The 282,170-nt window shown below is 50.4% G+C and overlaps 5 protein-coding genes, 2 non-coding genes and 1 pseudogene across 14 annotated transcripts; 5 read left to right on the top strand and 3 right to left on the bottom strand.

The window, feature by feature from the left end:
* Nucleotides 1–2,791: 2,791 nt before the first annotated feature.
* On the bottom strand, nucleotides 2,792–2,968 carry LOC112320393 (U2 spliceosomal RNA; annotated as a pseudogene).
* Nucleotides 2,969–12,448: 9,480 nt separating this feature from the next.
* On the bottom strand, nucleotides 12,449–64,737 carry FAF2 (Fas associated factor family member 2). The gene is made up of 11 exons (XM_053912512.1): nucleotides 64,604–64,737; nucleotides 37,293–37,361; nucleotides 31,186–31,320; nucleotides 29,685–29,761; nucleotides 26,943–27,081; nucleotides 25,327–25,412; nucleotides 25,136–25,227; nucleotides 23,136–23,313; nucleotides 20,874–21,045; nucleotides 19,977–20,120; nucleotides 12,449–15,608 (listed from the first exon to the last, which is right to left on the bottom strand). Exons 1-11 carry the CDS (start codon nucleotides 64,664–64,666, stop codon nucleotides 15,426–15,428), a joined length of 1,338 nt encoding a protein of 445 aa, XP_053768487.1. The 5' UTR covers nucleotides 64,667–64,737; the 3' UTR covers nucleotides 12,449–15,425.
* A 12,199-nt stretch (nucleotides 64,738–76,936) lies between these two features.
* Nucleotides 76,937–77,043, top strand: LOC112320394 (U6 spliceosomal RNA). Its single transcript, XR_002976421.1, has one exon. It is a non-coding gene; the product is annotated as a U6 spliceosomal RNA (small nuclear RNA).
* Nucleotides 77,044–79,386: 2,343 nt separating this feature from the next.
* On the top strand, nucleotides 79,387–97,701 carry CLTB (clathrin light chain B). 2 transcript variants are annotated; one of them, XM_024577825.4, is made up of 6 exons: nucleotides 79,387–79,761; nucleotides 84,752–84,798; nucleotides 92,348–92,465; nucleotides 92,655–92,766; nucleotides 94,394–94,447; nucleotides 97,254–97,701. In XM_024577825.4, exons 1-6 carry the CDS (start codon nucleotides 79,590–79,592, stop codon nucleotides 97,423–97,425), a joined length of 675 nt encoding a protein of 224 aa, XP_024433593.1. In that variant the 5' UTR covers nucleotides 79,387–79,589; the 3' UTR covers nucleotides 97,426–97,701. The 2 variants fall into 2 exon arrangements, with proteins under 2 accessions (XP_024433593.1, XP_024433594.1); XM_024577826.3 differs by lacking the exon at nucleotides 94,394–94,447 and having other exon boundaries at nucleotides 79,395–79,761.
* Nucleotides 97,702–99,794: 2,093 nt separating this feature from the next.
* On the bottom strand, nucleotides 99,795–100,904 carry HIGD2A (HIG1 hypoxia inducible domain family member 2A). Its single transcript, XM_024577812.4, has 2 exons — nucleotides 100,694–100,904; nucleotides 99,795–100,222 (listed from the first exon to the last, which is right to left on the bottom strand). Exons 1-2 carry the CDS (start codon nucleotides 100,845–100,847, stop codon nucleotides 100,056–100,058), a joined length of 321 nt encoding a protein of 106 aa, XP_024433580.1. The 5' UTR covers nucleotides 100,848–100,904; the 3' UTR covers nucleotides 99,795–100,055.
* Nucleotides 100,905–101,064: 160 nt separating this feature from the next.
* On the top strand, nucleotides 101,065–111,819 carry LOC112320344 (nucleolar protein 16). Its single transcript, XM_045185746.2, is given in 8 exon segments — nucleotides 101,065–101,158; nucleotides 101,161–101,227; nucleotides 101,317–101,392; nucleotides 101,395–101,427; nucleotides 102,887–102,956; nucleotides 103,752–103,925; nucleotides 104,469–104,575; nucleotides 111,372–111,819. Coding segments are annotated over 6 exon segments (285 nt in total). The 5' UTR covers nucleotides 101,065–101,127; the 3' UTR covers nucleotides 103,760–103,925; nucleotides 104,469–104,575; nucleotides 111,372–111,819.
* An 11,329-nt stretch (nucleotides 111,820–123,148) lies between these two features.
* TRRAP (transformation/transcription domain associated protein) lies at nucleotides 123,149–238,435 on the top strand. Of its 7 annotated transcripts, XM_053912294.1 has the most exons (73): nucleotides 123,149–123,297; nucleotides 125,702–125,862; nucleotides 126,239–126,288; nucleotides 135,008–135,118; nucleotides 136,759–136,863; nucleotides 137,825–137,908; nucleotides 139,215–139,271; nucleotides 139,816–139,941; nucleotides 140,654–140,731; nucleotides 140,911–140,999; nucleotides 142,036–142,132; nucleotides 142,890–143,028; nucleotides 145,786–145,864; nucleotides 147,424–147,658; nucleotides 148,781–149,147; nucleotides 149,238–149,335; nucleotides 149,972–150,166; nucleotides 150,803–150,994; nucleotides 152,172–152,337; nucleotides 153,952–154,208; nucleotides 155,999–156,199; nucleotides 161,592–161,743; nucleotides 164,748–164,947; nucleotides 166,392–166,609; nucleotides 166,707–166,904; nucleotides 167,499–167,759; nucleotides 168,223–168,384; nucleotides 170,638–170,734; nucleotides 172,027–172,148; nucleotides 172,458–172,628; nucleotides 176,904–176,972; nucleotides 179,531–179,584; nucleotides 179,707–179,727; nucleotides 181,264–181,383; nucleotides 181,587–181,706; nucleotides 182,321–182,485; nucleotides 182,576–182,757; nucleotides 182,972–183,170; nucleotides 183,670–183,798; nucleotides 186,478–186,744; nucleotides 188,033–188,239; nucleotides 188,952–189,110; nucleotides 189,202–189,336; nucleotides 190,548–190,658; nucleotides 191,801–191,947; nucleotides 192,585–192,798; nucleotides 193,315–193,440; nucleotides 195,833–195,979; nucleotides 196,691–196,890; nucleotides 197,501–197,622; nucleotides 197,933–198,146; nucleotides 207,081–207,260; nucleotides 207,780–207,926; nucleotides 209,137–209,256; nucleotides 209,716–210,003; nucleotides 210,168–210,305; nucleotides 210,944–211,056; nucleotides 211,469–211,604; nucleotides 214,585–214,776; nucleotides 217,206–217,401; nucleotides 217,949–218,214; nucleotides 218,782–218,882; nucleotides 223,034–223,235; nucleotides 224,363–224,527; nucleotides 225,868–225,958; nucleotides 227,238–227,437; nucleotides 228,168–228,429; nucleotides 229,810–230,035; nucleotides 230,934–231,151; nucleotides 232,430–232,614; nucleotides 233,684–233,887; nucleotides 233,976–234,170; nucleotides 237,449–238,435. In XM_053912294.1, exons 2-73 carry the CDS (start codon nucleotides 125,763–125,765, stop codon nucleotides 237,731–237,733), a joined length of 11,625 nt encoding a protein of 3,874 aa, XP_053768269.1. In that variant the 5' UTR covers nucleotides 123,149–123,297; nucleotides 125,702–125,762; the 3' UTR covers nucleotides 237,734–238,435. The 7 variants fall into 7 exon arrangements, with proteins under 7 accessions (XP_053768269.1, XP_053768266.1, XP_053768265.1 ...); XM_053912291.1 differs by lacking the exons at nucleotides 179,531–179,584; nucleotides 179,707–179,727 and having other exon boundaries at nucleotides 148,781–149,144; XM_053912290.1 differs by lacking the exons at nucleotides 179,531–179,584; nucleotides 179,707–179,727 and having other exon boundaries at nucleotides 149,241–149,335.
* Nucleotides 125,991–126,160, top strand: LOC128779489 (small nucleolar RNA ZL1). The gene has a single exon (XR_008425462.1). It is a non-coding gene; the product is annotated as a small nucleolar RNA ZL1 (small nucleolar RNA).
* Nucleotides 238,436–282,170: the final 43,735 nt, after the last annotated feature.

Here is a 282,170-nt window from a genome sequence, read left to right as displayed (position 1 = left end):
ATACAATATACAGATGATACAAGACTGTACACCTGAAACCTATATAATTTTATTAATGTCATCCCCAATAAATTCAATAAAAATTTTAGAACTTAAAAAAAAAACACTATTGCCTGGCTGGTGTGGCTCAGTGGGTTGAGCGCTGGCCTGCCAACTGAAAAATCATAGGTTCGATTCCCTGTCAGGGCACATGCCTGGGTCGTGAGCCAGGTCCCCAGTTGGGGGTGTGTGCCAGTTGGGGGCAGGCGAGTGGCAACTGATTGATGTTTCTCACCCACATCAACGTTTTGCTCCCTCTCTTCCTCCCTGCCTTCTCCTCTCTCTGAAAATAAAAAAGTCTTTAAAAAAATTTTTTTAAACAATTTGCAAGTCACATATCTGACAAAGGACTCATAAGTCAGATATATAAAGAAGTCTCAAATTCAACAAAAAAACAATTAGTTAAAACAGCAATTTTCTACCTTTTTAATTTCATGGCACACATAAACTAATTACTAAAATTCTGTGGCACACCAAAAACATACTTTTTGCCAATCTGACAAAAAAATAGATACAATTTCAAATCATTCACACCAGACAGCTACTGTTGTTTTTGCTGTTGTTGCTTTTTTTGTTTGACAATGTAAAGGAAAAGAGGTCAGTGCCTCCGACTAAATAGGCAGGCATCACATGTTTTAAAAATTCTTGCAGCACATCAGTTGAAAATCTCTTAGATAGACTTCCAGCCAAGATGGAGGCATAGGTAGACACACTGTGCCTCCTCGCACAACCAAAAGGACAACAACAAATTTAAAAATAAAAAACAACCAGAACTGACAGAAAATCGAAATGTATGGAAGCCCAACAACCAAGGAGATACAGAAGAAACACTCACCCAGATGGCAGGAGGGGCGGAGATGGACAGCCAGGTAGAGAGGACCTGTGGCAAGGCGGCAGCTGGAGGACTGGGGGTCCCACATTCCTGTGCAGATAAACTGGGAAGAACAAAGGGGGAGTGAGACAGACCCACAACCCAGGGCTCCAGAGGGGAAATAAAGCCCCAAACCTCTGACTGAAAACACCTGTGGGGGTTGAGGCAGCGGGAGAAACTCCCAGCCTCACAGGGGAGTCCATTGGAGAGACCCACAGGGGCCTAGAACTTACACACACCCACCCACCCTGGAATCAGCACCATAAGGCCCCAGTTTGCTTGTGGGTAATGGGGGAAGTGACTGAAAGCCAGTGAGAGCCCAGCAAGCAGCATTATTCCCTCTCGGACCCTCCCCCATGTACAGTGTCACAGTTGCCCCGCCCTGGTGAACACCTAAGGCTCCACCCCTTACTACCTAACAGGTGTGCTGAGACCAAAAAAAAAAAAAAAAAAAATGGCCCAAATGAAAGATCAGAGCTCCAGAAAAAAATATAACTAAGCGATGAAGAGATAGCCAACCTATCAGATGCAGAGTTCAAAACACTGGTAATCAGGATGCTCACAGAATTGGTTGAATATGGTCACAAAATAGAGGAAAAAGTGAAGGCTATGCTAAGTGAAATAAAGAAAAATGTACAGGGAACCAACAGTGATGGGAAGGAAACCAGGACTCAAGTCAATGGTTTGGAGCAGAAGGAAGAAAGAAACATTCACCCAGAACAGAATGAAGAAACAAGAATTCAGGAAAATGAGGAGAGGCTTAGGAACCTCCGGGACAACTTTAAACATCCAACATCCTAATCATAGGGGTACCAGAGGGAGAAGAGGAAGAGCAAGAAATTGAAAACTTATTTGAACAAATAATGAAGGAGAACTTCCCTAATCTGGCAAAGGAAATAAATTCCCATGAAGTCCAGGAAGCTCAGAGGCCCAAAGAAGTTGGACCCAAGGAGGAACACACCAAGGCACATCATTATTACATTAGCCAAGATTAAACAGACGGAGAGAATCTTAAAAACAGCAAGAGAAAAGGAGACAGTTACCTACAAAGGAGTTCCCATTAGACTATCAGTTGATTTCTCAAAACAAACCTTGCAGGCAAGAAGGGGCTGGAAAGAAGTATTCCAAGTCATGAAAAGCAAGGACCTACATCCAAGATTACTCTGTCCAGCAAAGCTACCATTTAGAATGGAAGGGCAGATAAAGTGCTTCTCAGATAAGGTCAAGTTAAAGGAGTTCATCATCACCAAGTCCTTATTATATGAAATGTTAAAGGGATTTAACTAAGAAAAAGAAGATTAAAAAATAGGAACAATAAAATGACAACAAACTCAGTAATTAACAACCGAACCTAAACAAAAACAAAAACAAAAGCAAACTAAGCAAACAACTAGAATAGGAACAGAATCACAGAAATGAAGATCACATGGAGGGCTATCAGTGGGGAGTGGGAGGGGAAGAGAGGGGGGAAAGGTACAGGGAATAAGTAGCATAAATGGTAGGTAGAAAATAGACAGGGGGAGGGTAAGAATAGTATGGGAAATGTAGAAGCCAAAGAACTTATATGTATGACCCATGGACATGAACTAAAGGGGGGAATGTGGGTGGGAGTGGGTGTGCGGGGCGGAGGGGAATAAAGGGGGGAAAATGGGACAACTGTAATAGCATAATCAATAAAATATCTTAAAAAATTTTTTAATCTCTTAGAATATGAGCAAAAGACATCAACATACATTGTAGGAAAAAGGATATTTCTTGTGTTCAATATAGTTAACCATAAAGGACATGCAGATTAAACCACATTAAGAGTATTATATATCTATTAAAACAACTAAAATCATAAGTAGTGACATTATTAAGTTCTGGCAAGGTTGCAGAGAAATTGGATTTCTCACACATTGCTGGTGAGAATGTTAAATAATACCATCACAGTGGAAGGTTTTTCTTTTTAATGTTAAAAAACATGTATTTTGATACAGTCTATGAGAAATAAGTCAGTGGCTATTGTGATCAGAACAGATACTACACTCGATCTCCGCCAAAAGACCGAGAAGCGATGAAGTCGGTGGTTATTCTACGCAGCCACACACGCACCTGTGAGGTCGGAGCCCCGTGCCATTCACCTGCTGACCGTGGGAGCCACGCCCCACCTCCATGCACCTCGGCAGGTGTGCTCCGCTTCCAGGTTGTTCCTGTCCTTTGATTGCTTCCAAGTCCAGACGGCCAGATCGTCCTTTGTGCCCAAAGTAGGTTCCAAACGGTTGGTGCAGGCATTCAGATCCGCACCCCCCTCAAATGCCAAGTAAGTCCCCAGCTGATGGCCAGGCGGCCACCCACAACACAGCCACTTCACTACTGGTATTGACCCCAGGCAATCAACGTGCCCACACAGAAGCAGGAACCCTGATGTGCGCCAGCTGCGTCTCTCACAATGGACCCCAACGGGGAGCAGCCCAGACGTCTCAGGGGGGAAACAGCCAACAAGCACAGTGTGCCCACACCCCGGAACACTGCTCAGTAGTGGAAAGGAAGCAGCCACTGACATGTGCCACGGCTTGCGGGGGGCTCAAGGGAATTAGGCTGAGCGAGAAAAGCCAGCACCAAGGCAACAAACAATCCCATTTACACAACTTTTGTGGGTGCCAGGGTTAGAGATGGGGGAACAAAGGGCAGGGAGGTAGCAGGGGGAAGGTCTTGGTGGTGATGGCGCCGTTCTGCATCTTGATTATGGGGTGGCTGCACGGATTCGCACGTGTGATGAAAGGGACAGAGTTTTACACGTACACACGCACAGGTGGGCGCAAGTAAAACTAATGAAACCCGTGCCAATGTCAAGGTTCTGGTTTGAGAAAAGATCTTATTGAGGGAAATGAAGCGTTCATAATACTTTTTTGTAATATTTTTGCAACTTCCTATAAATCTGTGTTTATTTAAAATAAAAAAGCCCATGGGAAATTGGATCAAATCCGAGCTTTATGAATCACATTAAAACCCTACCCTGTGCGGGCTGACATTCTGTTACTCTCAGGTGTGGAGGGGGTGCAGGGGGGTCATTCACCTTACCTGTCAGAAGCTCCGCCCGCCAGCGTCTCCAGGTGCCTGGCTCACAGTGGCCATTCTTTGCAGAACGAATGAATTGGCAGTAAAGTGGCGAGCCTTTACTAACCGTCGGGTGGTCTGATCCACGTCTCTCCCAGAGGTGTCCACCACAAGTTTTCTTGGGAGGATGGAGGGCAGAGCTCCAGGGCTGGGTGCTTTCTCACCCCGTCCGGTCTCAGCGTCCTTCAAGCTCAGCCTGGGTACTGCCAGGGAGGACCCTAAGCTGTTCTCCAGGCACAGAAGGTGTAATAGCCCTTTGTGTAGGTGCCACTGGCCCTCAGAGCCTGGCCAGGGGCTCGCCACGTCTTTGTGTTTACTCATTCATTCAGCAACGCTGGCCAAGGGCCTCTGCCCAAAGCCAGACACTGCTCTGGGTCCTGGGGCAACTCCAGTGAGTGAGACAGAGTGCAGGAAGCTGCCATCCCGGAGGGAAAGAGAGATACAGAGGAACAGTGCTTTCAAATTATAGCAAGGGCTGTGGCCTCTCAGGGGAGGCGACGTTAGGAGACATGACGATGAGAAGGAGCTAGTCAGGAGAAAAGCATTCCCCATGGAGGGAACAGAATGTGCAAAGGCCCAGAGGCAAGGATGAGTTTCAGGCCCTGAGAGGGTGCTCAGTTGGTTAGAGAGTCGTCCCAATACACAAAGGTTGTGGGTTTGATCTCCCATCAGGGCATATACAAGAATCACCCAGTGAATGCATCAGTAAATGAAACAACAATATTTATCTCTCAAATCAATAATAATAATTGATAATAATAAAGGATGCTTTTGAGCAAGAGCACAGGGTGAAGCGGGAGGGTAGAGCCCAGGTCCCAGGGGGCCGTATAAACCAGTGCTTCCCTTGCTCCTCAGCACCCTGAGTTGAGGTGCAGTGTCTTTCTTCAGTTTCCAGTTGGAGGGACGGGGGCTCGAAGAGACCCCGGTCTAGGTCTAGGTGGAAAATGGGAGACTCAGGATAGCCCCCTGGTCTCTGCACTCCTGCATTCTCCAAGTCAGAGAAGCCACTGTTTAGAGTACATATACTTATTTATTTTTAGAGATAGGGGAAGGGAGGGAGAAAGAGAGGGAGAGAAACATCCATCGGTTGCCTCTCATCTGCGCCCGGGCAGGGACTTGAACCGGTAATCCAGGCCTGTGCCCTGCGGGGGAATCAGTGACGCCCAGCCCACTGAGCCCGCACGGGTCAGGGGTGAAGGTACTTTTGAAAAGTCCTGCGTTCTCGGGTACTCGCTTACAAGACGACGAAGGAGAGAAGGAACAACGGTCGTGCCAGAAAAGGCCGCGTCCACGGGCAGGTCCACGGGCACCGACTGCGCCCGATGCGCGCCCAAGGACCAGGCCGTTAAGAAGTTCGTCCTTCGGAACACAGCAGAGGCCGCAGCCGCCAAGGGCATTTCGGAAGCGAGTGTGTTCCACGCCTGTGCGCTTCCCGAGCTGCGTGGGACGCTGCCTCGCGGTGTGAGTCCAGCGAGGTGGGCAGCAGCCGCTCGCGGGAAGCGCGGAAGGACCGAGGCCTTCGCCCCGATCCAGGCCTCCACCGACGCCCATGTAAGGAGCCCGTAAGGATGGAAGAAAAGTTCTCCGGAAAAGTAAAATGGAAATTGTGCTTTAAACAAACAAACAAACAAAATCCTAAGGAGACCCCTTTAGGTCTTCTTCCCCCTCTTCCAGCACCACCCGCCCCCCCCCCACACCACCAGCTTCCTGCGCACGAGAGGCAGTGGAGTCCTCTCGCGCTTGCAGGGTTCTCGGGGGCTGGCAGCCTGGGCCACTTTTTCTCCTCCTTTCTTAAGAACCGGGAGCCTGAAGCCAGGCCGAGCTCGGCCCCGCCTGGGGGCCCCCGCGGGCCGTTCCCGAAGAATGCAGTGATGGCAGAGAAACGGGTCTCCGCGCCTGCCTCTCCGTCCTCCGCCCGTTCTCTCGGGCTTCGCGAGCGGAGCGCGGGCGACGGGCAGGATCCTGAGCTGGCGTCGCTCCGGTCGCCCCGCCCTCCCGGCTGCCCACCCCACCCCCGGCCGGCCGGGTCCTCGCGGTTCCCACGCGTGTTGCGCGAAGAGCCCTCCCCCTCGCAGCCGCCTGTTCTCCGGCCGAGGGCGGCGGCTTGGGGCGCGGAGAGGCGAGCCGGTTTGCCCGGGTTCTCTCCCCACCCCCCCCGCCCCAGGTGCGTCTGCCCCCGCGCAGAGAACTTCCCCAGCCCCTCCCGCACCGCCCCGCGCGCCCCGCGCTGTCCTTCTCCCCACGTCTCCCGGTTAGGATCGGGGCCGCGGGCCGCCCGGGTCTCCACTTCCCCAGAGCGAGGTCAGCGAGACATCGGGAGCACGTTCCGAGCAGACGAGCTGGTGGACCGGTGGGGGAGCTGCAGGGAGGCAGAGCGCGTGGGAGGCTGGCCCCGGGCCCGGGCCGGGCGCCTGCCCGCTCTTTCAGGGTCCAGCAGGGTGCAATCCAGGCTGCGGGGCTCGTTTCCAGCCATTCACTCGTGGGATGCTGACGTCCCCGTCCCTAGCCTCCGCAGGTCCGACGAGCTGCGACGAACCGGGGGAAAGCGCGCTGGGAAAACCCTCCCTGCGGCAGCAGAGAGGGTAGCGCCCCATAGGCAGGTCCCCTGAGGGTGGGCACTGAGTCCCCAACTCAACCAGGAGTCAGCCACGCGTGCTGAGCATGAATGGCGTTATTTTAGCAAATGTATAGTCATTTTACATGATTTTAACCAAAGTGAGTCCAGAGAAAAAAAAGCTGGAAGCAAATATGTAAAATAGTAATCATTTTGAGTGGTGGGAATGTGAATAATGGGTTTCTTCTTTATATTTTTCTGCAATTTTTTAATAGAAAAGGCTCTGCCTCGTGGAATGGGGTGCAACCCAACACAGAAGCTCTGGCTTGCTTGCCAGTTGTGCACCCCCACCCCGAAGGTGGGGACCCCGATGACCCCATGCTGTCCTCCACCCCTGCCCACACCTGCCTTCACCCCACCCTTTCCCAGGTCCAGCTTCCAGTTCTGGGACCTGTCCCCTCTTCCAACACATCAGCTTTTCCACTCGCATCAGCTAGAGTGGGTTTCTGGGTGTTGCTTGCCAACTAAAGCCCTCTGATAAAGGCACCCAGAGGTAGGAGCTGCAGGAGAACACCGGGGTGTGCAGACCTAGGTGTGCCTCCAACAGCAAGGGTACCGCTCTCCCCCTGGAACCTGGGTTGTCCTGGAGCCAGAGCTGAACCAGAGTTGTGGATTTTAGTGAACGGCCACAGTTTTTTGTTCTTCGGCATTTTTCTTTTAAAGATTTTATGTACTTACTTTTAGAGGGAGGGGAAGGGACAGAGAAGGAGAGGGAGAGAAACGCCAGTGTGTGACAAAAACATCGACTCTTACACGCCCACAACGGGGGACCAGGCCTGCAACCCAGGCAGGTGCCTCGACCCCGGACCCTTCACTTCGCAGGCCGGCACTCAACCCGCTGGGCCACACCAGCCAGGGCCAGAGTCTTTCTCACTTGTGATTCTGGAGACTAGGATGGTGCTGCCTAGACGCTCCTCTCTCTGGCAATCAGAGTTTGAAAAACTGAGAGCACACCCTCCAAACCATTTCTTTATCAGTTGTCTCAGCCTCGTGTGAGGTGGGAGAATGCGCGGGTGTCTAGGGTGCGGCCACGAGATCTGCGTGGGTCGTGACTGCGGCCATGCTGAGGAGCAAGAGAGAAACGGAGCTGTGACATCCCCGAGGGCCCCAGGACTGGACAAAGGGGCCACGGAGAACTTGAGCGCCCGCCATGGGTGGCCTGTTTTCAGAAGGAAATTGGCGTTGGTCATGAGGACTGGTGACAAGTGGCTGACAAGTGGGTAACAAGTAGGTGACAACTCCCACCCTGTGTCTGGTCAATCACCTGGGCCCTCCATTTGCTCGGAAAACCTTCTAAGATTTCCTACACTCTCTTCAGATTAAACAGCTTCAAATCTGCTTCAAATCTTCCTCAGTCTTCTTCGACCTCTGACCCCATCCTCTCCCCGGAACCTGAGAGACAGAGGCCATTGCGTGGGGACGCTCGCTACTTCTGCCTTTAAGCCTGCAAAAGCACGGGCTTCTGCTCCCGTCCTGCCTTGCTCCCCGCCCACGTGATGTGCATCTTCAACCTCTTCCTCAAAACGCCATTGCTTTTCACCTTTAACCAGAACGAAGTTTCTCCCACCTTAAATGAGTGAATAAGGACACTTGCTCGGGCCAGGGTCCTCGCTGGCTTGTCCTACATGCCCCCACACCTTTCCCCGACAGGCTTCATGAGAGCTGCGTGTATTCAATCTTTCCACGTCCCCTCCCTCTTACTCCCTCTGCCTTCTGACACCGCACTCCACTGAAATACACCTGTCCAGGTCACCCGTCACTGTCCCTGTTCCTAAATCCAGCTGCTGGAAACCTGGGCATCATCCAGTCTTGTCCTCCTCCCTGGTCCGCACCTGGCCCGCCTCCACGTCTGGGTCATGTCTGCCACTAGCTTCTCTCCTTCCCTGAGACCCCTAGTCCAGGACCCCATCGTGTCACCTCAGTCCTTGCGTACTGCCTTTCCCTCTCCCGTTTCCTCTCCACGGTGACAGAATCAGCTTTTGGGAGCCCAAATCTGATGTGTCTCCCTGGCTTGGATCCTCCAATGGCCTGCAGGATAAAGTGTAAATTTCTTAACCTAGTTCACGTAGTCTGACCCCCGACCTGTGGGAACAGAAACAGGGAGACACCCACCCTGTATCAGGAACCAGTTGGGGAACTGCTTTCGGAAAGGTCTTGAAAGAGGCCAAGGAAAATGGAAATTAGGTCACAGGGGACCCTGAGAGATGGTCAGTGGAGATAAAATGAACAAGAAGGAAGTGGGAGCTGGTTGTGCAAACTACCGTGTCCGGGGAGGAGACAGGGTGCTGGGCGACCTGTGGGCACAGTGAGGTTTGTAAGGGAGAAGGCTCCAAAGCTTTCCGGGTGGAAGATAAGAGGTCCAAGCAACTGAAAGGGGGCGGATGGTTGCCGGTGAAGGTTCTGGTGATGGGACACGATGGGAGACTGAGCCCTGTTGATAGGAGTGTGATTTTCTATGTAACTCGGAGATGAAAGATTTACAAAAGTAAGTTTCTGCCCTGGCTGGTGTGGCTCAGCGGACTGAGCTCTGGCCTACCAGCCAAAAGGTCACTGGTTCAATTCCCAGTCGGGGCACATGCCTGGGTTGCAGGCGAGGTCCCCAGTTGCAGGCGTGTGAGAGGCAACTGATTGCTTCTCGCACACGTTGGTGTTCCTCTCTTTCCCTTTCTAAGAACGAATAAATAAAATCTTTAAAAAAATGAGTCTCTAAAAAAGTACAAATTTCCATTTCTATTCTGACTCAGTAACTTCGCATCCAGGATTTTTTCCCCCTGAAAAAATCAGCGTGGGCGTGTGCATTTAACTACAAGGTTATCACCTTGCTGTACAGAAAAATGACCAAAAAAAGTTTAACAACCTGAGTATCACAACATAATTGATAACCTAAATTATAAATTATGGTACATCCATAATACAGTTATTTACAACATTACCCCATTTCTGTAAAGTGTTTAAGCAATGAAGAGTCTGGGAAGAATATTAACAATGGACATCTCTGGACAGTGTGGTATTATGAATTTTTAAAAATCTTTTTCATTTCTATGAATTCCATACATTTATCGATTTTAGAGAGGGGCAGAGAGGGAAGGAAACATCGATCGGATATTTGGACAAGTGGAAACATCGGATAAGTGGAAACATCGTTCCACTTACCTTGTATTTATTACATGTGCCCCGGCCGACCGGGGTGGAACCCGCAGCCTTGGAGTGTTAGGACGATGCTCTAGCCAACCGAGCTACCCAGCCAGGGCCTGGTGTTATGCAATTTAATTTTCCTGTCATGAATAGGAAAATACTTTAAGCAGGAAAACAGTTTATAAAATCACATGCACACAAGTCCGTTTATGTGAAGTTCAAGAACAGGCAGAACTTCTATGGTGAAAGTCAGAACAGTGGCTGAGGGGCCACAGAACGGCCAGACGTGGGAGGGAACCATCTGGGGTGAGAAGTATTCGGCATCTTGGTTTTGGGGTACACACATTTTATCAAGCTATGGATTTAAGATTTGGGCATTTCACTGTGTATAAGTTATCTCTTTTAAAAGAAAATGCACCCACAAGGGAAAGAGGAAGCAGGTGATATCACAGAACAATTTCGGGAATCACAGAAAAAGGAAGAAGTTCCGTGACAAGACCTCAGGTTTCTCAGGAAGTAAGCTGTTCTGGTAACGGGCTCGGGGCAGAAAGGATGCAGGTGGCCCGGACCTGAGAAAGGGGGACACAGGGGAGCAGTGCCCGTGCATCAGAAACGTCCTGGGAGTTCCCTACAGCTCGATTGAGGGCGCAGGTGGGCGCCACCCAGGGCCCCTCGTCCCTGCTGAGATTCTAGGAGTCTGCTCCGTAACGGCTGGGTTGACATAGGGAATCGAGACTCAGTACTGGCTGCAGCAGAGAGGGGTGTGAAGTCAAGACAATTCTAGTAGAGAGAACTGAGACCAGCGGGAAGGGACAGGAAGGTTTTGGAGGACGGAGAAGGGACAGTGGAGTTGGCACAATCAAGGCTGTAGTGGGTGAGGGGTTTGTTCTCAGGTCCCGAGGGTGAAGCGGTTCCAAGCATAGGCCACGCTCAAAGCATGGAGCTGCTGGGAGGCACAGGAGGGAAGGAAGCACCCTCCCACTGCCACCGCCACTGCCACCCTAAGGCGCTTCACAGATGCCAGCTGGCTCAGGGGCACCCAGAGGAACCAGCAAGGGTGTCGCCACGGCATGGATGGGATGAAGCTCGCCCGTCGGATGGCATGTGCTTCAGGGTGGCGTGCGTGGAGGTGGCAGAAGAGAAATGCAGATCCTGCCTCCTGGTGCCAGGACGCGTGGGAAAATGAGTGGCCCCTGCTCAAGTGTTTCTTGAAGTGGTGTCTTCAGGGGGAAACCAGGTTTGTTTCAGGGGAAGACCCACTCGGAGAGTCAGCAAGGCGAGGCGGACAGGGGAGGCGGGGAAAGAGCTGTGGGAGAGGCCGGAGGCTGTTAGCTGAGCTCACAGGCTGAGGAAGGGCGGGCGCCACTGGGCCCCCACTGCTACACCGGAGGCCTGTCAAGAGGTGTCGGCACAAGCTGCCCCGGAGCACAGCCTCAGCCGACACCCCTCACCCTCCTCACTCCTCCAGTTAACCACACTCAGGGGAACCTTTAGCTACTACATCCCGAAGGCCTCCAGCCGGCCAGGCCCCACGGCAGCCACGGGTCACCAGCAGCGCTGCCATCAGCCCTGTCTCACAGGTGGCACTGAAGCCCAGAGCTGAGGTCACATGGCTAAAATCAGGGCCACAGGCAGGATTTGGGAGCAGGTGTACTTGGCCATCAGTTTGAATCTTTCTTGACTCAATGTTAACTCATAGCCAAATTTTTATATGTAAGCTTCAAAATTAATTGTGAAATGTTGACTCTTAGTGGATTCCGACCTAAGAGGAATGAATGAACTTGCAGACTTCGGAGACTGAGGAGACGTTCCAGTTTCCACTTCAGATGTACATTAAAAAGATGAGGGCCTCGCCTCCTGGGATAAGCCGCAGTGACAGCACCAGCAGACAGTGACGGTGACAAGAATCTAACTCACGGGGCAGACAATGGGGAAGAGAAAAGGCAGAGAACTGAGGCTTCACTTTCCTCTCGGAAACGACAATATATGCACTAACACCTTACGAGGGGCCTCCCACTAGCCCCGGATTTGTTAGCTCAGAAGTGACGCTCTAGTCACTCCTCCGCGGGGACAGTGACTGACAGTCAGTACCGGGAGGAGAACACCCCTTCAGAACGCACTGGCACGGAGAAGGGCTCTCCCCCAGTGACACCTCGCACAGGGGCTCACGCTCGTCTGACTCTACAAACCTTCGCTGACCTGCAGGGAAGCTCAAGAACGTGTCTGAGGTCACGAGCTGACAAATGACAGGGCCTGAGCTTGAACCCAGACCTGTCTGGCCTACTGTACCACACTGCCAAGTGGCGGTCTTTCACAGGAACGCACAGGCCCCCTCGAAGCCCAAGCCGCCCCAGTTCCCCCTTGCTTCTTGGCCATGCCATGCTCTGCTCCCTCCCCCAATCTTTTTTTTTTAATATATATATTTTTTCTTATTTTTAGAGAGAGGGAAAGAAACATCAGTGTGTGGCTGCCTCTCATGTGCCCCCACCGGGGACCTGGTCCGCCCCCAGGCCTGTGCCCTGATGCCCTGACTGGGAGTCAAACCAGTGACTCTCTGGTTTGCAGGCTGACGCTCAACCCATACCCCTGAGCCGCACCCACCAGGGCCCTCCCCGGTGCTCTGCAACCGCCCCTTCCCATGGAGAAAAGTCCCTACCACCTCTCTCCCAGACAGAAGGACCCACAACTGGTTATGAAACTTTTGTTATAAAACATTTAATGTTAACCTACAATACAATGTAAACTTTTATGAAAAAAATTTAAAGTACACTGGATTTCTTCAGTCAATTACACGGGACTGTCCCGGTGCGGTCCAAGCCGGGGCACTGCGTCCTCGGTAGGCAGACTTCCTGCTGCGGTGCTCCTCACGAGTCGCAAACACCGGACGTGGAGCAGAGCTGCTTGTTCAAGCACCAGACGCACTCCCCTGACTCTGCACCCCCTGAAATTCTCTCCTTGGCCTTGGCACCTTTAGCAATGTTCATACTAACTGCTGTCTCTTTAGAGAGAAAAAGAGTCTCCCCCGGCCCCTCCCCTCTTATGCGAACACCACAGTGGAGGCAAGCGAGGAGAAAGAAGTACCTGCTGCAGGGAACCCTGCGGCAGGAGCAAACACGAGGGCCCCCACTAAGGCTGCAGAAACCCAACCAACCCCAACTGGGGCTCTCGCTCGGTCCTTCCCCACGGTCTGGCAGCTGATCCACAACCTCAGTCTCAGGAGTGCGGGAGGAAACTTGAAACAAGCGTTTCCCCTTAGCTGATGACTTGCCATTTGGAAACAGCAGCTGGTGTCACCCGGAGGCGACTTGGAAACAAGCGCAAGTGCTTGCAGATCCCTGCCTCTCAGCATCTCCTCCCTGGCGGGTGCCACCCAGGCCCCAGAGACTCTGGGAGCAACACATGGATTGTACTGGCATTGACGGCATGGCATCTTCCGGGGCGGGGAGGAGCCGGCACCTGGCAGCAGCTCTAGGGTCGGCAGGGAGACAGGACTGGGTCTGGGCTGCTTCACACGGACTAGGAAAGGAGCGTGTGCTTCGGAAGCCTCTGGAAACCTAAAGATGTAAGGATGTCCCAAGAGTTGTCCCAAGAACTGTACCGACAAAAACAGAACATTTTTAATATTCTGGTGTCTGACTTCCTTCACCGAACAAGTTAGCAAAAGGCAAGAGGCGTAAAGTGCACATTGTAGAGTAGGATGCAGGCTGAACTATTGAGGAAAACAATTCACAACTTCCCAAAGAGGTACGGGCAGGACAGCACAGCCAGCGGAGCGAAGGTCCTGCCTTCCCTCCAGGGACTGCCCGAGAACAGCGCAAGGCCACGGCAGGGGGTGGGGCTGGGGGTGGGGCCGGGGGCAGGTGGAGGGTGAGTGCCGGGGAAATATTCCGTTTTGCATAGTTCTCAGTGGGAAGCAGACTTCACACAAGGTCGAGTGGAGAACGCGGTTTATCCCGGTACTCACTCCAGATACACGTCAGAACAGACAGCGAGATCCTGCTCCTGAGGCCTCGGGACAGCAAGCGAGCAAGAGGAGTAACAGGCTCCCAGGAGAACTCCATTTTCTAGAGCCCATGTTCTAGAAACCCGTGCCAAAGCCACTGGGAAATCGAGGCTCCTCAGGTGACACCCACCAAGCTCCTGCCCCTGGGTGTGTCCCCCACCCACTGAGGCAGCTGACAACAGTGGCCAAGTCACTGCTACCTAAGAGCGGGCCTCAGGTTTTAGTTAAGCAACAGAGAAAGCCTTTGGACACTGAGAATCCGTGAAGGTATGCTTCCTCGAGGCACTCGAGGACTAACTTCGGTGGCTTGCAGCGACACCACGAGGCTGCAGCAGTCTAGCCACAGACACTTTGGAACACTCATCAGCTCATGCTGGCGTCTGCTAACACATGGCCTGGCCCACGCACCCATCACCATAAACTCAACCACCGCCGGGACATCCAGGTTTAAAAATCCCCATCACTTCGACACAGCAAGAGGAAGAGGGAAGAAACTGCCTCCAGCAGGGGCCACACCAGAAACTGAAATCTGCCTTCCAACAGTTCACAAGCCTGAGAGTTCTGCCGGGGCTCCCCTCAAGGCAGCTAGTCTTTCTACCCCGAACACACTGCCCGCGCCGGCACCTCTCGCCCGCCGAGACAGGCAGGCGCTCGCACAGGGGTCCGCTGGTTCCACCTGGCCCTGCCAGTCCTCTGGGAAGGCACAGAGCTTGGCAATCCAGGGGAGCCCAGGGCTGGGCAGCACGGCGCACCCGTCACAAGTTCACAAAAGGAATGAAGAGCTGCTAGCCCTTGGCGCAGACCCTGTAACCACCACCTGGTAGAGATTCCGAGGAACGGCTGCAGTCGTGTGTACAGGTGAGTATGCACGGAGCTCAAACTGCACACGTGGGTGCACCTGCACACAAGCCTAGGCCGGGGCTGCAAACCCAGACTTCCTCCCAATGCTCCAAGTGGGGTGCGCAGGGGACAAGGAAGGACAGCAAGAGTTGGACCAAAAAGAACGTCCTCTCTGAGAACTCGAGAGGGGCAATGGCAGAAATAAACACACCAGCCCGGGGCACCTTCATCACACTCTTGCGGGCTAAGGAGCCAAGGGCACGAAATCATGTCGTGGGTTTAAGAATTGGCTCTTTATCAAGTAAAGGAAGTAAATACACCTGTGTCAGCCTCATTCCTTTGGTCATTACAAAGCAACAGAAAACAATTTAAAAGTTATTCATAAATTGTGGGAAGTTCAAGGACACCTCTGCTCCACGCCTTCTCTCCCCTCTTCTCCGGAGGCAGGTGAAGCAAGTCCCCAGGAGATGCTGCAGGAGCTGGTTGACGGAGGTCTGTCACTTTTAATTTCCATAAAAGCAAGAATGAATGAGGACCAGTGGAAGGTCCCCGTCCTCGCCAGGACGCGGCAGGGCTGGCGGTGAGCCTCCTCCTGTGGGCAGGTGAGGGGGGCAGAGGCCGGAGGGGAGGTGGGCCGCCGGCTGGAGCTCATCGCTGCCCTTGCGCGCACTGAGGTGGTGACTTTCGCGGGTAGCGTGGTCTCTGATCCTTCCTTTAGAATGCAGCAGTTATTAAAAAAAATATTGTATTTAATAATAATAACATCTCTTGTTCCCCCCCATTTCTTTCAGGAGTCGAGGCGGGAGGGAGAGGAAGAGCAAGTGTCACTCGTCTGTGAGGTCCTGAACGAAGAGAACTTCTGTGTGGCTGAGTCCGGCCTCCTGCAGCGTGGGGGGGTTGGGCCACTCCTCTGAAGGGGTACAGGGCAGCACCCGCCTGGGAAAGTTGGCTTCGATCTGAAACTTTTCAGGGCTTTCTTTCAAGGAGAATAAGAAGTCGTGGATCACCTGCAGAGGCCACACAGAAAACGAAGGGCAGTGAGGAAGAGCCAGACAGACACACGCAACACCATGAAACCACACCCCCCGACACTGGAACGCGGCCTCAAGGGCCTCGCAGCAGACTCGCAGGGCCGCTCTTCCAGAGGTTTGCTGCACAGCCTCACGCCAGTCCTGGTCTGAATTCGCTCACCTGTTCCCCCTCCGAGAACTCGTCTGATACAAAGCTGACAACTGTTATTTGGAAATACCAGTTACGGAGCACAGGATGCAGAGGCTTTTCTTCCACCCACCCAAGCGCACACTGAGACCCCCCACCCCCCCCCCCGGAATGCAGCGCGCCTCACACACGGGGGGCACTGTCCCGTGTGACCACGCCCAGCCCTGCCAGGCCGGCTCTGTAACTGACTCAATCGCCACTCAGGCCCCGTGCAAGTCTCACCAGCTGCCTTTCACAGCAAAATAATGAAGTTCCCAGCTGTGCATCGCACTGAGCTGCCACATCTCTCTCCTTCAGGCTGCAGCAAAGCCGTGGTCTCCCCCAACTTTCCGACCTTGACCCTTGGGAAGGTTCCGGGCACTATTTCGCCAAGATTGCACCTCAGCGGCATGTCTTCAGCAGGGGCATAATGGAAGCGCCATGCACTCCCCTCAGTGCACCCTACGCAGGGGTCACCTGGGTCCGTGACCTACGCTGACCACTTTGTGCACTGGAGGTTATTCTGTCCCCTTTGTCGTCAACGAGTACTGTGTAGGGAGGCACTTTGAAACGATGGGGACAGCTCCTCCAACTTTCTAGTTATTTCTAGTACTACTGAGCACGGTTTCCCATTCTATTAGGTAGGTTACAATGTCGCACTCCTTATTCATCTTAGTGTTCACATTCCAGGTGAGGTCAGAAGATGCACATCAAGCCGACTTCTGGGGCTTCCTGACACAGCTCCACTGTTCTCTGAATAATCACATGCTTTCGGGCCCAGGGCGTTCCAGGTCCACCTCGTGTCTTCCTGCCCCAGCCCTGGAGCCAGCCACTTCTCCGAGGACCGCAGGTTTCCCTAACGAACAACGGCACGGAAAGCCACAATCTAGGTGCTAGGTATGTTCACCGCCATTGGGGTGCTGTCGTTCCTGCACACTCTCTGCGCACCCCCTCATCAATTCTCCACGCTGGAGTGCTGGACACAGCCAGCCAGTGCCAAGAGTGCATCCCTGCTCCTCGCCCGGTTCTGGCTTTGACATCCCAACCTGTCCTGGGCCTGTGGGCTCTGACTTCTCTGCAGTGGGCTGTCCCCACCGTGGATGCCTCCTTCACCTGGTCAAGGCCCTCCCCATGGACCTCTCTCCAGTAGGAATGCCCCCCTCCCCCACTCTGGCTCTGACAAGGCGCAGGTCGATTCTTCACCAGGAGACAGCAACACCAGGAAAACTCACTCTGATGAAACCTAGGACCAGGACAGCCTGTCTCTGTCTCTTCTGGCCAGTGAAGAATAGGCGGCCCGGACCTGTGCTGCGGCCCTTCGCCTGGCATTCCGCATCTAACAAGGACCCCAGGGATGTGCTGGGAAGGCAGCATGAACCTTTTAGGTCAGTCCCAAAGGCCAGGAACGCTCCTTTCAAGTTATCCCTCCTTTCGGAGGGGACTGACCTCTACTTCCTTTCTGCTCCACCTGTCATGAGATTAGTCCCCTCTGTGCGAAGCAGTCCTTCCTTGTCTTAAGCTCACCTCCTCAGAGCAGTTGAGGGGCTCCAATTCCAGGAGTTAAGGAGCAAACCCATGGTCCTCTTACCAATTCATTCATAATTTTACCTCCGTATATTTTAGTCTATCCACACCTACCATTTCCGGTTCCCCTCTCTGACTTTTTGCAATTTCTATTAACACTCACTCTCCTTTTCTTGAGATGTATCAGTTAGACGTGCACCAAGTACTGTTGGTATGAATCCAACGGGGTTTTATGATACAGTGTGTCATGTTCTTTTCAATCACTGCTTAACAATACAGCAGCCCCCCGTTATCTGTGGGGGGTACGTTCCAGGACCCCCTGTGGATGCGAGACTGTGGGCAGTGTTGAACCCCTCTACATATTATACATGCTATTTTTTTCGACACTGGATACCTATGATGAAGTTTAATTTGTAAGTTAAGCACAGCAAGAGGTTAAGAACAATGAAATAGAACAGACTGCAATAAGAGTTGCACGAATGTGGTCTGACACCCGGGAAGGGGGTGGGAGCACACGGCGCGGGTCCGCTGGACAGAGGGAGGATTCACGTCCTGAGCATGCCACTCAGAACAGCGTGTGACTTAAATCTTAGGAGTTTTTATTTCTGAAATTTTCTATTTAATGTTTCGGCCCACAGTTGATTGTGAGTAACTGAAACCACAGATAAGGGGGAAATACTAGTCTCAACCTGGGGACAAAACCGGCATTTTTTGTTACCACTGACAGCAGATGACAGGTAACAGGTGACATCACCTCAAAGGGCCCCTTCTGGCCCGTGGTGCAAAGGAAAACGAGTCCCGGGCCGAGTGTAATTTGGAGCTCCTGCATGTGCAGCCGTTCAGAAAGTCAGCTGCCGCTTTTCTGCCCGCTCATGGGGCTAAGATTTTTCTACAGTTTTTCCTTTGTTATCTTAGCATCTTACCACTATCGAAAGCTGGGCACCACATGCAAACTATCTCACTGAACATTCGCTCCTCCTTGAGATTATTTAGGAAACACGGAGCTCACAGGAAGAAGACACAAAGTTGCCAAGAGCATTAAACACAGTAAGCATCCGCTGCAGGTTATTAACTCTATGCACACAAACCGGAAGGCCAGAGCTGCCCCGCACCGCTTCTTCCCCAGCCCCAGCCTCATCCCCGTTTCAGACCAAGCATTTCTCAGTCTGGGGTTTGTTTTTTGTTTTTTAAATAACTTTTACTGAGAACCTATTTGAAAGCCTTTAAGGATTAAGTAGTTAACAAATGAGTTGCTTCCCCTTTGGCCACAAGCCTGTTCTATTCCACAATTCTAACAGATTTTCCTGTAAAACTCTCAAGAGAGCAACTTTTGGTTAAGTTTTTCACATATGTAACGAGAGTTTGTCTGACATACTACAGCAGAAGTGTCAGTGAAGGTGGCTGCCCGCCGAAACCCACAGGCAAACTGGCGGGGAACCACCTACAACATGGTAGGCGCTGCGGGAAGCTCACTCATCTTGTCCTAATGCACCTTCGCCCACATACGAAAATGAGAGAGAAAATGAGGAAGCTATCTGCTCCTTACCAGAATGCTTGTAACTTTAATTTACTCTGTCGGCTCTTCGAGTCTTGCATTCCTTCCTGGCCAGTAAGCCCCCGAATTCCAGAACCACATCTCACTCGCCAGAATAATCCCTAGAGGAGCACTTCGGTGCTACAGTTGGGCTGTCTGCCGCCCTGTAAGGCCCTGCAGCTGGTCCAGGCCCCTCCAGTCCCACCAGGAGGCATACGAGTGTGGCAGCCTCCCTTGCCTGCTGTGGGTCCTGTCCAGTACGCGATTTACTCCTGACTTTTTCCAGTGATCGGGGAAGTGGCAGAACCTACTGCAGTTCTAAACCTGGAAAATCAACTCGCAGTATGAACAGAAACTTCTCTTCGGTTATAAATACCAAAAATAAGCAGCATGAGAGTTGTGACAAGCCAGGCACATGCTGAACACCTTACATATAAGCCTAATCCTGCCGTCAGCCCCACTCAGAGAGCTCGCGACGCCTGTGTTACAGGCAGAGAAACTGCGGCTACGGACTAGGACGAATGGCCAAAGCAGCACAGCTAGGGGCTCTGGAAGAGTGAGAGCTTGCTCCCCGTCCTGTGAGATGATCATTAACAGGAGTGCCTGCTTTCAAATACGCCCTATGGAACAGTACACTCTTTACCTCTGGATGCCAGATTCACAAGGGGGCCCAACAAAGTGGGCCTTCTCGTGGCCTCCGTGGGTAGAAAAGGAGGCGACAACGGTGTGCCAAGTGCACGTGTGTTCACACTCTGAGGCACGGCCCCAGCGCGCCTGGATCAGTGGAGACGGAGCTTTTGCACACAGCTGTGGGTTCTGCTGGGAGCCTCTCTCCTCCAACACACTGTCTTTGCGGGACTTCTTGGTAAGGCACCTTATTCCCTTAGCTGAGCTCCCACCAATGAAAGGAGCCCTTAGTGCTGCTCAGAGTTGGCAGCTAGAACAGAAGGCACCTACCGCAGTTCACTGCACCCTCCTGCCCTCTTCTTCCTCTACCTGCCCCCGCCCCGGCTCCTCAGAGCAGCAGGCACACCGGCCACATGCCAGCAACTCCCTAGCAGCCTCCAAGCCTACAGGCCAGACTTCACACCCACGGTCACGCAACTGTGGCAGTCCTTACTGTTAATGACTGGGAGAAGTGGAATCGCCTCTCTACTCGAGAGTCATTAGGCAATTTGAAAATGATCTTGACACTTTCGGGGTCGTCAGGGGACGGCTCAGGGGGCAGGCACTCCAACTTCCTTTCCTTTTCCTCCTGCAAATTCTGCGGAAACATAAAGCAAAGGTGAGGCTGTGGCTCCAAGAAGGAAGTGACGTACAATCACCCTGTAGGTCACTGCGCAGCCAAGAAAACACTAGTAACTAATGCACCGATCACCCTGGGAAAACCTTGCTGGCAAGAGTCAGGAACAAGGGAATCCAAAGTACTACCACTGCACCGTGTGCACTATGTGCTGACATATTCAGGTAAGTAACTGTTCGAAATGAAGGGAAGGACGAGGACACGGGCTGTAACCAAGTGGCACTGCATAACGACCGAGACCACGAGCCAGGGCCCAATGAGCCAACACCGCTACTGAGAGTGGAGACTCAGAAACCACTGCTGGGAATGCACAGCGCTGTGAGCTGCTTACTGCCTATACTCACTTTTCACAGCACAGACCTGTTTTGCCTTTTATGCACTGTTGTAATTTTTTAATTAAAACTTTAAAATATTTTAATGAAAGTGTAGTAAATATAGCCCTGGCTGGTATGGCTTGGGCATCATCCTACAAACCAAAAGGTCACCAGTTCAGTTCTGGGTTGGGGCACATGCCTGGGCTGCAGGTTCAGTCCCCAGTAGGGGTGCATTATGGAAGACAACCAATTGATGTTTCTAACATCACTGTTTCTCTCCCCGCCCCCCAGTCAATAAACATATCCTTGGGTGAGGATTAAAAAAAAAAAAAAAAAAAAAAAGACAAGACAGACAGACAGACTGGTTAGGGAGGGGTCAGAAGTAGAGACAGGCCATTACCCGCCGCCTCCTCTCCTCTGCCAGCTTCTGCTGTTTCACCTCCTCCTCCTTACGCCGCTTCTGCTCGCGCTCCTCCCGCTTCTTTCTCTCCTTCTCCTGGTCAGCCCTGAGAGAGGCCAGGTAGGCCTCATCCTGCTGCTGCCTCAGCACCTGCGTCTGGTTCCGCTCTTCCCTGCGGACAGATCAGAAGCACAGAGAAAAAAGAGCGGTCTTAGCAAGCTCTGGGTTTCTCTGGGATTTTGGGGGTAAAGAGGCTGACAATCTTGGCAGAGGACCAGCTCACAGCGCCTTAGAGAACTCCGAAGCAGAATGTGGCAGAATCGGAACCAGTCATCTCTTTTCCCAGTTTAATGGGTCAGAAAAGGAAATGGCAAGGTTTTCCTTTCCCTCCTAACTTCATTGTTAAAATTAAACTCCCCCCCCAAATTCTAACAAAAGTAACAGTATTATTGTTATAACACGATCATCAGATCATATTGTACAGAAAAATAACCCTTTGGGCTACTACATTTTTGTGTATGTTGCTTTCATAAAATCAAAAAAGCATACACACACACACATCTTAGATGATATGAAAAATGTATAAACATCTTATTCAGAGTTCTACCAACCAAAGAGGAAAACAACTGTAACATTCTGTTGTATTTCCTACTTTCTTTCCAAAAAAATTGTATATGGCCCTGGCTGGTGTGGCTCAGTGGATTTGAATGCAGGCCTGTGAACCAAAGGGTCGCCGGCTGGATTCCCAGTCAGGGCACATGCTTGGGTTGCGAACGAGGTCCCCGGTGGGGGGGCGCTCAAGAGGCAGCCACATATTGATCTTTCTCCCTCCCTTTGCCTCTAAAAATAAAAAAATAAAATTAAATTGTGGCTCTGACTGGTGTGGCTCAGTGGGTGTTCTACAAACTGAAAGGTTGCCGGTTCAATTCCCAGTCAGGGCACATGCCTGGGTTGTGCGCCAGGACCTTTGTTGGGGGTGTGAGAGAGGCAACCAACAGATGTGCCTCTCACACATCAATGTTTCTCTCCCTCTTTTTCTCCCTCCCTTCCCCTCTCTCTAGAAATAAAATCTTAAAACAAAAAAAACTGTGTATGTACATAGGAGTGAGAGTGTGCCTATATAATTGATATTATTTTTAAAGAGCTTGCATTTTAAAAATTTCTATTTATTTAGCCCTGCCTGGTGTGGCTCAGTGGACTGAGTGCTGGCCTGCGAATCAAGGAGTTGCTGCTTTGATTCCCAGCCAGGGCACATGCCTGGGTTGCGGGCCAGGCCCCCAGTAGGGGACGTGTGAGAGGCAACCACACACTGATGTTTCTCTCCCTCTTTTTCTCTCTCCCTTCCCCTTCCCCTCTCGCTAAAAATAAATAAAATCTTAAAAAAAAGAAAATCCTTCAAAAAAAATTCCCATCTATTTATTTATCTATTTATTTTTAGAGAGAGGGGAAAGGAAGTAGAAGGGAGAGACACACTGATGTGTGAGAGAGACACTGATCATTTGCCTCTCACACGCCCCCTACTGGGACCTGGCCTGCAACCCAGGCATGTGCCCTGACTGGGAATCAAACTGGTGACTCTCTGGTTCACAGTCCTGCACTCGATTCACTGAGCCACACCAGCCAGGGCTATTTAATTTTTGTATTATCTATTTTTAATCTACACCTAAGGATATATTTATTGATTTGCGAGAGAGAGAGAGAAAGAGAGAACCATCAATCAGTTGCCTCCTGCAGGAATCCCATCTGGGGATCGACTTGCAACCTAGGCATGTGCCCTGACTGGGAATTGAACCCCCAGCCTTTCAGTTTACGGGACGATGCTCCAATCAACTGAGCCACATGGCCAGGGCATGTCTATATAATTAAAAGAAAATGTAACAGAATGTTAAAAGTGGTGGTAGGATTATGGGTGATTTTAAATTTCTTCTTTATCCTTTTCTGTGTTTTCCAGATATTCCACCACTAATGTAGATTACTTACGTAATGGGAGAAGAGTTACAATCATTCCTCAGTTTTTACATTTCGGCTCTTTTTATCAAGGCTCTGCTATTCTAAATGACACAATGTATAGATTTTCTTGAGCACAGAGCCCTCTCTGTATTTTGACTCATATTGCTAAGAACAGAGGACCTGGTGGAGAGTTATGTAGGTCAAAATACATGAATACTTTAGCACTAAATGGACAAAGCTGCCCAAGAGAGAAGAGCTGTGACTGCGGAGCCCAAGCGGGTCTCTCTCAGTGCCAGAGGGGACGCCCTGTACCTTTCTAGGCGCTCGGACACCAGGTAAGTCTGATTTGCATCCATGATAAACGTCAGCTGGTTAATGAGGTCGTCGGGTTGGATGAGGCCTTCCAGCCGCCCCACCACGGTCATCCTCCGGTCCTTCAGCATAATCATGGCCAGGAACGGGTAGGTGTTCTCTCGTAAAGCCTGCGAAACTGCCAGAAACAAGACCCAACCGGTCAAGGGCGGGACTTTCAAAAAAAACAGACCAACTCTTTGACTCTCCACAACAAGCGAGAGAGAACTGCTTTAATCCCAGCTGGAAAAAGAGGGAGGTGTCATTTATTCTCTGTCTCTTTCCCCAATTAGTTTCTTCATCTTTTGTTGTTGTTGTTGTTGTTCTTATAGATTTGTGTCTGTACTCCCAGGGAATTGTATTAGAAGAGGAGAGGCTTCTCTGGTGGGGGTGTGGTTGTGGTGATGATGCTGGGGAAGGCCGTGGAGGTCAAGGACAATCAACTTCTATTTGACAGGGAGGAAAGGTTCTGCGAGACTCTGGCCACTGCTCAGCGTAACTCCTCCCTGTGCAAGGGGTCCCACCGACAGGGCGCAAGGCTGTGATGTCAGCCTTGCGCTACCTGCTCCCGTCTTCTCCTGCTCTCATCCAATCCCCTCCTTTCACTAGGCTGCCTTTCCGCCTACAAAAAACAGAGCTAGCTTTTCTGTTTTAAAGGTATTTAGAAAGTACATCTTCTCCCTGGCTGGTGTGGCTCAGTGGACTGAACGTACATCTGTCATCAGTTCCATTCCCAGTCAGGGCACATGCGTGGGTTGTGGGCCAGGTCCCCAGTAGGGGGCGCACAAAAGGCAACCACACACTGATGTTTCCCTCTCTTTCTTCCTCCCTTCCCTTCTTTAAAAATAAATAAATAAAATCTTTAAAAAAAAAAGGTCTTCTAAATAACCAAGACTTTGCCATGACAAAGTCTTACCTATGATTTTCTTAGTTTGAAAGAAGAGATTTTACAGATTTCTATAAAAAATACCCTTAGTCTCCTTCTATCCTCCACCTACCACCCCAAAGCCATATCGGAACAGCAAACGCAGCGCTGCAGGGACTAACTTTGGTTCTCAGCATCTAGCACAGCGACCGCCATGCTGATACAAACTCAAAAGCTGCTGAACAGAAGTAGCCGCAAAGTAACTACGTCTTCCTTCATGGGAAGCCTTTGCGTCTCCTACTGACTTCCAATGCTACTAATCACGTCCGGTTAGAGAGCTATTGTCGGCAAAGAGCTGAGCTTTCTGAATCCCTATCCGGGTACCCAAACAACTAACTCGTGCAAGAAGCGCCACTAAAATTACTGATGATAAGAAACCTTCAGGAAGAAGCCCATTAGGATGACAGGCAGGCCGCTGGCCAGGACGGGGTGTTGTCAAGAACACACGGGCTCTGGCAGTGGTGAGCTGCAGAGAATAAGCTGGGGGGGCAGCTGGGTGAGAAAAGTGAAGGGGTCACGAGGTACAAGCCGGCAGTAATGAAGTGCTCACAGAGCCGTAAAGCACAGCACAGGGAATATGGTCAATTGTGGTAACTGTGTCTGGTGCTGGGTGGAACCAGACTTATTGGGGGGATCGCTCCTCAAGTCATGTGCATGTCTAACCACTGTGCTGTGTACCTAAAACTAAAATAATAGTAAATGTTAACTGTAATTGAGAAACATTTTAAATTATAAATAGACAGACAGATAGACAGACAGATAGGTAGGTAGGTAGAACAGGCCAGTCTGGAAGACCTGAGCCGGCTCCAACACTTGCTGACCGGGTGACCTGGGGCCAGGCCTAAACTCTCCGAGCCTATCTCCTACGCCACCAAGTGGAGGCAGGACCTCTGGGTCGCTCGGGACAGCGGAGAGGGTGGAACGAGACAATGTGTAAACAGCAGCTGACACTGTGTCTGCCACACACCCATCATGTGGTGACGGGCAAGTCTTTCCAGATCATTCCAAAGACACCCCAACAACCGCAACCACTCACCCCTGTACCCCTCAGGCTTGTCTGTGGAGCACGCCCAGAAGAGCATCCTGGTGTTGATGAGGGAGATCACTTCCGGGGCGCAGAGGGTGTTGCTGTGGAGAGGGACGGAAAGGACGTGAGCAGAGCTTGCTGGCCGCAGGCTCCTGGTGGGCAAGGTCAGAAGAGAGCCAGCAAACGACGGCCCCACTCACCGACAGAATTCGTCAGAGTCCTGGTGGTCGTCTCCGTGAAGGTAAACCAAGAGGAAGCGGAGCTCCCGCTTGGCGTCGTTAAGTGCCTGTGGGACACAGGAGACCACTGGTTATGACGACTGTGCCCTGGGCTTTTAATTAGGCTAAGGGTCCTAACGCGCACATTTAGGAACAAAAGGAGAAACGGGGAAAAACAGTGAGCAAGAAACCAGAGTCGGGGTCCTCCCTTCATACCCATGGGCTGACCTCCCTCCCTGCCAAAGCCCAGAGTAACAAGCTTTAACGAAAACATTCTAGTGTTGTTAGGGTGTAAATTGTAGCAGGCACCTGAGTAGACAGGCCGACAAATAAAGGTCCCCGACAAACCACAGAGGCCAGCTGTTCCCAGTCTAAAGGAAGATGGAAACAGAGTGTCTGACCACGTGAAAAGGAGGTAAGAACTTTGCCACTTTACAGCTTTGACAGCCTCGTAAAGGAAAAGAATGCTGCGAAGAGGACCCCAGGCCACACACCAAGTAGGCCATGGGACCCAAAGGCGGTCTAAAGAGCGAGGGGTCTGAAAGATCTCCAAAGACAAGGCTACAGTGTCCAAGGTTCCTGTGTGTGTGCTGGCGTAGTCCTGAGCCCAGTTCCACTCAATTAACACTTCCCGAATGACCAATGGTGGCCAACCCTCGGCATCACAGCAAGACTGTGCACGAGAGGTGCCCGTCCCACTCCACATCCCTGCCCCTGAGCACAACGCCTAGCACAGTAGGTGCTTCATGCCTGTCGAGTGGGGTGGGAGCAGCCAGTGCGGGACAGTGGAAAAAAAGCAGACGGGACAGAATCAAAGCAGGAAGCAAGAGGAAGCGTTTTTCTCTTTCTCTCGACAGAGCTAGGAACCCTGGTGGCCGCAGAACACAACCATCCTTGGGCCTGTGCCCTGAGTGTTACTCCTGTGTTTTTTCCAACAAACTAGAAATGTGCTCAACACCCAGAGAACCCTTCATTTTCACCCCGAGACAACAAGGGAAAGGTCGGTGTGGCTTGGGCTGGCAAGACGCGCTGCCCTGAGTCAGCTGTGCGGGCTCTGCCGTCAAGGGTCTTCCCGCCTGGTGCAGGAGAGAAGGCGCAGACACTAACCACCAATACACGGAGAAGAATGGGGCATCACTGTAAGAGCACAGTCAATGCCGTGGAAGCACGAAAAGGAAAGACTGCTGTTGTAACCTGCAAGGCAGGCCGGGGCGGGCACAACAATTAGGCCGGGGTGAAGGAGGGAGCGATGTGAGCTGGCTGAAGGATGGCAAGACTCCGAGCAGAAATGGGAGGGCGGCACTGCAGGTAGAAGGAGCGGCCGGAGCGAAGGCAGAGGGGAAAGTGGAGATTTGTCTTGTTCAGGACACGGCTTGGTGGGCTCACCAGGTCCTGGGGAAACGAGTGATGCGGGGCAGGTCTCAAAAGGAGGGGGGGTCAGACCAAGGCAGGCGCGGCTGAAGCGCCTGGCCTCTCAGTAGGTGGGGAAGAGCCACTGAGGGTTTCTCAGCAAGAAGGGCGCGATCAGGGCTGGGCTACCCTCTCTTTGTGGACAGAGTCGTGTCAACAAAGGCATCTCCGTCGTTTGTGGCACTGACCTGGCTGTACGTTCCCTGGTAGAAGACAGGGTGTGCCCTCCCATATTTCTCTTCAAAAGAGTGCATAAATGAAACAATGTCCCCAACGGGGTCAGTGACCCGGCTGCGAGGGTCAGGCCGTATAAAACGAAGAGCAAACCTGGGGAGGAAGGAATAAATATCACATGAATCGGCTTACTGTAGTGCATATGGAGTGGGCCCGTCTGCAGAGATCCCCGTCCCGGCATGGCAGCAAGGGGAGGTGGACGGTCTGGGGGTGGACCACCACACCTGAGAGGACAGCCCGGCTCAAAAGCTGCCAAGCAGCAAGTGTTGTTCCATCTCCTATTCAAGAAGAATGCGAACTACGAGGGTTATCAATTTCAACACTGGCCCAAACCAATCCTGAGTGCTTTCTGCAGAAAAACTTTGGGCAGGCAGACTTGGGAAGGTTAGACAGTATCCAAAAAGATCATGGGCCAAGCTGCGTTCCCAGACTCTCTAGCATGGCGCTGTCCAGTACGGGAGGCATGGGGCTACATGACCTTAGATTAATTAAACGCAGTGCAACAAAAACGTCCGTCACTGCGGGCACACTGAGTGCCCAGCAGCCGCACGTGGTCAGTGGCGGCCACAGTGGGTGGTGCAGGGACAGAACGTTTCCTCCATCGCAGATAGTCCTGGGGGACGGCGCCGGTCAGGACAGAGCTGCCTCTCTCGGTTTTCCTACCTGCCTCTCCCTCTCCATCCTCCTGGAAGCTTGAATTTTTAGGACATACACCCAAGCTATTCCAATAACAGACAGGAACTTGAAAACCAACTTGAAGTCATGACTTACTTGCTCTTCAAAGAGGCAAGTAAATTCTGCTTGGGGCACCACGGTTGGCGGCCCAGGGAGGAAACCACACGGCTGATCTAGAGGGCACCGGCAGGCCTGGGGGCCTGGCAGCTGCTGCGAGACTGATTAAGGACGGCACCGCCCGTCTGCTTCCGAAGAGCATCATGTCCTGTGTGCACCTCGCCATCCACCTACCCTCTGGACTTCCACGGGAGGCTACGGGGTAGAGGCTTGTGCGTCTCTGTGCCGTGTAACACTGAAGACAGTGCCTGGGGGCAGCCGCGTGAAAATTAGTAACACGTGCCAGGCATATTCTCCCCCACGGAAGACACAGTCCTCACGTACTTGAGGTGACTACACACCAGCACTGGCCGTACAAAATCTTGAGCCAGTCCTGACTCCTGTGCCTCCAATTCCCCATGTGCATTCAACCTCACTTGGAGTTTCTCCTGACTGATCACATCACACCGAGTGACGCAAACATTCCAGAGCAAATTAAAAGCAAATGTAAGAAGCTGGGGAGGGTCAAACAAACGGTAAGGAAAGGAGACCAAACTCTGGGTGGTGAGCATACAATGCAGGACACAGACAATGTATTACAGAACGGCACACTCGACACTCAGATAGTCTTGTTAACCAAGGTCGCCCCGATAAACCTAATGAAGAGAGGCTGTGTGTGGGTAGAAACCCTTCAGAAGATGAGTGTTTGACAGCTTCCTTTGAAATTAGCTATTTGAAGGACCATCTCATAGTCTCTAAGTCTCACTTTGATGAACAAACGGTTACTTTAACTTTTCTGTTTCTCATTACAATGTATCCCTGGCCTCTGTAATTTAGGACATCAGCTTAAAAAAAAAAAAAAAAGAGACGTCAACTCATCTTCATTATGATTTTAAAGGTTTTTGTGTGCCCATTCTTAAATAAAACAGGGAGGGGAAGAGGACCAATTGGTTAACTGCAGACATGTAAGAACTTTGCTGAAGCAAGAAGCCATAAGCGAGCAGCTGCCTAAAACCCCCAATGGCCAAGGCACAGGGTGTCGCCTGACCCCTGCGCTTCTGCAGCTGCTGGGCCCTCACCTCAGGCCTCCACTCCCTACAGGGAGGCAAAGGCCCCCCCACACCTGAGGGGGGTAGAGGCTGCCTGCGTGCAAGGCCAGACCACAGACTTTAGCTCTATCCGTTGGCCTGGATGCCCATAAACATTTTAGGTCCCCCTGAAGTCTAGGTGTGGGATCATCTACTACTCAGCTTTGGACCAGACACCCCAAGCCTGACGTGCCAGCAATCTGGAACCCCTGGCCAATCTGACCCCTCTGTAGCTCCAGTGTGGAGCTCTCTCAACAGTGCACGAGGGGAGCGGAAGAAAGGTGAAGGTGGGAGGCAAGGGTGTGCACATGGAAGGGCTCCTGCATCAGCAACCCATCAGTCGCCTGGGCAGAGGGAATCTATAGGAGTGTCTCGAGAGGCGGAATTTGTGAGAAGATCTGGAGGAAAGTGAGAAATCTCAGAGCAGGAGAACTTGTTGGGATTACCAGTCGTCAGGTGGAGTTACAGATGGTTTAGGGTCGAAGTTATGAGGAGCGGGAAGCTGGGAGACAATGGTGGTTAGAAAGCAAAGGGTGTGGGGATCCACTAGGGGGCGCTGAGGTGACAAGCATGGTGGGAGGGGGAACAATGAAAATGTAGTAAATTGAGTCTTGAAAATGACACACAAGACTACTTAAAAACGATTTCATTTCACAACATTTGTTGTTCTGTCTGAATAATTTAAAACATGCCCATGCTACATAGAAAGGCTGGCGAGGAAGCGTGCTCAGCCAGATGGCAGATGGGCAAGTCAGCTGAGCGCATCAGCCTACTCCCGTGTGCCTCAGCGCCACGCCTACCCTGTTGCTACCACCACGTAAATACGAAGGTACGTACCTAAATATATCAAGTATTGTGTAATAGGTAAACCGGAATGGAAGCATTATCAAGTAATAACCCCATCCGAGCAGCCCCTGAAATTCAAAAACAGAGTTAATATGATTCACTCATTCCCTATCGCCTTACGAACGGCCAGTTCCACTTTTCACACTGTTCTGTCCCCCGCGTGACGCCTCCCTCTGCCACGCGGTACCCTCTTCCTGGCCAGCAGCCCACTGCCTTGGCTCTCATTTCATCTGGCACTGCCGTATTTTTCTCTCATCAGAGTTTTTGTATTAAATCTGCTTCGACATTTTTCCTGCAGCTCCTTATATTAGTGGTCAAGCTCAACTGCAAGTTTTCCTCCCCAAATCACAGCCCTCCCTTTTTCCAGGCTTACACATGAAAATATGGTATACAGAAACAGCAAGGAAGATAACCACTGTTACTACCTTGCAATTTGTATATAGTTGAAAATTACATTAACCACAATTTTAAATCTCCATATAGCTGCTAAATCTTAGTAATAATGCTAATTATTGTTTTAACAACGTTGCTTACTGCTGCTATGAACTAGTGTATACGGAGAAAGCTCTGCCCAGTTTCCAGAGCCTTTCTCACACACCGCACTGTGTTAACCCGAGCCCCTCCCTGTGCCCGCAGCAGGGGGCTCTGGGGCCTCAGGGATGACCTCAGGGCTCCAAACGCTGAGACAAGCTGAACACACATTGGGAAACCCCAGGCATATGGGGCACACACAACCGCTAAAGCAATCTGCCCTTCCACTTCAGAGCACCCCAAAACAACTACTTAGAGACGCCATTTAAAAACTCTGTCAATCACTCCACAAAATGGTACCACGGTGAAGGAAATGCTAACTGTTGCAAAGGTAAAGTGGGTGCTTTCTTGGACTTCTGAAAGTCCTCTGGGACTCCTCATCAGCATGCACATCTGACCTCCCTAATCAGACTGTGAACAATGCTCCCCCCTCTTCACGCATCTCTGGGTCCCCAGCAGCCACACACCAGGTACACCGGGAGCACTCTTAAACGCCTGTCCCGTTTAACTGCACCACTCCCTTGCTCCTAGCCCTTCAAGGCTAATTTCAAAGACATGGCTAAGGCTCCCAACAAAGATTCCAACTATTTCCCTAGAATTAGCTTAAAATTAAGTAAAAAGAAGCAACAAAGAACTCAGTAAACATTCTAACTTAAAAGTGGAGGTCTAGTAAGCATGTAGCAAACATGTTTAGACATGTAAATACAACTACTGTGTACTCAAAACAAGGTGCAGAAAATGCTTCAAATAACTGGCAAAGAATGTCCCCCCCACAAAAATAGGTAGTTACTGTATCAATTCACTGAAGAATCAAGGAAAATAATAGACCCAATAAATCTACCAAGGTACCACGTCTAGCTATACATTGTATTTCTTTTGCTCCTATCATTCAGAGATCAATGTAACCAAGTGAATGGACTTCAGAATAAAAGGGGGACGTTCCAGTTATGAAATAACTTGCCCTTGGCTGTGGTCTTGAGACAACATAGCTGTAGATCCTGTGGTCGGCGGTGTTCACCTGCAGGGGTCGAGATGGAGGGGGGTTGAAAACACTTGGTACACCCTCTTGCTCATTCAATCTGTCCTGCACAGCAGCCTGGGAAGGAACAAGAGTAGAAAGAATTTTGGTGATGCTTAAATACACTAAGAAGAGGAGACGAGGCAACTGTTCCTTGGTGTTATAAAACAGGTGACTCGGGAAGGGCATCTTCTTGGACCTTTAACTTGCTCTGGAGGGAGGCAATGTGTGGCCCCAGCTCCAGAATTCACACCCAACAGGAGTGCAAGGGACTGTCCAGAGGCTCCATGGATGCAGCACGCGCACCGAGTCTGTTCAGACGGTGCGTGTTCTGCAGGTGGCTGGGACACGCGTGCTTCACTGGAGTGCCTGTGGAGAGCCACCCCCGAGAACACAACACAGACCGTGCCACGGAGCTGCACCTGGAAAGGGGTTACCTGGTGCTGTCTGGCACAGGGCTAGGCTTTGGAGCAGGGAAACTCGGCTGAACCCCAGCTCCACGACCTGACTTCTGAGCCCACTTGCTCATGAGCAGACTGAAAAAACGGTACTTTCCAGGGTTGATTTGAAAATTTAATGAGATGGCCCTACATAAAGATCCTAACACAATTCCTGGTGGTCAGATGATAGTAAAAAAATCTCCCTTCTTAACTCTACCCTGAAAGCAAGCACTTGTTCCGGCACACTAGCATGCTGGCCTGAACCGAAGGCAAGTGTGGTCTCTGCTTTGGCTTCTGGGAGGTAATCTATGTCATACCTGAGAGGTATGACACACGTCTGACACTGAACCTGAGGGTGGGGACTCTGGATAAAGCAGTATCAGTCAACCTGGGTGCTGGTTCAACCAATCACACAGGCAACCGATCAAATCCGCAAGGCCTATGTAATGCCGCCCCAATGCAAACTCCGGACACTGAAGCAGACGTGAGCTTCCCTGGCTGCCGATACTTAATGCACATCGTCACACATTTGTGCCAGGAGGGTAACGTGTCCTCATGCCACGAGAGAGGAGCAAGACTGTGTTTAGAAGTCAAGACTCTGCCACGTCTCTTTCTTTAGCAACTCTAATCCATATCCGCTTCCTGTAATAAACCGTAACTGCAAGTGTACCAGCTTTCGGTGAGTTCTTCTAGCGAGTCACCAACCCAAGAGGGCCTGGAGGGGCTCCCTGAGCTTGCAGGCACCGTCTGCGTGCGGGTGGTCTTCTGGAGGACTTCTGTGCCCCCTAACCTCGGCTTTAAACTTATGTTTTTGAGTACTAAAGAACAGTCCAGTGGTGAAGGAGCAGCCTTTCCATAAACGGTACCAGGGCACATGTACACACACGCGAAAAAGAGTCAAGTGGAAGCCTCACTGGCACTACAGTGGCACCTCGGTCCTTGTCACTCATTCATTCTGGTGCTTGTGACGAGTGCCGAAGCTGCAAGCACCGACCTGCTCGCAAGTGCTGAGAGACTGGCACGTGGGCCTGTTTCATCGCAAGAGGGGCGCCGAGCGCTGAAACGTGTTTTTCTCGTCAAAACGCGACAAGTACAGGGTTTGATGGGTTCTGAAGCTGACGAGGACCGAAGTGTGACTGCACATAAAAAATTAACTCAAAATACATCCAAGACCTAAATGTCAGGGCAGAAACTAAACTCCTAAAATACAGGTGAAAATCTTCATGACCCTTGATCAGGCACCGTTTTCGTAGATACCCCACCAGACAGACAGCCAACAGAGGGAAAAATAAACTGGACCTCAAAAGCCAACACTTCTGCGCATCGAAGGACACTATCGAGACAGTCAGAAAATAACCCAGAAAATGGGAGAAAACATTTACAAATCATGAATCTGATATGGGTCTGGTCTCTAGAATACATAAAGAACTCTCACAGTTGGATCATCGAAGACAACCCAATTTTAAAATGGGCAAAGGACTTGCACAGACATTTCTGCGAAGGAAATAAACAAATGACCAACAAGCAACATGGAAAGATGTTCTATGTCATTGGCCATCAGAAAAATGCAAATTCGAGTCAGAAAATACACTTTAACCCCTCTACAAATATTGGCGAGGGTGTGAAAAAACTGGAACCCTCACGGACTCCTGTTAGGAATGGAAGTAGTGCGGCCTCTTTGGAAACGGTGTGGCAGGTCTTCAAAAGCTTCAACCCAGTCACCACGACTCAGCAATTCCACACCCAGCTGTGTGCCCACGAGAAATGAAAGCGTGCGTCAGCACAGAAACTCGCACACTGATGCTCACTGGGACATTATTGGTAACAGCCTGAAGGGGGAACGATCAAATGTCTATCAACTGATGAGAGAACACAGAGGTACTCATACAAGGGAGTATTACTTGGCAATAAAAGGATATGAAGTACTTAAAAACAGTATGCTAAGTGAAATAAACCAGACACAGAAGGACAGATATTCTCTGATTCCATGTATAAGAGGTATCTAAGAAAAGCTGTATTTTGCCCTGGCTGGTATAGCTCAGTGGACTGAGCACCAGCCTGCAAACCAAAGGGTCGCTGGTTCGATTCCCAGTCAGGGCAAATGCCTGGGTTATAGGCCCGGTCTCCAGTAGGGGGCGTGCAGGAGACAACCACACATTGATGTTTCTCTCCCTCTTTCTCCTTCCCTTCTCCTCTCTAAAAATAAATAAAATCTTAAAAAGGAAAAGTTATATTTTATAGGACAGAAAGTAGAACTGCAGTTACCAGAAACTGTGGGGAAGGGTAATGGGAAGTAACTGTTTAATGGATATAGTTTTAGTCTGGCGTGACAAAAAGTTCTAAAGATCGTAATGGTTGTGTGACAATGTAAATGTACTTCATACCACTAAATTGTACACTTGAAATGAATGAATGATAAACTTTGTTATGTACAGTTTACAACACAAACAAAAGAATTGAAGGACTGACCCTGCTACAACACAGATGAACTGTGAAAACATTACAGTCACAAAAGACCCCACACTATGATTCCACTCACATGAAAACGACCACATACTATGGGGAAGATCTACAGCCAGAAGGCAGACTGGTAGCTGCTTAGGAGCAGGGCGGGGAGAGGAGAGCGGAAGGATAGAAGTAGGAAGGGTAATAGCTAAAGGGTATGGGGTTTTTGGTTTGGGGTAATGTTCTCAATATTGTAAAACATTTATGAAATGTTTTTCTTTTAAGATTTTACCTATTTATTTTCAGAGAGAGGAGAAGGAAGAAAGAGATGGAGGGGAGCATCGACATGTGAGAGAAACATCGATTGCTCACCCCCAAATGGGGATCTGGTCCACATCCCAGGCAGGTGCTCGGACAGGGAATCCAGCTGGGGACCTTTGGTCTGCAGGCCAGGGCTCAATCCACTGAGCCTCACCAGTCAGGGCTTACGCAAGTGCTTGAAAACTGACTGTGGTAATGGCCACACAATTCTGTCAATATACTAAAAAGAGTTGAATTTCAGATTTTATTTCTTTATTCTTTTTGTTTCATCTTATTTTTGAATTTCACATTTTAAATGGTTGAATTGTTTGATATCTGAATTATATATCAATAAAGCTAGTATTTGAAAATCACAGCTGATAACACTGGTCCTCAACTATAAAATTAGAGGTTTCAAGCAAAAATTAGAATTTTGGAAAGCTTGTATTTGCCACTAAAGCTTGACAGTTTCCTAATCCCTTTTAAAATCTCCTCTGATGAGTTTGGTGGTACTAGTAATGAATCACAATATATAGCAAAACGCATCAACAGTTGGAAGATCTGTTTTAATCCAGCGAACCATTATTTTCCAAATACCCAATGCACGAAGTTATGAAACCACGCCTGGGCAAGAGACCCTTTCAAAGTGCAAGACAGTCCAACCGGACTGAACGGAAAAGATGACGGAAAGTTCCTCGATATGGTTTCAAGTTCCGAATTGCAACTAACCTTTAAGAAACTACTGCGAAGACTATACCCAGAGTTACCTGAAAGGGCTATTACAATACCCCTAGCCCTGGCTGGTGCGGCTCAGGGGATTGAGCACCGGCCTGCGAACTGAAGGGTTGTGGGTTCCATTCCCGGTCAGGGCACATGCCTGGGTTGCGGGCCAGGTGTGTGACAGGCAACCACACATTGCTGTTTCCCTCTCTTTCTTCCTCCCTTCCCCTCTGTCTAAAAATAAATAAAATCTTAAAATAAAACAAAACAAAAAACACTGACACAAGCAACATCGATTGGTTGCTTCCCACACGCACCCTGACCGGGATCGTACCCACAACCCGCTGGCATATGGGACAACGTGCCAACCAACCACGCCACCCAGCCAGGGCAAAAACCAAAACCTTTAAAATGTACTTTCAGAAAATAAGTCAGTCTTAAATGTAAGAGAGTAATTAACCAAGCTGTAAAAAATCAAGATGCAAAAAAACCCCACAAAAACCCCGTAAACATATGAAAGCATGAAAATATATTAAAGACAGATTTTTCTTAATAAGTAAAAATACAAAAAAGGAACTGATAAATGAGGTTTTTTTCATAAACAAAACAAATAAACAGTAAAATACACTGGTCTCTAGGCAAGTCTCATTTTAAAAAAAGGAAAATAAACATTAAAAAAACAGAAGAGAGGATGCAGAACAGGAGGTAAAAGACAGGCTACATTGTACAGTCTATGCTAAAAACCTTGAAAACCTCTAAAAAGAAAGCATTTTCTATGAAAGTTTATCAAGAAGATGTAGGAAACGCATTATGAATGATGAGGGAAAACATGAAAAAGTTAGCAGAGAAAAGGCAGAAGCAAGTGTTCAAGGGCTTTCTTCCAAATCTATGCTACTACACATCTCAACTCATTCTACCAAGTCACTTCATAAAGCCAGCACATGCCTGAAATGAACATCTAACACGAAAGGGTCACACAGAGCGACATCACTCCCTCTGCCGAGGGCACATTTCCCCCCAAAGCTCTGCATTCAAGCAGCAGCTCCAATATGACCTCCTCGCAAAGTCCTGTAACTGACTGCCCTATTTAAAGTAACTGCCCAGACCCCATCTCATGTCCTGCACTCGTCTTATTCACAGCATTTGTCACCAACTGAAATGGTCTAGGATTCAGTTCCACGAGGGTAGGGACTTCGTCTCATTTGCTGGTATGACGCCAGAGCCTAAAATTTAATTGCTCAAAACCAGGTGCCAAGTAACTACGTGTCAGTTAGGAATATATATATTTCCATAAATCCAGCACCCTATTTGAGCAACACACCATACCTGAAACAGTAATTCCAACAGAGATCAAAGGGTGTTTGGTAAAATCCAACATCTACTCCTGATGTAAACTATTGATGCGCCACAAATGAAGGACAGTCCACAGATATTTAATGAGCGCTTATGAGGTGCCAGGATCAGTTAATTTAGGCACAGGGAATACACCAGTTAGCAAAACCAGAAAGAAGATCTCTGCTCCCACGGCACTCACACTCTGCTGCGTCTATCTCAAAACCACACCAACGGCACAGTGACAGTAACACACACGAGACGTCTCAGTGAAGATGCCTGCTACCGTCCTCACTGACTGGCACTGTTCTGAGTATCCAGTCAGTGTTCAAGTAAAAGGAACAGAAGATCCGTATTACTGGGGAAAACACCACCGTGCTTCAGATGACACAAACACCTAGAAAATCCAAAATACACTGAAACATATGTTTAAAAAAGGCTTACCTTAAGGTATCTGGTTACAACCAAGTAGGTATGTATGTGTGTATATATGTACGTGTGTGTGCATATACCTAAGTTTTCCCAAAGAGCCGTTTAAGAGAGAGAGAGAGAGAGAGAGAGAGAGAGAGAGAGAGAGAGAGAGAGAGAGAAGCACTATATTGAGGAATTTGGTCATTATACCTTCTATGATTTTACTGTATGAATTTTGATCATAAACCTTCACCTTTCCCACATTCTCATTTTCAAAGACTTAGAGCTGTAGATCTGAACAACACACGTACTGAGAGGAAGGACTCCTGCTGCGGAGAAGCACGCGTCCGTGAACCGTGTCCGACCACGGAGAGAGAAGGCGCCCGCACCAGCCCGTCTCACCTCTATGTTCCAGTTGTGCTGCTCCAGGGTGCGGCGGCACTGGTCCATGGACTCGATGCCCGTCAGGTCCTGGAAAGGGCGGACACAGAAAGTCACTCAGGGAGAAACCAGCGGTCCTCCGTCGGTGTTCTGTCCCTCGCAGGGCACTCATGAACACTTCTGGGAAAAAACACTGACGTGTCGAAGGGTCTGGTCAAGTGTGGTACAGCTTCACTGTTCAGAATTCATCCACCCAGTTCTAGAAGAGGTGATCCCTCAGAACAAAAACATGAAAATTCCTTGTCTTTTTAAACTTCAAGGCTGTCAATTAAAAAGACTGATTAAAATTAATATTATCCTCTCAAATTCATGTTTAAAAGTATAGATTTCTTCAAACTCCAGGTCCAGAGAAATATTCTTCAATGCTAAACAACCATTCTGTCTATAATACATAATGATATAACAATGCCGGTTTCCTGCAAAAACAGAGTGACTTCCATTAACTTGCGTTGACCTAGGGGTGTCCGACCCGCGGCCCAAGGCCACGTGCAGCCCAGGATGGCTATGAATATAACCCAACACAAAACTGTAAATTTACTTAAAACTTTTTGCTCATCGGTTTTCATTAGTGTTTGTGTATTTAATGGGTGGCCCAAGACAACAATTCTTCTTCCCATGTGGCCCAGAGACACCGAAAGGTTGCACACCCCCTAGCTTAGAATATGAACTGCGTACGACTTTTTATTGAAAAATCTGTAATTCAGATGTTTCCCTACAGTAAGTATTTTCTCCGCTCCCTTCTCCTTGGACTGGTGCTCCGGTTTCACTTTGTGTCTGACGGGAGTTCCTTCTCTGGCTCCGCTTCTCACACCCCTGCCCACACAGGAAGCTCCCTAAGGATGAGTCCATGGTTTCTGACTCTCTCCACCTGTCTCCCCGGCAACCTCATCTAATCCTCAGCCTGCAGCCACCCTTTCACTCAGACAAGCCCACACTTAACTCTTGGATCCACCATCTCTTCTGAAGTTCAGGAGCACGTTTCCAATAGCCTATTCACCATTTCCACCAACTGTGGCATCAGCGCCTCAAGTGTATCATTAAAATCACTACGTGTTAACACACAACCACCTACCCGAACATACAGGCTACGATGACACCTGGAATCTCAGCCTCATCTTTGAGTTTTAGCCCTTGAACTCCACATGTCAGCAGCAATCAAGTTCTGACCTTTTCTTGTAGTATATCTATAACCACATTTCCATTCCCACAGCCACCATCCTTTTTTTTTTTTGAAGATTTTTTACTTACTTATTTTTAGAGAGAGAAGTGAGGGAGAAAGAGAAGGAGAGATATATCCAACGGCTGCCTCTCACACACCCCCTACTGGGGACCTGGCCCACAACCCAGGCATGTGCCCTGACTGGGAATCGAATCTGCAACTTTTGGATCGCAGGCCAGTACTCAATCCACTGAGCCACACCAGCCTGGGCAAGTCAGCAGCTTCAATCAAGCTTTTTATAAGATCTCAAGTGAATTGTCAAAATAATTAATTCCTCTTCCTCCTTCTAGCTAATTCTCCTACTATTTGTTGTGTGTGTTTCTCCTCTGCTCGAAACTTTCCAGATGACTGCGTAACAATCCCCAATCCTTAGGTGGACACTTAAATGTTCCCATAATGTGGCCCTAACCTAGCTTTCTAGGTTATTTTCTCACTAGTTCCCTTCAGGGGTGTCCAACCTTTTGGCATCTCTGGGCCACACGGGAAGAAGAAGAGTTGCCTTGGGCCACCATTAAATACACAAACACTAATGAAAACTAAAGAAAAGATGAAATACTGCCATTTGCGACAACACGGATGGACCTTGAGAAGATCATGCTGAGTGAAGTCAGTCAGACAGGAAAAGTCAGGAACAGTATGACTTCGCTCACACGTGGGATATAAAACTGAAAGCAACGAGAACAAACAAGAGTAACCCAGGGAGGCAAACACACAGTGCAGGAAGGACAACTGTCTTTTGGCGGTAAATACACAGTATGCAGGTGATGTATTGTAGGGTCATATACCTGAAAACCTACATAAATTTATTATCCAGTATCACCCCAATGCATTCAATAAAAATGAAAAAAATGACAAGTTTGCACGATCTTCCTGAAAATGAATAAGTCTGGGATGGAGCTGGGGAATTAAGTGTTTTTTTAAAAGCCTCACAGCTAATTCTAATGCACAACCAGACTGGGAAATCCATGGTACTGTACAATTTTATGTAAGACTAGAGATTATAAGTCACTTATTTTTTAAAAAAACTTTATTTTTAAATTTTTTATTTTAGAGAGAGGGGGAAGGAAGGAGGGGGAGAGGGAGAGAAACATCAACGGGTGGTTACCTCTTGCACACCCCCTACTAGGGACCTGGCCCGCAACCCAGGTGTGCGCCCTGACTGGGAATCGAACCAGTAACCCTTTGGTTTGCAGGCCAGTGCTGAATCCACTGAGCCACACCAGCCAGGGCTAAAAAAAAACTTTTTAAAAAGGTTATAAACACTGTGGGAGAGATCAGGGTAGTTGCACATCTTCAATATGCTGAAATACTTAACCAAATTTGAAAGCAAAACCCGTGTGTAAGCCGTGAATCAGGGTGAGCTGGAAGCCCGACTGAAATTCCGCTTCCAGTCGCCGCTGAGGAGTGTCCCAAACACGCACCGGGAGTGTGTCGGCAAATGCTCGCTGACCCGGCGTCCTAAGTATCCCGGACACAGATACAGTCCCTGCTCTCATTCAGTTTGTGTCCTACTGGAGAGACCGACCAAATAAACCACACACCGGGAGCAAACAGATGAACGCAGTTTGAGGCTAAGGGATTCCTTTGAATTGGGTGCTCAAGGAAGGCCTCTCCGAGGAGAAAACATTTCGGCAGAGGCTGAGCTGATGAAACACACGGTCCAGACACTGGAAAACACACAGGAAGAGTATGTGAGACAGAAGGACGAAAACTCTAGATAAATGATCTGTAACACCATGCCTTTGTAAAATCCACTGAACTTTACAGCAGAGTGAACCCTGAAGTATATAAATTTTTAAAATCTTTTGGAAATTCATATGATCCCAGGCAGACCATTGCAAAAGCACCTAATCGCATTACAAATACATGAGGGAACCTCACTGAAGGCGGTGGTGCTGGTGGGGCCGCTGGCCTAAGTGACTTTGGAAATGAGGGGTTTGCACGAGTACAAGCCAAAGGCACTGCACAGAAGCACTGTCCTCTAGTTGTGAGTTTGCTTCCCACGGGTTAATCTGCAAGCCACTGTACCTACCTACCTACGGGAACTGAGCAACCAAGTAAGCGGTCGATGGAGGCCAGTTTTCTCACTGTGGGGAGTTACAGGTAGCCAAGGGCAGGAGGCTACAATGATGCACGTGGTAATGGATTAGGGCTGGAGACATCTCAACATGTTTAGCTTAATGTAAATGGTTACATACAGAACTTCTGAGCTCAGTAACATACATATGTCCTTGCCCTGTCAGCTGAGAGGGCTCATAAAACATGGACCCGCAGCAAACACATGAATGCCCAAACCTCGGTTTTAATACCACTGTCCAAAACAAGGAACCAGGTTCCCGGGAGACGTGGCCACTTGCAGGGCTGGGGCAGGAACCACACGAGATGAGTGAGGAGAATCTGGCAGTGCCAGAGCCCCCCCCCCCCCCCGAACAGGGCAGCAGTGAACCGTAACCCGAGTACACAGAAACACCGGCGGGCCCACACTGGTGCAACTGGACAGGGTGGACAGGGCAGAGGCCTGACAGACTAGCTCAGCCAAGTGGCCAAAGTCAACGCCGACAGGCACAAAGCACGCTGACGGCAGGCACCCTTCTTCAGTAACAGGTAAAAGCACTTCACCTCAGTGGTCCTCCTCCCCAAAACCGTCAGCTTGGCCTAACCATGGGAAAAGCACTGCACGAACCCCAACTGAGGGGCCTTCTAGGAAACCCCCAACTAGCACCTCCGAAAGCTGTCCAGGCCGTCAGGAACAAGGGAGCCTGAGGAGCCCTGACTACCAAATGGGACGTGGTGCCCCGGAAGGGAGAAAGGACACTAGACAACACAAAGGAAATCTGAACAGGGCATGAGCTTCAGTTAAGATTAATGTATCAATACTGGTTCATTAATTGCGACAAATGCACCAAACTGAAATGTAGTATGTTAATTGGGAAGACTGACTGTAGGGTGTGTGTGAAGTCTGTGTACTATTTCTGCAACTTTTCTGTAAATCTGAATCTATTCTAAAATAAAAAGTTTATTTTAAAAGTGAAAAAACCACCAAGGGAGGGGAACTCCTTCTGAGACAGAACAAGCCCAGCAAGCTGCCGGAGGAGGTCCAAGAAGTGGGCGGGGGGGAAACACCCGTGGAGGCCGGTGCTTCTCAGCCCCGAGTGTGTGTCAGAAGCGCCTGCAGGGAACCTACCGCTGTCTAGACCCCCACCCTGGACAGCTGAGTCAAATTCTCTGCATGTGCAGCCGGGCCCAGGCGAATTTTCTCCTAGGGGACCGGAGGTGGCACCATCATGAGCTTTTTTGTTTGTTTTTGTTTTTTTGTGCAAGTCTCAATTTTATTTGACCTTTTTGCGACTTTATTTTTATCCTTGACGCTATGACAGATACCATGACCATGAGATTTTTTTCTATTTTCAAAGGTGGTCAGGTTCCTTGGTGAGGAATTAGCATGAAGAAGAGCAAGACACCAGCGAGAAGGCTACCCGGAAGTGCAAGGGGAAGAGGACAGTGGCTGGGACAGAACGGTGGCAGTGAGGATGGAAGACCAGTACGGCTCTGGGGCGTGCTCTGCAGGTGGGGCCCACGGGCCGGACGGCACGTCAAACATGCGGAGGGGTAGGAGAAACATGGAGATGGACTCACTGGCTTGAGCAAATGGAATAAGAAAAACCACTGAAACAACTTTGCTTATCTCTGTGAGAAAACTTTATTTCTGGTAAAGGGAAGTATTCTAAAAGATTGGTGGGGGGCTGAACGCAGTCTTATTTATGATGTCATAATGCTGAACACACCGAGCGGGAACGAGTGGCCTGGCCTCGGCACAGGCCAGCAGGGTGGCCAGTGATCCACCCAAATGGTCAAATGAAAAACACGCGGCCCATCGGGCACTATATCAAACAGCTGTATCCTTGAGAGCTTGTGTGGAGGTTCCAGCAGGGAAGCGCAGCTACTCACATACCCTTGACGGAAGACCGGTCCTCTCCGCTAGTTGGGGAGGTCGTCCTCTTTGACCGAGCGCACAGCATTGGGAGGGACGCACACGGATCGGTGACGGAGGAAGGGGAGACCCGCCTAGCCAGCCAGATCAGCCGAATCAACCCTGGCGATGGATGGGGTGACAGATGTCGCAGCCAGATCGCCCTCATGTCCAGAACAGCTGTCCTCTTAACTCGGGTAGGGTTGGCTACTCAGGTTTTCTTTAAATTTTTTGTTTTTTAAACTAGTATAAATTAGGTAAAGAAAGTTTATATACTAGAGAAAGACCAGAGAAGGGGGAGGTTTCCTCGTGATCTCAAACACTATGGGTTGGCCAAAAATTTCATTTGGTTTTTTCCATATGATGGCTCTGGTAGCGCTCAGTTGGCTTTAACTTCACCCGAAACAATTTTGTTAGGTTGTATTCTGACAGCTGTCATATCAGTGCGCATTAAAAAGAACTTAGCAAAATTGGTGAATTTTGGTGCAGCAATTTTAATACTAATGGAAGAAAATAAGCAACATTTTGGCACATTATGCTTTCTTATTTCAAGGAAGGTAAAAACTCAACTGAAATGCAAAACAAGATTTGTGCAGTGTACGGAGAAGGTGCTGTGACTGCTCCAGTGTGTCAAAAGCGGTTTGCGAGGTTTCATTCTGGAGACTTCTCACTGGACAGTGCTCCACGGTCAGGCAGACCAGTTGAAGGCAGCAATCATATCGAGACATTAATTGAGAACAACTAATGTTATACTGCAGGGAAGACAGCCGACATGTGCAAAATATCCAGATCAATAATGTCATTGGTGAAAATGAAAAATGTGTTTTCTATTTTACAGAAAAAAAACTAAACAGATGTTTTGGCCAACCCAGTACAACTAGTTTGCATTTCAGTGTGTTTCTTTCCAGCTCCCCATACTCCAAGAAAAGTCCAAGAGAAGGATTTAGGTTGTTGAGTCAACCTCCTTTCCAACATTCTTCTTTTAACTTTGATTTTTTAAAAAGATTTTATTTATTTTTAGAGAGAAGAGAAGAAAGGAAGAAAGAGAGGGAGAGAAACATTGATCGCTTGCCTCTCACTTGCCCCCCCACTGAGGACCTACTGGGAAGGTGCCCTGACCGGGAATGGAACCTGCAACCTGTCGGTGTGCAAAGGTCTGCGGGACAATGCCAAACCCACTGAGCAAAGCCGGTCAGGGCTCCAAACTTTTCTCTTCTCTTCTGTAATTATAAGGGGAACTGGTTATTAGGCTCTGCCTCTCCTTTCTAGTCTGTAAGCACCTTAAGAATCCCTTACCTCTGCTTTCGGTCCTGGCTCGGGAGCCCCTCTCCCCGCACCACCATACAGGCAAGGTGTGGGGAGCTTTGTTTTCGCTGGGAGACTCCTCTCTGCTGGATACAAACAGTTTTGAGCATTCTTAGTATATCAAGTACTCCTGACAGGTTATATAGTATTCCATTTGGCTAAAACAATGTGTACATATAAATGTTACAACTGCTTCTGATTTTCCCATATTAAAATGCCACTTTGATGAACATTTCTGTTTATAAAGTTTCTCTGTATTTAAGATTATCCTCCTTAGGATTCAGTTAAAATTATGGGCCAAGGAACATACATATTTTTAAAGTTCTTGATACATACTGACAAAATGTACTTTCAAATACTATGCCAATTTCTACTGCACAGGGCTGGTTTCAGTGTGAGTCAGAAGCTACGTGTGTCTCAACACTCACCCCCAGGTCGGCACCGCTGAGTTTTGCAATGCTAGCTTTGTTCAGAAAGGGTACTGGGCTTTGGCTGGAGACTCTGCATTGGCTTTGCTACCGATCTTCCCCAGCAATCACACGCTGGGCTATTGGCACAGAGGGAAGAGCGGTGGAACAGGCAAGACGAGAAAGGGTAGGTTCAGTACCCCAGTCGCTGGTTTCAAGCCCCTCCCAAATTCATTTCTCTAGGACACAACAGGTCGTAAGTCTCTTCTAAAAGGAAAATTCCTTCTGAGAGCCCATTTATCCCTATATCCCCAGGACCCAGTGCAGTGACTCAGCACAGAGCAGAAAAATGTCTGAATAAGTGAGTCTGTCCTACATCACACCAATAACCAATGTTTGTTTGACTCTAGTTTCTCAACACTGCTCTTCTCATCACTGCTCATTTATTCCTGTTTTGTGTCAGGGACCATGCTGTCCATCTTCACCGCGTTTCCCTCAACAATGCTGAGATTCGCCAACACACCCATTATCAGTTGAGAATACCGCAACCCTTTAAAAGGAGTTTTGTGGAAGCGCCCACACCAATTCAGGCACACACAGAAGGCTCGCTGAAGGTTAGCCAACCCTGCAGCCTCTCCCGTCCGGCTTGCTCTTCAGAACTCTCGTTTCGTTCAGATCTGCCGACACTGAGGCCCTATGAGATGGCACTAGACAAAACAGCTGCACTGGGTATGAAGGTTAACTTTGGCACCTGCCTCCTTCCTTAATCTCTCAAGACCAGTGAACCTCCTGTTGGGCAGGTGCATCCAGGATGGTCTTACCAAGAAATGTCACTTGCTCCATGATGACCCATCCTCGCCTTCCCCCGCTCAGAGCTAACTCACCTTCCGTGAACTGCTCTCCAAGGAGTTAGGATAACCCTGCCTGAGTCACAGCAATCGCACAAAGGGCAACTGCCAGCATTAGCGGCAGAGCAGTACTCATCTTTAGGGGAACAACGTACCCTGAACCCCGATCAAGCTCGATCTGGTAAAATGCACAGGGGAGGACTAGAGGAAGTGTGTGACCTTCTCCATGCCCTTCTCTTACTCCAGCCTTGCTCTCATTTCCTCCTCTCCCAAGTTAGAGACAAGAGGATGTCAAACCACTGGGCCACCCACTATCTATCGTCTTTGCTAGAGTATGGTTCCCGGACGGTGTCACAGACAATAAACAACACAGTGTTTTAACCAGATGTCGCAGTCAACTCTTGGCACAGGGCCTGGGTGGCCGGAGTGATTACTAGCCGACTTCCCTAAGGAGCGCTTCTCTTTCCACACCTCACCTGTCTATACCAGCACTGCGGGAGTTCGGGGCAAGGTCCCGCTGAGATCTAAGTACTCCCTAGGTTCCAGTTGTTTTGCTGTCTCCAGCCTATTTTAACGTGTTTTCAGTTACTCCCAGAGGCACAGCCGGCCAAACCTCGGATCTGTGTTGTGTCCTTCCTGCTGCACAGACAGCTGTGCCTCACGCAGCAAGCGGCACGCCTTCTCTGGGAGTGGCTGAAGTCCCTTCAGGAAGTAAAGTAATCACACCTGGGCTCTGTTCTGTAATTAAAACTCCTGCACTCAGATCTTTACTACTTGCATTTAATCACTGATTTACCAAATTGAATACCAGCAGCTTCCATTCGTCATGTACCCATCACGGTGTAACAGACACAGTAAGTAATAGGGCCTTTATGCTCACAACCGAGAAAGCCAAGGACGCGGGAGGTTTTGTGTCTAAGAATCTCTCTGTCTAGAATGAGAAGTGGTAGAACTGAGACTGAAACCCAGAACTACCACCTCCGAAGCCCAGGCTATCTCCTCCACTGCCACACTGCCGTGTTACTATTTGATTAATTCACATTAGAAAACAAAGTTTTCAGTAAATTCTCGATAAAGAAAATTTCAGAGGACTCTCAGACAAGATGGTGGCACAGGAAGACAGGATACAACCACATCCAAACGACAACTGAAATATGCGGCCACCACTCGGAACCGTCAGAAATCAAGTTGGGCCAAGTCTGACAACTGCGGAATTGGAGAAACCACACCCATGCAGACTGGCAGGAGGGCGCAGACGCGGACCAGGCTGGTCCCACACCGCGTGTGGCGAGTAAAACTTCCGGAGGGCTATCTCGGGGGCAAGGAGTCCCAGCCCCACACCAGGCCCCCCACCAGCTCAGGATTCCAGTGGTGGGAAGAGAAGTCCCCCCTACTTCTGGCTGCAAAAACCAGTGGGGATTCAGTCAGTGGAAGAAGCTTCTGGAGCCCCAATCCGTTCCTCTTAAAGAACCCACACACGGACTCCCCTACTCAGACTCACTCCCTGAGCTCCAGCACTGGGGTAGCAGCTTGAAAGTCACCAGGGGTAGAGAGGGAGAAACTGAAGCGTCCGGCATCAGGGCAAGCAGAGGCCATTGTCCCTTTTCTAAACCTTCCCCACACAGAGCTGGTAGACTGGTGCCATATCAGAGACTCCATCAACCTGGCAACAATGTTTGACCCACCCTGGAAAGCCCCGGAGACCCTGCCCCTTCCAACTTACAGGCTCACCTGAGCTCCTTTTCCAAATGAATGGCTGGTCTGGGCTCATGCTTCACAACTCCCTAAATCCTATCAAATAAGCAACAGCTGGCCTCAGTGACCCCAGGCCTGGGACTAGCACCAGTCATCTTAGATTCATAGGTTGGCTTTGCCTGGGAATCTCTAAGCCCAGCACAAAGAGCAGCCATCTCAGACTGCTTTATAGCTCAGATAGGGTGGCCCCAGGCAGAACACAGGTAGGTGCTGTCCTTGGCCTGCACCACCCAGGAAACCCCAGGGCCAGCACACCCAGTGGACAGCTACAGACCAAGTGGAAGCACCACCACCTGCCCCTGCACAGCTGATTCTCCAAGGAGAGTGAAGGTGGGTGGTCAGTGGTCACAGCCAGTCCTCATAGCTGACTGGCCTGGGTAAATCCCTCCCACTGACCTGCCAACAGCAACCAAGGCTCAACTACAAGAGGAGGGAGTACTCAGTCCACACGAAGGGCACACCTTGAGTACCCAGCGTGGGTGATGGGGGAGGCTGTGCCACTGGACCCTACAGGACACCTACTACATTAGGTCACACTACCAAGACAGGGAGTCACAGCAGCTCTACTTAATACACAGAAACAAACACAGGGAGGCTGCCAAAATGAGGAGACAAAGAAACACAGCCCAAATGAAAGATCAAAACTCCAGAAAAAGAACTAAACAAAATGGAGATAAGCAATCTATCAGATCCAGAGTTCAAAGCACTGGATACAAGGATGCTCAAGGAACTCAGTGAGGACCTCAGCAGCACAAAAAAGATCCAGTCACAAATGAAGAATACGCTAAGTAAAATAAAGAACAATTTACAGGGAAACAACAGTAGAGTGGATGAAGCTGAGAATCAAAGCAATGATTTGGAACATGAGGAAGCAAAAAAACAAGCAATCAGAACAAGAAAAAAGAATCCAAAAAACCCCGAGGATACTGTTAAGTACCTTCTGAGACAACTTCAAGCATTCCAACATTCGCATCACAGGGGTGCCAGAAGGAGAAGAGAGCAAGAAACTGGAAATCTATTTGAAAAAATAATGACAGAAAACTTCCCTAATCTGGTGAAGGAAACAGACATGCGAGTCCAGGCAGCACAGAGTCCCAAGCAAGATGGATGCAAACAGGCCCACTCCAAGACACACCATAAGGAAAACGCCAAAGGTTAACGAGAAAGAGAATCTTAAAAGCAGCAAGAGAAAAGAAGTTAGTTACCTACAGGGAAGTTCCCATAAGACTGTTAGCTGATTTTCCAAAAGAAACCACAGGCTACAAAGGATTGGCAAGAAATATTCAAAGTTGTGAAAAGCAGGGACCTACAGCCAAGATTACTGTACCTAGCAAAGGTATCACTTAGAATCAAAGGGCAAGTAAAGAGCTTCCCAGAGAAGAAAAAAACTAAAGGACTTCATCATCCCCAAACCATTACTATATGAAATTTTAAAGGGACTTATTTAAGAAAAAGATCAAAACTATGAACAATAAAATGGCAATAAATATTGCCCTGGCTGGTGTGGCTCAGTGGATTGAGCACCAGCCTGTGAACCAAAGGGTCACCTGTTCAATTTCCAGTCGGACACATGCTTGGGTTGTGGGCCAGGTCCCCAGTAGGGGGTGTACATGAGGCAACCACACATTGATGTTTCTCTCCCTCTCTTTCCCACTTTAAAAATTAAAAAATCTAAAAAATAAAAAGGGAATAAATATGTATCTATCAACAAGTGAATCTTAAAAACTAAGCAAATAGGAACAGAGATAGAATTGTGGATATGGAAAGCGTTTTGATGGTTGCCTGAGGGGAAGGGGATGAGGGAGGTGAGGGGATTAAGAAGTACAAATAGGTAGTTACAGAACAGCCATGGGGATGCAAAGTACAGTACGGGAAATGGAGAAGCCAAAGAACTTATACCCATGACCATGGACATGAGCAACGGTGTGGGGATGGCTTGAGGGAGTGGGGGTGCTGGCTAGAGGGGAAGCAAAGGGGGAAAGAGCAAGACAATTGTAACAGCATAATCAATAAGGCATCATTTTTTTAAAAAAGGAAAAAAGAAAATTTCAAAATTTCATTTGACTGAAAATAAAATATCTGGAATTTTTCAATTTTCATGTTAAAGAGGAGTAAGTTGAGCACAGTAATTCAACTCCTTATTCTGCACAACAGAACACTGGGGGTTGGTGGAGGGAACAAGAGCTTTCCCAAGTACAGGGCATCGCTGGCGAACTGTCTCGTCTTCGCATTCCTGGTCCCTCCTTCTTCACTGCACCCGCTCGCGCTACCTATCAGCTCAGACGCACGCGAAACTGCTCTTCCTTACGCCCAGGGCCGTCCATGCACTGCCAGGCTTTGCTCTGTGGACAATGGGTTTGTTGTCAAATAAGACAAATGCCGCACACCTAACCTCCGCTTCGAACGTTCCCAACACGTCTTTTAAAGCAGCGCTTTCCAACCTTTTTCATACCATGGCATGCACGGTGTAATTACTAAAACTGTGGGCACACCGAAAAATTTATTTTTGCTGATCTGAGAAAAAAATGTGTGTAACGTAATTTTAAGTCATTCACACCAGATGGGTACTGTTGTGTTGGCTGTTGCCATTGTTTAATTTGACAATCTAAGGGAAAACAGGTTGTGCCGCTGACTGAATAGTCACGTGTCGCATGATTTAAAAATTCTTGGGGCACACTGGTTTGAAAATCGCTGCTTTAAATGTTTTGAAAGGTCCTGTACTCAGCTGCAAAGAAAAGAAAATTCAAGTTCACAACTTCTCACAGGAGGTCTTTTTAAAAAGAACACTATTTACTGAATTGGCCAAAAAGTCCATTTAGTTTTTTTCTGTAAAGTAAAAGACACATTTTTCATTTTCACCAATAACTTTATTGATTGGAATAGTTTGAGTCATAGGCTGTCTCCCGCTATTGGCTTCTAGTGGATAGAGGCCAGGAGCGCTGCTGAACATCCTCCAGTGCATACGACAGCCCCCAGCAGAGAGTTATTTGGTCGAAATGTCAACAGTACCAAGAAATTCTGCAAATGACTTTTAACATGTTCCATCAGTCACAGCACCTTCTCCATATACCAAACAAATCAGTTTGGCTCAAATAACTCTTACAAAGAGTTGCGGCACCCTGGCTGGTGTGGCTCAGTGGGTCGAGTGCTGGCCTGAGAACCAAAGGGTCACCAGTTTGATCCCCAGTCGGGCACATGCCTGGGTTTCCAGCCAGGTTCTCTCAGTAGGGGGCATGTGAGAGGCAGACAACCCACTGATCTACCTCTAGCACATCAATGTTTCTCTCTCTCCCCCCCTGCCCTTCTCTCTAAAAATAAACAGGTAACATAAAAAGAAAGCTGTGGCACACAATGCAATAACACAGATCATGTGTCACAGAAATGTACACTTGAAACCTATATGATCTCAGTAACCAGTGTTACCCCAGTAAATTTAATTAAAATTTTCAATTTTTTAATTAAGTCAATAAATACCATTTCTCATAAAAAAGAAGTGCAGCTTCGTGGAGACACAGCTGATTCCAGAGCTCAGTGGAAAGCTCCCAGGACGCGTCTGGAACATCGTGTCGGAAGCGAAACCACTGTGCAAGCCTGCTGCGGCCGTGGCAACAGACGAGCTCCCTAAGCGTGTGGGTGCGAGCTCTCACAGATTGGAAAGGAAACTCTCTTCTGCGTCAGGAAGAATAAACTGTGTAAATATCAGGATGTCTAAACAACAGAAAGGGTCATCGGGAACCAGCCTAAAGAGAATCGCAACTGTCAATCCCAGGCTCAATAAGCACCACAGCAATAAATTCCAACACATCCACGAAATGTGTTCAAATTCATGAGATCACAGCAATACTCAACATTTTAAAAACTTAACTGGCTAGTTATGGAAGATGCTAGGAAACCAACTCTTTGTTTAAAAACTAGTCATTGAAAGCATCAAATGTTTACCCTGCCTTTACTATACAAACTATAATTCAATGTGACTTAACAGGTAGGGGAACATATGTCTTTATAAAGGAATCCCTATTAGTAAATAAAGAGCCCTGGCTGGGGCGGCTTGGTGGACTGAGCGCCAGCCTATGAATCAAAGGGTCGCTGGTTCCATTCCCAGTCAGACCAGGTTGCAGACCAGGCCAACTGGGGACCAGGTCCCCAGTTGGGGACACACAAGAGGCAACCACACATTGATGTTTCTCTCCCTCTCTTTCTCCCTCCCTTCCCCTCTTCCTAAAAACAAATAAAATCTTAAAAACTTATTCACAGCCACATTAATAACAGCCAAAACATGGAGACAATCCAGATGGCCACTAACTGATGCGTGCATGAACAAAGCCGGGGTTTTATCCACCTGACAGAATACTACTCGCCCACAAGCAGGAATGAAGCTCTGCCACAGGCTACGTGCAGATGGGCACTGAAAACACTGCGCTGAGTGAAAGCAGCCAGCACAAAAGGCCACAGTACACGATTCCTTCCATAAGAAGTGCCAAAGCACAGAATGAAAAGTAGTGGTTGCCGGGGGTCAGAATGAAGGAGTGGGGAGTGGCTGATGAGGGGGGAGGCAGAGGAGGGAGGGAGGGAAGGAGGGAGGGAAGGGAGGAAGAGAGGAAGGAAGGGAGACAACAACAATTAGGATCATGGTTAAAAAAATAAAACGGCAATTAATACATATCTATTAATAATCACTTAAAATGTAAATGGCTTAAGTGCTCCAATCAAAAGACATAGGGCAGCTGAATGGATAAGAAAACAAGACCCAATATAGACTGTCTTCAAGAGACCCACCTCAGAGTGAAAGATACACACAGACTAAAAGTAAAGGGATAGAAAAAGATTTCACGCAAATGGAAAGAAAAAACAAAGCCGGGGTGGCAATACCTACATCTGACAAAGTACACTTTAAAACCTAGGCTATAGTAAGAGACAGAGACAGACAGGATATAATGATAAAGGGAACAATCCAACAAGAGGATGTAAACCTAGCAAACATTTCTGCACCCAATGTAGGAGCACCTAAATATGTAAAGCAACTCTTGATGGACATAAAGGGAGAGACTGACAGAAATACAGTAGGAGTAGGGGACTTTAATAACCCATTGACTTCAATGGACAGACCTTCCAGACAGAAAATCAACAGGGAGAGAGCAGCCTCAAACGACACATTACATCAAATGGATCGAATTCATACCTACAGAGCATTTCAACCTGGAGCAGCAGAACATGCGTTCTTTTCAAGTGCACAGGGAACATTGCTCGGACAGACCACATGCTGGGACACAACACAAGTCTCGATAAATTTAAGAAGACTGACATTGTAGCAAGCATCTTCTCTGACCACAATGCCATGAAAGGAGAATTCAATCACAAGAAGAAAACTGAAAAATACACAAAGACAGGGAAGCTAACTGATGTGGTATTAAACAGTGAATGGGTCGACGAGATCAAAGAAGAAATCAAAAGATACCTTGACACAAATGAAAATGAGCACACAGCAACCCCAATCTTCGGGACCGGGGAAGCAGTGTACACAGCAACCCCAATCTGCGGGACCGGGGAAGCAGTGCACACAGCAACCCCAATCTGCGGGACCGGGGAAGCAGTGCACACAGCAACCCCAATCTGCGGGACCGGGGAAGCAGTCCTAGGAGGGAAATTCACAGCATTATAGGCCTACCTCAAAAAGTAAGAAAAATCTGAAACAATGTAACTTTACATTTAAAGGAACTTGAAAAAGAACATCAAACAAAGCCCAAAGTAAGTAGGAGAAAGGAAATAATAAAGATCGAAGCACAAATAAATGAAACAGAATCTAAAAAAAAAATACAAAAGATCAATGAACCCAAGAGCTGGTCCTGAGAAAAGATAAACAAGACTGATAAACCTTTAACCAGACTCATCAAGAAAAAAAAAGAGGACCCAAATAAATAAAATCAGAAATGAGAGAGAAGTAACAACTGACACCAAAGAAATAGAAAGGATTATAAGAAAATACAAACAACTACATTCCAACAAACTGGACAAAATGGTTAAATACCTAGAATCATACAATCTTCCAAAACTGGATCGGGAAGAATCAGAGAATCTGAGTAGACAGGTACCAGTTAGTGAAGCTGATACATTTGCTATACGCTACCAACTCTCCCTTCTAAAAACGTGTACAAATACATAGGGCCCTGCCCGGGAGCTCAGCGGGGTGGAGCACCGTCCCGATACACCAAGGTTTTAAGCTGGGTCCCCCATCAGGGCACACACAAGAACCAACCAACAAATGCATCAATGAGTGGGACAACAAAATGACATTTTTTCCCCTCTCTCTTTCATCAATAAATAAAAATTTAAAAATTCTCTTTAAAAAAATATAAATACACCCTGGCCAGGGCAGCTCAGCTGGTCACAGCATCATCTGTACACCAACAGGCTGGGGCTTCGATTCCCAGTCGGGCACCCTTGGGAGGCAACCAATTGATGTCTCTCTCCCCCACCCTCATCCGTCTCTCTTTAAAATCAATAAAACTTTTTTTTAACTTTTAAATATAAACATATGAAGAACTCCTAAAATATGATAAGAAAATGTGAAATAATCCAACAGGAAACAAAAAATGATAGGCAATTTACACAATAACCATCGACAAAAGCTCAATCTCTTCCGTAACCGTATATGGAACAATGGGGTTCAGTATCAAAATCAGCACTTTTACTCTGCAACCAACTTAGCCAGAAAGCAAACCTCCCACACACCAGGGAATACGTGCACTATATCTTAAAAAATAGAGGCCGATAAGCCAACCCTCTCACTCTTATGCCTGTAATCTTTCCTATCTGGAATAGCTTAGAACGAGTGTTTGCATTAGCTGTTTGAATTCAACTCACTGCAAACCAAAGCCAAAAACTACCACTGCCAGGGAAATGCAAATTAAAACGAGAACTTCTAAACTTCAATCAGATCGACAGAGACTGGAAAAGATACCATCCGATGCCGAAAGGGCGTGTGGAAACACCCCCTTGAGAGCTGCCAAGTGTCCCTGGAAGGTAGTCTAGCAGTAGCTATGAAAATGCACAAGTCCACTGGTTTTGACCCAGTTACACCACGTTTTGGGGATTCTGTGCGACAGAAATAAACCCGGCTACATCAGCAACGCCCTGTGTCCTCAGCTTCTCTGAACATCTTCGCCTTCATGTTGTCACCGAAACCCAGCTTTTCCCTGAAGACACTGCCTCCCCCGAGTTTCTCTCTCATCTGTGGGTTTGGAAGTGAAAACTGTCCTCCCGGTTCATTCCCACTTTGGGGTATTCATCTCCCCTTTACCTTACGAAGTCGACCTGCACATAGAGGAGATTAAGGAGAAGTAGCACAAGCGATGATGTCCAGAATTAGAATCACACCTCTGGACTTCCTTTGCTGTGTTCTCTTTCTTAAAACTGCCACATAATATCGTTAAGGACTATGTGTAGTGTCAGATGGGTACTAGATTTATCACTAGCTCACTAGAGTGATCACTTTGCAACTTATATAAAGTCTAATCACGGGGCTGCACATCTGAAGCTAACCTAATAGTGTATGTCAACAGTAATTGGAAAATTTTAAAAATTATTAAAAAAGAAAAACTGCCGATCCTGGCCAGGTAGCTCAGTTGGTTAGAGCATCTTCCTGATATGCCAAAGTTGCAGGTTCAATCCTGGTGAGAGCACCTACGATTGACCAATAAATGCATGAATAAGCGGAACAAAAAAATCAATGTCCCTCTTTCTCACCCACCCCTCTTCCTCTCTCTCTCTAAAAATCGATAAATAAAAACTTAAAAAAATAAAAAACCTTGCCACACAGCTTTGCTGTTGGCCCCGCTCACCTACCTGCAGTTGAAAACAAGTGCACACTTAGCGAGGCAGTGCTAGGAGGTGGAAGGAAAGAGTCCAGAGTGCTGGGTTCAAATCTGCACGGGTCACTATTAACCGTGGGTAAATCACCTACTGATCCTTGCTTACTCACGATCCGAGACCTACAGCATTTGTTTATTGGGAGGAATCAATGGTACAGCGGATCTAGAGCATTTCTGAAAAAGTAAATGCTCAATAAATGTTTAAATGACATCAAAAACAAAAACACCCTCAAATCTCAAAAGCTCCCCAGTATCCCTTCCTTGACGGGACCATTCGCTCCCTTCAAACAGCTGCCTTGCACAGTAGAAGTGTGGCTCCAGGACTCCTGTCCTTCTCTGCGACTCCGTCAGTGTCCTGGCGATCCTGCCATCTCCACAACTGTTCTAATGCTTTGGTCTCTCAATGCCATGCCCACTGCTCCCCCATTCACCCCGAGGGTCACACCCTAGACCTCACTGTCACCAGTAACTGCCCCTGCACACTCCTCCTCCACACCCTTCTTTTCAACTTCCTCCATGGAACGCCCTGTCTCCAAATTCTCCCGCGCTGCCAGGGCCTACAACCACTGAGCCCCGGGCTCCTCACGTCCTCACTTCCCATCTGACCCATCGTAGATTCCACAAATATTGCTACCACTCGTTCCTGCACACGTCCTCAATTCCTCTGTCACTCTATCATAGTCATATCCCGTTGGCTAAACCACAATCTTTGAGAATTCCAAATCTCTGCGTACTGCGCGCCTGTATCCCTGCAGCTGAAGGAGGCCTGGTCTTCCTTTACATAATGTATGATCACTCACCTCAGGTGGATGTGTCATACCGCCTGGCCTTCATACTAGCTGCCTAGTCCCCTTGCTCCTGCTCTCCTAGATGACCATACCTTCTCCTTCCTCAAACTTCCACACCTCCTCCATCCTTACGCCACTCTTAGTTCATGACCCTGTCTCTCGTTTCACAGGAAAAAATGACCCGAAGTTCCAACCCACACACCAACCGACCTACCTGCGTCGGTGCCATCCGCTCACCTTTTCTTTCACTGCGGACAAACTCACCCACGCTCCTGGCAAAGGCTAGCTCCGCCTCTTGTCCCGCACACCTGGTGCTGCCCCTCTCGCCGACTCAAAGGTACCGCAATAGCAGTTCTCCCTCTGCGTCAGAGTTTCGCTCTTATGCGTGCTCCTCATCAACGTACAAACATGCTGGTATTTCCTCCAAATTAAAAAAATCAATCTCTTCCCACTCCAGCTTCCGCCCAATCTCTTTCCTCTTTATAGAGCAAAACCCGCAGAAATCTCCAATTTCTCATGCTATTCTCTCTTCAACTCGCTCCAATCAAGCCTTCACCTCCCTAACATTCCAACAAAACTTCTGGTCAAGGTCACCAATAAACACCCCCCGCCCCGCAATGTAGATCCAGAGATCTGCTCTCACTCCTCAAGTTACTTCACTTGAAGGGGAGGACAGTACACTGGGCTTCCTCCTATTTTGGTAAGTTTTTTTTTTTAAAGGCACGCTGATATGACAGCTGTCACAGTACAGTCTAACAAAAACAGTTTCCAATGAAGTTAAAAACCACTTAGCGCTACTAGAGCCACCACATGGGAAAAAACTAAACAAACTTTCTGACCAACTCAGTATCTCATGGCTACACATCTTACCCCAGAGTTAAAGCCAAATCCTGACGGCAGCCGGTAAGACCTCCCACTAACTGCCCCTTCCCTCACCTCCGACCCTCCTCCTCCTTTCTCCCCCGCCCTCAGCTGCAGCCACACTGGCCTCCTGACCTTTGCTCCTGAACAGGGTCCTTGTTGGCCATGCCCTGCACACCACTGCCCTAGATCTAGCGTCCTGCCGGTCTCACACTCCCTTCCGGTTTTCACACGAACGACACTTCCTCAGCGAGGCCTTCCACTGATGACTTACGTCTCTCTATCGCACGTGTTGACAGCTAACACAACACACGCTTCATCGCTCATTCTGACTCTTCCTGGTCTCGTCCCACTGGAATGGGAGCTCCACAAGGGTGGGAATTACGTTCAATATCCTACTGCATCCTGCGCCTCAAACTCTAACTCGCACGCGGTAGGCGCCAAATAAGTAAGTGTTGTTTGAGGATAAATGTATATGCACGAGGATATTTGCTGCGACGTTATTTGTAAGAAACCAAAAACAGAAACAAACTGGTTGCCCGCCTTGTCTTGTCCACCAAAACCACAAATGACTATAACAATGTGTAACATCCAGTGCTTCACACCTGCCGGTGCTTTAGCCACACGGACATTTAACCAGTGAAACGCCTCTGTGAGGCAGGCAACATCAGTGCACTGATGAAGACATTAATGCAGAAAAGTTAAGTAGCCTGTCCAACGCCACGAAGTTAGTACAGCAGGCCCTCAGCATCATTTCACTCAACTTCACTTGGTTACACAGGTGATGAGATGCCACAGAGACTTAACTCGTGTCTGCATGAGCCAGCCTGCGGGAAAACTGGTGTCAGTATAGTCCTTTCACTGACAGTCGCAGAGCCTATCAACAACGGTACGTGGGGACTCGCTGTAAATGGAACAGCGAGGCTCAAATCCAGGCCCTTCCCCCAGAGTCAGGCTTCAGGGTCACGTTCTGTGCTACACTGACTCTCGTACGTACAACAGGACCCTAAGTCAGTCGGACAAAGCAAGCAGACTCTTTTACCCAACGAGAATGGGATCTGTAACTAGCCAATTAATTAAAAAGTCACTTAAAGTGAGGAATGAAAACATTCCAGATACTAGTTAAATATTTCACTTAAACATAAAGCATGTACATTATGCAGCAATCTCCTGCTGAAAATCTACCCTGTTCTTTAGGGAGTGGCCCACTGACATTCTTCGAAGTCTTTCTAGCATAAATCATATCCCTAAGACACTGACTGGATTTCTTGAAGTGGAGTGCAACCTCAAACACTTGCTGAGCACTAAGTGCGCAATCCTTAGCTCAACGAGGTTATCTTTTAAAAAACCTTTTACTTATTGAATTTACAGAGAGAGAGAGGGAGGAGGAGAAGGAGAGCAGAGAGGCAGGGGTGGAGGGGACAGAGAGACAGACAGACAGGCACATCAATTTGTTGTTCACTGATTCTTTGCAACTCCACCCCGCCCAACTTGTGAGCCACCCAAACTGTTACCACGACTTTTCCGGAGGAATGGCTGGTCTGGGCTCTTGTTTCACAAGTTCCTAAATCCTATCAAATAAGCAACAGCTGGCCTCAGTGAGCTCCCAGCTCTAGTACCTCTTACTAAGTGGCCCCAGGCTTGGCACTGGCAGCAGCCAGCCTACATTCACAGCTTGGCTTTGCCTGGGAATCTCCAAGCCCAGCACAAGCAGCAGCCATCTCAGACTGCTTTATAGCTCAGGCAGGGTGGCCCCAGGCGGAACACAGGTATGCCGACTTTGGCCTGCACCACCCAGGAAACCCCAGGGCCAGCACACCCAGTGGGCAGCTACAGACCAAGTGGAAGCACCACCACCTGCCCCTGCACATCCGATCCTCCAGAGAGGGCGGAGGTTGGTGGCCAGTGGTCACAACCAGTCCTTGCAGCTGACTGGCCTGGGTAAATCCCTCCCACTGATCTGCCAACAGCAACCAAGGCTCAACTACAAGAGGAGGGGGTGCCTACACGAAGGATGCATCTTGAGTACCCAGCGTGGGTGATGGGGGAGGCTGTGCCACTGGACCCTACAGGACACCTACTACATTAGGTAGGCCACACTACCAAGACATGGAGTCAAAGCAGCTCTACCTAATACATAGAAACAAACACAGGGAGGCTGCCAAAATACGGAGACAAAGAAACACAGCCCAAATGAAAGATCAAAACTCCAGAAAAAGAACTAAACAAAATGGAGATAAGCAATCTATCAGATCCAGAGTTCAAAACACTGGATACAAGGATGCTCGAAGAACTCAGTGAGGACCCCAGCAGCACAAAAAAGATCCAGTCACAAATGAAGAATACGCTAAGTAAAATAAAGAACAATTTACAGGGAAACAACAGTAGAGTGGATGAAGCTGAGAATCAAAGCAATGATTTGGAACATGAGGAAGCAAAAAACAAGCAATCAGAACAAGAAGAAAAAAGAATCCAAAAAACCCCGAGGATACTGTTAAGTACCTTCTGAGACAACTTCAAGCATTCCAACATTCGCATCACAGGGGTGCCAGAAGGAGAAGAGAGCAAGAAACTGGAAATCTATTTGAAAAAATAATGACAGAAAACTTCCCTAATCTGGTGAAGGAAACAGACATGCGAGTCCAGGCAGCACAGAGAGTCCCAAGCAAGATGGATGCAAACAGGCCCACTCCAAGACACACCATAATTAATATGCCAAAGGTTAACGAGAAAGAGAATCTTAAAAGCAGCAAGAGAAAAGAAGTTAGTTACCTACAGGGAAGTTCCCATAAGACTGTCACCTGATTTTCCAAAAGAAACTTGGCCGGCTACAAGGGACTGGCAAGAAACATTCAAAGTCATGAATGTGGAGGTGGCTGGGGTTGGGGGGAATGATGGGAAGAAAGCAGAGACAACTGTACTTGAACAACAAACAAATAAATAAATAAGTGGGGGGAGACAAAGTCATGAAAGGCAAGGACATACAGCCAAGATAGCTCTACCCAGCAGAGCTATCATTTAGAATTGATCGGCAGGTAAAGAGCTTCCCAGACAAGAAAAAATCTAAAGGAATTCATCATCACCAAACCATTTTATATGGAATGTTAAAGGGGCTTATGTAGAAAAAAGAAGATCAAAACTATGAACAGACAGGAACTACTATAAAGGACACATGGACAAAACCAAGGGGGAGGATGGAGATGGGGGAGGGAGGTGGGTTCAGCAGGGGTGGGGTGGAGGGATGGGGAGAAAAGGCATACAACTGTAATTGAATAACAATAAAAATTAAAAGAAAAAAAGAAAAAAAAAGAAAGAGCATATATATCTATAGAATGATAAATAAACCTAAGCAAGTATTATTGTACAATCAGCAATACTGTTGTTTCTAAGTTTTTGCTCTATGGGTAACATTTTAATAAAATGAATCATTTAATAAATATGAAAAAAATAAATGAATTATTCATGAAAAAAAAAAAACTATGAACAGTAAAACAGCAATAAACACGAATCTATCAACAAGTGAATCTAAAAAACAAGCCAAGCAAACAAGGAGAACAGAGAGAGAACATGGATATGGAGAGCGTTTTGATGGTTGCCGGATGGGAGGAGGGAGGGGGAGAATGTGTGGAGAGGTGAGGGGATTAGAAGCACAAATAGGTAGTTACAGAATAGGCATGGGGATGTAAAGTGCAGGATAGGAAATGGAGGAGCCAAATGAGTTATATGCGTGACCCATGGACATGAACAATGGTGTGCACACAGCCTGAGGGAATGGGGTGTGCTGGGTGGAGTAGGGGTAAAGGGGGGAAAATCAGGACAAACATAATAGTATAATTAATACAATATAATTTCAAAAAAATTTTTTTAAAGGAAAAAAAAATACATGAACAGCTCTGGCTGGTGTGGTTCAGTGGACTGAGTGCTGGTCTGCGAACCAAAAGGTTGCCAGTTCAATTCCTGGTCAGGGCATGTGCCTGGGTTGTGGGCCAGGTCCACAGTTGGGGCACGTGAGAGGCAACCACACATTGATGTTTCTCTCCCTCTCTTTCTCCCTCCCCCTCTCCCTAAAAATAAATAAATCTTCTTTCCTGACTCCTGTACAAGCAGAAAGGTCGTTTCTGCCTCCACTGGCCATGCAAAGAGCTCCTTCGTCCCTTCTCTCTGTCATGCCATCCTTCTCCAGGTGTTCAAACAGCAACCTAAAGGCAGCAAACCAAGGCCCTAGAGGAGCCTGCTATACTTGGAAATTTGGGAAAATGGACTTCAATAAAAGAAACCTTCCCCCATACCGCATTGGCTCCTCTTAAAACCTATTCTAGCTCATTTGAAACAGCTTAAAACAAATGCATGCGTTAGTTATTCATAACTGAATCAAAACAGGAGAAAAGGACAACTACACAAATTATAAAAGACAGAGAACAGACTGAGAAGCATGATAAATATACCCTAGGGAATTCTAATCAAACCACATGTCACAAAGGGAAATAGAAGAAATTCCAAACTATTTTACTTTTGCTAATTTCAACACAGCAAGTGAAGCAACACCTAGAGAACTAGCTCCGCTCTTTCTCCTCCAGCCCCAGGCTCTTCGGGAGCCTCCGGCCTCGGTGCAGATATGGCCACGTCTAAGAACCACACCACACACAACCAGTCACAAAAATGGAACAGACATGGCATCAAGAAACCCCAATCGCAAAGATACAAATCTCTCAGGGGATAGACCCCACGTCCCTGAGGAACACATGCTTTGCCAAGAAGCACAGGAGCCTGCAGAAGATGCGGGCGACCACCCTAAGGCCATGCACGCACGTGCTGAGGCCCTCAGGCCCCCAGAAAGCTCCAGATCCCAAAGGGTGGCAGCTGCAAGCCCAATCAACTTGCCTGCGTCGCTCACCCCAAGCTTGGGGAACGCTCTCCTCTGGCCCTCATCACCAAGGGTCTCAGGCTCTGCTGGCCAAAGGTCAAGGCCAAGGCTCAAACCAAGTTCCAGGCTGCAGTTGTGGCTGCAGCCCAGGCCAGCCTCCCAGAGGTGCCCAGGCCCCCACAAAGGCTCCACGATCCAGGCCTCTGTCTGCCAAAGTGAAGACAGAAGGACTGGTGTGACCCTGGGCTGCTGTCTGCGTGGGGCTGGTGTCCTCCTGTGCTATTTGTACGGATGAACCTAAGGCAGGAAAAAAAAAAAAAACCCACAAACAACTAGCTCCAGCAGTACTAGCTCCCGTTTCTGTCATGACCCCTATGGAGCTTCCAAGCACATGCCCCGTGCTGTTTGTTAGTGAAGCAAACCTGAAACCTAGTGTTTATGTCACCCCCTAGCTGAAAAAATTTTTGATGGCTCCGCATGACTACAGATTAAAATTTAAAATGCTGTGCAGCTTCTGAAGGCTTCGGGAGGCCCTGGCTCTAATGTGTCTTCCCAGTCTTGTCTTCCATTTCCAATTCTCTAAAGCCGTCACAACAAACACACTCCACACTCCACCCCTTGCTTCAGCTGTCTCCTCAGCTTTGAACACCCTCCTGTCCACCACCTGCTGAAATTCTATTCCTCCTTCAGAGTAGCGAAGTACAGTGGAAAGAGCCCAGCCTCGAAGTCCAGATTCCGACCCACTAGATTCCTAACTCTAATTCCACCTCCACTACTTACTAGCGTAACGAACTTAAGCAAACACTTCAACACATCTGCGTGTTTGCGTAGGAGCAGGCGCAGGACCTACGGCACTCTGCAAGGCTACTACTGTGAGGCTTAAGCAAATGGCTATAAACTCTCTGGCACCACGCTGAAGGCATACTAGCTACTTCTCGGTACTATTAAGCCATCCTTCCCCCCTCCTCTCCTTCCCTAAGCTCCCACAGCACTTTGCTCATCCCACAGCACACTACGTCCCACTGCACACTACGAGCACTGACAAACCTCAGGGCGCTCATCAGGTATGTAGCTGGCCTCCCCATCCGATTACAGACAGGATGGTTATAGGTGTGGCTTCCTAAATCTCAGCCACTCGCTTGACCTCTCAGAACCTGTTTCTCCATCAATAAATGAGATGGAGGGTAACACCTCACAGAACAATTAAGAGGTTTGAAAGAGTTCACGTACGTCAAATACCTGGCCTGATGCCTGACACCTAGTAAGTTTCAAAGAATGTGCAATGACAATCTAGATGACGAACCCAATCCAGAAGCTACGTAAAGAACACATAAATGTAAAATTCACCTGCCTTACTGGATCCAATTTCATAAAGCGATCTTAACATAACTTCAGCCTGTTACTTACCTCTTACTGATACGGATGTCCGATGAAGACAAAAACAGAGGTTCCTGTGCACGTGACTTGAGAAATGCTACCACGCATTCATGTTCTTCCAGTACCAGACTGAGTTCATCGTGACTCAAAACTCACATCACCTCACAACATTCAGACAACATGGGATAACCCTGAAGAGTTGTGGGGGTAAAGTGGTCTGTCAAAGTTAAACAGAACTCTGAAATTAGTGGTCTACCAGTGGGAGCTGTTGACTCATTCTGATTCTGATTTGCTGTTAACATCAACTTCTCTACTCAAAAACTCCAGTCAAAGGTCAACTAACTTCTCTGACAGCATTTTTCCATTTTACACACTTCCAACCCAGCGCTCAATTTCTTAAGTGGATGTATAATTAACACACAAGCTCTTGCCCTGGCTGGTGTAGCTCAATGGATTGAACGTGGGCTGCAAACCAAAGGGCCGCCAGTTCGATTCCCAGTCAGGGCACATGCCTGGGTTGCGGGCCAGGTCCCCTGTATGGGGCGCACGAGAGGCAACCACACACTGATGTTTCTCTCCTTCTCCTTCTCTTCCCCTCTAAAAGTGAATAAATAAAATACATATATATATATATATGTTTTTTTTTTTTAAAAAGATCCTATTAGTTTCAGGTGCCACTGCTCAATTTAAGAGGAAAAAAACCCCTCCAAAATTAATTACAGTGAAATCTAATCAAGGCGATTACAGAAAAGTGAGAACTTGCTAAAATAAAAAAGGCAAATCACAGCATTTGCATTCCGCTCTCAGTGATACCCAGGTTGTACACCACACAAGGCAAGGGCTCGGGGCAAGTTCTGAAAAGATGCACTTGGCTTTAAATCAGACACCACCACTTACTGTGTAACCTAAGCACTTTACTTCTTAAACCTCATAAACGTCATCTGTAACACAGGGATTGTTAACAGTGTGAACTTCATAGAGTTGTATTAAATGTGGTGATGTATGCTAAGTGTTTAGCAAAGTACTTACATCATACTCAATAATAAATAGTATTCTAACTAGGAGTGCCTGAGCACTAAGGTTCTTAGTAAATAATTGCTGACATTAATGAACATTTAGCACATTTTATATCAGGAAGTAAGTATCACTAACTTTAATTCTCTCCTAAGTTAAATAATGATTAATAAGCAGCAACACTGTTTGGGAGTATTTTACATTTCACAAAGCCCTTCAGGCATTCATAAACTCATTTGATCTCCACAATATCTTTACGGGGGGTAAACATTTTAAAAATACGTATTTTATAAATAAGGAAATTGGTATCCATCAGGGTAACAAAGAGTCAAGATTACCCACCCCAGTGGCCGCCTCCACCTAATTATCCCTGAAGTTCTTAACCTCACTTGGAGATTCCTGCAAGTGACCACCCTCAAGCACCGCCAAGCACGTTGAGTCCTGGAACCAACCCAGAGGGTCATAAACCCCGCCAGAAGCCACTGATGACTTTTATGCTGCATTTATTTCCGCGCGTACTGTCCTCCCACACCTTTAGGGCGGGGGCCGGGCCTGCCCTTCCCCACCAGATCCCCCAACACAAGACCTTGCATCCAAGATGCCCCGAGTAAACGTTCATGGGAATGGCAGGGGAAGCTGGTAGGTTTACCAGGGACCTGAAACGAGCCCACTCCGCGGTTGGAATTAAGCATCCAGAGTCGCTGGGCGGAGAGGGTCCAACCTGGGAAGCATGGCTGAAGACCGGAGCCCATAAGGACACCAGGGAAGTTGAGCAGCTGAGGGAAGAGAGGGAAGTGGGTCTGGCAGCAGCCACCGCCGAAAAGCCGGGGACCGACAGGCTCGGGGGTAGCAGGGCAGTTGGCGTCTGGGGGGGGAGGGGGCCGCCGGATGGTCTGAGAAGAACCCTGGGCCCGACCGCAGGAGAGTTCTGGGGTCCTCTAGAGGCCCGCTCCCCAGCCCGCGGCGGCACTTGCTGCACCGAGTACTCGCTGCTACCTGAAACTGCAGCAGCTTCTCTGTCTGCTCCTGGGTTAGATCCCGTTCCTCCGGCGCCGCCATTTTGCCGCCGCCTCTACGCTTCTGACCCGTCCGCACCGTCACCCGCCGGAACTGATCTCAGCAGCAACCACGTCCGGTCGCGGAGCGGCCGTCGGCGCGCGACTGCGACTGCGCGAGCTGACCCGGCCGGGGGTGGTGGTTAGTGTCGGAGGCAGTGGTGGGCGTTTGCGCCGCCAGGGGGCGCCACTCTCGGGCAGATGCCGAACTCTGTCGGAAATTGCCGAAGGCCTGTGGGTACCTGTCGCCGTCAGAATTTCAGCGAAGAATGAATCGCTAGGAAGCGAAGACTACTGAAGAGATCGCCAAGAGCCCAGCAGACCCGAATTCCATGGAGAAGCTCCGGAAATTCCCTCTGAGCTGTTTTCCGCTGTTCCCTAACCGTACGCCGGTGAGCTCCGATGTTCCTGAATGTTTCTTAGGAAATGGTGGCCTTTGCGAAATATTGGCGGTCTGATGTTTGATTTCTGCTCCGACATTTCCAAACGCTCCTGCCAACTCTCAGGAGGTTCCGGAAGAATCCGAATACTGGTCGGGCATTTCCGACGCCGCCTTCAAGCCCAAAGCAGCCTATGGCTGTGGCCGTGGGAAAATCTCATTTTTGAAGTCGCTTGCGAGGATTATTTGGACTTAGCTACCAGGATCTTCGATGTTTAATGGCGCTACCAGCCTTGGGCAAAGCTTTCCATCCAAGGCCATGTGACTCTGCTCCTGCTGCCTTAGGCCTCGAGTCTCCCGACCCCTGGCCCACGGGTGGGTCTTCCTTGTGACCAACCGAAGTAAAATCCCTGGACTGAGATCAGGAGACTTGGGTTCAGGTGCTAGTGCCCACCTTGCAAAGTGGACATCCTGGGGCAAACCATCTTCCCTCTGGGCTGCGTTTTGCCATTGGTGGACTCAGGTTCCCCCGTAGCCCTGACAGGCCGCCTCAGTGCATTCTCCTTGGACGCAGACCCTCACCCTTTGCAAGGCCTTAACCCGCCCTTCGGCGCCGACCTTCCTCTGCACTGTCCTTGTGCCTTCCAACCCGCCACCTCTCTATAGAGCTCCCTTTCTGGCATTTCCACGTCTTTCCTTCTGCCATCTGTCTTCTCTGGCCAGTGTCCAGAAGGCCTTGGCGAGGCAGAGGGGTCGGGTTAGGGTGCACACTTTTCCGTAGCCCACCGTGTGACTTTCCTAGCAAGACCCCGTGTTCTCCCCTTCTGCAGGATCCCACCACTGCCCACGTCACAGGGTTGAGCAGCTGAGACAGGACAGAAGGTGCTGTGATAGCCGAAATCCTGTGATAAGCACGCTGAGGGAGGGAAGGACTTCCATTTGGGCTACTTCTTCCTTTCAGGCCTGGATCAGGTCTTACCACGTCTGCACAAACTTCACAACAACGTCTCAGAATTGTTCTTACACCTTTAAGGTAAAATTGGAAGTGAATAACTATGACTTTAAAGAGTTTATTACATTAGCCATGGCTGGTGTGGCTCAGTGGACTGAGTGCCAGCCTTAAAGTCAAAGGGTCTCCGGTTGGATTCCCAGCACATGCCTGGGTTGCTGGCGAGTTCCCCGGTAGGGGGCGCGCGAGAGGCAACCACACACTGATGTTCTCTCCCTCTTTCTCCCTTCCCCTCTCTCTAAAAATAAATAAATACAAATCTAAAAAAAAAAAAAGAATGTATTACATCAACTCAAAGCTCAGGGGAGATGTGGTACTGTTCGACGTCTCCAATAATGCACAATTCAGACAAACTCGGTGAGGCACGACAGTCAGACGCCCTCTGGAGCTGTTTGCGTAAGGTGTGCTCCTTCGACAGACCTACCTTGTCGTGACAGCTACACCCTTGGGGGGTTTTCACTTCTGCAAAGATAAACCTTCTTGGTCTACATTGGTTTCTTCTTGGTTTCTTCTTTCAATACAGACATAATTCCAAGAACTGTTTTACTTTTTTTCACTGCGCCCTAGGAATTTGCCTCACTGCGGGGCATACGACATGGCAAACTTGAAAGTCCCTTTCCTGTCCAAAGGTGCTTTCTGCTTCTAGCTGCAGCCAATGGCTGCTGGGTAAGACCAGTATTGTCAGAACTTCTCATTTTTAGACAGCCCCTACAAATTCAGGTCTGCATGTGAAATCTCCCCATTTTAAAATAGTGATAAGTTTTTAGGAGAAATACTCTGTCATTCAGCCATAGTTGTGACCCACTTTTCAGCCCCTAGAGCAGCTGTCGGTCTGCCCCTCGAGCCCAGGCAAAATATAATGTGAGCCACAAGTAACTGTAAATTATTCAAGTAGCTATATTTAACCCAGGAGAAAATAATTTTAGTAACATATTTAATCCAATACACCCAAAAAATTTTGTGTACTGTCGAACCCCAAAATAAATATGCGGGTTAAAAAGGACTCCTAGTGGCTAATTGGGCCCAAGTTTTCAGAATCTTGTAGTCTTTGCTAAACAGGGCCCTCTCGAGCTCTCTCACTGAACCGCTTGCTCCCTGGATTGCTTCCTGCCGCCTGGACAGACAGGAGGAAACTATCCTGGGAGAAACAATAAAGACTTTAGGTTTATAATAGGCCCCGAAGACCTGCCCCAGCAATCCAGGCTGTGCAGCTAGAGCTTCGTTTGCATCTTTACCTCTCAATCAAAGGGGCTCCATTCCCCAAAACCAAGGACGGGGGTTGGGTGCTCTTCTTTTATTTTTTTAAGATTTTATTTATTTATTTTTAGAGAGAAGGGGAGGGAGTGCAAAGAGAGGGAGAGAAACATCAATTGTTGCCTCTAGCATGCTCCCAACTGGGGACCTGGCCTGCAACCAGCCCCCTTTCGGTTCGCAGGCCGGCACTCAGCCCACTGAGCCACACCAGCCAGGGCAAGTGCTCTTCTATATATAAGCCAGCTTCACCTCTGCCTCAAGCGGTCTGACGTCCAGTTTCCATCCAATCCTGTGTCGCCAGAACCATAACACCTGGAGCCCATAACACTGGAGCAGAGCTGTTTTCACCGAATGTAGTCTCCCCCTTCGCTGTGCCCCAATTAACAACTCAAACTGGTGTTGAATTTCACCTTCAGTTGCTACCTCGTTCTAAGTCTTCAAAATCTTGTGTGTATTTTACACTCACGCCACATCTCTATTTGAACTAGCCACATATCAGAGTACTCAGTTGACACGTATGGATACTGTACGTAGGCGGATATGCATTTCTAGGACATTCTGAAGATTCTTTTTTCCTACTCACACAGTGTCACAGGTGGGCACAGGCAACCAGGTTCTTGGTGATCGCAAAGAACTGAACCGAACACACGGAGAGTTTATAGCAGAGAGAGAGAGCAGATTTACTAAGCGATAGAACACTCCACAGAGCATGGGAGCGCGCCGACTCCGAGCAGAGATTGACCTCAGGGGCTGAAGGGATTCTATTCTTATAAGAATAGGGTGGATCTTTCCTGGCTAGTTTTGGCGGGCTTTTCTTGCACGTGTACAAGTGGTTGTATCACTTTAAAGCTACTGCACACGTGGTCTCCCATGATTTTCCTCCATTGGCCACCGGGGAAGGGGGTTGCACAATGTTAATTTATTATAATGCTATTATAATGAAGCAGGGGTCGTGTAGCATCTTCTGCGCAGATGCATTCTTGATTCAGCATGATTCAGTGCTTTTCCAGAAATCGGGAACGTCCAGTCGAAGTCCTTTATCTTAGCCCTGGGGCACCTCTGGAGTTTCCTCCTCCCTGTCTCCTGCCTCACAAGGATGTGTTTACTTATCTTTTTAGAGACAGAGAAAGATAGAAACCTGATCAGTTGCCTCCAGTATGCGCCCCACCCCAACCAAGGATCCAGCCAACAACTAGGCGCGCGCCCCTGTTGGGGATCAAACCCGGAACCTTTTGGTGCACAGGACCACCCACCCGGCCAGAGCCTGAAGATTTTTTAATAAATGTATTATTATTTATCTACAGATTTTAGGAATTCATCACACAAATATTTTCTGACTGGCTCTGGACCAGATGCTACAAAGAGAAAAGGGACACACCAATGCCCCCTATGAACAGTTTCCCCCGCATTTTGCTGTGTATAATGCGCTCCTATGTTTTAGGCCCAAACTTTCAGGAAAAAAAAAATCTTTCGTTTTTAATTTTTTAATTCCATTTATTTATTTATTTATATTTAGATACTTGTTCTTTGTATTATAAAGGAATTTAGTTGTGAACATAGTATGGTGCAAGAAATGTTATGTAACCAATAATTACAAAGCACAAGAACAAATACAAGCTGTGTAAGGGAAGGCTCTGAAAGAAATCACAGAGAAGACACTGTAGAGGATAAAGTTGTTATGCACTCTCCAGGAGAGGAGAGGCGCCCCAGCATTGAGGGGTGGGGGCTGTGAGCCTTTATGGGATTGTAACTGGATTAAAAGGGTGGGGGTGCTGTGGTGAGGCCCCTGGGCTGTGGGGGCGTTTAACCGAGGCTGCAGTTTGTTCCAATGTTATCTTCTGCCGGTGGCTGGAGGGAGTGGTTAGTTCTGTTCTTGTTTTCCAGTCGTGTCTAGTCCCAGGGACAAGCTCAGAGGAGTAAAATAGCAGTCCTGACAGCAAGGTCACGGCCTGCTAGGCGATGGTACCACAGTAGCACTTGGCCCTGGCTTTGTCCTTTAAAAGTACAAGAAGTTTTAAAAAGATTAGAAACATTCATATAGATATGGAATTGGTACTACCCCTGTATAATGTGCATCCTGCCTTTTCCCTTAAGAATTTGGGCAAAAGGGTGTGCATTATACATGGCAAAACATGGTAGCAGGAAATGAGTATTCCTAGGCTCCTCCAGCTGTCCTGCCTCCTCTTCCTCCCCAGCCCTAGGTGGGCCACCTCACTCAGCATCCTCCCTTTCTGTCCCTCAAAGCCTCCTTCCCTGCTCTGCTGTCCCCTCCCAGGACATAATTCACCCCGCATCTTTCCCTACCCCTAAAAAAGAAGAAAAAAAGGAAATTGAATTAATGTTACCACTTTCTGGAAGAATGTGTGTAATGAGGAGGTTTTGGGTCCCCGTTTCACTCCTATAACACACTGGGACGTGTGACCAAGCGATACTTCAGAGAATCCAGCGAACGTGTTCCTCTAATCCCAGCAGTGAGGCTCCGCGGACACCTTACCGTTCTGTTCCTCATGAAGGACAGATGACTCTGTCCTGCTGAGTCGCGGAGATCCTAGACCAGGCCCTCGATCTCCGAGTACCTTGAACACAAGCTATTTCCTATCAGCTGGGGACACGGCGTGTTTTTTTATTTTTCAAAGAAAGCATTACTTTCCCACCACACTGTTGTCGATGTCCGTGAGTCCTCGACGCGGCATCTTGATTGCTGAGTAAAGCCGAGTGTTGAGATGTCCGCAACAGTTGCTGTTTGTTTGTCTGACCTCCTGCCCTGTCCAAGCATTCTCTACAGATTCATCCAAAAAGTAAGAGGAGTGAGAAGGCTACGACTTGCACGCAGCAGCGTATCGTAGACACTCGGGCTCGGAGGCCACGTCTGGCCTTAAGCGAATCACAAAGTACACCTCGTGCTTTTCAGGGAGCCTTGAACTGAGTACAGACTCTGAGGCCACCACGACCTGACTGTGTGCTTTGGCGAGGCAACCTTTCCAAGCCCCAGCCTGCTCAGTTCTCAGCTGTAAGCAGACTGATAGTCCCTGCCTCCTAGGTGAGGACGTGAAAAACCCAAACCTGTAGGCGAAAGGACAAAGCCAGCCCCATTGCTTTCGTGGTGCCATTCACCCAAAAGGCCTGTGACCTTGGTGAACATGACTGCCATTTTCCCCTTTTGAGTTTAAGTCGTCAGGACTGAAAATTACTGGAAAGCAGGCGCAGAATGTGACTAATTGCCCCCCCCCCCCCCCCGCCACACAGCTGCAAGCAAAAGATGACATTGGAGCAAACTGCAACTGATGCAAACAAAGCCTCCTCTGTTACAGCGCCCCCAACAGCCCGGGGGCCGCACCACCGCACCCCCACCTTTTTTAATCCAATTACAATCCCATAAAAGCTCAAAACCCCCACCCCTCAGGGCATGTGCATATCTCGCACCCAGCACTTTCCCTCTCTGGGGAAAGTAAAATAAAAACTTTGCTTTCGGCCATTTCTTTGTGAATTCTCCCACATCCTGCGCAAGGGTTCATCTGAGCCAAACTGGTGGCGTAAGCCTGGGAACAAGATCTCACATGCTCCAGCGAAGGACAATGGGCGGGGTTTTTGCATTTGAAATTAAGGAAGGGACATAGGAAGATTACCTGGAGATGAAAGAAAGCCAGGTGGGGATAGGATTGCGGGACAGTTAACAAGATTCTGTGCCTCCTGGAGGGTTAATACCCCCTTTGAGGGACGTCACTTCTGGTGTTTCAAAGCTGTGTTAACCTAGCTGCCCAGGAACAATGGACGGGCTGGCTTCAGGCAGAGATAAACCTTGTACTACAGAGTGGTAGGCCTAGGACAGACTACCCACCAAGACCTGCCCCGTCAGCAATTTATGATCAGATCTCCTTGGAGGTTGTTTTCCAGAGAACCAGGGTTTTTTGGTCCATACCGTATCACAGCAAAGATTACATCTTTTTTAAAAAAAATTATTTATTTATTTTTGGAGAGAGGGGAAGGGAGAGAGAGAGAAAGGGAGAGAAATATCAATGTTTGAGAAATACATCAATCAGTTGGCTCTCACACACCCCCAACTGGGGACCTGGCCCAAAACCCAGGCATGTGCCCTGACCGAGAATCTAACAGCAGATCTTTCTGTTCACAGGCTGGCACTCAATCCACTGAGCCACACCAGCCAGGGCTAAATTACTTTTTAACATATTTTATTTAGTTACATTTAGAAAGAGGGGAAGGGAGGGAAACATGCTGTGTGAGAGAAATATTGCTCGGTTGCCTCTCCCATGTGCTCCGACAGGAAACAGGCCCACCACTCAGGCATGTGCCTTGACTGGGAATCGAACTGATAGGTAACCTTTTGCTTTGCAGGATGTTGTTCAACTAACTGAGTCATGCCAGACGGGGCAAGGATTAAATCATTTTTAAAAAAGTAAATCAGATCCCACCACTTGCCAGCTCAAAACCCTCTGTTGGCTCCTCACTGTGGCCTACCAGGCCGTAGGTGATGTGGCCCCTGCTGCTTCTCTGACCTCAGGACCGGGAACTCTTCACTCTCAAGCTTCCTCATCGTTCTCATTTGCACCCTGGGGCCTTTGCATTTGCATGGCCTGTACCTGCTGCACTGGCCTTGAGTCCCCAGGCGGCAGACTCCCTCTGACATCCAGATCTCAGCATGTCTGTGCTGCATCCTCGGAGTCCACCTAACTATGTCCTGTTTTCTTCCAAGCACTCACCACTAGATGATATTATCTTGTTTGTTTACATTTATCTCCCGGCTCCGCATTCCAGGAGAGCAGGCGGGGCCTGGAGCAAACAGAGTCCCCAGTGCTGACAACTGCCCTGGGCACAGGGAGTACTGGGTCTACAAATACTGGGCCCGGCTAGATCCCCAGAGCAAAGGTGTCCTGAATGTGGACGGACCTACGGGAAGTAAGCCAGGGGCACCCAATTGGGAAGTATAGCTAATGTGTGTGGGATGCAGAGGGATGGTGTTTCATTAGAGCATCTCAGATCGGAACATGAAAGGACCACCTGGGCTTTGGACGAAGGGGAAAATGCTGATAACAGTCGTCCTTTAAAGCGGAGATATTTTATTGCTCTTTTAAATCCCCAGGTTCATTAACAGAAAAAATTACACGAGTTCAAACAACACCTCAGTTGGCAGGAAAGGAGACCTATTTACAGATGGTTTAAATAACCCAGATGCATTTAAATTTTCCCCACAATCTTTAGACTCTGGACTGGGGGAGGGAAATTTAAGCATCAATAAGTATAATGACCAGCTCTTCTCCACTGAACTGCCTTTGCGATTTGTTGGAAATCAGCTGTTTATATGTGTCTCGTTCTGTTCCTTCACCATGATGCCAACACCGCGGTCTGGGTTACTGTAACTGTGTGGCACAGCTTGACGTCGGGTAATATAGCCTTCCAGCTTTGCGCCCTCTCCCTCTCTCTCTCTCTCTCCCTCTCTCTCTGTCTTTTCTTTATTCCACTGGCTACAACCATGAGTACAATATTGGATAGAAGTTGTGAAAGCAGACATACTTGTCTTATTTCTTTCTTTTTAAAAAAATTTTTATTGTTATTCAATTACAGTTGTATGCCTTTTCTCCCCATCCCTCCACCCCACCCCAGCTGAACCCACCTCCCTCCCCCACCTACACCCTCCCCCTTGATTTTGTCCATGTGTCCTTTATAGTAGTTCCTGTATCTTATTTCTATATCAAAAGAAAAACATCCAGTCTGTCATCATTAAATTTAATGTTCGCTGACAGTTTTTCAGAGCTGTCCTTTATCAGGTTGAGGGCGTTCCTTTCGGTTTGTAGTTTGCTGAGAGTTTTTTTTTTATTAGGCATCGAGGTTGAATTTAGTCAAAGGCTTTTTCTGTGTTGAGATGATCATATGGTCCCTTCCTTTTGGTTTGTTAATATGGTGAATCACACTGAGTCTTTAAAAATTGTGGTACCCTGGCTGGTGTGGCTCGGCAGATTGAGCACCAGACTGTGAACCAAAGGGTCGCCGGTTTGATTCCCAGTCAGGGAACATTCCTGAGTTACGGGCCAGGTCCCCAGTGCAGGCCACGTGAGAGGCAACCACACATTGATACTTCTCTCCCTCTCTTTCTCCCTCCCTTCCCCCCTCTCTAAAAATAAATAAATAAATAAAATATTTTTTAAAATCCCAGGAGTTTGTTTTAATACCTAAAAGAAAACAACCCACATACAAATACCTCATTATTCACTTTTGGAAATTGCCAAAGCACCATTTCCCTGAAAGCTGGTAAATTAAGAGAAACAATTAAGCATTCATGGTATCTGTCCTCTGTGAACTCCACCTCTAGGTAACCAAACTGAAAACAAGTGACAGTTGTTCAAGAATTTCCAGCTATTGTAGAAATATTGAGAGAAAGAGAACCAGCACAATTTTCCAATTCCAACTAAGGCTATTACTTTAGATAAAGGTACGAAGGCTGCCGAGAGCAGAGGTAAGAAGCTGACCCGGAACTTTATTGTCAGGGGACTGGAGGACACCACCTGAACCTGCCAATCAAAATCTTCACGTCACTAAGATGCAACCAGACCTGATGTGATATCTGATGTAACGCAACGGAAATTTCTCAGTGCTGCGTGTGAAACATTCTTGCAAAAATATTCCTCTGGAATCTAACCAAGCCTCTAGACCAGGGTTTCTCCACTTGGGCATTACTGACATTTTGGGCTGGATAACTTACTTTTTATGAGGGTCTGTCCTACTCATTGTAAGATGTTAAACAGAATCCCTGGCCACGACCCACGGTTAGCAGCCCTCCCGCAAATCGTAACGATGCAAAAAGGTCTCTAAATATCACCAAATGAGCCAGGACCTCAACCCTAGTTTAAAACCACTGCTCTAACCAGCGTAACCCCAATAAATTCAATGAAAGGAGAAACCCATTACTCTAGAACTGACTACCAATATATAGGAAATAAGAAAGATTCCAGCCCTGGCCGGGTAGCTCAGTTGGTTAGAGCATCGTCCTGATAGGCCAAGGTTGCAGGTTCAATCTCCAGTCAGGTCCCATACTAGAAGCAACCAATGAATGCACGAATGAGTGGAACAACATGCCCTGGCCGGTGTGGCTCAGTGGATTGCATGCTGCCCTGCAAACCAAAGGGTCACCAGTTCAACTCCCAGTCAGGGCACATGCCTGGGTTGTAGGCCGGGTCCCCAGAGGGGCGCGTACAAGAGGCAACCACACATTGATGTTTCTCTACTTCTCTTTCTCCCTTCCTTCTCCTCTCTAAAAATAAATAAATAAAATCTTTAAAAAGTGGACAACAAATCAATACTTCTCTCTCCCTCTCTCTCTCTCACATCAATAAATTTTAAAAATTAATAAAAAAACCCAATAGGCAGCCCTGGCTGGTGTGGCTTAATGGATTGAATGCAGGCTGTGAACCAAAGGGTCACCGGTTTGATTCCCAGTCAGGGCACATGCCTGGGTTGTGGGCCAGGTCCCCGGTAAGGGCCATGTGAGAGGCAACCACACATTGATGTTTCTCTCCCTCTCTTTCTCCTTCCCTTCCCCTCTCTCTAAAACTAAATAAATAAAATCTTTATAAAAAACAAACCAACAGGCAGAACGGTGATCCCTAAAGAAGAGAAACAAACAAATAAACTTTATTATTCTCCAGGCTTTCTGCCCATAGAAATGTATAAATTGCTGAGTAAGAAAGGGCAACCCTGACAGAGCCCAATGGTCTCAAGAGTCAAAGAAAAAGGAGTTTGTGGAGGTTTAAATGTCTAGGATTTAAAGGACAGAGTACTGGAGAGGAGGGAGGTAGGCAGAGCAAGAATTCCAGAAATACTCATAGAAGTTGCCCACGAATCTTCGGCCAAATAACAACTGCGTGTGATGATATGATCTGACACGTGGAAAACCCTAAAGATTTCACACACACACACACACACACCTGTTATAACTAATAAATGAATTCAATAAAGTAGCAGAGTACAAAGTCAAGACACAAACTTCACTTGCATTTCTTTACACTGCAATGAACAATTTAGAAAGGAAATTAGGGAAAATCTTCTATGTACAAGAGCACCAAAAAGAATGAAATTCTTAGGAATTAACCAAGGCGATGAAAGACTCGTACATTGAACACTGCAAAACACTGCAGAAAGAAATTAAGGAAGACCTACATAAATGAAAAGACATTTAGCGTTAATAAATTGGAAGACGTCATACTGTTAAAATGTCGATACTATGCAAAACAGTCTGCAGCTTTAATGCAATCCCTATCAAATTCTCAAAGACGAATGTGGCAGAAAATTGAAAAACATATTCTAAAATTCATACGAATCTCAAGGCAGTCCAAACAGACAAAACGATCTTTAAAAAGAAGAACAAAACTGGAGGACTCATACCTTCTGATTCAAAAATCTACAGCCACCACACTGGTGTGGTACTAGCATAAAGACAGTCACGTAGAATGAAGAGCTCTGACGGAAGCCCTTGCATTTCCGGTCCAGTGATTTTCTGGCAAAGGCTCTGCGATCGTGCAGTGGGGAAAGGGCAGTGTCCGACAAATGACACGGGGAAAGCTGGGTATCCACAGGGAAGAGAATGAAGGTGGACCCGTGGAAAAGCACACCATGTAGCAAAGTTAACTCAAAATGGATCCATGATCTAATTGTGAGACCTAAAACAGTAAAACTCTTAGAGGAAAACATAGGACATAGTAAAGTAGCAGGATAAAAAATTAATAATCAGAAATTGGTTGCATTTTTTTAAAAAATGTCATCTGAGGATGTATTTATTGATGAGAGAGAGAGACAGACAGAGACAGACATCGATCAGGGATCACACCTGCAACCTAGGTATGTGCCCTGATCAGGGATCAAACCCACAGACTTTCGGTGTGTGGGATGACGCTCTAAATCAACCGAGTCACCTGGCCAGGGCAGAAATTGGTTGCATTTTTGTAAGCTTTTATTTATTTTTAGAGAAAGGGGAAGGAAGGAGAAAGAGAGGCAGAGAAATGTCGATGTGTGGGAGAAACATCAGTTGATTGCCTCTCTCTTACACGTACCCCAACCAAGGACCTGGCCTGCAACCCAGGCATGTGCCGACTAGGAATCGAACCACTGACCTTTCTCTTCGTGGGACAGCACCCAACCAACTGAGACACACCAGTCAGGGCTTCGTTGCTTGCTTTCATTCGTTCTTTCTTTCTAGAGAGAGAGAGAGAGGAAGGGAGGGAGAAAGAGAGGGGATGAAACATCAGTCTGGGGTTGCCTCTAGTGCACCCCTGATCAGGGACTTGGCCTGCAACCTAGGCACGTGCCCTGACGGGGAATTGAACTGGCAGTGCTTTGGTTCACAAGCCTGTGCTCAATCCATTGAGCTACACCTGGCTCTTCATTGCACTTTTATGAAGTAATAATGAACTAATCAGAAAGAAAAGTAGAAAAAAAAATCCTATTTATGATTGCTTCAAAAATAATAAAATACCTAGGAATAAATTTAACCAAGGAAGTAAGAGGTCTATACTCTGAAAACTATGAGACACTGAAGAAAGAAATAAAAGAAGATACAAATAAATGGAAGACTATATCGTGCTCGTGGATAGGAAGAACTAACATCATTAAAATGGCCTATTACCGTGCTTGCTTTGGCAGCACATACACTAAAATTGGAATGATACAGAAAAGATTAGCATGGCCCCTGCACAAGGATGACGCGTAAATTCGTGAAGCGTTCCATATTTTTTTGGCGTAAATGCAGACAACTGTAATTGAATAACAAAAAAATAGTTTAAAAAAAGTTTTTTAAAAATGGCCTATTACCCAAAGCAATCTATAGATTCAATAAAATTCTTTCTTATCAAAATACCAATGACATTTTTCACTAACTAGAACAAATATACCTAAAATTTATATGGAACCACAAAAGACCCTGACTAGACAAAGCAATCTTGAGAAAGAAGGACAAAATTGGAGGTCTCCTGCTACCTGGTATCAAACTACGTTACAAGGCTACAGTAATCAAAACAGCATGGCACTGGCATAAAAACAGACAATGCAACAATGTAGAGAGCCCAGAAATAAACCCACATGTATATGGTCAATTAATCTATGACAAAAGAGGTAAGAATATACAATGTGGCAAAGGCAGTCTCTTCAATAATTGGTGTTGGGAAAACTGAAAAGATACGTGCAAAAGAATAAAACTGTATCATTTTCTTATACCGTATACAAGAATAAATTCAAAATGGTTTAAAGACTTAAACAGAAGACCCCAAACCATAAAACTTCTGGAAGAAAACACAGGCAGTAAACTCTCAGACATCATCCTCAGTAATATTGCTTTGGATGTGTCTCTGGGCAAGAGACACAAAAAAGAAAAGGAGCAAGTGGGGCCACGTCAAACTAAAAAGAAGTGCTGCATAACTCAAAAATCTAACTTCCAAGACCTCAACTTTCCTGTAAATCTAAACTGTCCTAAAAATAAAGTTTATTAAACATATACCTCTAATAACATGTTTAATATGAATGCTTAAGAGTAAGAGTCATCTACCAAAGCGAGCATGGTTGCAGAGTAAACTGGACCAGTAACTTTTATTTATAAATTATTTATACAATAATTTATAAATTATTTATCTATAAATAATAAATAATTTATATATTGATTTATGTATAAGTTAAGCATAGAGTTAAATTTTTCCGACGGTGAAATTAGGCAGGAGCAGGAAGGAATGAGAAAATTTTAGGAGGAGTGTCTGCCGTGGATTTGCGCGGGTATCTGCCGGGTCCTGTTGCCTAGTTACTGACTGACATCCTCGGGAATCAAATCAGAACACCCCGCGGAGGTCACATTGGGCGCATGGCCTGTTCACTAGTCCTCTCTCTCCAAAAGCCTGGAGTTGGTATCCGTGGCTGGTTCGTTACACTAGCAAACTTTGCGGGTCTCTTCAGCACCCCGCCTGCGGTTGGGGAACTAGGAACAGGTGTGAGAAGAGGGTGGTGCGGTGTGCCTGGACCAGGTGGGCAGGGCCTTCCATTTCCTTCTTTCCTGTTTATACCGCTAATAACATTCTCATCATCAGAGTGACACCTACACCGAAGTATCACTGAGCAAAGCTGAAATGCCCACCCCCCCAAGTCCACACCCACTGCCCACCCGCTAGGGGAACGCCACCCACGGTTTGAGCATCTATCTCCTTTCTCTATTCCAGTTCAAGTCTTAAATCAGGAAGAGAAAATCCCGAAGCACGAACCCCGTGGTGGTTCTCCACGTCTCCCGGTACCGCGTTTCAATGCCGGAGCGACTTGCACACGGGCTGGGGCTGGCCATTGGCCGTCTGCTGGTTCCCTAGATTGTGAGCCACCGCTGGCCAAGGCCGGGTTTCACTACGTCGTGTTGCGCTGGCGCTTGGCACAGCTTGCAAGGAGGCGGCAGTGGGACACCGTTACCGAGAGCACTGGCGGGGGAGCGGGGGGGGGTTGCAGGCTGCCTGGATAAATTGTCTGCCTTTCTTAGGCCGGTTCGCGCTTAGGGGACATTTAAGGGCCTGGTCTCTACGTCGTGGTCCGCTCAGGCCGGACACACTCCGGCCGCCTGGACTGAACGAAGCCCCCCCGAATAAGGAGAAATGCCCAAGTACTGTGCTGAAGCAAAGGGGCCTGGCCTTGCGGGGAAGACGCGATGGGGCCCGGGACCGTCCCCTCTCCGAGCCTCGTTTCCTCCAGAGGAGGAGAAGCTCCTAATAATGGAATTCATGAAATCCGCCCAGTTGAAGTGGAGAAACTGCAGAATAGATCGGGGCAAGGCTGCGCAGCAGCCACCCGCGACGTGCTCCCGAGGCCCGGGCTGCCCGCCCGCGGTGGCCCTGTCGCTCTGACCACTCCGGCCAGTCCGTTTCGCCTCTGGCTCCGGCCGGAGCCGTGCGGTGTCCCGCTGTCCTGGAAGCGGGCGCGGGTGGCGAGGAGCAGAGGCCGCCTCGTCTCTGGGCCCCTCGGGCTGCGCCGCCCTCCTGTGGCCGCCGGGAGGCGACCTCCGGCCAGCCTGCGGGCCCCCTCCCCCGGCGGGTGACATCACCGCATTCTTGTCCCGGCTCCTCCCGCCCGCACCGCGCTGACAGGCGAGCCGGGCCGGTCGTGGAGAGGAAGTGCGGGCCCGCTGCGCCGAGCCCGTCCCTGCCCAGGTCGGCTCCCAGCGCTCTCGGGTGACAGCGCCGCAGCCGCTGGGCGCCGCGCCGGGCACGCGCCGCGCCGAGCCGAGCGCCAGGCGGACGCCCCAGCAGACACGCGGGGAAAATGGCTGATGACTTTGGCTTCTTCTCGTCGTCGGAGAGCGGGGCCCCCGAGGCGGCTGAGGAGGACCCGGCGGCTGCTTTCCTGGCCCAGCAGGAGAGTGAGATCGCGGGCATAGAGAATGACGAGGGCTTCGGGGCACCTGCCCTCGGGCAGCCTGGACCCGCGAGCGGGGGTGAGTCAGCACGGTAGCCAGGGCAATGGGGGGCCCGGGGATTGCACGGGGTACAGGGCCGGCGCAGACTGGGCCTCCAAGCCTGCGGCAGAGTGCAAAGGGCCTGCTGTCTGCCAGCCAGGAGCAGGCCTCAGGCTGGTGTGTGTGTGTGTGTGTGTGTGTGTGTGTGTGTGTGTGTACACGGAGGAGGACCCGGGCAATGGGGAGGAACCTTGGAGATCCCCACTGGGGTCCCCACCTGAGCCTGTGGATCTGGTACTCCCGGGACAAGAATTCATGGTGACATTTCATCCCCAGGCCAGCTCCAGCACTGCCTGGCTCTGGAATCCAGCTCAGCCCAGCCCTGATGGGGTCGCAAGAGCTGCCCCGCAGCCTGCCTGTCTTGGGCTCCCAGCTGAGCCGGGAAAGTGTGGGCACTACAGCAGACCTCTCTGCCCCGCAGACTAGCCTTCTCCCACAGCAGGGAAAGCAGGGGGCACTGGGTGCACCGAGAACTCACGAACTTTCCCCTGGGACCACCTGCCATCCGGCATCCTACAGGGCTAGGCACTTCACTTACATTCAATCATTTTATACACAGTGTTAAACCCACTTCAGAGATAGCAAAATCGAGGCTCAAAAAATACAGGACTAGAACAGCTAGCAAGTGGCAGAGCAGCCCTCTAACCCTGTTTCTGCCAGACTGTGAGACCTCTCCAGCTGACCACGCAGTCTTCCACACACCTGACTCTGACTCAGACACGCCAGGGTACCAGGGGCTTCAGGTCACGTGGGGTCTGGCCCTCTGGCGTCTCCTAGAGGTGGTCCAGGGCCACTGTGGTGAGCTTCAGATGCAGGGGTCAGGGGCCTGGGCTTTGTGATAATGTTCGGGCTGTGGTTCTGGCTTGAAAGGAACAAGAGAACAATTTCTTAAAATGTTTAGTGAAAAAGTAGGTGTCACCTTCACGGGCGCATCCAAAACAGCTGTTGCTTCCTATTAATGTTGTCGTTTTGGTGGCGGGTTATGGGCCTGTGGGAATAAGCGGTAACTTCCTTCTTTTTTAATTTACAAATAAGGCTCCTTACAGTCATGTTTGTTGTATTCATTCAACATTTACTGAGCGTCTGCTGGGAGCCAGGCCTGCTGGGGACACAGACAGGTCCTGGGGCTTGAGGAGCTTGCAGCTTCTCTGTAGCCCCTTGCTGTGAGAAATGGGACAGGGCTTTTGGAACGTATAAGGAACTGGAGGCCCCAGAGGGCTTGACTCTCTTGCCCAAAGTCACACAGCGGTGAGCCGCAGATCTGGGACTTGACCCAGCCGCAGCCCTCACAAGTCTGGGCTCCATGCTCTTTCAAACGCTTCGACAGTCACCCTGGGAGGTGATGGGCTGTCAGGGTGCGGAGGGGAATGAGGCTTCTGTTACCCACCAGCCATGGGAGTCTTCCGAAGCAGCAGCTCAGCCCGGACCCTCACAGCTCTCAGGGAATTCCCAGGAAACGCCTGTCCACATTCACGCACCAGTATTCATTTGTCCACACCTCCTCCTTGAGACCGTCAGCCTCCCCAGTCTGGCTTGGCCTCAGGGATTCCATGCTGAAAAGAGCCCAAGTCAGAATCCTGTGAGGGAGTAGAATTGGGCGCTGGGCAGCCAGAGGCCTCCGGGAGCTGAGCAGGCCCTAGCCTCTCCCAGGACAGCCCGGATAGGCGGCGCCCTTTCTGGCAGGGGTGGGGCACGGATTGGCCGCATGCCTAAGGTGGCAGGGAGAGAGGCAGGGACAGGGCCTTCTGAGGGTCTCCTGGACTCACGCCCACCGAAGCGGCAAAGGCTCAGTGCCTCCTGAGTGAGGCGTGGGGATCTGGGAGGTATTGTGGGTTGGTGGCTCAGTGGGTGGCCAGGCAGGATGGACTTCATCTGCCCTCCTTGGCCTAGATGGTGCTGAGCAAGTAATGTCTCCTAACGAGCGCTGAGTGCCAGGAGCCAAGACGGATGGGGAACTTTGCTTTGGCCTGCTGGGAGCTGAGTGGACGCTGGCTCCTGCCACTGCTGCCAGCGAGCACCTCTGAGATGACGCCCCTGTGCTGGGTGCCCTGAGGTCGGGTCCCCAGGGCCCCAGAGGGAGAGGTGTCAGCTGCAGGCCGGCACCTGAGCCACACTGTGTCTCCTCCAGGGCCGGGGCTGGGGCCAACCTGAGCAATGGACACTTTGTTTCCACACATCATCCCGGGTGGGGCCCAGAAGGTTTACTTTTTCACACCCAGATTGCTGAGCGTGACCACTCCCAGCTCTGCCCCTGACTTGCCTAGTCAGTTCCTGGCAAGCCTGTTTTCCCTAGTGGGCCTCAGTAAGCTCCCAGGAATGTTCTGGACCCTGTCTGCCCTCGTCCCAAAGGGGGTCAGGGACCTGAGTGGAGTGGAACAGCACCCACAAGGACCCGTGTCTGCTGTGCTCCTGTTCCGCCAGCTTCCGACTAGGGGCACGTGATTATAAGTGTGCCACAGACGAATCAGACAGCGCTGTGGGAAGAGATGCTCGTCCTTCTGTGTGGGGAGGTGTGTGGGTTCCCAAGGAGGCTGAACTCCATCTCTGGAGGAACGCTCGTGGGACTCTCTGAAGGCCAGGGTGGGCCCCAGGCCTGTGAACCAGGGGCCTGAGCCTGGGACTGGTCAGAGTGGAGGAGGGTGGTGCAACTTCCGCTCCAGAGAGGCCAAGCGTGCAGACCACCATCGTCCTGAATGGACCCTGGTAACGTAGGGCCCAGGTAGAGAAGGAGCCCTGTGGGGTGATGCTGCCGCTCAGGCAGGAGGAGCCCTATCTGAATGCGCAGGGGTGACGGCTGACTCGGTTGGTCTCAAAACAGAGTCGATTATCATTTACATCAGCCAGGGATTATTCCGTGGACTGAGCGCCCCTCCCGGCAGTCCCCAGGCTGAACGTGCAGGTGCTGCTGCCCGCAGCTCTGGCTGGCTGGTAAAGGGATGTGTGTCCATCTGTGGTCATCTCGTGTGGCCTCCTGTGGCTTTTTGCTGGGAGGCTCTGCAGGTTCTGAGAGGCCCCAGACAGCCTTGTGGATAACAGTGGGCCTCCGAAGAGCAACTCCATTTCCATTTAGCCAGCACTTACTGTTCCCCCATTCTGTGCGGGAGCCTTTGGGAGCCGAGCAGGATACTGAGCCTGATAAAGGAGTGCATGACCCCTGGAAGGCCCCAAGTGATTGCAAAGAGGGTGGGGGGTGCTGTAAGGTATTCCGGGAAACCCCAGAGGTGAGACCTTCCATCAGAGCCAAGGGAGGTGGGAACAGGAGTGGAGGGCTTCTCAGAGGAGGTGGCTCGTGAACTGGGTCTTGGAGAGTAATGGGGTCTAAGAGCGTTCTTTAGAGAGGGAACCGGGAAGAAAGGCATGGGGTACAGGATGGTGTGTTTGGGGAAGGAGGAAACCAAAATAGCATTTGTGGGAGGGACCGGAGGGCAGTGAGGCAGCGGAAATGGATAGGGCCTGACTGGAGAGATCCTCAGGTGCTATGGTCTGAGGGTGGAGCTACGCATTCGACAGATACTTACTGAGTCCCTGTTCTGTGCCAGGCACTAGGTGCTGGGCCCCAGCAGTGGACCAAACAAAGTCCTTGCCCTTATGGAGAGTCCATTCAAGTGGGGAAGGCAGACAGTAAGGACACACACACACACACACTCACCCCAAGCTGTGGTAAGCGCTATAGAGCAAATACTACCAGGGCAGTGGGGTGCCTGAAGGGTGAGCGTGTGTGTGTGTGTATGTGTGTGTGTGTGTGTGTGTTGGGGGGGAAGGCCAATAACGAGGACACCAGAGGCTGAAGGGAGCCTGGGAGCGGCCACGGGAGATGGGCAGGGAGGCCTTCCAGGCAGAGGGAGCAGTGCCTGCCACGTCCCAGAGGGGGGGCAGCCTGTAGACCACTGTGATGGAAGGAAATGGATTTCCTTTGGGTTTGTTTTTATTATATTTTACATCAGAGGAGTGACATAGGTAAGCGCATGCTTTATGGGCACACTTCATGGATGAGACCCAGGGCTGGAGTGGGGCAGGGGCATGTGTGAGCCCTGGCATTGGTCTGACAGGGGGTTGGCACAGGATGAAGCTGGAGCCAGGGGGGCCTGTGAGTGAGCAAAAGCCAGTCATTCACTCTTTCCTTCTTTGATGCGTTTATTCATTTGTTTATCCAACAAATGGATTCTGACTCCTACTGCGTCCCAGTTACCCCGCGGGGCTCTGGGAAAGACAGCGGTGAGGAGAAAGGCTGCAGGTGGGCCCCTCCAGGTGTTTGCCACGGCAGGGTGAGAGCCCAGGCTGGGGCCAGGCAGGGAGCAAAGAGCAGAGGGCAACTTTTGAGGGTCACTGTTGCCGCAGAAGCCACAGGAATTTGTGACTAATCAGATGTCAGGGAAGGGGCCAGGAGGGGTCACAGTCAGGGCAGAATGAAGTCCTGAGAGAGGCGGGAGGAGGAAAAAGGGGGCAGGTGCTGCAGTTCTAGCTCTCCCAGGTGGAGCTGTGGCTCCAGGCGCATCAGGGACAGGCGGGGACTCGCAGGGCCCTCTTTCTCAGCCCTTGCAGACCCCGCCTGAGCCTACGGCGCCTCTGCCTGCTCCCCGCTCCCCGGCGGGCACAGGCTCCACGACACTTGGGCCATTCCCAGCTCAGCGGAGGGTAAATCACCTTCAGGGAGGAGAGGAGCTCTCACTGACTGGATGGCCACGGGCAACCACGGGCAATCGCCTCGCGGGGCCTCAGTTTGGGAATCTATACAATGGGTTGATAACTTCATCACAATCACAAGGCCGTGGTGAAAATCACATGTGTTAAAGACTGGGAGAAAGCGTGGAGAGCAAAGGGCTGAGCCCAAGTACTCATCATATCTGCGTGGGGGGCAGTCAACACAGGACCGTGTGTACAGGGGTTGGCTCAGGCGCTGATGTAGGGCTGCTCCATGCTTGCTGCAGGCTGAGCAACGAGTGACACTGTCTCCTTCTTCTCTCTCTAGCTGGTTCTGAGGACATGGGGACCACCATCAACGGAGATGTGTTTCAGGTAAGCAAGACTCTGCCCTCGAGGCAGCAGGGACCAACAGCCTGGGTCTCAGGACCCTCTGACCCCACCTTCAGTAGGAATGCGGCTTCCGGCCTCCTGTTCACGCCAGTCTGATGCACTGGGGCGGGACACACAGGTTTGACATGTTTTCTTGTCATGCAGGACAAGGGGATGAGGGAGAAAGACCAGGAGAGGCAGGGATCGGTGGGGTGTGGCCTCTGTCTGCCCACGGGGATGTCCTGCTTCCAGAGGAAGGGATGAAGTGGCCTGCAGTGGCATGGACAGAGACACCGGGCCCTGCACACGTGGGCCCTCCCAGGCCGACCCGAGTGGCCGTCTCTAACCTGGCAGGCCTCCGACCTGGACTTCTCAGAACTTGCCTACAGGAAAGAACTAGACAAGGCCCCCCAGACTGTTTGCAGGACGATGCGTACAGTAGCCGGCAAGTGGAAACAAGCTAAGCGTCCAGCACGGGGGACTGGGTGGGCGAGCTGGAAACCCGCACTGCTGCTAAAAGAGCAGTCGGAGCTCTCTGTGCTGACGCGAAAAGATGCCCACCCTACAGTAAGCGAGACGCAGCTTGCAGAGATGTACCGCATGGTCCTGCCTTTTTTTTTTTTTTGGTTAGAAATGTGTTTGTACAAAATATCAGAAAGGATGTATACCCACTGTTAACAGTGGTTAGCCCTGAGGTGAGGAATGCGGAGGAATAAGAGGAGGGCTTTCACTTGCATTGTGTAGAAATCTTTATAGTGGTCCTATACTGCGCACGTACACACACACACACACACACACACCCAAAACACCTAGTGTGGACATTTCTGGTTGAAGGCTGCCTCTCTCTGTGCCCGGCTAACCCTTCTCCCCTCATACATAGGGGAATTGGTTTAAAAGTACCTAGACTGAGAATAATTATGCTGTATACTTGTAACTCATGTAATATTGTATGAGAACTATAATTTTTTTCAAGATTTTATTTATTTATTTATTTATTTATTTATTTATTTATTTTAAGAGAGAGGGGAAGGGAGGGAGGAGAGAAACATCATTGTGTGGTTGCCTCTCACACACCCCCAACTGGGGACCCAGCCTGCAACCCAGGCATGTGCCCTGACTGGGGATTGAACTGGTGACCCTTTGGTTCGCAGCCCGCACTCAATCCACTGAGCCACACCAGCCAGGATATACTTTAATTTTAAAAAAGTATTTGGCCTTGGATGGTGTGGCTCAGTGGATTGAGTGCTGGCCTGCAAACCAAAAGGTTGCTGATTTGATCCCCAGTCAGGGCACATGCCTGGGTTACAGGCTGGGTCCCCAGTTGGGGGCGTGTGAGAAGCAACCAATCGATGTTTCTCTCCATCTCTCCCTCCCTTCCCTTCTCTCTAAAAATAAATAAATAAATAATCTTTAAAAATGTATTTAGGCTTAGAGAACTTGGCCCGCAGATGGTGTCCCCAGGACCCCACAGATGCAACAGTCCTCATTCCCCCACCCCCGCCTTTGCCTCCCCCTCATTCGCCCCAGATGCCTGGCTGAGGCTGCGAACCCCACCCTACCCCACCCTATCTCCCCGGCTGCCCGCCCTGTTGCCCTGTTGAGGAGCTGGCCTCCTGAATCCTCAGGGAGAATAAACAATACGTTCTTACGTAAGAGGGATGGGCTGGTACCTTCCACAAGGAAACCGGCCAAGTCCTGTTTCTGGAAAATTACTCAACTATCTGTGAACTAGAAAAGTCAGTCTCTGGGGCTTTAGGACTTTGAGTCTGTGTGGGCCTGAGAGCCCCCAACCCTCAGCATGCCTCCTGTTCAGTTTGGTAGACCATTGAGGCCCAGACTGCCCCTTCAGGGCACACTCAGAAGGACTCTGCTCGGCCCAGAGGTCTGTGTCCTAAAGTGGGCCTGGAGCTGGAGACACCCTTGGAACCGCAGAAGAGGCTGGAACTTTTCCCTTCTATAGGTTAGGGTCTGTGCCTGCTCCCTCCTTGCCCTCCAGCTTTGCTCTGTGTGCGGTGGGTCTGAGGAAGCTGGGCCTCCTCCCCAGTCTCAGTGGGAGGGCTCATTCTCACTCTCACTGGTCCCAATGATAACCACGGGTATGTGTCTTTGTAAATTGTTTCACATTCGTGCCACCCTTGAAGCCTTACAGGCAAGCCTTCCAGCCTTCCAGCCTCACAGATGAGGCCCGTCACCCAGAAGCCAGGTCCACCAGACCTCCTGGCCCTGACCTGTTGCCCTTTGCACCGCCTCACATCATCTTTGCAGGTGGACCGTGCAGGCGGGTCGCCAGGGGAAGGCCTGGGATTGAACACACAGCAGGGCCTGGCTTGTGCTGCATGGGAGGAGGCGGAGCCTCGCGTACCCAACACTTTCAAGGGTCCCAGGCAGAGGTTTCTTGCCACTTTTGTTGTTGTTGTTGTTTTTGGTGGCAGCCTGTGGGCCACTAGGGGTCCAGCTAGGAACTCGATCCCCAGCAAGGCCTAAGGATAAGATTGCTCACTCCTATTCCAGTTCCACCTGGCACTGCCGGGGCAGGGGCAGGAGGCCCCAGCAGCATTCCCTCCCCCTGCGCAAACTCTCCTTCCCCCCACTCACTCCCCTTGGAGCTACTTAGAGGAATCAGCAGCTCAGCTCAGCTTAGCTTAGCGTTAGCTGCTCAGTCCCAAAGACGGATACACCTCATCTTCCCGTCTCTGTGTCTCTGAAGTCACAGCACCGTGGTGCCCACGGAGATGCTCACGTGGAGCCCAGCAGCGGGGGCCACAGGACAGGGGTGCCTCTGGACCTGCCGTTCCCCGCCTCCCCCCTCTCCAGCTCAGGGCGTGTCTGCAGCCGCCGGTGGCCCCTCGCAGGCTGCCAGCCCTCTGGGCAGCTGACCTGCTTTCCTCACTGGGACGTTGCAGCCCTGCTGTCCTCCCCCGGCCCCGCCCACATTACTCACTAGCAGAGGCGGGGCCAGAGAGCTGCCAGAGAAGGGGAGCCAGCAAACCGGTCTCGGGACTTAGTCTGCCCGCAGCCCCACTGCGCTCTCCCTGGTCGCTGTGCGGCCGCAGTGAGCCACCCGCCTGCGGGCCCCCTCACGTGCACACCCTGCACACGGGTGGCATTTGTTGCACATGGTCCCCACTTTGCTTCCTGAGTGGGATGTTGCTCCTCCCATTTGACAGGTGATGAAGCACAAGAAGCCCAGGAAAGGGTCTCTCAAAGGCCCCACATCCAGTGAGTGGCAGGAAGGGACTTGAAGCCCAGTCCCTCTGATGCTGTGTCCCAGGCTGTTCCCGCGCCCTCCACTTCGCTCTGCCGGCAGCCGCTTGCTCCTCGGTCGAGTGAACTCACGGTCCCGGAGTGCCGCGTGCCGCGCACTGTGCTGGGGCGGTGGGTGTAGACACAGGCGGCCCCAGGCTGTGTTTGTCCTCCGAGAGCTTGCTTGCGGGAAGAAGTGCGGGTTGAGCGGGGAGTCTGAAGAGCCTACCGGGGTTCTTACCACGTGTCGGGCATCGCCCAGGAGCTTTAAGTGACTTAACTCATTTCATCCTCCAAAACCCCTATGATGTAGGTCTGTCATCGTCCCCACTTTACAGGTGAGGAGGGGGACTCATCTGGAGTTCAAGCTTACTCTGGTGACGCAGCCGGGACTTGCCCAGGCTCAGGCCCCAGGTGCTGCCCTGAAGTCGGGAGGGCCCACAAACACAGCCTGGGGCCGCCAGTGTCTACACCCACCGCCCCAGCACAGTGCGCGGCACGCGGCACTCAGGGACCGTGAGTTCACTCGACCGAGGAGCAAGCGGCTGCCGGCAGAGCGAAGTGGAGGGCGCGGGAACAGCCTGGGACACAGCATCAGAGGGACTGGGCTTCAAGTCCCTTCCTGCCACTCACTGGATGTGGGGCCTTTGAGAGACCCTTTCCTGGGCTTCTTGTGCTTCATCACCTGTCAAATGGGAGGAGCAACATCCCACTCAGGAAGCAAAGTGGGGACCATGTGCAAGGAAGGGGTGCTGAAAGTGGGGTGGAGGCTGCTGGAAGGGGTGCAGGCAGTCCTGGCTAAGGGGACAGCACGTGCCAAGGCACAGAGGATATGACCCTGCCCAGGGCTTCCCAAGGCCAGGGGTCGCTGCAGAGAGAGGGGGAGTGCTGGGAGCCTGCGGAAGCCGGAGGCAGCAGCACTTTGCGGCAGGCCCAGCTGCCAGCCAGAGCATGGGTGGGCTGCACCTCTGTGGGGAGTGGCGGGGGAGGCGGGCCCAGCTGGGCCAGTCTGAGGCCTGGGGCACAGCCACCTCGGGGCACAGTGTTTTGGAACTGTGCCCCTGCATGTGCAGCTGCTCCAGGGGCTGAGAGAAGGACCCGGGGGCCCCAGTGATCCTCAGGGCTGCTCCCCGACTCAGGCTGGGGCAGGCTGCAGGGGAAGAATCTGGATGGAGTCAGAGAGCCTGGGCTTCATTTCTGGCTTTTCTCAGCCAGATGACCTTGGACTAGTTGTTGCTCAAGCCAGATCTCCCAGGTCAGTGGAGAAAATCCACAGCCCAGGACGCTTGCTATCAATCCTGACCCAGCCACTGAGCGAGCCCAGGAGGTGTGTGTGTGAGAGAGAGATGCTGCGGGAGGGACAGGGCCAAGGGGCGTGGCTCTGGGCCTGGGAAGATAGATTTATCTGGGAGACAGAACGTAGGCGCACAAACCATGTGACACAGAAGTGACTTTGGTCCCTTTTGGCTACTCTGTGGCCACTATGTCCACACCCAGGAATCAGTGTGAGTCTCGGCTCTGCCACGCCTGGCTGGGTGACCTTGGGACTGTGGTGCTAGACTTTCCCTACCTGTAAAACAAAGGCCATAAAGCCACCCTGCATGGTGGCCAAGATCAAAGAGCTCCGTTTGATTGCAAGTTCTCCGCCAGTTCTAAAGCTCTGCAACCTGGGGGTGTTCATTTCGGGGCAGGTGTTCTGAAATGGTGGGCCCTAAGGGACAAGGAGGCTGAACCTCCTGCTCAGGGGGCCCTGCCAGCCCCTCTCCCACCCATGTCCTCCTCACCTGGTGGCATCTCTGTGCTCAGAGCTTCCCAAAAGCGCCTGCCCCACAAGGCCCTTACGTGGCTCTTGGCCTGGAGTGCCCTCCCCCATCTCTTCCCGTCCCGCTCTGCCCTCAGGCTGGAACGGTCCTGCCTGTCCTGCTCCCAGGGGTCCCTGACCCCAGCCAAGGTCGTTTGTGAGGGACAGCTCCGGGCTGATGGCCTGTCTTGTTCATCCCCGTCCCCAAGCCTGAGCATGTGAATTCATTCAGTAAGTGTTCGTGAACTCCTCCTGTGGCCAGGCCCTCCCGTTCTGGATGCTGCTCACAGACAGGCAGTCTGTCCTCAAGCAGGGAGGAGACAGACAGTGAGCGCTGAACAAACCTGTCTTTTCAGATTGCGACAGGTCCCAAGAAGCAGGTAAAACGTAGCACCTGGACTAACATGTTCACGAGAGAAACCACAGTCTGCAGACCGGACTTGTCTAGGATTGGGCAGGGGTCCCGGCAGCCCGCCCTCAGGGCAGGGTCGCTCTCTGAGGTGGACGGGGTGCCCCTTGTGTTCTCTGGATTTGGGCCCTGGGAGGGTCCCTGGCGATGTCAGGAGACTCTAAACTCAAGTGCGGCGCTGTGCAGGAAAGCCGAATGAAGGCTCCACCCGAAGTGCCCCGCCCAAAGGTGGGCCTGACCTGAGGTGCCAGGCTATGGCACCCCACCCTGGGCCTCCCCTTCCGTGCCCCCAGATAGCCAGAGGCTGGAGTGTTCCCCTGTGCCCCGGCCACCTGCACCCCTTGGGCAAGGGTGCATGCACACAGTACCTGCTCTGACCCGGCCATCGGGCCACGCCAGCTGCAGGTCTGAGACCGTGGTGCACACCGGACACAGGGCCTGCCTGATGCCGTTGTGCACAACGCCAATATTCGCGGCAGTTTGCATGAGTGCTTGAAGAAGGGGCACTGGGCCGTGGATGGGCTGAACAGGGGCTTAGAGGCTGCAAACCAGGCCCTGCCCTGCCCACCCTCAGCCTCCAGTGGGAGACTTACACAGTCGAGGGTGAAGGCTGTGACATAGCACAGAGGGAAGGGGTGTGGCATCTGCTTGGGGTTGGATTGTCCCCAACTGTCCCAGAGCTTGTGATTTTTGAGCTGGAAGCTCCGTGGGATGGAGTAGGATTTCATCAGCTGGCGAAGGGAGGAGAGACGATCTCAGGCCGAAAGCAGAGGCGGCGCAGGAGTGGGTGGGATATGTGCAGACAGGAATGCACGGGGCGTGCTGAGTGCCAGGGTGGGCATTGCGGGAGATGGGATTGGCTCGTAAAAGGCTTGTCTAGACTAGAGGGGAGCCACATCCTTACTGGGTTGAGCTCTGAACCCCAATACTTGGAGTCCCTGCCTCTGGCAGGCATTGTGGAAAAGTGGGCAGAGCCCTGGCCTAGGGGTCAGAGGCTCTGCCACTGCATCATACCATCTCTCGTGGCCTCCGTTTCCTCCCCTATAAAATGGGAATGAATAGCCCTGGCTGGTGGGGCTCAGTGGATTGAGTGCGGGCCTGTGAACCCAAGGGTCACCGTTTCAATTCCCAGTCAGGGCACATGCCTGGGTTGTGGGCCAGGTCCCCAGCTGGGGGCGTGTGAGAGGCAACCGACGGATATATCTCTCACACAAAGATGTTTCTCTCCCTCCTTTCCCCTGTCTCTAAGGATAAATAAATAAAATCTTAAAGAAAGAATATAAAATGGGAATGAATAATTACAACGCGAGCTACCATTCATTCTTCTTAATGTGTTGCAAATATCGTTGCACCAAATCCTCACCACAGCTCTTAGAGGTAGTTTTATTATTATCCCCATTTCAGATGAGAAAACAGGCCCAGGGTTAATCGCCTCGCCCGTGTACATGTGCCTCCAGTCAGCAGCAGAGGGGGGTTTGCCGCGGGACGCTCTGACTGCAGAGGCCACGCCCTTCGCCACGTTCCTGGCTGTGGCCACCCTACCGATCTCAGGGCTGCTTGTTCACTGAGCACATACTTATGGGCCATTTCCTGTGTGCCAGGCACTGTGTTGGGTGCTGAGGACACAGCAGGGAACAGGACAGACGAGTCCTTGTCACCGTGAAAGTGACATTCTGATGGAAAGACAGACAGTGGACAAGCAAACAGAGTGAGGTCATTTCAGACTGTGTGCGTATTATTGGGTACATAAAACTGTCATAGAGATGGAGTTCAGTGATAGGAACACAAGGAGCCCACTGTGTGCCAAGAAGTGTTAGAAGTTCCTGACATTTGTAAAACTCACCTCATTCACATAGCAACCCTAAGGAGTGGGTGCTCTTATTTTGCCCATTTTATGATGAGGAAGGTGAAGCACAGAGAGGTTGAGTGACTTGTCTGGGGTCACACAGGGAGAAGGGGTGCTGGCAGAGGGCACAGTAGGTGCAAAGGAGACAGTGGGTGTGAGGTTGCTTGAGATGTGCAGAGGTCTCCCGATCTTTGCGCGGCAGAGACCGGGGGGGCGGGTGGACACCCCGGGTGCACAGCTGTCTGTCTCCTAGGAGGCTAACGGCCCAGCTGACGGCTACGCTGCCATCGCCCAGGCCGACAGGCTGACGCAGGAGCCTGAGAGCATCCGCAAATGGAGAGAGGAACAGAGGAAACGGCTGCAAGAGCTGGGTGAGGGCAGAGCTGGCGCTGGTGTGGCTGTCTGGGACATGAAGAGGAGGGGGGACCAGGGCACACGTCCCCCCATTGGTGTGGGAACTATGTCAGGGTGGCACTGGGAGCTGGGGGAGGAGCACCAGGGCAGCTGTGCCCTTCGCATCTACTGGAAAGATGCCACTCATTCTTCCATCGGGGTTGCAGACGCTGCCTCCAAGGTGACGGAACAAGAGTGGCGGGAGAAGGCCAAGAAGGACCTGGAGGAGTGGAACCAGCGCCAGAGTGAACAAGTCGAAAAGAACAAGATCAACAACCGGTGAGAGATGCTACGGGGACAGGAGAGGATCTGTGGGGACAGGAGGGGCCTATGGGGACAGGAGGGTGCCATTGGACAAGGAGAGCAGCTGTGGTATCGGGGGACTCTCTTGAGATGGGTGGTTTGGTGGCAAGACCATGGAGGAAGGAGACACTGAAATGCCCAGGAGCACTGCCCCGGTGGCCTGTGGGTGGAGTGCTGACCTCTGCAGAGCCGGTCACTGTTGTACTCTCACCTCCTCACCGCGACAGAGAGAAGCAAGCTCTGCAGTCAGCGGAAGGGGTCCCAGGTCCCTGAGATGTGAGCCAGACCATGCTAGGGCCCGCCTGCTGGGCCTGGGCCCGCCGTGGCCTCTGTCCGTGTCACAGAGAGTGCAGGCCTGCCTGGGAGTGAGGACGCAATCTGGGTACGGGGTTTGGTTGCTTGCAGTGCTTCCACCCACAGTGGCAGGGGCGGGCGCAGGGGGCCAGGGGCTGGCACCAAATCAGCTGGCACCCACTTCTGTAGTCTTTCAGCTCCCCTTTCCTCTATGGGGCCTGCACTGCTGCACACAGGCCCCTGGGATGGGGGCAAAGGGGCCACCAGAAGCTCCAGGCTTCTGCTCTATTCGCTTAGCAACCTCAGTGAAAATAAAAGAGCCTCTTGCTCCCAGTAGCTCCTGCATAAGTCCTTGGCCTGACCCTTATTGGTGGGGCATGGGTCAGGCCCGGTGACTGTCCCAGGGGGAGGGGCCCCCTGAGGAACCCAGCTTGGGCAATAGTCCTTGTCCTTGGGATGTGCACGGGGTCAGTCCTACCCAAACCACAGGGACTGAAGTGAGGGCAACCTGACAATCAGGGTGCCCTTCCTGGAAGAAGGGGGCTGAATGCTGAGCAGGCAAAAAACAGCATGCCACCTTTGTGGAAACAGTCTCAGAGCATTTTCGAGATGCTGCCCAGCAGCCCAGCCTTTGAGGCTGTGCCCTCCAAGATACCAGGCCTGCCAGCGAGGGGAGGCCAGATCTGGGAGGCCACTGCCCCGGTGTTCGAGAAGCTGCTGCATGCCACACTCTGGGCCTGGGACCGGGGACTGGGGAGACAGATGAGAAGGACCCAGCCTGTGTCTTTGGAGCTCAGAGGAGAGAAACCCGGTGGCGCTGAGTTCCACAGCAGGGTCTCTGTGGATGGGCTGTGGAAGCAGGGATGCTGGTGGGGAGGAGCCTCGGTGTCTGGGGAACTGGGCTTTGGAGGACAGTTAGGAGTTCATCAGGAAAAAGAGGGCAGGAGTAGGGGCGGGAAACCTAGACCAGGGCGCAGCACAACATGAAAGAGAGGACCTTGTGTCCTGGGCAGCAGGGAGTCAGGGGGTCGTGGGGGAGGCACCCGTGCTGCTGAGGAAGGTTTGTGAACAGGAGGAATGTGGTCAGGGCTCAGTCATAGCAAAGGCACTGGGTGGGCGGGGGGCCGTCCCTGCTCTCCTCTCAGCTGTGGAGAGTTGCTGAGCCTCCCAGAACTGTGCTTCCTGACACCTCGCGAACTGGAGGTACTAACGCTGTCTCTCTTTCTCTTTAACCCTCTGCCTGTCTGTCTGTCTGTCTGTCATGCCATCCTGCCTCCCCCAAACCCCCACCTAACACCTTTCCCTTAAGGATCGCTGACAAAGCATTCTACCAGCAGCCAGATGCGGACGTCATCGGCTACGTGTACGTGTGTCTCCGCGGCCCCCCTGGCTGGGGGAGCTGGAGAGGGCGAGGCCCCTGTGTGGCTGGCAGTTTCTTTCTTTTCTTTTTAGATTTTATTTATTTATGTTTAGAGGGAGGGGAAGGGAGGGAGAGCGGGAGATAAACATCAACGTTCTAGAGAAACATTGATCAGTTGCCTCCCATATGCCCCCAACCAGGGACCTGGCCCACAACCCAGGATGTGCCCTGACCAGGAATTGAACCGGTGACATTTTGGGTTAGCCAGATGATGCCGAACCCACTGAGCTGCAGCCTTCAGGGCAAGATACAGTTTCTTGAGTCTCCTGCTTATGGGGTACAAGAGTGTGACTCGGTGGGGTAGGGGGGTGGAGGGCACGGGCGGGGAGGGAATGACTGGAGCAGGAGGTGAATACCCAGGTAAGTACAGCACCTCCATCCTTCCAGCAAATGCTTATTGAGGCCTCCTCTGCTCAGAGGCGTCTTTGCTAAATTGAGGCAGAGAAAAGAAAAGAATGCACCAGCCATGCCTGGGTGGGAGGAGCGAGTGGCAAAGCACCCCAACTCCTTCCCAAAGAGATGCCTCTTGGGGGTGGCAGGTGGAGTGAAGAGGTCTTTTGTTGAACAAAGCAGACGGAGTGTTGGTTGCTGGGGATTCAAAGAGAGCTAGGAGCACCCCATCCGCTTCTGTGCCCCCAAGTGCACTGCTCCCCCTTGGAGCTCCGCCCGGAGTCAGGTCACCACCCCTGCCCCGGCCACCACAGGGCCCTCACGTGCATTCCTGGCTCGGGCTCTAGTTGGGGTACTGACGGGTCTAGACCCGACAGCAGACGTTCGTTCTACGTCACCGACATTGGTTGGCAGCGACACCTAGCGGTGTGTCGGGGATTGTGGAACAAGGGAAAACGCGGTGATGAGTGATTGTGAGCTCGCTCAGCCAAGGACTGGCGGCTTCTCGCGCTGGGCACACCGTGGGCAGGGCAGCGACGCTGTCGGGCTAACCCTTCTCTCGCAGGGCCAAGGATACCCCCGCGTGAGAGCTCTTCGCGCCTACCTTTCACCCACTGTCTCTGCTGTCCAGTCCTTGCGGGCACTTACTCCCTTACCCAGCGCCAGTCTGGTTGGATAGGCAGAGGGCACGCGCGGTTCCTTCCCCCAAGTTGCTCCTGGCCGGGAGTGTGTGGTGACCAGCGCTGCGCGCAAGGACATGCGAGGCTCTCTGTAAACCGCCTTTTGTGTGGGAGCCAGGGGAGGCCTCAGAGATGCGGGACCTTCAGCTGGGCCTTAAAGCGGGCGGAGGAGCGACTGGTGGGCAAGGGGACTTGAGGGGAAGGGCCCCTAGGTGGAAGCCAGGAGGGACAAAGGTGATGCGATAGGTGACACCTCGCGGCTGCAGGCTGTGGAGCTTGGGCCGACTGCAGAAACGCCTGTTGAGTCGACGGGCCCAGAAGCTGGTCCTGAAGGCAGCAGGGAGCCATGAGGTTTCAAGCAAGAAAGTGGGGATGGCACAGGGGCTGCAGGGGGGGTGGCCAGCGGCTTCCCTGTCCCCCAGCTTGCACACACCCGCCACCCCCTTAGGTTCTCAGGCCACTCCAAATAGACTCGGGTCCTCACTCGACAGGTGGTAATGAGCACGCAGCATGTGAGCAAGATCACTGTGGAGGGCCCAGGTCACTGATAATGGGCCAGAGGCCACGTGGGCCATCTGCCAGTGCCTGGTCATGCCTGAGATGCAGAGCGGGCTGCCACGGACAGACGGAATTTCCAGGGACCCTCGATGGGCAAAAAAGACCCAGCCCCAGTGCTCCCCACCTAAGAACCCTTTATTGTCTTTCTCTTAGTAATCCCCACGTTTAAGTTTTGTCTATGAAACTGTATTTACCATACTGTCTTTCTACTGTTCCTTCATCTGTGGCTGCTAGACCTCTCAGCTGGAACTTCTAATGAAGAAGCCACCAGTTGTCATACTAGTTTAATTCCAACCAAAGGCAAAGGCTTACTGAGTGGAGCTGTCCCCACACCGCGGCTCCACAGATGAGCTGTTCCGGGGTAAAAGTGCCATCAGCCATGCTTGGGATGTAGAGGACTCTCTCTGCATCACTACTCCGCCCGTGCACATTAGCACACGGAAGGCTGTGAAAGTCAGGCTTTGGAACCCTCTTTTACTGAGTTTTCTAGGAGCGCTTGACCACAGCCCTGTCCTGGAGAACGCTCAGAGGGTGAGAGAGTGATGAGTGATGCTGAACTAGGCACTTCACTTTGTGGTTAGTCAATGTCCTGTCCCTGCCAGGTCAATGGAAACTGAAAATGGCCAAGGCACCGCAGTAGTTCCTGCACCGACCACTAGGTGCCAGGGCCCCAGGTCAGGAAATTCATTTCGGAAAGGCAATAACCAGAGAGTGCTTAGGCTGCGGCAGGGGTGAGGGAGGGACAGGAGGGCACTTTAGTTGGGGTGGTAAGGGAAGACCTCTCTGAAGAAGAGAGGCCTGCACTCGGCCCTGAATGACAGCCAAGCAGCCATGAGCAGTCGGTCTGGGGGAAAAGCATTCCCAGAAGAGGTGACAAATGCAGAGGCCCTGAGGCAGGACCAACCTAGGCTTCTCCTGGCGCCCAAGGCGAAGGTCACCTGCCAAGAGAAGGCACCAGGCGAGGTCAGAGGGCACAGGGCTGGGGAGGAGACCTCCAGACAAAGTAGCTCAGAGTAGGAGGGGCAAAGCAGCCTTGCTCAGCGGGGGCAGAGCACCCCTGATTCAGGGCAATGGCAGAAGGCTCTGAGGCTCTGAGTCCTCTGTCCTATCTCCACCCGCAGGGCATCTGAGGAGGCTTTCGTGAAGGAATCCAAGGAGGACAGCCCAGGCACAGAGTGGGAGAAGGTGGCCCAGCTGTGTGACTTCAACCCCAAGAGCAGCAAGCAGTGCAAAGACGTGTCCCGCCTGCGCTCAGTGCTCATGTCCCTGAAGCAGACACCGCTGTCCCGCTAGGTGCCTGCCATCAGCACAGCCACAGAGCTTGGGCGGCCCAGGGCAGAGAAGGAGCAGCTGCTTCCAGCAGAGGGGAGGGAAGCCTCCAGCAGCTGCTGCACACGGCCCACTCCCTCTCTCCTCATGGCCCGGGGCTGGGGAGGGAACACACTTGCCCTCTCACCCTCGTTCCCTCCTGGCCCTGTGGTCCAGCCCCTCACACCGCCTCTCAGTCCACAAAATTGTGTCTCTCCCGATGTATTTTTTCTTGGCTTAAAGGGTGTGTTGTTAACTCTTTTTACACGTATTTATTACCATTCTCATTTCTCTGGAAGCCACAAATGGTGTCAGGGCTCAGTTTGTGCTTAGGGCGTCCTGAGCCTCATGGCCTTGGGAGAAGACGAGGCTCTTCTCTTGGAAACCCAGGAGCTCCCGGCTGGAAGTGGGGTCTCCCGGCTGCCTGGGTCTGCTGCCTCCACCCCTAGGAGGAAAGAACCCGTCACTCTCATGGAAGGCTTTTGCCACCTTGACCTCTTCTGGCCTTTGAATCAGCCTGTGAGATGGGGGTCCTGGTGTTCCCATCATGCAGCTGCAGGCACAAGGCTCCCAGAGGGTCAGGGGCTCCCTGTGGAGGCTCGTCTCAGCCTGGCTGAGAGGCCAGTGAAGGTGGCCTCCCCCTCCGTGGGATTGGCTGGGGCGCTCTGCCTGTGGAGGGCCCACGGCCCTCCTGTGGACCTGGGATAAAGATCCAAAGGTGACCACAGCTTCTTGCCCTACAGCAGAGGTTGCAAATGTGGCTTCTTTCAAAGTATTGTGACCTGCACAGTGACGAGAAAGACTGCAGTCACTGCCAGCTGAATTAGTTTCCCAGGACTGTTGTGACAATGTGTGATGCATGTGGTTTAAAGCCACAGAGTGCCCTCCTCTCCTGCAGGTGGGAAGTGCAAGGTGTCAGCAGGGCCATGGTCCCTCTGAAGGCCCCGAGGGAGGGCCGTTTCAGCTTCTTCCGTCTCCCGGCCACCTCCGGCGTTCTTTGGCTTGTAGACGCATCACTACAATCCTGAGTTCACCTTCGCATGGCCTGTCCTCTATGTGTGTCTGTCTTTGTCCCAATTTCCCCTTTTTTTATATGGAAAACTAGCCACATTGGATTGGGGCCCACCTTAATCTTATTTTAACTGGATTACCTCTGTAAAGACCCCATTTCCAAATAAGGTCAAATCTTAAGTACTGGGGCTAAGACTTAAATGTATCTTTTTTGAGGGATGATACAATAGCATCTACAGTTTTTAAAAAAGTGACCATTCCCTTTAGGAGTGCCATAGTCTTCACCAGTCCATATCAAGTTCTTGACTGTTTTTTTTTTTAATTTTTAAAAGATTTTATTTATTTATTTCCAGAGAGGGGAAGGAAGGGAGAAAGAGAGGGAGAGAAACATCAATGTGTGGCTGCCTCTCAGGCACTCCCTACTGGGGACCTGGTCTGCAACCCAGGTATGTGCCCTGATTGGGAATCGAACCGGTGACCCTTTGGTGCAGTTTGGCACTCAGTCCATTGAGCCACACCAACCAGAGCCCATTTCTTGAGTCTTGAGGCAAGGGACTCCGCAATGCACTGCTCTACACACATTATAGAGACCACAGAGTGGGCAAGCAATTTAGCTGCCCCTGGCCATGCACTCCTCCAATCTAGACCGTGTCAGGGTGCCCAAGAAGTGGGTGTGTCTTCTTTACCCCCTCTTTCCCATTCTGGCTGCTTGCAGTCTGTGTTGGAATTCATGGAGTCACACATGAAAGGAGCCTAGGTCGGAATCAGCACTTCCGAGCTGACCCCAACCACAGACCAGGAACACCTGTTTGACAGCGCACACGAATGCAAAGTCACAGGTGGCCTGTCTTGCAGAGTTTGCTCAGGTCCCCATCCTCCTTTCTTCCTTAAGTCTTACGACACCAGGCACAGAAAACACTGACAGGCTCTGGAACTGTGCTCCTTCCACCCCACCAGACTGCTTCTCTGAGCCTGTTTCCCGTTCTGTTAAATGCAGCAAGAACCAACAGCAGGATGGTCTAGGTTCCTGGGGTCTTAGGTGCTCTCAGGAGGTGGGAGTGGTGTGAGGAGTAGAAGCACAGGGGAGGGCAGAGCCCCTGGGTCTGTCATGACCACAGCAGGCCTAGTCTTAAAGAAGGCTTGTCTACAGCAAGTCTGGAAATTGTTGGAAAGATCCTCTTCCCCCTCCCATATAGTGTCATCCTAGGGAATCTCTGGTTTTTACGAGCGCCCTTGCTGCAGGAAAGTTTGGGAATCACTAGGTCATATCATTTCTAAGGGCCTGTGCAGTCTTTAGTGCGTTTACACCTAAAACCAAAGACCAGACACCTTGTGGGTGAGACTGAGGATGAACGGATAAAATTACAAGTGGATCAGAGTTTATTAAGTAGGGAGTGGAGAAGGTGCGACAAACAGAAGTATGCATCACCCAAACGGAAGGGAACCTAAGATTCCTGAGGGGGGGGAAATCATATATTCAATTGGCTACTTCCTCCCCCATTGACACAGGGGCTTGTCAGGGAATAAGTCCGGTGGCAGGACTGGCGGTTGCTCCTCGGCCTGGGAATGAACCCCCGCGGAGCTTTCAAGGCCAAGCCGCAGGCTCAGGGTCGAGATTTAAGAGCGGATGCAGCCAAACCCAGCAAGATGGCTGCGATCGTGAAGCCCTGGGCGGCGATCCGGGTGCGCATCATGAGCTGGGAGCGTTGGCTCTGACCCCGGTGGAAGCAGTAGAGGCCGTAGGCGAGCGCGGTCACCGTGCCCAGGCAGCCTGAGGAGGAGTACAAAGCAAAGTGGGGAGTGGCAGGTCCACCCCCAGAGTCCCCTCACCGCTTTGGTCTGTCTTTCTCATGGGTCTAGATCTCAGTTCAGAAGCACGTGTCGGGGGGTGGAGGGGTTGGGGGTGGTGGTGGTGTGTGTGTGTGTGTGTGTGCGCGCGCGCAGAAGCACGTGTCGGGGGGTTGTGTGTGTGTGTGTGTGTGTGTGTGTGTGTGTGTGTGTGTGTGTGTAGCGGGTGCTGGCGGGGGACGAGGTACGAGGTGTTAGTCTCCCAGGGTTGTTGGAGTTACAGAGCCCGCCCCATCCCAGCTCCAATCAGGTTCACGTCTCACCGCCCGGCCCCTTCAACACAAGTCCGGTCAGTTGTCATTCCGGACCCACTAGGCTCCCCGGTCCTTCCCTATTTCACTTCCCCCCGGAAACACTGTCCTCTCCATCTACAGTTCCTTCAGTACCCGCTTACCTATGGGCACCAATGGATTCTCGTGAGTCTTGCGAAGGAACTTTTCCTTGAAGCTTTCCTGATTGCTACAGACACTGGGGCTAAAGCCCTCAATGACTGGGGGCTGCGATGGTTCAAAGGGTACCTCGGGAGTCACAGAGCTAGGAGTCGCCATGTCTGGGTCAACAGGCAGACGGAGAAAATGGGTATCGTAAACCCCGCCTCCTGATGAAGTCATGAAAGGGGGCAGGATGAGAAATATGCTGAGCTTTGTACGCAGGCGCAGCCTCCCATTGCATTCTGGGAGTCGTAGTAATCAGCATTGTATAGGTGAGGGATGGACTACATTTCCCAAAGTGCCTGCTAACCGTGCGCGGCCCGAGGGTGGAGTCTGCTCTACCAGGTGCTGGAAGTGAAGGCGCGGAGTTTGAGTTGCCGGTGCGGTGGTCAGCGCGATGTCCAAGGCCAAGGGGGAGACCCAGAAGCAAGTTACAGTGTTAACTGGAAGCGTCTGAACCGGAATGCTGGACTGAAGGCAGAGCCACGGATCGAGTGGTGAGGCAGCCGGGATTCAGGAGGCCGGTGGTCAGGCTGGAACGGCCAGTGAGTTGACAGTTCCACGTTCTCCCTCTTTTTGTCCGTAGCTCTCACATCAGACATGCCTGGGACCACGCCAAATCTGTGCGACAGGATCTGGCCGAGATGGGGTTGGCTGTGGACTCCCCAACAAGGCGGCGCCCCTCTGGAAGAGAAAGGTACTGACTGGTCGTGGTCTCGGCCCCTGTCCCGCGCTTCGCCCCGTCCCCCTCCGCTGTACTTAACCCGGTGTCAGGACTTGAGCCTGGCTTCTAAGTTTCTCACGCCCTTCTTGGGTGTGCGACCTCACACAGCCAACTCGGCGAGCCTGCACTGACTGGTCGAGGGTCCTTTTTATGTATGTATGTATGTATGTATGTATTTATTTATTTAAAGGTTTTCTTTCTTTATATTTAGAGAGAGTGGAAGGGAGGGAGAAAGAGAGGGAGAGAAACATCTATGTGTGGTTGCCCTGGTTGAGGGTCCGTTTTAGACTTCCCTCATACTTCCTCCTCAGCACAAATTGGACATTGGTTAAACTTCACGTATCCATTTCCATTTATTTTCCTGAAATTAACCTGTTTGGGTCCCTTGGCGTCTTAATGGTATTTTCCAGAATTTATCTTTTTCTGCCCTTACCTTTCCTAATAAAAGATTCCCCACAGTTTGGGATCTTGACTTACTCTTCCTTACACCTCTCTCCAGTTATCTAATAGTCCCTGGTCTTAACTTTCCCGGGGCTAGTTTCTCCAGAATAAGCCTTTTTCTGGAGAACCCTTTCAAAAACAGCACCCTTTTCCACCCAGTTAATTCTTCCCGGTTTTATTTGAATTCATAGCGCTTGTAAATACTTGATGGAATACTATGTATTTATTTACCTGTTTATTACCTGTGTCTCTTTTCCTGAACATAATCTCTTTGGGGATTAGGACTTTGGGTTTTGTTCACTACTTTAGCCCCAATGGTGCTTAGGATGTGACTAGTGCTTAATAAATAGCCTTGTCCGGAAAGCTCAGTTATTTAGAGTGACTTGCCCATACACTGTGGTTGCGGGTTTGATCCCAGATCAGGACACATACAAGAATCAACCAATGAATGTATAAATGAGCATTACAGCAAATCAGAGTTTCTCTCTCTGTCTCCCTCTTTCCCTCTCCCTCTCTCTAAAATCAATGAAGTGAATCAGTGGTTAACCTACTGAGTGGGTTCGGTGATTGAACTTGTCCCATGGCCTTTAGGCGAGTTTCTTTTTATGCTTTCATGCCAGAGGGAAATGGCCATACTGTTTCTAGAACAAACGTGAAGCTGCAGCCCAGCCCCATCAGGTTGGTCCTCCTTATAGAGAAGGTGTCCGAAGTCTCTCCCTCATTGTAAATTATAAAGCACTTTCAGGTGCATTGTTTCATTTGCAGTGAAACGGGTATTATGCCAGTTTCATTACTAGGCACAGAAAGAATTGCCTGCTTGAATCTCTTGAGAACCATGAAGCCTCCAGGGTGTTGGTTCTCTTTGTCATCTGTTCCTGCTTGATCTTGTATTTGGATCCATAGGGGTCATGCAGTTGTGTTGGGAAAGTCAGGAGCCTCTAGAATTTTCCTGTACCCAGGATCTTCGTCCACCAGTCTCTGTTCTCTGCAGGTGAAAGCCATGGAGGTGGATGCAGAGGATAGGTCTCGGGAACTCGTGCGGAAACCCCACATGCTAAATGGTAGGTGCTGGCCACATTCCTGAAGGTCACCACCTTGTACAGTCAGAACTGGAAAAGGTCCTCAGATGTCTTCCTTTTATAGGTGGAGAACCGAAGTTCAGAGGGAAGCGGTGAGCTGGTTCAGGGCTCACAGTCCAGGGACTGTGTCCCCAGGTGGGACATGTTCAGTCTGCTGACTAAACTCAAGTGTGTGAAGGGAGGTCAGAAATGTCCAGCTCCCCTAAGTGGTAATGGGAAAGGATACGATAAATATTAAATAAATTAAAAAAAACAAATAAACTTTCTGGTGTCCAGCCCCCCTGCCCCCCAAAATGTCCAGATCCCTAGGAGGACAGAAAAATAATCCATTACGTTTTAGGCATGCCTTTCAGCTTGTGAAGAATTTAAGGATGAACAGATTTTTAGAGATCCCACCATTTCATTTAATATTCCCGATGACAAATCCATTGCATGTCTAATAAGGCTGTAGAGACCGAACATTGAAAGGAAGGGAGTAAAGTCGAAGTGAAAGCGGGAGCACCGTGGAACTCTCGGGACACCCTTCCTCTCATCTGTCTGCGACTTTTAGCCGCCCTCCTGAACGTAAAAGGGTTTGCATGGCCACACGTCCAATGCAGAATTCCTCGCCTTTCTGTCTTTAGTGTGTCTCAGTGATTCTCTTAAGAATTGCATATAGAAAATCATGTACTTACTGTAGTGAAAGCTAATTTTGAAAAGTTTTAATTCTTTAATTAAAAGCATTTAAAATTGTAAAAAGCATTACATAAGATTTACCATCTTAATAATCATTTTTAGGTTTGTAGCTCAGCTGTGTTACGTGTGGTCACATTGTCGTGCAGCAGGTCTGCAGAACTTTCCGTCCTCAGGACCGAACCTGCCCCCGTTCAGCAGCAGCTCTCCATTCCCTCTGCCCCACCAATGCTGACAACCAAGTCCAAGGTCATTTTAACTACAGCAAGTAACCCCTGGGTAAGACACGCCCACCTCGTTTCCGTGAACTGTTTTTCTTTCTTCATATGTGAGAAACAGGGATTTTTTTGTCTAGCTATTTTCAAAGTGAACCCATTGTTGGCTCCATAGCTTGGCCTTTTCCCTCATTAGAAGCAGAGAGTTATCTGGGCCCAGCCTTAGGCCCTTGTTTCTACAGCTCTGGCTCTCATTTATTCAGACCTTTCCACTTCAAGAAAAGAGGTTCTTACAGAGTGTTAGAGCTGGAAGGGAACCATGCCCTGTCATTAAGGAAAGATTATTATTCTGGTGCCTTTCTTTTACCCCTAAGAGTAACTGGGCTAATAGAAAGGTAACTTGCCTTTTGATTGTGTGATAAGCAGAGCCTGGAATCTGAGGACTGAAAAAGGCTCTAGCACTGTATATGGGGATGGAGAGGCAAAGCCTACTAGATGTCTGGTGTAGCAACTCTTGGGGCTTGGGATTGGATGAAGGGGTGCCTGGGCAGCTCAGATAATATAGAAAGCAAAACCTCATTCCTGTCTCCGGCTTCACTTACCCCAGACCTAGAGGTAGAAACCAGCCTCCCAGAAAAGAAGTGAAATACACTGGCTCGGGACCTCATCGACTGCGTTCGCTACGTGGTGGAGAACCATGGGGAGGACTAGGAGGTGAGTGACTCAGGCTTGACAGCACGTAGGCCCATTGGGGAGGCCCCTGGACCATTCGTGATCTGATCTGCTTGCCTAGTGCCTATTTCCTGAAACTGCGTGGAAACGAAGGGAAGAAAGACTCTAGGAAGTGGATCCCACTAATAATGCTTGTAGCCGGGATAGACTGAGTAGGTGATCCCACAGATAAGTTGTTCTGCTTGCATGGTACTTTTTTTTCCTAGGAACTATTATTTTTTTATTTTTTATTTTTAAAATTTTTTTAGAGAGAGAGGAAGGGAGGGAAAAACAGGGAAACATCAAAGTGTAGTTGCCTCTTGTGCGCCCCCTACTGGGGACCCAGGCATGTGCCCTGCCTGGGAATCCAACTGGTGACCCTTTGGTTCACAGGCTGGCACTCAGTCACTGAGCCACACCAGCCAGGGCTTGCATGGTATTTTTAAAGAACTTGAACTAGTTGCCATTTCAGTTGTGGGAGGTTTCAAATAAAAGGCCCTATTTTGGGCTTGTTAAACATGGAAAGACCCGGCTATATTGGACACCTGTGCGTTGATGGGACTAGCTGGCCGCGGATGGAGCGTGAGCTGCTTGGCTGGCCCCTGTGGGAATCTGCACCCATGTCCCCACATACACCGTGGCTTTTGAGGCAAGGAATCTGAACCTCTGGGACAGGAACTGGCTTGTCCCCTTCCGGCAGAAGTGGGATTTGAACCTTTGCTGTCCAGCCTTCAAGTGGCTCAAAAAATATCCAATGAGAACAGCAAAAATGGAAAAAAAAAACAAAACAAAACCCAAAATCAGTGAACATAGTGTAGGAGCCCTCTGGGACAACTTCAAGCATTCCAACATTCGCATCATGGCCGTGCCTCAAGGACCAGAGGGAGAGCAAGAAATTGGAAACCTATTTGAAAAAATAATGACAGAAAACTTTCCTAACTTGGAGAGGGAAAGCGACCCACAAGTCCAGGAAGCATGGGGAGTTCCAAACAAGCTGGACCCAAAGAGGCCCCCTCCAACACACATCATAACTAAAATGCAAAAAGTTAAAGTCAGAGAATCTTAAAAGCAACAAGAGAAAGGCAGTTAGTTACCTACAAGGGAGTTCCCATAAGAATGTCGGCTGGATTCTCAACAAAAACTGCAGGCTTAAGGGAATTGGCAAGACATACTCAAAATGGTGAAAAGCAGGGACCTACAACCAAGACCACTCTACCAAACAAAGCTATTATTTAGAATCAAAGGACAGATAAAGAGCTTCAGAAAAGAAAAAGCTAAAGGAGTTTGTCATCACCAAACCAGTATTATATAAATGTTAAAGGGTAGGCCCTAGCTTGTGTAGCTCAGTGGATTGAGCATGGCCTGAGAACCAAAGTGTCGCTGGTTCGATTCCCAGTCAGGGCAAATGCCTGGGTTGTGGGCCAGGTTGTGGACCAGGTCCCCAGTGGGGGCCATGTGAGAGGCAACCATTTTCTCCCTCCCTTCCCCTGTCTCTAAAAATAAATAAAATCTTAAAAATAATAATAAATAAATGTTAAAGGGTCTTCTTTAAGAAGAATCAAAGATAAGGACAATAAAATGGCAATAAATACATATCAGCAAATGAATCTAAAAAAATAAACCACCAGTTGGAACAGAAACAGACTCATAGAGAACATTTTGATGGTTGCCAGACGGGAGGGGGCTTGGGGGTGAGAGAAGAAGGTGAAGGGATTAGGGAATACAAGTGGTGGTTGCAGAACTGCCCTGGGGACGTAAAGGGCAGCACAGGGAAGAAGTCAATCGGATCTGATGACAGTGCACGCTGTCACATAGGTGCCAGGTTTATTGGGGTAATCACTTAGTAAGTTGTGATGTGTGTCAAATGTGATTGAAAAATAAAGATGATTAACTTGAGAAAACAAGAATAAATAAATCATAAAGATCTTCAAAGTCTTCCGTGTGCTAATGCCCATCGGTGGAGTAGTAATGGAGATAGAATCAGCCACATCCCCGGCATGTTTGATGGCAGAAGTGTTCTTAGCCCAGGATGACTGTCATCTGTGTGAGGCCATGGCCTTGGGGCTGCTCCGGCTTTGCTTTTGGCTGGAATCAAACTGATTCAGAGAGATCTATCTGATCAGAACACTGGGGAGGAGTGGGGAGGGCCGTAGGCGGAGTTTGCCCAGGGGATGGTAAACAGTCTAGGACAGCATTGGCTGAGTTGAATGCCTCTACAGCACATGGGATTATGAGCAAAAAGGTTGGAAATGAAAGAAAGGCTCTAGAACTCCATGGCTGGTGAGCTTGCTGCTCGCTCTCTTCTTTCTCGAGGACGCCTGGATGGTGGTGCTGCAGTTGCCTGTGTTTCCCAGTGGACGGTATCTTGCATGGAAAGAAACTGCGGGCGCAGCCTAGGGTCAGGGCGGCCTGGCAGCGGGTGGCAGGTTATTCTTTGGGTGGTCTGGAGAGGACAGGCTGAGGCAGAAGCCTGCCATTCTCCAAAGTTGTGCAGCTTTTGTATCTCACATTGTTTTATTTGTAAACTAACCCTAGAGAAATAAGATATTTAAATCTAACAGGCGGGCCCTGCCTGGTGTGTCTCAGTGGACTGAGCCCCAGCCTGTGAACCAGAAAGTTGCTGGTTTGATTCCCAGTCAGTGCACATGCCTGGGTTGTGGACCAGGCCCCCAGTTTTGGGCATGTGAGAGGCAACCATTTGATGGTTCTCTCCCTGTCTTTCTCCCTCCCTTTCCCTCTCTCTAAAAATAAAATAAATAAAATCTTTAAAAATAAATAAATAAATTATCCCAGAGCAAAAAGAATAAAGAAAAGTGTTCTAATTTGTTTAAATTATTTGTTTAAAAAATCTTAAAACCAACAGGGGAAATGGTAGAAGTCAGGTGTTAGAGTTTAGCCTTAATTGATAGGCTTAAGTGACTACTGCACGTGGAAAGGTGTTATTCCCAAACTGAAGGTTTTGAATAAAGACTCTTTTCCTTTATCACCAAACCTTTGCCTCTGGAATTTTGCCTACCAGGGGTGTCCAGCCTTTTGGCATCTCTGGGCCACACTGGAAGAAGAGTTGTCTCCAGTCACACATTAAATACACAAACTCAAAAACTGATGAGCAAAAGAAAAAGTTCTAAGTAAATTTACTATTTGGTGTTGGGCGGCATTCATGGCCATCCTGGGCCGCGTGCAGCTGTGGGCCCTGGTTGGACACCCCTGGCAGAGGATGGCAGCGGGCAGCAGGGCCCCCCTTTCTGTTCAGTAACAAAATCAACCAAACCAGCTTGTGCTGATGAAGTGGATCCAACTGTAAGGATGAGAGGAAATGAAGTCAGTCAATCACAGCCTCGCTTTCCTCTGCAAAGAGGTGCCAGAGAAAACCTCACAAGCCCCACCCTGGCTGCTGTGGCTCAGTGGATTGCGCACCAGCCTGGGAACCAAAAGGCTACAGGTTTGACTCCCGGTTAAAGCATGGGTCTGGGGTGCAGGCCAGGCCCCCAACTGGGGGCGTGTGAGAGGTAAATGATCAGTGTCTCTCTCCCTCTCCCTCCCTCCCCCCACTCTCTAAAAAATTCCATTAATAGGAACAACAAATTGATGTTTCTCTCCCTCCCCTTCCTCTCTCTAAAATAAAAATTTTCTGTATGTATTTTTTAAAGATTTTATTTATTTATTTTTAGAGAGAGGGGAAGGGAAGGAGAAAGAGAGGGAGAGAAACATCAGTGTGTGGTTGCCTCTCATGCACTGCCCACTGGGGGGGACCTGGCCTGCCACCCAGGCATGTGCCCTGACTGGGAATTGAACCGGCGACCCTTGGGTTCACAGTCCGGTGCTCAATCCACTGAGCCACGCTAGCCAGGGCTTTTTAAAATTTTATTAAAAAGTCTCACAGAGGGCCATGCAAGGCAGTCATTCCACAAGCATTCCCCCAGCGCCTGCCTCAGGCCAGGCTTAGGATTTTTAGGCAAGGTGCCTGCCCGTACCCCGTCTGGTAGGGGATGTAAAGCAGATTAAAAGGCAGTTATGACTGATAGGAATTGTTAACAGGAAGTCTGGGGCAGTGAGACTACAAGACACCTCGCTTCGGAGCAGGGGATAGTGGCAGGGAAAGCTTCCTAGACTGTCACCTGAACTGGGTAAAGTGACATGGTTAGGGAGCAGCGGAGTTGAAGACCTGAACTTGGAATGCTATTGGGGATGGAAGCTACAAGGCCAAATGACAAAGGCCCTCAGGAGCTCTGCTGCAGACTCCATCCTAGAGGCTGCACTCACAGTGCTAGGCTTCCAGCCAGTGCTGAAGTCTGCGTGGGCTGGGGCCAACAGGGGAGGGTTTGCTGGGACACTCCCAGCCCACTGTTGCCAGCCTGCACTGAGGGAGTGGGGCGTAGGGGCTGCCTTCAGGACCCAAAGGGAAGGATGTCAAGTGAAAGCCTAGGCTCCGTTGTTGGAAAGACTTGCCTTCAAACCCCCACTGACACCTCTCAAACCTCAGTTCCTTACCTGTAAGATGAAAGCAAAACCACACACCTCCTAGGGTTTTATGTGAGGTGATCTTTGTAGATACACTAGGCTCTTTCTAAGAACAGTGAGAAGAGACATTTTAGATACTTCCAGAAGAAACCTTAGGAATAAGAGGGTTTTTGTGTTATTAATAGCTGAGAACGAACTGTCAAGACTAAGGAAATGCTGAGTGTCCGCTCCGCACCCTGCCTGTGATCCTGCTATGTAACATCATCATGTCCTCACATGTCACCCTAATCAGGCAGCCCAGCCCCAGAGAATGGCCATATAGCATGTAGCCCAGGGCTTGGCGCTCAGTAGGATGGTATTCAGCAGTCCACCAGTCTCAAAAAGCAGGTTTGGGGGCCAAGGCCAACACAAGCAACCTGAAGGTGAGTGTGGAGGGCAGGCAGGAGGGGGACAGACTTAGCCACTGCAGCTTCTTACACTCTGGCAGCTGAGCCAGAGCTGGCCTCGGGCTAAGGCCATGGGAGAACCCGTCCAGCAGCCCCCAGCCTGGCGGGGAGGGGCCTAGTATTGGCAAGGTTGGCCTCTTGTAGGTAGCCCAAGTTTCCTGGCAAGTTTCTGTAGAAGGGTTAAGGAAATGCGGTACAGGAAACCAACACAGAGAACTGTAAGGAGGACAGGGGAGAAGAGATGGGAGGCCGCACCTAGGAGGGAAGGGGACTGACTGTGGCACCAGAAGGGCTGCCTGGCTCCCCGCCCCCACTGAGTTGATTCTTACAGGGGTGGCTCCAGTGCTTAGCTGGGAGGGGCAAACAAAACCATCAGAGAAGGAAAGTAGCTTTGTTTTATTATGTACATAGGATATCAAAGGAAACCACCGGGTCTGTGGCCAGCAGGCTCCAACTTTTCCTGGAGCCCGAAGGACAAGATAAATTGAAGCCTTTGAGTTCCTTCCCAGAGAGGAGAAAGGAAAACCTTTGATTACAGGGGGTTGGGCCGGCCCCAGCTGCAGCCACGCCGACTCCTTGCCTTAAACCCCGCCTCCAACTGCTCGGGTCTGGGAAGAAACTCAGCCCCAGGCCGGTGTTAACCAGTCACTCAGTCTCCACCTTCTGCTGCAAAGGGTCAGCGAAGGCTTGCCCTCCACTGGGTGAGAACACTATAGACTATAGAATCTGTTTTGGGGTATCTTGGTAGTAATTTTTCTCATCCCGGGCCATTGCCTAAGGGTTTCCAGTTTCTTGCTCCCCCTCTTGTCCTGGAGGCATGGCCAGGATGCGAATGTTGGAATGTCCCAGAGGGCTCCTACGCTATCTTCATTGGTTTTTGTTTTTTCCATTTCTGCTGTTCTGATTGGGTGCTTTTTGCTTCCTTATATTCCAAGTTGCTGATTTGACGGTCAGCTTCATCTACTCTATTGCTGATTCCCTGTAAATTATGTTTGATTTCAGCTAGCGCACTCTTCATCTCTCTCTCGGCCTTTTTTATGCAGCTGAGGTGCGCACTGAGTTCCCTGAGCGTCCTCAAGTACAGTTGGGAACTCTGCCTCTAGTACAGCGCTTGTCTCCTTTTTGTTTAGTTCTTTTTCTGGAGTTTTGTTCTGTTTTTTCATTTGGGAGTTATCTCTTTGTTTCCTCAATTTGGCAGACTCTATGTTTTTTTCTACGTGTTTGGTAGGGCTGCTATGGAGTAGGTGTTCTGTAGGGTCCAGTGGCACAGCCACCCTGATCACCAAGGCAGGGTACTCAGGTGTGCCAGACCCGTCCAAACCAACCTGGGCCACGTGTACCCTGCTTTTGTGTTTGAGCCTTGATTGCTGTTGGTATGTCAGTGGGAGCGATTTACCCCAAGGCTGATGGGCTGCAAGGACTGGCTGCCACCACCAACGTCTGCCCAAGGTGGAGGATCAGCTATGCAGGGGCGCACCCCACAGAGCAGGGTACTCAATCCTGAATGACCAGAAACAACAGGCACTTTAGCTGGGGTGGTAAGGGAAGACCTCTCTGAGGAGGAGAGGCCTGCACTTGGCCCTGAATGACAGCCAAGCAGCCATGAGCAGTAGGTCTGGGGGAAAAGCATTCCCAGAAGAGGTGACAAATGCAGAGGCCCTGAGGCAGGACCAACCTAGGCTTCTCCTGGCGCCCAAGGCGAAGGTCACCTGCCAAGAGAAGGCACCAGGCGAGGTCAGAGGGCACAGGGCTGGGGAGGAGACCTCCAGACAAAGTAGCTCAGAGTAGGAGGGGCAAAGCAGCCTTGCTCAGCGGGGGCAGAGCACCCCTGATTCAGGGCAATGGCAGAAGGCTCTGAGGCTCTGAGACCTCTGTCCTATCTCCACCCGCAGGGCATCTGAGGAGGCTTTCGTGAAGGAATCCAAGGAGGACAGCCCAGGCACAGAGTGGGAGAAGGTGGCCCAGCTGTGTGACTTCAACCCCAAGAGCAGCAAGCAGTGCAAAGACGTGTCCCGCCTGCGCTCAGTGCTCATGTCCCTGAAGCAGACACCGCTGTCCCGCTAGGTGCCTGCCATCAGCACAGCCACAGAGCTTGGGCGGCCCGGGGCAGAGAAGGAGCAGCTGCTTCCAGCAGAGGGGAGGGAAGCCTCCAGCAGCTGCTGCACACGGCCCACTCCCTCTCTCCTCATGGCCCGGGGCTGGGGAGGGAACACACTTGCCCTCTCACCCTCGTTCCCTCCTGGCCCTGTGGTCCAGCCCCTCACACCGCCTCTCAGTCCACAAAATTGTGTCTCTCCCGATGTATTTTTTCTTGGCTTAAAGGGTGTGTTGTTAACTCTTTTTACACGTATTTATTACCATTCTCATTTCTCTGGAAGCCACAAATGGTGTCAGGGCTCAGTTTGTGCTTAGAGCGTCCTGAGCCTCATGGCCTTGGGAGAAGACGAGGCTCTTCTCTTGGAAACCCAGGAGCTCCCGGCTGGAAGTGGGGTCTCCCAGCTGCCTGGGTCTGCTGCCTCCACCCCTAGGAGGAAAGAACCCGTCACTCTCACGGAAGGCTGTTGCCACTGTTACAGAGCAAGAGGGGGGGGTGGTTCCTTCACGATAAATTATTACAGAAAGGATTCCCCCTTTCTGTCTCTGGACGTTCCTTCCCCCACGCCCACCTGCTAGGTTCGCAATGCCCGCCGCCAGAGGAAAGACGTCTCTCAATGCCAGAGACTGGTGAAAAGGAAAGGAATTGTTTATTTAAAAGTTACACAAACTTAGAATAATGACCTAATGTCTTCAATAAGATACTAAAGTCCTCTAGAATACCCACAGATGCACAGTCCTTCCCTCTCCCCGTGCCCAGTCCAGGGTACCATGTCTCAGGAAAAGAAGTAGAAGTCCGTGATTCAGGCTCCCGGCACCATCAGCTGTGTGGCTGCTGCAACCTCCAGTTAATCCAAAGCCGTGTGGCACCTTCTCATGGCCCAGCAGCAAGAGTCCTTCCTCCCCTTTCTTCCTGGCTGCAAAGTCTCTCCTGCTGCCTAAGCCGCGTGGCAAGAAGAAGCACTCCAAAACCACGTGGTCCTCTTCCTTTCCCTCAGAATCGCAGGGTCTCTTTTCCCCACTTACTTTGGAGCCCCGTGGTCTCCTCCTTCTCCCCCAAAACCTTGTGGCCCTCCTCTACTACTATGGAGCCGCGTGGTCTCTTCTTCAGAGCCGCATGGTCTCTCCTTTCTTACTTCAGAGCCGGGTGGCCTACTCCTTCCCTTCAGAGCCGCATGGTCTCTTCTTACCTATGGCTGCCGGGCCTAGGTTTAAATCCCAGTTCCCATCTTCCTTTGCAGCCCATTTCCGACTCCTCCTACAGTCAGCTACACCTGCCAGCATCCCCGTATTCTTCCAGCTTTACTGGGCTGCCATAGTAAGTCTGGGCAGGTGTGGCCCCATGGCTTGGAGCCAATCATCTCCAAGCTCTCACGCAGGCCCTGTAACCAGGGGGAGTTGCTTCCCAGTCCCATCTTGGGTGGAAGTCACTCCCATCTCCCTGGCTCAAAGCAGGGCCACAGCTATTTAACATATCCATGAAACCAGTTAAAGGTTATAGATATGTTAAATGACCGTGCCTGGGGTTAGCTGCAAAGCTCTTGCTACCCAAAACAGCCTCTGAATGGCCCTGTTCCATGTGTCCCATCCCCCCTGGCTCAGGCCTGTAGGGGTGAGGACATCCTATATACATTTTTCTAATGTTTCCTGGACACCCCGAGTCCTGGACCCCATTACAAATCCCTTCTTGGGGCCCTCCTCTTGGCTGCACCCTGCTTCACCACCTTGACCTCTTCTGGCCTTTGAATCAGCCTGTGAGATGGGGGTCCTGGTGTTCCCATCATGCAGCTGCAGGCACAAGGCTCCCAGAGGGTCAGGGGCTCCCTGTGGAGGCTCGTCTCAGCCTGGCTGAGAGGCCAGTGAAGGTGGCCTCCCCCTCCGTGGGATTGGCTGGGGCGCTCTGCCTGTGGAGGGCCCACGGCCCTCCTGTGGACCTGGGATAAAGATCCAAAGGTGACCACAGCTTCTTGCCCTACAGCAGAGGTTGCAAATGTGGCTTCTTTCAAAGTATTGTGACCTGCACAGTGACGAGAAAGACTGCAGTCACTGCCAGCTGAATTAGTTTCCCAGGACTGTTGTGACAATGTGTGATGCGTGTGGTTTAAAGCCACAGAGTGCCCTCCTCTCCTGCAGGTGGGAAGTGCAGGTGTCAGCAGGGCCATGGTCCCTCTGAAGGCCCCGAGGGAGGGCCGTTTCAGCTTCTTCCGTCTCCCGGCCACCTCCGGCGTTCCTTGGCTTGTAGACGCATCACTACAATCCTGAGTTCACCTTCGCATGGCCTGTCCTCTATGTGTGTCTGTCTTTGTCCCAATTTCCCCTTTTTTTATACGGAAAACTAGCCACATTGGATTGGGGCCCACCTTAATCTTATTTTAACTGGATTACCTCTGTAAAGACCCCATTTCCAAATAAGGTCAAATCCGAGTTTTGTGATTGAACTCAACATACGTTTTTTAAGGCACAGTAATGGTGACAGTTAAAAAATAGTGACTACTCAGGAATATAAAGTACAGCATAGGGAATATAGTCGATAATATTTTAATAAGTGTGTAAGCTGTCAGGTGGATACTAACTGGGGTATTTGTAAGGTATATAAATGTCTAATCACTATGTTACACACCTGAAACATGAAATTGTATGTCAACTAATTAAACAATAACTAAAAATAATTTTAATTATCTTTAGGATTTTATTTATTTTTAGAGAGAGGGGACAGCAGGGAGAAAGAGGGAGAGAAAGATTAATGTGTGAGAGAAACAGATTTGTTGCTTCTTGCAGGCTCCCAACTGGGGACTCGGTCCTCAACCCAGGCATGTCCCAGACGGGGAATCTAACCAGTGACCTTTTGGTTTGCAGGCCGGCACTTTTTTTTTTTGCCTTGCTGGGTGGTTGTTAGTTAGAGCATTCTCCTGATACACCAGGGTTGTTGCTTCAGAATCTGGTCAGTGCTAATAGAAGAAGTAACCGGTGAATTCCTAACTAAGTGGAACAACAACATGATATTTTTCTGGCTCCCTTCCTCTCTAAATCCATTGAAAACATTTAAAAAATTGTAACCATCCTCTGTAGTTGTGCCGTGGTCCTTATCAATCTATGTCCTTGACTCTTGAGGCAAGGGCCTCTGCAACGCACTGCTCTACACACATTATCTTTGCCTTAAGCTGAGAAACCACATAGCGGGCAAGCAATTTAGCTGCCCCTGGCCATGCACTCCTCCAATCTAGACCGTGTCAGGGTGCCCAAGAAGTGGGTGTGTCTTCTTTACCCACTCTTTCCCATTCTGGCTGCTTGCAGCCTGTGTTGGAATTCATGGAGTCACACATGAAAGGAGCCTAGGTCGGAATCAGCACTTCCGAGCTGACCCCAACCACAGACCAGGAACACCTGTTTGACAGCGCACACGAATGCAAAAGTCACAGGTGGCCTGTCTTGCAGAGTTTGTTCAGGTCCCCAGCCTCCTTTCTTCCTTAAGTCTTATGACACCAGGCACAGAAAACACTGACAGGCTCTGGAACTGTGCTCCTTCTACCCCACCAGACTGGTTCTCTGAGCCCGTTTCCCGTTCTGTTAAATGCAGCAAGAACCAACAGCAGGATGGTCTAGGTTCCTGGGGTCTTAGGTGCTCTTGTTGTATCCCGAACGTGAGCAGAAAATCAAATGGAGACATGTGGAGTGCACTTAGACGGTACTTTATTTTTACCTGCGCAGGGGTGAACTCCCAGGGGGCCCGTTAAGGCTGCAAAGGGGAGTCGCGCCGAACGCTCACAGGCTAGCTCTTTTATACCGTGAGAAGCAAGTGTTGCACCCACTGACGCAAGAAACAGATGTTCGGAGACTTTCAGGACGTTTTCAGAGATGTTACTTTAATGGCCAATTCTTTTAACCTGCGCAGGGACGGACTCTTGATGTGTCCCGGAGACAGGGTGCTCTGAAGAGCTGCAGATGGGAGCCGCGCCGAACGCTCACAGGCTAGCTCTTTTATACCGTGAGAAGCAAGCAAGCAAGTTACAAAAGCGGGAGTTGCTGTTATCTCTGCATAGCTCTGAGCTCTGGAGGAGTTTTGCTCTGGGTTCAGGAGGAACTATCTGTCTGTCTCCTGTTGATAAGCTTATTTCGGATGATTTGTTTCTCTTCCTTATCCATTCTAGTGACCTTCAAGAGGTTTTCTGCTTAGCAATGCTTATAATTGTCTAGCCCTCTTTCCTAGCTCTCAACATTCCCCCATTTCCTTGTTGGCACTTATGAGTCAAATCCTTGAATCATACTAATGACGATGGGACTACAAGTTAAACAGAGGAGTATAATTAATAAAAGCCCACTAATAGGGGAAATCAGGGTAGTCAGCTATGGGGACATCTTATAGATTCCTGCGTACCACGTTGGTTCTTCCAGCTTTTCTTGTTCTTTCAGTCTCTGGGTTAAGACCTTAATACTAACTCTAATTCTCCCTGAATGAGGGCTGCGGCACTGAGTGCGGGGGACCCTAAGATCCTAACAGTGGCTACTATGGGTCTAAGAAGGGGAGCTCTCTTCTCCCTAGTCCTGGAGGGGAGAACAAAATCTGGGTTTCCTGCATAGATACACTGTACCCAGTTACACAAAACTCTGGATAAGAAATTGGTGGCAAACAATGGTACACCTTGAGTTCTGGACCCTATTACAAATCCCTTCTTAGGGCCCTCCTTTTGGCTGCACCCTGCTTTAATCCTTCCTTTCAGATATATAACCCCTTTATAATTATATAAAGGACAATGGACGAAGGTCTCGTCTTCTTGTAACTGCTTCCGGCTGGACATGGACGTTGTCCTACCTAACCTTGGGTCAGGGGTGCCCTGAAAGGGGGCGCAGCACGGAGGGAGTCCTTTCCTGTAAGGGGAAGGACCTTACAGAATCCAAGTCAGTTGGCTGTCACTGCGAAGTTGCAGGCTCGGTGTCCAAAGGCTGGCATTACTGGACAGTTGACATCCTCGTCATATTCTGGAGGTGACAGATTTGGCAAGAGAGTTGGAAGGCACAATTAAATCATAATCACTAAATAACAAAGGCAGGCACCTAGGTAAAGAATAGCTTATCTGGAGGAAGGTGTATGAGACATGCTACACCTATCCAAAACCCTGTGGCTCACTACACTTCGCTCGGGCTGAGGGGAATATATCAGGATTTCCCTCCTTTCAGATCTCTGGGCCCTTTCTGTTTTGGCTATTAGGACAGAAAAGGGAAGATAAACTCTGAAGTGAAGCCTACAGACCGCCCGAACCCTTCACTAACCAAACTACCTAGTTTAACTAAACTAGTTGAGTCTTAGGGGGAGATGATGAAGGTGGGCTCTTTAAGTGAGGCCTATACTGCAACCAATTGCTCAGGTAATAAGGCCATAGTCCCACGCCCTATGAAAACAGAAGGAGGAACACACAGGTTAATTTACACAACTACTCCTAAGCCAGTCTCTATGCTGGTGAGACTGTCTTTTGGGAAGACATTCAGTTGCAAGGCCCTTGCTGCAATGACATCTAACAATGGCAATTTGACAGGTCCTTCGTGCCTGTAAATTGAACATCTTAGGTGATATTACAAACCCAGTTTTAACTTTCAAATGAAAACAGACTTTTAAGACAGTTAGCTGCATGATTCCAATATCTAATACTGAGCATTGTGATTTTCCTTAGACCATGATTCTTCTCCCTAAGATCACCCTCATCATTATTAAAGAGACTACTTTGAGTCCAACTTTTAATTCTGCCTGTTTGTTTGCATAAACATACCAAGAGCAGCCTGGATCACCTATGATCTTTAAGTTCGCTTTGCTGGAACTCACTCAGGGAACCTTTAGACTGACTTTAGTCTGCCCCTCAGGGCACAGAAGCAGAGCCACACATCTGCCACCTGGCTTCGCCTGTACCAGTCGTTTTACTTAAATCCTTGAGGCTTCCGTTGTGCCTACAGGTTCCTTTTTAGCCATCTTTCAGGAAAGCAACCTTCGTTCCTTCCCTGGAAAGACTGCCATGAACCGCACAATTAACCAAGGTACCAGGCTTCTTCTTGTGGGCTTTTGCTAGCTTCGCAAGTCCATCCCAGTTCCTCAGGGCTTCCTGGTGACAACCAGAACCCAGACATGCCTCCTTCAGGCGTGACATTCCAGTCAAAGTATCGGTTAACAAACCACCATTAATGACTGGTCTTAATGGATTTATGCAGAGAAACCTTATGTCATTACTCCTTTAGAATGCCAAATTCTGGAGGGATCAGATAGGGAGAAAAATACCAAGTGCAAAGGAAAATCCTTTTCCTTCTGATATCCTTTCATACACCTTCTTCATTTACATATCTTGCACTTTCCGTTGTTCACTTTCCTACAGAGTGTGAAGTTTTACCATCCCTGGAATCCTCAATTTTCTTTTCAGAGAAGATACAGAGCAAAATCCAAAACACAGAGTTCTATAAGAACAGTACACAGGTAGAGGCATCCTCTTGCACCAGTGCGTCTACTGGGGCCTCCGCAGAGACATGCCGTTCAGGTCCGGTCTCTTGGCAGACATGCTCCTTTGCCTCAGGCTGAAACACACATCAGGCCTAAATGACCCTTCCTGGGTCCCGAGTGGCAAAGGCATTCTCTCCAACCGGTTACAGGCGACCTTCGCTAGGTCTTCAGGTGACCCTAACTAGGTCTTCAGATACAGGGGGTTTCTGATCAGAAACGGAAGCAAAATGAAACCACATTCCTATAAAACCAGAAAACAAGTAGTTGAGGTTTCCTTTCCTCCAGGTTTAAAACTTTCATAACCTTTCTACATATTTTTGCCTATCTAGATTTAACTACAGTTTACCTTTAATCCCTGCTCCTTTCCCACCCTGGGAAGGACTGTACTTAAACTCAGTAGTTAAACTCAGTCTGTGGTAGCCAAAAGTCCCTACCAGTACAGGCATCTTCTACTCAAAGTCCCTAGATATGCAGGGACATCCTGCAGCTTTCTGAAGATTAGACCTTGCAAACGCCCTATCAACTCCGCCCTCTGGGCTGAAGTTCCTTTTGGCAGGGCTTGCTGCCAAATGACTTCAGTTTCTGTGGTTACCGCAGCCCCCGCGTACAGCTGCCCTTCCCTGGGAAACTACTGCTATCCGAGAACAGAGTGAGCTCTGGTTTTTCACATGCCTCATCCCGCAAGTCTGGGCGCACGCCTGTGACCCGCTCTAATATTTCATGGCAGCTATGCATGATGGTTGGATCAGGGGCTGGCAGCAGGGTGGCTGGACTCAGGGCTGCGCTTTTCAGGAACTGAACTGCTGGGGAATTCAGCAACTGCACCTGGTACTGAGTTAGCCATGCATTAGACAACCAGCGATCAGGAGAGGATTTCAGAATTCTCTCTATATGATGCTCCCCAATTATCTGCAAATTCTGTCCAAGGGTGAGCTTGCTGGCCTCTTTCACTAGTATGGCTGTGGCAGCCAGAGCTCACAAGCAGGCTGGCCACCCTGAGGCTACTGGGTCCAATCTCTTGGACAAATAGACCACGGGCCTTCTCCAGGGTCCTAAAGCCTGGCTCAGCACTCCCTTTGCAATGCCTCTGTTTTCTGCCACGGTTGGAACAGCTTTCCTAAATTTGGCAAAGCCAATGCAGGTGCAGATACCAAAGCTGCCTTAAGCGCCTCAAAGGCTCGGTTCTCTTTTTCAGTTCAAGTTATATTTCCCTCCCCTTCTCCCAACACAATCTTTGCAACCTCCCTATAGATTCTTTCCCTTTCTTCTGAGGTAAATAGAGTCTGACAACCATCCCAGGTTGGCTGGTGAGTCCTAAATATAGTTTCTAGTAGGGAAATTAATTCCTGCGGTTTCTCAGAAAATGGGGGATTCTGATGTTTCCAATTATACAGATCACTAGTGGAGAAAGGAACATATATCAACCGAGGGGGTGCTCCGGCAGGGGCATCCAGTCCGGGCGGTGCCTCACGGAGTGGCAGAAGTGCCGGAGGTGCTGGGGATACTGGAGCCTCCTCCCCTTCTCTAGTTCCTCCTCAGGTGTGAGGAGGGCTCGAGAGTGTCCCTCCCTCCTCCGGCTGGGTAGAATGCGGCACTTCCCTCCTAGAGTAGGGAGGGAGCGCATTCAAGGGGTCTAACATGTCCTCCCCAGGTCCTGGTAGTGGGGGTAGAGTTTAGGCACCCTCCGCCCCCTCTCGGCGCGGAGGGCTCCGGGAATTTCTTTTGTTTTCCTCTTCCCGCGGCTAACAGAACCGTTCTTCCGTGGGAGGCACTCCTTCTCAGACATTTCTGAATATAGCCTGGCTTGTCTGGGGCTATGTCTACCCACACATTGATGTAAACTATCTGATCAGGGTGTGGGGCTCTATAAACTGTGGCCTGAACTGCAAACAATACCGGGAGGTCGAAAGTCCCCTCTGCAGGCCATCCAACACCAAAAGTCGGCCACTCTAGCTGGCAAAGAGTCTGCAGCAACTCCGGATCGAGCTGCACGCTCACGTAGCCGCGTGCACGGCGCTGGAAATCAGAAAAGTTATTCAAGATGCAATCAAGCGCGGAGTTTGGGGTGGACTCCCGCTGGCCCATTTTCATAAGGGTTAGTTTCACATAACTGAGACAAACACACAAAACAAAACAAACAGAAATGACAATTCGCTTCGCCCGCCTGGCCTCTCCTCTCGCGAGGACTTGGGTCTGTCTTAGCTAAGGCTGCCCGCGTAGAGTCCGGGTTAAACTCCCAGCCGTTATGCCGTATGACAGACTAAGGAACCGCAGGTTGGGGCCCACGCACGCTCCGTAGGCTGTCGCCGGTGGAGCCACACACTCTGCCTTCACACACTCAAACAAAGCGGCCGCACTCATACTCAGACACACCGCTGCGCTACGCTGCGAGCCCTGACGTGACCGGTCACAACCAGAACAGAAACCAGGCCCCGGGCGGCGTCCCGGCCCGGGGTAGCCTGGGTGGGCTACCAGCGGCGTCCCGCCTACCACCTCAGGCAATACTTCGCTCCGGAGCCCAGACAGACAGAGGATCCTCCCAGATACTTACTTGGCTCGAGCCAGCGTCCTCCTCTCAGTTTCTGAACCAGACCTCCACCTAGGGAGAATCTCGCTGGGGCCTCCAAAATGTTGCACCCACTGACGCAAGAAACAGATGTTCGGAGACTTTCAGGACGTTTTCATAGATGTTACTTTAATGGCCAATTCTTTTAACCTGCGCAGGGACGGACTCTTGATGTGTCCCGGAGACAGGGTGCTCTGAAGAGCTGCAGATGGGAGCCGCGCCGAACGCTCACAGGCTAGCTCTTTTATACCGTGAGAAGCAAGCAAGCAAGTTACAAAAGCGGGAGTTGCTGTTATCTCTGCATAGCTCTGAGCTCTGGAGGAGTTTTGCTCTGGGTTCAGGAGGAACTATCTGTCTGTCTCCTGTTGATAAGCTTATTTTGGATGATTTGTTTCTCTTCCTTATCCATTCTAGTGACCTTCAAGAGGTTTTCTGCTTAGCAATGCTTATAATTGTCTAGCCCTCTTTCCTAGCTCTCAACACAAGCAAGCAAGTTACAAAAGCGGGAGTTGCGGTTATCTCTGCCTAGCTCTGGGGTCAGGAGGAACTATCTGTCTCCTGTTGATAAGAACCATCTGTCTGTCCCACTTAATTTGTACCCTCAGTTTAAAGATAAGGGTCCAGACCTGAGATGAGTCTGGCACCTAAAGTTTTATGGCCCTCTAACTAATTGGCTGTAACTCAGAATAAGCCCTCTGCAAATCACGTATTGTTTACCCTTACTTTGGCCGACAATGTTGTTTCTCTCCCCTATCTATTCTGGTGACCTTCAAGAGGTTTTCTGCTTAGCAATGCTTATAATTGCCTAGCCCTCTTTCCTAGCTCTCAACATTCTCAGGAGGTGGGAGGGGTGTGAGGAGTAGAAGCACAGGGGAGGGCCGAGCCCCTGGGTCTGTCAGGACCACAGCAGGCCTAGTCTTAAGGAAGGCTTGTCTACAGCAAGTCTGGAAATTGTTGGAAAGATCCTCTTCCCCCTCCCATATAGTGTCATCCTAGGGAATCTCTGCTTTTTACGAGCGCCCTTGCTGCAGGAAAGTTTGGGGATTACTAGGTCATATCATTTCTAAGGGCCTGTGCAGTCTTTAGTGCGTTTACACCTAAAACCAAAGACCAGACACCTTGTGGGTGAGACTGAGGATGAACGGATAAAATTACAAGTGGATCAGAGTTTATTAAGTAGGGAGTGGAAAAGGTGCGACAGAAATAGAAGTATGCAACACACAAACGGAAGGGAACCTAAGATTCCTGGAAAAAAAATGAGGTACATAGTTGGCCACCCCCTCCCCCATTGACACAGGGACTTGTCAGGACTGGTGGTTGCTCCTGGGCCTGGGAATGAACTCCGCGGAGTTATCGAGGCCAGACCGTGGACGCAGCCAATCCAGCAAGATGGCTGCGACTGTGAAGCCCTGCGCGGTGATCTGGGTGTGCATCATAAGGTGGGGTCGCCGCCTCTGTCCCGGTGGAAGCAACAGAGGTTGTTGGTGGGGCAGCCGCTGTTCCCAGCCAGCCTGTGGAAGGGACAAGGCAGGTGGCGGGAACGGCCGCTGAGACCCTTTGGCGCTTTGGGCTTTCCTTCCTGGGGTTAAGTATCTCAGAACAGCCGGGGGCGATCTAGGGGGTCGACCCACGTGGGAGGGGTTAGTCGATGCCGGATGTCTGGTGTTAGGTATCTCTACCGCATTTCTGGCCAATTTTCCTGCTCCAATCAGGTTCACCCCTCACGGCAGTCTCCGCCTCTGAAATTTTTCTGGTCCATTTCTCTTTCCGTCCCCCCTTGGCGTCACTGGTCCTCCCCTATTTCATTCCTCTCGCCATCACGTTCTTGTGGTTTACAGTTCCTATAGCACTCGCTTGCCTATTGATCCTATTGGGTTTTCGCGTGTCTTGTGTTGGGTCATTTCCTGAAAGGTTCCCGTTGTTCTAGAGCACTTTTTCAGGGCCTTTGGTGGAGCCCACGCCTTCACATCTGGGCACCAGGGCGTTCTGCCTCAGTGGCCCTGGTCTCATAGCCTTGACCTAGGCCGAGGTATCTGCCGGAGGGGACAGCCTCAGGGTGATTCACCTGGAAAACAAAGGACCCAGGTGGCCGCCTCCAGGCAGAACACCAGGGTTTTCCCTTGCTTATGGGCTATCGGTCTGTCTCCTGCTTTCCACTCCCCCAAAGACCTTCCTTTCCTCCGGCCCTTCTCGGGCTAAGAGGGAGCCTGAGAAAGCAGTGTGTGTGGGGTGGGGGAGAGAAAACCCCGCCTCGCCTACAACATTCAGTTCAGGGGTGGCCTCTTCCCGAACCAGACCGCCGCCATCAGGTGCCCATGCGGGAAGCAGCCGCCGAGCGCCACTCCCGCACCCTCGCGGAGTCTGGCTGTCTCAAGTAGACTTAGGGCAGAAGAAGCCGGAGGAAACTTGTGGTAGGTAACTCCCTGCAGCTCCATCCCCGCCGGCGACTCCGCCCACGCGGACGAGGCTTCTAGGGCGGGGAGGGCCCGCAGGTGCCGCACAGCCCCTCCCGCTCCCAGCCCAGGCCGCACCCATTTGGGGGCGGTGCGCCCGAGCCTATTTCTCCCGCGGCGGCCCTGCTTCCAGTGGGGGCGGGACTGCATGCGGCGATTCTGCGGAGGTCTGTGCTTCGTCGGCGGTCGCGGGTCGGAGCTGTGGAAGGCCGGCCGCCGAATTCGGGGTACGTGCGGGAGCGGAGCGGAATGGCCCCGGGAAGCTCGCGCGGCGGCTGCCGCGGGTGCGACGCGGTGCAGGCGTGGGGCGATCTCCGGGCGCGGCGGCTCCGTGGGGTCCGTGGGGTGGCAGAGGGCGGCCTACCTGGGCCCCGGACCGTCAGTCTCTCGCGGGACCCAGCCCCAGCCGCAAGCTGCGCGGTTGTCTGCTCCTGCTGGAGTCGCGGGAGGCGGGGGATTAGCGGCGCGGACGTTGGTCCTCGGCGCTTGCCGTAGCGCGGCCTGGGAGGCGGGCGCTCGGGGCCTGGGGACGGTGACAAAAGGAGGGAAGCGGAGGGCCGTTGGGCCCGGGAAGGTAGAGCGTGGGATTTGGGCACCGTTGCCCCGAGGTGCCCCCGCCCCGCCGGGCCCCTGCTGGCCTACACGCGCCTACCTGGCCCGCCTGGCTCGTCGTGCGGAGCGAAGGTAGCAGCGAGGACAGCGCCCCCTCTGGCCCGGCGGCGCCGCCTCACGGGCCGGCGGGCGGCGGGGCCATTTGCCCCAGTGCGGATGCTGAGCGGGCTCGGGTCTCTCCACCTGCGTCCGGACGCAGGGGCTCCATGGAAGCCAGGCCTGGACGCTGGGCCTCCTGGGCGTTCGAGCTACTCCCCAACAGATAGGCGGGATGGGACGTTTTCGCACCTTAGGCACCCCACCCCCCTTCCGGGCCGGAAAGCGCAGCCAGGCCCCTCGGGACCCCCGGAAAGGGAAGAGTTGATGAATCCGGTGATAACGGGGGTCCGAGCCGTTAAGACATTTGGGGACGACTAGAAATTTCTTAGGCAGAAAGAGGCCGTGACCCAGGGTCTTGTGTGTCCGGAATGGGGATGGGGGTGTGGGACCTTCTGCGTTTGGGGGAGGGAGTGTGACCTGAAACAGGAAGCTCTAGTCTGGTCATCCAGCAAGGTCGACAGAATCCCTTCCTTTGGCCTCTTTTGGGCGTTTTCCTGCCTTGAGCCAGAGGAGTGGGGCTTGGGGTGGGCTGTGTGTGCTGGGGTGGTGCAGCTGTGGGTGTCCTTTTTGCATCAGAGCAGCGCTTTGGGGGTTCTGGGAGAGTGGCCAGAGGGGCTTTGTGGTGTCAGGGTGTACCCATCGCTGGGGGCAGAAGTGTGAGCTGCAAGGCAGTGTACCCTGTAGGGCAAAGCTTTTGAAATTTGAAAGGTCTGCAGAAGAGTTATTGGTGTGTCTGTTGAAGAAAGAAAATTAAGTCAGGGAACTGCCTGTTAAGGCAGACTGGAGTAAGGTAGATAAAAGGAGGGTGGGTAAACAATTGCCCCGGCTTCTGCAGACCCTTGTGAGGGCTTTTGAAATAGAATCTAAGTTTCCCTCTACTTTCCATTCTGAAGTGGCGTTTCTCAGAGTGTGGTCAACAGCCTGTGTGTGACTCACTGAGATGCTATTTTAGATCATTTATTCGTTTAGTCTGTGAATTTTTTGAATGCCTACTGTATTCCAGCTGCAAACTATTTGCAGCTTCCTGGGCTGCTCACTGAAGGACTGTCTCTGGGTTTCGCTTGGGAATCCACGTTCGGCACCTGGTGATTTAATGCACGTTGAAGTTGGGGAACAAGTGACCTAGGGCAGAATTGGCCAGACCTCAGCCAGCTGACCAGATGCAGCCTGATGCCTGTTTTTATACAGCCCGTGAGCTGAGAATGGTTTCTCCATGATTTAAATGGCTGGGAAAAAGTCAAAAGTAATGTTTCGTGACATGTGAGAATTAGGTGAAGTTGAAATTTCAGTGTCCAGAAGTAAAATACTGGATCATAGCTACTGTTGATCATTTATGTGGTGTCTGGCGGCGTAGTTGTGACGGACTTCATGGCCACAAAGCCTAAAATATTTACTGTCTGTCTCTGTTTTAATAGAGAGAATATGAACGTTGTTGACCCCTGGCCTAGTGAAAAAAGGAAATATGGAAGGATGGAAAAGCATCTTTCCTTCCATTTCTAAACATGATAGAAAAATCATGTTTAGAAATTAATAGGTAAAATGGATTTAGGTAAATTTTAATTTTTAAAAAGCAGAGGGAATAGTGTCTTCTGGATTAATGCAAAAATACTTAGATAAATGGAGGCATTTAGGTAGGGTTTTTGTAGAGATTATGAGCTTGTGCCCTTAATCAATTGGCTAATTTAGCCCTGGCTGGTGGGGCTCAGTGGATTGAGTGCATACCTGAGAGCCAAAGGGTCGCTGGTTGGATTCCCAGTCAGGGCACGTGCCTGGATTGTGGGCCAGATCTCCAGGAGAGGGCGTGCGAGAGGCAACTACACATAGATGTTTGTCTCCCTCTCTTTATCCCTTCCCCTCTCTAAAAATAAATAAAATCTTAAAAAAAAATAAACTGGCTAATTTATATATTTCTTTTCATAGGCTGGGTGAACTCATGGACCTGATACTTTTCTCTTGAGAAGTAAGCTAGATCAATAGAAAAATGGCATTCGTTGCAACACAAGGGGCCACTGTGGTTGACCAAACCACTCTGATGAAAAAATACCTTCAGTTTGTGGCAGCTCTCACTGATGTAAATACCCGTGAGTTGAAACTTTTTTCTCATTAAGAAATGCATTAGTGTGACTCATGCATCTCACTTCAAAGAATGTACACATGGAGATAAATAGTAATGTTGCCGTTATCCTAATTTCCTCTTTCCCTGCCTTGTGGAGAAGCAAAGTGATGAGCATTACTCGCTGGAGCCCCAAAGAGGCACATGTGTGTGTGCACGGGTGTGTGCGGGTCTGGGAGTGTGAATGTGTGTGACTGGTTGTAGGGAACTAGTTACGTGCCTTCTGTTGGACCGTGACAGTCAAACTGATAAGATCTGATTGCTTCTCGTAGTCAATCCAGTAATTTTAGGGACTTCTTAAACGTAATTTCAATTATCTGATGATTTGTTTTGTCCTTTTACAGCTGATGAAACCAAGTTAAAAATGATGCAAGAAGTTAGTGAAAATTTCGAGGTATGATCTTTATATTTTATGCTTTTCATTTTGAGGTAAGTACTCTCGTGAGCTTTCCTGTTGCTTCTCTGTCAATCTTTTCACTAGTTACTCCAAAAATATTATTTCTGTTAATGTAATCTATTGTATTTTAAAATTGAAGCTTGAAAGTTTTTACACAGTGTTGTCCAGCTTTTTCATACTATGGATAGGTGCTTTGGTTTTGGTTAACATTTTTTAAATTTAAAAAAAGATTTTATTTATTTACTTTTAGAGAGAGGGGAAGGGAGGGAGAAAGGGAGAGAAACATCGATGTGAGAGGTACATCGATTGTTGCTGATTGGTTGTGATCCACAGCCCAGGCACGTGCCCTGACTGGGAATTGAACCATTGACCGTTTGGTTCACAGACTGGCACTCAATCCACTGAGCTACCAGCCAGGTCACCTGAATTTTTTTCTTTTTTGTGTTTTAGATTGGATAATTTCTAGTGATCTGCTTTCAGGTTCATTGACTTTTTTGGCCATCTCCAATCTGCTGGGATGTTATTTTTAAAATTCAATTTATATATATTTAGTTTTAGTATTTAAAAATTTCTGTTGTAGTTTCAGTTACAGAATTTCATTTGGTTCTTGAGAGGTTTCACTTCTCTGCAGATATATTTCCTGTGAATATTTATTAAGACCATATTTTCCTTTTATTTGAACATATTTATAATGACTGCTTTAAAGCTTGTTACGCAAACACTTGGACGCTATAAAAGTTGGTTTCTGTTGACTGGGTCACACTGTCCTGCTTGCTTGCGTCTGGTAGGTTTTGATTGTACAGTGGACATTGCGAACGGTAGGGACTGTACGTTCTGTTACTTCGCTTTGAAGAGTGTTGATATTTTTATTGTAGTTGGCATTCCAGTCGCTGGCTAGTCTTGGTTTTGTGCAGTGGTGGGGAGGACCTATGGGAAGGAAGCCCAAGGTGTTAGGTGAGGGGCTGAATTTAGGTAGGACGTATTGGAAGGAGTCTAGGACAGTCCTTACTCCAGGAAATTGCCCTCCTTCAGCTGGACATCTGGGGTGTTATTGAGGTGTAAGGTCTGCGCTGTGGCTAGGTCAGACCCAGCATCCCCTAATTTTGCTAGAACTCTGGTGTCTCCCGTCATGTCTTAGCCCCAAAGCTGCCACTCTGTTAAGCCTCAGGTAGTCTTACGCTACCTTACCTGTATAAGGAGCTCATCCCTCAGGCAAGGTCTCAAGGATCCATGGGAGACCATACTCACCCCTGTCCTGTAGCTCCTTTTTCTCTGGGGCTTTGCCTGCAGGGCTGCCCTCTGGTGGTTGCTCTGCAGGACTACCACGATCTCTTCGGGCTCCAGCCTGCTGAGCGCAAGTCCTGCAGAGAGGCTTGGTGACCCTGGGCCCAGCTTGTGAATTCCCCTTCCCTTGGAGGTCATAGTCTTCCACCGCCTTTCGTCCAGCACCTGAAAACTGTCCTCGCGTTTTGTCCAACTTTGTAGTTAACATGGTGCCGTTCAGTCTCCTAGGCAGCTAGACAGTCACGTGTCTTATTTTTAACGTGGGACTTATGAAACCTTTCGCAATGTGATTAAGAACAGTAGATGAAATATTTCCCAGTCTCTGGCCTGGTCATTTGAATTAGCAAACATTAAATAAATGCTAGTGGGATTCAACCAGATACCCTAGTATCTGTAGTAATGGACAGTATTTTCATTTTTTTAAAAAGTATTTTACTTATTTAGTTTTAGAGAGAGGAGAAGGGAGGGAGGGAGAGAGGAAGAGAAACATTGATGTGCGAGAGATACACCGATCCTTTACCTCTCACTCGCCCCCAACTGGGGACCTGGCCAGCAACCCAGGCAAGTGCCCTGACTGGGAATCGAACCAGTGACCTTGCGATTCGCAGGCGGGTGCTCAGTCCACTGAGCCACACCAGCCAGGGCTCGTTCTCTTTTTTTTTTAAATCGTTGTTTTCATAGACTTGCTGACTTAAACTGAGCTGGAAAAAAAAAATCCCGAGATAATTTAGAGATTAAGCTAAAGAGCTGCTCTTTTTCCCAAGCTGCTAATGCATATTGTTAGACACAGGAAAAAAAAAGCCCAAGAAAAAAGGTGGGGTGTAGAAAAAGTCCTGCATTCTGCGTTTTTTAAAATAAATTATTCATTTGAGAGAGAGAGAAACATCGATTTTTGAGTCTCTCTCATTTATGCATTTATTGGTCCATTCTTGTATGTGCTCTGACCGAGGATAGAACCTGCAAACTTGGCCTGTCAGGACAACGTGCTAACTAACTGAGGTATCTGGCCGGGCTGCATCCTGCATTATATTGGAAGAACCTGTAGGAGAGAACGGGCGCCCTGACAGGGCTGTGTGAGAGGCTGAAGCCACCACGGAGTGGAGCAGTGTGTGAACCTGCAGGAGCAAGCACGCCAGCCAGGCCGCTGAGTGCGGGTGGGCCTGGGGCTCTCCGGTTGGGTGTCTGATCTCTTTGTCTCCCGTTTAGTGTCTGACAGTTAAGTCCGTTCCTGGCTTTGGTCTCAGATGTATTGATTAAATTAGCAGAATTAAAAGTTGCTGAAGCAGGATACTTGGGTTTTTCCAAAAAGTAACTTTTGAAGTCTGCACGGCATAGACATTTGCCTTAAATTCAGCTGACTACGTCTCTCAAGGAATTAAGTACTGGGATGACCATCACTCGGGGATTTTAAATTACCGTTACTGCCATCCCAGAAAAAATATTTAAGTGAAGTGAATGAAATTGAGAAAAAAATACTGATGATTTCAGGAGTCTTAGAAATTCATGTCACTAACCACGCAGTGATAAGATTTTAGACTAAGTATTATGTGGGCCATCTTTTAGGGCAGGCAATAAGGACACTGTGGAGTTAGAAGTCACTGAAAAATTCACATGGGTCAAAAAGCTCGGGGCCGAGTTAAAATACTGGCAGAATAACTGGACAGCTTGTTTAATGAGCCTTTCTTAGGGGAGAAACTTGGCTCTCCGGTGTTTTGAAGGCTATAGAATCACTGGTTGGTAGGGCTGCTGTGCAGGCGAGCTTGATTCCTGGATAATCCTGATAATACTTCAGTGTGAGGCTTAGCCCTCTCCCTTAAATCCCTGAATATGAGTGTTTCGTAAAGTTTTAGGCTTTGGGGATAAAAGGTGACGAGCAGTTTTTTAAAATAATTTTTTGTTTTTCTTCTGTTATAGTTGACACAGGGTATTACATTAGTTTCAGGTATCCAGCCTAGTGACTAGGCATTTATTAACTTACCAGGTGGTCACCGCAGCAAGTCCAGTGCCCGTGGGCTGTCACACATAGTTATTACAGGATTAGTGACCGCATTCCTTGTGCTGCACTCTGCAACCCCGTGCCTGCTTCTGTAACGGGCAGTTTGCACCTCTTATTCCATCTCCTTTTCCCCCTGTCCTCCCAACCCCACTCCCACCTGGCAGCCGTTAACATATTCTCTGTGTCTACGAGTTTGTTTTGTCTGTGGGTTTAATTTGTTTCCTAGGTTCCATGTATAAGCGAAGTTATACGGTGTTTGTCTTTCTGTTTCTGACGTATTTCACTCAGTATAATGCCCTCTATGTCCATCCATGTTGTCGCAGATGGTAAGATTTCATTTTTTAATTTTTTTATGGCTGAGTAATACTCCATCGCAGATGTGTAGCGCAGCTTCTTTATCTACTTGTCAGATTGCTTCCGTATTTGGGCTGTTTTAAATAATGCTACAATGAACTTTCTGATCTAGTGTTTGGGTTTTATTGGGTAAATACCCAGAAGTAGAATTGCTGAGTCCTTCTTTGTCTCTTGTTACAGTCTCGTTCAAAGACTATTTTGTCTGATAATAAGTTTTGCTACCCAGTTTTTGCTTGTTTACATTTCCATGATATTTTTCTTTTTCAAAATTACTTTTTATTGTTTATGCCACTACAGTTGTCCCAGTATTTCCCCCTTGGGTCCCTTCAGGGAATCCCCTCGCCATCGTTCGTGTCCGTGGGTCATGCCTGTGAGTTCTTCGGCTCCTTCACTTCCTGCGCTGTACTTTACATCCCCATGGCTACCCTGTAACTACCTGTTTGTGCTTCCTAATCCCCTCACCCCACTCTCCTCTGGCAATGGTGAAAATGCTCTCCATATCTATGACTCTGGCACTTCTTCTTGTTTGCTTAGTTTGTTTTTCAGATTCATTTGTTGATAGATATGTATTTATTGCCAGTTTATTGTTATTGTCGTGGTTTTGATCTTGTTTTTCTTAAATAACTCCCTTTAACATTTCATATAATAATGGTGTGATGATGAACTCCTTTAGATTTTTCTTGTCTGGGAAGCTCTTTATCTGCCTTTCGATTCTAAATAATAGCTTTGCTGGGTAGAGCAATCTCGGCTGTAGGTCCCTGCTTTTCATAACTTTGAGTATTTGTTGCCCATCCCTTCTAGCCTGGAAAATGTTTTTGAGAAATCAATGGACGGTCTTAAGGGGACACCCCTGTAGGTAATTAACTGCTTTTCTCTTGCTGCTTTTAAGATTCTCCTTGTATCTTTTAACCTTTGGCATTTTAATTATGGTGTGTCTTGGACTGGCCCTCTTTGCATCTGTCTTGTTTGGGCTCTCTGTGCTTCCTGGGCTTGCATGTCTATTTCCTTCACCAAATTAGGAAAGTTTTTTTTCCTTATTTTTTTCAAATAGATTTCCAGTTTCTTGCTTTTTCACTTCTTCTGGCACCCCTGTGATGTGAATGTTGAAATGGTTGAAGTTGTCCCAGAGCTGCTTACACTATCCTTGTTTTTTTTGGATTTTTTTTTAAAAGATTTTATTTGTTTATTTTTAGAGAGAAGGGGAGGGAGGGAGAAAGAGAGGGATAGAAACAGTAATGTGTGGTTGCCTCTCATGTGCCCCCTACTGGGAACCTGGCCTGCAACCCAGGCATGTGCCCTGACTGGGAATTGAACCCGCAACCCTTTGATTTGCAGGTTGGCACTCAGTCCACTGAGCCTCACCAGCCAGAGCATGGATTCTTTTTTTCTTGTTGTTGTTCTGATTGGTTGTTTTTTTGCTTCCTTATGTTACAAATCATTGCTTTGATTCTCAGCTTTATCCACTCTACTGTTGTTTCCCTGTAAATTGTTCTTTATTTTAATTGGTACATCCTTTGTTTCTGACTGGATCTTTTTTATGCTGCTGAGGTCCTCACTGAGTTCCTCGAACATCCTTGTATCCAGTGTTTTGAACTCTGCATCTGGTAGATTGCTTGTCTCCATTTCATTTAGTTCTTTTTCTGGAGATTCATCTTTCTTTCATTTGGGCCATGTTTCTTTGTCTCCTTGTTTTGGCAGCCTCCCTGTGTTTGTTTCTGTGTGTTAGGTAGAGCTGCTGTGACTCCCTGTCTTGGTAGTGTGGCCTAATGTAGTAGGTGTCCTGTAGGGTCCAGTGGCACAGCCTCCCCTATCACCCATGCTGGGTACTCAAGGTGCGCCCTTTGTGTGGACTGAGTACTCCCTCCTCTTGTGGTTGAGCCTTGGTTGCTGTTGGCAGGTCAGTGGGAGGGATTTACCCAGGCCAGTCAGCTGTGAGGACTGGCTGTGGCCACTGACCACCAACCTCTGCCTTCCACGGTTGTGCCTCGATGTGGCCTACAGCTGTCCACTGGGTACACAGGCTCTGGGGTTTCCTGGGTGGTGCAGGCCAAGGTCAGCCCCCACCTGTGTTCTGCCCGAGTCCACCTGGCATGAGCTGTAAAGGAGTGTGGGATGGCTGCTGCTGGTGCTGAACTTGGAGATTCCCAGGCAGAGCCAAGCTGTGAATCTAGCCTGGCTGTTGCTAGTGCTGGGCCTCTTTGAGAGGATTTAGGAAGCTGTGAAGCTTGAGCCAAGACTAGCCATTCATATGGAAAAGCCGTGTTAACGGTTTGGGTGGGCCCCTAAATTGAGAGGGATGGAGTCTCTGGGGGTCTCCAGGGCCGGGCAAACAGTGTTAGCCAGGTTGATGGAGTCTCAGAGATGGCTCTTGTGTGTGCTGGCTCTTGGCACTGTGGGTGGAGGGCTCCGAAATGGACAATGGCCTCTGCTCACCTTGATTCCTGACACTTCAGTTCCTCGCCATATGCCACTGGTGCCTTTTAAGCTGTTACCCTGGTCCTGGATCTCAGAGAGTGAACTGAGTAATTCCGTATGTGAGTTCTTTAAAAGGAACTGCTTGGGACTCTAGAGTTTCTTCTACCAATTTAATCCCCGCTGGCTTCTGCAGTCAGAAGTTGTGGGGACTTACCTTCCTGGCCCTGGAACCCTGGGCTGGGGGGCCTGGTGTGGGGCTGAGACTCCTTGCTTCCAAGATATCCCTCCCGAATTTTTATCCACCACATGAGGATATGGGACCAGCCCATTCCGTACCTTCGCTCCTCCTACCAGTCTGGATGCACGTCGTTTCTTTAATTGCGTACTCGTCAGACTTCATTCAGCTTGATTTCTGGCAGTTCTGAGTGATGGTTGTATGTTTTAGTTGTAATTTTGATGTGCTTGGGTGAAGAGGTGAGCTGTGTTTACCTACGCCTCCATCTTGCCTGGAAGTCTAGCCTCCCAAATATCTTTCTCCATCTCTCTCCTTCCTCTGTCTTCCCGTCTGCAGGGAGCGTATGTGTGGGTTCATCTTCTCACCTAGCCAGCCACTCTGCATTTTGATTAGAGCGTTTCATTATTGATAGGCATGTGGTTATTGCCATTTTATTATTCATGTTTTTCACCTTTTTAAAATCTTTTTAAAGGAATCCCTTTATCATTTCTTGTAATACTGCCTTGGTGGTGCTGAACTCTTTAGCTTTTTCTTGTCCAGAAACAGAGTTCTCGTCCCCAGTGAGTTCACAGTCTGGTTGCGTGTGGAGAGGCTGCTGAGGCACTGCACAGCTCCTGGAGTGTCTCTCGTGGTCTAGGCTGGGGGCGGGGGGTGGGGGGGCCTCCTCAGGCTGTCGCCTGCGTGGCCCGGGAGACGGATGTGCAGGTGCGGATGTGCAGGTGCGCATTCCAAGAGTTGCAGCGCCGCTGCGACGCCACCGTCTTCTCTGGTTTCCTCGGGTCCTCTGTTTGTTCCTTTATGAGTCCATAAGGCCTCCTGTGAGATGGCCTTACCTCGTCGACAGCCCCGAGTCCAGATCGGTGCCTGGGCCCCAGACACCTAGATTTCACTGCCCAGATGCGGCGTCTCGCTGGCTTCTCTGACTCGTGAAGATTTTAGTGCCTTTTACCCTGACACTTTCTCATAATTTTGTGCCTTTGCATATGCTCTCCTTAGAGCCCTCTTCTTTTTGCAGTTGTTCGCATGGTTAAGTGCCAGTGGCCTTCCGTGCCGTGGTATAAACATCACCTCTGCAGGAAGGTGGTCTCTGCAGTCGGTTCTGTCCGTAAACTACGTTCCACGTGGTTCTAACGTAAAGGAATGTTAGACATTCCTTTGTCACATTGTCAGTTTTCTTCTGATCTCTGTCTTCTCCAGCACACTGCCGGCTCCCCCACCCTGGAGGGCAGGAACTGCACACTGTCTTGATCATTTTATCTCCACTGAGCACCTGATAGGAGCTTCTGGCCTGTTTGTTAAATAAGCCGGTGAGACTTTAAAAAAGGAGGAAAAGTAGGAGAGGACTGAATTTGAATCCTCTTCTAAAACTTTTGATTCTGACATTCAGCAAGTTTTTAACCTCTCCGGGCCCCTTTCTTTCTCTGTGAAGTGGGCAGAATGTTTACCTGAGGGCTGTGGTGAGGCCCGGTGAGAAACATGGGAAGCATATAGCACAGGATGTACTTAGCACACAGGTGCTGTGTGGATGCTAACGGTATTTATGGAGCATTCACTGTACACGCTGCTGTGCGCTTTGTATGTATTAATTCCTGTAACGTTTGCATGATCCCATAAGGCAGGAAATACTATCCCTTCTTTTTATTTTTAATCCTCACCTGAGGATATGTTCATTGACTTTAGAGGGAGAGGGAGGAGGTGGGGTGGGAGAGAGAGAGAAAGAGCGAGGGAGAGGAACAGCTATTGGTGGCCTCCCGCCTGTGCCTGGACTGGGGATGGCACCTGCGACCTTTTGGTGTACAGGACGATGTTCAGCCAGCGGAGCCGCGGCCCCCGACCCCTGGCCAGAGCAGATGGGACCCTTTCTTAACAGGTGGGGTCGCTGTGGCACAGAGGCTAGTAATCCTGCTCAAGTAGCCATTTTACTCAAAAGCATACTTTCATTTCCTATTTTCCTTTTACAATTAGTGCCAAGATAGATAATGGATTAGATTGGATTATAATCTAATTCATCTAGACCTAATTAATAAGTTAGATTTTTAGATTGGAAAAAGGTGTCAGTCTGTTTCAGCTCTTCTTTTCTCACGGGAAGAAGCTCAGCTCTGGAAGCTAAGTGACGTCTCAGGGGTCTCGTGCTTGGTGTGGCGGAGCCAGCCTGGAACTGGCCCCAAGTTCACCGTTTTCCGCAGCGCTAGTGTTTCTGGTTTCAGCAGTGAATTTTAGCATTCAGTTCTCTTGGATTAGGTTTCAGAGGCAACGATTATCCTAATAAATTTAAAACTACGTTATCACCATAGCAGCTAAAAGTATTAAAAATTACTGTTGACTGGTAAAATGTTTTATATTCTTTTCAGTTTATTGTAATACTATGTAAATTTGAAATGAAAATATGTACACAAATGTAATGGGGGTTTCTTTTATTTTTGCATAATTAGAATGTAACGTCATCTCCTCAATATTCTACATTCCTGGAACATATCATCCCTCGATTTCTTACATTTCTGCAAGATGGAGAAGTTCAGTTTCTTCAGGAGAAACCAGCCCAGGTAATCTGTTTAAAAATATCAATGAGGAAAAATTAGCGTGTGGTAGGATTGAGGCAACTAAAAAAAATCCTGTGGTTCCACTTAAAAATGGAAGAGGTTTTGTCACACAAGGGTGACTGTGCCCAAGGCCTTTGCCTTCTCAGTTAAGTGTCTGTTTTATCTTGTCAAGTCCCGCTCTTTTACAGTTTTAATTTTTCACGTCTGCTGACTTTGACGTGTGTGCCCTGTTTATTATGTGGATAGGAAAATGTGCAAAAGGAGGAACAGTGGTCCTTTGATTCTCCCCATACCCGTTGTCCAAACTCTACCCTTACTCATTTCAATTCTTGTAATCATGGCCAGTTTTGTTTTACCTCTATCCCCACCCACGCTTCTTACTCTCTCGTCATCGTTTTTTTAAAGCAGTCCATCACATCATTTTTTAAAATTTTATTTATTTTTAGAGAGAGTGTAAGGGAGAGAGAGAGGGGGAAAGAAACATCAATGTGTAGTTGCCCCTCATGTGCCCTCAACTGGGTACCTGGCCTGTAACCCAGGCATGTGCCCTGGCTGGGAATCGAACCAGCGACCCTTCAGTTTGTAGGCCTGCACTCAATCCACTGAGCTACACCAGCCAGGGCGTCATCGTTTTTTTAAAGCAGTCCATCACATCATTTTTTTAAATTTTATTTATTTTTAGAGAGAGAGTAAGGGGGGAGGGGAAGAGACATCAATGTGTTTGCCTCTTGTGCGCCCCCTACAGGGGACCTTGTCTGCAACCCAGGCATGTGCCCTGACTGGGGAATTGAACTGGCGACCCTTTGGTTCACAGGCTGTTGCTCAATCCACTGAGTCACACCAGCCAGGGCCATTGGTTGATTCTTTTATGTGCCCTGACTGGGATCAAACTTGCAACCTTGGTGTATCTGGTTGATGCTCTAACCAACTGAGCTACTCGGCCAGGGCTAAATGAAGCATTTTTATGTTGTACTAGTTCAAGATCTATGAATCTGTATCTGTATCTGTGTACGTATACATATATGTATCGGTATATGTATATATATGTAGGTGTATACGTATACGTATGTGTGTATGCATGTGTATGGATATGTATGGGTGTGTATATGTATGTGTATATATATATATATATATATATATGTATATATAGTCGATCTACTTTTTTCTTGTGAGCTCCGTAGACGGAATCATGAAATCTCAGTACAGTTTATGATGAAATTAGTCCTTGGGTCTAGAGTAATTGGAGAGAACATCATAGGAGCTAAACTGAGATTGTAGACAGAGATCTCAATGAAGTTCCCTTTGTCATTTCGCTCTTTACTCGTAAGTGCCCTCCACACTCATACCCTAGTGCCCTGTCTGCCTGAGGTAAGGTGTGAAAGGGGAAAAATGGGACGTGCTTGATTGGTTTGGTGCGCCCTGGTGGAAGGACCGGAAGTGACGATTCGCAGTACATGCTGTGAATTACACTGCGGTAATTTGCAGGAGTGTTTCCACAGCGGGACCCGCGCCGTGGTCGGGGGTTACCAGTGCGCAGTGCGGGGCCCACACAGCGGGGTGACACCTGGAGAGTGCAGGAGGGCTACTTTGGAACCCTTGCAAGGGTTTCATATTTACGTTTCTGTTTTTTTTTCCCTCACTAGCAACTGCGGAAACTAGTTCTTGAAATAATTCATAGAATACCAACCAATGAACATCTTCGTCCTCATACGAAAAATGTCTTGTCTGTGATGTTTCGCTTTCTCGAGGTAACCTTTGGAGAATTCTTGTTATTTTGCCATATTCAAAACTTTCAATGATTTTCTTAACGTAAATTCCAGTGTTATACAGCTGTTTCCCTTTCACTGAAGTTCTGATTCACAATGTCTATTTTCCCCCACTTTGCCTGCCACATTACTCTGAAAGGTTATTAATTTTAATTGCAGGCTCTTTTTTTTTTTTTTTTTGAGTCACTGAACACTTGACTCTGCATGGTGGGAATCCCTGAAAATGCCTTGGATGGTGGCCAGCACTCTCAGAGCAGGGTTCTTCGGCTTTGTGCTTTCTGGTGTTGCGTGTGTCAGGCAGCCGTACAGCCTCACAAAGAATTTCTCAAATTCTTGGGGCTAATCTGCCTGGTACTTGTAAAGTTAACCTCTAAACTTACTTTCTTGCTGTTCTTAGTCTTGATGGGTTTAGAATTCTGTTGTGTCCCTGGGCCCCTTGGAAAGGCGAACTTGGGAGGGGGAGAGTTGGAATCAGATCCCACCTCTCAGTGTTAGCGGTGCCCTGTCAGCCCCGGTGCTGGTATTCCCAGAGCAAGAGCCTCCGGGGAGGTGCAGTGTGGGTGGGGCCCCCCACTTAGAGCGAGTGAAGCGGTTGGCTCAGTCCGGTACAGGGGGGTACTCAGTAACTGCTCATTCTTTCGGCAGTACTTTCAGACCTCAGTTCCTGGTGTGACTTGCCACACACGCCAGTCCCCTCATCTGTCAGAGTGGTACTGTGGAGACCTCGTGGTGGGCTGCCCTTCAGGTGGCCCACCCAAGACCATGGGAGCTGCCTGTTTGGGCAGTTGTGTTCTGTGGTTCAAGGACTCCTCAACAGATCAAGTCTAAGTTGGCTGACGGAGTGTGTGTTTATAGAAAAAAGCTTAGAAAATAGGCTTTAATCCTTAGGTTAAAATAAGTCTTCAGAGTTGTAACTCTTTAAATTTTTTTTTTTTTTTTTAAGACGGAAAATGAAGAAAACGTTCTTATTTGCCTGCGAATAATCATTGAGCTGCACAAACAGTTCCGGCCCGCCATCACGCAGGAGGTAAGTGTTCTGTCGCGGGCTCTGGGGTGCTGCCGGCGGCTTCAGTTCCCGGAGTGTTGGCGGAGTGCGCTGCGTGCGAGCGTGGAACCCACAGCCTGTGTGGGGAGGTCCTGCGCGGGGGTCAGCGGTCACTTTTCTGTTTCGCGTGTGTATGCGAATGTCTCCGGGTTTGTGGGTGCCGGCACGTGCCCCCCACCAGACTGGCAGGGCCCTGCGCGTTCTCTGGCTCTCAGACATGCCCGATAGGCCGGGAGGCGCCGGTCATCTCGTGATGAACGAGGGCTGCGCTGTGGGTTCTGAAGGCAGAGCCGGGTTTGAACGTCAGCTCCGCAGCTCGGAAGCTGTGTGACACGGGGTAAACTTCTGGCCCATTGGAGCCTTCTCTGCGAAGTGGGGACACTCACAGTACATCCTCAAAGACAGCTTGAAGAGTTAAATGGAAAGTTAACAGTTCTTAGCACAGTGCTCAGCAGCTGTGGAGTGAATATTAAACACTCTGTCAGCAATAGCTAATAGTGTCTTCTGTGATGGTGAGCTTAGGTAATGCCTGGTGTAGAATATTGGGAAATTGGAAGCATAACAATGAAATACAATTCCTTCCATCTTAAAGACAATACGGATTTCCCTTCCTTTTCCCACCCTGTGCATGTGTAACATCTTCTACATAATGACTGTAGTCCCATATGTGACATTTTATGTCCCGATCGTTCCCTTCACATATGTAAGCATTTTTCAATAAAAAATTCTTTATAAAGTTAATTTTTAATGGATGATAGTACTTTTACATATCGGAGCCCTTGGTTTTAGACATTTAGAGTTATTTCAGAAAATTTTATTTTTTTGACTATTAATGAATATCTGTTTCTAGTTCAAATTACTTCATAGACTGGGTTTGTCAACCTAGAATTACTAGGTCAAAAGTGTTACTGTTTAAAAAAAATTTTTTTTTTTTAAGATGTATTTATTTATAGACAGAAGGGAAGGGAGGGAGAAAGGGAAACATCGACATGCTGTTGCATCTCACACGCCCCCTACTGGCCCGCAACCCGGGCAGTACCCTGACCGGGAATTGCACTGGCGACCTTCCGGGTCACAGGCCGACCTTCCGGGTCACTTCCGGCGCTCAGCCCAATGAGCCACACCAGCCGGGGCATGTTTTTTTCAACATTCCTTGCCAGTTTGTAATTTGGATCTGACATTTTCCTTAACTGTTTAAGAGTTCTTGTGTATTAAGACTACCAACATTTTTCTTATTTATTGTAAGCATTTTCTGTTTATAACTTTCTCATACTGTCTTTTCCTTTAGATTCATCATTTTTTGGATTTTGTGAAGCAGATTTACAAGGAGCTTCCAAAAGTAGTGGTACGGTTTAATATTCGTTGAATGCATTACTTAAAATTGATTTGGAGCACGTGGGTTGAAGGGATTGGGGGGTGCTAATTGTAGCGCAGGTCGTGCTTCTTGACGATCAGAATCTAGGTTGATCGATGAGTCACTCTGATTTATCATTCTGATAATTACCTTCTGAGCTGCGTCACCCGCAGCTTCAGTCAGAGGTTTTCCTAAGAGGCCGTTTTGCTGGACGTGGGGTCCAGATTCCCTTGAGCACCGAGGGTGTTGAAAACACCTCTGGTCTCTGCTTCTGGGTACCCTCTCGGAGCTCCGCCCAGGAGACTCTTTGGGAAGTTAAATCCATAGGGACGCGCCCCGAGTTTCCTGCCGCCGAAGGGTTGGGCCCCTCTTCCGGCTGCGCTGATGTAGTAATGTAGTCCGCACGCGTGTCATGGTGTCCCGGCCAGGGAGGGGCAGCAAGTCCTTGAGGCTTCGTCCCCCCTCGTCAGTGTCTGGCTCACCGAGGGCCGCTGTGTTTGCCCCGAGGGAAAGGACTTCTCTTGTTTTCGTGCAGAACCGCTACTTTGAGAACCCTCAGGTGGTCCCTGAGAACACAGTACCGCCCCCGGAAACGGTTGGCATGATCACTACGGTGGCCGTGAAGGTCAGTCCTGAGCGCGAGGACAGCGAGACGAGGACGGTGAGTCTCCTCCGCCCTTTCGCGTTGTGCCCGTCCCCGCCGCTCTGCTTGGCAGAAGGAAATAAAGAGATGGTGACTTTAAAAAAAGTCTTTTTAAAGATTACTTATTTATATTTTAGAGAGAGGGGAAGGGAGGGAGAAAGAGGAGAGAAACATCAATGTGTGGTTGCCTCACACGCCCCCTACTGGGGACCTGACCTGCAACCCAGGCCTGTGCCCTGACTGGGAGTCGAACCTGTGACCCTTTGGTTCGCAGGCTGGCTGGCGCTCAATCCACTGACTGAGCCACACCAGCCAGGCCTGTTTTATGTATGAATTCTTACATATTAACACTATTAAACTTTTTCTTATATTTATTGTAACCATTTTCTGTTTCTAAGTATTTTTGAACAAAACTTGGTAAATGTGCCCTTTTTGCTTTGTTCTTTAAAGTAAAATAATAGACACTAATTTAAAATTTTTCTCACATGATTTGAATTTTTAAGTTTTGAAAAATTTTCCCCAAGTTATTTACTATAGGGGGCTACATTGGAAAATATAAAAACCTCTCTTTAAATCTTCCACTTGGTTTTAAGGATAATGTGGATCTTTCCCTACAGATTCGCACACAGGTGCGCCAGCGCTTTCCCCTCCTTCTGTCTGGGCGGGCGGTGCTGCGTGGCGGGTGCGCTGCCATGGGGTGACCGCGGCCCTGCTTGTTGCTCTCTTACAGCATTCCATTATTCCAAGAGGATCTCTGTCCCTGAAAGTGCTGGCGGAATTGCCCATTATTGTTGTTTTAATGTATCAGGTACGTTTCCTGGGTTTTGGCTGCTGCTTTCATGGCAGAGTTCACATATAACGGCACCTTGGTGTGCAGGGTCCGCACAGGCCAGCTGACGGGACGCCCCCGTAGTGTCTGTGCTGCCCCAAGTTATTTTGCTGCGGCAGAACGTGGAAGAGCATGAAAGTCTGGTTGTTTGCTTGTAGCTCTACAAACTGAACATCCACAATGTCGTCGCAGAGTTCGTGCCCTTGATCATGAACACCATCGCAATCCAGGTGTCTGTGCAAGCCAGGTAAGGCTCCCTCGGACAGCGGCGTAGCCACCTGTCGCGGTGCTTTATTCCCAGTCAGAATACACTTGCTGGTGACATTTGTAAGCCAGAAAAATTTCAAGTGGCAAAATTTTGGTAAAAGCGTATGTATTGTTCACTCTTTGAACTTGTGTTTCAACGATGATAGTGACAGTTTCTTAATTTGAGAGGATGAGCTAATACCTTGCTTTGTGGTGTCTTGTAAATTTGGAGCTATCATTAGGCATTACTGTACTCACTTCTCTGTGGGATCACCAGGTTGTTCTCACCTTCAAGCCATTCTTTGTTCTTGCCATTCTTTTCCGCATGAGTGCTAGAATGTTCTTTTTTTTTTTTTTTTTTTTTAATATTTTACTCATTTTTAGAGAGGGGGGAAGGGAGAGAGAGAAAGGAAACATCAATGTGTGGTTGCCTTTTGTGAGCCCCCTACTGGCCCGCAACCCAGGCATGTGCTCTGACTGGGAATCGAACCAGTGACCCTTGGTTCGCTGGCCAACACTCAGTCCACTGAGCCACAGCAGCCAGGGCAGAATGTTCTTCACCTTCATTATTTTCTTCCATTTCCCCCACCTATCGCTCTCCACCACAGACTAGGTGAACCATCGTCATTCTCGCAGTGAAGCTTTTTCTCAGAGTTGGCAGCATTCCTCCTAAGACCTTTGTCACTTGCTTTCTTGACTTGTAGCCTACGTGGCTCTGAGTCATTTGAGGGCAGGATCTGAGGGTGAATCAGCTCGAACAGCCCCGGTGGCCCTAGCACGGGCTCCTTCATTGGGCAGACAGGTGCCCCAATGCCGTCTGCTGGCTGAGTGGCTTTGTGGGGTGCCCACTGGGGCCGTGTGGGATGGCTGCAGACCCGCTTGCCGTATGCCTCCGAGCGCTTTGTGTTGCTTGGAACTGCGTAAGAGCGTAGGGTGCGTGTCGTTGCTGCCGTGGTGTTCTCGTCTGTGTAGAAATGGAACTGGTGGGCTCAGTCGTTCTAGGCTAATGTTGTAAATTTTACTCATTTCTCATTCAGGCAACATAAGCTTTACAACAAGGAGTTGTATGCTGACTTTATTGCTGCTCAGATTAAAACATTGTCGTTTTTAGCTTACATCATCAGAATTTACCAGGTGAGTTCTTTGACCTTTGTTGGAAGTTAGGTTTGCTAAGATATAATTTACATGCAGTAGAGTTCCCCTTTATAGGTGAATTGTAGGTCAGTTGACAAATGCCTACAATTGGTAACCACCAACACATCAAAATACAGAACGTTTCTTCACCCCGCAGAATTTTCCTTTGTACATTTGTAGTCCACTTCCTCCTCCCAGCCCCAGGCCCTGTCCGGCACTGAAATTGGAACATGGATGGGGCTTAAAAGTTTGAGTTAGGTGTACCCCCTACTCAGATTTTCGGTCAGCTTGAGTCTGTGTGGCAAGCCGCCTTCCTACAGCACTGGAAGAGACTGTGACTAGAGCTCAGTCTGAGTTGACTGAGCGTGTCTCCTGGGTCATTTGGGCCTCGCGTTGATGGGGTGACTGAGTGAGGAGCCTCTGTTTCACTTTAACTTCAGTATTCCTCCCCCTCGATACCAAAGTCATCGCATTTGTCGCTGAGAGCTGGGAGGATGCAGTAAAGTACGGAGCAGACATCCGTAGTCCCACTGTGTGAGGGACTGCCGTTTGCGCAGCTAACCATCCTGCTGGTGTGGCCGTGTGCGTGTACCGTTAACAGCTGGTGTGTGGCACTTGTTTAGTAAGCCTGTTTGTTACTCTCAGGGAGTCCTTTGAGCCAAGCTTAGTGTCATTGAATTTTTTTAAAAGTGTGTAGATTTTGGGTTTTCTCAATACACATCAATCAGTGTCACTGTTGTTTTCCTCATTTTTGCAGGAGCTGGTGACGAAGTACTCTCAGCAGATGGTAAAAGGGATGTTACAGTTACTTTCAAATTGTCCAGCAGAGACCGCCCACCTCAGGAAGGAGCTTCTGATCGCCGCAAAGCACATCCTCACGACTGAGCTCAGAAACCGTATGTCTTTTGTAGGGGGCCTGGCCTGAGTGCCGTTACGTCTTTGGGGCTGGGACTCGCCGGCAGTTGTTGCTTCCACACTGAGCTCACTGGGGGGGACTTAACACGGGTTGTGTCTTGGGCGGCAGAAGGCAGCGTGGGCACCTCTCTGCCTGACATTGCCTTGTCTTGAGGAGTCTCTACTCGCTCTAGTGGTCCAATATTTTAGGCTTAACTTGTCCTTTCTTTGTGGGTGTCGTGAGTAGGTCCTTTCCCCTCCTTTCTCCGAGCCTGCCGCCAGGGTCCTCCCTTTATCCTCTCAGCGGTCTCGTAATTACCATGATGCTTTCCTCGGCGTAGCTCGCTTATGTGCTGAGTTGCCCTTCGTACTTTTCTGCCTTTTGACTGCGTAACGTTTGAAATTCCAAATAGGCATTTGCTCTCTGACTTTAAAAGGTAAGAAGGAAACAGTGATTTTGTTCTCCATCCTGTGTAGCAATGGATTGGTTCTGTTTTTATGCACGAGATCGATACTTGCTTTAGGCTAATCGGATAATTATACTTTTTCTATCAGTTGAATTTCAATTTTTAAATTCTTTTTATGTTTATATGTCCAAATCATTAGGTTGAAGTTCCATCCTAATTGTTGTGATATGATAATCATTTCCTCCAGTAATTTTTCAATAGTAAATGTTTTATTTGCCTGTAAATCAGAGTATACGTAAAACTGAGATTGAGCTTCCCTACATAGTTTTTAAACATGAAAAGACGTGTACAATTGGAGAGTTTACACTTGAGTTTGCGCCAAAGCTCAGATATTTTTGGGCTATTAAAATACAATTATATAGTGTGACTTTGTATGTGGATATTGCTGAAAGGAAGATAGATTTAAAACATGTTTTGAAATGTAATACATAGGAAAGTGCACAGAAGTGCATGATTTCACCAAAAATTACGGAACAAACACGCGTGCAAGCCTTACCCAGGCAAAGCATTGGAGCGCTGCCGGTGCCGCAGCCCTGCTCGCCCTCGGCGCCGGCCGCCGTCACCCGCTTTGGGCAGGGTGGGGGGCTTCCTAGCTGTCTGCCTTTCCTGCGTGTTCGCCTCTGAGCAGTGTCCACATACCATCGTTTTGACTGGAACATTTCAGATCTCCTGAAGGTAGCGGGCTGCACCTGGGGTACCCTTCTCACGTCAGCGTCCGTATTCCTGCCTTGCAAGTGATACGGGTCTCAGGTGCATCTGGGAAGCTTTGTGGCGGGAGGGCTCTGCTTGTTGAAGAGCTGACGGATTGCCGACTTTTCGAACTCCCCATCACGTGCAGCCAGGCCCTCTTTCGAGGCCGTGTGGTGCTGCTCTCCAGGGCTGATCACGTCAGGCTGCTTCCTTTTTTTTTTTTTTTTTTTTTAAAATTTAGACTTGTTGAATTCAGGATGGTTTATTTTGAAGCCCATAGGACCTGACCTCCTGGAGTTAAATAGATAACAGCATCACATCTCAAAAAAGTTTTTATTGAAAGAAATACTGAAGGGTCACGTTCAATACTGCGTTATTACAGAATACGAAAGCGTCTGCACACAGTTCACACTTACACATCCACTAATATTTGTCATGTAGCCTTACTTTTTTGGCATCTCAGATGGCAGCAGATGGTAACCCAGTTGCCGGAGTTCTGCAGAGCAGTAGTTTGCGAAAGCCTGATGGTTTACGGGAGTTGCTCACCCATCTCCGCAGACACCCTGGGTCTCGGTCACAGATGGGATCTGGAAACAGAGCTGTACAACCTCGTTTCTTGTCCTTCTCCTTGAACTCAGCCCTGGGCCAGCCTGCCAGCACTCGGTGTTTACGCCCTCTGCCACTGTCCTCCTGTGCCTCCTTCCGCCCGGCCACCGCACGGAGGTGCTGCTGGGCCTCTCCAGTGCAGGCGTTCCTTTTCTGACTTCGACCCTCCGCAGCTCTTTGCTGGGAACAGTGACTCTGTTTGGCTTACTGAAGCTGGCTCTGATGTCGGGCTTACTCCAGAATCTGAACAGCCTTTGGTGTTTGTGGCCTGAGTTCTCCAAGGGGTATATGGAATCGAGGCCTAGGAAGTGCAGGTTGCCACCTGTCTGCACACCCTCAGAAATACAAAGTGTCCCTGAGTGGAGACCAGATCTTTCTGGTCCTGTTAGGTTCTCAGGCCCGGGGGGAGAGGGAGGGTGGGTGATGGTTCCATCTGCAGGATTGGGGGAACAGAGGAGCCCCTGCAGCTTCTGGTCAGTTCCCCCCCAGGGAGTTGGGACCCCTAACCTGAGGCCCATGCCTTTGCGAAGAGTAAAGTTTCCAGACCTTTGTAATTTATATGCGGAAATGTTCTTAGTTTTCCATAAGGACTGACTATAAAGTGTGTAAGGAGGGCGACTTCAGGGCGGTGGCTAAAGGGGCGTTTAGGAGATGCTGCCCCCTTCTCCAGACAGGTTTGGGTTGACGGCCAGGGCAATGGAATGCATTGCCAGTGAAGTATTGGGTGGGGGTGCATGCTCTGCGGAGGGATGCAAAGCTCACCTTTTCTTAGTTTATTCTCTGATGCTGACTGTGATTCTGCCTGTCTTTGACAGCAGAGGGCCTCTGTGGCTCAGTGAAGCCGATGTCTTTGACTAAATCGCAGTGTGCTTGCTTCTCTCCTCCCCCTTTCGCATCTGGGTTGCTGATAGACTGGGTTGGCTACTGTGAAAGTGCGGTTATGCATCATGTAATTGGTTTAGTTGGTGATACGTGCAATGGATCTTTGTCTTCTAGAGTTCATTCCTTGCATGGACAAGCTGTTTGATGAATCCATACTAATTGGTTCAGGATATACTGCTCGGGAGACTCTCAGGTATGCAACTGAACTCGAGATATCTGGCTAATTAAGTGTGAGGGGCAGTGACTCCTGGCACTTGGTATCAGGAGCCTTTTAAACACGGGCTGTTGGGCTCTCATTCCCGTTGGATTTAGAACTGCAGGACTTCTTGAAATGCCTGAGGTTGCTTTTTGTGCCTTAGCTAAAGGGGAAAATCAGAGTGGTCTTTCTGATTTTAACTGTAGGTAAAACTATCTGACTAGCATTAGTTTTTGTTCTGTATAAGTGGATCTTTTCACTGTAAAAGAATATTTGATAACCTACCAAGAAGAGAGAAGGAAAGAAAAACTTCAGGTCCTGCGCAAAAGGAGCTCAAGTAACCCGGTTAATACTTCGATGTATTCTAGTTTTTGTTTCTTACGTATTTTATAAGAGCAATGTATTTGTGATCATGTTTTTATTTCTCAAGGAGAAAATTAACATTTGATCATCTTTACAATATAAAATGAATAAACATCAGTAATTACTTTGCCTTAAATAAGGGACCTTCTGAAAAATAGGCAGGACACTCTGAACATGATGTAGAGCGTTCACTGTTTTCTGTATAGAAGATACAGAATAGGAAGAAAGACACTGCTTACAACCTGCAGTTGCACCTGCCTGGATCTGAACACTGGATCACTTCACTCCTGCTAGAAACCCCTCCGTGGCTCCGCGTTTCCCGCGGATGGAGGCCAGGCCCACCTGCTTCCCTGCCCCGGCCTGCAGCTCCTCCAGGCAGCTCCCACCCAGGGCTTTCCTGCCGCCCCCACCTGGGAATTTCCCTGGTTTTTTGCCCCATAGCCCCTTTTTGTCCTGAGGTCTCTGAGTCAGTGCCACCTGGAAGGGACTCTGCCAGGCACTCTATTTCAGAGTGGTCTCGCGCCTGTCTGTCCCACAGGGCTCTTTTCACATTCCCCAAGTGCTAACCAACGTATACACTTTATCCTTTACTAGTGCCTTCTGTCATTTAGCTTCCTGAGGGCGGGGAGCTCTGCTTACTTCGGTCACTGTGGCCTCCCTGGTGTCTAGCCCGACGTCTGGCCACTGTCCGATTGTTCAGAGAGCGAAAGCGCTAATAACCCAGACATTACGCTGCAAAGTGGCTCCAACACAGGGCGGGCAAAAGTAGGTTTACAGTTGTTCCTAGGGAAAATAGTGCAATAATTAATAGATAATAATACAAGAATAAACTGTTTCACATACCACAAGTGTAAACCTACCTTTCCCTCACTCTGTATACAGGGTATTAACTGACACACACTGTTTGTCTTCGAGCTACAAGACCCAGTCAGGGCACGACTGGGCTCGTCATGGTCTCTGCTCCTGTTAATAAGCCCATGTGCCAGTGTTAACCATGACATGCATGAACTTGGAAAGTAAAGAATTTAAGCACTGCCGTTAGAGTTTTGGCTGTGTAGCTGGGGAAACCGGAACCCTACGAAGTGTGCCCCAGGCGTGCTGCCACGGTGGTGGTGCCCTGGGCTGGTCCTGGTGGAAGGGGTGGCCTGCAGGTGTGGGCCTATGACATGCACTAGCGCGTTCTCTGCCCACAGGCCCCTCGCCTACAGCACGCTGGCTGACCTCGTGCACCACGTTCGGCAGCACCTGCCCCTCAGTGACCTCTCCCTCGCCGTCCAGCTATTTGCCAAGAACATCGATGACGAATCCCTGCCCAGCAGCATCCAGACCATGTCCTGCAAGCTCCTGCTGAACCTGGTGGACTGCATCCGCTCCAAGAGCGAACAGGAGAGCGGCAACGGGAGAGACGTCCTGATGCGGATGCTGGAGGTACTGTCTCCGGAGAGGCCCCGTGCCCTTTCACCGCACACGCTGCGGAACTTGTACCAGTGCTTCACTGGCGAGTTTATGGGGCCGCCAGATGGCCAAGCATGACCCCAGGTGTTAGACTGCTTTGGTTCAAGTCCCCACGCCTCCTGTGAACTAGCCAAGTGTCCGTGGGCAGGATCTGAACATCTGTGTGCGTGTCCCTCGTCTCCTAACCAGGGATGCACACAGGGCTGCTGTGAGAGAGCAGACATCGCACGAGGCCTCTTAGTGCGCTCCCTGGCACGGTCCTGGGGCACCCTCAGCCAAGTGCTGAATTAGCCGTGCACACCTCTGGAGCAATGTCCAGCTGGCGATGTGGGGAAGGGGTATCGTGTGACTCCTGCAGCCAGTGGGCAGTCGTGTGGGCCGTCGTGTGGGCTGTGGGGCAGTCCTAGGTCCCAGCCAGGCCCTGCCTGTCCTCCCAGTCCCCCGGCTGCCCCAAGCAGATTCTTCACGGGGGCAGTGGAGATGGTGAAACATCTGTAGCTACCACGGGGGAAAGACAGCACACTGTTCCCCCCCCCAATTTTAAAAGAATTGTCTAATCTATATTGTAATTTTTAATTTTATTAATTTTTTTTTAGGGGGGAGAGAGAAATATCAGTTCTGCTTACGTATGCATTAGTTGACTCATTTAAAAAATTTCTTTGATTTTATTTTTATTTATTTTTAGAGTGAGGAGAAGGGAGGGAGAAAGAGAGGAAAGAAACATTGATGTGTGAGAGACACATGCGTTGGCTGCCTTTTGCACGCCTCCAGCCGGGGACCTGGCCCGCATCCTAGGCATGTGCCCTGCCCAGGAATTGAACCGGCAACATTTTGGTTTGCAGGACGATGCCCAACCCACTGAACCACACCAGTCCAGGCCAGTGGTTGATTCTTGTATGTTCCCTGATCAGGGATCGAACCTGCAACCTTGGAGTATTGGGACGATGCTCTGAGCTCCCAGGCCAGGACACATTCTCATTTTTAATACAAAGCAGGTGGTTTTCAGGGAGCTGTTCTTGTCCTGTCTTCCAGTAGGGTTGTTGACCTGTTGGAAAGGAATGATTTCTGTTTCCCCCCACTTTCTCATCCTGTTAGGTTTTTGTTCTCAAATTCCACACCATTGCTCGGTACCAGCTCTCTGCCATTTTTAAGAAGTGCAAGCCTCAGTCAGAACTCGGAGCCGTGGAAGCAGCTCTGCCCGGGGTGCCCGCTGCCCCCGCAGCTCCGGGCCCTGCCCCCTCCCCTGCCCCAGTTCCTACCCCGGCCCCACCCCCACCGCCTCCCCCTACCCCCGCCACCCCTGTGACCCCAGCCCCTGTGCCTCCCTTTGAGAAGCAAGGAGAAAAGGACAAGGAGGACAAGCAGACATTTCAAGTCACAGATTGCCGAAGTTTGGTGAAAACCTTGGTGTGTGGAGTCAAGACCATCACGTGGGGCATCACGTCGTGTAAAGCGCCTGGTGGTAATCCCCCTCCTGAATTTTTTAGACAAACAGTGTTTTTCACAGAGTGGGTTTTATTTTCATTGACTTACTATGTCGTCTCTTTTCCAGAAGCTCAGTTCATTCCCAACAAGCAGTTACAGCCCAAAGAAACCCAGATTTACATAAAACTTGTCAAATATGCAATGCAGGCTTTAGATATTTATCAGGTAAGGAAGCGCCCCCACACCAGTCTGTTGAATGTGGAGATTACCCCTTAGAATTAGAGATGCTGGTGACCGAACAGGTCGTGAGAACCCGTTATTTTTGAATGGCCTACCGCAGGGGTGCCCAACCTCTTGGCGTCTCTGCGCCACGCTGAAGAACAGTTGTCTTGGGCCCCACGTTAAATACATTGTGACACGTAACCACAAAAGAAATCTCGCAGTGTTTTAAGTTAACCTTACGGTTTTGTGTTGGGCCGCAGGGTGGACACCCCTGGCAGTGTCCGTGTGCGCAGGCCTGCTTTTGGTCTGTGGTCCAGCAGTGCATTTAGGGTGAGAGCTCTTACTTACAGGGTTCCGCGTGTGTATTTTGTGGTGCTGGTGTCAGTGGAGTGTAATAAAAATAAGACTTAAGTTTACCAAATTTGTAGTTTGTTCCCTTTGGACCACTTAACGAAAAATATTTTGAAGTGTTTTCTAAAATTAAGCTAAGAATAGAGAAATTGAAGGGTTTTAGGGGTTGGCATTTATTACCTAATCCAAGTGCTCTCTCTCAACAATGCAGCCGTCTGATTAGGTGACGGAATACATTCAGAGATCTTCGGTTCTAATGACCATGCTGGGTTTGCTCTCCTGTGCTAGGTCCAGGTAGCAGGGAATGGACACACATATGTTCGAGTAGCCAACTGCCAGACTGTTAGAATGAAGGAGGAGAAGGAGGTGTTAGAGCACTTCGCGGGCGTGTTCACGATGATGAACCCCTTAACTTTCAAAGAGATCTTTCAAACTACAGTCCCCTACATGGTGGAAAGAATCTCAAAGAATTATGCTCTTCAGGTATAAAACTCCTTTTTTATATTCATGTGCTTTGTTTATATGTCGAGCTCTTGGTATTGTTTATTTTGAGGATTTCCTACAAATACTAAGCAAAATTTAGAGAAATATTAAAATATTTCCCCAAAATCCTCAAGATGCTTTGCACAAAAGTTCCTTTCTTTCTCTTTCTCCTCCTCTGCCTTTTTCATAAAGATTTTCTTTATTTTTTGAGAGGGGAGGGGAAGAGGAAAGGGAGAGAAACACTGATGGGTTGCCTCTCGAACACCCCCAAACGGGGACCCGCAACGCAGGCGTGTGCCCTGAGGGGGGATCAAACTGGTGGCACTTCGGTTTGCAGGAGGACCCCCCCTTCCCCCGGAGCCCCACAGTCAGGGCTAGGCAAGTTCCCGGTTCGTGGAGACCCAGTGCGTGTCAGGTGTAGGTCGTGGGGTTTGGCGGTGAGAACAGAATGCCAGGTTGAATACTTGACGAGACTGTTCAACTCAAGGCTCAGTCAACCTATTTCATTATTTTTCCTTTGGTGAATAATTTCTTGGACTGACAGGTTTGATTTTGTATTTTCAGCAGATTTATTTCTCTTAAAGATGCTTTGAGAAAGGGATTATTTTTTGTCACATTCTTTTCTTGCTTTGACAGATTGTTGCCAATTCATTCTTGGCAAACCCTACTACCTCTGCTCTGTTCGCTACAATTCTGGTGGAGTATCTCCTTGACCGCCTGCCAGAAATGGGCTCCAACGTGGAGCTCTCCAACCTGTACCTCAAGCTGTTTAAGTTGGTCTTTGGCTCGGTCTCCCTCTTTGCAGCTGAAAATGAACAAATGCTGAAGGTAAACCTCACGTAGATCCAAGTAGGGCTTCGTTTCAGGGTTTGTTGTTGCTTAATTCTTGTTTTCACTCTTGAACAAAACCTAGAATGGCTCTTTTTATACTTGTAAAGTGTTCTTTGAGTTCATAAAATATTTGCAACAAATAGGTTGCAAATATTTTGCAACTTAGTGTGAGAGACATTTTGTATATTTCTGAACAAAGGTTAATTTATCTGGTGATTTAAGATGAAAACTTCAGAACACTTAGGTCAGGTAGGTGTGTGGTTATTAATATTGCTGCCAGTAATTTTCCTTTTCAAATCTTTAACTGATTTTAGAGAAAGGTGAAGGGGAGAGAGAAATACTGATTTGTTGTTCTGTTCCACTTATGTATGTACTCACTGGTCGCTTCTTGTATGTGCCCTGACTGGGGATCGAACCTGTAACTGTGGCGTATCAGGTGGACATTCTGACAAACTGAGCTACTATAAAATTACTATAAGCTAATAAAGTACTTCTGTGTTAAAGAAATACCTATTTTTCAATCAAGTCTTCCAAATCCTTACCTTAAATGTCATTTGAGGCTCTTCCAAACTTTCTAAAATAAAAAGATTTTATTTATTTTTAGAGAGAGGGGGTTGGGGGAAGAAAGGGAGAGAAACATGGATGATGTACAAGAGAAACTTGCACTGGTTCCCTCTCACATGCCAACAACTAGGGACCTGGCCCACAGCCCAGGCATGTGCCCTGACTGGGAATCGAACCTGCGACCTTTCAGTCCGTAGGCCAGCACTCAATCCAGGGAGCCACAGCAGCCAGAGCCAAACTTGACATTTCTGATTGATAGGGATGTTGAGTTTCTCTAGGTTGCTTGTTGCGTTCAGATTGGCCTAGGAAGCGGGCTCTTCTCTCGTTCGATCATTTAGTGACTGTGCTCGTGAGAGCTGCGGGGCCTACAGTTGGGAACCTGTCACGTGCTTCTTCCACAGCCTGGCTGGTGGGAAGCAACATACGTGCTGAGAGAACTGAACCTGAGTCGGATGTGGGCTGGACAGTTCTTGTTTTGGTTTTCCTTTCGGAGCACACTGGTCAGACCCCCTTCCGTCTCTGTCTGATTGTGGTGAGCGCTGGGCCTCACTCCTGAGGGTGCAGACCCCCCTTGTTCAGAGCCTGCTAACCTGCCTCTCCGCCCCCGCAGCCCCACCTGCACAAGATTGTGAACAGCTCCATGGAGCTCGCGCAGACTGCCAAAGAGCCCTACAACTACTTCCTGCTGCTCCGGGCCCTCTTCCGCTCCATTGGCGGGGGCAGCCATGACCTCCTGTATCAGGAGTTTCTGCCTCTCCTCCCAAACCTCCTGCAAGGTCAGAGCAACGGCTTTAGTTGCCTTTTAGTCTGGGGTGTGTGCCTGGGTCTGACTGCTTTTGGTGGCTGGGGTTCATGTTCTGCACCCGTTGAAGGTCATAGTGTGGGAGTATGTGTGCATGTTCCCCGGGGGGGGGGGGGGGGGTGCGGTGAGCAAGCATGTGCGCACGCCCCAGTCCCGGTGTTCCACTCTTTCAAGTCAGTGGGACTTGGAAAGGAGCCTCCTGTTCAGGCCTGGGCTCTTCCTCTCTCTTCAGTGTTGCGTGAGAGCTGGAAGGTTTTAGTTTCTCCAGTTCGGACTTGGTTGTGTTTTTAGTACTTGGTGAGCAAGTCTAGACAGTTGTTTCTAGTGGTTTTGTGACACCAGGAATCCCTAGATTTGAAAAAGAATCAGAACAAGAAGGGAAAAGACAAGTTACAAAGCTGATTTATAAATTTATATTTTTATTTAGTTGCCACTTGACATAACCATAATCCTATAATTCCTGTATGATTTGGAGTGCTTTCATGATACAGAGCTGAAGGGCATTTTGTGTCCATTCAGTGTTTATGGGTGTGAGCTGATTGGAGACACTATCCTAGGGATTTGTGTTTTTGTTAAGCCTGAGCCCCTGGCACCTTGGCCGGGGAAGCCATTTACAGCGCGCGTGCCCAGGAAACAGCTTGGAGATGTTTGTGCGTGCCGACTGTGACGTGCTCATAAGCCCACCAGACAAGGCGCTGAACCACAGTCAGGCCCCACTGGCGATGTTCAGCCCCACCTCTAGGCAGCCCTCGGCCTGAGCCCTCTGCTGTGGTCGGCCTGATTGCTCCCTGCTGCCCTTGGCTGTCCCCAAGCTCAGCTCTCCCACCCACCTGTGTTCAAGCAGAGCCCCTTCTGAGCACTCAGCCCCTCCCTCTCCTCATCCTCCTCCAACCCCTATCCCTACCCGTGACGCCTTCCGTCAGCTGCTCTTCTCTGAGCTCTCCTTAACTTGCAGCACCTGGGAGGCGCCTTATGTCGGGTCTGCCCTCCCAAGCTCTCCTCTTCCTGCTCACTTCTGAGCACTCCGTGAGCTGCTCTTCACTCACCTTGGGCTGGTTAGGAAGGAGGTCGGCGCGTCCTTGGTTGCCCTCATGCGGAGTGGGGAGGTTGGCTTTATGAGGAGGAGGTGCTCCTCTCTATAAAAATCAGAAGGGGATCCGTAGAAAAATATTTATGTTTTAGAGTGTAGACATCAGTTGGTCTACTGGAAGCTTGAAAAAGGATGTAAGGTTGTAAATCTCAAACTTGAGATGAATGTGTCGTATCAGAAGCTTGTGTCTTTACATTGGGCTTATTAATAGTGTAACGTTACCGAAAGGTTGCTGTGTAATGTTAGCTTTATTACAAGAGAATAACAGTATAATTATAACAGTTTATAGTTATGGGCAGCCTGCAGTAGCTATGACCAGCATAGACAAAAGGGGTCACCATGCAGTCATGGGATAGGTTGAGCTCGTTAACTCAGTAGCTTACATGAAATGCGTGAAACGTCTCCCTCCTCACCCCGATGTGCAGGCAAAGCAGTGTGCCGCGCAGTGCCTGGCTGGTGTCTGCAGGGTAACCTTCCCTCTGTGTCCTCCCCCGTCAGGGCTGAACATGCTGCAGAGCGGCCTGCACAAGCAGCACATGAAGGACCTCTTCGTGGAGCTGTGTCTCACTGTGCCCGTGCGGCTGAGCTCTCTCCTGCCCTACCTGCCCATGCTCATGGATCCCCTGGTGTCCGCTCTCAATGGCTCGCAGACGTTGGTCAGCCAAGGCCTGAGGACGCTGGAGTTGTGCGTCGACAACCTGCAGCCCGATTTCCTGTACGACCACATTCAGCCGGTACGCGCAGAGCTCATGCAGGTAAGTCTGGTTCTCCTCGGCGCCAGCAGAGGGCGCCAGGTGCTCACGTGTCTGGTCTTCGCTGAAGATGTGGGCAGGCAGGCAGTTTCCGGATGCCCCCGTTGAGCTCTCCACGCTCATTGGTGGACTGTCTGCGGGGTGACGTGGTGAAGTTGTCAAGGGACTTTGTGCATCTTCTGGCTCGTGAAAAGACGTAAAGAAAACTGTAAGTATTGAGCGGCTTTGCAGTGCTGCTCCTTCCTGGAGGCTGCCTCAGGTGTCATCTTCTGAGTTGATGACGTGCAAAGGCAGGTGTTACGGCCAGTAGGGAGATCCTTTCTTTATTCACAAAAGATCTTGAGTTACCCAGCAAAGAGGTGCAGGTTCCTAAGGGAAGGTGTAGCTGTCTGCACACGGTTTATGTGTTTTGTTCATTAGAGCTCAGATGTCAGATACCGGGTTTTCCCTTCGTGTTTTGCTGCTGTTACAGATTTGTAACGTGGTCAGTAGTTGTTAGAGGTTTGCCTGTTATTACCCCCGTGCCCTGTTAGCACAGAGTGTGTGGCCCCAGGCTGGGGCCAGAATTCTGCCAGCTGTGTGTGGTGGAGGCCCAGCAGCCCCTGAAGGATAGCCAGCTTCGGGCAGAGTGGGCGGGAGATGGCAACTTGGAAGGCCTGAGCCAAGCAGGGGCGAGCACCACGTGGGAGGAAGAGGCAGGGAGGGCCTCCCTGGCCTCCTGCCAGCCTGTCAGGCAGGCACCCCTAGGGAGAGGCAGGGCCCAGGCTGCTTTTGGGGCATACAGCCGGCCTGTCTACTAGACGGGCGGTGTGAGCTGTCTCACTGCAGCCCTGTCGACCAGCCCAGTCCACGTGGGCACTGGGACGCCAGCCCCTCCTGGGGAGTTCAGCAGGTGCGTGAGGATTGGGGGGTGCTGAGGGAGGGGTGGAGGTGAGGGGACTGGGACAACACCTCTTGGCAGTCCTTGAGGAGAAGCCTCTTTGGACCTACAGGAACGGAAGAGAAAGTTCTGCTTTAGAGGAAAGGACCAAGGTTTTATGTTGATTATTGCTAGATATTAACATTAGGCATTGTATCAGAAGATAATTTAAGAAAATGTACTTTAATAGTGAGCTCCGGTAATTTTCGAGATGTGAGTATTTGGCTGGGAAGATGTGGGCAAATTGACTCTTTTGGAACAGTTGAGTGTGTGTATGCCTCTTACTAATTGTAAGTACGAGGTACACGTTATTCAGTCCCATAATGCAGGTCCCGGTGTGATCCACATTTTCCCCCTTTGCCGTCCTTTCTAGCACGAGGTTTGAAATGCATAATTTCTGCGTCATCTTTTGAAGTTAAGAACCTAGTAATAGAAGTAAAAACCTGAGAACTCACCATCTAATCCCAGGATGAGAATTTACCAGTAAATTACATTTTCCTCTGTGCTCTTCCCAGTCCCTTCCCAGTCCCATTTTGTAAAGATGCCTGAACTCTGCGTTGCCTAGTTTCTTGCTTTTGAGCCCTACATTGGCAGCAACGGCAGCATTTACTGTATGCTACCATTTGTATTTCGGGAGCACGGAGGAATGTTTGTGTTTGTATTTGCATTTCTGTGAAGACATAAAACTTGTCCTGGAGGGTACACAAGGCCAGTCACATGGTTTTCTCCAAGAAGAGGCACTTGGGTTTTGGGGGGCCAGACGTGGAAGGAAGAAATTCTGCTGCACAGTCTTCTATGACTTCGGGATTTTGACTTGGGGACCGTGTGAGTGCACGACCTCGAACGAGTCTAACGCAGGCGTGTTGATTCGCAGGCCCTGTGGCGCACTCTGCGCAACCCTGCCGACAGCATCTCGCACGTGGCCTACCGCGTGCTTGGCAAATTTGGGGGCAGCAATAGGAAGATGTTAAAGGAATCCCAGAAGCTGCACTACGTTGTGACTGAGGTTCAAGGCCCCAGTATTACCGTGGAGTTTTCCGATTGTAAAGCGTCTCTTCAACTCCCAATGGAGAAGGTAAATGTGGAAGTCTGTGAGGGCTTCTTAAAGATACTATAAGTTTCATTTTAACGAAGTTAATTTCTATTTGAAAACGTGTGAATAAAACGTGTTCTGTTTTGGGGATGGAATTTCTAACTCGACGAAGAAGAACGAGATTTCTTTGGGGAGCAGCTTGGTTGGCGCGGGGGCTTTCATAACACAGGAGGGCTGGTGGGGGTGTTGCCCGAGGCTTTGGACCCTTGAGCAGCCCCGTCTTCCTGAGGGACGAAAAGCCTGAGGCCTTGCCCACTTGCACTGGATTGCGTTTTGATGCGCAGTGGGCTTTACCTTGAATGGCGTTTAGAACCCAGGTTCTTTCCGTTCTTGCTTCCCATCCCCGTGCCTCCAAAGGACCTTGTTCTCTCCCGGCTCTGTCTAAGCAGCCCCTGGGGCTTTCCTGGCTCCTCAGCCAGCCGCTCGAGGCTCTTTGGTTCCTCTCTGCACGCCTTTTGAACGACTTTTCGTTGCACGAGACACGAACAGACTGTGCCCCCAATATCTTGCAGTGTCCCATCCAACTACTTTGGCTTTATCCTCATTGGAAAAACTGTTCTGCCCTGGCTGGGTGGCTCTGGGTTGGAGCATCGTTCCATACACCATAAGGTTGTGGGTTCGATCCCTGGTCAGGGCGCATGCCTGGGTTGCGGCCAGGGTATGTACAGGAGGCAACTTACTGATGTTTCTCTCTCATGCCCACATGTCTGTCTTGCTTTCTCCCTTGCTCTCTCAAATCAGTAGACTATCCTTGAGTGAGGATTAAAAAAAAGGAAACTGTTCCCCTTCATCTGCTGACCCCTTTCAGTGCTTTGCTGCGTGTGTATCGTTCTGCTTAGCTGTAGTCTACATTGTTGCTTTTGAAGTTTCCTCCTAGTTGTATAACCAGCTTCTTTTTCACTGTGCATTTTATGTAGCCTTTGTTATCATGTCTTTCCATAACATTCTCCTAGTCCTTGTCTACTGCATATTTTAAAAAGAGTTAATGCAGGCATTTACGTGTCTTTGAGGAGCTAAGTCCTTTCATTAAGCCCCTGTCCTGGAGATTCCTGTGCTACTTGCAGCTCTGGGCTCACACCAGTGTTCCGTGACCCCGAACGACTCAAGGCCTTCCCTTTGCTCAGGCCAGCTCCGTTCCATCTTGCAGAACGTGGCCCATTTACCTGTCTGAGTAAGAATTCACCCACGTAGTGAGTTCTGTGGTGTTTTTTAGGGTATCAGGAAAGCATTGGTTAATAACGTTGCAGAAGTTTCAGGTGTGCAAGTTTGTGATACACCATTATCAGGATTGTGTGCTCGCCAGCCCAGGTCTCGTCCTTTCCGTCACCGGGTATTTGATTAACCTTTTCATCCTTCCTCCACCGCCTTCCCTGCCGGAGACCGCCATTCTGTTTCTGATCCGTGAGGTTTCCTATTTGTTGTTTTCGTTTTATAGCCCACATGAGTGGAATCATACAGTTCTTAGCCTTTTATATCTTGACTTACTTCCCTTAGCACAATTCCCTCAAGGTCCTTCCGTGTTGCAAATGGCAGTATTTCATCTCTCCTACGGCCGAGCAGTGCTCCATCGAGTATGTACCACACCTCCTTCATCCCGTCCTCCATCACGGCACTTGGGTTGTCCCCATGTCTGGGGTGTTGTCAATAATGCTGCAGCACAGAGGTGCATGTGTCTTTACAAATCGGTATTTTCAATTGTTTTGCGTAGATATCCAGAAGAGGAATTGATGTGTCATGTGGTAGCTCTATTCTTAATTTTTTGAGGAGTCTCCATACTGTTCTCCGTAGTGGCTGCACCCGTTTGCACCCCCCAGCTGTGTGTGAGGGTTCCTTTTTCTCCACACCCTCTCCAACGCTTGTTTCTTGCCTTACTGATAACAGCCATTCTAACAGGTGTGAAGTGGCATCTCATTGTGGTTTTGATTTGCATTTTCCTTACAGATCAGTGATGTTAATCCCCTTTTCATGTACCTGTTGGCTGTCTCTATGTCTTCTGTGGAAAAGTGTCTGTTGAGGTCCTCTGCCCATTTCCTTCCTTCCTTCCTTCCTTTCTCCCTTTCTCCCTCCTCACCTGAGGATACGTTTATTGATTTGAGAGAAACAGTAATAGGTTGCCTCCCGTACGCTCCCTGGCTGGGGATTGAACCCACAACCCAGGTACGCGCTCTGACTCAGGATCGAACCTTCAGCCTTGTCGTGTATGGGACAGTGCGCCAACCCAAGAGCCATCCAGCCAGGGCTGCTTGTTTTTTAACCAGGTTGGCTTTTATCGTTGAGTTGTGTGAGTTCTCTGCACAGTGTGGGTATTGCCGCTTATTGGAGGGGTGTCTGCGGGTCACTTCTCCCTTCAGTTGGCTGCCTGTTTGTCTCCGTGGTGGTTTCTTCGGCTGTGTGGTCCCCTTCATCTTCCCTTCTGCCTCGCTTACCCTTGGGGTCAGGTTCACAAAACTCAGACCACACGGCCCGTACATTTAGTGTCTGTGTTCTTTTTGCATTTTATTGTTTCAGATCTTACAGCCGAGGCTTAGTGCACGTGGAGTTAATCTTTGTGTCGGGTGTCCGATGGCCGTCTGCTTTCATTCTCATGCACATGGCTTTGCAGTTTTCCGGCACCGTTTGTGGATAAGACTTTTTCCCCTCTGCTGTGTGTTTTTGGCTCCTTCGTTGAACGGTAGCTGCTCGTATGTGTGGTTTAATTTCTAGGCGCTCAGTTCTGTTCCTTCGGTCTCTGGTTTTCTGACAGTACCATACTGTTTGGATTGCCGGAGCTTTGTGATGTGTCTTGAAGTCAGGGAGTTTGGTATCTAGTGCTTTGTTCTTGGTTTCTAAGGATTACTTTGGCTATTTGGGGTCTTTTGTGGTTCCATATGAATTTGTTCTGTTCTAAATACTTCTGTGAAAAATGCCATAGGGATTTTGATAGGGAGTGCATTAAATCTGTGTGTTCTTTAGGTATTATGGCCATTTTAACAATGTTAATTTTTCTAATCCATCAACACAGAACATCTTTTCATTTCTTTACATGCAACTTTATTTCTTTATGTTGTGTTTAATTTCTTTCAACAGTGTCTACAGTTTTCAGCGTATGGGTCTTTTGTTGAGTTCGCCTCTTCTGTTAAGTTTATTCTTAGTTATTTCATTCTTTTTGTTTCGTTAGGATTGTTTTCATTTCTCTTTCTGCTGTTTAGTTAGTACGTAGGAATGCAACAGATTCTCGTACACTGGTTTTATATCCTTCAACTCTACTGTATGTGTTTACCTTTTCTAATACTTTCTCCTGTGGTGTCACCAGGGTTTCTGTATACGGAATCGTGCCATCTGCGAATAGTGACTGTTGAACTTCTTCATCCCCGGGTTGGAAGCCCCCTTTTCCTTGCCTTGCCGCCCTGGCCAGGGCGCCCGGCACTCTGTGCCTGTGTGGTGTTGGGACCGGGTGCTCCCGTCTAGTTTCTCAGCCCTCAGTTCTTCAGCGCCGGGCGTGATGTTACCTGAGGGTTGGTCGCACGTGCCCTGTTTTACTGAGTGTTCTATCATAGTGGGCACTGCCTCTTGTCAGGTGCTTTTCCTGTGTATATTGGCGAGATCAGCGGTATTTCTGTGTTTTACTCCGTCACCATGGTGCGTGCATCACACTGATCGATTTCTAGAGGTCGGGTCATATCATCCCTGCGTCCCTGGGATGGACCCCACTTGACTGCGACTCTTTGTAAACCGGACCCGACTGAACGTTTGGGAGGGAGGACACCCTTGACGGATAATGGTCAGGAGTTGTTTTCTGCCACCTCTTCGTCCAGCTGCCCCCACTTCCTTGGTGAGCACATGCCATTGTCCCCAACCCCCTCCCAGCTCCACTCCACATCTGCGTTGCCTTCTCCAAACCTCGGGTAAGTGCGATCTCGGCTTCTCATCCACACCTTTGTCAACATACTTGCGAAGGAAATGCCGCTCCCTCCTGAGAGGACTGACAGCTGAAACTCTCTGTCCCCACAGTGAGAACCGCTGCCGTGAGCCCCCTGTGTGGTGGCATGTGCTCACGTTTGTGGTGACGCCTTCAAGTTAGGGCTCTGCCTGCTTTAGCTCTGTCAGTGGCAAGGTTGATGACTAATAGCGACAACTGAGGCATCTGACTTTGATTTGACGTCTGTATAGATAAGCAGGGCAAGGAAATCTCTTTAGAAGTAGTTTCCCCCCAAAGCAACTAAAGCATGGGGGGGCCCCGGGTTTGAGGGACAGGCGTCCACAGTCCTCCCACACACGTGCGGAAGCCCACGGTGCCTGCTGTCCCGGCGGGCGGCATCCCCAGGACTGGACACGGCCTGTAAGCTGACGGTGTCCGTGTGGCGGAGGGAGTGAACAGCGAGGCTGAGCCCAGTGCTGGTGAATCCCCGTTGGCCAGTCCTGCGTTAGGCCCACTTTACAGTCCTTTATTCCCTTTCGTGGGTAATCGGCTCCTAGCTTACACTGGTTCTTCAAAGTAAAATCTGTGAAATTATCCTCACGTGATTGATTACCTGTTGATGACCAGACCAGGGGCAGTAGGAGAAGCGATAGTTCTGCTGTGCTCAGAAGAACGCGGGCACGCAGCTGGGCCATGTGGTGAGTGGCCACGTCACCTCCTGTGCGGCCGTTTCACCTCTGAGTGGCCGAGCATGCTTCGTCACCTGGCTGGGCCTCCAGTGCAGAGCTTTCTGTCGTCTCCCTCTGACTCCTCACACGGAGCCCGGACAAACCTTTGATCTTTGACACAGAGTAGTTCTTTGATGTATATGTGCATAATTATCATTAGGGTCATGTCTTAGTGGTTAAAGGCTTCAGACTATTTGCATGTGTGTGATTGTGCCCCCTGTCTTCCTGGTCAACCTCATTGAGATGAAAATGATAAAAATGAGTGTTGCTATGCAGGTTTTTTTGAAAAAATGACTTAAAACGTTTTCTCTTTTAAAGAGCAATTTAGTGAAAGCTTAGGAAAGTTGTCTTTTAGTTCTGAAGTTAGATGCAGTTCAGAAAGTTCGCCACTCTCCTGAGGCCCTTGGCCCGTGTGGAGACGACCCAGTGTCTGGTGTAATCCAGCAAGACTTCCCCACGGGTCTCTGAGTCCCCTTTCACTACTGGGACCTCCCGTTGGCTATTTCAGCACAGAATTAGAGATCTGCGTCTTATGTGTTAACGTGAACCGCACAGTTCCTTCTTTGCTAATACATCCACACGGGGAAGGCCTGCTAGCCTGTGCAGGCCCACTGTGCTTGCTTCAGGAGGAAGTACGCATGAAGATTCTTCTGGGTGCTGCCAGTGCTGTCAGTGAGAGCCTCTCAAAGCCGTGCCAGTCGTGCCGTTGAGCACAAACCGTAGTCTCTGCGTTTCCTTGTCATCGTAGGCCATCGAAACCGCGCTGGACTGCCTGAAGAGCGCCAACACGGAGCCCTACTACCGGAGGCAGGCGTGGGAGGTGATCAAGTGCTTCCTGGTGGCGATGATGAGTCTCGAGGACAATAAACACGCTCTCTACCAGCTCCTCGCACACCCCAAGTATGTCGGGAGTTTGCTTCTCTGCCGTTGCACACCTTGCTTCGGGAACGGGGGGTGGAGAGGACTGCCCAGACTGCCTAGTGCCGCGAGCACAGCCCTCCAGGCCGGGCAAAGGACATGCCGTTGGCCTTGTGATGCTGGTGTCGGCTCCTAGAGAAAATGGAAAGGAGAGCTTGGGTGCTTGAGTGCTGGCGTTCGCCTCCACCATGGCTGCCTTTGTGACCGCCCCTCGTTAGGTTGGGAGTTCAGGAACCAAGGGCCATGCTCTTCCCTCCCGTCCACTCACCCCGGTAGCCGCAGCGCCTGTCGCGTGACTCGCGCTCAGTGGTCCTCTGCTTTTCCAGTCCGTAGGGACGCTTCTTTCCCCAGTTGTTTGTCTCGTGACATTTGGATGTTGCTCCTACAGTTCAGGTTGTGGTCAGCGGTTGCCCTGGGGTGAGGCGGGGCTGACTTTGCAGGGTGGCATGTTTCGGGGTTGCGTTGTGGTTGTGTAGCTGTAGAAATGTAAAGCTCACTGAGCTGTCTAGTGAAAATAAGTGAGTTCTATGGCATGTGAATTATGCCTCAATAAAAGCTGTTAAAAAATTGTAATGGAAAAGAACAAATGTCAAATTGAGCTAAATACTTGCTTTGAAGATGAGGAAAACATGAAACAAAGTAACCAAAAAAAAAGAAAAGGATGAGAAAACAAAAGGTCAAAAGGAAAACAAATAACAGAAGGAAAACATACAATAGAATGCAATAAAGCAAAAAGTCGATTCTTTAAATTCATAATAAAATGGAAAAGCGTCTGGCAAGGGGGATGGAAGAGAGCCGAGTTCCATTCCTCCCTTCCTCGGTGTGAGGCAGAGAAGGCACAGATAACCAGCACCAGAAACAAAAAGGTGCTGGCAGCCCAGGTGTCTTTGACATTGACAGACAGTCACGAGTGACCACTTTGTTCAGTAAGGTTTTAAATTTCAATTGAATAGGTAAGTTCATAGACAAATAGGGTAATTGTTTGGCCTTATAAAATCTTCCGTGACATGGACACTTTGGGAAGACATGGGGCAGTCCTGTGGTAGAGGGTCCCTGGTGAGGGTGGCCTGTGTTCTCGTCGTTCGATTCAGACCGTGCTTGTCCGCTAGAGCCCAGGACTCCCCTTGCAACCCCCAGAAGTGTCCTCCTCACAGTCCCACCAGGGGCTGCGTGACGCTAACCGCTCTGCTGGAGGGGGGTCGCTGCCCTGTCCCCATCGCCACGTTGGGACTTTACTGTTTGTAAATAACCGGGGGGGGGAGGTTGTCTGAGACGATGTCAGTACCCTGCTTGTCATCAGAGTGTTATTTGCCAGTTACAACATTCATTGATGATGCTTTCCTGATTCAAGTATTGGCATGATGATTACAAAAAGATTTTCTTTCTAACAGCTTTTTTGAGGTATATTTTATATATGTAAGATTCATCTAAGTGTTACAATTCAATGATTTTAGTAGAGTGTTGCAATATAAATCAGAACGAGAACATTTTCATTCCCCTGGTAGGATTCCTCAGTGCCCATTTACAGTGCACCCCCTTCCTAGCCCCACGCAACCAGTGACCTACTGCCTGTCTCCGTAAGTCCGCCCCTTCTGGACACTGTATGGATGGACCTGTACACTGTGTGGCCGCTCGTGTCTGGCTGCTTTCACCTGGTGCCTCTGGTACTCACCTGTAACGCTCAGTGTGTCAGGGGTTCCCTCCTTTTCATTGCTGTGCAGATACCAGATGCTGATTTCCTATACTCAGTTTCCATTTTTTGTGAAGTAGGGAAGAGCATTTCCTCCTCTAATACTTGTTTATAGCAGTCCAGGCTCGTGGATGCTTACTTTATTTAATGTCTGACCGTTCATCATTTATTTTGATTGCCAGATTGTTCAGATTTAATCAGTGAGGGCCCCTGCCAAGGTCACCGTGTGGTCTGAAGGAGGAAGTGGGGATGCAAGAGCAGAGGCGCCCCACAGAGCAGGGGTGCAGGGGTGCACTGGCTGAGAGGCAGAGGGGCGGGGGGCAGGGCTGGGAGGGCCCAGGAGGACTCAGTGAGGACCTTGGGTTTTGCTCTGAGCGTGACGGGATGGAAGGAAGGATGTAACAAACTGACTTAGTCCGGCTGACTGCAGGTTTCTGGGCTCTCAGCCGAAGTCGCCACTTTCTGGGGCATTGGGGTCTTTGGGGAAGAGCAGGGTGGGGAGGATACTGGGGGTCAGGTGTCTGTACTGGGCACCTCGACCCCACTGTCATTTTAAGGAGCATTGTGATGAGCTGGGAAGGACCTGAGAAGACTCCACTCTGTTTGAAGCTGCTATAGGTGGTAACGAAGGGCCTTAGGGCTTCAGAGGCAGAACCAGAGAGTTAGTAGGAAAAATGAGAGGCGATTTCTTGTCCTAGGAAGAAGTTCTGTTAGCTGGAGCTGTTCAGATCTCAAAGAAACGAAGAATTTTTAAAATACTGCTGACTATTTCTTATCCTTGTGTTTGATGTCTGCTTGCCTGACTCTGCCTGCCTGGGTTCTAGTTCATTTCACATGATTGATTTGCAGTGCGTGCTTTTCGTCAGTGAGCTGCACAGTTTGACTCAGCACCTGTGGCTGCATTTTTAACGTGTAACAGATGTGTAGCTGCCTTTAAGTAACAGCTTTTTTGGTCCCTATGTGATCATGTTACTTCCTCAAATTTGGCTTATTTAATCGGGAAAGATCAAATTCAAACACCAACCTAAAATTTGAACCACAGAAACACCGAGTCTGCTGCCATTCCATAGCGCGCCTGTGAGTTGCTGCTGCGCTCACACCAGGTGGACCGTGGGCTGCGCATGTTCGTGATGATGGCACTGTGTCTGCGCCCCAGTGCTGCTGGAGGCAGAGTAGAGGGACTGACTCTCTCGGGCCTTCCTGAACTAAAGTGGGGGAGGACAGGTCAAAAGTGAACAAGTCATAGTGGGGGCCCAGGACTGCGGGGTGTAACACCGGATTGGTTCTGTCCTCCAGCTTCACAGAGAAGACCATACCTAACGTCATCATATCGCATCGCTATAAAGCACAGGACACTCCGGCTCGCAAGACCTTCGAGCAGGCTTTGACTGGGGCCTTCATGTCCGCAGTCATTAAAGATCTCCGGCCCAGTGCCCTGCCCTTCGTGGCCAGCCTGATCCGCCACTACACCATGGTGGCCGTCGCCCAGCAGTGTGGTGAGTGGGGCCGAGGCAGCGGCTTCTTCGTAGCGCCTCAAAAACTGGGTCAGGACATGGTGGTGGTTCAGAGAAGCTGAGTTTGGCCGATAGAGTTTTGGCCTCTTTTTTCTGATTTTCTGCTTCGTTACGTTGAAAAAGATCGTTGGTGTTTCAGTGATGGGTGCTACTATGAAAACCGGGGTGCGTAAGACGGAGGCAGTTTGCAGCCCACACTCATTGCTGCCCTCCCCCGTGGTGTCGCTTTCCACGTTGCCTCTGCTGCTCTGCCAGCTCCTCTGAGGCTCCCTTGCCGCCTGTCTCTGCTCCTGGTGATCTCCAGGCCCTTTCCCCGTCGGGAATGGCTGCTCTGCTGGCCTCTGCTGCAGGCGTTCTCAGGCTGTGGTGGGGAAGGACCGCTTTTGTCTCTGGTCGTATTTCTAGCCCACTGCAGACTGCTTTTGTAAAAAGCAGCAAGACTGTCGGGGCTCTGCCCAGTGCCCAGTGTTTGCGGCTCCTCCCCACCAGCACTGGTCGGTGGACACGCTTGAGCCGCACCGCTCTGGCCCATGACCTCAGAGCCCTCGCGCTGGGGAACGTTGCGTAGCGCTCTCGGGGCACTGCGGGACGTGGGGTGCTCTGCTGTGAACTCTCCTTGGCCTCGGCGGTCAGCACTGTGCAGTTTAGCACCTGGATTGTTTCTCAGAGTTTCCTCTGTGTTAACGTCCGTGTCCCAGGACACCAGTAAGCCTCTCGGTAACCCCCTTCTTGCTGGTACCGGGCACCCTTGAGGCGTAAATTATAACAGTGATGGCAGATTGGTCTCTTGGTGTGTGCTGTGCATCGTAGCTGGTTGCTGTTGCTTTTTATTGTTACTTTTTAAAAGATTTTATTTTTAAAGAGGGGAAGGGAGGGAGAGAGGGAGGGAGAGAACAATGTGTGATCAATGTGTGGTTGCCTCTTGTGTGTACCCTACAGGGGACCTGGCCCACAACCCAGGCATGTGCCCTGACTGAGAATCAAACAGGTGACCCTTTGGTTCGCAGGCCGGCGCTCAATCCACTGAGCCACACCAGCCAGGGCTTTTTATTGTTGTTTTATGTCAGGAATGTCCAGAGGGTAACCCGTAGTCATTCCTGCGCTCTGCCCCTTGGCCTGTTTAATGGTTTTTTAGAAAAGAAGGTACCTGATTGTGGGTCTCATTTCAAATTAATACATTTTTGATTCATGATTGCGAGAATCTGAAAATAATACATTTAGATTACGGAGTATAATGGAAAACATTCAGAAAAATTACCTTAGTGAGAATCAGCCTGCTTATTAGTTTACAAATAATTGCAGTTCAGCAGAAGTTGGTCTGTTGAGTTCCTGGCCTCAAAGGAAGGAATGAGGTCCTCTGGCAGTTTGAGGGACAAGAATATTGCGTGCACATGCTCGCCTCTCACAAACCTGCGCTCTCCTCCAGGTCCTTTCCTGCTGCCTTGCTACCAGGGGGGCAGCCAGCCCAGCACAGCCATGTTTCACAGTGAGGAAAACGGGTCCAAAGGAATGGACCCCTTGGTTCTCATCGACGCCATAGCTATTTGTATGGCATACGAAGAAAAGGAACTTTGCAAGATCGGGGAGGTGGCTCTCGCTGTGATATTTGATGTTGCGAGTATCATCCTTGGCTCGAAGGAGAGGGTGAGGATGGGCTGGGGGGCTCTTTCATTGGGGGGGGGACTGTGCCGAGAGGGACCTGCAGTAACACAGGGAGGCGTGCATGTGTGTGTCTCTGCAGGCGTGCCAGCTGCCCCTGTTCTCTTACATCGTGGAGCGCTTGTGCGCGTGCTGCTACGAGCAGGCCTGGTACGCGAAGCTGGGCGGCGTGGTGTCCATCAAGTTCCTCATGGAGCGGCTGCCTCTCACTTGGGTTCTGCAGAACCAGCAGACCTTCCTCAAAGCGCTCCTCTTTGTCATGATGGACTTAACCGGAGAGGTAGGTGGCCGCGGTGCCCAGCCCCACCAGGCTGTCTCATGAAGCTGATTCGCCTAGAGAATGATAGTTAGGGTGAGCCGGTTCTGTGAATTTGCTCTCCTAAAAGCTTACGTTCCGGAACAGTACCTTTAATGAAAGGGCACACTGGGACCCTCTGGCTTCTTTCTCTGGCTGTCAGCCAACTGCTCTCACGAGGAGCAGTCCGAAGCCAGACCACCACTGTGGGGGAGCATTGCTGCTCAGGCGTGCACACGCTCCAAACATGTCTGCAGAGCTGCCCTCTTCGGGAACCTGTGCTCAGCCGTAGTGAAACAAACAGAGTGGGGCGGGCGTTGCCGCGGACCTGTTCGGTAAATATGGAGATCACGTCTGCGTTTGTATTCTCTTCTGAATGGCAAACAGGAGTTATGTATGAGAAGGCGGTTTAGCTGGTGAAGTGCCTGGTGCAGGTTATGAAATTGTCTTAATGAATCAGCTGGCACAAGGGGCGTCGCCCTCCCCCTGCCCCCCCAAAGAGAGTGTTTGTGGTAGGCGGTTGTGCAGGGGCTGTGGGTGCCCTGGGCCTTTTCCATCTAAGAAATCCCTGGCCTGCAGGTTTCCAACGGGGCCGTCGCCATGGCCAAGACCACCCTGGAGCAGCTTCTTATGAGGTGTGCGACGCCTCTGAAAGACGAGGAGCGAGTGGAAGAGATTGTGGCCGCTCAGGAGAAGTCTTTCCACCACGTGACACATGACCTGGTCCGAGAAGTCACCTCTCCCAATCCCACCGTGAGGAAACAAGCCATGCACTCCCTGCAGGTGCTGGCCCAGGTCACGGGGAAAAGTGTGACGGTGATCATGGAGCCCCACAAGGAGGTGCGGTTTCTGCCACTGGAACTGGGGTGACTTTCTTCCCTCCCAACCTGAGGTGTAGAGGATGCGTAATTTATAGTTTGGTGTTCACGCAGCACTATTTCCACACGCTGTTTCTGACCTCAGGTAGTGAAAGGCACCGTGTGTGCGTGAGAGTGGTGGCCGTGTCGGTGACTGTCGGTGACAGGAGAACAGCAGGCTGGTACCCTGGGCCCGTACAGTGGAGTCTGGCGTGCGTTTGCTTCAGCACAGGTTACTCTGGAGCCTTAGGAATGGAATGTGTCGGACACTCACGGCCCAGGGCTAGCACGTGAAGCATCCTCTGTCACCTAATTAAAAGACATTTGTCATAACCTGTCATCACTTAGGGTTCTTAAATAGGTCATTGTTTCAGCTTATTGTGGTGAGAGGCATTTGCTTTTCAAAGGGCAGGCGGTCAGTGGTGCTTCCTCCTTGCCTGTCCTAGGTCCTCCAGGATATGGTCCCACCCAAGAAGCATTTGCTCAGACACCAGCCCGCCAACGCGCAGATCGGCCTGATGGAGGGGAACACGTTCTGCACCACGCTGCAGCCCAGGCTCTTCACGATGGACCTTAACGTGGTGGAGCATAAGGTGTTCTACACAGAGGTAGGGGGGTGGTGGTGCGCATGGCGTGGGTGGTGATGGCGTGTGTCTGGGCACCCGTCTGTGTGTGCGGAGACTGGTCAGGCAGCGTTCAGAGAAGGCTTGGCAGGTGCCACAGGTAACCCGCCATAGCCCAGCCAGCGTCCTGCCCTCATACATTTACATCTGGGATCGGGGAGAAGCGGGCATGGCTACTGCACATAGATGTCCCGTGTCCTTCAAACTCTGCACGCCCTCTCCCGGGCGCCTTGCTCTCCGGGGCCTGCAGGTCATAATCTGGAGCTAAGACCTCCATCTGTGTTAGTCCCGGTCCCATCAGCTGCTGCCCAGAATGAGACGGCACAGAGCAAGTGGCGAGCACTCACTTCACACAGACGCCCCCTGCCGCTCTGACTTTGTGGAGGTGCAGACACTGAGCCTGGGGCTTTGTTATCCCCTGAGGTGGGCGCCACCACGGCTGCTTTAGCGCCTGTGTCCCGATCGCAGCCTGGCCCCGCCGGCCTCTCACGTTGTTCAGCGGACTGGACTTGCCCTGTGCCTCAAGATGACGGGCAGAGGCAGATGGCATCTCACAGGTGTTTGTCGCTGTTATCTTGCCAGTGTCTGGTGATACCAGACAGTGACACAAACTAAACCTGAGATCCTGAGACTACAGGACCGGTCGGGTAGTCAGTCCCAACCTAGCGTTTTTTGTGAGTCACACTCCTGGAGGCCTTGCCCTAAGGGAGCAAATCCGCCCTAAGCTGCACGTGGTCTGAATTTCCAGTTACGGCAACTTACCTCTTGGCTTTTCAAGTCCTGTGTGTTTGCTTGGGCACAGGGTCATTTGACCATGTGGTCTGGTTTTGACCTTTCACACCTTCCGTCCCTTGTGGAAGAGCGTCACTTCTGAGACTTGACTGAGAGTCCAGCAGGACCCCCGGAAGTGGGAGGACAGCTTCTGCAGGCGTGTGCACTTTGACCTGCGTCGAAATCCTCTCACCAAGCCCCAGACCAGAGCCTGGCAGTGTTGAATGATAAGCCGTGGGGACCGCAGCTGGTGTTCTAAGTGTGCAGCAGTGTGCTAGCTGCAGCAAGACGTGACGGGACCTGTTAAAAAATAGAGACTCTTGAGTCCTCTCTCTGGTGATTCAGGTTCAGTAGATCTGGGGTCAGGCCTGGGAATCGACCTTCTGAAAGGTTCCCAGGGGACTCTGGTGTGTGGCCGTCCTGGGAACCATGGCTTTATAGTGTGGCCACCCAGACACAGGCGTGGGTGTTCCCAACCGTGCATGCGTGCGCACATGGGCCTGTGTGAGGGGCGGGAGGAGAGGGCGGTTCCTGGCGCAGGGGACAGGGTTGCGGCTCGAAGTGCTTCTTACTGTAGACCCTTTTCTGCTGCTTCAGATTGATGGGTAGGAATTGCTAAGGAAAAAATGGAGACTATACCATTTTTCCAGGATGTAACTCAAATGAGGGAACAATAGTAAAACAGCATGTATTATATTTTAGATATTAGCTGTATAAATATGTATATAAAACATGAGAAGCATCACCACTGGACTGCCTGAGTTACAGCATTCCCAGAGACTTTGACCTTCCTTCTTTATGCTTCTCTGTACTTAAAAAAAACATGACCACTCAGATATTTGAGTTAGAGCACGTACACGAGCCCGGCACTGGCCCAGTTCTGAACAAGGAGGGGAGGTGCTTGCCCTCCTGGCATTTGCACTGAGATGAAGTGACTCTCTGTGAAGAGAAACATCGTGGTCTCAGTGGGTGAGAAAGTGTAGTGACTCCCTCCACCGGTGAGGCCAACTGGGTTTGCTTAGAGTAAGGAAGCTCAGTCACACTTCCATATGAAAATTCTTTAGGGTTTGAACCCTGGCTGGTGTAGCTCAGTGGACTGAGCGCGGGCTGTGAACCAAAGGATGGCCAGTTCGATTCCCAGTCAGGGCCCGTGCCTGGGTTGCAGGCCAGCTCCCCAGTAGGGGGGGTGTACAAGAGGCAACCACACACTGATGTTCCTCTCTCTCTCTTTCTCCTCTCTTCCCCTCTCTCTAAAAATGAATAAATGATATCTTTAAGAAAAACACCAGAAAACGCACTTTACATAAAATAAATAAATAAGCAAACAAATTCTTTAGGGTTTGAGTCCGTTGGTCAGTTGTTGTGTGTGTGGTGGGGTGTGTGGAAGATCGCTGTGTTCTTTCATTTGCAGGGTTACTTTGTCTTTGCAGCAAAGTGGGCTAAATTACGGTGCTTTACCCTCTGCAGCTCTTGAATTTGTGCGAGGCCGAAGACTCAGCTCTGACAAAGCTGCCCTGTTACAAAAGCCTCCCGTCACTCGTGCCGTTGCGCATCGCAGCCCTGAGTAAGTCGAGTGAATCTGAAAGGAGGCGCTGGGGACACAAGTGAAAGGGGACAGAGGCCTCTCTTTGTTGTTTAGTTTTGTTTGTGGCTTCTGTGTTTTTAAGGTTGGATCAGAAATTACGTTTGTATTTATCAAACTAGACATGAGTGGTTTTGATGTACGGTTAGGGTTTAAATTAGTTCTACCCTGTCGTGAGCCGGATCTCACTCTGTAATGCGCTCTTTATCCTGCTCTTATGCACCTGATGTCCTGGGGTAAGAGAGTTGCTGTGTCACTCACAGAGCCCCTTCTCTCCGACTCCGAGGTGCGATGTGCCACAGGCTGTGCAGACGCAGCGGTGACTGGGCGGCATCTGAGAGCCTTCCCATCTCTGGGTTTTCATGGGTGTCAGTCATCAGTGCTGAGCAGAGGAGTTGTGCGAAGTGTAGAAAAACACACTAGATCAGCACTCACCCTTGTACTTAGAAACAGTCCCTTCCCTCTTGCTTTTGGAAAATCCCAGTGCAGATTTTTTCAGTTGACTGTCTGGCTTTGTGGATATTCGTCCCCTTAGTAAACCACCTTTAGACCCCTTGAATTAGCGGCAGAGGAGCTGAGAGACAGAGGCCGCAACACCTGAGCCCGAGGATGGGGCTTTGAGAATCAAGACACAGCGCGCCAGAGTGGGGGTGCAGAGCTGGGGTGTTTGCCAGCTTCTCACTCTTCTGATAGGTTTTCTTTCCTTTGGGGTGCCCCTCATACATTCCTATGAGCAAATGTGGGCATCCCTCCTGGTGTAATATTATCTCTTAACTAACAGGATTGAAGGGTGTCCCCTTTCCTAGGAATATTTGTATTTTCAAAGCCCTAACCTCCCAAGTTGGGAGGAGGCTGCCTGACTGGACATGAATGTTGGAGGGAAGCCAGGCTGTGAGTGTCTCTTCCTTTTATTGCCAGAGTGCTGGGCTGTGTCCTTTGCACGGGTCCATCCCGTGGCTGCCCATAGGTCAGCCACACTCGCCCTGGATGCAGGTGTCCTGGGCCAGCAGTGTCAGTGGGGACCCCTTTGCTCCCTCGTCAGCCTTCCTCCCTCCTGTTGGAACAGTGGAAGGGTCACCGTGGCCTTTCAGGCAGGCTATTGACTTCACCCTTAGCTACCGTGAGCAGATCATGCGTTCTTTTGTCTTTGTCGAGGTCAGATACTAGGAAAGAGGTTTAGTGATGCATATTTTTTTGGTAAAAGTCTTTAGACAAGGAACTTGTTCCTGTGGTGTTCATGTTAATAATGAGACTGTGTATTTCTCTCCCTAAAGATGCGCTTGCTGCCTGCAATTACCTCCCTCAGTCCAGGGAGAAAATTATTGCCGCACTCTTCAAAGCACTCAACTCCACGAATAGTGAGCTCCAGGAGGCCGGAGAAGCCTGTATGAGAAAGGTGAGGGGTGTGTGTGTGTGTGTGTGAGAGCTCTGCCTCAGGAGCTCATGTGCCTGGCAGTCTCTGGGGCTGTTAATATACAGTGATTGTAATAACACCTCTACCCGGTCCATAGTCATCCTGAACCTTTTAGAATACCAGTGATGACTGGGCTTCCTCACGGCATATAAACTTCGGGAACGTGTATATTTAACATTCCGCTTTCCCAAGAAGGACAGAACCTTGCTGCTAGAGGCGTAGATGAGTGCTGCTCTATTACAAAGTATATTCTGTTACCTATTTTCATTTGTAACCTTCCTTTTACACTAGTTTTTGGAAGGTGCTACCATAGAAGTCGATCAGATCCATACACACATGCGACCGTTGTTGATGATGCTGGGGGACTACCGAAGCCTGACACTGAACGTTGTGAACCGCCTGACTTCCGTTACCAGGCTCTTCCCGAACTCCTTCAATGATAAGTTTTGCGATCAGATGATGGTAAGCCCAACACACATAAGCGCGCTCTGATAACCCGAAAGTTTGTGTTTCTAAAAATAAGTGATGTATGACGTCTGTCCAGTCGGTATTCAGCCATGTAATATGAAAAATAGAGATATTTATTGAAGAAGATACAGGAAACATTGAACACAGGACAATGACGCTTCAGTCCCCTTCACAGTAGGCACCTTGGGACCTCACACAGGTCTCCCAATCACCATCAGCTGCCCCATCGTATTTCCCTGAATCTCATTGATGATCTGAAATCTCTCCCCTCTCAAAGGTGATTTTAGTTTGGGGAAAAGCCAGAAGTCACAGGGCACCAAATCTGGGCTGTATGGGGGCTGAGTCACCTGGGTGATTTGGTGTTTGGTCAAAAAACTCTGCATGAGATGTGATGCATGAGTGGGTACATTGTTGTGATGAAGCTGCCAGTCACCAGTTGCCCAGAGCTGCAGCCTTCTGAATCATCTGAACAGTTTCCACAGAGGAATGTTCAAGCTTAATGCAAAATATGATGCAGATTCATTGCTCTACTCGCTCAGTCATTGTGAATGCGATGGCCACACAGTTCACATGTTCACTCAGCAGCGTCTACCGCCCCCACTGACTAGTACAGTGAGGTCGTCATTGTTCATGCATGCCCATCCCAGTCCACTCTCCTTGGCTGCCAGGTGACGTCGATGTTGAGCAAACTGTTCTCATTATATTGACAATGGTTGGACTTCTCCTGGACAAACCTTGTATTTACACAGTTTAAAATTCAAGGGGTGTAGAAGGGTGTGCTGTGAAAAGTCTCTCTCCCCCCTTTGCAGAGACATCCAGTGTTAACAGCGTCCTGCGTGTTTTTCTAGAGGTGCTTTATATTTGCAGTGGGGCATGTGTGTATCCTGTTGCTTCCCACAGAAGGAAGCGTAGCATGCACACAGCGCTCACCGTCCCTCTTTACCCCCCGCCGTGTCGTGTCAGCGCCGGGGGGCGTCTTCACTCTGTGCTGTGACCACACGGCACTTGGCTGCGTGGATGGGCCCTTGCTCGCCTCTCTGACCCCTCTGACAGCTGCCCGGACCCCAGCCTTCCGCTGCTGCAGACAGTGGTGCAGTGGGACACTTGTAAGAGCTTCGAGAAGTCCTTTGGGTTCTAAGAATTACCAAGGAAATGATGATGCAAGTAAAACCTGTTTGGGGAAAAGAAGAGAAAAAAAGCAAAATTGGTTTGGCAATATTTTTTTAAAAATTATTTATTTTTAGAGAATGGGGAAGGGAGGGAGAAAGAGAGGGAAAGAAACATCAGTGGGTGGCTGCCTCTCGTGCATCCCCTACTGGGGACCTGGTCTGTAACCCAGGCATGTGCCCTGACTGGGAATCAAACCAGTGACCCTTTGGTTCACAGGCCCACACTCAGTCTACTGAGCCACATAAGCCAGGGCCTGTTTGGAAATTTTTTGTAATAAAGATTTTGTTTGTTTATTTTTTAAAGAGAGAGGAAGGGAGAGAGGAAGAGATGGAGAGAAAGATTGATGTGAGAGAGAAACATCAATTGGTTGCCTCTTGTACACACCCTGACTGGGGACTCAGCCTGCCACCCAGGCATGTGCCCTGACTGGGACTTGAACTGGTGATCTTTCACTTTGTGGGATGATGCCCGGCCAACTGAGCCGCGCTGGTCTGGGCTGTTCAGCTGTGTTTAAATTAGACGTGTAAACAGATGAAGGAGATTTAGCTACTAACTCTCTTACGTGTTTGATTTTGCTGCTGGTAAACACTTACAAATGATCTAACTTAGGATTTCATGGAATGTTACTGCCAGTATGCATGTATTTTTCACGAGTAGCCTTTGGCCACGTAGATATTTTGAGACACCAGAGGTGGGTGGGTTTCTTGGTTAGGTTTGGTTTGATACACCTTCCCCTCAGCTGTAAGCAGGAGTGAGCAGATAGATTGCTACATTGAGTCTGTAGACACCTCAAAAATGAAGAGTGACCCGAGCACCCTAGAGTGGACAGTGTTAGGATTGGCCCTAAAAGTTGTGGTGCCCTAAAAGAAGAGTGGAATTGGGAAGCAGTGTTTTTTTCATGCAAGTGAATTTTCCAAATTGGAAGACTCCTTCCCTTGGAGATTCCAAAGGTGCGTAATACCCGTGCATACCTGCCAGTTACACCCGCACACTTACGAGTGTGGTTCAAGTAAGCGACGGTGAGCACTCCCCCTCAGGGCACAAGCACACGCGTTGTCCTGCAGGACGCCACTTCAGCGGTGCTTTCACACGTGAGGCTTGTGCGTGTCTTCTCCGCGTCCTCCTGCTTCTGTATTTGTCTCCTTTTCAAAACTTGCCTCTTCCTTCTGGACCTGCCCTTTCTCACAGTCTCTGCATGCCTGCCTGGGGCAACTTTGTTGGGTTTTTTTGGAATTTTTTTGCTGCTTACCCCAATCTAAACCCTTTAGATCTGCTGTGAACCAATTCCTTCAGTGAGCTTTTTTAGCTGATCTCTTTAGAACCGCGTGCTGAGGGCTGCCTTAGAGCCTGTGGTTTCTCAGACCAGGAGACTTTTCCCTAAAATGAAGTTACATGAGTTTGGGGGACTTTTTTCCTTCTCTGGCAGGATAGGTGCTTCCCGAGCGGTTGAAAATCCTCTGAAAGGTGAGAATGTTGATGTACTTGGGTGAAGAATGGTCGATGTTGCTGTTTGTTTGGCCAGCTCCATCTGGTACCTTCTTGCCCGGGCCCACCTGGGCCCATGTTGGTGTGTCTTGTGTTTGAGGCTCAGGTCTCCCCAGCGGGGCCCCGGCGCTCTGTGCTCTGCAGGTGCAGGGGTCAAGGTCACGCTTGCCCTTACTTTGTCATGGCCTTTTCAGTCGCGCTCAGTTGCTAAGCCTTTGCTTTTCCTTCATGATACACTTTTGAGGTTAACAGCTCAAGCCTTCAACATAATTTTGAGAGGTAAGACACCTTTAAATGTAGAGTGGGTGTTCGTGGAAACAACCTGGGAATTTTCCTTTCTTAAAATGTGAATTGGGAAGTCTCTTCCGTCGTGAATCATTTTGGGTCTGTCTCTATTGAACTGGACAGGGGTTCCGTGCCCCAGTTGGCTTTCCTCTTTTCCTGTGGGGACTCTTAACAGCAGAAGACGTCTGTCGGCCTCTGTGTGTGTCTTTAATTTGGTTACATTCGCGTCTTTGCTAGAATAGCTATTCTCGTGAGGGAGGTTTTAGGAGTATGTATTCGGGTGATTTCCGTGAAGGAATTTTACTGGTAGAACATAGTTAGCTTAGCGTACTTAGTTTCTTGAAGAAATATGTGTTGTTTTAGTGTTTCTCGATGTATGTTTCTTGGAACATTGGCCCTGCAAGTAGTAGGCTTTCTCTGAAAAACCCACCTTGGCTGAGTTTGGGAAACACAACTCACTGTTGTATTCCTCTTGAAGCTTACACAAAAGGCTCACAGAAAAGTGTTCAGATGTCTTTAAACCATCTGTCCCCAAGCCTGTTGTGCCGTGAAGTCCTTTCTAAGCCACTTGTTGCTGTCCTGTGGGCGTTAGCGCCTTGAAGAATGCGTTTGATCAGCGTGGTGTAGGGAAGGAAGACACTTCTGTTACCTGGATGCTCATGGTTTTGGCTGCAGGCTCTGAGCGCTGGTCTGCCTGGTTTTGCTGGTCACCGTGGGTGGGCTGGGTGGGAGACCGTCACTCGCCCATGTCAGGCCACAGTGGCTTCCGGCCCAGGGGCTTGTTGCTCTGGCAGCGGCCGCAGAGTCTGCGCAGAGCCATGGCCTGCGTCCTGCACAGAAGGGCCTTGTAGCCCGCTTGCCCTCATGTACAGGGCCTCTGACCAGGTGGGGTCCTGTGCGTTCTCCACGGCCCCTCCCTTGTCCCCTCAGGGCCCACTCCCCTCCTTCCTCTCTGCTCTGTCTGCCTGCAGCGCTCGTCCCTGTGCTCCTGGGTCCCTGTGCTCCTGGCCGGTGTGCCCCCCGCCCCCACCCCCTCCGCTAACTCGGGCTCCCGTCACAGTGGCACAGGCGCCCTCGGTGAATGCGCAGCTGTGGCCCAGTCCCGGCTTCGGAAGGGGGCGGCGGTGATGCGGAACGTTTTCAGCCTTTGTGTGGTCCTGGCGCCCGGTGGCTGGCTGGGTTATCTCATGCCTGGGAACGCCACCGTGTGCACAGTGCCTTGGATGGAAATGGGTGATGACGTCGTGTTTTCACCGAGGAGCAGCATGTGGGACTTGAAATGCCCCTGTTGCGAGGAAGCGTGTCTAAGGGTGTCTTTTCTCCCCACAGCAACACCTGCGGAAGTGGATGGAAGTGGTGGTCCTCACCCACAAGGGGGGCCAGAGGAGCGACGGAAACGTGAGTGGCGCGCTGGCTGCTGGGAGGGCCGCCTGGTGCGGCACCGGCCAGGGTCTAGTTTGCCGGGTCACAGCCCACTGAGTCACTGCACAGGTTTCACGGGCATCGCATTTTAAAATTTTTTCTTGATTCTTAACAGTCCTTTTTATGTCTCCTTAAAATCTCCATTTGTTCACTTTAACGTGACATTTTTGTTGATGAGGATTCTGGGTGTTTCCGTTTCACTAGTTTTGCTTTAAAGTGTATGGAGCGTACTTTCTGGACGTTCTGGCAGCTGCTGTTTGCACGGTGGTGACTTCTCAGCTGCTATTCTCCATCGCGTTCCGTCATCACCTCATAACCGAGCAGCTGTTTTAGGAGAACGAAACAAAGAATTACGTAAAAATAACTCATTTTTCTAGGTCTACATCCCCCACCCCAATTGTTTGCCAGAGTCAAATGGCCAGTACGTGAAAACACGGTGGTGGTTTTGAGGGCAAACCGCTTTAAGTCTTTGTACTCGATGATGGTTATTGAAGACGAGCAGTTCTTGCTGCTTTGACTCCGACTTTTCCTGTATATGATAATGTGCCTCGAAAACATCTCTGAAGTCGATGCCTGTCCTGTCAGGTGGTGTTTCCTGGGCCCCCGTGTCGCTGGGTGCCACCGTGTCCTGGGGAGGGGCCCCTGGAGCTCTTCAGAGGCGTAGTCCACGTGGCTTTTGTCTTGCTGTGCCTGTTTGTCAGATGCCGTGTTCCATCCCGACTTGGTTTTTTACTTTGGCTTTGTTATGCTTTGTTTCGACCATTCATGTCATGTGTTCTATTTATGTAAGTCTTGTTTCTTGCTGCTTCTAAAGAGTGAACTCTGAGCAGAGCTAAACCAGGATTTTTAACTTAGGGTTAACTTAGAGGTCACCATCCGTGACCTCTTTGAAGGTTTGTTATTGCTGTAAACAGGGAAAAAAGTCAGGGAGTCTCGGTGGGCAGAGCAGAGTGTATTTTAAAAAGCCTGAGCTCTTGGGAGGAGGTACAAGTGTGGGCTTTTCCTTCTGATCTTCCGCCCCATGGGCATCGTCACTCCAAATTTCACATTTGCTTCTACAGTAGGCCGTTAGCTGTCTGGGACACACGGAGTTCCAGAGCGAACAGCTGAAAACCTGTGGGTAGACGGACGCCTTACCTTAGACCACCTTGTTTTTCCAGGGGTCGCGGGTGGGGGCAGTGGCATAGGGGGCGTGCGGTGGGCACAGGGCGTCCTTGAGCTCCTGCTGACAGACGCATGCTGGTGGTCGCGTGAGTGTATTCCTCGAGTGGCTTGGGGACGCCTGGCTGCGTGAGGGAGGCCGCAGTCCTGAACCCAGGACGGGGTGTGTGGGGTCCCTGGGCCACTTGGCCATGGCTCCACTGCCTCTGTCCAGGGCCAAGCTTTGCCTTCCTGTTCCTGCTGGGCCCTGGTCACTTTTCATGCATGCTGTCCAGGATTGGGAGTGGGGCTTGGAAAGCAGTTTGTTTGTTGGTCAAGTTCCTAAATAATACTGGTTCATTGGGAAACCACTGAAGACACGTTAAACAGTTGTCTGAAAATAAACAGAAACCTGTTTGTAACGTCAGGCACCCCTGATGATTGGAGATTTGCACATCATCGTGTTCAGGAAGGCTTGCTCGTGTAGCACTGGGCTTACAGGGCAGAACTCATGGCCACCTGTGATGCCCTGTCTCTGCACACACACCCAGCACGCACGCACTCCCAACGCGTGACATACCCTCAGCATGTACGCACACACGCACACCCACCTAGCATACATGCACGCCCCAACACATGGCATGCTCTCAGCACGCACCCCCCCAACATGGGAGACACACCCAACATGTGCGCACACACGCACAGCACACAGCACACTCTCAGCATGCACACACATGGACACAGCCGACACGTGACATGTATCCAACATGCACACACATACCCCAACAAAACATACCCCCAGCATGCATACACACACACTCAACATGCACACACACCTGCACACATACACAGCTCTACTTGACAGGGCGCTCAGGTGTCTCAGGTCTCCAGCTGTGGCCTGTGGGCTCTTCTGAGTGTTGGGGCCTGAGACATGCCTCATTGGTGGGGCTTAAGCCCCCTGGTGCTCTTGACATTAGCTGGGATAGAGGTTTTTAAAAGTGTCCTAGCATTTCACAAAAAAGCTTGAAGTATTCACTCTAAACAGAACAGTTATTTAAATGTATTTGCCTACGAGGTTCTGCAGCCTCTCCCCCCACCCCCCAAGAATTTTGAAATTTCTGTTCTAGAGTGTGACGTGTGGAAGGAATACACTCCATTCGACACCAGCAGTGGGGCTGAGCTTGACATCTAAGGGGGGAGGTGCTTTTTCTTTTTCTTTCTTTCTTTCTTTTTTTTTTGCTGTTGAGCATTTATTAATTATTGTGTGCTTTCTGATAATTGTGTCTGTACTGTCTTGTTTACTCCAATAACCCTTACCGTGTGTGAGTTATTGTGGGAATTTTTTATGTAAATAACATAAATAGAAAAAAGATGATTTTCCTCCCCATCCTCAGGAGAGCATTTCAGAGTGCGGGAGATGCTCCTTGTCTCCATTCTGTCAGTTCGAGGTGAGAACAACCTATTAAAAGTCAGTTTGTGACTTGCAATGTGAAGAACAGTTGATCTTTTCTTTTTCTTTTTTTGCCTTTCTGTTGCCTTTTTTCATGCTGTGATTTTTGTTTTGGTTCAGCCTGCCGTGGAAGGGGTGGAGGTGAGGACCCCAGTGGAGGTGCAGGAGGGCCGCGGCCGCACTCGGTTTTGCTGTGACTTGTGGTTCTGTGGTGGACAGTGCGTTGTGCCTTTGAGTGCAGTGAGCCTCCTGTCTGTCTGTGACACAGCTGTGTTAGTGCCGTTGCTGTGAACCGCCCGGGTGCCACGCATGTTCTCTTCCAGGGCGTCTGACACTGAGTTCTCGGCTCTCCACACGTCAGAATTGCAGTATCTCAACATTTAAGATTTCCCTGGATTTTGCTGTCATAGTTCGTATGAACTTGTACATCTTACACCTCTGAGGGGACACTCCACAAAGACTATTATTCCTGCTAGGAAGTGGGGACAGTTAGTTAGTTACACTGACGGGCTGCCTTGGATTTTAGAACCTGCACAAGTCCCCTGCATCTCGTTCACGCACAGCACCCCGATGTGGTCACCACACTGTGACTTTCACAGTCAAACTCCGAGGTTTCCCTCCTCTGTAAAATGGGGACGATAATATGTCATTTCTGTCTTTGGGTGGTTTTGGGAAGGCCAAACGAAGTGATTTCGTGACAGTGCTTTGAAAACGAAAACCTCTGACCCAGGAGCACCGTCTTGGGAACGGTGCTCTGATTCCAAGATAGAGCTCCCTCCCTCTGTCCAGGGGCCCGAAAACGCTGTAGACCAGAACCCCAGAGATGGCATGGGGAGGTGACGGCCGGCCGATTCCTCTCATCTCTTACCCATCTCATCGTTTTGCCTTTTGGTTTAAAAAGGATTTTGGAGACGAACCCCACACGCTGTGGTCCGTCACGACTGTCGTTTATCATCCCCATTTTACCGAGCCCGGGGAGAAGGACGTCCTGCTGCACTCTGCCTGGGCGTGCGTGCGCCAGGACGTCCTCCCGGCCCTGTGGTCATGGGGAATTCCCTTCCAGGGCAGACGCAGCCTGGGGGCTGAGACTGGGAACTACACTCAGCGACCCGCTGCTGAGCCACCAGCACATTCGAAAAGTGCAAAGTTCTTGGGTGTTTTTCCATTTTTCAATATGATTCAATAAAGCAGCTGTTATTTTTAGGCTTGGTTCACAAATAATTAATATCACAGTCAGTCATTTATTGACATTGATATTTCCAGGGCAAATACTTAAGTATTTTTTGAGGACTTTGTGCTAAGTTTTGAGGGCAAAATAAGCCTTTGCCTTCAAGCTTAGCACATTGGGAAGACCCCATGACGCCACAGAAAACCGGGAACCCCGCCACTCTCACGGTCACCCCTCCCTGAGGGGCCCGCCCTGCACCCCGTCAGGGCACTTCCAGTGTGCCCAGTCCGCTCCCCGCCCCTCGAGAGGGTCTGCGGGCCGAGGGGAGTTAGCTCCTTAGGCCACAGCTGTGCTGCAGGGTTGGCGAGTTGTGCGGTGTACACTTTACCTCTTTGCTTCTGGCGGCAGCCTTGCGAATGCAGCTAGACTGTAGGAGGGCCTGTAGTGATGTGGGTGTCTAGCTAGTGAAATTAATTGGCCCGTTTTGTAATTTGCGGTTTTCTTAATAGGAAATGAAAATTTGTTCGGCGATCATAAACCTCTTTCATCTGATCCCCGCTGCCCCTCAGACTCTGGTCAAGCCTTTGCTGGAGGTTGTGATGAAAACCGAGCGGGCCATGTTGATCGAGGTAACGGTTGGACTCGGGGTCAGCGCTGAGCCTTCTGCATCTGTTGCTGGTCGTACTTTCCCTTGGTTGTGTTTTTGGCGGATCAGTCTAACAGTATGAAGGTGCCAGGGACTGAGAGTTGCTTGTGGTGTTAGCACCTGACCAGCCAGGGAGGGAGGGAGGGAGGCGAACACTCCTCCTGTGTTTGCGCCCTGTGTCTCCAGGCCGGCAGCCCCTTCCGAGAGCCCCTGATCAGGTTCCTGACCCGGCACCCCTCGCAGACGGTGGAGCTGTTCATGATGGAGGCCACGCTGAACGACCCGCAGTGGAGCCGGATGTTCATGGTAGGGGCTCGGGGCAGAGCGTACCTGCCAGCGGCGTCCGAGGGGGGGTGGGGGGGGTGGGGGGGGGCCTGCACCTGAGGCTCACATCTCAGTGCTCGGTGGCCGGCTTCCTTTTTCCCTAATGCGCTGGTCATGCCCCCTCCACTACAGAATCTTGTAGTGCAAGGTCACGAGCGTGCAGTTCTGTAACAGCAGTACCACACTTGAGCACACCAGATGACGTTTTAGGTGACACGTTCAAATGAAAGCTGTAAGCTAGTACACCCACATTATTACCCGGCCAACCCCCCTCAGGCAGGCCTCACTTCTGCCAGACCCTGTGTTTGCAGATTAGAAACATCACTGTTGTGCGTGTAAGGAGTTCAAGTCCAAGGACCTCTCCCTGCACGTTCTGATGGTGGTAACAAGTGAACGAGCTGCTGGTATTATCAGAATCAGAATCATAACGTGTGATTACTGGTTCAAAAGCATTTTTTAAAAAGAGTGTTCACGGTGTTTTTCTTATTATTTTTCCAGCCTGCCAGAGAGATTTAAAAGAACCTTAAGATACTACGTCATCTAAACCTTTTGTGATTTTTTTTTTATTAGCTTAAAATGGCTTGCTTTGTTTTTAGAGTTTCTTAAAGCACAAGGACGCCAGACCTCTGCGGGACGTGCTGGCAGCTAACCCCAACAGGTTCATCGCTCTGCTGGTGCCCGGCGGCACTCAGCCTGCCGTGCGCCCCGGCTCGCCCAGCACCAGCACCATGCGCCTGGACCTCCAGTTTCAGGCTGTCAAGGTAGCGTCCCTTCATTAGACACCTGAACGCTTAAGAGCTTAGTTGAGACACAGAACCCTGCTGGGACCCTAACTGTACCTTCTTTGACAGATCATAAGTATTATAGTGAAAAACAATGACTCCTGGCTGGCCAATCAGCATTCTCTGGTGAACCAGCTGAAACGCGTGTGGATCAGTGAGAACTTTCAAGAGAGACACCGGAAGGAGAACATGGCTGCCACAAACTGGAAGGAGCCCAAGCTGCTGGCCTACTGTCTGCTGAATTACTGCAAGTGGGTGCGCCTCTCGGGTTTGTATCACGTGACCCATTTCGTCCAGTACGCAGTCTTCTCTGGCCTGAGTGCAGCTGTGGTTTACTGGGCACGTGCAGAGCCATGTGGTGGAGAGAATGGGTTGCGGCTTAGCTGTTGTGGGTTGGACGAGGCAGAGGTGATGCATATTGGGAAAGTTGCCACAGCTTGCCCTATTGTCTCTTCCACCCTCCAGGAGGAACTACGGAGACATAGAGTTGCTGTTCCAGCTGCTCCGAGCCTTTACTGGACGCTTCCTCTGCAACATGACATTCCTAAAAGAATACATGGAGGAAGAGATTCCCAAAAATTACAGCATCGCTCAAAAGCGTGCCCTGTTTTTTTACTTTGTGGATTTCAGTGACCCCAACTTTGGAGATGAACTGAAAGCCAAGGTCAGTCCCACTGTCACAGGCAGAAGCCGCGGGTGTTGGAGCCTGTGTTCCGCTCTACCCGTGCTGGTACCTGGCAGCAATGCGGAGGGTGTGGGGGGACGTGCTGTTGTCGGGAAACACGGGGTCGTCCAGCAGCAAGCTGGTGCTGGAGAGCAGCACGTTAGTTTCCTCGTATTTCCTTTTTCTAAGTGGAAGTTATTGGGGTGACGACACCCCAGAAGATTATATAGGTTTCAGGTATAGTTTCCTTGTTCTTAGAAAATCACTTGTTTTGAAGTGAGGAGAGTAAACCGAACTGGTGTCTCTTTTCCTCAGTTTTTAACCTGCCTTTCCGGTGGACCATTTGAGTACAAGTCGGGGTTGTCAGCTACACCCGTGACCGAGTTCTGCTGCAGGGGTTACAGTGTGACTGCGTGGCGGGCCTGCCCACCTTTTAGTGAAATACGGAGCATGGCTTTGGCTTTGTCCTCCTCCTTCATGACTGTACATTTTTTTGTAGGTTCTGCAGCATATCTTGAATCCTGCCTTCTTATACAGCTTTGAGAAGGGGGAAGGAGAGCAGCTCCTCGGACCTCCCAATCCAGAAGGGGACAACCCAGAAAGCATCACCAGCGTGTTCATAAGCAAGGTGGCCAACTAGCCGTGCAGGGCCTTGAAAAGTCACTGGGGTTTTGTGTGTGTGTGTGTGTGTGTGTGAGAGAGAGAGAGAGAGAGAGAGAGAGAGTGTTAGAGTTAGAGTTAGAGAGTTAGATGGGTTCGCCGAAATAGGCTTAGTTCCCCAAGGCTTCTATTTATTTTCCGGGGTTGCATGAGTTTGTAGCAGAGCATTGTGCAGCGGTCCCCTTACTCGTGGAGGGACACATTCCATGACCCCGAGTGGGAGCCTGAAACTGCGGATAGTTCGGAACCCTGTATGTGCTGTGTTTTTTCCTGTACACACGCACCTGTGGTAAAGCTTAACTTACAAATTAGGCACAGTTAGAGGTGAACAACAATACTGGGACAGTTACAGCAGTGTGCTGTAATGAAAACTGCGTGAATGTGGCGTGTCCCTCAAAATAGCTTACTATGCTGTGCGTACCCTTCTCTCGACGCTGTGAGATGGCCCAGGGCTGCCCACCTCCTGGGCCTGTGCCTCACCCCCCTCTCCGCCCGTGAAGTGAGCCTCCCGGCACTGCTCACCTCAGGGCCTTCCTCTGACATCTCCGTGGAGGCTCAGTGCTTTCTGGCACAGCACGCTCCTGTTCCTGTCTTCCACCCACAGATTTAATGCCTTCTCCATCTTAAATACGTGCTTACCACGCTCTGTGGTCATAACTTTTACAACAGCAAAACTAGCATGGATTTCTTTCTCCTTATTCACAATTTCACAGATAGAAGCCTCGTTCTTTCCGAAAGGTCTTAGCAGCCTCTCCAGCCTCTCAGCGTGCTTTTTTTTTTTTTTTTCCTTATTAAGTCAAGAATTTTACCTTTCCACTTAAAGGAAGCACTTCATGGCCTCTCTGTGGCACGTCCAAATTGCCAGCCTCACTCTCTTCAGGTCTGAGTGTAGCTACATGAAAGCAGGGTTGCTTGAACACGACGCGGCGGCGCCCCAGCCACCAGTCAGATGCAGTCAGCTCCAACAGGAAACGCACAGGGGGCTGGTGCCGTGTGCCCAGAGGGGAGATTCCAGTCTTGGGCGGGATGGCAGAGATTTCATCCTGCGTCTCAGGAAGGCACGCAGTTTAAATTTAGGAATTATTTCTGGAATTTTCCATTTAATACTTTTGCACCGTGGTGGACTGCGGGTAACGGGAGAGCGAAACCATGGGGGGAGAGCAGATACTGCTGTGTGATTCTTAATGGTGAATTTTTAAAGGCAGCCTCGCTTTGGAATGAATTAACTTTCCTACAGTAATAGATTCCAGAGAGAAGCGATTATCGTAATGACAGTTCAGATATCCAAGTATTTTTGTGAAAAGCCCTGTTTTCTCCAAAAGGGTTTTGTTTCATCTTTAGCTTTGCGAAGGAACCTACTGCAAGCCAGTGAGAACGCTGGACTGTGTATAGGGGCTGCCGTGACCCTTCGTTGCCGATGTGGTGAAACAGCTTTGTGGCAGGATGTCTGAACTTAGCTTAGGTTTTAAGGTCTTTGTATTTTCATAGTAGTGTTTCTAGTTTGCACTAAAGGATTTTTTTTCGTTTAGTGTTTCTTTGGGAAATGCCTGCTTTGTGTTTTCCTAAAGCCTGGCTGGCCGTCCTCTGCAGGTTACACTGCTGGACTTCCTGAGCAGGCGCCGTTAGATGGAGTGCTCTGCACACGGGTGGTCCGTTGGGGGGCTACCCAGGCCTGCAGCATACCACGTGCACGGCAACGCTCGCCGGAAGCACGCGGCTTTCTCACTTGTTCCACTGCCTTTTTGTTTGGGGGCCCAAACGGAGTGGTGGCTGTTCCCACCGGCAGGTTGCCGGTCCTCCTGCAGTTTGACCCCACTCCTGCCTCCCACGGGAAGGAACGTGAGGCCCGAGTGAGTGTGTTTGGTCTTGCTACTGACTCGGCCCAAGGGAGGGAGGGGTTGGGGTTTTGAGTGTCCAGTGAGGGTAAATGGCACTGACCGCCTGGAGCCCTGGGGCGGAGCCGCGGCCAGTCCCGGGAAAGTAGGGGCCCTGGCAGAGACATCGTTGGGATGGAGGGTGTTGGCCTTTTGGGTGCTCCGGCAGGCAGAAAGTAGTCAGTGTGCTAGCAGCTGGATCGGATGATGCAGTTCAATGCTTGACTCAATAGAGACATGCAGAATATTGAGCAAGGAGTGTGCACACTTTTTTCTTATATCCATGAAACACATGTACAAATCTCTCAGATACTTGATGATGTAGAAGATCAGAACAGCTTTCTTAAAAATTGAGAGAACATTTTTTCAGGTAACATTTTCTGACCCTAACACGGAAAAATAAGGACAGGGTAACTAATAGTTGGCCAGGAAAAAAGTCTCAACTACTTGGACACGAAGAAACTCCGTCCTAAACCACTTTGTGTCAAAGAAGGAAGTCCTCCTTTTCTGCCTCAAGCCCCTCTACCCACTGCATCCTGACTAATAAGCCCGCTCTTTTTCTCCGCAGCGTTGGGGTAAATTCAGTGGATTTCTGCCGTATATATTGAAGGAGACTTGATAAGACATTATTGGGACCCTCACTGTAAAGCTTGCATAATTCTATAGATAGGGGTGTGTGTGTATTTTTTCTGAGGTTTAAACTTGTGTGACTCTTAGTAGGTAACACATTTCAAAACCAGAGGCGAGTGTCTTTCTGCTTGCTTTTCCCGCAGGTCCTGGACCCAGAGAAGCAGGCAGACATGCTGGACTCCCTGCGGATTTACCTCCTGCAGTACGCCACGCTGCTGGTGGAGCACGCCCCCCACCACATCCACGACAACAACAAGAACCGCAACAGCAAGCTGCGCCGCCTGATGACCTTCGCCTGGCCCTGCCTGCTCTCCAAGGCCTGCGTCGACCCAGCCTGCAAATACAGCGGACACTTACTTCTGGCACACATCATCGCCAAATTCGCGATACATAAGAAAATCGTCCTTCAGGTACTTGGCGCGGCTCCCTCCTGTCTGCCTGACAGTCCCAAGCATTTCCACACGTGCGCATGCTGTTCCTGCACTATCGCACCCCTTCCCTTTCTGTTGTCCTTCCCGCTGCCGTTCAGGGATGCCGGTCCCTGCCAGCTCGTGAGCACTCATTCCCCGCTTTTTCCCAGCCACCACTCACGTTGTCCTGCAGCTTTACTTTTGAAACGACATGACGTCCCCTTTTCCGCCTCATACTCCTCTACCCATTGCGTTCTGGCTTCCAGCTGTTTTTCCCATTGAAGACGTTTTGGCCAAGGGCCCTAGCCAGCCCTTTGCTGTGGACAGTGGGCACTCGTGAGCCCTCACCTCAGCAGCCCCCTGCCGTGTTGACGGTCCTGAGCACATCTTCCCCGAGTCCCTCCGTGGCTTGGCTTTGACGTCAGACAGCCTGGGTTTGTGTCGTTGCTTCCGCTCTGGAGTCCCACGGCCCTGCGTGGTCGGTTACTGTCTCTGAGAATTCAGGGTAATGACAGACTTACGTGCTCAGCCTGTCATTCCCTTTAAGCATTTGGTCAGGAGTCGCTCTCGTCCTGTTCGGCGAGGTCACTTTGTTCCCCTCTGACCGCTCCCCCTTGTGAGTGTGGTGTTAAAGCCCAGGCACTGAAAAGCCAGTGGCCTCTCAGGTGTCACCCACCACGGGGACTTGAGCTACACAAATACAGCCTCTGTCGTTGGCACTGCTCTCCCCAGTCTCTCCCCGGCTGCAGCCCCGAGGGCCTCTCATTACCTGCCCCCCGCCCCGTCCACTGCATCAGGGACTGGGCAGCCCTGTTGGTGTCCAACCCCCTTCCTGTCCTTCCATCCTCAGTACCACTGGGCAGTCCCAGTGTCCCCTGAACTTAGGTAACTGAGCACCTCACCGCTCACATGAGGTCACTCTGATCGTGGCCCCCTCCACTCCATTTTCCCTACGGTGGCCCGAGTGAAAGGGCTTGTACACCTTGGCCAACTTCCCCACAAGTAAAGCCAGGCATTGGTGTCAGCAAGGAGCCGGGTCTTATTCCTTGTGGTGCACTCCCCCAGCCAGGCCTGGGCACGTGCCGAGTGCTCGGTGAGCGCTGGAGTGCGTGTGCCCGTTGGTCAGGATTGACGCAGGAGAGAGCAGCCCTGTCGTTTCCCAGTAAGGGAGCCTGGAGGGGTTCGTGGAATGGTTTTGCAACAGTCTGCCTGGGCTGTAAGAGATGGCTTTTGTCTGGTTTTAAAGCCGTCACTGTGACCTTAGAGCAGCCTCTCTCTCCTGCTGCAGGTTTTCCACAGTCTTCTCAAGGCCCACGCAATGGAGGCCCGAGCGATCGTCAGACAGGCAATGGCCATTCTGACTCCAGCCGTGCCGGCCCGGATGGAGGACGGCCACCAGATGCTGACGCACTGGACGCGCAAGATCATTGTGGAGGAGGGGCACACGGTCCCTCAGCTGGTGCACATTTTGCACCTGATAGTGCAGCACTTCAAGGTGCGTAGGAAAGTGCTGTAGGTGGGCGTGTGGCATGTTTGCAGGCTTTCTGTCTCTGCAGTGGTGGGTTGTTCGTTTTCAGTGGGGGTTTCAGGTCCACTGATTAGTGTGTGTGTTGGGGGGCTGTCTTATTGACACGGAAGTTGCTGTAGCTTAGAGAATGTGGCGGGCATCTTCTTTCTGTTCGGATGTGTGTTTCTTGTAAATACTCAGTGCACAGTGGACACAGGTGAGTTGTTGCTTTGGGAGAAGGAGTCATTAACTGTAGGTTTTGGTGACTTGGCTCAGGAAGTTGTTTTTGTTGGCCTCTCCTCTCTGTAGCCATTGCCCGCTTTGTTGCATTTACATAAATTCAACAAATGTGAATATTGCAAGTATGTAAGTATTTTTGTAGATTTTGGGTCGAAGAGAAAGGAATTGATGGTGTTGAGTTGAAAGCTGTGACAGCCAACTCTGTTAGCATCGGGAATCTGCTCCTGGGCAAGGACAAACTACTGTGACGGCAAGTCTGAAGTCCGATGCGTGGGACTAGACTCGCCTGCCTGTCTAAACAGAATCAGTGAGCGACCCAGGACTGGTAGAGGCGGCACTGAAATGTGGGAATAAACGCACTGCTGTATGGGGGCTCCACCAGGGATGGGGGTGTTTGGGGTGTGAGGCAGGTCGTGTGTGTGCTTGTGTGCCCAGTGTGACAGAAGCCCCGTGCCCACAGGTGTATTACCCGGTGCGGCACCACCTGGTGCAGCACATGGTCAGTGCTATGCAGAGGCTGGGCTTCACACCCAGCGTCACCATCGAGCAGAGGAGGCTGGCTGTGGACCTGTCGGAAGTCGTGGTCAAGTGGGAACTGCAGAGGATCAAGGACCAGCAGGTAGGATGTCAGCCCTCTCTGGGTGGCCCTGCGGTGCTCACTGTGCTGCGTGGTGGGAACCAGTCAAGTCAGACGTGTGTGTTTTTTTAAGCCGGATTCTGACATGGATCCAAATTCCAGTGGAGAAGGAGTCAACTCCGTCTCGTCGTCCATTAAAAGAGGCCTGTCGGTGGATTCCGCCCAGGAAGTGAAACGCTTCAGGACGGCCACGGGAGCAATCAGCGCAGTAAGATCACCTGGGGCCCCGAGCGTGCGTCCTTCTGCAGGCTCTGCGCTCCCTGTGGGGCATGTCCCCTCAGCAAGCTTGGAACGGGCCGTGCCCAGCCCCGTGCCGGAGTCGTGGCTGGGAAGCCCAGTGGCACACCCTCTCCCGAGGCATTTCCCACCTCACCAGACCCATTTTCCTTGTGCCGCTTGCTGCTGTTAGAGCGCTGGGGGTGTGATTGATTACTCACAGAAAGGCATCAGGAGAGACTCTCCGGGGCAAGAAGATTGATTGAGACCATGCACCCACAGTGCGCTCAGTTTTACAAAAGATGGCGTGACCCAGTTTGTTTGGAGGACAGCCAGGGTCATGAGAGCCCCGGGGTGCTCGCTCTCCCTCCCACCTCCTGCTCCTCCTGCGTTCACCCTTGCTCACATTAGAGACCTGGAATCACCTGCACTCTGTCCATTTCCTGCTCTCCACACGTGCCGGCAGCCCAGCCACAAATCCCCACCCTCTTCTCAGTTCTGCCACCTCCGTCATGGCGTGGGCCGGCGCCCTGTCACCTCTCACTGGGGTCGCCGAAATTGCCTGCCAGTTCCCTCACTCCTTCCTCTCTGCATCACACTTGTCACAAGGCCGAGTACCAAAAACTCTTTCCCAAATTTAAGCCAGGGGAAGCTGGGTGAAGTGTACATGGGGCCTCTGGATTGTCTTTGCACCTTGTGAATATTATAGTCATTTCAAATAAAAAGCTTAAAAAAATGAAGACAGAAGTCTTTACCCTCAGCAAGCCTTCCCCTTGACTCTGACCTCCAGAGCCTGTGTCACCTGCCCCTCTGATGGTGTCCCTGCCCTGCACCTGCTCAAGCTGCCCCAGCCACCCTGTCCTTTGCCCCACTCTGGAAACACACTGGTTTGGTACTGTTTTAGGGCTTGTGCGCCATGCCAGCACCCCTTGCTAGCACAGGTCTTGCCCCCCGGCGGCTGGGTTTTCTCAGTCCGAGAGCCGCCTGGATGGCAGGCTTGCACTTCTGGACCACACTCCATTCCTGCCCCACGCACGCGACCCATCCCTTTCTTCGTGGCTACTTTGTGTATTAGTTGTCTTGCGGATGGCTGTCTCGGGTATCCCCAGTGCCCAGAACAGCGTCCGTGCCCTGTCCACGGGCTGCGCGAGTCAGCGCCACACGCGGGAGAGTGTTGTCAAGAGGGCCCTTCTGCTGTTGCAGGTGTTTGGGAGGAGCCAGTCCCTGCCCGGCGCGGACTCCCTGCTGGCCAAGCCCATTGACAAGCAGCACACGGACACCGTGGTGAACTTCCTCATCCGAGTGGCCTGCCAGGTGCGGGTTCTGAATGTCTTGTGTCACCTCTAGAACATAGTCTGTGACAGTTCAGTCAGAGAGGAAGACAGGCTGAGGTCTGACAGCTGCTGCTGTCACTTCCATCCCGAATTTCATAGATCTCATGACAGGCTGAATATTCTGAAATCGGCCTTGTCTTACATTTTATATGATTTTTAAGAAATGTGCTTTCTTGTGGCAGTGATGTCTGTCTTATAGTTAATGGAACCCCGGTGCCGGTGAGACACGGCCGTTCAGCGACCTCGGGCGAACTACCGAACTTCCGAGCTCTGTGGCTCATGAGGGTGTTGGGACGGCCCCCACAGCACTCGGTGGCTAACAGGCTCTTACAGCCTGAGCTTACCTGACCTTCCATAGCAACACATGCTTTCACGGAGTTATTGGGAATCTGTTTCTAAAACTTCACTTTTACATTTCATAAAAACATTGTAAATGAAATTTTCCTAAGTAGGTTTTTAAAATTTGGGAATCTTAAGCTTTGATAATTATTTTTAAAAAAGAATAGTGTGTCATGCGATACTATTGAGGCTTTCCAAGTACTGAAAATAACCTCCTAACCCAGCGATTTCCAACCTTTCTCAGCTTATGGCACATATAAACTAGTTACTCAAATTCTGCAGCACACCAAAAAACGTGTTTTTTGCCGATATGATAAAATAAGTAATTATCATTTCGATTCATTCACACTGGATGGCTACTGTTGTCTTCTTCTTTTTTTTTTTTTTGACAACCTAAGGGAAAGGAGGTCAGGGCCCCTGGCCCGTCAGGAATTGTATGTGTTACCAACTCCTGCAGGCACGGGTTGAAACACCTACTTGCCCTCTACCTCGTTGCCTGCTGCCGTGTGTAGTCGGGGTCCAGGGGCAGGAGCCCGGGTCCTGCTCTCAGGGAGCCTCTTGGCATTAACCAGTTGAGCACATAAATGATTGCAGGTCACCACCGACCCACTGCAAGGGAGAGAGAGGGCCCTGTGGGGGAGCGGCCTGGAGCCGAGAGGGCTGAGTTGAGGCAGCTGGGAGAGGGGGTGGCTGTGAGGGAGTTGGGAGTCGGGTCGTGGGCTGTAGGCGGTGTCCCGAGATCAACTGTGGACATGTGGTGAGACTGAGCGACTGGATTTCCAGGTTAACGACAACACCAGCACTGCCGGGTCTCCTGGGGAGGTGCTGTCCCGCCGGTGCGTGGCCCTCCTGAAGACCGCCCTGCGCCCGGACATGTGGCCCAAGTCCGAACTGAAGCTGCAGTGGTTCGACAAGCTGCTGACGAGCGTGGTAGGTGCACGGTCTGTGCCGCCGAGTCTGGGGGTTCCGCTCCCACGGCTGGTTGTGGCCTCTTCCCTTGTCTCTTCTGGCTGCTGGTGACCTTAGAATCGAGTAGCCAGACAGCTAGCTGACCAGCAACATGGGACCAGTGGAGGCATTCTGAGCTGCAGCAGAGCACCGCAGGGCCAGTGAGCAGAGAAGAGGGACGCTGCTTTTCAGGAGAGCGACAGGGCGGCGGGCGACTGCGCACGGACGCCTCCCTCCCTCTCTTTCTCCTTTCCTCCCTCTCTAAAGACGCGTAGCAATGAAAAATGGAAAGGTGGAAGGGGGCGAGCAAACTGCATTGCAATAATTGCCTTTTTTTAGACCAGAGCGTAGTGATTTTCAGAATGTTAACATTTTTTATGAGATTTTTAAAGAGGTTTGACTTTTTAAAATAAAGCAAATTTTATTAATAGACGTGAAATTGTACTGTATTAATAGAATGTGGTGGTCACGTGTTTTTGTGTGTATCGTGTTTATTCTTCAGTGGTTTTTTACTTCATTTCTAAATACTCACAAGCACAGAGTTTCACATTTTGGTTGACGACTATTCCCTGTACTGGAGTATTGGTTTCATCTCTGTGGCCTGTGTTCCCCGTTCCAGGAGCAGCCCAATCAGGTGAACTACGGGAATATCTGCACAGGGTTGGAGGTGCTGAGTTTCTTGCTAACCGTCCTCCAGTCCCCGGCCATCCTCAGCAGCTTCAAGCCGCTGCAGCGTGGGATCGCCGCCTGCATGACGTGCGGGAACACCAAAGTCCTGCGCGCCGTGCACAGCCTCCTCTCGCGCCTGATGAGCATTTTCCCGACAGAGCCAAGTACGGACCTTCGCCACCGGCACCCTTCTTTCCGCGTAGCTGGGCGGGCGCAGAGCTTGTGATGGGAGAGTGCTCACCCTCTAGCCGCCAAGCGGAGCGCTTTGCTCCCTCACTTGTCTTCTTACTTGCAACCTTGGGAAACACTGACGTAGGAACTTAATGGCGGCAACTGCAGCGGTCTGTCTGTTGTCTGCTTTGGAAATGCAGTTCTTGGCCAGCTGAGCACTGCTGTTTCCTTCAGGCATCAGAGGGGCGTCAGGTGTGGCACAGTTGACAGGACAAATACTCTTAGGTGCATTTAGGGTGAGTTCAGGTGTGACAGCAGCTCACCGACTACCTCAGTGAAGTAGGAGGCTGCCCGGAGGCGGGCGCCAGTGGGACAGGAGCGCCCGGCCCGGTTGGCAGAGGTCCTGGGGTGGCTGAAGCTCGGCGCTGCAGTGTGGGGCAGGCACGGTCCCAGGGCCTGGGCAGGCCGGAGCAGCGAGCCACAGGCCCAGGCGCTCGCTTCTGTTTCAGGCACCTCCAGTGTGGCCTCCAAGTACGAAGAGCTGGAGTGCCTCTACGCGGCCGTCGGGAAGGTCATCTACGAAGGGCTCACCAACTACGAGAAGGCCACCAACGCGAACCCCTCCCAGCTCTTCGGTGAGTGTGCTCCTGGCTGGGTTTCCCAGCCCTGGCTCAGTGTGGCATTACTCCATCTGTGCTCCCTGGAAGTGCTTTCCTGAGAAGCGTGTGGCTCAGGTGTCTGGGGTCTCTGAGCCGAGGTGGTGTTGATGGTGTCTGCCTGTGGCCTGCTGTGCGCCGGGCCACAGTCTCTGGTGGTCTTTAATAAAAAAAAAAATCCTCACCTGAGGATACGATTATTGATTGTAAAGAGAGAGAAACATCAGTCGGTTGCCTGTTGTACCTGCCCCAACTGGGGACCAAACCTGCGACCGAGGCATGTGCCCTGACTGGGGATCGAACCCACAGCCTTCTGGTGCATGGGACAACGCTGCAATCAGCTGAGCCACCTGGCCATGGCTGGTCCCCTGTGGTCGTTGAGATGGACAGCCCCCTCCCTGCCCAACACCAGTGCTTCCTGGTTTCTTCCACCTCGTCCTCAGGTGCAGGGTTTGGTTGCCAGGGGTGTTGCCTGGTGGCACATGGGCAGTCCTGACTCTGTTTCGCAGCAGGCGCAGAGATGCTGCTAAAGCTGTGTACAAACATGGAGAATCACTGCCTTTCACGACGTGTTCACCTGTCAGCAGGCCTCTCCCCAGCTGAGGGCTCATCCTCTGCTTGGTGAGGGCTCTGGCTGCTCCACGAGACAACAGTTGGTTTCTTGGGCAGTCAGGGCAGCTGGGGGACTCAGCCTCCGGGACTTCAGATGCGTACACGTAGATGCTCGGGCTGCTTACTGCCACACACTCGTGTGTGAGTAGGGTTAGACCTCGGGTTAGCAATCCTGAGAACTTTTGTTCTCCCTTACTGCGGTTCATTGCACGAAACTGAAAGTACAAAGGAAGGAAAGCTGAATACAGGCTGCCTGTCAGTGTCCATACTCATTCAGCATTTTGGAGCGTTTGTCGTCTTTCTGTACACGGATGGAAGTGCACATTGGAAGCCCGTGTTGTGCAAACACTGTGTCTGCTTTGTAAACTGAATACATTATTTTTTAATGAGTGTCTTGCTCTCCAGCCTCTTCCTAGTTGCTATGTAAAATTCAGGAATTTGATAAATTTAGTTACAATGGTGCCCCTTGGTATTCACTTGTTGGCTCAATTCTGGAAATGGATAGATTTGGATAGTGAGGGATGTTTCCACACCTTTTTATAAAGTGAGTTCACATGGTGGGTCCAGCCTTGCATCCTGGCTTCCACTGCAGTGTAGTGTGAGCGTCTTGGTGAGTCTCCAGGGGACTCTCTTCGGGATGGGCTGACCACCACTGGCCCTGCCCCCTCCCTTGATGGGGAGACAGCAGGCCAGGGCAGCCTCGGGTGAGTGGGTCGGTTGAGTTGGCCACTCTGCTAGACCCAGGACACCATTACTGATGGCTGCTCAGTAGAGGTGAGCGCAGCAGCCAGGAATGGCCAGAACCCGTTGCTGTACTCGTCGTCGTCACTCTGCAGCGTCGTGGGTTACCTGGCGCAGACTCAGGTTGGTCATGTGTTTGCTGCCTGACCAAGAGCCAGCCTTTCAAAGCAAGCCTGAAATTGCCCAAACCTGGGGTGATTGCACCTGAAAGTGGCAAATCAATACCCTTTTGTTTTCCTACGACGTGAGCCGTGAATACAAAGTTAAAATTCAATGTGTTAAGTCAAGGTCAAGATGCTTATAAAAATGCCAGTTATGAAAGATACAATTTTTTCATATACTCAGGGTTCATGTTCTGATGTTTGTGGTGAAGTTTTTCAGAGTTTGGTGCAAATTTAGTTTGTTTTTTAAAGGTTTTATTTATTTATTTTTAGAGAAGGGGAAAGGAGGGAGAAAGACAGGGAGAGAAACATCAGTGTGTGGTTGCCTCTTGTGTGCCCCCTACTGGGGGCCTGGCCCACAACCCAGGCATGTGCCCTGACTGGGAATCGAACCAGCGACCCTTTGGTTCACAGGCAGGTTCTCAATCCACTGAGCCACACCAGCCAGGCCGCAAATTTAGTTTTAAAACATTGGTCATGCCCAGACAATCTAGATGAAAAATACGCCTCCCCCACCCCCAAACATAGCATGGGGCAAAAATTTCTCTTTGGGTGGTTTGCCATACAGGACGTAAAGATAGAGTGCAGAACTGAAGGTAGGACTGTTTCCACCGAGGCACAGGAATCCGTTTTTGTGCCTGAAGGTGTTGCTCAGGTGCACACGCGATGCTTCAGATTGCAGCCCCCACTGCATACAGCTGAAAATGTTGACACTTGGGATTAAGCCACACATTGGTGGGAAACGGCACATTGTTATTTATTAGCACATTGTAAGTTGTTTTAGTTAGCCCATTTTTTGTCAAATACTCCATTTTCGAGAACTTTCTAAAAGACAGCTGGCACTTCCTGCCCCTTAGGGACCCTCATGATCCTGAAGTCGGCCTGCAGCAACAACCCGAGCTACATCGACAGGCTGATCTCGGTCTTCATGCGCTCCCTGCAGAGGATGGTGCGGGAGCATCTCAACCCCCAGGCGGCCTCGGGCAGCACAGAAGCGACCTCAGGTGACAGACTTGCCCCGGTCCCCCGAGTTTTCCCAGGGACTTTGTGTGACACCTGTGCGCGCTTGTGGCTGAACTCTAGAGGGAGCACTAATGCCTGTCGTCCGTGTGCAGTTTGTTGTCAGCTGTTTTAACGAAGAGCTTCCAGTGGCTCATTTCAAACCAAAATGAGACTCCTTTTTAGAATGAATTGCTCTCAAAATGTGTGACTGGGAGAATGAAGGCAGTTAAGAGCAATCGGACACGTGTGTGGAGCACATACCCCTAGTGAGGGCTATCTAACAATTTCTCTGTAACACGGAGGTTGCCCAATCAGTGGTCACATCTGACGAAGTTTCAGTTGCAAGTTGCAGACCTGAGGAGTGAGTGGGCTTCCAGGAGCCTGGGAGATGCGTTGTGTGGGGGGTGGGGTGGGGGGTTGTGGGCGGTACACCACTCAGTGCGCCTTGGAACACAGGGCCATGGAAGTGACTTCAGGACTCGGCTGTCCCCCAGAGTTCCCTGCACTGGTTCCTGTAGCCCCGTCATCTTCCCTGGGGAGCCTCTTACAGGGCCACCCTTGCAAAGTTGTGGAATAGCAAGAGAGTGATGTGGCTGGAGAAAACATTTTGGGGGAAAACAGGCAGAATCAACATGCCACATAGTGCAAAGTGGTTGTCTGTTGACGTATGTTTGTAGAAATTGTTGAGCTGTGTTCTCTCTCGGCCTGAGCAGGAACTAGTGAGCTGGTGATGCTGAGTCTGGAGCTGGTGAAAACACGGCTGGCTGTGATGAGCATGGAGATGCGGAAGAACTTCATTCAGGCCATCCTGACCTCACTCATTGAAAAGTCACCCGATGCCAAGATCCTCCGGGCTGTGGTTAAAATTGTGGAAGAATGGGTCAAAAATAACTCCCCAATGGCAGCCAATCAGGTGAGCTGGGAAGAGGGGCTGCACGTTGGCCAGGTGACCTTCCTTTGCAGGTAAAAGAAAATTCCGGCCTCGCTTTCTCAGCTCTTCTTCTGGAAGTGTTCAGTCAAGCAAAGTACTTTTTTTCCTCCTGTGTTTGCATTTACAGTATTTTTTTTTTTAGGTGGGTTTTTCTCATTTAACGGATTTTAAATAGAAACCTGAGATAATTGGTCACTCCCCTCAATGTGGTTTTACTTGTTAAAATGTTAAACCTTTTTAGTCTTTCATGGTGGTGAAGGTAAGTCAGGAAAAACATAGTGAAGGACTATTATTCAGTACAATAACATGCTTGGAAGCTTCTAATTTGTTTTATAATTTAGTTACTTTCTCTCCAAAGTGAGTTGTAGCTCCCAGGGAAATTATAATGGGGTCTGTCTTGATTTTAAGTGTCCAAGGATAACCAGGGCCATCTTTGATTTTCTTTCTTTTTCTTTTTCTTTAATTTATAAACAACCATCTTATTTTACTTGACTGAATTGTAGGAGTTTAAAAGGTAGCAGAACAGAAGTACTTTCGGGCATACCATCTCTCAGCTAGAATTAATTGACCTTTTGTTTAAAAACTCACACAGACACCTACACTCCGGGAGAAGTCCATCTTGCTTGTGAAAATGATGACCTACATAGAAAAGCGTTTTCCAGACGACCTTGAATTAAATGCACAGTTCTTGGACCTTGTTAACTATGTCTACAGGTAATTACAGCGGTTATCATATATTTCGTGTGTCGGTCCATAATGTGTTCTCTGACCAAACGGTGCTACATGACATTAATTTTTTTATACCCAAGTTCTATATATTCATTTAAATTGTGAAACACATAACACGTTTCGGTATCATCATTGAACGTTGTGCTCATCAGCCTGCGATGCTCTGTAGCAGGCTCTCAGTCCCAAAGCTGCTTCAGGAGGTCGGGACCACTTGTCTTGTGCTTGTTTGCTTGTGGGCGCAGAGCCCACCTCTGGGTGCAGCTCTTTCATCGCGGTGGCACTCCTTCCATTGCAGGGATGAGACCCTGTGTGGCAGTGAGCTGACGGCGAAGCTCGAGCCCGCCTTCCTCTCTGGGCTGCGGTGTGCCCAGCCGCTCATCCGGGCAAAGTTCTTCGAGGTGTTTGACAACTCCATGAAACGCCGGGTCTACGAGCGCCTGCTTTACGTGACCTGCTCCCAGAACTGGGAGGCCATGGGGAGCCATTTCTGGATCAAGCAGTGCATCGAGGTAGGCCGCCGCGCAGCTCTTCCCCTCTGGCGGGGGGACACCAATTCGTGCCAAGATGAATAGAAATCTCCGCTATTCTACTGCTTTTACCTTTGTCTAGTGGGAAGAAAAAGACTTAAAGCCATGCTTTTATCTAAAGCTTTTTTTTAAAAAAAGTTTATTTATTTTTAGAGGAGGGGAGGGCAAAAGAGAGAGAAACATCAATGCACAAGACATACATTGATCTGTTGCCTCTTGTGCACCCCCTACTGGGAACTTGGCGTGCAACCCAGGCATGTGCCTGGACTGGGAATCGAACTGGCAACCCTTCAGTCTACAGGTTGGCGCTCCACACCAGCCAGGGCTGTCTAAAGCTTTTAGGGGTGATTTTAAGTGCTTTAGTTAATTAGGACGTTGGATAGTATTCCTTAATTAGTAGCTTAAGAGTCATTTCCCTTAAGTATAAAAATTGTAAATTCTGTCTACATGCCCTAGAATATTGAATGTGCCATAACTGTCAGCTCTCAGAACTTTTTTTTAAAAAAGATTTTATTTACTTACTTTTAGTGAGAGGGGAAGGGAGGGAGAGACATCAATGAGCACGAGACACATCGATCAGTTGCCCCTTGTGCACCCCCAACTGGGGATCTGGCCCAGAATCCAGGCATGTGCCCTGATGTGGAATTGAACTGGTGACCTTTTGGTATGCAGGCTGGCACTCAATCCACCGAGTCATACCACCCAGTTCATAATTCTTTTTAAAAAAGTTATTTATTTTTCTCACCTGCGGAAGTGCTTACTGATTTTAAAGAGAGGGGAAGGGAGGAAGACAAGCATCAGTCATTTGCCTTTTGTACATGCCCTGATGGGGAGTGAACCGTGACCTTTTGGTTTCGGGGACGATGCTCTAACCAACTGAGCCACACTGGCCAGGGCTTTTAAAAAACTTTTTAATTATTTGATTGATTGATTGATTGATTGGGGGGGTGGGGGAGGGAGGGACATACCTGCTCTGTTGCAAGTAATTGTGGTCTCTTGCCCAGAATGCATAAAACTAGAAGGTTGCCAGGTTACCTTTTTTTTTTTTTTAATTTTTATTGTTATTCAATTACAGTTGTATGCCTTTTCTCCCCATCCCTCCACCCCACCCCAGCTGAACCCACCTCCCTCCTCCACCTCCACCCTCCCCCTTGATTTTGTCCATGTGTCCTTTATAGTAGTGCGTGTAATCCCCTCTTCCCACTGTCCCCACCCCACTCCCCCCTGGCTATTGTTAGATTCTTCTTAACTTCAATGTCTCTGGTTATATTTTGTTTGCTTTTTTCTTCTATTGCTTATGTTCTAGTTAAAGGTGAGATCATATGGTATTTGTTCCTCACTGCCTGGCTTATTTCACTTAGCATAATGCTCTCCAGTTCCATCCATGCTGTTGCAAAGGATATAAGCTCCTTTCTCTCTGCTGTGTAGAATTCCATTGTGTAAATATACCATACTTTTTGGATCCACTCGTTTGCTGATGGGCACTTAGGTTGCTTCTAGCACTTGGCTATTGTAAATTGTGCTGCTATGAACATTGGGGTGCACAGGTTCTTTTGTATTGGTGTTTCAGGGTTCTTAGGGTATAATCCCAGCAGTGGAATTGCTGGGTCAAAGGGCAGTTCCATTTTTAGTTTTCTGAGGAAATTCCATACTGTTTTCCACAGTGGCCTCACCAGTCTGCATCCCACCAACAGTGCACTAGGGTTCCCTTTTCTCCGCATCCTCTCCAACATTTGTTTGTGGATATGTTTATGTTGGCCACTCTGACTGGTGTGAGATGGTACCTCATTGTGGTTTTAATTTGCGTCTCTCTGATGGCTAGTGATGCTGAGCATCTTTTCATATGTCTTTGGGCCCTCTGTATGTCTTCCTTGGAGAAGTGTCTGTTCAAGTCCTTTGCCCATTTTTTGTCTTCCTGGAGTGGAGTCATGTGAGTTCTTTATATATTTTGGAGATTAGGCCCTTGTCTGAGGTATCCTTGGCAAATATGTTTTCCCATACTTTTGGTTCTCTTTGTAATTTGGTGCTGTTTTCTTTAGCCATGCAGAAGCTTTTTATTTTGATGAGGTACCATTTGTTTATTCTTTCCTTTATGTCCCTTGCTTTAGGGGACATATCAGTGAAGATGTTGTTGTGTGGAATGTCTGAGATTTTCCTATCGATGTTTTCCTCTAGGAATTTTATGGTGTCATAACTTATATTTAAGTCTTTTATTCACCTTGAATTTATTTTTGTGTATGGTGTAAGTTGGTGATCGAGTTTCATGTTTTTGCACGTAGCTGTCCAGATCTTCCAACACCATTTGTTGAAGAGGCTGTTTTTACTCCATTTTATGCTTCTTCCCCCTTTGTCAGATATTAATTGACCATAGAGCCTTGTGTTTATTTCTGGGCTCTCTGTTCTGTTCCATTGGTCTATGTGCCTGTTTTTATGCCAGTACCAGGCTGTTTTAATTACAGTGGCCTCGTAATATGGTTTGATATCAGGTATTGTGATCCCTCCTGCTTTGTTCTTCTTTCTCAAAATTGCTGCAGCTATTCGGGGTCATTTATGGCTCCATATAAATTTCTGAAATGTTTGTACTATATCTGTGAAATATGTCATGGGTACTCTAATAGGGATTGCATTGAATCTATAAATTGCTTTGGGTAGTATGGCCATTTTGATGATGTTAATTCTTCCAATCCATGAGCACGGTACATGCTTCCATTGGTTTGTGTCTTCCTTAATTTCTTTCTTCAGTGTTGTGTAGTTTTCTGAGTACAGGTCTTTTACCTCCTTGGTTAGGTTGATTCCTAGGTACTTTATTTTTCTTGTTGCTATATCAAATGGGATTTTTTTCCTGATTTCTGTTTCTGCAGTTTCGTTGTTGGTGTACAGGAATGCCTTTGATTTCTGAGTATTGACTTTGTATCCAGCTGTTTTGCCAAATTCATTTACTAGGGCAAGTAGTTTTTTGGTGGAGTCTATAGGATTTTCCATGTATACTATCATGTCATCTGTAAACAGTGACAGTTTTGCTTCCTCCTTTCCAATTTGGATGCCTTTTATTTCTTTTTCTTGTCCGATTGCTGTGGCTAGGACTTCCAATACTATGTTGAATAGGAGTGGTGAGAGAGGGCATCCTTGTCTTGTTCCTGATCTTAGTGGGAAAGCTCTAAGTTTTTGTCCATTGAGTATGATGTTGGCTGTAGGTCTCTCATATATGGCCTTTATGATGTTGAGGAATGCTCCCTTTATTCCCACTTTGCTGTTTTTATCAGAAATGGGTGCTGTATCTTATCAAATGCTTTTTCCGCATCTATTGATATCATGTGATTTTTGTCTTTGCTGTTGTTGATGTGATGTATTATGTTTATTGATTTGCGAATATTGTACCATCCTTGCATCCCTGGGATGAATCCCACTTGGTCATGGTGTATGATCTTTTTGAATTATTGCTGGATGCAGTTTGCCAATATTTTGTTGAGAATTTTAGCATCTATGTTCATCAGCGATGTTGGTCTGAAGTTTTCTTTCTTCGTTGTGTCTTTGTCTGGTTTTGGGATTAGGATGATACTGGCTTCATAAAAAGAGTTTGGGAGTCTTCCATCAGTTTGGATTTTTTCGAATAGTCTGTGAAGGATAGGGGTTAGCTCTTCCTTAAATGCTTTGTAGAATTCTCCTGTGAAACCATCTGGTCCAGGGCTTTTGTGTGTTGGGAGTTTTTTGATGACTGCTTCAATTTCGTCTGCTGTTACTGGTCTGTCCAGGTTTTCTGCTTCTTCTTCATTCAGTTTTGGAAGATTATATTTTTCTAGAAATGTGTCCATTTCATCTAGGTTTTCAAATTTCTTAGCATACAGTTCTTCATAGTAATTTCTTACAATCCTTTGTATTTCTATGGTATCAGTTGTAATCTCTCCTCTTTCATTTTTAATTGTGTTTATTTGGATCCTCTCTCTTTTTGTCTTGATGAGCCTACTTAAAGGCTTGTCGATTTTGTTTATCTTTTCAAAGAACCAGCTCCTGGATTCATTGATCCTTAGAATTGTGCTTTTAGTCTCTATGTCATTTAACTCTGCTCTGATCTTGGTTATTTCCTTCCTTCTGCTTGCTCTGGGCTGTCTTTGTTGTTGTTCCTCCAGTTCTTCTAGGTGTAGAGTTAGGTTGTTTGAAATGTTTCTGTCTTTTTAAGGTAGGCCTGTATTGCTATGAACTTCCCTCTCAGGACTGCCTTTGCTGTGTCCCATAGGTTTTGGGTTGTTGTGAGTTCATTTTCATTTGTTTCCAGAAAGTTTTTGATTTCTTCCCTAATCTCGTTCTTGACCCATTCATTGTTTAATAGCATGCTATTCAGTCTCCATGATTTTGAGTGTTTTGGGTTTTTTCCTTTGGGGTTGGTTTCTAGTTTCAGTCCCTTGTGGTCAGAGAAAATGCTTGATATGATTTCAATTTTATTGAATTTGTTGAGGCTTGCTTTGTGTCCTATTATGTGGTCTATCTTTGAGAAAGTTCCATGTACACTTGAAAAGAATGTGTATTTTGCTTCTTTGGGATGGAAAGCTCTATATATATCAGTTAAGTCCATTTCCTCTAGGGTGTTGTTAAATGACACAATATCCTTCTTGATATTTTGTTTGGAAGACCTGTCCCCTACTATGATTGTGTTGCTGTCAATATCTTTCTTGAAATCCTCCAAGATTTTCTTTATGTATTTGGGTGCTTCTATGTTGGGTGCATATATATTTACAATGTTTATGTCTTCTTGGTGGATTCTTCCTTTGAGTATTATGAAGTGACCTTCTGGGTCTCTCTTTATGGCCCTTCTTTGGAAGTCTATTTTGTCTGACATGAGTATTGCTACCCCTGCATTTTTTTCCTGTCCGTTTGCTTGGAAAATTTGTTTCCAGCCCTTCACTTTCAGTCTGTGTAAGTGTTTTGTCCTGAGATGGGTCTCTTGTAGGCAGCATATGTGTGGGTCATGTTTTCTTATCCATTCAGCTAGTCTATGTCTGTTGATTGGAGCATTTAATCCATTTACGTTTAAAGTTATGATTGATAGGTAGTTATTCATTGCCTTTTTTTCCTACCTGTGTTCCTCTCTCTCTTTTCCTTCCTTTCCTTAAAGCAGTCCCTTTAGCATGTCTTGCAGAGCTGTTTTGGTGGAAGTGTATTCTTTTAGACTTCTTTTGTCTGGGAAACTCTTTACTTGGCCTTCTATCTTGATTGAGAGCCTTGCTGGGTAAAGTAGCCTTGGTTGCAGGCCTCTCGTTCTCATTACTTGGAATATTTTTTGCCATTCTCTTCTGGCTTGGAGCATTTCCATTGAGAAGTCAGTTGCTAACCTTATTGGGGCTCCCTTGTATGTTACTTCCTTTTTCTCCTTTGCTGCCTTTAACATCCTCTCTTTGTCTTGGAGATTTGCCATTATAATTATGATGTGTCTTGCAGTGGGTCTCTTTGGGTTCCTCTTGCTTGGGACTCTCTGTGTTTCCTGGATTTGGGTGACTTTTTCTCTCCTCAGATTAGGGAAATTTTCCATCATTGCTTTTTCAAACAGGTTTTCTATCCCTTGCTCTTCTTCTTCTCCTTCTGGTATTCCTGTTATACGGATATTGTTACGTTTCATGTTGTCCTGCATTTCCCTTATTGCCTCTTCATTCTTTCTGAGCCTCTTTTCCTTTTCTTGCTCTTTCTGGGTGTTTTTTTCTACTTTGTCCTCCAGCTTGCTGATCCGATCCTCTGCTTCATCAAGTCTGCTTTTTATTCCTTCTACTGTGTTCTTCAATTCAGAAATTGTATTCTTCATTTCTTCTTGGCTCTTGTTGGTAGTTTCTATTTCCTTTTTCATGTTGATATAGTTTGCAGTGAGTTCATTGTAGTTTCCTTGTAGTTTCTGGTAGTTCTCTTTGAGCTCAGAGAGCTCAGTGAGCTTCCTGATAACCATTGCTTTGAACTCAGTATCTGATAGTTGAGTTGCCTCTTTTTCAGTTAGCATTGTTTCTGAGGCTTCCTCCTTTCCCTTCATTTGGGAATTGTTTCTTTGTCTTCCCATTGTTTGTGAGACTCTTCTTGTTAGCCTCTGCTTCTTAAATGGATCTATTCTGACTCTGTGGGTTTATGGTATGAACTTCTATGGTAGAATGCCAATGGGATTCAGTGGTGCTGTCTCCTTAATCTCCTGTGCTCACTGGTCTAGAGCTGATGTTTATGGGTCTAATAGGGTCTAACTCTGGTCTTTTCAGCACTCCAGGTTTTCTTGTCTCACCTGTGGGAAAAAGAGGAATGGGGGCAAAAAAAAAAAAGAAGAAGAAGGGAAGGAGGGAAAAAGGGAATAGAAAAGGAAAGGAAGGAAGAAGGAATAGAGAGAGATCGGAGGCAAGATAAGGAATTTTAACAAAAATCAAAACAACAGAATAAGTAAAAGAAGTCAGGAAGAAGGAATAAAAAAAAGAAAGAAGGACAGAAAGGAAGAAGGAATTCAGGGGGAAAGGAGGAAAGAAAAAAAAAAAGTCTTCTGCTGGCTTTAAACCAGTCAGGTTAGTTCTGCTGGTCGTCCTGTCTGTGGAAGGGAGGGTGTGGTTGGAAGGATTGGTTTCACTTTTCTCCCTTCCTGAGCCACACTCTTCGCTGTTGTTCAGCCTTCAGTCTAGTTCCTCCGGGTCCTTCTGCTCCCCACTAGGCCTTTAGTTCACCAGCTGTGCTGTCCTTGAGTTGCACCAATTAGGGGCAGCTCACATTCCACCTTCTTGCTCTTTGCTGTCTTAGATGCTAGGGGCTCTCGGTGCTGCTATGGGGTAGTTCAGCCCCCTACTGGGTCAAGTCTTTCCGGGGAATGCAGTCTCCCCTAGCCCTGCTGCTCCCCTCTGCTGGGCATTCTGCCTTCCTCCTAGAGAGCCAGTAGGCCCTGCAGGGTTCTGTGTGAAGGGGCTAGGTAGGAGTTTTTCAGAACCGGTGCTTTTGGGTGTGGTCGCTTGCAGGCAGCCAGGCCGTTGATCGGGTTGTGTGGCCGATCTCCCCTTGGGACTTGGGTTGGCTGCCGATCCCCCGCTTTGGGTCTGTGCACGGGAGCAGCCAGCCACTGATCCGATTGCGTGCCCACCCAGGCGCTTTTTGTCAGTGCGCCCAGGCAGCCGGGCCGCTTATCAGGGCGCGCGCTCACCCGGAGTTTCAGTTGTGGGCCCCCAGTCCGCTAATCTGGGTCCGCGCCAGCCGGGCTTCAGGTGAGCGCCGGGGCTGCTTTTCCGCTTTCACAGTCCAGGGGCAGAGAGGGGAGGGGTGCCAGAGGCCGCGGCTGCTGCAGAGAGTTCTCTAACTAGCTACTACGTGCCTCTATTTTCTTTTCCTTTTTGAGAAATTCTTCCTATTCAAGCCCCCCTGGTCCAAACAAGCACCTGGCTGCTCACAGCCCAGCCTGGCCCTCTCCCAAGAATCCTGCAGCAGACCCTGTGCCCGGGCTGGGGCTTCAGCCGCCCTGGTCTCCGCGCTGGTCCCAGGGACCTTATTGTCCTTAAGCACTCTTCTTACTGTCTGATTTTTCAATGTCCTCTGTCTTTGGTCTCCGATCTTCATATATGCTGGAATACTGTTGTCTACTCACTCTGCTCCTCAGAGCAGCTAGGTATTTCACTGGCGTTGAGGGGAAGTGGACTCCGCTCCCACCTATCTCACCACCATCTTCCACTATATCCAGGTTACTTTTTTAAATGAGACAGAGGTTGTGAAAGTCTGAGACAGAAGAAGGGAGCTCTGGTGCTGAGTTTCGGCGAGAGCTTGTTAACGTATTTCTGTTTGTGTTGAACTGCCGCTTTCTTCGTGCCGGGCACAGCACGTATTTGGAACTTTGCTCATGGCAACAGAGTGGACCAAGCTCTGTAGTGTATTCGTCACTCACTGAAGAGACCTGTCAACTGCTATTGCTAGGTGCCAGGCCCTGGGCAGGTCCTGCAGGCGCGGGGACGGAAGACACTGCTCGTGGCCGGTGCACAGGGGTCGATAGAGGACAGGGCAGGCTGTGGGGCATGAGCCAGGACTCCTCCTGGCCTCCCATGTTCTCGTACAGGACATGTTTTTGACACCAGGTCTAAGTGGGCACCCCCTTCTCTGTCCGTCCCCAGTTCCCTGGCTGCTGTCACAAGTATGTGTCTCGCTCCATTGTCGAGGTTGGTCTTGTCTTTTTGACACTCCAGCGTCACAAGGGTGGGGACACCATCTCAGTGAAGTGGACACGTGAATCTCAGGGCCTCACACCTAGTGGGTGCTCAGTAAGCGTCTGCTCAGAACGTGCAGGAGTGGCGTGGTTGGGGGGCAGCGTGAGCAGAGGCTGGGTGGGAAAGCAGGTTGGGGTGGGAGAAACAGTTGCAATGTTACATGCAGGTGGGGAGAGTCACCTTACGGGAGGTCTTGCGAGCCACACCAGGAGGAGCTGGCACTGTCCCCTGAGGGCTGTGGGAGCCACTGGAGGGTGAAGAGAGGGGAGCCCTGGGTCAGTTGTGTGGAGGAAGAGTGTGTCCAAGAGGAGCTGGGGCTGTATGTACAGGGGAGGTGACAGCGGCCTACGTACTCAGGAGGGAAGGTTGGTGAGACTTAGGGGTGCAGTATGAGTGATGAGAGAGAGGAGAAGGTCGGTGGGTGAAGCAGAGGAAGCTGTCTTATCTGAGAGCACAGGAGAGCAAGCCCGCCTGGTAGAGAGACACTGAGCTGAGCCGAGTGGAGATGCTGAGCCAGACGCAGCTGAACCTCACGCAGAGGTTCCTGTGCGAGGGGCGTGTGCAGAGGTTCTGACTGTCCGTGCAAGCTGGGTGAGGTGCGGAGCGGGGTTGTGGGCTCAGGAGCTGTCAGAGTGGGCTCGCCTGTGCAGGTGACCAGGTGACTGGCTCCACACAGCCTCACGCGAGGTTTGTGTGTGCGAGGCTTGTGTCCTTGTCCCTGCAGCTGCTGTTGGCTGTGTGTGAGAAGAGCACTCCCATTGGCACCAGCTGCCATGGAGCCATGCTCCCATCCATCACCAACGTCATCAACCTGGCCGACAGCCACGACCGCGCAGCCTTCGCCATGGTTACACACGTCAAGCAGGAGCCTCGGGAGCGGGAGAACAGCGAGTCCAAAGAGGAGGTGACGCCTGCACAGCGTGGTGCCTGTCCCCTGTCTGACTTAGATCTTTGTTTTCGGGCACGAGCCGGGTATTAACACCAGCGTGTGCTTGGGAGGGCCGAGCGAGGTACCTGTGTGCAGCCGGGTGTTCTCAGTGAGCTGGCACTGACACGCAATGTGTGTTGCCCTTGGATGTGTAGCACGGCAGCTTGAGTTTGTGTGTGTGTGGCGTGCGGCAACCACCGCCCGTCCGGGCTGGCACCGTACACGGCCAGGGTTCTTCCTCTTGTGCTGAGGGCTTCCAGGCACTACTCTCTGGGAGACTCAACATGTGCAGGGTGGTGTCACTAACTGTGGTTGCCATGCTGGATCTGCGGTTTGGTTTAGAATTTACAAACACTTAATAATAAGTACAAACTTCTGGAAGTGAACTAGAACTTCACTTGCCAGAAGTGTAATAAGTTCATGAGAGTTACGTTTGTTGGGTTTTGAGCATCTGAATTCTGGGTCGTGCTTACCTGTGTGTGTGTGTTTGGTCAGGACGTGGAGATTGACATTGAACTGGCCCCCGGCGATCAGACCAGCACGCCCAGGACCAAAGAGCTGTCCGAGAAGGACATCGGCAACCAGCTGCACATGCTGACCAACCGGCACGACAAGTTCCTCGACACGCTCCGGGAGGTGAAGGTCCGTGTGCGGCGCTGGGGGTGTCGGGGGCTCTGGGAGGTGAGGGTCCGTGTGCAGCGTGGGGGGCTTGGGGGGCTCCAGGAGGTGAAGGTCCATGTGTGGTGCAGAGGGGTGTGTTGAGGCCTCGGGGCTTCGTCCCCCTGGGCGTTTCCAGTCGTAAGTGAGGTTTTTTGTTTCACAAGTTACACCCTCTATGCTTTCTCAGTGGAAACCCTTGTAAGTTCTATGAGACTCTAAGTGGATGTTTTAGGTAAAGACTCTGGAGAAGAGTTACATTGTCTCATGGGAGAAAACGAGAGAAAGTAGTTGATTCCCCATTACTGTCCCTCAACAGGAACGGTAAAATGGTTTACTAAGTAAATGTGGTGAGACATCTCTGGATTATTTTCCAAGTGCAGTGAAAAAGGAGAAAACGGGAACTATGTGGTGAATCAGGTTCACTTTGGGCAGCGGGGACCTCCAAGGGCATCTCTTCGTAGATGTGTGCAGGTCTCTGGCCTCCACACGCTCTCAGGTCAGTGACAGGCATGGCGTTGGCTCCACACACCCAGTTACTTTTGAGGAGTATTACAGAGAAACAGGTGGTTCTGTCTGTATTAGGAGCTAGGCGGGCCCCATGGAGTTCAAGCAGGCTAGGGGCCTGGCTGTTGTTAAGAAATATTGTCAGCTAATTCAGATTGCCAAAACCTACAAAGCCGTGGACAAAATCAAATGCGTGTGTGTATTTGACAGCTCATTGGGCCCTTGGGTTCCAACTCCTCCAGCTGCTTTTGTAGGGTGTGCCCTTCTGTGCCGAACAGTGTTCCTGTCTCATCCGTGGTCAGCGGCGCAGACTCTGAGCCTGCACGGTTCTTGCTTTGCTCTTCAGAGCTGTGCCTGCTGGCAGGTAGCTTATCTCCCGTACCTTTGCCTTCCCCGTGTGTGTCGCCCGTGGCCTGTCCCCAGTGGCGCCCGAGTACCTCTCATGTGTGTGGAGATGCCCTTGGAGTTAAAAACACAGGCATGTCACTGCTGAGTCCTTTACCCACGCCTGTGCTTGGCTGCTAAGCCCAGTATGGGTTGGCCTCCGGTGCCCAGAATCCATTTTCGCTCGGACGTGGCGCTCACCCAGGTCTTTGGGAGTTTGAAAGTGGAGCAGGTCTGGCAGCTCTGGGGCAGGGTGTCTGCACCAGCCCAGGCCCAGCAACACTAACCCTGTTTCTCTCTCTAGACGGGGGCGCTGCTCAGTGCCTTTGTCCAGCTGTGTCACATCTCCACAACCCTGGCAGAGAGGACCTGGGTCCAGCTTTTCCCCAGGCTTTGGAAAATTCTGTCTGATAGACAGCAACATGTGAGTGTATTTTAAAATTCTGTTTTGGAAAATGTTCCAGCTTTTTTTTTTTTTTTTTTTTTTTAGATTTTATTTTTTTTACTTTGAGGAGGAGGGGAAGAGAGGCAGAAAGACAGGTAGAGAAGCATCTGTGTGTGAGAGACACGTTGATTGGCTGCCTCTCACATGCATGCAACCAGGGACCTGGCCTGCAGCCCAGGCATGTACCCTGACTGGGCATCAAACCGGTGACCTTTTGGTTAATAGGCCAGCACTCAGTCTACTGAGCCACACCAGCCAGGGCTGTTTTAGCTTTTGGTAAGTGTTTATGATGAAATAATTTTGATTAAGTTTCTAAGGATGAGGAAACTACTATTGTCTAAGAGTGAGTGATCAAAAATACTGGCAGATGCTGGATGAGAGAGTAAAGACATGTTGGCTTGGAATGAAGACCTGAACGAACACGGTCTTGGGTTTCAGGCTCTTGCTGGGGAGATCAGCCCGTTCCTGTGCAGTGGCAGCCACCAGGTGCAGCGGGACTGCCAGCCCAGTGCGCTGAACTGCTTTGTGGAGGCCATGTCCCAGTGCGTCCCGCCCATCCCCATCCGGCCCTGCGTTCTCAAGTACCTGGGGAAGACCCACAACCTTTGGCTCCGCTCCACGTTGATGCTGGAGCACCAGGCTTTTGAGAAGGGTCTGAGTCTGCAGATTAAGCCGAAGCAAACCACAGAATTCTACGAGCAGGAGAGCATAACGCCGCCTCAGCAGGTGAGCCCCTGGCCGGTGGTTAACTGCGCCTCCTTGCCGGTGACCTCGCATTCCCACAAACATCTCTCTCCCCAGTGGTTTCAGATCCCGGCGCAGTGACGCCGTTTACTGGGGGGGAAAGGTGCCTGTCACAAGCACTCAGAAACCACCACCTGTGTTTCCAGGAGATACTGGATTCCCTCGCAGAACTTTACTCTTTGTTGCAAGAGGAAGACATGTGGGCTGGTTTATGGCAGAAGCGGTGCAAGTACTCGGAGACAGCAACTGCTATTGCTTACGAGCAGCATGGATTCTTCGAGCAGGTAGCCTCTCTGGGATGAAGAGGACGGGTTGTGTGGCTGTATTATAGTTACGATGTTACGATATTGTCACGTCCTCAAGGGAGTTCACATTTACACTTGAAGGGTTTGTCCTGTTCACAAAAAGTCCTTGGAAGATTAGTCTCAGAGGAACAGACACAACACGGACATTTTTAACACTCAGTCCTAAGTCCTTTACCGCTAGAAGCGAATGTGGATGGTTTTTACCTGCATTCCTTGGTTTTATTTATTGGAAGTGGAAGGTAGACGGCATTTTGTGTTGAGACTTAGTCTTTGTGCTTGTCCTTCCAGTATAGCATGGTCCCGTCCTTAGCCCTGTTTAGGGCGCCGGGCCAAGAAACCCGGAAACGTAGGCACACGCTGTGGCCTCTGCTCTGGTCGCCGAACCCAGGGCAGGCAGCCTCCCACTCCTCCGTTCTGTGTGGGGAGCAGCGCCTCTCGGTTCCCTCCTTCCCTTCTGCGCTCTGCGAACAGGGGAGTCCAGGGGGCGTGTGATTGCAGAGAAGAATGCGAGGCACTTCTGGGTTTACGAGTCCACTTGCCCTGCCCTGGATCGTTGAGCAACGCCTGTGGAGTTTCCTAGTTCAGCAGCAGTTTGAAAGCATTATCAACTCTTTTAGGCACAAGAGTCCTACGAAAAAGCCATGGATAAAGCCAAAAAAGAGCACGAGAGGAGTAATGCCTCCCCTGCGATTTTCCCCGAGTACCAGCTTTGGGAGGACCACTGGATTCGGTGAGCTGGACGGGGGTGGGGGGGTTGGGGTGGCGGGGGCAGGAGTCAGCTAAGGGAACCCATGGCAGATAAGGAAACTTTGCTGCTTTCTCTATGGCCTCGCAGAGAAAAGAACAAAGGCCTGCGAATAGTTTTAAGGTCTTGAGTAATCAGAAATGCCTGTGGGAGTTCCTGCCTCTGCCCTGCTCTGGCGTGGGGAGCGCTCCGTTGTGTAGTGGGCAGTTCTCGGTGTTCCGGGGAGTGGCTCCTTTGGAGGGCCGGTGGGACTTGCAGGGGACCAGACCGGCACTGCACAGAAGCCCGCCCTTCTCTGGGGAAAGACATCTGCCTTGCTGTGTGGGGTGGAAGGAAATGACTGTGCCTGAGCTTTCTGGCTTCGTGGTAGCTGACCCCCCGGCGCTCTGGTCTGCAGGTGCTCTAAGGAGCTGAACCAGTGGGAGGCCCTGACCGAGTATGGCCAGTCCAAGGGGCACATAAACCCGTACCTCGTGCTGGAGTGCGCTTGGCGGGTGTCGAACTGGACCGCCATGAAGGAGGCGTTGGTGCAGGTGAGACCTCCCTCCCCTCCTTGCTGACCTGTCCACTCTCAGGCCATGTTCCCCACAGCTGTGTGGGTGCCTTTTGCCAAAGTCGTGACTATCTGGAAATTGCTCTTCACTGAGAACAGCCTGGGCATGTGGGCAAGAGAGAGTAGCTCTTGGGAAGCAAGAGTGATTTTTGGTTATCTCCAACACCTTTCCTGAATTTGAATTGAACTGTAAATTAAGTATTCGTCTGTTACTCCACTGTACTAAGTATCAGGCGTGGAGACCTTGGACTCTGAGCAAACAAATGAATAGCAGAACCTGGAGACTTGTGGAGGAACAGAGTCAGTTTTGCTGGTGCCTTCGGTTGGCGGAAGCACGGCTAGAAGGGAGCGCAGCAAATGTGGCTGGTGTAACCCCAGGGGCTGGCGGGGCAGCCAGTGTCACATTCAGAGCACGTTTTGTGTCCTAGAAGCGATGCTGGTATCGTGTGAGGGAAGTTGTCACTAACCTGGTTGAGCTCTACGTTTTAAAAAATTAAACACCACCCAGAGGGGTTTGGTGCGTGATGGGAGAGCGCACACACCAGTCCAGTTCCCGTTCTCCCGTGGGGAGCTTCTCCTGGGGCGCCAGCAGTGCTGGACAGCGCGGCGCTGTGTCAGACAGACGGGCTGCCTGACCCCACAGCGTGGGACTCTTAGCGCCTGGTCTTGTTTTTGGAGGCAGCCAGCCTTGTCGTGCCTCATTTCCTGCTGCGCCCGTCTGTCCTGTGCTCCCTCAGCCCCGGCCCCGCTGGGTGGTGTTCACGCAAACAGGGTCCCTGGGAAGGAAGTGCGGTTGTCCCTGCCTCCCCGCCGCTGTCCTTCCCGCCAGTGCTTTCCTTTCCTCGGTGCAGAGGCTGCAAATGCACACAGAGATCACAGGCCCCTTTCTTTGAGAAGATGAGCCTAAAATTTAAAGCTCTGCCATGGTTCCAGCACTCAGTTCATTACTGGCATTCTTTAACAACACGCAAAAGATTGAAGAGCCGATACAGGGCGCCTGCTGCTCTGAGGGATCGCCAGTCACTTGTGAAGACGTGTATGTACGTGTATCCATGTATAGATGTGTGTATTTCTCTCATCCGATGGGATGCATTCACAGTTGGTTATTCTTTCTCCTTACTTTGACAAAAACTTCTGCTGAATAAATGTTTATAGCTTCTTAGGTCACTCTGCCTTTTTAAATCTCCCTCCCAGGATTCCGCCTAGCCGGGCATGTGCAGTATCGTACTGTCAGTAGGCCTGATGAATGAATTTCCCTTTTCACAGTCTCGTTTGTTTTCCAAAAGGCGTGAGGCACTTGCTGACTAGAAAAGAGCTCAGTATATACAAACATTCTGAGTAATCTTTAGTGTATCAATTTCAAATGGTCTTCATAGGAGTAAATTATTTACTTATTTGCCAGTATTTAAAAAAATTCTCAAATTACTTTTTTATTCCTGTGCATTATGATTATAGGGCTGCATGCGGTAGCCCACTTCTCAGTTTGATTTAATAGATGGGGCACTTCTTTTCAGGGGGGAGAAATTAAAGAGGTGGCTTTGCTCTAAGTTCAAGGACAAGGCTGTAATTGACAGGAGCCTGGGTTAAAGTAGGGTGTGCGTCCAGAAAATGGGGGCTGGCGTGGTTTAGGGGTCCAGTTGCAAGCAGGTGCGCTCACATGTTTGCCTTCCCAAATTCCGCCGTTGCTGGGCTGTTGAGATGTAAGAGGGGCTGAGAACGTGGACAGAAGATGTCCAAATAGGCCAAGGTGCCCGGGGCCCGACGGCATGGTCCTTACGTCTCTGCCTGCGTCGTGTGGGCAGATGGCACCGAGGCGCCATGAAACGGATGTGATTTTTGTTGGCACTTCCCAAAGATGCTGCTTTGGCATGTTTATTGATCTTGTTACAGCGACTCCTGTGCAGTTTCCTCCACAGAGATCCTTTCCTCTCCATGTACATGGAGAGGCTATTTTTTAAAAGATTTTGATTGTAATACCTCGGTGCTCTGTGAGAGAGCGCTGACCTGCGATGAGTTCTGGTGCTTTCTCTGGACGGCGGTGAGCAAGCTCGCGGCTGCCGGGGGTGCACGGGGGCCTTTCCCCACTGCAGCTGTGTGTGCGGGGGGGCAGGGGTTAGCCTTACGGGGGTGGGGGGTGGCTCCATGCTCAGTCTGCTTCATAACGGAACTGGTGACCGAGATATAGGGAGTATGGGGGAAATGGCATGACGGGTAATTAAGTGTGGCTTTTAAATGACAGTGAAGTTTGTCAACGTTCACTCGTATTCTCATAAACCTGAATCACTGCCCCGTGCCACCTTGTATAATGTGGAGCAAGTTAGATTGACTTCCCAGAATAACAATTGAACTGGAAACAATCCGGAGTCAAGGTGAACATGTACTGAATACTTTAGAGCCTCACTTGCTGGCCCTGACTGGTGTGTCTCGATGGGTCGGGCATAATCCCACAATCAGTTCCCAGTCAGGGCACTTGCCTGGGCTGCGGGCCAGGTCCCCAGTTGGGGGTGTGCGAGAGGCAGCCGATTGATGTGTCTCTCACACGTCAGCGTTTCTCTTCCTCTCTTTCTTCCTCCCTCCCCCTTGCTATAAAAATAAATAAAATCTTTTAAAAAAACCCCAACAACCTTGCTGGCTGGATTTGTAGCCAAGTGACGGTTATTAATCTGGCCGATCACAGCAGTTTGTCCTCTTTTGGAACTGCTGATACCTTGAAGCAAGGAGCCTGTGGCATAGCTTCGTAGCTGGAGAGATCAGCCAGTGCCTGGTATTCAGACGAGGGTATCCAGAAAAAGCACTCTAAACGTATGACTTCTCTAAAGAAAATAAATGTCTGTTGATGCTTAATTTCTGCTTATTGCTTTGCACAATGAACTACAAAAGAATTGACTTTATTTTGTGACTTTTCCACTGAGAGGAGGAATACGCATAACTTTCTGTGTAATTGTCTTTTATACTACCAGGTAGAAGTAAGCTGTCCCAAGGAGATGGCTTGGAAGGTCAACATGTACCGAGGGTACCTGGCCATCTGCCACCCTGAGGAGCAACAGCTCAGCTTCATCGAACGCCTGGTGGAAATGGCCAGCAGCCTGGCCATCCGCGAGTGGCGGCGGCTGCCCCACGTGGTGTCCCACGTGCACACACCGCTTCTCCAGGTGGGTACGGCATGTGCCGGGGGCAGCCTCAGGGGCCTGCCGCAGCAGACGGCCTCTGGGCCTGCCGAAGGCCTGCACACGGAGCAGACGCTCCTTCCACCTCAGCTCGTCCTTCAGGGAGGAGGCCCGAGCGCACCCGTGGGGGCTAAAACGCTGCTTCTCCTCGGTGGAGCTTCCTAGGGGTTTACATGACAGAAGACAGGGAGCTAAAGGAAACCATCTGTAAATAATTACAGGAGGGTGAGAATGAGGCCTCAGCAGCTCGAGGGTGTCAAGGAAAAGATAGGTTTTCTGAACAGTAGTTCAGAAGTGCAGCTGAAGATAAAGGGTCACTGCAGACGCTCCACGGCAGATCCAGCAGCACGAGAAGAAGTCGGCGCACTTAAAGGCAGACCAGACGTTTCCCATCTGAAGGAGAGAGAGGGAAGCTAATGAAGAAACATAGGTGGAGCCTCAGGGATGCGGGACGCTGTCATTCGTACCGGCGGACTCATAGTGGGGGTCCCAGAGGGAGCGGGCAGAGAAAAGGGGGCGGCAGAAGTTATGTTTGAAGAAATAATGGCTGAAAACAGCCCAAATTTGGTAAAATTAAGAAACCAATTCATTTACAATAGGAGCAAAAGGAATAAAACACTTAGGAATAAATTTAAGTTTGTATTTCAAAGAACACCATTGAGAAAGTAGGACAGCCGAAAGAATGAGAAAACTTACCCGCAAATCTAGTAAAGGACTTTTATCCAGACTGGGTAGGTGAAGAACTCTTGTAGGTAAACAAGGGAAGACAGCTCAGTTTTAAAGTGGGAAAAAGATTTGAATAAACATTTCCCTAAAGAATACGTACAAATGACCTGTAAGCACATGGAGGTGCTCAGCATCTTTAGTCACGAGGGAAACGCGAATCAAAACCACACTGAGATGCCGCTTCACACCCCCTGACCCTCGCCCAGCGCTGGGGGGACGCGAAGTAGTTCTGCCTCTTTGGAGATGGTCTGGTGGCTTCTCAAAATAGGAAACGTGGGATTACCATGTGATTTCACAGTTTTACCCCTTGTGTAAGTCTAAGAGAAATTAAAACATGGCCACAAAAACTTACACATAAATGTTCAGAGCAGTAATATCCACGATAGCCCAAAAGACCATCAGCTGGTAAATGAATAGGTGAAATGTGGTGCACCCATGAAATGGGTGCTACCCAACAATCCAAAGGAATGAGGTACTGATAACGTTGTGTCTGGATGAAGCCTTGAAAGTGGGCCAAGTGAAGACGCCAGGCGCAGAAGGTCACGGTGGCTGATTCCCTGCCCGTGAAACGCACGGAATGGGTCCGTCCTGACAGACGGAAGGCAGATGAGCAGTTGTCGCCTGCTGGCGGAGGAAGAGTGGGGGGTGGCCCCCAGTGGTTATAAGACTTCTTTTTGGAAGTGATGTAAAGTTTCTGTAATTACATAGTGGTGGTTGATGGTTGTGTGACTTAGAGAATATAGTAAGAACTATTGAACTGTAGTACCCCATTTTCAGTAAGCTTTGGATGGGAGGGGGGGTTAAAGGTTTTAGAAATGTACATGTGATGAACTAAATTTGAAATACAGGTAATTCTAGTAGGCAATTAAAAAGATTAGGACCATACAATAAGACACTGAGTACCGACCTAGGTGCTGTGTTTGGGAGATTAAAGAAGAAACTTTCAGACAGATTCTGCCTCAGAGGAGCACCCAGCTGGAGGGAGATGGCAGTCTCCAGGAAGCAAACTGATGAAATAGTTATCGGGGAGACTGTGGCTCAATGCCGTGTAGGGAGGAGAAGCCCCCACGGGAGGGGGTGGGACCTAGCAGCCAGGGTTTGGGTGGGCTGGGACTCGTGGCCAGGGCCTTGCCCATGAGAACTTGCACCGGCGGGCTGGAGCAGCAGCACACCTACGCTTTAGAAGGTAGTGAACTAGACAGACTGGTCAGGGGCGCGATTGAAAGTGTCTGTGCCAGCCCAGAGAGAGCATCAGAGCCACATTTTAAAGTTGTTGGTGAGGCCGTGGGGTTTTCAGTGTCGGTGGAGGAAAGCCTGAGTGCAGGGCTAGGCTGCTGTCTTCTCAGATGTTGGTGGACAGCCAGCTGTGGCTGGAAGAGAGTTGTTTGGGGGCTGCCCCTCAGCAAATTGTGGTGTCCACACTGTTCTCCGCTCCCTCTCCTGTCTCAGTGGCCATAGCTGAGGTTTTAAAGCGGGGGGCTGGGAGAGCAGTGCTGGAGGGGAAGAGTGAGCGAGATGTGGACGCTCAGCTGGTCTGTGCGCTCTAGACTGCTTCCCTTCAGGACGGACTGTGACGTCCTCGCAGCACACCGGGCTCCAGACAGGCTCTGGTTTGCTCAAGCGTGCAAACCAGAGCCTTTCTTCCGTGTAAGGCTCACCGCAGAATCTCCCGTGTTGGTCCCACTCAGGCCGCCCAGCAAATCATCGAGCTTCAGGAAGCAGCGCAGATAAACGCAGGCTTGCAGCCGACCAACCTGGGGAGGAACAACAGCCTGCACGACATGAAGACGGTGGTGAAGACCTGGAGGAACAGGCTGCCCATCGTGTCTGACGACCTGTCCCACTGGAGCAGCGTCTTCATGTGGCGGCAGCACCATTACCAGGGTACAGCCTCCTGCTCCAGCAGGTGCCCCCTGCTCCGGCTTCGTGTCTCCGTCTGGTTGGGTTTCTCTTTCACCAGACTTTGTATTTTCTGGTGGGCATGGGCGACAGTGGTGGTGTAGTGAGACAAAGATGAAGGTGGTGACAGATGGAAGGATTGCTTCCTGCCTGTTGACTTTTTCTAGTAGAACAAACGGCTAGACACTGCTGGGGGCCGCCGGGGCTCAGACCAGCGCGTCGGAGCTCTGGGTTGTAGATGTCAAAGCCACACCTCCCAGCCCCTCCCCAAGGAGTGTGGCCCCCTCCATTTTTCTGGCCCCCGCTGCTCACACCCTGCATGGTTTAGTTAGCCAGGATACTAACACTCAACTTGGTGTTGGTGCTTTCTATAGCTTCCTTTCAATATAAAATTCAAGGAAAAGGAAGGGGTTTATCACCGAGCTTTCCATTTTCATAAGCCATGTGTGTGTTCACTTTTTATCTCAGCCTTATTGTGGAGTACTTTGAAAACATTTGGCCTGGGCTGATAAGCCGTTTCTTTGCTTTCTAGCTATTGTGACTGCGTATGAAAACAGTTCTCAGCACGACCCAAGCTCAAACAACGCTATGCTCGGGGTGCACGCGTCCGCCTCAGCCATCATCCAGTACGGGAAAATTGCCCGGAAACAAGGGCTGGTCAACGTGGCTCTGGACATCCTGAGTCGCATTCACACCATCCCCACCGTCCCTATTGTGGACTGCTTCCAGAAGATCCGGCAGCAGGTCAAATGCTACCTCCAGCTGGCAGGGGTCATGGGGAAGAACGAGTGCATGCAGGTAGAGTGCCGGGGTCTGCGGGGCGGGGGGGGCGGGGCACGCATCCACGTGGGGGCTCCTGGCTCAGATGACGGGGCCGGGGCGGGGGGCGGTGCAAATGCAGCGCTTCCTGCGGACACAGCCACATAGTCCTTCCTAAACGAGAGGGAAAAGCGCCCCGAGTGTTGAAATACATCATTTTGTCGTCTCTTCTACTGTGTACTTGGTTAATGTGCTGAAGGAAAAAATTAAAGACTGCATAAGTGTGAAGGTGTTGCAAGGTAGATTATTGTCTGTGTTCAGAGGAATGTTAATAAAAATGACGATTAGAAACTGATTAGATATATAAAGCTTAGAGAACATAATACCCTTCAGGTGTCTAGGACTGGATTGAATTTAGCATGAAGTGATTCAGCCAAATACTTTCAGTCAACAAATACTCATGGCAGGCAAATCTGTTGTCAATTTAAAGTACGTTTCTCAGTGACCTTTAGGACTAATTGCCTCGATAAATATTTTAATGAAGTTGTTATAGTCATATTGTCTAGAAATTTCAAGAACTTTTTTTCTACACATTTTTTTAAACAGGGCCTTGAAGTTATAGAATCTACAAACTTGAAATACTTCACAAAAGAGATGACGGCCGAGTTTTATGCGCTGAAGGGAATGTTCCTGGCTCAGATCAACAAGTACGTATGTCACACGGAGGGGACTGAGAGCAACCCGCCAGGTTTCCTGGGTGGTTGCTTACTGCGGAGGCCAGTGGGAAGGTCAGCCGGAAGTCAGTATGATTCAGTGGGTGTTGTCAGGTGTGGTGTTCTGGGTGTTGTACCTCTGCAGAGAGAGTGAACTTACAGCCGGTGGATGAGCCAGGGGTTGGGTGGTACTTTAAAAGCTCTCTAAAAAGGAGCGGCTGGAACACAGAACAGCTGGTGACGTGGATCCATTGCCCGTTTCCCCTGCGTGCCCTTCGGGGACAGAGCGGGTCGCTTTCATGGAGAAGAGTCGTGCTTTGGAGCAGGGGTCAGTTGTGTGGCCCGAAGGCCGGGTGCTGCTGGGGTCCGGTTTCTGGAAGTGGCGCGTGGGAGCACACCCACACTGCTGCCGTGCCTGGGACTGTCCACGGCTCGGCCGGAGTTGCGTTGTAGCAGGAGTCGTGTTCTCACTGGCCCGCTACAGAGAAGGGCAGCCATGCCTGTCCTAGAGAAAGGACCGGCAGGCGGTGAGCTGCTGTAAGGCACACCAGTGAGACCAGCGAGATGCAGGGTGCTGTCTGTTGCCGTCTGTAGAGCTCTGAAGCCCACTCTTCTCATTTCCGATTATGGGGGTTGCCTTTAAGCTTATTTTTAAGTAAGAAAGTGATTTTGTCAAGATAAAAGGGATTTGCCCCCTTAAAATTTTTTAAAAATTTACATGACATAACACACACCATTTGAAAGTGTGCCATTCAGGGAGTTTTAGTGTATTCGCGGTGTTGCACAGCCGTCATCACCACTCGATAATTCTGGAGCATTTCCATCATCCCCAGAAGAGGCCACACACTGGTAGCAGTCACTTCCCATTCTTCCCTCCCTTTGTCCTCGGACAGACAGCGGCTGCTCTCTGTGTCTGTGATGTGCCTGTTGCTCACGTTTCATGCAAATAGAACCAGATACGTGGCCTTGGGATCCGGCTTCTGTGCATATTTTCAGGGTCACCCGTGCTGTGGCCTGTTTGGTGGCTTTGTTCCTTCTCACGCCCGCTGCTGTTCTGGCGTGTGCTCACATTTTCCTCCTCACCCGGCAGTTGGAGGCCCCTGGGTGGTTTCCAGTCCTGGCCACAACAGCAATGCTGCTGGGAGCACTGGGTCGCGCACGAGGCTGTGTGGGAGCGCGGCCTCCATTTTCTTGGCCTCGTACTGGTACGCGGGAGTGGAATTGCCAGGTCCCCTATAGTCCTTTGTTGCTCGGAGAGACTGCCGGTTTTCTGCAGTAGGGCCTCCACCCTAATCCCCGCTGGGTTGCTGGCGGCTCCCGTTTGCCCACTCCCTTGTCGGCACTTGCTATTCCCCACTTTTCTGGTTAGGCCGTCCCAGTGAGTGTGAGGTGGTGTCTCACTGTGGGTTTACTTTGCATTTTTCTTGTGGCTAAGGAGTTTAGCATCTTTTAGGGGCTTCTGTGCCATTTATTCACCTTTTCTAAGGAGATACCTATTCAGTTACTTTGCCCATTTTTAAAATGGGTTATTTGACTTGTTACTGTTGAGTTCCAATTCTTCATGTCTGGGTGTGTTTCTTTCAGATGCATCATTTGCAAATAGTTTCTCACGCTCTGCAGGGGAACTTTCTGCTTTTTTGTTAGCACCCTTAAGGCACAGAGTTTATCACTTTGATGAGTCCCATTTATTTGTTTTTTCTTTCATCGCTTGTGCTTTTGGTTTCATGTCTAAGGCACCACTGCCTCACCCAAGGTCATGTGCATTTACTCCTGTCGTTTTCTTTTAAGAGTTTTATAGGTTTAGCTTTTACATTTATGCCTTTAGTGCATTTTGAGTTAACGCTTTATGTGGCATGAGGGTAGCGGTCTAAAGTTCCTCTCTGGCAGGTGTGCTTCTGTTGTCCCAGCACCACTCACTGGAGAGACTGTCCGTCCCCCACTGGAGGGCCTCAGCTCTGGGCCAGCGGTGCGGCTGTGCATCTGGACATTCGCCCTGATGGGGAGTGGGGAAGTGTGCCGCGACTTGGTTCTTCTCCACGACTGTTTTGGCTTTTTGGGGTCCTTTACATTTCCACGTGAATTTTAGCTTGTCTATTTCTGCAGCAAAAGGCAGTGGGATTGTGACAGGGATCGCACCGAGTCGCAGATTGATTCGGGCTGTGTCGACACGGTAACAGTGCCACGCCTTTAATCCGCAGGAGTCTTGTGTTTAGGTCATCTCCAGTTCCATTTAACAGTGCTTTATGGTTTGCATTGTACAGGGTTTGTGTTTCTTGTGTTAATTCTGTTCTTAAATATTTTATTCCTTTTGATGTGTTATACCTTGTTTTTTAAATTTTATTTTCAGAGTGCCCATTACTAAGGTAAAGAAATACAGCTGGGTTTTAAATACTGATTTTTCAGCTTTGCTGTATTTGTTTGCTGCAGTAGTTCTTCTGTGAATTCTTTAGGGCTTTCTGTGTATTAGACTGCGGAATCTGCAAGTAGAGAGTCTGCATTTCCCTTTCAGTCTGCGTGCCTGGTTGCTCTGGCTGAGAATTCCAGCACAAAGCTGAAGTAGAAGTGGTGATTACGGGCATGCTTGTCTGGTCCCTGACCTGAGAGGGAGACCTCAGTCGCTGGTCATCCATCGCGTGTGACGTTGGCTGTGGGTTCTCATGTGACCTTTCTCGTGTTGAGGTCGTTTCCTCTGTTCCTAGTTCATTGAGTGTTTTTACCATGGAAAAGTGTTAGATTTTGTCAGATGTCCTTTCTTCCTCAGCCGAGACGTGTCTGTCTGTCTTTCTACCATGCGATGCGGTGCGTGGACTGATTCTCCCAGGTGGAACCGCCACTCGCATCGCTGGAGTAAGTCCCGCCTGGTCACCGTGTGCCACCCTTTGAGGACACCAGTGGATTTGGTTTGCTAAGGTTCTGTCGAGGAGGTTCGAGTCTGTTCATGAGGGCTATGGGGGTACAGTTCTCTCTGATGTCTTGTACATTTTTGGTACGTTACTAGTATGGTGCGGCCATTGTGGAAAACAGTTCGGCAGTTCCTCGAAAACTAAACATGGGATTATCATACGACCCAGCAGCTCCACTCTTTGGTATGTGCTCCCCAAATTGAAAATGGGTGCTCACTTAGGCACTTGGTGATGGTAGCCGGAATGTCAAAACAGCTGACACGAATGGGTGAGCAAAATGGCAAACACAGGTAGTTGAACGGTGTTCAGTCACAAAGAGGGTTAAAGTGCTCATTCACGCCACACATGGATGAAGCTAACTCTGTGCCTAGTGAAAAGCCAGACACACACACACTCGTGTAACGTGAGATTCCCTTACGGGAGACAGGCAGGTGGGTAAACGCACAGAGACGGCTGGCAGACTGGTGGCGGCCGGGGGTCTCGGCTGATGGAGAAGGACTGCTTAATGGCCGGGGGCTTTCTTTGGGGTGATGAAGTGCTTTGCAACTATTGGGGTGGCCAAAAAGTTCGTTTGCTCTAGTAGTGCTTAGTTGTCTTTAACGTCATTCGAAACAGTTTTGTTAGATTGTGTTGTGACAGCTGTCGTATCAGCGGGCATTTAAAAAAGCTTATCAAAATTGGTGAATTTTTGGGTAGCCATTTTAATATTTAAGATGGAAGAAAACATGCAGTGTTTTCGGCCTATTATGCTTTATTATTTCAAGAAAGGTAAAAATACAACTGAGACACAAAAAAAGATTTGTGCCGTGTGTGGAGAAGGTGCTGTGATTGATCGAACAAGTCCAAGTTTGCGAAGTTTCTCAAGTTTGCGGTTTGCAGAGATTTCTCGCTGGACGGTGCTCTACAGTCAGGTACACCAGTTGATAGCGATCAAGTTCAAACTGTAACTGAGATCAATCAATCATTATACCAAGGGGGAGACAGCCAACATACTCAAAATATCCAAATCAATAAAGTTACCGGTGAAAATGAAAGATGTGTCTTTTACTTTATGGAAAAGACTGAATGGACTTTTGGCCACCCCATTAGGTAGGGGCGGCAAGCAGCTGCACAACTTACGTGTGCAAAGTGTACGAGCGTACCAAGGGCCATTGAGTCACTCGCTGTCACCTGGTTGGTTCTGTGTATGCGAAGTGCGCCCGAGAGGAAGCCCGGCTGAGGTCTTGGCTTGTGTCCTCCCAGGTCCGAGGAGGCGAACAAGGCCTTCTCCGCGGCGGTGCAGATGCACGACGTGCTGGTGAAGGCGTGGGCCATGTGGGGCGACTACCTGGAGAACATCTTTGTCAAGGAGCGGCAGCTGCACCTCGGAGTGTCGGCCATCACCTGCTACCTGCACGCGTGCCGGCATCAGAACGAGAGCAAATCGAGGAAATACTTAGCCAAGGTGAGGCCGAGAGAATTAGCTTTGACCAGAGATCATCTGGGGGTCTTCCAGCGTGGATGACAGCTTAGCTGTTCCACCCTGTGCTGGGCAAGAGGCTTGTTTCATGCTTCAATCTCCACCCTCATCACTCTTCGAAGTTCAGTGTTAACGCTGAGGGAACTGAGGCCTGGATGTCCTTGGGGTCCCAGGACATCAAGCAGCAAAACCAGGCCTGGAGTCTGGGTCTTAGGTCTCAAGTCCAGCGTTGCTGTGGGATTGCACCCTGGACAGAGGTTCCTGTGGATTGGTGAGGATCTGCAAGGGGTACGTGCCAGCCAGACACCCATTGGATTCTGAGCTCTCACCTGCAGGGCCAGGCGCATGGTCCTAGAGCCTGTCAGATCTCTGCACGCACTATGGGGTGAGGTCGTGGTCGCTGGCATTCTCGATCTGTGTTGTCCTGGCAGCGCCAGGCTTAGGACTGGCAGACGTGTGCCTGCTGCTGGTTGCCGGCTTGGTCCTCTGTCCCTGTTGCTCTGGCCTGTGCCTGCCAAGGAACAGATAAATACCACCCAGAATGAACTCTTGCAGAAAACTTAAGAATAAGTTGTTCTTTACTGTTTTGCCCATTTAAGATTTGGATGTTTTTAGAATTCCTTGATGTGATCCCAGAATTTGGAATGCACACCATTAGCACATAGTGGTTTACAGCCGAGTATGAAACACACCAGCTGTCATAACACAGAGGGACTACCTAAGTATCTGACTCCATCTGCTGTGTTAGATGTCATTGTTCCCGCCACCCTTGGACACTAGGCTGCTACCTGACCCTAGGGCGGCTCCCCCGAGACCTGGCGGGGGCACGAGGTGATTCGGCAGGTGGGCAGCCCAGGCCGTCTGCCTGTTGCCTCCTTAGGGCCGTTGGCCAAGCTGATTAGATCAGCTGGCAATTGGCAGTGAAGCTAAATCTAGAAAAAAGCTTCACTCAGATGTTTGGTTTACTTACATGCTCAGTCGAGCACTGTTGTTGGACCTTTTGTAGACGTGTTTCTAGGAAAACTACCCTGCGTGGTATTTCAGTGCAGGGAAAAGTCACAGGCCTCAGCAGTTTCTTTCATTGAGCTCCAGAATCTTCCCTCCTCTCTCAGGTGCTGTGGCTCTTGAGCTTCGACGATGACAAAAACACTCTGGCGGACGCTGTGGACAAGTACTGCATCGGCGTGCCGCCCATCCAGTGGCTGGCCTGGATCCCCCAGCTGCTCACCTGCCTGGTCGGCTCCGAGGGAAAGCTGCTCCTGAACCTTATTAGCCAGGTGGGTATGATAAGGTGTCTATTCACAAAAAAAGTCATGTCTTCCTTTCACATTCTTCTCCCCAGGGAGCCAAGGTGCGTGTTCAAAGTGTGGCAAATGGGTCAGAGGTACGGGAACATGCATGCATTCAGAGACCACTTGACACAAGGCGCAGTGACACGTGACCGAAGAGTTTATCAAGGCTGAAATGAAATAATCTGCTGTAGCGTTATAGTATTAAAATGGAATTTCTTTGCTTGAGCACGTTGCCACATAAGATGCAAGTAAAACGAACAGGCTCTTAAAACATAAGAGTGCCAGAGCGTGCTTGGAGCGGGAGTCACGGCGAAAGGCGAGGCTCGCCCACGACTCTGGGGGTGGCGGCACTGGGTGGTGGTGGGCAGAGGGGACGGTTGTGAGCCGGAGTTGGGGACAGGCCTAGGCAGGCAGCTTTCATGACCGTTTTTTGAGAGTGGTTCCAGAATGTTCCTCTGCTGAGAAAAGACTGGGGTCAGAGGAAGGACCCAAGTAGTAGAAATGGAGACACACTTCAGTCTGGGACACATGCAGCACCTTCCTTTTATGGAATTAAAGTCGTGTGACCTCCCACGAATGAGGCGCGTGGGCACCAGGCACTCGGGAACCTGCCGCGCTTTTCTCTCTGGGTTTACTTGGCTGCTCACACTCGGTGCGTCATCTGCCTCGTACCCAGAGATGGTTTTGTCTTTTTCCCTAAGAGGAGGTAGCTGTGCTTCTGGCCTTCTGCTCGGGGTTTATCTGCGGGGGTGCAGACGGAGTGTGTGTGCACGTTGTCCCTCACGGCACGTCTCCTAATGCACATCAGCCACCGCCCTGTGGCCTGTGCCAGAGCGTGGTGACCCCCTCGGCCCTTTGGAAGGAGCCCTGCAGCCCAGTTTGGCGGAGCTGGGTTTTCTCACTGTAATAGAAGCATGTCGGCCACCTCCTTGCTGCGGTTATGCGGCGTGGAGCTGTTCCCGGATGGGCCGTCCCGCAGTTCCCAGCGAGCTGTGCCAGACACAAGGCTGGTGTCGTCTTGTGTCTTCCTGTGTAAGGCCCAGGATCTACTCAGTCACGTGACAGTGTGCTTTCTGCGTCCCCAGGAAGAACCGCTGAAACGTGCGAGCTGTGTAGGTCTCTCTCGGATCTTTAAAGCTGCGCTGGATGTTCACTGGCCATTGGGTCTGGCCTCGGGCGTTAGACCAGGGCGCAGTGCAGGCTTCCTCGGCCCCGAGTGCAGGCAGCGGCCCGTCCCTGGGTCGTGCTGGCTGCTTTGGCAGGAGCCGTCTCAGTGCAGAGGCACGGTGGGGGCAGACTCTGCATTGCTCTGTGTCCCCTTGCAGGTCGGACGAGTGTACCCCCAGGCAGTCTACTTCCCCATCCGGACCTTGTACCTGACCCTGAAGATAGAGCAGCGGGAACGCTACAAGAGCGGTACGTCTCGGCGGGGCCATCGGGCCGGCTGGGTGGGCTACTTCTACGGGCCTCCCGTCCATCTGCTGCAGACACACTCCTGCCCTGTAGCTGGCTGACTCCTTGGCACGGGGGCTGGCCTGTCTTCCGCCGGGAGAGGGTAGTCGGGGACCAGAAGGCAGAGCCTGATCTCTTGAGTGAAGTTTGTGGTTCTCCTTTGCCAGCACGTACTTGGGTGTCTGCTTACCTGAGTGACTTGTTCCTCAAGTAGAAATCACTCAGGGACTTTCTAACTGTAGGTAATTACAAATAACTTGCCTTATTAGTTACAAGTACATCCTGGTGAGCAGTGTAAGTGTTAGTTACTACGTTCATGTTGTTTAGGTTGTAAGGATTAGCTTCAGCTGTCAGAAGAATCAGCGTAGAAATCTTACCAGATGTCAAGTTTACTCAAAATATAATATTTTAAATCTATATTGATTAAGTCCCAGTACGTAAAGAAATAACTCACTTGATGGTTTCAGCTGCCTGCTAAGCACAGCGCTTTGTAAACATGTCAAGGACCGCACCAGACGGTTCCATGTGCAGACATGTGTGCCGCACAACCAGGCTTCCGGGGCCTGTGCGGCCAGCGGGGGCCCCGCCTGCCCTGCACTGGGCGCGTGGGGCACTTGCACGGCACCGTTCGCCTCTGACCTCTGGGGCTCCCGAGTGGGTCCGTCCATGTTTTGGTCATTTGAAAATTAAGACTTTTTATTCAGTGAGCTGAAGCTAGGAAAACAGGGTTCAGGGAGTTTAATATCATGTTTCCTGCAGCAAGTGACTGTATTTTTCAGAAATACTGTTTTACACATGTGATTTGGCCTTGCTAGCTGAAAAGTGTGGACTTGCTCCTTAAATACTTTCGGGGTTCTCTGAGCTGCACAGTGAGGGATGCATTGCCGAACACTTTCTCCAGACTTTCAAAAACGCTGCTGTGTAGGGTCAGGCTGAAAAGGAGAGTGCAGTGGCCTCTCCTGGCTCCCCACCAGCACGCCGCCCGCCTGCCTTCTCAGTCTGCCCAGACACATCCCACCGAGCCCGGGGCAGCCGGCTACAGACGCTCAGACCCCCGTGCCCGAGTCCCCCACCCCGCTCCCGAGAGGCAGGCCTTCTCCTGTGCAGGCCAGGGAAGCGGTCTCGGGCGTGCTTGCACGCCGGCAGGAACCAGCGTTCCTTTGGCCGGCGGGCCCTCCGGAGCACCGCGCCCCGGCACCGGCCAGGTTTGCGCTGACACTGGCGTTGTGTGTGTCGCTCTCAGATTCTGGACAGCAGCAGCCAAGTTCAGTGGGTAACCAGTCCCATTCTGCATCAGATCCAGGGCCCATAAGAGCAACGGCGCCCATGTGGCGCTGCAGCCGAATCATGCACATGCAGCGGGAACTGCACCCAACGCTTCTGTCTTCCCTGGAAGGCATCGTCGACCAGATGGTCTGGTTCCGGGAAAACTGGCACGAAGAGGTATATGGACGTGGGCTCGAGTGTCGTTCCGCACGCTTTTGTGGCCGTGTGGTCTTCGTGCAGCTGCCTGGCCCTTTTCTAAGTTTGTGCTCCAGTTGAGCGACGGGGCAGGCAGAGAGTGAGTGTCCGCCCAGCAGGGCGGCCTTCAGCACGTGAAGCGGGGGAGGGTTCAAAAGAGGGTGAAACTGAGAAGACCGTTCCTGTCCTTAAAGTGCCTGCTTTGCTCACTCACACGAGCTCAGTCACTTCCAGGGCACAGGCTGACCACAGTGACCCCCAGGGCAGGAGTTAGTCCTCCTGTGGTCTTCCCAGCTGCGGGGCCACACCCTCAACGGTGTGTGTGTCTGAGCTGATGACGAAAGAGTAGCCCTTTGTTGCCCGACACGTGCTTACTGGTGGCCCCGAGGCCCTGTGTTCCCACGCTGGTCTCCTGTGTGCGCTGGTCTTCTGTGTGCGCGTGCAGATGTGCGGCTGTGGCCTGGAGCCTCTGAGTGCGGCTTTCCAAGGGTCAGCCAGCAGAAGGGCTGGCACATGGCCACAGAAGTGGGGTTGTGTCCTTTTTAACATTGCCAGAAAACACGGCACATGGTGTGGAGCACACACTGAGCCTGTGCCCACTCCGGACGTTGCCTGGGTGGTGGTGGGGACGTGCTGGCCAGAGCCTCTGGGGTAGGTGAGCTGCTTGGATCGAGCGCTCATTTGTGAATTGCGTTTGGTCCCTTCCTGCTAGGTTCTCAGGCAGCTCCAGCAGGGCCTGGCGAAGTGTTACTCGGTCGCGTTTGAGAAAAGCGGAGCCGTGTCCGATGCCAAAATCACACCCCACACGCTGAACTTCGTCAAGAAGCTGGTGAGCACGTTCGGGGTGGGCCTGGAGAACGTGTCCAACGTCTCCACCATGTTCTCCAGCGCGGCCTCCGAGTCGCTGGCCCGGCGGGCACAGGCCACCGCTCAGGACCCCGTCTTCCAGAAGCTGAAGGGCCAGTTCACCACCGGTGAGTCTGCCTCTGCCTCTGCGCCTCCTGCGCCAGGGAGCACACCCCTGCCAGGTTTCCTCAGACTTTTCTCATGGGGCGACTGGGGTGAACCGTGCAGACGTCGGTGCTGAGCACAAAAGTCCCCTCCAAAGGGTATCTACTGCGTGGCACGTGCTTACAGGGCGTTTGTGAAACGGCACACCAGCCAGAGCTGGAGAGCGGCTCAGTGGTGGCCAGGCAAGCGGCAGGGATGGGGGATGAGGTGGACGTGGCTCTGAGGGGCTCTGCTGGGAGCCTGGAGGTGGCCTGAAGGGAGCCTTCCTTGGTGGGGGTGCTGGTCAACGCTGAGAACAGGCTTGCGCTGGGACATCTATGCCCTCCTCGGGGCCTCCTGCATCAGTGCGACCCGGCCTTTACCAGTTTCTGGTTCCACGTTCACATGGGCGACCCCTCTGCTGTGTTCCCTGCCTTTAGCCACTGTGCAGCCTGCAGCAGCCCTGGAGGAGGGGGAGGAGGGAGGAGCTCATCTTGGCAGAGTTGGCAGGAGGCTCTGCTTCCAGCAAGGCAGTGAGAAGGGGGCAGGAGCCCACCCTGGCCCAGCCCATCCGACCTGACTCGGGGCCAGGAGAGCGCGGGGCAGCCCTTGGAAGGCTTGGGAGGGGCCGTCGGGCTCGGCCTCAGGGTAATCGGTCCTTAGCGGCACAAGGACAGTGCCCCTCGGGGCCCCCATGGGTCCCTGTCTCAAACAGAGGTGGTTGGGCTCTTCCCGGCCTTTGGGCTCCAGCAAGTTAGTGGACGAGAATCTGGTCTGCCGCCGGTGCTCCTCTGGGTGGGAACCGAGGGTGTTTTTAAAGAAGGCCTGACCTCATGATGAACTCTGAGAACCGCATGGACCAGAGTGCTTTAAACACTCAGCGGAAGTGCACGTTCGCCACTTTGTCATTTGGATCACTTGCCCTAATTCCTGCTGATGAGCTGAGGGACGGTTTCGTCTTCTGGGCAGACTTCTCCTTTCGCTTTGTGGGATCGCTGTGCAGGCTTCCACACAGGGCCTCAGTTCCCCAGGGCAGCGCCTGCTCTCAGAGGTGCCTTCTGTGCATGGCCGAGGGGCTCCCGGGGTCCCTGCACCGTTCCTGAAGGGGGCAGGCTGTGGTGGGGTGAGGGTCCAGGTTGGTGGTCATCTCCAGCCCTGGGAGAACTGCCACACCAGGGCTTCGCGCTCTCCTTCAGGCCCAGCCGACACGTTGAAGAGCAGGAGGGATTGTGGGAAGTGGTGCCGGACTGGGTAGACGGAGGCCTGTTCCAGCTGGGAGGCGCTTGCGCAGTGATTTGGGGGGGGGAGTAGAAATAGAAATAGCTCAGATGACTAAAAACGTTCATTCATGTTTTATTTTGAAGATTTTGACTTCAGTGTTCCAGGATCCATGAAGCTTCATAATCTTATTTCTAAATTGAAAAAGTGGATCAAAATTCTGGAGGCCAAAACCAAGCAGCTTCCAAAGTTCTTCCTCATAGAAGAGAAGTGTCGGTTTCTGAGCAATTTCTCGGCACAGACGGCAGAGGTGGAAATCCCGGGGGAATTTCTGATGCCGAAACCGACGCACTATTATATCAAGATTGCTCGGTGAGTGAGCCGGCCTGGCCCGCTGCTGACCTGCCCTCGCAGACAGAGGGCGCCTGCAGGCAGTTCTGCGCGTCTTGGAGTCTCGGAGTCTTGGAGTCTTGGAGAGCACAGGCCTGCCTGAGGAGTTGAGTGGGGGGCCCAGAGGGTCTAGTCTGGCTGGTGGGTTAAATGTCTCGTTCGAGTCAAGTTCGTGTTTGCTTCCAAAGGACCTTTCTGATTGCCACAGAAACTTGACAAAGTCCAGTTTCCTGGTCTTCATTTACATGCTTGGCGCAGTGGCCGGACAGATTCAGGCGGTCCTGGGTGTAGTGGGGTGTGTCAGTCTGGTTGGGTGTGTGAAGAGGCTGCCTTAGCTGGCAGTCAGGTGTCTGCGTTTCTCTCTCAGGCACAGAGCTTTGCTTTCCCACATGTCTAGCATTTAATTTCTCTTCCCCTGGACCTGACCTGGCTCCTGGCCAGGCCCCTCCTCCCAGACCTTTGTCTGTGGCCGAGGCCCACTGTGAGGAGGTGAGGGCGAGGGCCTGTCTGTCCCCGTGCTGGCTCCTCAGGGCACCTGCGAGGGCCAGGAGGTACTGTTCTGGGCCCAGAGGTCAGCCCTGGGCCCTCCCAGCCCTGCTGCTGCTGTGCTCAGGGCCGGCCCGGTGCCCCACGCAGCTCCTGGAGTTGGGCCCAGGGACGAGTCTTTTGAAACTCCAGTTCATCTTCTGTCTTTTGTTTTCCCTCTGCTGCGGTTTCTTCTCTCGTATTGTGACGTAACTGCACGGCTTGTACCTCGTCAGGACGGGGGTCGGGGGGGGTGGTCCGTGACTGCCTGTTCCTGCTGCGGCTCTGGGAAAGCTCCATCTCCTGCGCAGGGAAGAGGAGCGGGCTGGAGACCGGGCTGCGCTTGTGCCCGCAGGTTTATGCCCCGGGTGGAGATCGTGCAGAAGCACAACACCGCCGCCAGGAGGCTGTACATCCGTGGGCACAACGGCAAGATCTACCCTTACCTGGTCATGAACGACGCCTGCCTGACGGAGTCGCGCAGGGAGGAGCGTGTGCTGCAGCTGCTGCGTCTGCTCAACCCCTGTCTGGAGAAGAGGAAGGAGACCACGAAGCGGCACCTCTTCTTCACAGGTGGGAGGCGGCACTGGCGGGCACCCAGCGGCACTCGTGAGCCGTGAGGGCTTTTGCATGCCCCATGCATCAGCCCCGAGCAGGTGCTGAGCTGCACCGAGCAGGGAAGGCCTCACAAGGAGGACCGGCCCTCAGGACCCCTTCCCAGCCTGCAGGCTCCTCACCGTAAGGTGGGTGCTTTGAGGGCTTTCTGGAAAAGGAGGCGCTGTGCCTGGGCCCACTGCCCCCAGGAGTCCCATCCCTTGCCCCAGGCTCTGGCGGGAGCTGGGCTGAATGGAGGTTTGGTCCTGGGTCTGTTACCAGCGCACTTCAGTGTGCGGTGAGGCCTCTGGACTCCTGGACCCCACATGGCTGCGCGTGGGCACTGCCTGAGCTCGCCTTCGGAGTGAAACAAGGCTTGGGCAGGGTGGGGGGCCCAGAAAGGCCACAGGGATCATGGTCAGGTGGCAGCAGGCAGCACCCAGGTGAGGGCTTCCCACAGTCGCGTTGTCCTGGTGATTCATGAGGGACCTGCGTCTGTAATGGGGGAAGAGGTGAGCTCTGTCATCCCACCCAGAGAAGAAAACCGTTGGTAAGGAATTTTAGAGTCGCATGCCCGCATCGAGGAGCCCCTCACAGTGCGTACTCTGGGCACGTGTGGGACCTTCCTAAATTCAGTCTCGCCAGAATAAGAAGTGGGTTAAAAAACAAGTCTGTAGAAAGCTATGTGCATTTTGACACGCATGTAATGTGATCCAGTGTCGATCCCAACTGTGGATAGTAGATGGTTTTTTCCTTCTTCCAAAGCCACGCTCGTAATGACCACTGGGGGGTGGTAGTCCACGCGTGCATGCCCTGGAGTCCTGGTGAATTCCTTTCCCGTTTGAAGCCTGGCAGCACGCCAGCAGCGGGTTTGCCTGGCACTTGCCTGAGTGCACCGTGTGCAGCAGCGTCGCAGCTTCTGCGTGCGCCTGCCAGCAGTCCGGGCGGCTGGCTCCCGCGGCTGCTCCTCTGCGCAGCAGCGCCTGCACTGGCACAGGGGGCGGTGTCTGTGTCCTTCTGTAAGATTGCTGCTAAAGAACCTCTGTCCAGCTGCATCTAAGCACAGGGTGACAGCAGCCTGGTGCTTGGAGCTCCTCCACGCCTTGCGCGCGACCTCGGTGTGCGGAGTGTGGCTGGAGTTCTTCCGGCCTCGCCCCCGCCTGCTGCCTCTGCGCCCAGGCCACGCCTGAGGCCGAGGCGGGTGCCGCCCCCGGCCCCTCTCTCAGCCGCCCCTCTGCTCTTGCCCTCTCTCCTCAGTCCCGCGAGTCGTGGCGGTGTCCCCACAGATGCGCCTCGTGGAAGACAACCCCTCGTCTCTCTCCCTCGTGGAGATCTACAAGCAGCGCTGTGCCAAGAAGGGCATCGAGCACGACAACCCCATCTCCCGGTACTACGACAGACTGGCCACTGTGCAGGCGCGGGGGACGCAGGCCAGCCACCAGGTGCGCAGTCAGGATGGGCGGAGTGCCGGCACGGCCCAAGGCCTCTGCAGTGGTGCCTCTGTGACGGGTGCTCAGGAAATGGGGTGTGTGTTTGTGGGGGAGGAGTTCCATCTCGGGTTGTGAGATGGTGGAAACGAGGTGACCGTGGACTTGGTGAAGGGACATTTGCAGCAGGTCGGTTGTTCTAACAGGAAAAAGAGGTAAGTTTTAACCGTGGAGAGGTTCCCGATTCTTTTACCTGCGCTTACAAAACAATTCAGAATTAGAATTTAAAAGTAACTTCATGGCAAACTCCCTGGCAGCCCAACCTGGTGTCCACGACGTGAGGTTTTCTGTCTGCTCGGTGCTCTACTAGGTGCGTGGCCTGTGCCATGTGCACTTTCTAAACCACAGGAGGTGACCAGCCCTGAAGCTGGGGCCCGACTGTCTGGGTCCCACACAGACTCTGTCTGCACCCACTGCGGGGACAGAGCTCCCTCCTCACCTGCAGGTCCCGGCCTGCGGTGGGCAGCAGGGTGGGTGTGGGCTCAAGATGGGAAGGGCTGTGTGGGACCGTGGGCATCACCGCAGGGCAGCTGCCTTGGCCTGCTCCTTGGGGGCTATGAGGGCCCTTGTTGTGCTTCCTGGGAGGGCCTTGCAGGTCCTGGGAGCACCGGGAGCACTTCCAGCCTCCCAGGGGCTCGTCTCAGTCTGTCCCGGAGGACTTGACTCTATGGCAGGGCTCGGTGCAGGCCAAGCCCAGGTGGTTCAGGCCACAGGGTGCGGTGCAGCCTCCACCTTGGTGCTGGCGGGGCCAGTGGGTCCCTCTGGCTGGCTGGCCAGACCAATTTCACGCTTGGTCGTGAACGAAGGCCTCTGTGTGGGCAGCTCCGTCGCTGCCTGGAGCAGGAGATGTGGACCCTGGAGGGAAACCGAGCAGCCCGTGTGTCCCTGGCCCGCTCCAGGACGCTGCGCGTGCGTTTGCCAACAAAAGGAGCTCTGCTGGTGCCGCACGAGGTATTAGTTTGAGAGTTTCTGTTTGAGGGAGAGAGATGGAGTGTGAGAGCCTTGGCCTGGTGCGCCGTTGCAGGTCCTGCGAGACATCCTCAAGGAGGTGCAGAGCAACATGGTGCCCCGCAGCATGCTGAAGGAGTGGGCCCTGCACACCGTCCCCAGCGCCACCGACTACTGGACCTTCCGGAAGGTGTGCACCATCCAGCTCGCGCTCATCGGCTTTGCGGAGTTCGTCTTGCACTTGAACAGACTCAACCCCGAGATGCTGCAGATCGCTCAGGTAGTGTGGCGTGCGCAGGCTGCCCTTCTCCGTGAGAGACGCCTGCGTCCCCTGTGCCAGCCACTGACTGTCCCCTCCCAACGTTTAGGACACCGGCAAACTGAACGTCGCCTACTTCCGGTTTGACATAAACGACGCAACAGGAGACTTGGACGCCAACCGTCCAGTCCCTTTTCGCCTCACCCCCAACATTTCCGAGTTTCTGACCACCATCGGCGTCTCGGGCCCCTTGACCGCCTCCATGATCGCCGTGGCCCGGTGCTTCGCTCAGCCGAACTTCAAGGTAGGTCACGGGGTCGTCGGCAAGAGGCCGGGCTGGGGTGACTGCACCGGAGGTGCGCTCCAGGAAGCGGGTGTCAGACGTGTTCGGGGTGCTGAGGAGCACGCTCACCAGGGGGACCCAGCAGCCTTCCCTGGGCCAACCTCCAAGTGCCAGTGTTGCCCGCCCGCTGGGTGTGCTACACTCTACAGTGCCTCCTCTGTCCCTTTGCGAACCCCGCTGCTCTAGAGGGCGGAGGGTCTGCAGGGTGGTGCCGCTGCGCTTGGGCTGTGGCCCCGGACACACAGACGCGGCCACACGTGTGGGGCCAGCACCACCCTGACTACTGAGATGGGCCCTCATCGAGTCCGCACAACTCGGCAGTTGTGCGGTTGGGGAAACTGAGGCCAGGGGAGGTGAGTGGCAGTCAGAGGTCATGCAGCCAGGGCAGGACCTTGGGGTTCAGAGCCAGTCTCCACTCTGACTCTGCAGCTGTCTCCTCACAGGTGAGGACAGAGCACGGTGTTCGGTGTTCGTGTGTTTTTTGTAACTTACGAGACCAGCTGCGTCTTTCCTCCTTTTTCTTTTTTCCCAGGTAGTCAGTTTGTGCCTGCAGAAGTCTTCAGACACTTAATTGTTTTCCCAGAACATCACTTGGAGTAGTTTCTAGATCACTGAGTAAACGCGAGCAGGGAACAGGACCTCGCAGGGCACATGTCACACTGTGCAGCAGAGCAGGGGGCGCTGCTTGGGGGTCAGGGGCTCTAGTGGGCGCCGTTCCCTGCCAACCATTTGTGCCGGGGACCTGAAATGTGTGTCGGGTGAAAGAGGAACGTTGTACTTCTGGAAGTAATTGTAGGGCTGTCCTTAGAGTATTAGAACGGCATTTAACTGGGAACCTCTGAAGAGAACGAAGAAAGCGCTCCTCATTTGCGTTTTAAGTTTGTTTTCCAGTCCCAGCTGACATTCAGTGTGTGTTAGTCATTTACGTAACTTAGGAAGTGGTGGCCCTGGTGGGCCTGGTGCCCACCCAGCACCAGATGTGGTGGTTTGTGATTTCCATGCCTGCGACTGTCCCACGCCCAGCGATTTGTGCTCCTCACCCTGCACCTTTCTCACCCAGAGCCCCGGCCCGGGTCTGCCTGCCTGTCAGCAGTTCGCTTTCTGTTTCCCTTTTGTTTGTTCGTTCTTTAGATTCCACATGTAAGAGGAAACCGTGGTATTTGCTTTTCTCTCTGTCACTTCCTTTGCTCAGCATGCTACCTTCTGGGGCCGTCCGTGCTGTTGCAAATGGCAAGATTTCCTTCTTTTTTGTGATGGTCTGTTGTATGTATGACCTATGGCTTCTTACCTGCTTGTCTGTCCACGGACACGGGGCTGCGTCCTCATCGTGGTTGTTATAAATCACGCTACAGTGAACGTGGGTGCATTGAGCTTTTTGAATCAGTGTTTTGGATTTCTTTGGGTAAATACCCAGAGGAGGAATTGCTGGACCCTGTGGTAGATCGGTTTTGATCTTTTGAGGACACTCCGCACTGGTTTCCACGGCGGCTGCACCAGTCTGCGTTCCCACCAGCAGTGCACGAGGGTCCCCTTTCTCCACGTCCTCGCCAGCACCTGGTGTTTGCTGATTTAGTGGCTCTCCTCATTTGGAAGCCCTGTTTCAGCTTGGGGCAACGCCACGCATTGCTCATCACCCAGACTCTGCTGGTGTAGATGGGAAGGAACTGGGCCTTCTCCACGCTCCGGGCCAGATTTCTCCATGGCCTAAATGTGGTGAACGCCTTCACGTTCAGCTAAAATGTAGACCATTCTGTATGGGAACCTCTTGTAAAAACATGTCCTGTTAGCACCTGGTAACAGAAGTGAAGCCCTCCACGTGCCATGTGGTCACTTTTGAACGGTCCTGGGTGCCTGAGACGAAAGCACTCCACAGTCTCTGAAATGACAGCGGATTGCTGCTGGGCGTCCCAGTTCCTGAAGATTCGCAAGATCTGTAGTCAGTCTGTCTCTTGAGTGACCCTGCCATCTTTCCCGGGACCTCAATACCAGCACCCTCGGCCTGCCTCGCTAACCCTCAGCCACCGCCACCTGCTCCCTCCCACTCCCTCCCACTCCCTCCCACTCCAACAAGGACAGGGTGCCAGGGCAGCCTCTGGCCCCTCCTCCCTGCTCCCTGTGCCTTGGTTCAGGGTCCCTGGGTCCTTGGGTGGTCGGTCATCCTGCTCACTCTGACCTCACTCGCCTGTTGAAAGTCCAGCGTTGGCAAAGCCCAGCCCTCGACTCCTTGCCGCTCCTGGGAGATGGGCGAGTGCAAGAGCCCCCACCACAGGGTGGCTGTTGTGTCTGGCTCCATCTGAATGTAACGCCGAACCACGCGGTGGTGCATGCCTGTGTCTTCAGTCCCTGCCCTCGGGCTTGCCCTTCTCGCGTTCTCCACCTCTGCGTCCCCACCCTCAGTGCCACCCTTGCCAGCCCCTTCACGAGGAAGGGCCGTGGGTCGTTCCTGGGCGGCCCCACCCCTCAGGCCCTTATCCCCAGCATCAGGAGGGGGTCTCGGCAGTGTCCCCCTCTGGACTCTCCATTCACTCCGTCTTTTAATCGTCACACGTTTCGAGAAGAGAGGGTCTGTAACTGTGCCCTGCGTGTGAGAGGGGAAGCTGAGGCACAGCAGGTGGAGCAGGTGGGAAGGTGTGGGGCCAGGGCTGCAGCTCAGCCAGTGCTGGCGTGGCTCTCCCAGGCCCGCCAGCACCTCCCAGGTAGACTCACACGGCTCGGGCCTCTGTGCTCGTCCCTTGTCCCAAGACGCATGTCCTGCAGCACGCACCTGCTTTGTACCCTTGGTCCTTCCTGTTTGTCCCCAGTGTGACCTCCTCACAGACCCCTGAGACCCCTCCAGCCTCCCTCACCTGCTCTCCTGTCCGCCATACCTGCTGCCACCTGGCACCTCCTGCACCCCGGGACATGTTCCTCCTCAGAGTGGGTTCAGAGCCCGTGTGCCCAGTCTTCGCTGCGGGCCCTGGCCGGGCACAGGGGGTGTGGGCTGGAGCAGGGTCGGACAGGCTGGCCTGGGGAGCCGCACGCGGCAGCAGGTGCCATCGGGCCCGTGGGCCCTGCTGTGGAGGGCCAGGTGGAAAGCTGGGCCTCAACGCTGAGGCGTGGCGGCCGCTGCTCCCCATGGAGGAGGCTTTGCCCAAGCGGCTTCCCGGGCACAGGTGGGGCGGCCGGCCCGGTTCTCCTTGGGCAGCTGCCCCCGGTCCCTCCTGCTTGAACACGGACTGTTCCGTTCTCCCCTCGCACAGGTGGACGGCATCCTGAAAACTGTGCTTCGGGATGAGATCATCGCTTGGCACAAGAAAACGCAGGAGGACACCTCCTCACCCCTCTCGGCCGCTGGGCAGCCGGAGAACATGGACGGCCAGCAGCTGGTGTCCCTGGTGCAGAAGGCCGTCACGGCCATCATGACCCGCCTGCACAACCTCGCCCAGTTCGAGGGCGGCGAGAGCAAAGTGAACACCCTGGTGGCCGCCGCCAACAGCCTGGACAACCTGTGCCGCATGGACCCAGCCTGGCACCCCTGGCTGTGATGTGGCCACCCCCCCTACCCCCCTGAATGTGAAGGGCGCCTCCCAGGCTCCCCGCTGGCTGCTCCCCTGGTTCCTGCAGCCTCCCCATGGGGTGGCACTGTACTGACCCTGCCCGTGAGGAGGAGGGTGGATTCAGCTGAGAGGCTGAACTGTGGGGAGGCGGAGCGAAATGCCAGCGCTGACACCGCCCTAGGCTTTTAAAAATAACCTCTCAGGAAGGCAGGGCCCGGCCTGGGCTCCTGCATGGGTCCCCGTCTCTCCGTCTGGGTGTGCGAGCAGCTGGCCTGCAGGGGCGGTTCCGTGGTATTGCTTGAACGAGCAGTAGTGACCCCTCGCCTCTGTCCTCCTGTACCGAAAACCCGCTCGGTCAGAGAAATGGGAACTGGGGGCAAACCGCGCTGGTGTCCTGCCTGAGCACAGACCCTGTGCTGTGCGAGCCAGTGCTGGGCATCTGGCCGGCACCCGGGCGGCGCCGTCCCTGTGCCGTCGCTGGAGCGCCAGCCCTTCGAATGTCTGCTAGACGTTTACTGTCCTTGTACCCCCAGATCACCTCTTCCTTCCTAATTTAAAAAGAAAAACAGCAACAGAAGTTTGTCTGTTAACTCCAGTCTGTGTTCACATTTTTATACATGCGAGTATTGAGAATGTTCTATCTAAATTTGTACAGTGTGATTTTTTTAGAATAAATATTTTATAAAAGGATGTACTGTCCCTTCTATGTTAAAACGCCCGCTCCTGTGAGGTGTTTCCTTGCTCTCGGGGACCGGAGATGGCTGGGGCCCTCCAGCGCTCCCTGCAGGGCTGTACCCGGGTTTGGAGTGTCCACGGCTCAGCTCCACCAGCCCTTGTCCTTCATCCCTTGTGCCAGCACCTCAGGTGGGGAGTGGACAGCGCAGAGCCACTGCCTGGGGGGTGTGGGAGGGACAGTCCCCTTGGGCAGTCTGAAATGTCCCAGGATGAGAAACCACGAAGCAAGACAGAGGGCGACAGTTTTGAATTTGGAAGGACTGCCCGTGCAGGGAAGGGCCGCCTCAGGAGGACAGCCTTCACGTAGTGTGGGCCAGTCGGGAAGGCTCCTTCAGGGCCAGGGCTCTGGCCGTCTCGGGCCCTCGATCCCCCAGGCCGTGCTGTGCCCACACCGGTCCCTGGCGTGCCGGCTGGCGTGGGGCAAGCCTGCAGCTGCGCTCACACCGTCCCACCACAGCCCAGGGGGCAGAGCCCCGGGTGGGCTCGGAGCGCCGGACGGTGGTTGTGCTGGGTCGTGGCCAGGCTGCCAGCCCGTGTGCAGCTACTTATCTCTGGTCCTCAGAGGTGGGTGGGTCCATCTGCCACCCAGGCCGTGGCCCCCTTTGCAAAGAAGGGGTTTCCAGCTCACCTGTGGTCCCAGAACCAGTTGTGGAGAATCGGACTGAACGTTGTCCAGCCTGTGGCCACTCTCACCACACCCTTGGACGGAGGTCAGGGGACCAGGTTCTGCCCATCCAACTGGACTCTGATGACTGCATGTTATTTTACAGCCCCTGGGAGGGCTGTCTGTGAGCAAGTGTCCTGGATTCGGAATGACAAGAGCCGTGTATCTAAAATGACAGGTGATGGCAGCCCGGCAGCTAAGAGGTGTCATCTGCAGCCCGCACGCCTGAGGGGCGAAGGTGCTCCTCCCTGTCCTTGCTGTGTGCACGGCTGCCTTGCAAGCCTGGCATTGGGAGTCCTTTGGCCCCTGAGTGGTGAGGTGCCTCTGTGCCCTGGGAGGGGGGCATGAGTGGCGTTTGGGTAAAGGGGGCCTGGGGTCTGGGGTCCGGGGTCCGTGTCCTGGAGAGGAGGGCTCACCCACACCCTGCCCAGGCACCAGCTCTGGTTTCTCGGAAAACCAGCCCTGGAACAGCCAGGGCAGGAGAGGTGTCCCCCTGGGAGATCCAGTGTCTCCTGAGCTCCGTCTCTAAGTGGCCAGATCACGGACCTGGAGTCAGAGACCCGGGTGGCGCCTCCAAGGCCTTGAGCAGCAGCTTTCTCATTGAAGCCAGGCCCTGCGGGACGAGGGCGTCAGGAAAAGGGCTCGGGGAGCTCCTGACCTTAAACACGATTTCAAGGTGAGTGCTGTTGTTGACATTAATCGTACTTGTTTGTTTTTATTGATTGAGGAATGCATAGTGATTTCAGAGAGGGGGAGGGAAAGAGCAAGACAGACATTGCTTGGTTGTCTCCCACACCCCGACCTGGGACAGAATCCACAACCCAGGCATGTGCCCCGACCGGGGATTGAACCTGTGACCTTTCGGTTTATGAGCCAACACTCCAACCAACCGAGACACACCAGCTGTTACCATGGAACTTCGGGCAAGCGCCTGCATGTTCTGCTCTTGAAAGAGTCAGTTCATCAGGTAAGAGACAAGCTTTGGGTCTTACCTCCATCGGCGTTCCTGGTGCCGGGCACTCCTAGCTCCCTGTGGTGTCATAAAGCCATCGAATGTCCCTGCCTCTAGGATGATAGTTAGGTCCCCAAAATATGTAGCAGAATGGCCATGAAAAGAAATGTTTTCCCTTTCTTTTCTGAGAGTACATGTACGCATGTATACGTGCAAATGTGTGTGCATATATATTTCTTCTCATACAGATACAGTTAGGTATCGGAATAGGTATATGGACCCACAGGGTGGAGAAAAGGTAGCTTTACAGTTGTTTGGGAAACAATACAATGTTTAATGAATGACAATACACTAATAAGTACTGTTTCACGTACTCGCAACTGCAAACCTACTTTGGCCCCACCCTGCACGGGGGGGGAGGGGCACCAGGCTGAAGAGTCCAAGTATTATGCTTACTACAGCAGGCAATGTGAAAGAAAGACACTTTAATATATGTAGAGCATTACGTAACAGATACTTAACAAAGTGAAGAAAAAACATTTAAAAGAATGGGAAGGAATACAGCTTTTATTATTATAATTATTTAAACCACAAGAAATGAAAGGGGGTATTTCTCATACCAAGCGAAATATTTCAAAAGCCATGAGTGCCCTGATTATATAACGCCTTTTGAGAAGGTGCAAGACGTTCTAAGTATACACATGTACAGTATTTCCAGAATGTTTAAATTTATTTTTTATTAAGATTTTATCTACTTACTTTTAGAGAGAGGGGAAGGGAAGGAGAGAGGGAGAGAAACATCAATGTGTGGTTGCCTCTTGCTCACCCCCAACTGGGGTTCTGGCCAGCAACCCAGGCATGTACCCTGACTGGGAATTGAACCCGTGACCCTTTGGTTCACAGGCCGGCGCTCAATCCGCTGAGCTACACCAGCCAGGGCTAATTTCCAGAATGTTTAATGAAAAAGAGTAGTCAGATCCAGGCCTTGAGTTTTTCAAACTAGAAAAAGCCCACCCTGGGGGGAACCTCTAGATGGGGGGTGCTGATGCACCGTCACACCTTACCACGGGGCCAGACCGCCCACCATTGCAGGGAAGTCCTCAGGAAGGAGTCGCCTCCTCAGTTAGTCTTTGGGGTCTCGCCTCTATGAATGGATGTGTCGAAGCTGCGGCCAAGGTCTGGGGTGTGTCGGCAATAGTAATCCACACAGACACACCGGAGGCTGCAGAGCGTCCGAGTGAGAACTCTCAGAGACGTAAACATGCGGAGCAGGGCACACTGGGGACAATTGTCCGAATTCTCTGCAGGGACAGCAGGGCTCTTCCTGGGGTGGCGGAGCCCACGCGCCTCCTCTTGGCGCTCCCCCGGGAGGACAGGGGACTCTCAACGCCTTCGTCCTCTGAATGCAGAACCTTTACTCCGGTTGCCTGCGTTGGAAGCTTCTGGCAGGGGTGCTGGGGTGATAGGAAACAAGACCAATTTCACGGCCAACAATGGAGCAAAACCAAACAAAAATAACCTGGAAATAATCCTCAGAAAATGACACTTGAATATGAAATTGCTTTCTAGCCCCGGCCCCACGTTTCAGCTTGGTCTTCTGAAGAAATGGCTTCTAGTTTTGCAACTGGAGGAAAAACGTGGGCGCTGTGGTACCGAAACTGTGCCTTTAGGTTCTTTCTTTTCAAAAACAAATTTTCCACCGAACCTTCCGAGGGCTGGAGACCGCCCCCCACAGCACGGGAGCAAGTGGCTATTTCACGTGGGGTTGGGGATGCGTAAGCTCCAGAGACTGAAAACTGGGGAGGAGGGGAAGCGTCTGACTCCCAAAGTTCGTGTTTCCCACGCAGGGGACACAGATCCGGGGACCTCGCCCTGAAGCCAGCACCCCGCAGTCTCTGCCCACCTTTGGCAGCGCCCCGACTCGGCCACCGCAGCGCCGCCCAGTGGGCGCGCAGGGGCTGGACTCGCTCCTGGGACGCCGGGCGGGGAGGCCCCCACACCTGGGGGCCACTGAGCGCGCTGTGACTAGGCCGGGGGCAGTTAGTGACCGTCACCCTCGGACACGCGCGTTCTCTGGGCCGTCCCGCGGCCGTGGAAAGCGGCGCGGTCCATCCCAGCCGGCGGGGCGCAAGGCCCTCCCTCAGGAGCCCTGGATCTGCTGCGGCACGAGTGACCTCACAGCGCTCGCTCTTCCCGAAGCCGTCGAGCAGGCCCGTGCGCGGGTGGGCCCCATGCCTCTGCGAACAGTGGCACCGCGAACTTGCGGCGCCTGTCGAGGGGACCGTGACCACAGCGCCCCCGAGCTCCCGTTGGGAAGCCCAGGACCGCCACCTCCGCTGCCACCGTGGCCTCGTCCTGGGAGTGTCAGCAGCCCTGAGGCCGCCCAGGCTCCCACCCTACCCGGCTCCGCCTCCCCGCCTCCAGGAACAGCCCGCGAGCTCCGGATGGTGGTTCCTAGGGGTCCTGGCCTTGCGCCCCGAGAGCGAGCCTGTGCCCGCCCCCTGCCACCTGCCTGCGGCCGCGCGGCTACTGTCTCCGCGCGTGGAATATCCACCCTGGAGAACCTGGTCGCCTCGCAGATGCGGCCACCACCGCTGGGTGCTCAGTGTCTCTGGGAGTCCACGCAGGAGATTTGCGCCCCCTTTGCCCGGCTCCCCGCACGCTCCAAGGAGCGGTGTAGTCGCGGAGTTCAGAGTCGTGCTTGGGGACGCAGGGCAGCCTGGCTGGGACGCGTCCCCTGCGGCACGCGGCCCTCGAAGACAGCAGCAGTGATCTCAAAACCGATGGGACTGACTGGCAGATGTTCCAAGAAGGGCAGCGGGCCAAATATGCTTCCTTAGTTGGGTGATTTTTCAGAACCATGGAACACGGCATCAGGAGTAAGGGACGGGAGATGTTGACCTCCCTTTACCTGGGCCCAGTTGTCCAGAGAACTTCGTCTAAAGAGGGTCAAGAGGAAAACTCAGAACTTCACAATCCTCGCCTTCCGGACACTGCCGGGCACTATAGTTAACTGGAGTTAGACCAGCAGACGCCGCGAGCAAAGTCTCCTTAACTAACATCAGCTCATGGGAAGGTAGGCCATGAGTTTAAACATAAAATTATATTTTAGAATTTGGGGGTTTCCTCTACTTACAAAATACCAACGTTTAAGGCAGGGTTTCGCAGTGGTATTGCTGTCTTTCGGAATGGCTGCTACTTCTTCTCGGGGAGTGGAGTCGTGTATCTGCAGGATGTTTTGCAGCATCCCCGCCCTCTGTCCCTTAGAGGCCAGGAGCACTCCACTCCTCCCTGGTCCTGACCCTCCGGAGCCTTTCCAGAAGCTGCCGAATACCCCAGGTGGCAAATGTGGGAACCACTGCTTTCAAGGGATGCTAAGAGCATCCTTTGGCCCTTATTACTCGCTTGTGCCCAAGCTACTGACAGTGGTTCGTTTTCTAATTTATCATCAAACGTAGAGAGATTCCATTTAAAAGCTCTTGGCCGAACGCATCAGGCCCAAAATTATATTTTTGCGGTTATCACTCCATTGCAAGGCTTTCCATAGGCAGATGTGAAAATCTGGGCTAAGGGGAGAAAGGTTCCTCTAAGCCGACCAGTTGCACAAGGCACTGGTCTGGGCAGACTGATCAGAAAAGTGTTCCTTCCCACCCGTCTGGTTGTTCCCACCAGAGCCCTGGCACCCACAACAGTGCTGCCACCCAAGACCAAACTACCACTATTTCTTATGAACACTATCCTCAAAAACTGTGCCCATTTTTAATTTTTGTACCCCCAAAGTTCCTTGACCACACGGCATACACAGTAGCACTTCTTTAGAAACGTAATTTCAGAGTGCGTCACTTTCTGTTCAAATACTCCAGTGCATAGAAACACACCTCAAGAAAATCCAAAGGTTGGAATTAAGAGAAAAGAACTCTATAGCACTTATTATAAGTACATTTAAGAATGTAAAAAAGGACAGCACCCATTTATGATGAAAACACTCAGCAAAGTGGGAGTAGAGGGAGCATTCCTCAACATAATAAAGGCCATATATGAGAGACCTACAGCCAACATCATACTCAATGGACAAAAACTAAAATCTTTCCCACTAAGATCAGGAACAAGACAAGGATGCCCTCTCTCACCACTACTATTCAACATAGTATTGGAAGTCCTAGCCACAGCAATCAGACAAGAAAGAGAAATAAAAGGCATCCAAATTGGAAAGGAGGAAGCAAAACTGTCATTGTTTGCAGATGACATGATAATGTACATAGAAAATCCTATAGACTCCACCAAAAAACTACTGGACCTAATAAGTGAATTTGGCAAAACAGCTGGATACAAAGTCAATACTCAGAAATCAAAGGCATTCCTGTACACCAACAACGAAACTGCAGAAACAGAAATCAGGAAAAAAATCCCATTCGATATAGCAACAAGAAAAATAAAGTACCTAGGAATCAACCTAACCAAGGAGGTAAAAGACCTGTACTCAGAAAACTACACAACACTGAAGAAAGAAATTAAGGAAGATACAAACCAATGGAAGCATGTACCATGCTCATGGATTGGAAGAATTAACATCATCAAAATGGCCATACTACCCAAAGAGATTTATAGATTCAATGCAATTCCTATTAAAGTACTTATGACATATTTCACAGATAGAGAACAAACATTTCAGAAATTTATATGGAGCCATAAATGACCCCGAATAGCTGCAGCAATTTTGAGAAAGAAGAACAAAGCAGGAGGGATCACAATACCTGATATCAAACCATATTACGAGGCCACTGTAATTAAAACAGCCTGGTACTGGCATAAAAACAGGCACATAGACCAATGGAACAGAACAGAGAGCCCAGAAATAAACTCAAGTCTTTACAGTCAATTAATATCTGACAAAGGGGGAAGAAGCATAAAATGGAGTAAAAACAGCCTCTTCAACAAATGGTGTTGGGAGATCTGGACAGCTACGTGCAAAAACATGAAACTCGATCACCAACTTACACCATACACAAAAATAAATTCAAGGTGAATAAAAGACTTAAATATAAGTTATGACACCATAAAATTCCTAGAGGAAAACATCGATAGGAAAATCTCAGACATTCCACACAGCAATATCTTCACTGATATGTCCCCTAAAGCAAGGGACATAAAGGAAAGAATAAACAGATGGGACCTCAGCAAATTAAAATGCTTTTGCGTGGCTAAAGAAAATAGCATTAAAATGAAAAGAGACCCACTATATGGGAAAACATATTTGCCAATGATACCTCAGACAAGGGTTTGATCTCCAAAACATATAAAGAACTCACACAACTCCACACTCCAGGAAGACAAAAAACCCAGTTAAAAATGGGCAAAAGACTTGAACAGACACTTCTCCAAGGAGGACATACAGAGGGCCCAGAGACATATCAAGGATGCTCAGAATCACTAGCCATCAGAGAGACGCAAATTAAAACCACAATGAGATACCATCTCACACTGGTCAGAATGGCCAACATAAACAAATCAACAAACAAGTGTTGGAGAGGATGCGGAGAAAAGGGAACCCTAGTGCACTGTTGGTGGGAATGCAGACTGGTGAGGCCACTGTGGAAAACAGTATGGAATTTCCTCAGAAAACTAAAAATGGAACTGCCCTTTGACCCAGCAATTCCACTGCTGGGATTATACCCTAAGAATCCTGAAACACCAATCCAAGAGAACCTATGCACCCCAATGTTCATAGCAGCACAATTTACAATAGCCAAGTGCTAGAAGCAACCTAAGTGCCCATCAGTAAATGAGTGGATCAAAAAACTATGGTATATTTACACAATGGAATTCTACGCAGCAGAGAGAAAGAAGGAGCTTATACCCCTCACAAGAGCATGGATGGACCTGCAAAGCATTATGCTAAGTGAAATAAGCCAGGTGGTGAGGGACAAATACCATATGATCTCACCTTTAACTGGAACATAATCAACAAAAGAAAAAAGCAAACAAAATATAACCAGAGACATTCAAATTAAGAACAATCTGACAGTAACCAGAGGGGAGGTGGGGGGGGACAGTGGGGAGAAGTGTTCTCAGGACCTACTATAAAGGACACATGGACAAAACCAAGGGGGAGGGCGGAAGCAAGGGGGGGGAGGTGGGTTTGGCTGGGGTTGGGGGAATTGGGGGGGAATGCAGACAACTAATTGAACAACAATAAAATAATTTTTTAAAAAAGAATCTAGAAAAGGGTCATAAGAATGAACAGATGGAGAATATCAGATGAGAAATGAGAATGACAAAAATATAGTTTTCAAAATTGAAAAGCACCATATGTGGATCAAACAATTCACTGGGTAGTGTAAACATCCGGTCACAGGTTGCAGAAGAAATGATTAGTGAAATTGTAAGCACATTAGTAGAAAGCATCTAACACGAAGAACAGAAAGATTTGGGAGGTGTGATCTCCATTTCATTTTTAAGTTTACTTTTCCATTATAGTTGACACATGCTAGTTCAGGTGTAAGACGAAGTTACCAGACATTTAGATACTTGGGAAGTGATCACCCTGATAAACCCAGTACCCACCCGATGCTGCACACGATTATTACGAAATTGCCGAGCACACTCCCTCAGCGTGGGAACTGCCCCGCGACTGTTCTGTGACCGCCTGTTCGTGCTCGCCCCTTTCCCCGTCCACACCCTTCCCACCATGGCCTCCCACCTGGGGACCGGCCTCCCACCTGGGGGCCGTGGTTTGTTCTCTTTGCCTATGAGTGTGTTTCTGTTTTGTGTTTAGATCCCACCTACAGGTGAAACCCCGTGGTGTTTGTCTTTCTCTGCCTGACTTTCTTCACCGAGCATAAAACTTTCTTGGTCCCCCATGTTGTCACAAATGGTAAGATTTTGTTCTTTTTATGGCCGAGTAACACTCCATTTTACATACGTGCTGCTGCTTCTTCGTCCACTTGTCCGCTGATGGACACGTAGGCCGCTAGCAAGGCCTGGCTACTGTAAATAATGCTGCAGGGAACGCGTGGGTGCAGACATCGTTTCACAGTAGCCTTTCGGATCTCTCTGGATAAATACCTAGAAGCAGAATTGCTGCGTCCTACAGTAGTTGTACTTTGAATTTTTTGAGGGAACTTTGTATTGTTCTCCACAGTGGCTGCACCAGTTTGCGATCTTACCAACAGCGCACGAAGGTCCCATTTTCTCCCTAGCCTCGCCGACACCTGTTTGTTGATTTACCAACGACAGCCACTCTGCCAGGTGTGCGGTGATACGTCATTGTGGTTTTGATTTGCATCTCTCTGGTCGTCAGTGATGTTGAGAACCTTGTCGTATGTCTCCTGGCCCCCTGTATGTCCTCTGTGGAGAAGTGTCTGTTCAGCTGCTCCGTCCACTTTTAAATCAGGTTGTTCATGGCTCTGCAATTAAGCTGTATGAGTTCCTTACACATTTTGGATATTAACCCCTTACCAGATTCGTCGTCTGCAAGTATCTTCTCCCATTCAGTAGGCGGCCTTTTTGTTTTGTCGATGGTTTCCTTGTAGAGAAAAAGCTTTTTGGTTTGATGAGGTCTCACTTGTTTGCTTTTTGCTCCTGTCGCCTTTGCCTAAGGAGACATATCTTAAAAATATTGCTAAGACCAGAGTCAAAGAGTTGATTGCCTGTGTTTTCATCCAGGAGTTTTATACCTTCAGGTCTTACATTTAAATCTTTAATCCATTTTGAGTTTATTTTTGTATATGGTGTAAGAAAGTGGTCTACTTCCATTTCTTGCATGTGGAACAGAAAGAGATTTTTTTAAGTATGAAGGTAGCTTTAGTGGAAGGGAGAGAGGGAGGGAGAGAGAGAGAAACACCAATCGGTTGCCTACCATACATGCGCAGAACGGGGATTGAACCCGGGCCCTGACTGGGCATTGAACCAGCAACCTTCCCATCACAGGACGACCCCGCAACCTGCCGAGCCACACCAGCCACGGCGGTTCACCTACGGTGCAGTGGGAGAGGGTACCCGGAAGAGCACAGTCCTCGGAAAGATGGAACGCAGAGGATAGGAGGGGGCTGAGCTTCCAGGAGGATCAGGGACACTTCTTCAACCGGGAGTGAAAGGCAGAGACTGTGGGTATGTGCACAGGCAGGGTCATGAATTTGGGGTAAGAAAAGGAGGGAAGTGCCTAATTATATTTTCCTTATTGTACACAGTTTTGTACACTATTCTTAAGTGTTTATTATCCTTAGTGCCTGGTATGATTTAGAACTACATTACCGTGTTAAGGCAGTGATAATTGTGGCCTGTATGGCATTCCAAATTCTGTATTTTCTTTTCAAAGAACATTCTCTCAGGGCCATGTTCCTATTTTAATATATTCTCCTCACCATGACCATCTTTTGAGGATAGAAAAGTGTTTCTAATTGATGATATTTTGTATTTTGCCGTGTCTGTCTCTCAGCAGGGAGTTTCTGTCGGATGCTGACTCCGGTTCAGTTTGCAATAAAGGGGCTCCTGGGGGGGCAAGGCAAATGCAGAATTATTGACTCGCTCTTGAACTTGGAACTCCCACTGTCGTTAGAATGTGTCTTGCCATTCAGTGGCCATCTTTTCCATAAATTTATGTACGAAGCACACGCACGACGTGAGGGCGCAGGCTTTGCTCACCCCTCTCCTCCCAGGGGCACAGAGCCTGTCAAACAACACCCTCAATAAATACTGAAAACACCAACTACATTTGATCTCTCTTTCTCCTCGACATTCTTTTATTCTCTGGTTGAGTAATTTGAGGGTATTCCCCTCCCATCCCCCAATCCACGGGGCCGGGGGGGATGGGAGCCCTGTGCGTGCTGAACTCCCGGGCATTCGAGTCCCCTCGAGAACGGCGCGGGGCGTGCGTGTGGCCCACGCGCATCCGCCTGTGGGCTTCCGATCCCCTCTGGCATGCTGGTGACGCCGCACACAGGGGAAACGCTGTGTAAGCCGCTGTCATATTGTGCTGTGTGGGGGAACAGCAGGGGGTCTGCACATGCCCAGCAGGGTTGCAGCCGTACACAGTACCTGTCAGCAACAACATACCTCTTTTTCCAAATATTTCTGGTCCACAATGGATTGACTTCGCGAATGTGGAACCTGCGGATACAGAGGGCTGACGGTAGGTCCGTCTCAGTATGCTCCAAGGTCCCTGAACCTAAACTAGTGACAATCTGAATTTATCTGTACATATTGTATGAGCAACAAAGACTTTTGCTTGCAAGAAACAGAATGCCTGACGAATCATTTCCATTTGCACAAAACTAGAAGTCCAGAGAAGGGCGCTGGCTGCAGGGAGGACAGCAGCTCAACAATGTCATAGTTCAAGGTCGGCGCCTGCTTCTCTGGCCCTCGCTCCCACGGTCCTGGGATGGGCTCCACAGCTGCAGGCATCACACTGCTGTAGGCTGTGTTCGGGGTCTGGAAGCCAAGGCAGCACAAGCGAGAGGTGTTTCTCTGCTTCCCTTGCCTTGGTTGAAGAAAAAAACGTCTTTCCTAGAAGTCTCTAGCAAACCTCTCCTAGCATGTCCCTGGCCAGAACTGGGCCACAAGCCCACCTCTCAAACTTAAAAGGAGGTGTTTCGGTCTTAAGGAAGGAGGAGGGAATGGCTTCCAGCCGTTTATAGATGGGCTCTAAACTAGCCCTTAATCTTTTAGCCAAATCTGGCCTTCCATCTTGGCTTTGCTTGGTGAGGGGCAGCAGACGCAATTGCCGTAGCTTTCACTCCATTACCAGGCTCACGATCTTGGGACATGTCTCAACACATAAGCGTGGTGACTGAAGCGGACAGGGGTCGAACCTGGAACGTAGGTATGTGCCCTCACCAGGAATCGAACTCACAATCTTCTGGTGCACAGGACGATGCCCTAGGCCGCCGAGCCATCCAGCCAGGGCTCTTCTTAGATGTTTAAGACAGATCCTTCTAGAACAGCTTGCTAGACTCCTGTATCCCCAATATCCCAGGCTGGAATTTCTTCTGCAGCCCTTACATCCCAGGAAAGACCGGGCATCCCGTGTCATTCATTCGGCTTGTCACTCGCCGAGCAGGCAACCCCTAGAGCATGTCATGAGAAGTGGAATTGAACTGAGGTTTATTAAACATCCCCAGATTCAACCCCTCTTAGTGAGTTTATGTTGGACTAGGAATATATGAGGTTCGATTTTCCCTACTTCTTTGCCTATTATTTGGCAGGCGTGCTCTCTCTCTGTGCCGTCTTATGGTGTCTAATGCTAATCCTCTGTGGCTTTAATTTACTTTCACTGATTAAATATAATGTTAAACACTTTCCATGTTTTAATTAGACATTCAGGTTTTGTCGTAACTTGATTTTAATTATTTGCCATTTGTGTTTATGTTTTGCTTATTGATTGGGAGTATTCTCTAAATGTATTTTTTTCAATATTAAACTTATTTTAAAACAAGCATTCCAAAGTCATTGCCTGATATATTATTTAACAAATAAACTTAAAAATCAAGGAAGCGAGGTAGGCTTCATGGCAGAGTGAGAAGTCTCCTCTGTTTCTTCCCTTGGAGTCACAAGTCAGACAACTGTAACTCAACAAAGGGTCCCCTGCCCAACACACAAACACGACCTAAAGAGCCGCCCATGGCACGTTCGAAGGCGGGCAGGTTGGAAGAGTAAGGGAAGCCGGACCGAGGGAAGGACAGAGACAGTCGCCACAGGTGCAGCTCCGCCGCCTTAGATTCCTGAAGCATGAGAGGGGCAGAAACAGTGGTCCCCCCGGAGGAGGTGCCTCCCCCTCTCCCTCCCCGTCGTGGCAGCCCCCAGGAGACAGGGCTGGGAAACACCCACAGGCTGACCACCCACAGCCTTTACTGGAAGAGGGGCGAGCCCCAGGTGGGGAAGCTGCTCTGTAGCCCCCTACCCGCGACACAGCCAAGTAGAGAAAACTGAAATGCCTTCGGGAGGACACAGTACAGCAGGGCTGTGAGGTCGTCAAGGCGTCCCCCCCCCCCCCCCCCCCCCGCCCCCAGCCCCCGCCGCCTGCTCCACACCTGGCGGAGCCTGGCGCAGGCTGTGGTGGAGACGCCTGCAAGAACACAGCAGGGCCAGTGACCCTCAGAGAAAAGGAGGCAGAGCTGGGAGCCCGGACCGCAGTTCCCCAGGGCAGCGCAGCGCCCAGTAACCGTAAGGGAGGCGCGGGCGTCTCGGAGAGGGCGATCCGGTCCCGGTGGGTGTGGATGCACAGGGCTTCCCTTAACCGAAGCCCGCTGCTCCCCGGCGACCCCGGAGGCACCGAGAAGAGAAAACGGAGACTTGCATTACACCACCACCTGCCGGAAAACGAGAGAAGTACCCTGTCTATCAATCTGAATTGTTGACGACAAAACAGCATGGAAGCAGGAAGTGAACTCACCGCTTCAAACACGCAGGCAGGCGGACCGTGCGCCCAGTACCACAAACAGCGAAGGTAACACGGGGGCACGGAACGCAAACGGCCAGTCTCCGAACACATCTCCGAGTCACAGAAGACTGAGAAAATGAGGGAGAGCCGAAGCCTGCGGGCGAAGAAGCCCTCGGAGACACAAGAGAACTCGGGAGGGCAGTGCAGCGAGCTCAGGGAGGAAATTAGACGACAAAAGGAGTACTTTGCCAAAGAAATTGAAACTTTGCAAACGAATCAAGCAGAAACTCGGGAGCCGCAGACCTCTACGCACGAGGCGAGGCATTCCTTCGGGAACTCTGGAAGCGGGGCAGACAGGCTGAGCAGGCTCGTGCTAGACACCTAGAAATGACCCAAGAGGAGGAAGAGAGGGGACGGGTCGTTGAGAAGAGATGGAAGAACTCTGTGAGAACATCTGACTCCATTAGAGAGAGCAACGTGAGGATATGGGTACACCAGGGGGAGAAGAGAGGGAGGAGGGGACGGACAGCCTATTCAAATAATCAGCGAGAACTTCCCAAACCTATGGAAGGGACTGGACTCTCCAATTTGAGAAACTAACGGAACACCTCATTACCTCGATGCAAAAAGATCTCCAAGACACATTATATTAAAGTTGTCAAAAGTTGGCGACAAAGAAAGAGCTTTTGAGGAAGCCAGGGTGGGGCTGGGGGGGGGGGAGACCGTAACATACAAGGAAACCCCATTACATTATCATCAGAGTTTTCATCAGAAGCCTGACAAGTCAGGATAGAGTGGGATGAAATATTCAAAATATTCAAAGAGAGAAAGTGCCACACACAAATTAACTCTAACTGCATCGCAGACTTGAATATAAGACCCGAAACCATGAAATACATAGAAGAAAACACAGACACTAAACTTTCCGACCTTGATCTCAAAGCTTTTTGTGAAGTTGACCCCAGAGGCAAGGGAAACAAAAGAAAAAAATAAACGAATGGAACTACATCAGACTAAAAAGCTTCTGCACAGCAAAAGAAACCATCGATAAACAAATCGCCAGCCAACCAAATGGGAGAAGATATTTAAAAACGATGCCTCAGACAAGGAGCTTATATCCGAAATATATAAAGAAATCATTCAATCAATAACAACAAAAACAATTCGATTAAAAAGAAATGGAGAGCCCTGGCTGCTGTAGCTCAGTGGACTGAGTACCAGCCTGTAAACCAAAAGGTTGCCGGTTCGATTCCCAGTCAGGGCACACACCTGGGTTGCAGGCCAGGTCCCCAGCAGGGGGTGCACAAGAGACAAGCACACATTGATGTTTCTCTTCTTCTCTTTCTTCTTCCCTTCCCCTCTCTCTAAAAATAAATAAATAAAATCTTTAAAAAAAAGGAAAAGAAGTGGACAGAGGACCTGACTGGACACTCTCCCAAGGAAGACGTACACATGAACAACAGACATGTGAAAAGATGCTCAATATCACTAGTTCCAAGGAAAATGCAAATTAAAGCCACAATGAGATACCACCTCACACCTGTGGGAATGGCCGTCATCAACCAGACAAGAAACCTGTTGGAGGGGACGGGGAGAAAAAGGAATCCTCGCACACTGCTGGCGGGAATGTGAATTTGTGTGCTTCTGTGGAGAACAGTATAGAGGCTCCTCAGAAATGAAGAACAGATACTATATGGCCCAGCGATTCCCCTTCTGGGTATCCACCCCCCAGAATGTGGAAACCCTCGTTCACGAAGAGGTGTGCCCCCCTGTGTTCACTGCAGCACTGTTCACAGTGGCCAAGACAGGGCAGCAACGTAAGTGTCCTTCAGCGGGTGATCCGATAAAGGAGAAGTGGGACGCATACGCAGTGGAATACTACTCAGCCATGAAAAAGATGAAACACTGTCATTTATGGCAACACGGATGGGTCTTAAGAGCATCGTGCTTACGTGAAGCAAGTCAGACGGAGAAGGACAAGAACCGCATGATTTCAGTCCTGTTTGGGGTGTGCAGCCAAAAGCAACAAATGCACGAATGGAACACACACACTCACAGATACGGCGGAATGCTGGACACCATAGTGTTACGGGTTGGGGGAGAACAAAGGGGGGAGAGGGGGTCAGAACCGAGGCAACGGGAGGGTGCCAGACTTCAGGCAGGGAGCACACAGCAGCAGGCAGATGCTGTATTCCAAAGTTGTACGCCTGACACTCTCAGTGTTGTTAACCAATGTTACCCCAATACTTTAATAAAACCAGAAATAGACACAGGTAACAAAACAGTGAAGATGCGCAAAACGGTGATTCCTGTGCTTCTTTGCTGACGCGACAGACAACAGGACGGACAGGCGGTGTAACAGCCACTGCAGATGGGAAGCAACACCGAGACCTCACCATCTTCAGAATCCGCCACAACTGCCACGTGGTAGGAAGACCCGGCTGACACCTGTGGCTGACACAGTCCCGGGTGCTGCTCCCACGACTGTGATCTGTCGCCTGTGTTAGAAGGGGGAGGAAAAGGCGCGTTTCCGTTGAAGGCAGTGTATGTAAATCGCGATGCGACCATCTTCCCACCGACCATTCCCAGCCCCGGGGGAACTACTGGCCCCGTCCCTCCTGAGTCCCCTCCTTGCGGAGCACTGGGTTCGAGCCTGGGCTTCTGCTGCTGGCTCTGAGCAGCCCTCATGCAGCGTCCAGGAGACCGGGGTGGCATTCAGCTCTGCCAAAAGTCTCGGGGGGCTGCTCAGTGGGCTCCTCGTGCCCCCCACACCTTTTCTGGATGGCACAATGGTGCAACAGAAATACTTTTTTTTCCTGGTCCTTTGTTGTCCCTGCCTCTCACTTGCATTACCTTTTTGCTGTCTCATTTTCCAGGTTCTGCTTAGCAGAAGTGGAATCACCAGGGAGATGAGACCAAAATCCACGTGAATAGAAAATGCAGGTGTCGGCCAAGTCCGACTGCAATGCGCCAGACGTGGTAATTCCGAACAACTGCTCTGAGTGCTGGTTCCTTTTCCATTGTTCTAACGGGGGAGGGGCCGGAGGAGTCCCTGCTTCGAGCCTCCCTTCTGATCTCGGCAAGTCCCTTAACCACCCTGAGCCTCCATTTCGTCACTGTGAAACGGGAATCAGTAACAGCAACCACTAGCCTCACAGAACTGGTGGAACGATCACGTGGGAATAGGACTTGAAAATGCTCTCTAAATGGTTTGCCTGACCATCATCGAGGAATGATGGTGAGCATCTTCCCACGTGCTGCTTTGCCACTCACGTATCCTCTTTCGTGAAGTGTCTGTTCCTTGTTTGACCATTTTTTACGTCATCAAGTAGTTTGTTTTCTTATTGAATGTTGAGAGTTCTTTATATATTTAGGGACAAGGCTATCGTGGGGTATGCGCTTTGTCAGTACTTCTTCCTGCTCTGTGGCTTCTCTTTAAAATGCTTTGAAGTGGTCATATGCTGCCTACAGGTCAGGGGTCTCTCTGAATGACTCAGGACAGAAACCCCAAGAAGTCCCGCTCCATCCGCAGTGTGTTTATCCTGGGCTGCTTCCCTGGGAAACATCGGGCTTGTCTCAGCGAGGTCAAGGGTTGGAGCCCCGAGTTCCCACGGCCAGGCTTGGGGCGAGGCTGGGGGAACAGAATCAGAGCATATTCCTCAGGCTTCCCTGTTCCTCGTTTGGTTTCCGCAGGTGCCTGCTGGGTCTTGTCCTCAGCAGCCTGATCCCACGTCCCCCATGGGAGCATCTCATTGCCCCCTGTCACCGTCCGAGCTCCACCCTCCACACGGTTTGGAAGTGTAGGTTGTTGTTAGGCTGCGGAGACAGGGACAGGGACAGGCTAAATGTAACCGTCTGCCCTGGAGGAGAGCAGCTGAGACCAGCCTGAGGCTTCTGGCCCTCACCAGGCCCTGCCCACCCCAGGCTCCTGCCTCAGTTCTCTGGGGGACTTCTTTGGAAGCCCCAAAGCCCTTCCTCCTTCCTCCTCTGCTTCTCAGTTCCTCTCCCCCCTCTCTCCCTCCTTCCTTCAGGGCTCTGCGCTGGTTTTCCACAGAAGGAAGGGGAAGGGGAAAGGCGGCAGGAAACCGCTATTGGAGCTCGGGCAGATGGTGAGAACGAAGAGCAGGAAACCACCTAAGTGTCCACCCACAGACGTTTAGTTCACGGAGTGAATATGAAGTTACGTAGAGGCACACGGGTTTTTTTCACTGACAACGTAAATTCACGTTTGTGGGCCACACAGCATGTTGAGTCTTTTTTAGAAAAGATTATAGAGCCCTTGCAGGGGTGGCTGAGTTGGTTGGAGTGTGGTCCCATGCACCTAAAGGTTACGGGTTCGATCCCAAACTGGGTGCATTTGGGAGGCAGCTGATCGATGTCTCTCTCTCGCATTGATGTCTCCCCCCCCACCGACCCCCTTCGTCTCTCTCTACAAGCAGTGAAAAAATGTCCTCGGATAAGCAATAAAAATAAATAAATAAATAAAGGTTTTAGAACAGCTCAAGCCCGTTCTGTGAACGGACGCACCAAGAGCTCATCAGGAAGGATGCTCAGCCGGCTGATCACATCCATTAGTGTGGGTGGTGGGATTTCAGGTGATTTGTTGTTAAACTTTCTTTAAATTTACCAGTGTTGCCTGAAGTTTTTTTTTCAATGAGAAGAGCTGTTCTAAGGATGTGCACTTATATTTTAGGAAAGAAAAGCAAATGTACGTCAGAGGCTTTCTTCTCGGCCCGCTCTCCCCACCCCTCCCACCCCCGCCCCCAGGGTGGTGGCGGAAGGTCCCTCCTGGCATATTCCAGAAGCCGCATTTCCAGCTGTGGTTTGGCACCTTGGAGGAAGGGGGACCAGCGCCCTCCCTCCCAGGCCAGGTATGAGATGCACCCTGGCAAACTGAGCAAAGTTCCCAGTGTGCGCTCCTTGGAGACCAAACACAGACAGGAGTCTGGACCCAGAAGGGGCCCCTTGTTCCGGAGACCCCTGGAATTCTGCAGGGGCAGCCTGAGTGGCCAGTGCTGGAAACTTCCTCAGAGGCCCTGAGACGAAACACGGGGGCCAGGACAGGCTCCTCTGGGCAGAAGGCTCTGGAACTGCGGCGGAGACCAGCTGGGGCCTGGACAAGGAGTGCTCCGCGCTCAGCCTGGCTTGCAAGAGTCTCCGATTCCAAGCCAACTGGAGATTTTCTAGAGAATCACGAATTTGATGGGGTCTCAGAAATACGGTGGTCAAGGCTGCTGAAGACAGTCTCTCCAGCTGCACTGCTTTCTCTTTCATTCTGCATTTAAAATTATACCTCAATCTCACTTTATCTGACACTAAAGTGTCCCTTTCATGTTATCTCAAAAATTTCAGCTTTTCATCTCCCCCTCCACCCAGGCCCCAGCATCATTCCCTTCATGGAGAAGTATTTATTTTTCTAAAGAGAGAGTCTCTTTACTTTCTGTGAATCCTGCAAGGTCAAGTAAAGCCCAGCGTCTGAAAAGCTCAGGGGGATTCAAACTCCAGCTCCTCTGGGTAATCCCTAATTCATTCATCCATCCATCATCCATCATCCATCTACCTACCAGGATTATCAGTCACCTGTCCATTCATTCTTCCCTCCGTCCATTCAGCCCATCCTAGGGCACTCCCTCTGGGGCCAGGGACTGGGCTGCAGCGAACCTTGGCCTTAGTCTCTCCTATTCTCCTGCCCTCTGTGAAGACAGCATGTCCCCACAGAGCCATCGCAGGGAGTGGCAGCATCAGGCTGGACACACAGGGCTGTCCTTGAAGACCTCCCTCACTCTCTCACCTGGGACGATCGACCCATCTATCTCCCCCGGCTGCTGCACGAGCGAGGTGACCACCGTGGACACAGAGGCCCTGTGCGATTAGCGGAGCCTGGGCACTCGCGCGACGACAGCTGTGAGTTCTGAACTCCTTGGCTGCGGGGAGCCTGCCTGGTCCGCCCCGCACCTTGAGGAGGTCAGCGCAGAGGGGTGCCCGGTAGCTGTTCCCAGAAGGAGCCTCGTCCACAGCCCAGTTCCTGCGGTGCCTGGTGTGAGGAAACCGCCACACACGACCCTGGACTCTGGGAGTGGTTTCTGCTTCTGCTACTCAGAGGCCCCAGATAGAAGAAAAACAGGACGTTGTTTTAGGAAATAACGACCCTATGGAGGATGCTGATTTTACCAGAGACCCTCTGATATATAATCAGCCCCTGGTTTCCTTTGCTGTCTTTCTACCTGTCTTTTCCTTTCCCTAATATCCCCCTCCCCCCGCATCCCCTGGTTCTGGGCCAGAGAGCAGCTACCAAGAGTCTAAAATCAGCTCGGTGAGGGTCAGCACCTGGGAAGGCAAAGTCCCTTCCGAGCCTGGGCACTTTCTGACACACACGCGCGCACACACACACTCACACACGCAAACACAGAGAGACAGACACGCTGTGCCTTTATTTAAAGTTTTTAAAGACTCGTCTGTTAGAGACTTGCCCTGAATATTCATGGGAGAGATGATCTGATGTCTGAGATGTCCTCTAAAACACGCCCGCAAAAATTAGTAAGTATGAAGCGAAGGAGGGAGGGGGAAAAAGAAGACGGCAATGGGTGGAACCGAGCGACAGGCACTTGGAGCTCCATGTGCCCGGTTCTCTCTGCTTTCACGGATTCGGAATTTTCCGTGATGAACAAAAGCCGCAGGACCCTGCTGAGGCCTCGGGGCTCCCTGCTGCTTCAGGACTAAGTGCAGACCCTTTCAGAGGGAGCAAAAGGTGGGTGCAGCTCGCCTGCCTCCGTTGTTCAGAGTTCCTGGCTCGTGATAAAAAAAGGCAAACAGACTTGTAGTCAGTAAGCCCCCTTCAGACAGGGCCACCCCTTCCTGCCTGGACCAGGATGGACAGCTCCCGCTCCCGCCCCCGCCCTGACCCCGTCCCTTTTCTGACAATCCTGGGAACCGTGGCCGTTCCCTGCCTCTGTGCCTTTTCCTAGGCTGTTCCCTCTGCCTGCATGATCTTTCTCACAGTTCTTCACCTGCCAACTCCTGCTTTCCCTGAGAACTTGGCTTCAGCAACGCCTCCTCCAGGAAGCCCTCCCTGACCTCCCCAGCCCTACGTTGTCCCAATAGCTGTTCTGCTTCCACTGTGCTGGGAGGGCCCATCTCTGCTCCTGATGGGAGGGCAAGGACCACGTCACCTTGTTCACCATTGCATGCCTGGGACTGGCGCACATATTTGTTCAATAAATACATGAAAGTGTGTTCCTATTTCCACTTCAATACAAAGCAAACCCACCACCCTATCTTCTTGCCGTGGGAGCAAGCATTTGTTAAGTGCTGGACATCAGCTTTAAGCCCGCTGCGGGATTTTAGGAAGGGGCCTCTCAATCTGGCCACCCCTGAAGCTAAGCAGCCAGAATGCAACCCTTCCTGGAGGGGGATGCCCCTGCCCCTCACCTTTAACAGTTCATTCGAGGGTCTCAAAAGGCTGCAGCTGCAGAGCCTGCAGGCCCCCGGCTCTGAGGCTCCTGTCTGCACCTCAGGGCAGTGAGAATCACCTGGAGGCCTCCCCGGCTGCCCCCCCCCACCAAGACCAGCTCAGTCTCTGGGCTAAGGCCCTGGCCCACAGCATGTTCAGAGCTACTCATGTGATTCCAATGTGCGTCCAGAGTAAGAACCATTGGCTTAAGTCAGAAACCAACCCAGTGGGGCCGGTCCAAATGCCCCAAAACACCTGCCCCCTGCTGAGGGCATTTAAGGCCGACCAGGGGACAGACGGAAGCTGCCTCTCCCTGCCAGTGAGTAGCGGGCATCCTGTGTGTGAGGGTGCCGGGGCCCCTGAGGTGCTCGTGTGCTCCCTGAGCCCTCTTTCCAGGGCTTGACCTGACACCTTGCTCTTGTTCGGGTAATGAGTGTGAAGCTGTTTGGGGTGCTCGGTGAGGTGCTGCGGTCCTGCTCCTCCCAAAGCCTGCGGCTCCCAGGCAGCCTCGGTTGGGTGACTTTGTGGGACTCAGCCCGCTTTACAGAAACTGTGCTTGGGGTCCTTGGCTTGTTTCCAGGTTGGGTGAGGATGGTGTGGCAGATGGCGGGTGTCCATTCACTGAGCAGAGCTGGGGGCTCTCAGGGTGCGTAGAGCCGCGTGTGACCACAGAGCAACCTGTGGGCCCGTGTGGCCTTTGCTTGTGTTCCCTCCCCCTGGACGGTCCCTCTGGACGTTCTCACCTGGGGGAGCTTTCCACCCAATTTGACCCTCCCCCAAAGCCTCCCCAGGCCTGGGAGGTGGGGTCACCGGGAAGAGGGCCTGGTTTCCTGCCTCCTCCTTTGCTGTGACAGCAGCCTCCCCTCCCGGCCACTGTGGGCCCTGGAGGGAGGCCCGGCTGTGTGCCTCCCTGCATCAAACATGGTGTCTGGGCTTGTCTTACCCACAATGGCGAAGGCCTGCGGGGAGCCAAAGTTCGCTGAGATGGGGCCCGCTTCCTGGGGCCCCGCGACCCCTGAGGGCGTGCCTGGCCCAGCCCCTGCATGCTGACCTGGGAGCAGCGGTCAGCTCAGGCCTCCCTGGGGAGCAAGCCTCAGTCCCACACGCAGTTTTAGCTTCAAACAAATCCTATTTTGATTGAAAATGTCTGTTAGTGACACAGATCTCAACATACTGACATCAAAGATGCCCACGGTATGGGCGAGGAGGAGAAAGGTGTCCCCAGGCCACGTGGCTGGTCCCCCCTCTGTAGTTAGCCCCGCCCCTCCGGGCACGTGCTGAGCGCTGGGGCGTGCGGAAGTGGTGGAGCATTCAAAGGCTAACTCGGAGGACAAGCGGGGTCATTGGGAGTTCGTGCTCAGCACATTTCTGAGCTGTATTCATTTAAAACAGAAAAGCACCGCTTTAGAGAAGCCGGCTCTTGGAGGTTGAAATAGATCTTAATTTAATGCAGTTCCTAGTTCACGAAAGATGCTCTCAGTCAAAGCTTGGCCACCTTGAGAAAAGCGTAGAAAACACCCCCACAATGGCCTGTAGTGTCCCAAGCAGAGAAAGTGACGGGACCATTAACAAGACGGCCACCCTTGGCTTGGTTTGGCCTCCTGACCCCCCAGGGCAGGGGTCTATGTGGGGAGCAGCAGAGGCGGCCTGAGGCCGGGGTGGGGCGGGGCATAGATAAAGCCCTGGAGTTTGGTGGCGTTTGCCTAAATAACCAGCTTGGCTTTCTGGGGAGCTCAAATTCAGAGGCTGCTGGTAAAGGACAGCAGGGTAGCCAGCTGTCCTAGTGGCTGCCGACAGCAAAGTGAGGGAAGGAACCCCCTTTGAGCTATGGCTAGAGAGGCCCGCGGAAGCCAGAAGGGTGCTTCTTGCAGCTGGCTTGGCAGAATGTCTCCAGATGGAGTGGTTTGGCTGAATCTGTCATCTTGAATGTGCTCCCTCAAAACGCCTCTGGGAGAGGAGGGGACCCTCCCTCGGCTCAGGCTGCCTCTTGCTCAGAGTCCGATTTGAAGGACAGCACCTGCCTTCTGAGCCCCGGACTCCACTGCGAGGTTCCTTGTGGCCACACCTCCTGGGATGTGGCGGGAGGACGAATGGTTCCGGTGGCGAAGGTCCTAGAGGTAGGACCTTCTCTCCTTGTACCAAACTCCTTTCTCGTGCACGTTTGGTCTCAGGAACTGAGCTGGCGGGTCACTGACAGCAGGCGAGACAGCAAAGGGGGGGCCTCCACGGCTTCCGCTGCCTCACCCACGTGCTTTCCTGTTTCCCAGCATCGCACCCCACGTGCTAAGTGCCGCCGTGGTGACCTGGGGTTTTCCTAACCTGACCTCTTTTCCAGAGCGTTTGCGGCAAAGCTTAGTGATCCGAACATCATGCAGGGGGCAGACCCGTGGAGGCCGGAGTCCTGGTTCTGGTGTGCGGCAGCTGGGGGGGCTCTGGGTTTCCGTGGGAAATGATGTCTGTGATGGTCTTCCCGCCTGCGAATGCGACCATCTCCACCTTACTCCTGGCGTTTCACTTACTCCTCAGCACCCAGCACTCCCAGCCCTTGACCAGTGTGTTTGGGCCGTTGCTCTCTGAAATAGGCCCATAAGGCTAGTCTACTCCAGGACCACATGTCTTCTCTCTCGGAGATGTAGGATATGGCTTCTCATTAACCCCAAATCTCAGACTGCCCCTGATGGTCCTCTTGGAACTGGTTATTACAGCAACTGGAAAACTCTTTTGAGAAGGTGTTTTCAAGGGGGTCAGAATTCATAGCAGTGATTTACCTTTCGATCATAAAGAGCAACTCTTTTCTTCTTTCTGGGGCAGAACTGGGATTACCTAAAAGCACAGAGGAAAGGAGAGCACACGGTTACTCTCTGACCCGGGCTTCCAGGGCTGAGATGGTCCTGCAACACAGTTCCCCCCTCTTCCTGATGTGCTGGCTTCCATGTGTTGCTGGAGGTAAAGCTACCTCCAGCTCCAACTTTGAACTGGAATAATCTAAAGCCTGAGATTGTTTTAAGCCAATTCCTGCGAGGTGCTTCTCCTGCTAAATATACAGCCACTGAGGGCCCCTGTACTCTGTGAGGGCGGTGGGGATGGGGCAAGGGGCCAGCATGGCCTCGTCAGGGCAGCAGAGGGGTGGGGAGCTTCCTTGCTGTTCCTTTGAGAGGTTCTCACTCTCCACTTCTGTAGACCCAGCTGTGCTGGGGCTTGTGGGAGGGAGGGATGGGTCAGCTCCAGGAGGTCATTTGCATGTTTCATTTGCAACTGTGCAGACCAGCTGTAGGCTATTCTTGCCCAAGCTCCTAAGGAGGCTGAGGCTTTAGAACTGATCCTGTTTCCCTGACAAAGCACAGCTGACATGCCGTGGCTGGTTGTGCTTTGGTCTCTGGACTTGTCCCCAGCCCAGCAGCCAGCTGTTCCCAGGAGTGCCTGTGACACTGCCTTCTGCTGCTCTGTCTCCAGTTCCGTTTGTCCTCCTGGTCCCTTGCTGGTTCTTGGTTCTCTTGGGCTCCAATGTGAATGTCACCAACTCAGTTCTTGGCCTGTTCTCACCCGGAGTTCATTTCTCTTCTTAAGACGTCAATCTTGGCTCTCTCCTCACTTACGGAATTCCCCAAGTCGTCTACACTCCCCCTTCCAAACCGGTATGTCTAAATCCGTCTCGCCTACCAAAAGTATTCTCAGCTGTTACCCACTCAAGAATAGTCAGTGGACTCCGGTCTTCTTCATCCAACTTTCTCTCTGCTACATTGTAGCTTTGCCTATTCTGCATACTTGGAAACATTTATCACACACCTTTAAGAAAGGTCATTCCCTGTGTCCTTGTAGAAAGTTCAAACTTGGTCTGATTTTAATAACGTCCTCTCACTGAGGGACAATTCCCTTCGTGACCTTTGCGCCCACCACCGTCATCCAACAAGTATTTGAGAACCTGCTTGCCATCCGCCAAGCTGTGACTCGGGGCCACAGGACACTTTGCTCAGATATCTCTACAGTGAGGCAGGCTCCTGGCCTGTTGGGGGTGTGCCTGGTCTTCCTTTCCTTTGGGAGGAAGGCTGGCTATTCTTGTAGCTGTGGGGTAGTAGGAGAAAGCAGAGGAGGGAGAGGGAGCCGGGGCTATTTGCTAGCTGTGCAATCTTAACTCTTCCAGCCTGTTGAATCTGGAAAGCGAAGTCAGATGCCGGAAGCGTGCTCGAAAGACTGACGTGCCAGCAGCCCGACTTCCCAGCTCTCAGCACTCCAGTTCTTCCTTTCCCTCACCAGCTGCAGCGACGGCAGTGGAGAGCAGTCCGCCTGCAGCTCCAGGAGGCGGAGAAAGATGAGCAGGTCTGCAAGGGCAGAAACATAACCAGTCTCGCCACTGACCCAGCTTCTCAAGAAGAGACCAACCAGGTATGCTGGGAATGGGTGTTTCTGTAGCAGTCGTGTGTCAGATTCGGCCTTAGGAAGTTTCTCTGGCTTGAAATGTTTGATTCAGAACCTGTGAGCTCTCATGGGGGCCTTGAAGGAAAGGACTAGAGAGAGGGCAGTCAGAGGCACGCTGGGGTTGTCAGAAAGCCACGGGCCATCACCCTTGGAGCTGTGAGTCTGGGGTGTTGCTTCTCCTACAGGGAAAGTGCGGCTTCTGATCGAGAAGACCCCACGTGCCGCCCCTCTGCCAGAAGCAGGGGTTGAGGGTCACGAAGGGTCTCTGCCAGCAGGGGCGCCTAGTTACTCACCATGGAACGTGTTGCCTGGGCCTGGAGTGCTGCCCGCCCCTGCCTTCCCCTCTCCGTCCTCCCTAACCTCTAATCTCGCCGGTGCAAACCCTGGGCTGACTTCCAGGCTCCTGCTGGTTTTTGTGATCCTTTCGGGAATGCCCTGACTTGGAGGTCCCCCTTCTTACACCTCCAGTGGCATTGTGTCTACTGGCCGTTGTGTCTACGTGCCTTTTGTGACCTCAGAGGGCAGAGATGGCTCCAGTCTGGGCTAGTGGACTCGATGATGAGTGTTCGGCCATCAAATAGAGTGGCCGCGACCACTCCCTGAACTGTCGTGGGACTCAGAACTGTAGCTCTGCGTACCGTCCTTTACCTAGAATAGTCCCTAAAACTCCCCCCATCCAAGAAAGACGGAACTATGAAAGAGTTATTTTCCTTTTAGTCCTATGTTTCCATGACTTTAAAAATACTGAAGGATAATTCATGTACTTTGGAATTCACCTTCTTAATGTCTATAATCACTGCTTTTTGGTATATTCACCAGGTGGTACCACCATCACCACAAGCTCATTTCGGAACACGTTCACCACCTCAAATGGAGATGCCCCACCCAGGAGGCGGTTGCTCCTCGGTCCTCCTTTCCTGTCCCCCGAGCTTCTGCTGACCACGCATCCACTTCCTGTCTCTGAACTGGCCTATTTGGGTGTTTCGTACGTATGGACCCGTACAATCCATGACCTCTGGGGACCGGCTTCTTTCACTTGGCGTCCTGTTTTCAAGGTTCAGCCGTGCTGTGGCCGGTGTCAGTCCTTCATTTCTTTTGGGGCTGAATAACATTCCGCTGTGTGGATGGACCACATCGGGTCTGTCCATCTATTTGTTGGTGGGCATTCGGATTGTTTCCACATTCGGGCTGTTATGAGCAGTACTGCTATAAACATTCGCGTACCAGTTGTCAGGAGACCGTGTTTTCAAGTCTCCTGGGTACGTACCTACAGGTGGAATTGCTGGGTCTATGGTAACTCTGCTTACGTCTTTGAGGAACTAACTGCCTGGTAAGCTGACTAACTGCCCCCACCTCCCAAAGATCTCTGTCTCCTAATCCCCAGAGCCTTTGGGTGTTACCCCGCACGATGAAAGGGACTTCATACGCGTAGTTACAGTAAGGATCTCAAGCCTGGGGAGATTCTCCTGGGTTATCTGACGGGCCCAATGGAATCACATCAATCCTTCTCATCAGAAGGATGGAGGACAAGTCAGAGCAGAAGGAGACAGATGACAAAAGCAGAGATTGGTGTGCTGTGCTTTGGAAGTGGAGGGAAAGGGTCACAAGCCCAGGAACACTGAAGGAACCATGGCTCGAATCCAGGGAAACGGATTATGCATTTGTAACCTCCAGAACTGTGAGAATTGTTTTAAGCCACTAGATTTGTGGCAATTTTTACAGTAGCAGTAGGAAATATGCTGCCAAACCGTTTTTCCCAAGCAGCCGCACCGTTGCCCATTCTGATATTCTTGCCAACACTTGTTACTGTCCGCTCGTGGACCGAAGGCGCCTACAGCGTGCCAAGGGCTGCACTGCTGTCATTCTGACGTGCGCTTCCAGTGACTAAGGAGCGTTTTCCCATGTGCTCGTTGGGTATTTGTCTCTTTGGAGTTGTGTCTGTTTTAAACCCTTTGCCCATTTTAAAAATCACATAATTAAAAAAAATCACATAATTTGTCTTTTTAGTCTTGAGTTGTAAGAGTTCTTTATATATTCTGGACACCAGGCTCTTACCAGGTATATGATTTGCAAATATTCGCTCCCATTCTGTTGGTCTTCTCACCCTTTTGATAGAATCCTTGGCCGAGCTCCTGTCTTCCCCCCATATGAACGTGTGCAAACACGCCGTGTGGGCCCCTGGCAATATAGCCGGTGAGACCCTCCCCTCAGGGCTAAGAAATAGCGGGCCGGCCGTGGGGTATGGTGAAGGAGTCCTTTGGGTAGTATTGTGGCCTCGATACTTTAAGTATAAAAGCCTAGAGATGCTGGGGAAAGAAGAATAGGCATTTCCAAAGTTCAGAGTCAAGTTCAGAGGCCTGACATGGAAGCTGATACCAGAGATAACACAGTATGTCCTGAAGCTGCACGCTACCTGGGGACATCTGCCAATACCAGGTCCTATCTCCTCGGGTCTTAGTGGCTTCAGGAGCAAAGGACAAGCTTTGGGCTCATACAGTGTGGGGACTTCTGACAGACCCTCATGCAACCCAGACCCTAAAAGAAATTCTACCTCCAGAGAAAGTTGCCAAGGGAACATACAAAAAACTGTTGCCTTAGCTTAGGGGAAAAGTCTCCCCTGAAAACACAATCCTAAAATTGGCCTCTGGAGCTGGGACTTGAGGCGGTGTCGGCCGTGTGGTCCAGGGAAGCGCAGCTGGGGACTGCGTGCTGTGGGGCCAGGAGCTCCCTGACGCGTGGCTGAATATAAATACAAAGGTCTCTGGGGGCAGCGAGGTCTGTTGGGCCCCTCAGGACCGTGACAAAGTAAGATCAGCCAAATAGTAGCAATTTCAAGGTCAGAGAATCAACAGCCTACCCTGAGTCAGCAGAAACAAACAGTATGACGAGACCTGCAAGGACTTCAGCTATTGGGATTGGCAGCCACAGAATGTCAACTGCGCCTGCTTTTGAAGCGCTGGCAGAAGTAAAGCACCCGGGCAGAAACTTTGTCTCATTTTGATTGCTTCAGTAAGGAACAGCAACACTGGGTGGCGTCATACAACGTATGCCTTGCTCCGAACTCCAGTCTCGGGAAAGGTCCCAGGTCTTACCTGTCTCTGTGTGGGCCCTCTGATTAGAGTCGTGAGTCGTACTGACTTTAGCAAGTTCTGTTCTGTCCCCATCCCCTGGCTTCCTCCCTCAGCCCTCATCCTTTACCTGGAACAAAGCATATCGTCTGCATCGCCCTGGTCTCTGCTGCTCTGTAGCCAAACACTTGAATCCGTGCTCATCTGAAATCCTAGTGGGTGTTAAGTAACATACTTTCTCTTCCCCAAATCAAAGTTGCCTCTGATCCCAGATGTTAACAAGTTGGCTGATACAGGGTGTGCATGTGTGCGTGTGTGTGTGTGTATTAATGTAAAGCTCATGTAACACTCGAGGGCCATACTCATGTATAATATAAAAGAAAATTCCCTCATCCTCTCCCCAGTTCGTGCTCCCAGACTACTTCAGATGTAGATGAAAAGTAAGTCAAACCCAAACCCAATACTTTGCTATGAAACATGTCACTTATATAATATACTTTTTGAAAATGTCACTTAACATGTGGGTGCCCCTTCTGATGTCTACGGCTAATCCTGTGTGTTATGCAGTCTTAGGGGTCCTTGTTCTGGGATTAGCACAGTGTTCCTCAGCTGTCCAGGTCGGTTTGAGGATAGTGCCGGTGGCAGGGAGGGAATGAAGAGAATATCTGTAAGAAGTTGCTTATCCTGGAGACTTGGGGGACAAACTGCCAGGCCGAGCAAGGCTGCGATCGGCCCATAGCACACTTCCACCCTCTCACTTGAGTAGCAGACACTCAGCATAACAGGCTAGGAAAATTCTAGAACTCTTATCTCTCACTAAAGTGCAGAGAAACCAAAATAAATCCAAAATCAGCCCTCCAAGGACGGCTGCCTGGAGCCCAGCTGTAGACCCACCCTGGGAACCGTCGGTTACTGAGAGGGGGTGTGACTGTACCCACAACTGCCATCAGGAGCTCATCAGCGCCAATTACACATGCAACAGGAACCCGGCTCTGGAGCTAAACATGACCCCATCGACACGACTACATTATAGACGCTGCGGTCAGAATGACCACGTTCCCGATGTACAGATAGAAGAGGGAGAGCATCCTTTCTTGACAAAGGTGTCCCTTGACCTCTAGCCCCCCCAGGGCCACTGCTGCTGGGAAGCTGCCCAGTGGCCCCAAGCTACATAAGCAGCCACCCTGTGCTGAATCAGTCAGGGTCAGGATGTCGTCATTGTCCACAGGCTCCCAGAGAGCCATCAGCGTACAGGACCATTGTCGGGGATGGCACAGATCTCAGTGTGCTTGTCACCTTCCACAGAGACAAACTTGTAACACTCGGTTCCACTTCGAGCCTTGCTCTTCCAGATCCCCTCCCTCCGCACTGTGGGCACCATCGTCACGGGGACGGATGGCCAGACCCAGGTTCGAACTGTATATTCTCGTGGTGTACTGCATGCCTGTGGATGGGAGCCTAGATTCCTGAAGCATAACTCCACACAACGGAAGTGTGACACCACCTGGGGGCCGCCCGTCATAAAAGGGCGTGTCCGTGGGTGGGTCTCCCGCGCAAAGCAGCCCCTTTGCGTTCAGTGCGGGCGAATCTGAAATGGGAAGATACTGCATACCCCTGATTCGCTTGTTGTTGAGAAATGCGATTGTTCAGAGAACTTTGACATGTTCTTTGGCTGGTGGGGTATCATAACATTTAAGAGTTGTTAAAAATTATGGGAACTTGAATAAAAAATATTTAAAAAAAAGAAAAAAATTATGGGAACTTTTATTGTTATTCTAAAGTTCTGGTCACCACCTACGCATACAGCTGAGTAAGAACATGGAGGAAACAGGTCTCTCTCTGGGACTTGTGTTTCCTTCATGTACTTGCAGGTTACAAGTACCGTGGATCAGGAACAGTCACTTAGATGACACTCGTACAAATTGTTTTCACACACACACACACGTCATCTTCCACACCAGCAATGCCTGTAGTGACAGTGTGATGTTGATATTGCATCTATTTTATAGAAGAAGAAACGGAAGTTCAGAGATTGGAGGGGCTTGCACGTGATCACACAGCCGGATATGGGAGAATGTCAGCACCCTCTGCTGACGCCACCTCAGCTCCCGTTATGTCCCTAAAGCCACGATGGCCAGAGAGCCCACTGCTCTGGGGCTTGTCCTGGTTCCTGTATGCCTTGGACGTTTAGTTCCCCGTGCACCTGACGGAAGGAACCAAATGTTGAATAGTTGACGGTATATCTCTAGTTTTGAGGAAAGGTGGGGAAAGTAACATTCGGGGGATCAAGAAATCAGAATCCAAAGAAAGCTTGAAAGCAGTTTTTATGGGACATCCCCAGAAGGATTTCCGAGGAGTACACCTACCCTAATAACCCTGGCTTTCTGTCTGCCTTCCCCCTCCCCCAGCATAAATCCAACTTCCCGCATAGAGTTGCTCTCCTCCTGTCAAAATCCGGGAATGTTCTAATCAGAGTGGCCCAAGGTCAAGGCGCAACTCTCTTTTGGACTCCCTGATAAGAAGAGAAATAGGTATTTGGCAAAACAAGTTAGTGCTGGCCAAATACCGTATTCCAGACGACTGGCAGGCTCATCACTTCCCTGAGTCACTCACGGCTGGTGGCCGCCTCCTGACACCCCCTCTTCCCTCCCACTCCTGTAGGAACCGCTCTGCAGAGGGGCACCTCCAGGGAGCGGAGACTCCTTCAGGGGAGGTTGCGCCATCCCTGGGCTCGACGAAGCACCTCTGATGAGACATTCCCTTTGGCCAAGGAAGCCTTCCCCTGGGACCAGCCCATTATTGTCAAAATATCCCGTTCGGATGCAGCGTGGTTTATGTAGGATAACACCGAACATTCGGGTCTCTTATTTTCATCGATGAGTTGAGACTCCAACCACAATTTGTAAATTCAACTGCGTAAGCACAGTCTTTCCTCTCCGCAGCCAGCACTTCCCACAGTGAAGACAAAACCGCTCCCACTTGACCCCAGGGCTCTCTCTGCTCAGGGGTGCGGTCTCCCTGTCCTGTGCTCGGGTAAGACACCGCTGACTTTGCTCTTGAGCAAATGGCAATGACTACGTTTATTGTACCTCTGAGTGACACCCTAAGATGAAGACTCACAGCAGGAGTGCCTGTGGCTTGTCGAGAAAGCTCTCGACCCCTTTAAAAGCAAAGCTTGAGGGCTGCCTTAGGGGACATAGAGTTACCAACCACCTGTCCCAAGTATCTTGGAATTGGTGACGCTCCTGAAATAATCACTGCTAATTTCTCAACCTCTTTACGAATTTGCCGCTTAAGACGTGGGGCGACAATGCTCAGCCAGCAGTCACCTTCCGCCGGTGTCCGGGTGAAGTAGCGGAACCCGTCCCACTGACGCCAACAGAGTATTGGTGTCCATGAGAAAGCGGAGTTTTTAGCCCTGCTCTCCTCCCTCATTTTAACAGTTTGCTTACACGTGGCTCCCCACTACTAGACGTGAGCCACAAAATGCAGGGACCATGTCTAATTGACCTTTGAAGATCCTCTGCCAGCCCTGGCTGGTGTGGCTCAGTTGGCTGGGTGTCGTCTGCAAAGCAAAATGTCGCCAGTTTGGCTTGATTCCTGCTCAGGGCAAGTGCCTAAGTTGCCGGCTGGTCCCCGGCTGGGGCACATTCAAGGGACAAGCAACCGATACTTCTCTCGCTCTCTTTCTGCCTACCTTCCCCTCTCTCTAGAACTGAATAAATAAAATGTTAAAAAAAATTCTTTGCCAGACAACTTGATTCAAAAACGGGCAAAGGACGTAAAGAGACCTTTCTCCAAAGACCACATACAGATGGCCAAGCAGCACCTGAAAAGATGCTAAAGATCATTAGGCACTAAGGAAGTGCAAGGAAAAACTGCAGTGAGGTGGCACTTCACACCTACTAAGGTGGTTACTATCAAAAAAAGAAAAAAGAGAAAAACGAGAAGAAAATCAGCTATGGCTGTAAGGGATGTGGAGAAACCGGAACTCTTGTGCACTATGGGGGGGGGGATGTAGGATGGTGCAGCCACTGTGTAAGAGAGTATAGGGGTTTCTCGACAACTAAAAATAGAACTACCTTATGATCCCACAATCCCACTTCTGGGGGTTTGTCCGAAGGAACTGAAAGCAGGGTCTTCAGGGATATTTGAACACAGAGGGTCATAGCTGCATTATTCATAGGAGCTAAACGGTGGAAGCGCCCCAAGCTTATTGAGAGATGAATGGATAAACGAAGGGTGGCCTATCTATACAATTTAGCCTTAAAAAGGAAGGAGATTCTGACACATTATAATGTAGACAAACCTTGAGGACATTGTGCTAGGTGAAATAGACCAGCCACAAAAAGGTAACTGTCACATGACTCCACCTGTGTAAGATCGCTCAAGCAGTCAAATTCCCAGAGACGGCAGTAGCCTGGCGGCTGCCAGGGTGGGGGGCGGGAGGCACGGGAGGGGTGCTCAGCGGGTGCAGCACTGCAGTTGTGCGAGATGACCAGGGTTTGGAGATGGGTGATGCTCTGGTCATGTGGCACAACATCGCGGATGTGCCACATACCACTGCCTTTACATGTCAACGTGCTTAGGACGGTCAGTTTCGGATTATGTATATTTTGTCACAATAAAACCATTGGAAACAGCCAAACTACATAAAGAATGCCTGTAGATCAGTAAGAAAGACAGAAAATCCCATAGAAAAAAATGGATTAAAAAACAATGACAACCAACTACCTAAAAAACACCCAAAGCCTTGAACAAGCACATCACAAAAGGGATTCCAAGTAGCCAAAGAAATCCGCCAGTGGTATTCAGGAAATGCAACTTAACATGATGTTTGCACTAGCCCCAAACGGGGACAATCCAAACGTCCATGGATGGGTAAATTGATATATCATCATCCAAAAGAATACTACACAAACAATATAAATATATCAACATAGCCACGGTCCCCAAATACAGATAAATCTCAAAAGCATGATGTTGATTCTTTTTCGAAGTGCAAAACAGTGCATGGTAACCTTTATAGCAAGTTCAAAAACAGACAAAACGGGATGCTTAGGGATGCACACTTAGTAGGTAACACTATGAATGAAAGTGAACACATGACGACAGGGAGGGTCAGGGTCGGGTCTCGGGGTCAAGGTTGGGGTCGGCTCGATGCAGGGCTCTTCTGGGCTGGAAATGTTTTACTTCCTTACCTCGTGGCGACGCACAAGAGTTTTCTGTAAATGTGTCACATTTCACAACAAAAAAATTTTAATAGCACATAAAATTCCTGTGTATTAGCACACTAATAAAGGCTCAATGTTCTACAGTAGAATAAAAAGGAAAAGCGAACTCGTATTATACACTAGTACATGCAAATGACAAAGCAGTGTTTTCTAAACTATGATGCCCAGGGAGAAAAAATCGAAGTCGCTTTTTTTTCTCCTCTTTATTCCCTTCCGCCCTGTACCCTCCACCCCACCAGCATTCCATCCCCTGAGTTCATGTCCATGGGTTGTACATATAAGTTCTCTGGCTTCTCCACTTCCTATACTATTCTTACTCTCCCCCTGTCTGTTTTCTGCCTACCGTTTATGCTACTTATTCCCTGTACCTTTCCCCCCATTCTCTCCCCTCCTTCTCCCCACTGAAAACCCTTCATGTGATCTCCATTTCTGTGATTCTGTTCCTGTTCTAGTTGTTTGCTTATTTGCTTGTTTTTGTTTCTCTTAGGTTCAGTTGTTGATAGTTGTGAGTTTGTTGTCAGTTTACTGTTCATATTTTTGATCTTCCTTTTCTCAGATAAGTCCCTCTAACATTTCATATAATAAGGGCTTGGTGATGATGAACTCCTTTAACTTGACCTTATCTGGGAAGCACTTTATCTGCCCTTCCATTCTAAATGATACCTTTGCTGGACAGAATAATCTTGGACGTAGGTCCTTGCCTTTCATGACTTGGAATACTTCTTTCCAGCCCCTCCTTGCCTGCAAGGTTTGTTTTGAGAAATCAGCTGACAGTCTTATGGGAAATCCTTTGTAGGTAACTGTCTCCTTTTCTCTGGCCGCTTTTAAGATTCTCTCCTCATATTTAATGTTCGCTAATGTAATTATGATGTGCCTTGGTGTGTGCTTCCTTGGGTCCAACTTCTTTGGGACTCTCTGAGCTTCCTGGACTTCCTGGAAGTCTATTTCCTTTGCCAGATTGGGGAAGTTCTCCTTCATTATTTGTTCAAATAAGTTTTCAATTTCTTGCTCTTCCTCTTCTCCTTCTGGCACCCCTATGATTCGGATGTTGGAACGTTTAAAGTTCTCCCAGAGGTTCTTAAGCCTCTCTTCATTTTTTTGAATTCTTATTTCTTCATTCTCTTCCTTCTGCTCCAAATTGTTGATGTGAGTCCCAGTTTCCTTCCTATCTCTGTTGGTTCCCTGTATATTTCTCTTTATTTCACTTTGCATAGCCTTCACCTCTTCCTCTATTTTCCAACCATACTCACCCATTTCTGGAGCATCCTGATTACCAGTGTTTTGAACTCTGCATCTGATAGGTTGGCTATCTCTTTGTTGTTTAGTCCCTTTTCTGGAGCTTCGATCTGTTCTTTCATTTGGGCCACATTTCTTTGTCTCAGTGCAGCTGTTACATTGTAAGGGGTGCAGCCTTAGGTATTTGCCAGGGAGGGGCAACACATGTTGCTGCGTTGTGGTGCTGTATGTGGGGGAGGGTCCGAGAGGGAACAGTGCCACTTGCTTGGCTCTCACTGGCTTTCAGTCACTTCCCCTGCCACCCACAAGCAAACTGGGCCCTTCTGGTGCTGATTCCCGGGTGGGTGGGTTTGTGTATGTTCTAGGACCCCTGTGGTTCTCTCCAAGGAACTCTCCTTCGAGGCTGGGAGTTTCTCCCACCGCCACAACCCCTACAGGCGTTTTCAGTCAGAGGTTTCGAGACTTTATTTCCCTGCACTGGAACCCTGTTTTGCACAGTCTGTCTCACTCCCCAGATTTTACTTCCAGCTTATCCGCATGCGAATGTGGGACCGCCTGCTCCACCAGCCATGGCCTTGCCTACCCTGTCCTCCAGCCGCCACCTTGCCACAAGTCCTCTCTGCCCTGACTGCCCATCTCCGCCCCTCCTACCAGTCTGGATGAATGTTTCTTCTTTAGCTCCTTGGTTGTCGGACTTCCATACGGTTCACTTTTCTGGCAGTTCTGATTATTTTTTGTTTTTAAATTTGTTATTGTCCTTCTGTTGGTTGTGCAAGGAGGCAAAGTGTATCTACCTATGCCTCCTTCTTGGCCGGAAGTCGAAAAATTGAAGTCTTAAAGCTGTTTTGTGACCTAGGTCCCATTCATCCCGGAGATCCTGGGCGAACAGAAGATGGATGCAGGCTGGAGAGACAGACAGGTGGACACAGGTTAGCCTTTGGCCCAGCACAGTGCTATGACGGGCACCAAAAAAACAGATGAACCTGAACCTTAGATAGCTATCCTTGAAAATCTTTATCGCATTCAGTTAGTTGGAATAGAAGCTAATAATTATATAGCAGCCCTTTCTCCCACAAGCCAGAACCCCAAATTAACTTAATTTGTTTACAGTCATGCCTTTAAGTAATGAGGTACGGCTCCCACCCCCTTCAGGACTCAGGGAGTCTTTGTCACTTTCATCTGCACTTGTTTCTATTTTTGCACGACCAGGGTAAGATTAGAGCCTCCCCGGATCTCGGCAGAAAGATGAATTTGATTAAACGCCGGGCAGATTGCGCGGAGCGATGATTTAGTTACTGCTACAGTGCGTCCGCGGGACTGGGGAACTGGGTCAGCTCCTGGCCGACACAAAGTGTGGGTACTGTTCGCCACAGATGGGCGCGCACTACAGCTCTTCTGTGGTCACTAGGGCAAGAATGTGTGATTCGTGAGTTTCCGGTTTGTTTTATTAAATCACAGGCTTCCTTCCATCTTTCCTCTCATTAGGCTGCCTCCATCTTCACATTCGAGGCAGCACGTCCTTGGAGAAGTAAAAACTGAACTCTAAGTCATTGGTGTCAGTTTGGTCAGGTCACAGGAAATGTCCATCTGCTCCCCGCCTGCCCCCATCGCATCCCTGAGACAGTCATGAGCCGCCAGAGGGCTGCTCGGTTCTCTTCCTGTTAGGGAGAGAGCCCTACTGTGTGTAGTCTGAGCAGGAGGCAGCGCCCCGGTTCTCACAACAAGAGTAGAACAGGTTTCATCGTTCCTTCTCGCTGCCCCCAGGCCATCAGGGCATGGGGCCTGGACTAAACTCAGCCAGCTGGGGACTCCTTCCAGAGCTCACATTCTTTTGAAATTTTCTTTAAAGATTTTATTTATGTTTAGAGAGAGGGAAGAGAGAGAGAAAGAGAGGGAGAGAAACATCGATGTGAGAGAGAAACATTAGATGGTTGCATCTTGCATGTCCCCAACCGAGGACCTGGCCCGCAAATGAGGCATGTGCCCTGACTGGGAATCAAACTGGCAACCTTTTGGTTCACAGGTCAGCACTCAGTCCACTGAGCCACACCAGCCAGGGCAGAGCTCGCAATCTCGACAGAGTGACTCCAAGGTGACAGGACAGATGGCATTAATTCCTAGGAGAGCAGGAGTGACCTCCTGGCCATACAGTTTCTGATAACAGAGTCTGCTCCTTGGCTGTGCAAATGTGTTGGTCATTGCCCCTTCTCCATCATAAAATCTAGCAAGGAAATGTGACTTTTGGCCAAGATGGAGACACAGGTAGATACACTTTGCCTCCTTGCACAACCAATAGAAGGACAATAACAAATTTAAAAACAAAAAATAATCAGAACTGCCAGAAAAGTGAACCGTATGGAAGTCCGACAACCAAGGAGCTAAAGAAGAAACATTCATCCAGACTGGTAGGAGGGGCGGAGATGGGCAGTCAGGGCAGAGAGGACTTGTGGCAAGGTGGCGGCTGGAGGACAGGGTAGGCAAGGCCATGGCTGGTGGAGCAGGCGGTCCCACATTCGCATGCGGATAAGCTGGAAGTAAAATCTGGGGAGTGAGACAGACTGTGCAAAACAGGGTTCCAGTGCAGGGAAATAAAGTCTCGAAACCTCTGACTGAAAACGCCTGTAGGGGTTGTGGCGGTGGGAGAAACTCCCAGCCTCGAAGGAGAGTTCCTTGGAGAGAACCACAGGGGTCCTAGAACATACACAAACCCACCCACCCGGGAATCAGCACCAGAAGGGCCCAGTTTGCTTGTGGGTGGCAGGGGAAGTGACTGAAAGCCAGTGAGAGCCAAGCAAGTGGCACTGTTCCCTCTCGGACCCTCCCCCACATACAGCACCACAACGCAGCAACATGTGTTGCCCCTCCCTGGCAAATACCTAAGGCTGCACCCCTTACAATGTAACAGCTGCACTGAGACAAAGAAATGTGGCCCAAATGAAAGAACAGATCGAAGCTCCAGAAAAGGGACTAAACAACAAAGAGATAGCCAACCTATCAGATGCAGAGTTCAAAACACTGGTAATCAGGATGCTCCAGAAATGGGTGAGTATGGTTGGAAAATAGAGGAAGAGGTGAAGGCTATGCAAAGTGAAATAAAGAGAAATATACAGGGAACCAACAGAGATAGGAAGGAAACTGGGACTCACATCAACAATTTGGAGCAGAAGGAAGAGAATGAAGAAATAAGAATTCAAAAAAATGAAGAGAGGCTTAAGAACCTCTGGGAGAACTTTAAACGTTCCAACATCCGAATCATAGGGGTGCCAGAAGGAGAAGAGGAAGAGCAAGAAATTGAAAACTTATTTGAACAAATAATGAAGGAGAACTTCCCCAATCTGGCAAAGGAAATAGACTTCCAGGAAGTCCAGGAAGCTCAGAGAGTCCCAAAGAAGTTGGACCCAAGGAAGCACACACCAAGGCACATCATAATTACATTAGCGAACATTAAATATGAGGAGAGAATCTTAAAAGCGGCCAGAGAAAAGGAGACAGTTACCTACAAAGGATTTCCCATAAGACTGTCAGCTGATTTCTCAAAACAAACCTTGCAGGCAAGGAGGGGCTGGAAAGAAGTATTCCAAGTCATGAAAGGCAAGGACCTACGTCCAAGATTATTCTGTCCAGCAAAGGTATCATTTAGAATGGAAGGGCAGATAAAGTGCTTCCCAGATAAGGTCAAGTTAAAGGAGTTCATCATCACCAAGCCCTTATTATATGAAATGTTAGAGGGACTTATCTGAGAAAAGGAAGATCAAAAATATGAACAGTAAACTGACAACAAACTCACAACTATCAACAACTGAACCTAAGAGAAACAAAAACAAGCAAATAAGCAAACAACTAGAACAGGAACAGAATCACAGAAATGGAGATCACATGAAGGGTTTTCAGTGGGGAGAAGGAGGGGAGAGAATGGGGGGAAAGGTACAGGGAATAAGTAGCATAAACGGTAGGCAGAAAACAGACAGGGGGAGAGTAAGAATAGTATAGGAAGTGGAGAAGCCAGAGAACTTATATGTACAACCCATGGACATGAACTATCGGGGGGGAATGTGGGTGGGAAGGGATTGCAGGGTGGAGAGGAGTAAAAGGGAGAAAAACATGGGACAACTGTAATAGCATAATCAATAAAATATATTTTAAAAGAAGAAAAAAATCTAGTAAGGACTCTGACTCCCTGAAGTTCTAGTGTGTCCCATTTGGCTTAAGTTATCCAGTTGTTTCCAGCATTCCGGAGAAAATATCTTGGCTTTGGGTTTTGCACCTCACTGCTCTTTTCCTTTAGTTAGGACAGCAGTCAGGTAACTGTGTGTTTCCCACCTTGGTTCTGAAACACGAGCCTGCACGAGAATCGCCTGCAAAGTGTGTTCGACACAGGGCCGGGGGCGCCTCCTGAACTGCTGGTGCCCTAAGGCTGGGTGGTGACTTGAGGATCCGCATTTCTAACCAGGTGACAAAGCTGCTCTGTGACCACACTTTCAGGAGCCTTTGGCCTGGCATACAGCAGAGCTTCCTCCAACACTGTCCCAAAACCGCCACAAATATTTAGCCAATAAACAATGATTCGGGGTCTTACTTGGAATTTCCCTTGATTTGTTGAATCCCCTGATTATTGTTGCTTATATATTATAGATGAGACATAATGGATTTCGAGAATTTTAATGTCATTTTTCTGAACCAATAAAAATATTGAAAAATCCTGGAGCAGTAGACCAGAAGCCTGGACATCTCCTTCGTGTATTCATTTACTTTTCATTTATTGATTTTAGAGAAAGAGGACAGAAGAGAGAAAGAGAGACATCAATTTGTTGTTCCACTTATTGATGCATTCATTGGTTCATTCTTATGCCCTGACTGGGGATCGAACCTGCAAACCTTGGTGTATTGGGATGACGCTCTAACCAACCAAGCTGCCCGGACAGGGCTTTCCTTTGTTTATTTACAATAAAATGGTCATGTATGTCTTAATTTTTTTAAAATTTGGCTTATTATGTTCTTAATTGTGTCTTAATTATATTATTAGAATAATAAATGTAATTGTTTTAAACACTGCTCATCCAAGTGGGAACTGTTCTCTGAACAAAATTACATTTTTAATACATAATAGTTCAATAATTTTCTCATTTTCACTGATGACCTTAGCTGTTTCTGAACTGTGGGGTTCAACTAGGATCTTTAAAGAAAGACTTTTTAAAAGGAAAGAAGGAAGGAAGGAAGGGAAGGAGGGAGGGAGGGGAGGTTGGAGAAGGAAGAAAGGGAGAAAGGAACGAAGGGAGGCAGGCTATTTTTCGAGTTGTCCCTCACTACCTGACTGCATATATTTGAAGAAATCATCTGGAGAAATACCCCAATAATTCCGCAGCCATGAAACACAACAACTGCCCACGACCAGGACGGCGAAGAGGAGTAACAGACAACACCGAATACCGGCAAGGGGGATGAGCAACACTGCCGGTAGGAAGGCAGAACGCTCTAGCCACTCTGGAAAGGGGTTTGGCAGTTTCTTATGAAACTAAACATGTAATTCCCAACATGACTCAGCAATTGCACTCTTGGGCATTTATCCCAGAGAAATGGAAAACTTACATGCACACAAAAACCTACACATGAACATTTGTAGTAGTTTATTTATAATAGCCCCCAAACTGGAGACGGCCCATGCGTCCTTCAAAGGGTCAAAGGTTGAGCAAGCTGTGGTACATTTGCACGGGTCAGTAATAAAAAGGACCTATTGATACAGGTAACAATTTACGTGACCCTCCAGGGAATCACATTGTCTCCCCGAAGATTACATCCTGTGTGACCCCATATATATGCAACATGTTTGAGCTGGGGACATTTTACAAATGGAGAACCGATGATGGTTGCCAGGTCTCGGGGGTGGGGCAAAAGATACGGTTATAAAGATGAGGGATTCACGTGGTGTTGGGACCGTTCGGTATTTTGAGTGTAGCGGAACCTACACAGGTGTTAAAACTTAATAGACACACACACATCAGTACCAGCAGAAGCGGGGATGTCTGAATTTCATTGGGTTATACTACGGTGTTGCAGACTGCTACCCCTGGGGGCAATGGGGCAAAGTGTACAAGGGGTCTCTCAGTATTACTTCTTACAACTGCATGTGAATCGACAAGTATCTCAATAAAATTTTCCATGAACAAAACTCAAACCCAAGTAATAACTGCTGACGATGATAATACTATAGTAAGATGTGCATATTGGTCATATTAAGTTTAGATGGTAATTTAGAGGAAGATCCTAAAGGCTCTGGGCACAAAGAGTATATAAACATGCTTGTGAATCACAATTTTGTACATCCAATTGTTTGAAAACCTGGTTGTGCAGGTGAAAAGGCAAAGCCTAGATCCTAGATCTAGAAAAAGACCTCAAAAGCATAGATCCTAGAGCTGATCCAGCCACTGGCCACAGAGGTACTCGCTCAGGAACAGCAATGTGCTCCCGAGAGGCATTCGTTACAGCCATCCAGTCCCACCAGGGCCCGTCTGCACACCACCCCACATTTCCCAGAGCCGTAGCACTAGCAGCTTTCAGAGCAAACACCAGCACACACGTTTTACATGTACTGAGAAGAACTACCATTTACTGAGTGCCTGACATCAGAGATTGCTAAGTCTACATGCGGGGCTTCATTTATACCCATGATTTCAGTTAAATGAAGAATTTAAATGAAATCCATGATTTATTTTTAACTCTGAGTGAGAGGCATCATGAGCTCCATTTTACAAATGAACAAAGTGAGGCAGGGAGAATTTAATGAACTCGCTCTAGTGCCCTGGTCGTGTGTGTGTGTGTGTGTGTGTGGGGGAAGGCAGGGCAGCGTGTGGGTACGAGGGGGTCAGGGCTGCCCTGTTTGCTGCACGCCCGCTGTCGACGAAGGGGGCTACTTAGGTGCTGCCTCCCACAGACAGATGTGGGACATTCCCAATGTTGTGTGCTTGATCATTTCCTTTAGATTAGGAATTCTTAATCTGGGAGCTACAAGACCTTCCAAGAGCCAAAGGCTGGTTTCAGGAGATTGTGTAGGGAAATCAGATACAAAATTTGGTATGTAGTTGCACATGTAAGTTTTTCCGAGGAAAGGGTCCATTGCTTCCGTCAGAGACTCCAAAGAGGTTCGGGACTCAATAAACAGGTAAGGAACTCTGCAGTCAGATCCAAAGAGAGATCTTTTTCCACTGGCTCAGGGAAATGATACATCTGGGGAAAATAAAATCAACTGGCAAATCCTACAGGGAAAGCAGGGTCAGAACTGCCCTTTGTAAAGCCATTGCGAAGAGGATGCTTGAAGACTCCCTGAATTTCATCTTCGTCTTAGCAGAATATTTGACGTTTCCCAACTATTTGTTCCACGAATCTTTAGAAGGTAGTATTTTTGAAAAAGCTGATATACGATGAAAGGATATCAAGGTACATCTTAAGTTCAACGTAAGGGCTGGCCCACAGCCTTAGCACAACATTGCGCCTGTTGATTTTTATCGAGTGTCTTTTATCACCTTCATCAATGTTTAATGGAAATAAGGTTTAAGGATGGAAGATGCAGCGCTACGTGACGGCACCTACATCGAAACACGTTCATTTTCTTGGCTTTGTAGTGTTTACCGTGCCCTTCTCCCCTCTTAGCCCAACAAACTTGAACTCTGCCTTTAAGTCTTAGAGCCGGTCTCCTGTGATTCTTCCGAGCGCTCCCCGTTCTCTGCTCCCAGGCAGAACTGTCCTGTAATCTGTGTCCTAGCCCTCTGTACACATCTCCATCCATACGTCACTGTCAGTTGTTCATGTCTGTTTCAACGGTCAACTGAGCCTCCGAAATGCTACCGCTGTGACTTATTTGTGTTCCTTGCCCCTAGTCACATGGTAGGTGGCCCATGTTTGCTGAGGAATAAAACATAAGCTTCCATTTAGGAAGGTCCTACTGGTACAGGCTGTGTTGGAAGGCAGACACCGTTAGATGTACGTAAGGTACCGAGTTAAATTGACAACAGCAATTACTTAATGAGTAAACTGAAAGGCCTTTCGGTAACTTCCACAAATGACCTCTTGACTCAGGTGTTGAGGAAACAATCCAACAAAGGAAGGTCCAGATGTCTAGGCAGGTAAGAAAACAGGTTAATAAACAAAAGGTTTTTAGGTCAAGAAAACAGCAGGTATCAGAAGAGGGGCCAGAGGGAGAGTCTGGTTTACAGAGAAGGGACTTCTTGACTACGGGAATAAAGAGGTGGGGGAACTAGTACCTGGACTGAAAGAAGAATGAGCGTTTCTTAGGGGGCATCAGAAAACTCCAAAAGGATTTTTTCAGACCCTGGGATTCATGCTCAGAGAAACAGAGCTGGATTCTGGATATACTGCTCTGTTGCTTAAACATAGCTCATATTTTTTAGTATTTCACTAGAATCAAAGTCTGAGCTGCAAGGGGCCAGAGAAATGACATATTTCTGGTCCTTTACTTGATGGATTGAAGCTCAGAGAAGCCTTGCATCCAGCGAAGGAAAGACCGCTTTCACAAGGCTCAGGCTGAGGCAGGCGGGCCTGCCAAGGTGCTCTAGGCAGAGGACTCCATTTATTCTGGACTGTGAAAGGCCCACAGCAGCAGGGAGTGACAGCAATGACTCAGAACCTGGTTTCTTTAGGATACAAACCAAATAAAAGCATTCAAAGAATTAGGCAGTTGGTCAAAACAAGTTTGATAATCACACTGAGCTTTTTCCTCGTTGTGAGCCTATTATTTCCTTTCTCTAACAGGTTAACAGGGGAGTGGTTTGATGGAGAACACAACATGAGCTTTTAGTTCTATCCCACAACTCTGGGAGGAAGGGAAATATGAGTAGAAGGCTGGGAAACACTGGCTCTAAACTGCTTTTATATTTGGTTAAATTTTATGCGACTGGATAATAACAAACATCTACCTCTCCACGTGACGCTTCTCTACAATCTTGCTCACCTTCATATGTGGCACTTCCTGTGATTCTAGCAACTGTGTTAAGGCTCAAGAAAGAGCTCTAGCTGCAGATAACCACCTAAATAAAAGACCTTCTCTCTTAAAGAAGTCACTCCCTTGAAACTGCATTATTTCACTGCTCTTTACTAAAAAAATTAAGTAAAATAAAAGTATAGCCTATTCATGCAAGGTGCTTGGTGTAGTAACAGGCCACGGGTTCATGTAACCTTCCCTTCAACAAGTATCAGGAGCCCAGAGCCTTGAATCAAAGACCAGGAAAATCAACTGGGTTCTCGGAACCCCAACGGCCGCAACTGTAAATACGTCCCCTACT

The sequence above is a fragment of the Desmodus rotundus genome, chromosome 10, assembly GCF_022682495.2.
Source record: "Desmodus rotundus isolate HL8 chromosome 10, HLdesRot8A.1, whole genome shotgun sequence".
Taxonomy (NCBI): Eukaryota; Metazoa; Chordata; class Mammalia; order Chiroptera; family Phyllostomidae; genus Desmodus; species Desmodus rotundus.
The sequence above is the reverse complement of the archived record's forward strand: the minus strand, read 5'-3'. Positions and strand labels throughout refer to the sequence as shown.

Bases quoted from the DNA above. Each gene is read 5' to 3' on its own strand.
- CLTB (XM_024577825.4), top strand. From the start codon at position 79,590: ATGGCTGATGACTTTGGCTTCTTCTCGTCGTCGGAGAGCGGGGCCCCC. The intron at 79,762-84,751 runs GTGAGTCAGCAC...TTCTCTCTCTAG, and splicing joins GCCTGGACCCGCGAGCGGGG to CTGGTTCTGAGGACATGGGG. The intron at 92,767-94,393 runs GTGAGAGATGCT...CTTTCCCTTAAG, and splicing joins AAGAACAAGATCAACAACCG to GATCGCTGACAAAGCATTCT.
- HIGD2A (XM_024577812.4), bottom strand. From the start codon at position 100,847: ATGGCGACTCCTAGCTCTGTGACTCCCGAGGTACCCTTTGAACCATCG. The intron at 100,223-100,693 runs GTAAGCGGGTAC...ACTCCTCCTCAG, and splicing joins GAATCCATTGGTGCCCATAG to GCTGCCTGGGCACGGTGACC.
- TRRAP (XM_053912294.1), top strand. From the start codon at position 125,763: ATGGCATTCGTTGCAACACAAGGGGCCACTGTGGTTGACCAAACCACT. The intron at 172,149-172,457 runs GTGAGGGGTGTG...CTTTTACACTAG, and splicing joins GAGAAGCCTGTATGAGAAAG to TTTTTGGAAGGTGCTACCAT. The intron at 181,707-182,320 runs GTAGGGGCTCGG...CTTTGTTTTTAG, and splicing joins AGTGGAGCCGGATGTTCATG to AGTTTCTTAAAGCACAAGGA.
- FAF2 (XM_053912512.1), bottom strand. From the start codon at position 64,666: ATGGCGGCGCCGGAGGAACGGGATCTAACCCAGGAGCAGACAGAGAAG. The intron at 27,082-29,684 runs GTACGTACCTTC...CTTCCTCCCCAG, and splicing joins ACAATACTTGATATATTTAG to GTTTGCTCTTCGTTTTATAC. The intron at 20,121-20,873 runs GTAATGGCCTGT...ATGTTTCCGCAG, and splicing joins CAGAGGAGAGGAGGCGGCGG to AATTTGCAGGAGGAAAAGGA.